Here is a 288358-nt window from a genome sequence, read left to right as displayed (position 1 = left end):
TCCTGGTCCCTCCGGACGCTGCGCAGGAACAGAGCTCAAACATAGAAACAGGCAGCACAGAGACAAAACGGACACAGGACGGCTCGAGCTTAAACAGAAATACCGAGGCAGGCCAGCTTACCTCCTGATGGTGGGTTGGTGGTCCGTGAGTAGAGGGTCTCTGCCTCCTGGCTGGCTCGCCAAATGAAAGACCCCCGGAGAGGTCTCCCCTCAGGAGAGACCCCCGGCTCAAGGAGCACGCAGCGACCACGGATCAGATGCAACAGCACGAGGTTTATTTAAACACAGGTACCTGGGGCAACCAAGTCTCTCGGAAAACTTGCGCGCCTCTGGGTTGGTAAGATGGGTTTTTATAGCAAGAAGCGCGGGAAAGCATTAGTCAAAGGGTTCTGATTGGATAATTTAAACAAGGCGCGAATGGTTACAAAGCTCTGATTGGACAATTCAAGTGAGGCGCGAATAGTCAAAGGGTTCTAATTGGACAAAGCTCTGTCAAAGTGAGGCGCGAATAGTCAAAGGGTTCTAATTGGACAAAGCTCTGATTGGACAATTCAAAGTGAGGCGCGAATAGTCAAAGGGTTCTAATTGGACAAAGCTCTGTCAAAGTGAGGCGCGAATAGTCAAAGGGTTCTAATTGGACAAAGCTCTGATTGGACAATTCAAAGTGAGGCGCGAATAGTCAAAGGGTTCTAATTGGACAAAGCTCTGTCAAAGTGAGGCGCGAATAGTCAAAGGGTTCTAATTGGACAAAGCTCTGATTGGACAATTCAAAGTGAGGCGCGAATAGTCAAAGGGTTCTAATTGGACAAAGCTCTGTCAAAGTGAGGCGCGAATATATGAGCATAAATCAAATGGGGCGTGAACTCAGGCTCAGGGCGGTTTGTGGGTTTTTCCCTTGGTAACCAGATATGTGTGTTGGCTCAACCCCTATCTAGAATTCCAGCTGCTCTGGCCCTCCCGCACTGACGCCAGGCAGTCTGCCCCTGACATCCTGCTTATCTATCGGCTATCTGGGCTGCGGTGGGGCCATTCTATTTCCTGGAACTGTCTTTTGTTCCCTTATAAGCCTTGCAAACATAGCATTACTATAGGGGTGCCGGGGGGTCTTTCACACCTATTTGAATCTAGTGGATATCATAGTTCTGTAGTGAGTTGCAAAGCTATATGATGGAGAAAAGACTACCTTTACTTTTGCTCTCTAAACATTATTTGAAAACTGTGCATTGAATTTTCTTTTTTCAAAATTTGAAAATAATTTTGAGATCATAATATAATTACAATATTTCTCACCTTCCTTCTTCCAAACCCTCCTACATATCCCCCCACTCCCTTCAAATTCATACCCTCTTTTTTCCACTAATTGTTATTGTTGTATATAAACATGCAATATATTCCTAGATATGTATTCCTAAATATAGTCTGTTAAGTCCTTATAATGCTACTTGTTTGTATGTTTTCAGGGCTGACCATTTGACACTGGACAACCAATTGTGCTCTTCACTGGGGAAGATCACCTTTCTTGCTCCAAGTTTTCCTCTGTTGCCTATAGTTCTTGGCATGGTTTTGAGGCCTGGTGGGCTTTCCTCTGTCCACTTCAGCATGTCCATTAGTGTTATTCTTATTCAGCTGATGTTTGGGAAGATATCTTGGTGAGACTTTATGGGTGTGGCTGCTGACTCTACTAACAGATACAATCTCATAACAATCTTCTTCAACCTCTGGGTCTTATAATCTTTCCACCCCATCATCTGCAATGTTCCCTGAGCCTTAGGCATCGGAATGTTTTCTAGACTGAATTTTCTTTGACAAGATGCAGTGCATATCAATTAGTCCTACATGCTCCTAAGGCTGTGGATTTCTCTAGAGGGAGGAGTGAGATTTCTTGTTAGTATATAACATTTTGCATCATGTTGCATGGAGTTCTTAACACAAGGAGTGCTATGTTTGTTTCCTCTCCCTTGACAAGCTAATTTTTGACACATAAGTCACGACTTCCTTCTTGTAAAAACACAGAAGTTTGTTGAACATATCCACACATGTAAATAGATAAATTGACTTGTAGTCTGATTTAAGAACTTCATGTTAGATGTTACAAGAGTACTATAATGCAGCAGAGTATTTCACTTCCTCTTCCCTTCAGGAAATGGATAGTCTAATGAATATAAAAGGATTTTCACCTTGCCCATCTGGCAAGAAGGGTGGGGCAAAATAAAACAAAAATGAATGTGAAAGAAATCAGAATTTTCAAAGTTAGATGCAGGTTTGTAGGATCTTTGTAATGATGATTCATCAATACTGTGACTTTTGCCTGAATACTGAACATGCATTTGCTATCATGAAATATTTGCAAAATTGTTCAAGATGCAATATTCTGTTTTGAATATATCACTTGAAGATCCAAATATTATAATTGTACTCTCCAATATTACGTTATTCATATTTAGATGATTGACTTTTACAAGCAGTTTGGCCACAAACATGGAATCTTTCTGAGTGTGTGTGTGTGTGTGTGTGTGTGTGTGTGTGTGTGTGTGTTGTGTATACACACATATACATATAGCTTCTGTAAGCTGAATGGTAGAGCATGACTGTAATTCCAGCACTTGAGAGGTTAAAGCAAGAAAATCATGAATTCAAGTCCAGGCTAAGCTACTAGACTACAAAGTTAAGCCCTTTCCCCAGAGAACTGTATACAAAATAGTGTGTTTTTTTAATATGGATCTTCCTAGCCTCCAAACTTTGAAAAACAAATTTCAAATTTTAAAGTCGATGTTAGCTTGCTATAGCAGCCCAAAGCAACTGTTACAGAACTTAAGTATTGGGAGTAGGTAAACCATTTTGGATCTCCATAATGGTAGAGACCTGAAGAGTTTTGATGTGCATGCTGGGTGAAGCCCATTTTTATTTCTGTGAGGAGAGTATTTAGTGTGATTTCAAAAGAATGGAGAAAGACTGCAGAGAAAGATTTAATCTTATGGAACATCTATCCCACAGAATAGAATGATGGTATGGATATGAATGATAGAGGACGTTTTAAAATCTCAGTGGAAACAAGGAACTTGTTGTTGGGTGCAGAGGAGAGGCTGCTACTGGTATAGAGTGATAAAGAGCTAGACTGAATTGCATTTATGTCCTAGCATTTTGTTGTTGTTGTTGTTTTTTGTTTGTTTGTTTTTTTGAGACAGGGTTTCTTTGTGTAGCCCTGACTGTCCTGGAACTTGTTCTGTAGACCAGGCTGGCTTCAAACTCACCGAGATCTTCCTGCCTCCAAAATGCTGGGATTATAGATGTGAGCCACCAACACTTGGCTTGTACTAGTATTTTTTTGGAAGTGGAATTTGAGAGTGATGCAGCTGGATATTAGCAGAGGCTGTTTAGCTAAGTTTTGAAGCAGTGACTTTGTTCCTTTTGAGTGATTACAGTAAAAACGTGAGGACAGACACAATTCAAAGATAGAATTGCTAATTAACAGTGAGCAAAAGCCAAAGATTAGGATAATTTCTCACTCTCTCTATATTTAAGAGTGGGAGAAACTGTGTGGGAGAAAGAGCATTGTGGCCAAGCGACAGGTGTGATATGGAGATGTGTGTGGATCATCTACCTTGGCAGAAGCTAGGAGAAGCTTAAGATTCTCTAAGGTAGAATTGGGACCCTGAAAGTAATTCTGAAACCACCAAGGTTGCCCTCATGATGCCAGGCTGTAGAGTCTGGATGATTTTTTTCCCCCCATCACTGCTTGATAAAATTCTTTAATGGAGCAATGAGAAACCTTGAAGGAAGTTCCTATAAGATGAAAATTTCAGCTTTTAAGTCTTCATTTACCTGGAAATCTGAAACTTTTGAGGTGACAACCACAAATTAGAGTGCAAATTGTAATCTTGTTCCAGAGAAGCTTCAAGTTTCCAAATCCTCATTGTCATATTCAATATGGCTCTTACCATTTTCTACTCCATTTTTCATTTTATTTTTTTATCTATTAAATTTATTCATTTATTTCACGTCCCAGTTGCAGGGTCCCCCTCCCTCTTCTCCTCCCATTTCTTCCCCCTGTCCTTGCCCCCCCCCCAATTGTCTCCTCCTCTGTTTTTATTTAAAAAGGGGCAGGCCTCCTGTGGGTGTCAGCAAAGCATGCCATATTAAGTTGAGGTAGGACTAAGCTCCCCACTTTGCACTAAGGCTGGGCAGGACAACCCAGTATGAGAAATAGGTTACCAAAAGCCAGTCAAAGCCTTAGGAATGGGCTCCCACTGCTACGAGTCTCACAAGTAGACCAAGGCACACTAATGTCACACACATGTAGAGGGCTTAAGTCAGTCCCATGCAGGCTCCCTACTTGTCAGCCCAGAATCTGTGAGCTCCTATGAGCCCAGTTTGTTGTTTCTGTGGATTCCCTTGTAATGACCTTAATCCCCCTGGCTCATACAACCTTTCCTTTGTCTTTTCAATAGATTTCCCAGAGCTCAGCTCAGTCCTTGGCTGTGGATCTCTACATCTGTTTCCATTAGTTACTGGATGAAGGCTTTCTGATGACAATTAGGGTAGTCACCAATCTAATTATAGGAGAAGGACAGTTCAAGGGACCTATCTACCATGGCCAGGAGTCTTCTTTATAGATACCTGGGAGTTTCCCTTGAACCAGGTTTCTACCTGACCTCTAAATACCATCTCTACTGAGACATTTCTTTCATTACTCTTCCACTCTGTCATGTCCCTAACCTGATCCCTCATGTTCCCAACTGGCCATCTGCCTTCAGTTTACCCAGGAGATCTCTTTTATTTTGCCTTCCCAGGGAAATCCATGCATCCCTCTTCCTTGTTACCTAGCCTCTCTGAGTCAGTGGATTGTAGTATGGTTATCCTTTACTTCATAGCTACTATCCATTTAGGAGTGAATATATACCATGTTTGTCTTTCTGGGTTTGGGTTACCTCACTCAGATGATTTTTTTTCCTAGTTCCATTTGCCTTCAAATTTCCTGATGTAATTAATTGTCCTTAACAGCTGAGTAATATTCCATTGTGTAAATATACCACATTTACTTTATCTATTCTTCACTTGAGGGGTATCTAGATTGTTTCCAGTTTCTAGCTATTACAAATGAAGCTGCTATGAACATAGTTGTGCAAGTATCCTTGGGTATTGTTGAGAATCCTTAGGGAATATGCCCAAGAGTGGTATAGTAGCTGAGTCTTGAGGTAGATTGATTTCTAATTTTCTGAGAAACTGCCATATCAATGTCCAAAGTGGCTGTACAAATTTACACTCCCACTAGCAGCAGCAGAGGAATGTTCCCCTTACTACATATTCTCTCCAGCATAAGCTGTTGTTAGTGTTTTGATCTTAGCCATTCTGATGTAAGGTGTAAGATTATCAGAGTCATTTTGATTTGCATATTCCCAATGGTTAAGGAAGTTGAACAATTTTTTAAATGTATCTCAGTCATTTGAGAGTCTTATGTTGAGAATTCTCTGTTTAGATCAGTATCCCATTTTTAAATTGGGTTATTTGGTATTTTGATTTCTAGTTGCCTGAGTTCTTTATAGATTTTGGAGATCAGCCCTCTGTCAGATATGGGGTTGGTGGAGATATTTTCCCATTTTTTGGCTGTTGTTTCATCTTATTGTTTTGCCTTATTGAAGCTTTTTAGTTTCATGGGGTTACATTTATTATTTGTCAATTTCAGTGTCTATGCTACTGGTGTTATATTCAGAAAGTTGTCTCCTGTACCAATGCATTCAAGGCTACTTTCCATTTTCTTTTCTATCAGGTTCAGTATAACTGGATTTATGTTGAAGTCTTTGATCCACTTGGACTTGAGTTTTGTACATGTCAGTAGATACGAATCTATTTGCATTCTTCTACATAACAATATCCAGCTATGCCAGTACCATTTGTTGAAGATGCTTTCTTTTTTTTAATTGTATAATTTTGGTTTCTTTGTCAAAAATTGGGTGTTTATAGTTGTGTGGATTTATGTCATGATCATTGATTTGATTTCATTGATCTACCTGTCTGTTTTTATGCCAATACCAAGCTGTTTTTATTACTATAGATCTGTAGTAGAGCTTGAAATCAGGCATGATGACACCTCTGGAAGTCTCTTTCTTTCTTTCTTTCTTTCTTTCTTTCTTTCTTTCTTTCTTTCTTTCTTTCTTTCTTTCTTTTCCTTCCTTCCTTCCTTCCTTCCTTCCTTCCTTCCTTCCTTCCTTCCTTCCTTCCTTCCTTTTCTTCTTCTTCTTCTTCTTCTTCTTCTTCTTCTTCTTCTTCTTATTATTATTATTATTATTAGTCGTCGTCTTCTTTTTTGGATTTTTTGATTCAGGGTTTCTCTCTGTAGCTTTGAGCCTTTCCTGGAACTCACTTGGTAGCCCAGACTGGCCTTGAACTCACAGCGATCCACCTGGCTCTACATCCCGAGTGTGGGGATTAAAGGCGTGCACCACCACTACCCGGCTGGAAGTTTCTTTAGTATACAGGATTATTTTAGCTATACTGAGATTTTTGTTTTTCCATATGAAGTTGAGTATTGTGCTTTCAAGGTCTGTAAAGAATTGTGTTGGAATTTTGATGGAAATTGCATTGAACCTGTAGATAGCTTTGAGTAAAATGGCTATTTTTACTATGTTAATCCTATGAATCCATGATAATGGGAAATCTTTCCATCTTCTGATATCTTCTCCAATTTCTTTCTTCAAAGACTTAAAGTTCTTATCATACAAGTCTTTCACTTGTTTGTTTAGAGTTAGCCTAAAATATTTTATATTATTGTGGCTATTGTGAAGGGTGTTGTTTCCCTGATTTTTTTTTCTCAGCCTGTTTATCATTTGTATATAGGAGGGCTACTGATTATTTGAGTTAATGTTTGTATCCAGCCATATTGCTGAGGGTGTTTTTCAGTTGTTAGAACTCTCTGGTAGAATATTTGAGGTCACTTATGTGTACTATCATATCATCTACAAATAGTGAAAGTTTGAATTCTTCCTTTCTAATTTTCATTCCCTTGATCTCCTTTTGCTGTCTTATTGCTTTAGCTAGAACTTGGAGTACTATATTGAATAGGTATGGGAAGAGTGGACAGCTTTTTCCTGTTCCTTATTTTAGTGGAATTGCTTTGAGTTTCTCTCCATTTAATTTGATGTTGGCGGTTGGCTTGCTATATATTGCCTTTCTTATGTTTAGATATGTTCCTTGTATCCCTGATCTCTCCAAGAGCTTTATCATGAAAACATGTTGGATTTTGTCAAAGGCTTTGTCAGCATGAAGTAAGATAATCATGTGTTTTTTTTTTCTTTCAGTTTGTTTGTATGGCGGATTACATTTACAGATTGTCTTATGCTGAACCACTCCTGCATCTCTAGAATAAAACCAACTTGATCATGGTGGGTGATCTTTCTGATGTGTTCTTGGATTCAATTTGCCAGTATTTTATTGAGTATTTTTGCATCAATGTTCATGAAGGAGATTGGTCTGTAATGTAATTCTCTTTCTCTGTTGAGTCTTTGTATGGTTTGAATATGAGGGAAAATGTGGCCTCATAAAAAGAATTTTGCAATGTTCCTTTTTTTCTGTTTTGTGGAATAATTTGAGGAGTACTTTGAAAGTCTGACAGAATTGTGTGCTGGAACCATCTGGTCCTGGGCTTTTTTTTTTTTTGGTTGTGAGACTTTTACTGATTGCTTCTATTTCCTTAGGGGTTATATGTCTATTTAAATTGTTTATCTAATCTTGATTTAATTTTGATATGTGGTACTTATCAAGAAATTTGTCCATTTCTTTTAAATTTTCCAATTTTGTGTAGTACTGATTTTTGAATTATGACCTAATGATTCTCTGTATTTCCTCAGTTTCTGTTGCTATGCCCCCCTTTCGGTTTCTGATTTTGTTTATTTGGATATTCTTTCTCTGCCTTTTGGTTAGTTTGGATATGGGTTTTTCTATCTTCCTGATTTTCTCAAAGAACCAACTCTTTGTTTCATTGATTCTTCATATTGTTCTCTTTGTTTTCTGTTTTATTGATCTCAGACCTCAGTTTGATTATTTCCTGCTGTCTATTTTTCTTGGGTATGTCTGATTCTTTTTGTTCTAGAGCTTTCAGGTATGCTGTTAAGTTGCTAGTGTGATTTTTCTCCAAATTCTCTGTGTGGGCATTTAGTGCTTTGAACTTTCCTTTTGTCACTGCTTTCATTGTGTCCTGTAACTTATCTTGTGCTTTCATTTTCATTGAATTCTTGGAAGTCTTTTATATCTTTCTTCATTTCTTCCTTGACCCAGTGGTGATTCAGTTAAGAGTTGTTCAGTTTCTATGAGTTTGTAGGCTTTCTCTAAATTTGTGTTGTTGAAATCAACTTTAACCTATGGTGATCTGGTGAGATACAGGGAGTTGTTCCAATTTTTGTATCTATTGAGATTTGCTTTGTAAATAAGTATGTGATCAATTTAGAGAAGATACTAAGAGGTGTTGGGAAAAAGATATATTCTTTTGTCTTTGGGTGCCATAATCTAGACGTCTGTTAGGTCCATTTGAGTCATAGCATCTGTTAGTTCCCTTATTTCTCTATTCAGTTTCTGTCTGGCAGGCCTGTCCATTAATAAGAGTGGGGTATTGAAATCTCCCACTATTAATGTATGGGGTTTAATGTATCATTTAGTAATGTTTCTTTTACAAATGTGGGTGACCTAGTATTTGGGGCATAGATGGTCAGAATTGAGACTTCATCTTAATAGACTTTTTCTTTGATTAATATCAAATGTCCTTCTCCATCTATTTTGATTAATTTTGTTACAGTCCTTTCTGTTGGGTATTAGGATAGCAATACCAGCTGGCTTCTTTGGCCCGTTTGATTGGAAAATCTTTTTGTAACCCTTTACTCTGAGATAATATCTGTCTTTGGTGTTGAAGCATGTTTTTTTGCATGCAGCAGAAGGATGGATCCTGCTTCCTTTTCTGTTCTGTTAGCCCATGCCTTTTTATTGGTGAATTGAGTCTGTTGATATTAAGAGATATTAATGACTGGTGACTGTTAGTTCCTGTTATTTTGTTGTTGTTCTTGGTGGTGGTTGTGTGTGTGTGTGTGTGCGTGTGTGTGTGTGTGTGTGTGTGTGTGTGTGTTTATGTTGCCCTTCTTTGGGTTTTACTGGTGTGAGATTATCTATTGCCTGTGTTTTCATGCGTATAGTTAATTTCTTTGGGTTGGAGTTTTTCTTCTAGTACCTTCTGTAAGGCTGGGTTTGTGGATAGGTATTATTTAATATTTTTTGATTTTGTCATGAAATATCTTGTTTTGTCCATCTATGTTGATTGACAGTTTTACTAGGTATACTAGTCTGGGGTGCCATCTCTGGTCTCTAAGTGTCTGAAAAAATCTGTCGAGGCCATTCTGGCTTTTTAAAGTCTCCATTGAGAAGTCAGGTTAATTCTGATAGGTCTGCTTTTATATGTTACTTGGCCTTTTCCCTTTGGACCTCTTAATATCTTTCTTTATTCTATATGTTTAGTGTTTTGATTATTTTGTTGTGAGGGGAATTTTTTGGTACAGTCTATTTGGTATTCTGTAAACTTCTTGTACCTTTATAGGCATGTTCTTCTTTAGGTTGGAAAAATTTTCTTCTATTATTTTGTTGAACATATTCTGAACCTTTGAGCTGGGATTCTTATCCTTCTTCTGGTACTGTTATTCTTAGCTTTGGCCTTTTCATGATATCCCAGATTTCCTGGATATTTTGTGTTAGAAATCTTATGGATCTAACATTTTCTTTTACTGATGAATCTATTTCTTCTATCTATTTCTTCAGTGTGTGAGATCTTCTTTTCTATCTCTTGTATTCTGTTGGTGATGCTTGCATCTATAGGTCCTTTTCACTTACACAAATTTTACATTTCTAGAATTCCCTCCGTTAGTGTTTTCTTTATTGATTCTATTTCAATTTTCAGATCTTTGACAGTTTCCTTTACCTGTTTGATTGTTTTTCTTTGCTTTGTTGGCATTAGTTAAGGGATTTTTTTTTTATTTCATCCAAGTTTTTGTTTGTCTTTTCCTAAATTCTTTAAGTAAATTTTTCATTTCCTCTCTAAGGGCTATCATCTACATAGAATTATTTTTAAGATTGTTTTCTTGTATTTCACCTGCATTGGAATGTTCAGGTCTTGTTGTTGTAGGATCTCTGGGTTCTGGTGGTCCCATATTGCCTTTCCTATTGTTGAATGTGTTCTTACACTGGCATTTAAGCATCTGGATTTTGGATGTTTATAGGTCTGGGTGTTGATTCTTGTTTTTGTCTTTGTTGGATGGGTGTTTTGTTCCTTTATGTTTCCTCTATTTTCTTCTGGCTTAAGGCCAAGAGTTCTGGTGACTGGTAGGTCTTCATGTCTATTAGGCTGTCTCAGCTGAGGTTTTTTGAGGTTTGGGTCCTAGATCAAGCTTAGCCTCTTGTTATTCCAGCTGGTGTAGCTCTACTTGTACCTATGAAATCTGCTGGAGTTGCAGAAAGGGCTGGCCATAGGTAGAAAGATGAGGTCGGTTGAATTGGGCAGTGGAGTGGGTCTTGGGGAATATAATCCAATGGGTTGTTGTGGTGGTGGTCCAGCTGGCAGACAGATCTCTTACCTGCTTGCTGGCTAATGGGGACTTCACCAGAGCAGTGGAATTTCCTTGGATGGTTTAAAGAGAGGGGACTTTGGTCCTTGTGGGACCATTCACCATCTCTCATTGCAGATTTCCCTCTTGTGCTCTGGATCTGAACTCTTCAGCCATTCCAGATGCGCTTATAATAGACATTGACACAGTATGAAGATTTCATGTTATTCTGAGCAAAAGACCATTGTCTTTAGAGGCTAAAGACTCAGGACTTGAGACAAATAAACCTCTGGCAAATATCAGCTATGTGCTTCAGAAAATTAGTTGTGCTGTGAAATTTATTTTCTAATATACAGAATGTCTTCTTATGACATATGGTTATTATCAAGGTTATACAATCAATGTGTAAAACACTCCCAGTTTTTAAAAATAGTTTTGATTATAGTCACTACCTCTTTGCTCTCACTTAATTCATTCTGTAGTAGCAGGAGCCATGTAAATTGAGCTTTGGATTGTTATGGTTTGTGTTTAGTCAGGGTAACATAGAAGAAGAGAATTGATAGAATGGAAAGATATCAAAAGACTTACATCATACAGTCTGTATAGCTCAACAATAGCGGTCTTATAGGTTGAGATTGTTGTGTGTTCACAATGCTGGATCAACAGCATTCTCAATCTGGCGCTGAGGGCCTCGAGGATCCCTGGAGAAAGGCTGGCCATCAGTCTACGCTAGGATTCCAAAGTTAGGTCTTAATATCAGGGAAGCAATGTAGCAGCAGCAGGCAAAATATTGATGGACACACAGTGAGAGTGAAGGCAAGCTGACAAATGCAAGAGACTTTCTTTTTCTACCTCCCTTGTAACCTGAGTGCCACCAGAGGGTGTCACCCACAGTTAAGGTAGGTCTTTCTATTCCATATAATTGATGCCAGGTCTTGCAAGCTAAAAACTAACATCATCCAGGACCAATTGCTTTGCATTTAAATTAGGTCAGAGGTAAGTCTGAGATACATGGGATTCAGGCTTCCAGAAATGGATCATTATGTTATAGAATATCAATACTGGACACATTCAAAGTTTACTTTAGTTTAAGCCATCTTAACATATAGAACCACATGAGATGGCAGTTTTGAGAGATTATTTTCTGTCTTCAGCTATAGTAGTTCTAGCAATGAGGCCCAACAGAAAGGTACCTTGTGACTGAGCATGGAGCGCCATGCCAGAATTCTGTCTTGATCTTATGCAGGTCTTGTGTAGATGGCCATAGCTGCTGTGAGTTTGTGATTGCAATAGCAGTGCCATTCCAGCAACAGGTTCACTATCAGAAGTTTGTTTGTAAGCATGCAGAGTGGAAATGCATGTGAGAGACACATCCATGGAGAGCTAGGTGGGCTGCGTCTTCAGACAGGAACAGCAAAAAGCCCAACGGGGAAGTAGAGACAGGACACTTCAAGCAGAAAGAAGGCACTGAAAATATAAATGAGTTAGTGTGTGTCAGACTACAAGCTTTTCAGTTTTTGATGAACATTAAATGCCAGACAAGAATAGAATGTTTTGGATCTGTGTATCAGGCAGGAACCAGATAGGTCATGGGAAAACTCTAGGCACCAGAAAGGAACTTAGAATTTACCCTATTGACAAAATTTAGTAGGTACATGCTTCTGGAAAGCTTTCCCTCCCACTGAGATGAAATCTACCACTATGTAATTTCTATCCATCTTTTCAGTCCTAGTCAAATACATTGCTATTTAAAGACAGATTTTATTTCTCCCCTGAGACAAGTTTTCTAGCTTGTCTACATGACTACCAGACTCCTTACCACCTTTGCATTTTCTAACACCACCAGGGACAAGAGATAAAAACTGGTAGAGGAATGGAGTGTCAGTGTTTGGAAAAAGGAATAACTTAAGTCTTGGATAAAAAAAAAAAAACAGGCATGCATCACATCCACTGTGATAGTCATTTTTGTGCCACTGGAACAAATCTGACACAGGTTCCATATGAATCAAAGAGACCACATTTGCTTCTGGTTCTGGAGATCAAAGTGTAAGACCTGGTGGCCTCATTGTTTTGGATCTCTGGTGACAGTGACACATTAAGGTGGGAACAAATATTAGAATGCCGGCTTACATTTCAAGTCAAGATGTAGAGCATGCAATGAGTAAGGAGGATCGTCTATGTATCTCTTGTCCTGGTTAGGTTTTTTTTTTTTTTTTTTTTTTTTGGTCAACTTGGTGCAATCTAGGATTGGAGCTGGGATGAGGAGCTTCAGTAGAGAAAACGTCTATATCAGATGGCCTGTTGACAAGTCTGTGGGAGCATTTTCTTGATTAATGATTGAGGCAAAAGGGCTCAGCTTACTGGGTTCAATTCCACACTATGGGCAGGCTGCTAAGAGTGGGATAAAAAAAAAAGCAGGCTGAGAAAACCATGTGGAGCAAACCATGGAGAACTAGCCAGTAGCAGCATTCTTCCATGGCCACTGCTACTGTTTCTGCCTCCCCTGCCTTGAGCTGATGCTTTAGCATCCCTCAGTGGACTATAACTTAGGTAGGATATGTAAGCCCCAAATGCCCATTGCTTCAGCAGTTGCTTTTGGTGATGGTCTTTATTACAGAAATGGAAAGCAGACCAGGACACCTCTGAAAAGGTCCTTCTATATACGAATCAATCCTTTAACACACAGGCTGTTAGGGGACAGTCGTTGTCAAAACTTCAGCATCCACCAAGCTTCTGTGGAGTTACTATTTTCTGCATTAATTCAGTTCCTTGTTCATTCATATTCAGCTCTGATTTTTTTTCCCCGCACTTCAATGATTTCAAGAAATGTTGAAAATCTCCCCAAATTACTATCTCATCTTTGGAATTTCCTTCCTGTGTTTACTGTCTTTCTCATATTTCTGCATTTATATGTATTATACTTGAATGTCTATGTCAATTTCATGTCTAGTGTAGTTCTTAGCAGCTGCTGAGTAGTCACAAAATATTTGGTGAATGAATGAGTGAACCCATAGTCTAGAAACACTCAGCATCTCTCATGGCTTCTCTCTTGTCTCCAGACATTTAAAAGAATAGTTTATTAAAGACTGATGGAATCAACAGAACAGGGCAGCAGTTTTCTGCTTCGTTCCCCTCCTCTGTCCCTGTCCTGAAGTCCTTTTCCCCCTGTTGTTCACAGGGAGCTGCAAATTCTTTTCTCTCCATAATGGATGATGGTTCTGGACTGCCTAATTCTTAGAATTGCAACTGATATTAATCAGTTTGAGAACCACGATGGATTAATTACCATCCTTGTTTCTGTGACAAAATGTCTGATGATTGGAAACTGAGGAAGTAAGGGTTGATTTTTGCTCACATAATCCATCATGGTAGCAAGAGCTTAAGGTGGTTGGTATATTACATCTACAGTCAGGAAGGAGAGGGAGAGAGATGAAATTCAGCACTCAGCTTGCTTTCCCCTTTTTATTGTGTTCAGGACCCCTGCACATGGAATACTGTCCCCTATATTCAGAGTGGATCTTTCCACCTCAATTAATTGAATCTAGAAACTACCTTAAAGACATGTTCAGAAGTTTCTCTCCTAATTACTGCTTCCAAATCTTGTTAACAGTCAACATTAACTATCATAAATGGTATATGTGTCTAAAAATTCCTAGTATTGTTGATTGCAGAAGACTCTTGTGGAATCACTGAACATCTACTCTTGGGAGATGCGTGGTTTGGATCTAGCACATTACAGAAAGTACTCATGGATGAAAAGACCCACTGTTGTTAAGATCACAGAGAAATAACCTTTTCTCCATTACTACATTCCAAAACTATTTAGTATGAAATAGACTTTCAAAATGCACTTTATAGACTTGGAAACTAGTACTTCTATAATAAATTAAGAGAAGTACTGCCCCGACTCAGAGGATATCTGGCTATTTCTCAGGCTGTTTCTGGTTGTTGTAGTAATTGATAATTAAAATGCCATAGCTATGTAGCAGGAATAAGTCAAATATTTAGTGTTCTGAAGACATCCTTGAACAGAGTTATCCTATCCAAAAAAGGTATCTGGCACAATCCTTGGAAAATTCTGTTCTTCATTGTATCTCCCACAGGTTGGATTTCTGGTAGATCCTAGTCCCATAAGTTGGACTGAACTTCCATAAGGGCCATGATCACACTCCACTGCTTATAGGAAAATAGGAATTTCATGCTTAGTGGCAGATGCTTACTTCATTCCTAAATGCTTGAAATGAAATGGATTGAATGAAACTTTTTTCTCTATTAACCTTTAGCAGCATTTATAATGACCATGTTAAATCAAGCTTCATTACAATGTAATGAGGCCTAACTGAAATACTACAGGTATGATGCTGAGTAATTTCATAAATTATTAAATGGTAATTGAAAGTAATATGGCAGAATATGTTTTATTCTTGAGGGGGAAATACATAAGTTTTTGGAGAGAAACAAAGTGGGCTAAAATAGAGTCCATAAGAAACAGTCAGAGGCAGGGCAGAGAGGAGAAAAAATCCTGAGTATATGCACTAATGTTTGGTGTTGGGTTAAAACAGCATTTTGATATTGAGAATTTTCTGGTATGTTGAGTGGCATGACCCCTTTCTTGATATGCAGGTATGCATTCCACTCATTTCCTTTATCTGGTGACAGATCACTAAGGCTTAATGATCAAATTCAAGTTATTATTTTTTATTTAGAATTTTTTCATACAATGAATTTTGATCATATTCTTTATCCTCCCCAACTCCTCCCAGATCCTACATCCCTACCCAGTCAACTTCACAAACTCTCTTTCTATTTCTAAAAAACAAAAGACAAAAAGAAAATCTGAACAAAAAAGAAAAGAAAAAAGTAAGACAAGAAGTACACACACACACACACACACACACACACACACACACTCCCCCCAAAAAAGAGAGTCCATTTTGTGTTGGTCAACTACTATTGGGCATGGGGCCTGCTCTGGAGTGTGATTAATATATCCAGTGTCACTCTATTGTAGAAAACTGGTTTTCCCTCTCCCAACAAGTATAAGTTGCAAATAGCTTCTTTTTTAGAGGTGGGATTTTGTGTGTCCACTTCCCTTTGTTAGTGCTGGGATTTTTGTCTGGTTTGAATTTGTGCAGATCTTGTGCATGGGGTCACAGTCTCTGTGATTCAGCCGTATTGTGTCTGGAAGATACTGTTTCCTTGGAGTCCTCCATTACCTTTGTCTCTTTCAATCTTTCTGCTTCTTCTTTTGTGTAGATTGCTGAGCCTCAAGGAGAAGATTTTGATAAAGACTTCCCACTTAGGGTAAAATGCTCCACAGACTTTTATTCTCTGCACATTGTCCAGTTGTGGGTCTCTGTGTTAATTAACATCTACTGGGAGAGTATAGTGTTATAAAGAGATAAAGGAGAAACGAGAATAGGAAGGTTAAATAGACAGGGGAATGAGAGTTCAGGGTAAAGAAGAAATTATGTTGAAGGACTACTAACATTAACAGACCTTTGAAAAGTCATATGGAAACTGACTACCATACCATCCTGAAATATAAATACACACACACACACGCACACACACTCACACATACACAGAGAGAAAAATATATGCATGTGTATATATATATATATATATATATATATATATATATACACACACACACACACTCACACATACACACAGAGAGAAATATATGCATGTACATATATATATGTGTATGTATACATACATACATACACACACACATATATATGTGTGTATACACATACACACACACACACACACACACACACACACACATATATATATATATATATATATATATATATATATGTCACCATATAAGGGAGGAGATACTTCCCCAACTAGATATCTTATGCCAAGTAAAGCTCCCTGTGTTAAGAATGGGTTATGTCATGTTAAATTGTTTGCCAAAGGGGTCTCATTGAACCAGCTCCCCAAACATCACAGGTTGTTGCTAAGGCTATTGGTTATCTGACGATAAGTTCCTTTTGTTCAAGACACCATCTAAGTCATCAAACTCAGAGAAATTGAGCTGGTGCCCAACTAGAGGTGTCATCTCAATTGATTAATGTCATCATTTATATATTCAGTCAACTCTCTCTTTTTGTTCTATGCTTTGAGCCAAGGTCTCACTCTGTAGCCCAGAATGGCCTTGAATTCACAGTGAGCTTCCTTTCTTAGTTTTCTAAGTGTTGGAATTACTGGTATGAGCTGCTACACTTGCCTCTTAGATTCTTTTAAAAATGCTTTTATTTTTTGATAGCTTCAGACTCATACATAATGAATTTTGCTTGCTTTTATCTATTACTCTTGCTTGTCTCTCCTACTGATGCACCTCTTCTTCCTAAGTTCCCTTCATGTGTGTCTGTGTGTGTGTGTGTGTGTGTGTGTGTGTATGTGTGTACATGTATGCCCATCCACTCAGTTTAATTAGGTTTGCTTGTATGAGCTAACTTATCATTGGTTACACAGATAAAGAAAAATGAAAAACCCTTTCCCAGCTACCAGTAACTGCCAATAATCCCTTGGGGAAGGGTGGGTCCTCATGAACTTTTCTATCTGTAATAAAATATTGACAGGCTGAGCTGGGTGGAGGTGGCATATGCCTTTAATCCCAGCACTCGGGAGGCAGAGGCAGAGGCAGGTAGATCTCTGTGAGTTCAAGACCAGCCTGGTCTACAGCGTGAGATCCAGGAAAGGTGCAAAGCTACACAGAGAAACCCTGTCTCAAAAAACCAAAAAAAAAAAAAAAAAAAAAAAAAAAAAAAAAAATCGACAGGCTACATTTCATTAAGGTCTTATGAAGGTTACCATAGCTGCAGTGAGTTCGTGTGTGTAACAATATGTTACATCCTGAAGATATATTTTACAGTTTACCTGTTCTCTAGCTTTTTAAAAATTCTTTTTGCCTTCTCCTCTGTGATGTTTCCTAGGCCTTGAGGGTGTATGTGTGTTGATAATGGAGTCTTCCTAGACTCTTAGGCATTTGTTTTGGGCTATTATGAACAGTGCCTTTACAGATACGTTTTTTGACAAACATATGTTGATACTTGTTATATGTACATATAGTTGTTTCTATACATTTCTGAAATTTATAATGCATATTAATGCTACTATTCTCAGTTTTTCCAAATCAAATGCAGGTGATTTGTATTTTTATAGATACTAAATAAGGGTTTCAATTGTTTTACATCTCTGCTTACACTTGGAGTAGAAATTATTTAAAAAAAAATCTAAAAGTTTAGTTAATTTTGTGAGATCTAGCTGTAATTCATTGTGGCACTAGTTTGCATTTTCCTTATGAATAAAGATGTGAAACACCATTGCATACATTTGAGATTATCATCTGACAATAACTAGACAAATCCAATTTGTCTAGATACATTCAGTATTCTGTTTAGGAAATATTTACCTTCCCCAAGAAGCTGTTGTGTAGATGGATTTGTTCTTTGGGCCTCCAGCTCACAAAAAATGACACAGAGACTTATTAATTATGACAGCTTGGCTGATAGCTTAAGCTTGTTTCTAACTAGCTCTTGTAACTTAAATTAACCCATATCTTTTTAATGTACATCCTTTTACATGGCTCAATTACCTTTATTCTGTACTGTCCATGCTGCCTCCCTCTCCATCTGACTTGCATCACCTTTTGTCTTTCCAGAGTTCTCTCTCTTCCCTGAGCCCTGAAGTCCCATCTATATAACCTGGTTAGTTGGTAGAACATAAGGCTCTTAATCACAGGGTCGAGGGTTTGAGACCCATGTTGAGTGCCATATGTAGTGAGTCTTTTTCTGTCCCACCTTCCAGCTCCTAAATAATCACACAGAGGCTTCTTATTAATTATGAAAGCTTGGCTGATAGCTTAGGCTTGTTTTTTATCTGGCTCTAATAATTTCTATTAGCCCATTTCTATTCATCTACATGCTGCCATGTGGCTCATGGCTTGTTACCTTAGCTCCTACATGCCATGCTTCTTCCAGGTCTCATGTCTCCATCCTTCTTCTTCCAAGCATCCTCTGTGCCTGGAAATCTTGCCTAGCTATTGACCATCAGCTCTTTATTAAACCAACCAGAGCAACATATCTTTACACAGTGTAATCAAATATCTCACAACACTATTGTCCTGTACTGCCACCTGTGAGCTTTTAATTTACACATCCTCAATAGATCTCTGATGCTTCTGGAATATTCTCCTTTGTAGAATGTGAGGAAATAGGTGTGGGTAATTAATTTGATACCCTTTCATGAAAGGACCATGCTTTTCATGGACAAGTTTTGGTATCAGTCAGAAGTCTATACATATGTGAGTGTTTTTCTGGAATCTAGTCTATTTCTTTACTGCATCTTCAGTCCGACAGTGAGTGTGATTGTCTTATCAGAGTTGTTATCTTGTAATATCAGTCACCCAGCTTTGTTTTTCTTCAGAATTATACTCATATCACTTAACCCTTTTCATATCCACATTTATTTTCTTCTTTAAAAGTATTTTATAAGGGGTTGGGGATTTAGCTCAGTGGTAGAGTGCTTGCCTAGCAAGCATAAGGCCCTGGGTTTGGTCCTCAGCTCAAAAATTTTTTTTATACATTTGTGTTTATGTTTGTGAGTTTATGTAAGTGTATGCTGCATGTGTATGAATGCCTGCAGAATCCAGAATAAGGCTTAGATCTCCTGAAGCTAGTGTTATTGACAGTTGTGAGCCATCTGATTTGTGTGTTGGGAGCCAAACTTGGGTCCTCTGGAAGAGCAGGAAGTGCTCTTAACCACTGAATTATCTCTCCAGCCCCTACAAGTTTATTTTCATAAATATATTTTTATAAATTAAGGTATACATTTATTATTATTCTGTGTATATGTGTGTATGATATGTATATGTGGGCAGATTTGTAATGCTGGTGGTAGTGATGGGGTCTCAGTTGATGGAAAATTGCTTCAAGCAGAGTGAGGAATACTCTGCTAAGCTCAAATGAGGAAATTTTATGAGGGTAAGCTACAGTGATCAGATATTACCTGAGGGTGTGTGAAAGTGTTTCATCTACTGCAGATTGTCAGAATAGGGTAAAAAAAAAAATGGAATTGTGTGAGGAGAATTCTGAATACTTCTAAGGAACTCTAAGAAAACAGGGCAAGAATCTTGTGACCTCAGTTTCTTCAAAATGTAGAATTGTTCTTGGAATGTGTTTTCATGCTCCTCCCAGGTGTAGTAGAGAGGAGTAAGTTTACTTCAGATTATTCTTTACAACTGGTTATTGATATTTGTCTAGCTACAGAAAGACATGTTTTGCCACATACATCTGTGGCTTATCCTTGTGATTGTACACTTGACTCATGTGATTCTTCTTAACCCTCAGAGTATAAATTGTCTGTTACTTTGAATAAAGTTGGTTATTGCATGAGACTATAGTTTATCTCATTTATCAGTTCCAGTCTCCTATGTCCCAACACCTCTAGATGGGTAAACAGTCAACAATGAGACACTGAAAGTGAACAAATTGAATCAAAATTCTTAATGTAACTGGAGTCCAAAAACAGAGACAGAAGTCCAAAGTTGAGCCAAGGCAAGCAATAGGCTCAGAAGAACCTAAGAAAAATCTGACCAAGGTGAGAAACCTACCAGTGTTATCATTTACCTTCTAATATCAAGGAAAGTTCCCAGTATTCCATCTTTCATACCATAATTACTATAGATTTGTTTTAAAGAAATGGATGTTTTCAGCACAAGGAAATTCATTTCTATTTTTATCTTTCTAGAGCACCTAAAAACATAAATGCATATTGTCTTTCATCAACTGTGTTCTGTGTACTCATTGAAATATCCATATAAGGTTCTTCTTTATTTTTTTTAATGTGGCAAATTAGACTGATTAATTAAAAAATGTTAACTATCCTTGAATAGCTGGAACAAACCCTCCATTCTTACGTTTTTTCTTTATGTATCATGCATTGGTTTGCTATGATACTATTTAACATGATTATATGTTTCAGTAGATGGACTGATCAATTGTTTTCATGTACACTTGAAAATAATATTTTAGTTAACAATATGCCACATGATATTTTGTTCAATATTAGGCTGTGTGTATAATTGTGTTCCTCTAAAATTATGTTGTGGAGTGATGTTGTACTCCTCTTTGGTACAACCACACACTGTGATTGATGTTCATGTGATGATGGAACTGTCAAATGGTACCTGTTTTAGAATATATCTTTGTGATAAAGGAATGCATCTATCTATCTATTATCTATCTATCTATCTATCTATCTATCTATCTATCTATCTATCTATCTGTCTGTCTGTCTCTGTGTGTGTACTTTTGCTGACAGATTTGGAGATTGCAGTTGCAACATCTTATCTGTACTACTCTGTTTCTGTTCCTGGGAGGAGTGGACATGAGGTAGGTATTCCTTTGTAGGAAGGCTTTTATTTCAGGTTAAGTTTCTGTACTAGATTCAATCATCTTCATGTCTTCTACTTGATGTAGTGCCAATATTAAATGTCTTCCTCCCCTCCACAAGCCCTCTCTTTTGCTTGACAAATTCCTTTTTTTGTGACTATAGTGTTTCTTTGTGGGTCTCATGGTGACAAGTTCATTGTACTTTAATTTTTTTCTAAAACTGTATAAATATTTGGTTTGTTCTCATTTTGGAAGATAGTTTAATTTTTATTAAACAATGTATTCTAGATTAACTTTTGTTTAATATCTAAAAATTCATTATATTGTTTTTGACTTTTATAATTGCTAAGAACTCAGAACAGATTTCTTTCTACTTTTGCTCTTTTGATTTCTACCAGATAATATTTTCTAAAAGATGTTCATTAATGATATCTTTGTAATTTTAAATTTTTCTTGTTTTTATGTTGTTCAGATTCTAGGGTACTTTTGATGTGGAAGCTTGTCTTTCTTTCCCAAGTCATGCTGTGTTAATATTCTGATACACATTCTCTTTATTTTCTGTAAAAGAAAAGTTATGCACACATAGATATGTCTTCCATATTCCAGATATATCCTCCACTTGTTTCTCTGCATTCATTTCCTTACTCTGTGACCCAACATAGATTATTTTATTAAAAGATTATTTGTATTCCCATTCACTATTTCTTTTGGCTTTCTTTAATCTTCTTTGGTTTCTAATTTCAGTTGTAGAATTTTCATCTGGCTTTTTAAAATAGATTTTTAAAAACAGTTCATTCTGTTCCCACTATTATGTATCTTGTTGAATTCACCAATCATAGTTTCTTTAAAATTTATCTGAAGGCACAATTGCCTGATCACTTTTTGCTAACTTTCTATTATCTATTCATTTCATTTTTTTGTTATTTGGTTTCTAACTTGGCATGACCTATGTCTTTTCATTAACTATACACAAATGTGTTTAGAAAATTTTAGAGGTTCTGGATGACATTCCTTACTTGTTTTCTGGAAGTTATATAAGCTATTGGAAAAATCCTCTTCTAATTAAGCCTATATTTCTGGCTGTGGTTGCATGCATCTTTTATGCATTCCCTTACTTTTGGGATGGGATAGCTTGTAGATGTTCTAAACTGAAAATCTGGGTTTTCCTCCCAGTCTTTACCAGAGAATCTTTGTGTCACAGTAGATGTCAATTAAAATAGAGACCCACAATTGATCACTCTGTGGGGATTGAGGAGTGAGGCATTTCCAGTTCTAAATGGGATGTCAGTATCTTCCTTCCTCTAAGGTTCAGGGATCATCATGAAAGAGAGGTAGCAGGCTTGGAAGAGCCAGAAATTGTGAGCATCTACACTGAAGCATTATTTATCAGACATAACAGGGCTGCTGCACAAATGATTTCAGTGGCTGTGATGGAATGCAGAAAACTCCTCAAGATCAAGCCAGCCAAAATTCCAGCATGGGGGCTGGAGAGATGGCTCAGCCATTAAAGGCTAGGCTCACAACCAAAATTCCAGCATGGATTGGGGAGGGGCTCACGAAGTTCACCTCTGGGTGAGGGGCTGACTAGTGGCAATTGATGGTTACTGGGTGAGGGAGAGTCAGTTTTCTTCAGGAATGTCATTCCTGAGAGGCTACCCATACTACAGTAGATGATCCTACATGCATGAATACACAGGCAGTACCAAATGGACTCAGCAGGTTAACAGGGGGTGGTGGAGGGCATGGAATTGGGAGGGGGAGGAATTAAAGGAGTAAAAGAGGGTGGATTTGACAAAGATGCATTGTATGAATTATAAATCTCCATAACAATAAAAAAAGAACATCCTGAGCCCTCTATCAGTACTTTTCTTCTCTTTTGTGGTGGCCTCTGGACTCAAGCTTTAATTCCCAATCAGCTAAAGACTGCCTAAATCTCTGCTTAGCTTTTCAGCCTTGCAGCAGCTGCTTTTGCTTGATGTTTCTCTCTGGACCTGCATGACTGCATAGTCTTGACGTCAGGAAGCAATTTTGGGGAGCAAGTCACGAGTGTATTTTTCTTCTGTGGCCAGGACCTTTCCAGTCTTAGCTGTTGTAATCATTATTAATTCTCATCTCCCCTTCCAGCCCAGTGAGGCTTTGCAAGTTCCATGCTGCCACCTTCTCTTTGTCCTCTGTGGCTTTTTCTCCCCCTTGCATATTGGCGAGATCCTAAAGGAAAATAGGTGCCTTGGAAATGGATCCATTGCACTAATTTTCCCGCTTCTGGGATTCGTGATCCCTTTGTTTTCTTACCTGCATTCTTATTCCTTGGTGTCTTCAACAAGCCACTCCCAAGCCACACTTCTTATATTGTAAAATACCACACCCCCACCCCCTCACCTCCACCCCTCCACAAAGGGCACTTTAAGGTTCACAGAAAAATACAGAGAGGTTTCTCATATATTGCTGACCCCACATGTGCACAGCCCTTCCCACTACAAACAAGCGTGCCGTAGAGGAACGGTTGTAAGCACTGATGATTTACTGATGCATGGCTGCACCTAGAGCCTGTACTTCCAGCACGGTTTGCTCTCAGTGTGCACATCCCACAGGGCTTGACACACAGGGCTTGTCTAAGGACACATATCCACTGTCTAGGATCTCTCATTTATCCTTCTCTGTTTAACCCTGGCAGCCACATGTTATTTCTTGTTGTCTCTCCAGTGTTGATTTTTATAGAACATTATGTGGTTGTCATCATGGAGGAGCTAGCCCTTTTAGATGGACTTCTATTACTTAATGACATGAATTTAATTTTTTTCTGTTGTTTTCATAGCCTGATCTTGCATTTTGTTCCTTAGCACTAAATAGAATGCCCCACTGTATAGATATACCGTATTTTGTTTATCCATTCAGTTACTGAGGGAAATCTTGGTTATTTCTAAGTTTTCACATGTTATTCTACAAAGCTGCTATAAACACTGATGTGGAAGGTCTTGTGTAGACACGTTTCCTACTTCCTTATCTATCTTCTTAGATGAATGCAAGAATTATAAAAAAATCTTATCTTTAGAAAATATTTTGTCTGACTCTAAGTTGTACTTAACAGAAAGATTAATGTGACATAAACTACTCGAATTAACTGGTTTTTTTTTTTTTATCAACTTTGAAGACTATATAGAATATCCCTCCTTGATTATAGCCCAATCATTTGGTCCTTGTTGGATATCTAGTGTTTTGCTATCATGAATAATGTTGTACAGAGAGTCCTCTAACAGAATTCTGTGCAAGTACATCACAGATTACTGGCAGAAGGATGAACATATTTTATATCACCTTTTGTATATATTGTATTGGTGAGAACTCAGTTCTGTGCCTTTAACCTAATTTCACTGCAGCCTGAAAAATAGACTTTTGGGTGCACAAACAAAGAAAATGCTGTAGTGAACCTTACTGTGTTTTCTAAGTGATTTTTAACTCATTTTTCTGTGTTACACTCTTACACAACTTAATCCTAACTACCACTTAAGGGGACCCAGCAGATCAACTCTGAATGCAATATTGATCTGTGCAAATGTATTAAGTTATAGTAGCTCAAAGTAAGGCAGTTTTGTGTTTCAGTTACTTACTTTTTTCTTTGCAACATGGAAAGGGAAGGATTGAGGGAGAGAGGGAGGGAGGGAAGGAGGGAGGAAGAGAGAGAAAGAGGAGAGAGAGAGAGAGAGAGAGAGAGAGAGAGAATTGATCCTCATATTCAATGCCTCAGGTTGGAAGGCTGAGGACCGCTCCTTCATCTCCAGCTTTATTTTGTTTGTTTAGAACCATTTAGATCTGTGTTTGCAGAGGGAGCAGGTGCTTGAATGACATGACTTTAAGTGTTAAGTGCCTCCTTAGCTCCCAGCCCGAAGTTCCAGGTTAGGGCCTCTCAAGTGGATCTCTTGAGGGTTGTTGGTTTTAATCCACTGTGAGAGGATGGCCTGAGTGGGAGCCCCACAGCCTGGTGTGTTAGCTCTGCTTGGCAGACAAGCATCCTTGAGTCTTCACCTGGTTTTGTGTCATTCACTTGTCTTTTCACAGACTTGGAATTAACAATTCCAGCAACAGCACCCCAGTGAGGACATCACTCCTGTGTGCCTTCTGGGATAAAATCAGAAAATTATTTACAAGTTTATACCAAGAAGTGAGTTGCTCAGTTAGGATCCCATTTATGCTATTTCTAGCTCTTGGAACTGAAGAAAGTTGGCTATCTACATATTAGTCTTCATGTCTTTAAACTATAGAAGAATAACAGTATTGTCCCTGGAGGTCTCTTGAGGAGTAAATGAGATAATCTATGAGAAATGGTTTGAGATAATCTATGAGAAATGCCTGGCATATCATAAGCCCTGTATAAATGTTGGTTGGCTTTGTTAAAATGATCATTAATTATTTTCTCATTTAATCTCTATACTTTTCAAGGTAGATATTTTAGTCTTTCAGATATTTTAGTTTTACTCTTTTACAGATGAGAAAATGAAGGAAGAAGGGAGTGGTGACACTTAATTTGTAACCACATGTAATTGGAATTCAAAATCAGGACTTTTGCATTAGCAACAATGAATGTTTTGGAGAGTGTAACCCTTTGAACTAAAGAGTGTTAGATGACATTAATTGGATGTCATATGCTTGTTTAACTTTCTAGACTTAGGAAAGTGTGGGTGACTGACAAAGTCTAGTTAACTTTGGGTCGAATAGTGCAGGGTTTGTATTCAGCCAGTTTTGGATACAGACTCAGATTCTAACAACTCACTATTAATTGTTTGACTTTTGACCTATTGAGCCTCTAACTTCCTGATCTTCAACACCCTATAACCCACTTTATACAATGTGGGAACTATTAGCAAAGGCCACAGAACATTATATGCTCTCAAAATCTTTTGGGTGCTACAGCAGATCTTAAAGTACCCCTATTTCTTTTCCTTGTGTGCATTAACACCTTTAACCATATAACGTTTCAGTGCTCTAAACACTAGACTCAGCAATGTGACTGGCTAACAGGTGTGCGTCGAAATATCAGGATCCCAGTTGTAATATGGGACTTTGCACCATGTGGTAACTACTTGATCATTCCACTTTTTGGGAAGGAAGAGGGCTGGGGATTGAGTCTGACTATATGCCATTCAATCATACATATGAAACTCATCCCCATTAAACTTGGAACATTGAGAATTGGTGGACATATTGATGTGACTTGGTGGTGGGTGGAACACATATCTATTATGCCAGGAGGATGTTCTGATTCCATAGGCAGAAGGCAGGGAAATTGTGTTCAGGACTCTCATAGATGTTGCCCCACAGTACAGGGTAACACCTTTCTAAGTTATAGCAAACTTCAGGGTGGGTCCCGTGATAATTTCCTAGATTTGTAGCCAGCTGAGAATTGCAGTTGGCCCAGGGGTGCCTGGATTTGGCTGCTGTCTGCTTGGAATGCAGTGCGTTGGCCACTGTGGCTTTAACTCATGAGGTTTGAGGAATAGTATTTTAATTGCACAATACTATTTATATATCTTTATGAAAAATGAAATTTTCAAAGGGCAAAATATCTTGTTCACCCCACTCTCAGTTTTAGTTCCCTTCCTTTAAAAATAAACCACTCTGCGTAGGTACATACTGCTCCCCAATCTTTTAAAATGTGTTTATGCACTTAAGAATTTATGGCCAACACAGTGTTATCTTGTGTTTGCTTTTCTTTTGACATGAAAAGCAATATATTTTTACATTTACCAGAATTTTGAGTTTTTCTTTTACTCAGAAATGCTTTTTGAACATCAAATATTTATAGTTACCTCATAAAAAATAGAACAACATCAACAACAAAAAAACCCTCTTTGCCTATCTAGTCCCCTATTGATAGACATGCAGATTTCTTTCTAATTTTAATCTCCACTTCAAATTGTGATGAAACAAGCATTTATACTTGCTTCTTAGACTATGCTGGAGAGTTTTTCCTAGGGAAGGCATCTCTGAACAAATCTGCTTTGTGCCTTTGAAAATTTGACTGACCTTTCAATTGTGTTTTTGGCCCCATTGAAAATAATTTATTTAGTGATAGTTGGCTGATTAGAATCAAAGCCTCAGAATTCTTGTAGTATTTTAACTGCACAATTCTATTTATGTATCTTTATGACAAATGAAGTTTTAAGAGGACTAAAGATCTTGTTCACCCCACTTCCAATGTTAATTCCCTTCTTTCAAAACTGAACCACTCTGCATAGGCAATCATTTGGAAGAATAGGGACACAGGTCACTGTCAGTTTTCCAGCAGGGACAGAAGTTTATTTCTTTGACTAGAAGAGAGCATTTTATTTTATTTTGGCTTATTGTAAGTTGAAATCATTTGGAAAGTATTGACTTTTAGGGAAAAAATGAATAAACCTTTTCTTAGTATTTGTTATTTTATAACTTGCACTAAAATTTGCTTGTATATTTGTGTGTGTATGTGTGCATGTGTGTGTGTATGTGTGTGTGTGTGTGTGTGTGTGTGTGTGTGTGTGTGTGTGTGAGAGAGAGAGAGAGAGAGAGAGAGAGAGAGAGAGAGAGAGAGAAGTATGTACATGTAGCTAGACACATACTTGAGAGAAGGATGGTAATTTAAAGGTGAGGTTCTATGATCTTGAATTTCTTACCCAACTTTTGAAAGTGATAGTCATGAGTGTGTATTCCGACTGCTATGACAAAAAGAACAGATATTTACTTCTTTTTTATTTTGAAATTAAAATATAATTATGTAACTTCTCCCCTTCTTTCATCCTTCCAACCCCTTCCAGATTTTTCTCCTTTTCCCTCTCAAAGTCATTACCTCTTTTTCATTAATTGTTATTGTTACACAATACACAAACACACATGACACATTTACATACACATGCATAAATATATAATACACCTTATTCAATTCATTTAGTATTACTTGTATGCATCTGATTTTAGGCCTGACCACTTATATTGGATAACCAGGTAGAGATCTTATTCTTGCAAAAGGCCATTTCTCCCATTCTCAGCATTCCTTAGTTTCCTGCAGTCCTTGGTTTAGGTGTGGGGCCTCATCATATTTTCCCCTTCCCTACTGACATGTGTATTGTGTTGTGCTTGTTCAAGTCTTAATTAGGCAGCCATATTGTTGAAGTATCATGAGTGAAACTCCCCTGTCACTTCTGGGACACACAATCTCACAGAAGATTTCATGGTCCTCTGACTCTTAGAATACCCCTCTTCCTTTCTCAAATCTTAGGTGTAGGGCTTGTGTTGTAGATTTATAAGCTGTGAACCAATCAGATGTTTGGAATTTTGACCAATTATGGTTTTCTTCAATAGTCTCTATATGTTGTAAAGAGACTTTTTTTAAAATGAAGGATGAGTGCTACACTTATCTGTGGATATAAGGATAACTATTTAGAATTCAGTTAGGAATTGTGCTGGTTTAATAAAGTAGAAGTAGTAGGTGCTCCTCCAAAATTCATGACCTGGTATTGGGGGTTTTGTTAAATAGTCAGTAGCTCTTGTGGGATCATTGCAAACTCCAGTGGCAAAATGTCATTTAAATATATATACTCTTACATATGTATCATATGTAATTGTAGGTAATAACATCTAATATGATTCTTTATGGCTTTTTCAAACATCCTTAGTGTTATTTTCCCCTCCTTTTTCCATTTCATTCTGCATTGACCTCCCACCCACCCCCAATGAAAGGTCCCCATTACTCTTCATATCACTTGTATCCTGTTTTTCCTTTTCTAGTGACCGCTTCAGATATTTACTTCCTGCAGTGTGAAGCCTGGAAAGTCCAGAACACTAGCTGTTTGGTTCCTGGTGAGGGGATCCTCTCTTTCTTACATGCTTTCTCTCATAGATATCTGTCTTTCCATTGTGTTTTCACATGGTAGAAGATGTTCACTGGTGGAGTGTTCTTTAAAGAGCACTTATAACTTTCTCTTACTATAAAGGAATTAATTCCACCATGACACTATCCTCATGACTTCATCTAAACCAAATGCCCTTCTAAAAGCTCAATTTCAAAATACCAATTAAGGGCTAGGACATGAACATATGACTGGGGACTACAAACACTAAATTCATAATTATGTTCTGAACTTTACTCCCAACCCTTAGGATGATAGCTTTACTATTTCCTTTTGCAATATGTGCACAAATATTTTCCTCTGGGTTCTACACTGACAGGTTGTGGTGCTATCTTGTCATCACTTACCTTTTATTCACTCTTCTGTCCCAGCCATGATAAATATGGAATGATGTTTCACAACATCTTTAGCATTTATTTTTCTTTTGTTGTGTTGTATGTATGCATGTAGGTATGAATGTGTACCCGTTTTGTGTATGTGGATGTGTGTGTGTGTGTGTGTGTGTGTGTGTGTGTGTGTGTGTGTGTGCATGTGTGCCTGTGTGAATGTGTAGGTCTATGCTTAATGTTGGGGATATTGCTCTACCACCTTACACATTTGGTCCCCAAGTTAGTTGATGTTGTTAGTCTCTCTATCTAGTTTGCTGTCTCCACCTCCCCAGGTTAAATTACAAGTGACTCATCACACCCACTAGGCATTTCTTTTTTTTTTTTTTAATTTAATTTAATTTTACATATCAGCCATGGGATCCCCTGTCCTCCCCACTCCCGCCCCTGCCTTCCCCCAGCCCCTTCCCCCAATTCCCATCTCCTCCAGGGCCAAGACTTCCCTGTGGATTCAGCTCAACCTGGTAGATTCAGTACAGGCAGGTCCAGTCCCCTCCTCTCTTCACCTAGGCTGAGCAAAGTGTCTCTGCATAGGCCCCAGGTTCCAAACAGCCAGCCCATGCACTAAGGACAGGTTCGGGTCCCACTGCCTGGGTGCCTCCCAAACAGCTCAAGCTATTCAATTGTCTCACTTATCCAGAGGGCCTGATCCAGTTGGGAGCTCCACAGCTTTTGGTTCATAGTTCATGTGTTTCCATTTGTTTGGCTATTTGTCCCTGTGCTTTTTCCAATCTTGGTTTCAACAATTCACGCTCTTACAATCCCTCCTCTTTCTCTATAATTGGACTCTTGGAGCTCCACCTGGGGCCTGGTGGAGGATCTCTGCATCCACTTCCATCAGTTATTGGATGAGAGTTCTAGCACAACAGTTAGGGTGTTTGGCCATCTGATCACCAGACTAGGTCAGTTTGGGCTTTCTCTCCTACAGTGGAGGTATCATTGTGGATTTCTAGGGACCTCTCTAGCACTTTGCTTCTTCCTATTCTCATGTGGTCTTCATTTATCATGGTCTGTTATTCCTTGTTCTCCCTTTCTGTTCTTGATCCAGGTGGGATCTCCTGCTCCCCTAAGCTCTCATTCCCTTGAACCTTGCTCTTCATTACCACCACTCACATCCAGGTTGTTCATGTAGATCTCATCCATTTCTCTGTCATTGGGTGATCCCTGTGTCTTTCTTAGGGTCCTGTTTTCTAGGTAGCCTTCCTGGAGTTGTGAGTAGTAGTCTAGTCATCTTTGTTTTACATCTAGTATCCTCCTATGAGTGAGTACATACCATGTTTGTCTTTGTGAGTCAATTGCTCAACATCCCTAATTATCTGGGAAATGCAAATCAAAACGACTCTGAGATATCTGTCAGAATGGCTAAGATAAAAAAACACTGAAGACAACTTATGCTGGAGAGGATGTGGAGCAAGGGGAACTCTCCTCCACTGCTGGTGGGAACACAAGCTTGTACAGCCACTTTGGAAATCAATATGGTGCTTCCTTAGAAAATTAGGAATCCATTTCACCTAATACCTAGCTATACTACTCTTGGGCATATACCCAAGGAATGCTCCACAAGGGCATTTGCTCATCTATGTTCATATCAAGATTGTTTGTAATAGCCAGAACCTGGAAACAACTAGATGCCCTTCAACTGAAGAATGGATAAAGAAAATGTTATACATATACACAATGGAGTACTACTCAGCAGAGAAAAACAATGACATCATGAGGTTTGCAGACAAATGGATAGATCTAGAAAAAATCATCCTGAGTGAGGTAACCCAGACCCACTAGGCATTTCTATTGTTATCAGGGATCCAAACTCCATTCTTGTATGGCCAGCGAATACTTTAATCACCAAGCCATATATACCCTGTCTCTTCTACCTGATTTGCTTCTTAAGTCTCCAAAATGATGTCATTGTACAAATAGTTAAACATTATGGTTCAATCCCAGGAGAATTAGTACTTTTATTTCTAAAGTTACAGATAAGAACCTTGAATACCAAGATTTTTTTTTAACCTTAGCTTTAAGGTAGCCACAGGCAGTAATGATATTTCTACACTATGCTTGCTCTCAGGTGAGACCTCTTGTTTTTGTAAATTTCTTACCTTCTGTTAGCTCTCTGAACATGCAATTATCTAATCTTATATGCAAGAACACAAAAGTCTTGGTTGTCTGTAGCCAGTCGAGGAGATGCTGTGTGAAGTCCACAATGTCTTCCTTTGAGAAAGGAGAGAGGAGCTGAGCCTTGGTTGCCAAAGACTGTTCTCTCCATAGTTGTTTTCTTCCTCAAGTTTCTTGAGTCTCTGGGCACAGATTTTCTTTCTTACTGACATGTTCCTCATTTTTACACTTCTCCTTTCTTTCTTCTTAAAACCATTTTATGACTTTCATCTCTACAAAACCAAGATAGCATCAGTGACAGTGATTTATACTAATAATAACAATTGCAAGTGTCCCATAAGTTATAGAAACTATGTGTTTTCATTTAATTCTCACACTTAACCTAATTCTTCAAAGTTAAAATAATCAAGCCCATTTTTCAGAAAAAAATTGTTCTTCCCAAGGTCACTCACAATTGGAAGAGCTGTAGCATCCTTTCCTCCTTACTACTCCAGCTTAGCTCAAGTCTGCTTGTTGCAGTTGGTTGAAGTCTGGAAGTCTTCTGTTTCAAACAAGAAAATGAGCTCAGGAATGTGGAATGTGCTTGTTTCATTGGCTTAATCTTCCTGTTTTCTTAGTTATAGGATCTTGCAGATCCTGCTACCATTTTCCTTCAATAGAATGTACTTCACCCTCATCCAGAAGTCTTCCTGTCCTCTGCCTTCACCCTCAAAGCCCAGAGACCAATCTGCATTAAAAAATTGTCTCTAAGTTATGTTAAAATCTCCAGAGTCCTTGCAGCCTTAAGCATGCTGGATCTAATTCTGAAATGATTTATCATTGCAATTTGTGCTAATATCATTATAAATCATCAATTTACATAGACTGAAGATCTGATTAATTCAAATGTATTCATTTATTTTAGATTAGTATGCACTCACCGACTAACCTCAGTATTCATTTACACACAAGATTAAGAACAGATTATTATATCCAAACAACTACCTACAGCAGACAATCTGAACAGAGTTGTCCTTTTCCAGTGTCTGCAGAATACTTTGATGAATTTTCCTAGTCGTAGAGAGTCAAGGAGAGAAGTGTCGAGGCTGGTACATCCCTTTAGCAACAGGCTTTTATCATCTGATTTGGCATCATCATGGCTGCTTGCATGGTCTCCAGGATTTTCCCACAGTTATTTTTCAATCTACAGAGAAATGAACAATCTCAAACTGCTTCCTACTTGTCTGGAATAAGGGATTCTGCACACTATGTATAAGGCTTTATACACACTAAATCATTTAATCTTTGCAGTATCCCTATGAAGCAGGTACTAATGTTCTTCAGTTTGTGATTGCTGTTTCACTTTTACTTTTATTTTAATTAAAGTATTTTTTGAGAATTTCATACACACACACACACACACACACACACACACACACAGAGAGACAGAGAGAGAGAGAGAGAGAGAGAGAGAGAGAGAGAGAATACTATTATACCTACTCTCCTATTTTTTTCTCCCACTCTTCCTTTCCTTCCCAATATATCTTTCTTTCAGTGTCATGCCCTCCTCCTTTTAAAAAAAAAATCCATGGTGTCCATTGGTGCTACCTACATATTCATGAGTTAGGGGTCATCCACTGGAGTATTGGCAACTTACCAGTGGCCACATCCTCAAGTAAAAATGACTGTGCATTTCCCAGAAGCCATCGGTTTCCAATAGCTCCTTAGCCAGGGGTAAAGCTATGTGTACTCATCCCTCAGTCACATTGGAATTTTGACTGGCCTGATCTCATGCAGGTCGTTCACAGGTTGCCATGGTTATTGTAATACCCATGTCATGTTCTGAAGACAGTAATTCACAGTATTCTTTTCCATCCTCCATCTCTTAAATTCTTTCTACCCCTTCTTCTGTGACATTTCAGGAAACGTGGTGGGTAGGGTGTTGATAGAGATTTCCATTTAGAGATGAGCATTCACAATCATTTATTCTCAGCACTCTGACTGATTACAAGTCTCTGTATTAACCACTGCCCATTGACAAAAGAAGCTTCTCTGACAAAGGGTGAGAACAACACAACCCTACCTTATCCTCTCTGCATCCTCTCATTCCCATCCTTACTTCAACCTTTAACCCCAAATATTACTCTTCTTCTTTCATATCACATTTGCTCTATAGCCTCTAATTCTATTTTTAAGTTGGATTGCAAGATGTTAGGTTTCCATATGTCCTTTCCACACACCCTTCATTTTGTTTAACTCTCTTCCCCGTGTGTGTGTGTGTGTGTGTGTGTGTGTATGGAAGCTGGAAAAAGATGTTGCTTTATTACTCTCCACTGTATTCTTTTGAGTCAGCTCCATTGATCCTGGAGCTAGACTGGTTACCAGCAAGTCCCAGCAATGCCCGTGTCTCTTCCCTCTTCTTCCATGGTGCGAGGTTATTGGCATGCATGACTATGCTTGGCTTTTTGTAGGGGTCTGGGGTTTGACTTTTGCCTGCTGAGTCATTTCCACAGCCTAATTACTTAATTTCACGGGGAATGAAGACCTAGAGAGACTAACTACCTTGTTCATTTTCAAGATCGTTAGTCTTCCGTAAATCTCTGAGAATCTGAACCATTAAAGTCTATCCAGGGAACATTCTCTTTACTACACTGCTAGACAGATCTATGAATGATTCTATATCTGATCTTCATTCATCAGAATGAAGCCAGAATGAAAAGAAACTTGACACATTTGTTACATTCCTTAAGCTGATAAGTGACTGAAATGATAAATCCTTCTGAAATCTTAAGACACTTAGTCTAACTAGGTGAGAGTCAGCTGCTCCACCCAAGCAGGTGGGAAATCTAATGCCTATTCTTCCTCCAGTAATGGAGTTATCAGAACAGGGATGAAATCCTTGCTTCCTGCTCTGAAATTCTGGAATTGTGAAAAGTGGATTTAATCTCCATTTCCTTCAGTTCTCCATCTAGTCACTGTGTGCACAGTCCCCAAAGAACCCCACTCCTCATTTCCTGCTGAAATGCTAGTTTTGTTTCCTTAGATGACTTCCTTAGGCTGAGCTGTGTGCACTTTTAAAACAGCTACTTGATTCCATGGCGAAGTTCACAGGCAATTGAGGTCTTCATTAGCCTGGGTCAGAGGAACAAATTTGCTGTTGCTTTTTCCCAAGTGCCTTGCTACTGAAGTAGAGTCCAGGAAGCAGGTCACCTGTTTCCAATCTATTAAAAGTTTACAGACAAAGGCATTGGGTTGACTTTGAGCACAAAATATGATTAATGATTTGAAGTACTAATGGAATGTTGGCCCTGCAAAAATACCTTTCACATATATTTCCAAAAATGCCTCTCTTACCCAAAGACCTTGAGTGTTAAATTATATTTCTAGGTCCACTTTTTATATCCTGAACATGTCTGTCAGCCACCTATTGTGTGAAAAACATTTTGCCTGCTGGGATAGGAATGATATTAACAATAATAAATACATCATGTGCTTGTAGAGCTGAGGTTTTCATGTGCTTCATCACAACTTTGAAGGATCAGCAAAATGAGACCAAGGATTGAATCAAACTATGTCATGACTGAATCACCTTAGAGAGGTCACTGTTGCTTTTTTTTTTTTTACTACTGATTTTCCTATATAATTAGGGCACACAACTGGTTAACATGAGGTATAATTTTCTATGATGCATTGCTACTTTACTTTAGAGTACTTGTTAAAGACTCTCACTAATAAAATGTCACATCAAGGGACTCAATCAAGACTTATTGAAATACACTATTTAAATTATAGAATTTGGCATCAGGCTGCTGGCATTTCCATCTTTGCTTGACTGTTTATTACTGGGAATGTTCTTTCATCTCTGTTTTGACATCTTCAAAGTAGAGTTCTAATAGCACCCATTTCATGGGTCAAGCAAAGAGTAAATCAGCTAATTAATGGAAACTGTTTAAATAATACCTGTGCTTTCATAGGTGCTCAGCAAACACTATCCACTTTTGGTTGTCTAAGAAATTTGGAACTCATCTGTGTGTCCTTGAGACATTTACTTTCAATGTGGGAGGCTGAAGTAGAAGTCAGCAGAAGACAGACCCTTTTACCACAAAACTATGTTTATGGACCAGAAAAGAACAACTAGTTTACCTTGCAATTTTACTGTGAATATGAGCATTTTTATAGGACAGATTTTGAAGCTTGGAAGTCAGGTCACTGGGATGAATCTTTTCACATGGTCTACTTATGATGCCAAAAGTTAAATTTATTCATATGAAATGATGTATTTCCTCCTTTTAAAGATGCATATTTACATTTTAAGACTTTTTTGTATGATGACTTGATTTTGCAACATTTTATGCACTTTTTCAGGTTTTATTTTAATCTCTAGTAGCCATTGACATTGTTATCCTTTCCAATATTACATCAATGAGTAGGAAGTTTCATCACCACACATGCAAACAAGCACTGAATCTATGGCTCCTATCTCCACCCAAGCACTTCCTTCTATCTCCATATTCTTCTCTTTCTCTACTCCAGGTCAGAGTCATATTGCCCTGACTGGAACTACTTCTCTTACCATCCTCTTTGCCTTTGGATGAGGGCCCTTTATGGCTTCAGATTGAATTCAACAATTGTTACTGTGTAATGGAAAACTGTGTTAGGTTTCCCCTACAGCTGAGTCTTAGATTCTTGAGACAATTACTGAACTTGCCTGGCTCAGTTTTCTAATTTCTCAAATGTACACAGTGAGAGCAATAGCTACTTCACAGTGATGCTGTGAAGATAATTATCTGTGATAAGTTTTTTAACACAGGGTCTGACTCATGGTCATCCTTAAAACTCAACACTGGGTTAATTGTAGTAATACTATCTCTGTTGAGCATCAACATTATTATGGCAGGAGTGGGTGGATTGTAGATGTTATTTGCATTGTTCTTTACGGAGTCAGACAGTTGTGGGAGCATCAAGCCACTGCTACTGAATATAAAGGCTATGAGCATCTGAAACTCAACAGATGAAAGATATCAAAGAGGAAAATGCTGAGTTTGGGGAAGTGTCCTGGCATATGCCCACATGCTTACAACTCTGGGGAAAGGGAATTGAGACTATAATTGTGTTTAAAAACATTCATAGATGCAGAAAGTTAAGACTAGCTTTACGGCTACAACTACTGCTGTCACCACTGCAGGGCTAGGCTCTGCCTGAGTTCAAGGCTCATCAGCTTTTCCCCAGAGCTAAGAAAGCTGAGCCAGCAGAAGGGAATACAAGGGAACATACAACATTGGATTTCTGTCTAGGTTAGTGTGCCCAGTGCCTTGCAGTTGTATTATTTTACACCTCACAAAATCAAACATGGCAGAATGCTTCTCAGGCACCATGGCCCCTTCCCTAGACTTGTATGGCATTCTTTCTAACAGTATATCAGATTCTACATGAGATGAAATAAACTGCCGTAGGATTTAAGTATATTGCCTTACTGGAGTAATTCTAGCCAAAACCAAAGTGTGAGCAGAATTTAAACACTAAAGGGGGATGGAAATGGGCTGATCACTATGGTCTGAGGCTGAGAATACTAGGCTTTATAAAATAATGCCTGTGGCAGACACTGTTGAAGTAAGTACTTTGGTTTTGTTTTTATATAATTGTGTATTAAAAGAACTCTCCTTGATTCTAAGAAGTTCTGTGCCACCCCTGGTTAGTGAGAACTTGTCCAGTAATACATTTGTGTAGTTAGTAACTATTACCTATAAATCCTATCAATGAAATTGCAGGGCATGAATCATCCACAAAATTCCATGGAGGGGCATTTTCCTTAGCTAACTCAGAATTTTCTAACCTCCTGTAAATATTCACTCACATGAAGCAGTTAATAGGTTTATTCATGCAGAACATTTTTGGCCACCAATGGAAAAAAAATCTCTAGAAGACAGATTGCTTTCCCATGGCCTCATGACAAGTGCTGATGAGGACCCTTATTCTGCCTGACACCTCCAGTTAATATCAAGCCCCAGAACACTGAATCTAGAGCTCACTGAAGAGCGATCTGTGAGTAGCCCCATTTTGTTGTCCTATGGACCCCAGTTCTGCTAGCTGAGAATTAGAGGTCCAGACATGTGCTGCAAGGCTTTCTATGCAGTAGAACCCATGATATTCCCAATAGCTTAATTCAGACTGTATTTCACTGATGCATGTTACTGCACTTGAAGTGGCTGTAGCTCACATATGTTAGATCCCAGCTATCAATAACCTAGTAACCAGAAATTCAAATTTATCTGAGGCAATCAAAATTATATAAAATTGGAAATTTTGAGTGCTCAGTGAATACACATGTCCAGTGGATCTTCTGAACAGTGAGTCTTAGAACTCTTCAACTATCTTAAGAAGTTCTTTGGACAGTGTAATTGTTGAAGGTCCTCTAAGTGTAGAGCTAATGGGAGCCATAAGCCTAAGTGACCCTTAACACACATGCCACCATATTTGGGCTTCTCTCTTCTTTTCCAAGATCTAGGCCTTGCTTAAGTCTCCATAGCACCAGAACCTCTCCTCATAAATACCAGAACCTCTTCTCAGAAACCAGGTGACCATGCTGCAGTTAGGCAGTTAGGCAAGCATAGTTAATCCTCATAGCAACATTCCCTGTTGGCTGAACAACCCATGATTAAAGTCCCCTCCCTGCTTGCACCCCCCCTTTTGCCCTTGCCTATATATGCCTTAAGAGGAAAATAAAATTTTGGAGTTTGATCAGACATCCTGTCTTGCTCTCATTCTTTGTGTCTGTTGTCCCTTTCATTCCCTGGGCCCCCCTTCAGGTCCCTGTTGAAGACCCCACTGGCAGGGGCATAGAGCTGGCATTTAAACACCAAACCTTCAACATTCTTGAGCAGTATGGTGCTTTGTGAAGAAAGTAAGCAGTGTGCTATTCACCCTGCTTGCTACTTCCAAGCCCTTATATAACAGATGAAGGATATTAGCAGGACATCCAGGATGGCTACAAATGCTGGTGGATTATGGAGACCAGAGCTGAAATAGGCCTTCTGCCTATCACTAGATATTCACTCCATTTATACAATTAATGTGTGTTAGGGTTCAGACCTGGGTCTAAGTGCACAGCACTTCCTTTAGGACACAGGTCTGCTTATCCATGTGTCTTAAGTAGGGTCTTTCAAAATCATCTCAACAAGATTATTCCAGAGAAGCTGCCTACCACTGGTGGATATTTTACAAGGTAGCCTCCTTTATTTTGTAAACCATGCAGTCATTCTGTGGGTCCTTAGCAACACACATACTCAGGATGGTTCTCAGGACCTCTGTCCCCACTGGCTTCTCCTTCTGAGGCAGGAATACATGAGTTGGCTGCAATTTTCTAACACCCCCAAGTTCAGAGCAGTCTCCAAACTACATAAGAAAAGCAGACAGAATATTTAGTGCAGTTACTAGAGCCATAAAAGAGAAAAAAATTAACCAAGCTTATTAGGTTTCCTGTTTCTTTTCTCCCATAAAGTGAGCAATTGGTAATAAATGCCATTCTACTTTTTAACAGATGAATAGCCCAGTTGTGATAAATCTACCAGTGTTTTCTGGGGGAAATATATTTTACTCTAGACAGTTTTAGTATGAGACTGTATTTTTCAAATGAGTGTGAAGACACTTTATTGAGGGTTAAACTCCCTAACTGGTGTGACAGCCTGGCTGGGCGAGATCACATACCCTTGGATTCCAAGGAGAAGAGCCACTTAACTCTTTGGCACAATCTCTACTTATACTGCCATTGTGTTTTCCATGTTTTTAATTGGTTCCACATAGCCTACTGCTACAGTATATACGTGTGTGTGTGTGTGTGTGTGTGTGTGTGTGTGTGTGTGTGTGTGTGTAATTCCCCAAGGCTCAGAAAAGAAAGGGAGAGAGAGAGAGAGAGAGAGAGAGAGAGAGAGAGAGAGAGAGAGAGAGAGAAGGAGAGAGCAAGTGAGCACATAACTGGTTTGCTCAAGGTCATACACCTTGTGGGAGAGGATTCTAGGAGCTAGCATATTACTTTTCTGTTCACTTTATTGCATTGAACTTTTGCCTCACAAAGGGTGAAGAAAGTGAAATCACCTAGAAGTTATGAGAAGTCTGGGTTTTGCTAACTGACCTGGGCAAAACCATTATCCCCCATGCTTTGTTTTACTCTCTATGTGCCAGGTTCTGGTAGGCCTAACACTGAGTGGTAGCCTATGACATAGGATTTCCAGTCCTAAAAATACAAATGTCCAATGAAAGCTGAGAAACATCAGTTACCTCAGCCCCAGATTGGAGCCGTTTTCTCTTCTCAGCAGTCTTCCTTTCAACATTCTTACCTTGTGTTTCATCCACTTCAAGCATCATCAAGTTCTTAGATATCTGTTCTGTTTCATTCCTAACACTTCTTAGCTTTAGCCTATCTGCCAGGGCACACTTCACAGAGCTCTATTCTTTGCTGTGTCTAGACTGCCTTTATTTCCCTTGCTTCCATCCATTCTTGTCCTACCTTCTCAAAACCTGTCCTCTGCTGCAGTCTGTGACACCACAAACAACCCATTACCCAACTAGCCACTAGAGAGGAGTCTCACTGTTTCTGCATTCTACTCTACCTAATTAGCTTGCAAGTAATATCAATCTTCTCCATCTGTTTCTTGAATCTTTTCTATATATCTCCATCCAACAGTACCTTATTTAGTTCAGGCCCTCATAACCTCTTGCAGGGATTGCCACATTTTGTCCCCAACTTTGTCCTTACCCTAAGCTCTACCCTGTGGTGATTGTATATCCTAATACCTGTAGGTATTTTATATCCTAATAAAGCTTGCCTGAGGATCAGAGGACAGAGCCAGCCACTAGATTAGACACATAGAGGCCAGACACTGGTGGCACACACCCTTAATCCTATCACTTGGGAGGCAGAGATCCATCTGGATCTCTGTGAGTTCAAGGCCACAATGGAAACAGAGCCAGGCAGTGGTGGCACACACCATTAATTCCCGTACTGGGAAGCACACACTGCTTTAATCCGAGGAAGTGATGGCAGGGCAGAGGAAGGTATGAGGAAAAGGTATAAGGCATGAGGAAAGAGGAACTAAGGCAGTTTAGCTGAGACCCTCTTGGGTGAAGACTCAGAGGATTTCAGTCAGAGGATTCGTGGAGTTGATGAGGTAATAAGTGGTGGCTGTGGCTTGCTTTGCATTCTCCAATCTTTCAGTTTTTACCCCAATATCTGGCTCTGTGTTTTTTATTAAAAGACCATTTAAGATTCAAACAACATTACTCCATTTAATGAAATAATTCTCCTTTTTTATGTCTTCTTTGAGGTATAACTATTGTCTGGATGGCTTCAAGCCTGTCTACAGAACCTGACCCCCAAAGTTATATTTTGATTATCTTTAAAACCTTCTTCCTTTTTTTATCTTAAGAAGCTAATATTTGTTTTTGTCACTGGTGTCTAGAACCCTGAGGAGGGCTGTGGAGATGGCTTGGTGGGTAAAAGGCTTTTGGTGTAAATGCAAAGGACCTGAATTTAGATCTCAGCATCCACATAAGAAGCTAATGTCAGTTTTCTTTGGAAATTTAGTGCTTAGGTAGGGGGAAGAGATGAGCAGATCCTGTAGCTCACTGGCCAGCTAGTCTAGGTAATTGGTGAGCTCCTAAAACAAGATGGAGAATGACTAAGAAGACACTCATTCAACCTCTAGCTCCTGCATGCTCATACACACACACACACACACACACACACACACACACACACACACACACACTCCTCCCTCCAAAAAGAACTCATTTGTAAGACTGGTTCAAAGAAGTTTCACAGTAGGACAGAATCTGAGGTAGATGCTGAGGTGGGATCTTGCCATGTGAATGAATGAGACACCGATGCAGCATATCAGTTTCTTCAGTTTGATGGAGCACTTTATTGAATCTGGAAGTGATCAGTAAACACTTCTAGTCACATAAAGTATGCTACAGCGTCATGAGACCTGGGTTTTGAATAGCTCTTTGGCAAGTCAACTAACCCTTCTAGCTCTAGTTATCCAACCTGCTCATGAGAGGCTGATAGATATCAAGGACCTGTTTTTTATAGTGTGATAAAGACTCTTCACAGACTCATACTGCAGGTATTTATGCATTCTGGAGAGGCAGTTTGGATGCAGAAACCATACTTTATTAGTATTTAGTGAGCTTATGACTATGAAGCATAAAGCCCTGGGGCCTGCTTTAGCATGGAGTTGTCTTAGTTAGGGTTTCTATTGCAGTGAAAAGACACCATGACTATAGCAACTTTCATAAAGGAAAACATCTAATTGGGGATAGCTTATAGTTTCAGAGGTTTAGTCCATCATCGTTATGGTAGGGACCATGACACTATGCAGGCAGACATGATACTGAAGTACGAACTGAGAGTTCTACATCTGGATCAGCAGGCAGTAGGAACAGAGAGTGACACTGGGTCTGGCTTGAGCATTTGAAACCTCAAAGCCCACCTCCAGTGACACACTTTCTCCAACAGGGACATACCTACTCCAACAAGGCCACAGCCCCCAATAGCACCACTCACTATGAGACTATGGGGGTCATTTTCATTCAAAGTGCCATAGGAGTGTTTGATTAAAAGGATAATAAAATAATAGAACTTTTCAGATAAGTTTCTGGTGTTTGAGAAACTCAAAGGTTAGGGGCCAATGAGTAAGGTGAGAATAATGATTGGAGCCTGTTTACTGAAGCTGAGGGCAGAAAACAGAGAGAAGATTGGCTTAGAGACTTCAGGTATCAGCAACCTGACAGCAGGCATGCACTTAAGGATAATAATGGCCTGGGAGACTTGACTGGCAATCTTTAGAAGCAGCAAAGCATGTGAGAGGTTGTATTGCTTTTCTGGTGCATGCTGCAATGCTTTTATTGTTCTTGGGGCTTTCAGTAGAATCTGACTTTCCTTTCAGCATTGTGTTTAGTGCTCTGAGGAATAAAAAAGATAGTTTCATTCATGCATGGGGTGAAGACACATAGATGGAGTAGAAACCAAGTAGCAGGGGCATTTGAAGTAAGATGTGAGAGGTTCCAACCAGGAGACTATACACTCCAGATATTCCTCCCCACCAGTAGAAAAAGCAGAAGCGTGGGGAGCCACTGTCCTGGGACTGCCTCCTCACAGGCTCATGGGTAGCTTACATTGGTGGTGGATAATAAGAAGGTGCACAGTTGCTATAAGGCCCTTAAAAATGCCAGGGTTTGTGGCCATTATTTTATTTTTGAGGTGACAAACCAAGGTAAAGGGAAAAATTATAAGGGGACTGTGCCCACTGCCTGGACAAGCTGATTGCAGTGGCAATAATATGGAGCTTTCACTACAGCTGGTTCTAATTAAACCAAGTGCTTCATAGCTACTTTTGTTGAGTCGGGTTTGGTTGGCATGGCCCTCATTTGCAGGTGAACGGTTTTAGGACTAGAAATAAGTATTCTCTGAACCCATCCCTTCTACCTACTGCAGACTAATTCTCTCCTCCAAGAAGATGTGTTGGCATTCTAGTCCCTAGCATCTGTGACTGCAACTTTGTTTGTTAATAATCTTTGCAGATATAGTTAGGGACATTGAGGTAAGTTCATAGGCTGTCCCTAGTATAATATGACTGGTGTTCTCACAAGAAGCAGCAGAGATGTTCAGAAATAAGGGCTCATGACAACAGAGACAGAGACTGAAGGGGGTTGCTGCAAGTCTATGGCCACTATAGATGTCCAGCTGTAACTGAGAACTGCAAGAGACCATGAAGGGTTCTGTCTTGAGTCTTCAGAGAAGCATGGCCTTACTAACACCTTGCTTTTGGACTTCTGTCCTCCAGAAGTATGAGATATCAACTCCATTTGTTTCCCCAGTAGCACCTGGAGGCTAGCACGCCATTGCAAATCACCATATGGCATGGTGGAATTCCTGTATTCTCATCCACTGTCTTCAAGGATCACTCATTCTCATCATTCATATGTGCATGCTGCTGTGCCAGCTGCTTTATGAGGACTACAAATCTGAGTTGTGTTCTAAAGTGAATTCCAATATTGGCTAACAAGTAGTGCACAAAGGAGTGCCTGAGATGGTGGCTAGAATACATGTCTGGGTAAGTCTTCAGCATCAGACTTTTTTGTTTTTTGGTTTTTGAGACAGGGTTTCTCTGTGTAGTTTTGGTACCTGTCCTGGATCTCTCTCTGTAGACCAGGCTGGCCTTGAACTCACAGAAATCTGCACCAGCATAAACAGCATCAGATAATATTGTGTGTGACATCACATGAGGCCGTGGGTATGTCACACTCTAGAGCAGCCTAGCTGGGTAGAACCTCAGCTTTCCTGTACCCTTTTCTGTCTTTCTTGAAGGGTTTTCCTCTTTTGCTCCAGCTCTCTGCTACATTCTACTATTTAGTTTCATTATGGCTCTCAGTCCCTGAAATGCTTGTATTTATTTTTTGTTTATTTGTGGTAGACTTTCTCATTGTTGACAGGGGTTGTAGCATTCTCTAGTTCCAGAGAACTTTGTGTGAGGCTGTTTTGGGAATTGTAGAAAGTGTAATAGGATCCCTGGCCTCTACCTACTAGATGCCAGTAGCACTCTGCCCATCATGACAACAAGTTTCTAGACTTTGCTGAGTGTCCCTTGAGGGGAAAGTCCTACTCTGCTGTGGAGTGTTGATAACAGGCTTGTTTCTGAAAGCAGGTATTATGTGTGCTTTTGTTTACTGTCTTTCTAGCTTCTTGTGTGCTGTTAAGTCAAAGGAAGTGCTGCCTCTGAGTTAAAATTGCTCTTCTAACAGAATTTGGAGAAGTGCTCCACCTCTGATTTGAAGATTCCCAAGGAGAGGCAGCTGATCTGCAACTGTAGTCCACACCAACATGCTTTATCCTAGCAGAGGTAGGCGTTGGGGACACTAGAAAGTAAAAGGGAGGCAGTGGGCTGTTTCTTAGGATGTTGGTGAAATAAATAATCCTGTGTGGGATGAATGGTAGAAAGGGGAACAACTCAGGGTGGCCACAGGTCATGTGGTAGAATCTCAAAGTCCTAGGCTGAGGCTGGGACAAAGGATAAAGTTTCACTTTAAGATGTCTGATTAGTGAACTTCCCTCTGAAGTCATTACTCTGCCTGATTATCCCCTTGATTTGTGCTTCTTGCAGACAGATTAGAGCTTCATAAAATGGCATTGCCCCTATAGCTCATATTTCATTATCTTTACTTTTGCTCAGCAACTATCACATCTGATCATTTTTACATTAATTGTACATAACACCACTTTGCTTTAAACATATTATTTTAAAACATTTTGTTTTACAGTTCACTTCCCAGCTAGAAATTCTGTAGACAGTGGCCATAAATCTCTCTTGAAAGAAAACGAAAGTTGTCTGTTTTAATTTCATATCAATTCCCTACAGCTTGGGCAAAGAGATGGAAGACAGAAAAAAAAAAATCTCTCAAGCACTTGCAATTATCTACATTTTTTCTCCCTACTGGTGGGGGGTTGCTGTTTTTAAGCTGAATAGATTACTTTCAAAATGCATTTGTTTAAGGTTGGAGTTTGAAAATGCATTTTGTGACAAGGTGAAAGATTTTGAATAGGAATAGCAATTGAATTTGGGATGTGTGTGTGTGACCAAAAAGATAGTAGTGATGAGATTTATAAAACAGTGCGGGTTCCTGCCAGATAGATTTTGCTAAAATTCTGCTTTCAGTGCCTTGTAGTTCTGTAATCCTAGTGACAGGGGAGTGTAGCCAATCATTCTGAAAGCTTAGTGCCAAAAAAAGAGAAACAAGAATCAGTTATTTTGCTTACAACATTTTTTTTTCTCCCCTTCTTGGGCAGGTATCAATATAGATGACTTGCTCTGGTTCTCATGGCAACAGATTCAGTGTTGAGCATATTGGATGAGAACAGATTCATCCTGGAGTTGGAGGATGCTTTTCCAGTGTGGTAATATCACTTGGTTGATGAGTTGGCATTGATTTGTCAATGATCTCAGTTGAGTGCCAGCAAGCAGGGTCACTGCACGTGGACCTCCCAATGTGACAGTCTGCAGTCACTGCATCATTTACATGATGTGGCTTTCCTGGGGATGATTTAAAAAATGTAAGCCCGATTCAGGATAGTAGCAGGAATACTGTATCATAATAGCATCAGAACAAGGTAACACATAGAGGAGCGTATGAAACATGAGAGAAGGTATAGTATGCCACAAAGACTGCAGAGCACAGGCCACTTTGTAGATTGCATGCTGGAACAAATGTTTGGTAAGCAGTAATAATCCCCAATTTTATGAGTCAGGTGGCGATGGACAGTCATTCACAACCCAGACTTTGCATCCTCACAGAAATGGTTTAGTATAATAGAGAGACAAAGAGAAGACAGGAAAGAGGGAGAGAGACAAAGAGAGAGGAGGTGAGAGAGAGAGGGGTCAAGAACACACACCTCTTGGGAAGAAAAACAGAAGAAAGAGAGGAAAGGGAGGGGCCTTTCCCCCAAATAAGGTTTTTATGTCAGGAGACAGGGCTGCGCCAAGGGGCAGGTCAGAATATCAATACCCTCTCTTTCCCAGCCTCCAATAACCGCTATGTTACTTTCTGTATTTCTGATCTTCTCTACTCTAAATACCTCATATGAGTGGAATCATGCACTGCTTGTCTTCCTGTAACTGGCTTATGTCACTTAACATATTGTCAAAGATAACCTGTTCACCCATGAAGAGATTCCTTCCTTTTTTGGTCTGTACACATTTGCCTGCTATGCCCAGATTTCAGGGACCCCAAAAGACCACTGTGGAGACCAAATCCTATATGTAAAAGTAAAGAGCCTTTATTTCAGAGTCCGAGCTTGGTCTCTCTGTGTGTCTGACAATGCTGCGTGTGAGCAGAGAGCCCAGACCTAGGCAGGGTGGGTTTTTTATTATAGCAGAGGTGGGTGTAGGGAATGTTCTGAATGCCAGGTATTTCCCCTTAGATACAGGCCCTCCCTGGATGGGGTCAGCTCATTGCTTCTCCTGGATCTGGGTGTTGCCTGCCCATAAGCCTGTCACAGAAGCTGTGTCTGGGCCTCTAATCCTGTCATGGCAGTTGTGTGGACAAGCTGTTTTGCCCCTCCCCCCACATTGTCCACTCAGTGTGTGTAGCACATTTTCTCTATCTGTTCATCTGTTGATGCACACTTGGGTTGCTTCCACCATCTGGCCAATGCAATCAATGCTGCTGTGAGTTTCCATTGTAATTAGTTATTCTTGGGTGTCTTTGGGATGCACTCTGTTTCTCTCACCACCCCTGCTGTGAGCTGCATCAGGTACAAGCTGCATCTACTGCTTCTCCTCAGCACTGTCTTTCTATGACCCTAGATGATACTGGCAGTGTGCAGGTGTTCAGTCTTTTGTAAACTAAGAGAACCTGGAATGTCTTGAAAATTATCTCAATTTTCCATAGTTGCTTTCCTATGATACTTTATAATTATATGAAAATACATAGGAGTGTGTAACTGGCTCTAAAGAGAGAGAAAAGAGAAAGTTGTGTTACATGATAATACCATAACAAAGGGAGATTTACTTGCCTTTGATCATTTTTAGCAACCATGGCAATATAGGATCACATAGGTTAGGTGTTTGCAATAATATTTGAAGTAGTTTTTAGACATCAGATTTTGGGGATGTGATAAAAGAGCTTTTGTTTTATTCTATCCTTCAGTAGAGGCATATTCTAGTTCCAAATCCAACTCAACCTCCTCACTAAAATGCTGGGAAGAAAGTAATCAGCTCATTTAACACTTTGTCTAATCCTATTCACTAACTAATCCTAAGGTTAGTTAGTATTTCTAAAATTTATGGAACTTCTCAAAACAGTATTATAATAAACTCCCAAAGGAGTCATGATCCAATTATAACAATTATCAACCTAGGGCTCATATTTTGTCATCTGTTGCTCTGTCTACTGCTCCCTTTGCCTAGATTATTTTGGAGTGAATCCCAGACACCATATAATTTAATCCATATGGATTATTCTATGTGTTTAATAAGTACCCTTAAAGAAATATAACAACAATGCTATATTTTATATCTGAGTAATTTAAAATAATTTCTTGTGATAATCAGACATGGATCCTGTGTTGGAATTTTTCTAATTATGTTTTCAAATGGATTGTTTTACTTGTCAGTGAACTGTGCTTCTTACCTTGCCTCTAGGCCTTGAGAACCCCTCCCCCACCCAAACTTCCCATAGCCACACTCCCACCAACTTCCAACTTACTTGTGGAGTAAAATGGCTGATCTGGCCTGTGACAGGTCCCACATTTGGAGTTTGCAGACTGAAGCCCAGTGGCGTCATGTAACACATTCTGCCACCCTGTTTCCTGTAACTTGGTGGTTAGAGTTTGCAACTTGATAGATCCAGGTTGGAATTTGGGGAAAGAATTTCACAATTTTCAAGGTTTCTCCATCCTGTCTATAGAGCTCTTTCGATCCTATTAGAAACCTTTGTGGCCATGTCTAGACCCATTATTACATCAAGACTCACAAATGCAAATTTCTAAATTTATCACTTTTTATTTTTATCTTTTAGAGTGAATTATTTTTGTAAATACTCACTGTCTCATTAGCCTTTTTGAGCAACCTCAAAAGCATTCTGTACAGCACAGGCAGAATAAGTGCTCGGCCAGTTTTACTTCCATTTACTAGTTTTCAGAACTTTGAAAGTGGTGATGGGAATTTCCTCCCTCCCTCTTCCCCCTCCCCCTGTTGCTCCTTGTCTTCCTTCCTGTTTCTACCTTCCTTTTCATTTACTCATGGAAAACATTCCTGTGTCCATGACAAAATCATCTTTAATAACCAGGTCCTATTTGTTGGGTTTCAGAGGGCTTGTTACTTCTTAATGTTAAATGATATGTTGATATTAGGGGAAAACATGCTTAATAGATATGATTAACACTTTTGTTGAATTTTTTTTTGTCATCTGGTTGTTTTAAAATTCAGAATGACCCTGTCATATATTAGTGGATAATATAATATACTTAGGTAAAAATTGATTGAATGAGACTTCCAAGGAAGCATGTTTCCTCCTAAAAGGAGAACAGACTTCCTGCCATTTTCTTTTTCTTCCTACCTGTGCTGAAGATGCAATGGCAGGAGGGATAACATGACAGTGTCACAGAGAGGATGAACACTATGTACACGCTCAGATGGTGGAATGGAAAACTGTGGGAAACAGTTCCTTGATGGTACCCTTAACTAATGACTCTGTCTTGAAATCACTGTGCCCAACTTCTTATTATACAATGTCAAAACCTCTTTGATTTTAATGCATTATTTATTGAGGTGTCTTTATTGATGCATTTGTCCAAAGTCATATGCCTAATAAGTAGGTGAGCTGGGTTCTAAATCCAGGTTTGATAATAAGTAATGTTTGTTGGTTAAGCCACAGCGATCATGGCTGGCTGCTGCCTGTGGCAGTCATGTCGACAGAGAAGAGTGCTGGTTGGTGGCAGAATCACAAGCCATGGTTACCTTTCTAGAGCTTTATTGAGAGAGACAGACAGAGAGAGAGAGAGAGAGATAGACACAGAGAGAGAGAGAGAGAGACAGAGAGAGACAGAGAAAGACCAAGAAACCAAGCTGACAGGGGAGAATGCGGAAAGAGAGAGTGTGGAAAAAGAGAATGCACAGAGGGCACACCCGCTTTTTAGGCTGGGATGCTGCCACAGGCTGGTAATGTAATTAAGGACATAATCCTTACAATGTTTATGTCCTCTTGCTATATAATGTAGAGAACCCGTAAGCAAGAAGTGTAACTTAATTTTCAATACAGCACCCCATCATTAACTCTTTAATTGCTCTCACCAGTTCCTTGTGCCTAAAGTCAAGTGTTCCTGAATTAATACACCTTCTCAGCCTGTCCTCATCAGGGGAAGGGATGCCTCTGGCCCTACATGATGGCCTGATAAAGGATATAAGTCTTTCCTTGATTCTTGACAATGATAACTAAAACTAACATTTCAATACCAAAAATACCTTTTTAAATTTAATTCCTTGAAAAGTACGGTATACTTGTAAACATTTCGCTAAATAAACTACACTTGATAATAGTATTTAATCCATTTTACCATTTTAATCCAATTAATGTAAGCTTGATTTCTGATCCACATGAATAGTGTTCATACCCTGATACCCTGATTTGGTTCTAATTTCAGTTAGAAATAGGGAAACTCTGGTTTACTGGCATATCCTTACATTCTGTTAGGATTTTAAGACCGATAAAAATCCATGATCAGGCTTGTAGATTTTGATAGGTCTGGAGAATTTCCTAGGAACCAGGTTCACACTCCTTCCTAAAGAGTGCTGTGGCAAATAAACCAACCAGCTCTCAGCAAACCCACAAAGGATGTAGAAAAGTTTTCCAGGCAGAAAATGGATGTAATTCTGCTAAATTTTCCTCTTGATACCACAAACTGCTGAGCTGAGAAGATGGTGGCTATCCTTGGCCATCCAAGGTTTACTCACTCCTGTGTTTCTCATCTCTTACCTGGAGTCTCAAGCCAGGCCTGGCCACTGAATACTGAATGTGAGGGAACTGTGGAGGCCAACCACAGAGGTGAGTGGGCTGTAGAAGTGATAGTGTGTAGGTACCCAGCCAGCCTGCATTGTACTCTAGGAGTGTTTAACCTCTCTTCTTCTTCTTCTTCTTTTTTTTTTTTTTTTTAATCATGGTGTCATGTTCCTGATGGTTGAGTTCTGTTTGTAAAGCATTTACCCAGCATGTGCATGAGCCAGCAATGTTAGACACCAGACTTAAGAAAATGAATAAGGCCAGGCGGCGGTGGCCTTTAATCCCAGCACTCGGGAGGCAGAGCCAGATGGATCTCTGTGAGTTCGAGGCCAGCCTAGTCTACAGAGCAAGATCCAGGAAAGGCGCTAAGCTACACAGAGAAACCCTGTCTTGAAAAACTAAAACCAAACCAAACCAAACCAAAACAAACAAACAAAAAACAAAACAAAACAAAAAAAAAAAGAAAATGAATAAGATATATAATTTATGGATGGTGCTTCTGCATTGATAATCAGGTTCTTCCTCACTTGAAAAGTTCATCTACCCATAAGCAGGACTTGGGAGTAACTGAATGGCTAATGGTATTCTCCTCTATCTATGGTTTTTACACCCCACCCCCATCACTGATGGGTCAGTCCCACTGGAGCCCAGAGAGCGTCTATCTCCTTAATACTGTGGCTCCTGCCTTTCTGCTAGCAGAGACACCATTGATGTATCTTTCTGACCTGATTGATCTCATGTGCTGCTCACCTGTGTGGTTCTAGCCCACCAGGTGGGGAGAAGAAATAGGCAACTGCAGAAGAAGGCGTGTCACTGGCTAATGCTGTTGCAAAATTGACAGCTTAATATCCAGGCTAGATGAAACTCCAGGACACTCCTACCCCATTTCATGAACTTCCCCCCCCCATCTACCCCTACACCTCAGCATCTAACAGAGGAGCCCTGAATGCATTTCTTTTTGTCATGTCCCCAATATCCTGCCGTTCAGTCACTGGCCTGGGTCTTATGCTCTGTCCTTACCTTTTGTTTCCATTTCCCCTGTGTTCTCCATGCCCTTGGAACTAGCCTTGAAAGGCTGCTTCTGCCAGTCTTGGTGTGGACTTAACGACCCAGCCAGAATTTCCACTCAATTTACTATTGACATTTTCAAACTGATAAGTGAGTACTGTCAATTGGGTCCCAAGTACAACATGACTCACACACTTTGGAAGAGTATGTGGAGGATGAAGGAAAAGGAAAAAGAATGAGGAAAAAAAAACTGAGAATGATTTTAGTCATGTAAGTCGTGAAAGTGCCCACCAGGCTGTTCTGGTTTTGTTTGTTTTAAAAAATGACTGGAGGCCATAATGTTTGAACTTTCCATTGTCAAATTTGCTGAGAATTCAAGTAGGGCTGACCCCTGGAGACTTCTTTTTCTTTGGTTCCTGAGATGGAAAAATGAAAGCCTGAATCTTATTAAGCAGATCCACAGCACTTGAGTAGAAAGAAATATGAAAATACGATTCTGTGATCAAGCCTGGAAAGGAAAAAAACTTCAGAGGGAGCCAGACATGCTTTGGAATTGTATAGCAACACAGTGAGGTGACGGCAGTGTGTGTGTGTGTGTGTGTGTGTGTGTGTGTGTGTGTGTGTGTGTGTGAGAGAGAGAGAGAGAGAGAGAGAGAGATATTGTTCATCACCACAATAAAATACTTGTTTGAAAATTTACAGAAGACATTCATTTCTAGAAAAATAACTACAAAATATATCAGACTAATTCTAAAGATGGAACTTACATTTTATATAAAAGACACATTCGTGGATCCCCAAAACCTGGGAAGAAAATCTCTGCCCACCCCTGCATCGTAGTCCTGCAGATTAGTAGGGCTCCCCTCCCTGAGCCTTGTACTGGTCTCATTCTTTCCACATACTCAGTAGCCCTTATTGTCTGTGCTAGATGATCAAACTCATGCTCTTTTAGTCTGTCTGGACATCTTAACAAAATCCTACATGCTGGGCAGCTTATAGCCATGGAAAAGTCTTTCTTTTTTTAAATTTTATTTTATAATTTAATTTAATTTTATATATGAGCCATGGGTTCCCCTGTCCTCTCCCCTCATGCCCCTGCCTTCCCCCCCGCCCCCCCCCTATTCCCATCTCCTCCAGGGCAAAGGCTGAGCTTTTTTTTTTTTTTTTTTTTAAATGATTTTCCAAGTTCCAAATATGCCACAAGCTCTCACCACTATAGAACTGCAGACAGGATCACTCTCCACCATGATGGATGAGAATCATTATTGGCTTCTGCAATGAGAAGGACTGTGGTGTAGATGAACATGGATGGATAGGATATGGTCAGTTCTGGATACCTCAGCCCAAGTCACTTTGTAGTGGAGCCTTCACTTGTCTCCCAGGTATGATACCCAAATATTTTACTGCTCTTAGAGAGAGTAGCCTGAATATGTGGGTGCCTCTTAACTGGTGCCCAGGTCTTTGACCTCTGATGGTCTTGAAAGTGAATTACTGTGGTTCCATTGAAACCCTGGGCTGTGTGTAGACATTTGCAACATATCTTGCATGCAAGCAACTGATTTCTCCTTTTTTTCCTGTCTCTGTGCTTTGGAAGAGGATCTTTACTCTTTGTAATTAAAATTCCCTGTAAGTATTTTCCTCTAAACCATGTCTTCCATCATAAAGGAATTTCAGCCTCTCCCTCAGAAGAAAGAGAATTGCTGGCAGCTTTCAAATGTCAGGGGCATGCTTCTGCCTATCATGATTTCTAAACACAAATGCACAACACAAATGCATGAGGTGCTTCGGGATCAGCACAGAGCATGTCAACCATCTTCTGCCTCTTCTATCCCTGCACAGACACGAAGACATACATTAGAATTTTCTGCTGCACAAAACTGATGAACCTATTCTGATAGAACTGTTAACAGAAATCTGTTATTTACATCAGCTGACTCTGTTGTACAGCTCATGGGGTTTGGACAAGTAAAATGCATCTTAGACATCTTCCATTGTAGTACCAGAATAGTTTCCTTGCCCTAAAAGCTCTCTCTTTCTCACACTATACATCTGACATGTTTTACTGCTCATATGGTTTATCTTTCCCAGGATATCACAGGATTGGAATCTATTGCCCAAACTACAGTCTTTGCGGTTATTCTAAAATAAACATAGGAGTTCTGGAGCTTTAACAATATATTTCTTCTCACCCTGTTCTTCACCTTCAGTGCATTATGGTCTATTCTGAATCTTTCACTTTTCTGTATAAAGTTTAGAACAAGTTCATCAGTGCCCAAAGAGTAACTTGTGTTGGTGGTATATTGGTGAGGACAGCTGCCTGCCAAGGAATAATTTGCTGCTATTTTGAATAGGGTAATGTTGAATCTGTTGACATAATTGGGAAGAACTGATCTCTTCACATTGTTGACTCATCTGATCCTAGGAATGTGGACTGTTTCTCCATTTACTTTAATATTCCTTGATTTCTTTTGTTTGAATTATATATTTCCTCATGTGTAGATCTTATACATACTTTGTTAGGTTTATACCTAAGAAATTTTGGAGGATGATAGTGTGGATGGCATTCTGTCTTAAATTTCCAATTGTTCATTGCTAGCATATAGATTTATTTATTTTTATCTCAAAAGAAAAATCTCCCATGCAAGCTCAAATTGCCTTAGTGCAAATAAAAATCTCTCTAGAGATTAAAGGATAATACTTATCCAAAGTTTGATTCCTCCAGTCTCATCAGGAGCTCATTTCTTAGATGCTTGAATATGGCCACGGTGAGTAGATCACTGCCTCCCATAGCTACTTAATGTATTTTGAACTTTACTTTTAGATTGTATTTCTCTATATTTGATTCCTCGTGGGTGAGCTCTCACTTGATTATAAAATGATAAAGGTATTTGTCATTTAAGTTAATAGCTTCACCTGCACTCTCACCCTGATAACTATTGTAAAAGTTTGATGAATCCAAGGACTCCCGGATGCTGTGCAGTCAGACTCTAGAGTACCGACTGAACACCCGACACCAGGTTTGGATTTCCCACTTAGCTTAGTAATTTTGGGCGAGTTCCTTCTCTTAATTGCTTTATGCTTAATAGTAGGAAAACTCATATCCCCAAAGTGTAGTCATATAAAAGAATCAAGACAGTGAACATGAAAGTGGTTGTTAATGACACTCCTCAGTGGATATGTGATTTCAAACTCATCATCTCCTACTTTTTCTATCACTATCCAAAATCTCCAAATCATTAATTGTATGTAGAAAGAGAAGCAGAGAGAAACAGATTTGGCATCCTCACACTGAACCTCACGCTTCATTTTCATGCTTTGAATGTCTTGGATAAAAAGAATAAAGCATAATTTAGTTTAACTCCTTAATTTCGTGATCAGAAAATTGAGGCAGAAACCCCAGCTAATGAACCAGGTTATTTAGTCGCTAAAGTCAGAAACAAGAGAGACACTTGGAGCTTCCCTACTGGCTCTGCTACTTCCCATGGTTTCTTGCTTTTCCTCTTATGCTGAGGTACTGGTTTACAAGTTGTAGCTTTCCTTGTAAAGAATTGGGGATGGCTACATGGTGGACATTTGCCTTACTCCATTTTGTACTGGTAACAGAGTACCATAGGCTGAATCCTTTATAGGGAAAGAACATTGTTTTACTCATAGTTCTGGAGACCAGGAAGTCAAACAATACTGCATTTGGTCAGAGCCTTTTTTGCTGTGTTGTCCTGTACAAGTGGCCTGAGGGCCAGACTTCAAGAGAAAGCAGGGGAGCAAAAGAGAGGCTGGTAACTGGCTTTTATAACAAGCCCACTTCCTCAGTAACTAGCCTACTTCCATACATTAATCTTGCTAATCACTGCTGGGAAACACATTCAAATTACAGCAGCATTCCCTCCTGAGGGTATTGGCGTGAAAAAGGTACATAGACCCTGAGAACTGAACAAAACCTTAGAAATAAATCCACACATCTATACTGTTTATTGACATAGGTGCTAAAAACATACAAATAGCCTCTTCAACAGATGGTACTAAGAACATTGGGAATGTGTCTGCAAAACAGCTAATTTAGACCCCTGTCTCTCTTAAGTCACAAAGATAAAATTGAAATGTATTAAGGACTTAAAATGCAAGATGGCAAGCTAGGAAACTCACTGGAGAAAATAGAAATGACTCACTCAGTATATAGGGGTAGGTAATGATTTTTTTTTTTGACAACTTCTAAAAAACAAAGTAAAAAAAAGAACAAAATCAGATGAGTTGTGATGATGTCAAACTAAAAAGGTTTCTTTCAGCAGGACATAGTCATCAGAGTGAAGAAACTCTGCAGATTGGGAAAAGACTATACATCTACAGGGGACTGAATATACAAGGAGTATAAAAACTCAGTGTCAAGCAAATGAGCAACCTGATTTAAAATGGACAAGATAACTAAGTGGATATAACTCCAGAGACAAAAAAAAAATATGCTCAGTATGACTAATCACCAGAGAAATACAAATTAGAACCATAACAACATTGCTTTATTTTGATAAGAATAATTATTACCCAAATGGCTAAAAATGACAAGTGCTGGTGAGGATTAGGACACAAGGGAGAAATGGGAGTTAGCATATGATTCCTAAAACATTTAAATAGAAGTTCCATATCATCCAACCATCCCACTACTGGGCATGTCTACAAACTGGATGAGAGGGGATATGACAAGGCAAGAGTGGGAAAAATCAGAATATATTATATCGATGCATGAAATTGTCAAAAACAAATTTCCATTAGAAGACTTCCCTTTTATTTACCTTTATTTACTTTTTATTTTATTTTGAAAATATATTTTCATTTGTTTTTTTCATATAATATATACTTATCATATTCTTTCAGACACTTGCCATCTTGCTAGTCACCCAATTCCATGTTTCTTCTTTCTCTCAACGAAGCAACACAAAGCAAAGCAGCAAACTAAAACTGAAAGTCAAAACAAACAAAAACCTCCCAAATACTAAAACAAAACAAAAAGGACACATAAAAAAATCATGGAGTCCATTTTGTGTTGACCAACTACTCCTGGTCATAGAGCCTTCCCTGAAGTAAGGCTGAGATACTCAGTTTTTTCCAGGAGGTGTCAGTTGCAAATAGCTTTTAAAGCACCAATTTAATTAATCAAAAAGGCAAATCAATAATTTACTGAGACATTTGTATGCTCATGGTTATTGTAAGACTATTTACAATAGTGAAGAAATGAAAGTTACCTAAATGTTGATGGCTGAATAACGGAAATATGACATACATATGTAATAGAAGAGAATTAACTCCACCCAAAAGAATGAAATCTTGTCACTTGCAATGATATGCATGAACTAGAGATGATTATGTTAAGTTAAATAAGCCAGGCACAGAAATGCAAATGATCTCACTCATATGTGAAATCTAAAAAGTTAAGAATGGAATGGTGGTTTCCAGAGGTTAAGGACAGAGGAGCAGGAGAAGGAGGAAGAGGAGGGGGAGGAAAAGGGGGAGGAGGGGAAAGTGGGGAATGGGGGGAGGATGGAAGTTCAATTATTGGTTACAAGACTTATTAGTGATATGTAACAAGGTGTGGTGTGCTCTTGCAGAATGTGACTATGGATAAATATATTATGTATTTCAAAACCTAGAAAAAGTATTTTGAATGTCTTCATGAGAAAGAAATGATAAATGAAGATATAGATAGATATATCTAACCCAATTTAAAGATTATATAACCTACTTGCATTGAAACATCATATGATGCTCCATAAATATGTCCATTTTTTAAAAGACAGGTTCTCTCTACATCACCCTGGCTGTCTTGGAGCTTTCTATATAGAACAGGCTTGCCTTGAACTCTCAGAGACCTGCTTGCCTCTGCCTAGGATTAAAGGTGTGCACCACCACACCTGGATAATATTGTAATGCTTATATTCTAATGTATTAGTAAAGAGTTAATTCAAATTTAAAGAAACAAGAACTGAGTGTTCACCTCTGAAAAGACAGATGAATGTTCTTTGAAGCTACATGAAGGTAAGAAAATCAGAGAAACTTATTTTGTACATTAGCTTCTATTGATCAAGAAAACTGAATCCCAATTTGAGCCAATGTTTCATATTAACTAGTATTCAGAGATCCCACTGAAAACCAACACTATGATTTTCTTGGAAGGAAAGATGAGGGTGTTTTAAAACATTTTTTATGCTACTGAGTTCACAAGTGTACTGTAATCTTTGTCCTTGAGTAGCTCATATTCTTGTATACTGTCTTGTTGCATTCCATATATACCAATCTCCAAGAACGTCACAACCTTTGATTGATGGCTCAGCTCCTATCACTTCTAAAACAGCTACAAAGAATGGTCACACCTCCTCAGACTGTACTGTGAGAAGGTATGTAGAAAGCTCCTAACTCAGTACCAGGAAGGCAATAAGTGGCTACTCAGAGCCAGGGAGCTCCCAGAACTCAGGCTCTGGAGTCAAATTCCACATTTAGGTTCAGTTCTCACCCCAGGACCTATGATGCTGACTTTATTTGAAACAAAGTTTGCAGATGTAATTTCACTAAGATGAAATGATTACAGAGTAAGATGGTTCCTAAACCCAGTATGACTGAGAGGAAAAGAGACAGACTCTGTGGTAGAATGATTACCTTCAAATTGAAATTTCTTTTCTCCTGAAAGGAGAACAGAGATTCGTAAGTCTCAGGAGTAAACAAAACTTCCAAATCTCAGAAAGATGAGGGTTGAAAGATTTATAAGAGTTCTTCAAGGTCACACAAACAGTAATGATTGCTGGGTAGAGGAGACCCTCCCAAGTCGAGCTGCATGCAAGTCCTGCAGGGAACTCCTGGGAATCCTGCTTTGAGAGCCTTCCTGCTAGGATAGGCCTTTTGGTGATGTAATCTTTGAGTCAACCATGTCCTTATAAGTAATGCCTCACCCATACTCCTATAAGTAACCCCTATAAACTCACTGGTTGACTAAATGTCCTAGCTAGTCTTAAGTCAGCTTGACACACAGACTAAAGTTATCTGAAAGGAGGGAACTCAATTGAGAAGATGCCTTGATAAGAGCCAGTTGTAAGGCATTTTTTCAATTAGTGATTAGCACTCTATGGTGGGTGGTGCCATCCTGGGCTGCTGGTCCTGGGTACTGTAAGAAAGCAGGCTGAGCAAGCCATGGGAGCAAGCCAATGAGCAGCAACTTTCCATGGCCCCTGCCTATAGGATCTTGACCTATTTGAGTTCCTATCCTGACTTCCTTTGATGATCAATAGTGATATGGAAGTGTAAGTCAAATAAATCCTTTCCTCCTCAACTTGCTTTCTGGTGATGATGTTTCACCACAGCAATAGAAACCCTGACTAAGATACAAAACCACAGACACAGACACACACACAGAGTCATAGACACAGACACAGACACACAGTACACACACACACAGAAAGAAATTGAAGTGATGAGTAAGGATAGCTGGCAATCACCAGACACTTAGGAGAGCCAAAGAAGGGTTGTTTTCTAGACCCATGGTCCTGATCACAGGTTTCTAGCTTCCCAAACTGTGAATTATGTCACTTGAATTATGGCACTTTGCCAGTTGTCTCCTGACGTGTATAATACCAACACAAAGAAAAGATGTGGTCTTGGCTTCTTCCTCTGGACTGTTACGACTGTATGTCTGTATGAGTCTTGTGAAATCTTTCTGTTCTTGTTGCAACCACAAGGATCCAGTGTGAAGACTATGGGGACAGGCTGGTGGCTGTACAGCCACTAAGCTTAGGAGTCCTGTTCTCACCAGTTAGGTAATCTATTTGACCTTCTGTTCAAGCAACACTGGTTTGGTGTTCCTTCCATTTGCACATAAACTTATCCTAACTCATTCAGAAAGGCATTTGCTCTTTCCCTGGTTTCTTCCTCTGTGATTGCACACTATAGGATTTTTGTGAGGGCTCAATTAGATACAGGATGATGCAGATTGTTTTCACTTTGTCCTGATTTTCATTAATTCACTGTTTATTTCAGCTATCATTATGATTATTCAGTGAATATTGAGTAAATACTCACTTCTGAATGGATGAATGAACAGAGTTACCCTAATGCAGGAAGGAATGTGGAAATGGTAATTAGGAAAAAACAAACACCATGAGAGGTGGGGAAATTCATCAGGCTAGACTCCAAAACAACCTCACAATGCTTAGGTCGGTGAGGACCAGGGCTCAAAATAGGCAAGTCTGGTGCTTTATGCAAAGATATTTGAATTAAAGGATGCATTCAGGAGGTTTGCAGATATACAATGGCAGGCCTGGCTGGAGAAAGTGAACCCCAGAGGCTGCCCTACCAATTCCCTTGCCCACAGCGCCCAAGGATTAGAACAGAAGTGTGAGCTTTGTTAGGTGTCAGAGTTAAGGAAAGGGGCTTGCATTTTGCCTGAGGGAGAGCAATTGACTGTTTCTCCCAAAGACCTTGTTTGAAATTAAAGTCTTGGAACACTGGATTCAATTAACTACCAGTTTAGGGACCTTGGGGATTCTAACTTGCTGTGTGCTTCATTTTCCCTTACAAATCATTCTCTGGCTTTTCGCCTCCATGCTTCTCCTACCTACAGAAAATTCAGTCTGCAGGGCTGGGTTAAAACCGCTTCCTTTTCTCAGGTTAAAGTGAGGAAAAAAGGCCACACTCACTCTGCTCTCAAAATCAGTGTTGCTGTCCATGTGACTTAGAATGGAGATCCTGAGAAAGTGTAAGAAAATACATATAAGTATATAGTATGTATATGAGTGCTTGCACATGTATTTCGTGCGTGTATGTATGTATGTGTCTGCATGAATGCTTCTAAACAGTAGTTGGAAAAGACTTACATGATCAATCTTTTACAGCAACCACAGTCTCCATCCCATGACTACTCAGCAAGAGATGCACACAGCATTTATGTCCTTTGAAACTCCCAGTTTATGGGAAAACATGAATTGATACTTGCCTCGATACGGACAGGTGCTGCAAATACCCACATTGCTGTAGTCTGCAGGACAGTTAGGAGCTTTGAAGGGAGAGAGGCTGGTCAGAAATAGGGTGGAGTTGGAACAGGCTTCCCAGAGGGTGCGGCCTTGTCAGTTGCTTTTGTGATGTGAGCAGTAGTTTGCCCTGCGTAGGACTAGACAAGATGCGGGACAGCTGCTCTGCTCTACAAAGCACATAAAGTATCTCTAGGGAAATTGGTATGAGGTGACAGTTGGCCCACATCCCTACTTCGGTTTCCACTTGTGCTTGAAGGCATGCAAATTGGTCTTTCTCTTAAATTTATGCAATAAATCCCTTGCTTTGTATTTGGAAAAAGTCTTCTTTGCTAGTAATCAATACATTTTCATCCTCAACACAGAAGTTTTTGACGCTTGCAAACAGCATTAACAAGTGTGGGGAAGCACATTTGGGGTAGAAAGAGGGCTGAGTTTATTGCTGTGTATCAGGAATGGGGAGAAAAGAAGGGGCTGTGGCCTTGGGACTGAGAACAGAAGAGCTGGAGAAGGGCCAGAATTGCTTTGGCTGTGAGAAAATATCCAAAAAAGCCTCAGAGCATGGAGTTATTTCCTAGACATGCTCTTTTATGTAATAGAAATTCCCCTCCTCACCTTCTCAATGAAATGCTGAACTGTGGACTAGATTCTATATTTTCCCTGATAGACATCCTCTCCTCTTCTCCTCCTTTCCTTTTTGAGACAAGGTCTCACTACATTGTCTATGCTAATCTGGAATTATAAATCATCATGCCTCAGCTTGCTCAGTGCTACAATTACAGGTACACACCATTCTGCCTGGCCTATGCCTTCTAATTTAAAAATTATGTGTTTGTATACTCACATACACATGTATGCTTGCATGTGTTATGGTGGTAGATGATGAACTTGGATGTCATACTCAGGAACACGGCCCATTTCTTTTGAGGTCAGGTCTTTCATTGGCCTGGAGTTCATCAATTAGGCTAGATTGGTTGGCCAGTGAGCTCCAGGTAATGCCCTGTTTCCATTCCCAAGCACAGGATTACATGTATGTGCCACCATGCCCAGCATTTTAATGTGGATTCTGTTGATTGAACTCAGGGTTTTGTCTATTCAGGCAAGTTTTTTCTCTTTCTTTTTTTCCTTCTTTCCTTCCTTCCTCTCTTTCTTTCTTTTCCTCTTTTCCTTCCTTCCTTCCTTCCTTCCTTCCTTCCTTCCTTCCTTCTTTCCTTCCTTCCTTCCTTCCTTCCTTCCTTCCTTCCTTCCTTCCTTCCTTCCTTCCTTCCTTCCTTCCTTTGTAGTGGATAGCCATCTCTGTAATTATGTTAGTTAGGTTATCCAGATTAATAAATACATAGGTCAGATGCACAGGTAATCTTCAAACACTTCATGGACCTAGAGAACATGGCATTTAAATAACTTAGAATTCTGTTGAAGTGAGACATAATTGCTCCTGGCAGCACCAATTTGTTCCCGAGAGAATGTTGGGCTTCTAAGACATTTCCATTTGGAAGTTTGTCTTCTTGGCACAAAATGGCCTACTGGGCAAAGAACTGCCCTTGCCTCAACTGCTGACAGTACAAATGCTGTCCTTTCTGGACAAGCGGGACACAAGGAAAGCGACCACTATACTTTTGCCAAGACAGGGTAAGATGGTCTTTCAGAATTCCTGCTTCTGAAAATGGTCTGTCAGATACTCTAGGCCTGTAGCCAATTTGAATGCACCAACAATGCTGAGAAACATTAGGTGACTGTCCAGGCTGCTAGCTGTCTCTGTCTACTCTTGCAAGACTCCCAAAAGTTGCTTGCGTCCTTCTCCCATTTCTCAGGTATTATTATATTCCTTCTCAGGTCTTTGATGAGGTTGGAGATTAGCAGTTATAGTTACAACTTAGTATAATACATATATAATATCTTAGATAGGATATATTAAGTATTAGACTCAGGTTCTTTAGGATAGGACACCTTTTGGAATGATCTTTGTAACACGCCACCTACCCATGCCCTAGACTTCCCTGGATTTTACTATGTGTTTTTTGCTTGATATTGTTTGTACTTATTGTAATTCTAACTTATCTAGGTCATTATCCCTCATTACTCCTGGACAATATTTGATAACCATCTCTTTGTATATAGTCTTGTATTAGGTTAGAACTTTCTTATTTAGACAAAAGGGGGAGATGTAGTGGATAGCCATCCCAGCATTGGCCTGGAAGTTCCAACCCCCACTGAGGCTTCGGTAATGGTCACGCCCACAAGGCGGGGCGGAGGAGGAAGCAGAAGACCAAGGATCGGGAAGAGCTCTCTCTCTTGGTTCCCGGACTCTGAATGCTGGAGGTAGACCGAGCAGAGTTCTCCAGAGAACACCGCCGGACTGCGCTATACCTTTGCCAGACCCTGTAACCTACCCCTTCATTTGTAAGTTACCCCACAAAATAAACCTCCCTTTTAACTACGTGGAGTGGCCTTAATAATTTCACCAATATTCCTTCCTTTCTTCCTTCCTTCCTTTCTTTCTTTCTTTCTTTCTTTCTTTCTTTCTTTCTTTCTTTCTTTCTTTCTTTTCCTTCTTCCTTTTTCCAGTGGAGCCCTCCCTCCAGTCCAGGACTTTTGGTTTTAAAAAACATGAACAGCATGTAAGGTCATAAACCATTATCTACCAACGTACAGAAGACTATATGCTTTAGACAATCTAGTGACTGGCAAAGTATCTTCTCTCTACCAATGATAAACACTGAAAGAAATTTAAGAATATTAGTTTATAGGAAGTCCAACCATCTAATGTATCCAAGTGGAGAAAATGGTGTGTGTAGAGCCCTAAGATGTGGTCCTCCATTTGGTGTATATAGTAAATGGTTTTGTGGAGATGTAAGAGAGGATGTGAAATAAGCTGGGTGGAAGATAAGGAAGCAAGATGGGCAGGAGCTGGGGTCATTGTTTCCATGAATGCTTGTGGAAAGGTTTCTACTTCTCTCCAAAAGTCATGTTGACTTTAGAGAGCCACTGCAGGGGAATTGCTTGATCATTCCAGATTTTGTAAGGGGCATTTGGCATTTTTGGTCTCAAGAGTGAGAGTGTCTCCCCAAAGATAGTCAAGTCTGGCAGAGTCCCTAAGGTTGATTCATTTCCCTGTAGTTACTTCCTGCTGTTCCCCATCGTAATTAACAGAAAGGCATCTTGAGGGTTTTTCTAGTGGAAGTGTCTCCTGGGTAGCTTACAGGCAGAGTGGTGATGATGTATCTGTTTGGGTTCCAGCTTCATCAGTTGGTAGCTGAGTGTAGGGCAGCTAGTGAGTTTCCCAGTTTTCCCGAGACTCTTGAATAATACAGGTTCCTGAGACCTTCATAAGACATTGAATATGCATCAGCTGTCCTACAGGTAAAACTCCCCCAGGCCAGCCAGTATTTGCCTCCTTCTATTACAGTGTCTTTCATCCCTGAAGGGCAATACAGCATGAGGTTGAAAGCATGATTCAGGCTCTGGCATACAATCCCTGCTGTTGTACCAGGCAGCTGTGTGATCTTAGACAATCCATGGTATACTGGAATCATTCACTTGCTATTTCTACTCCTCATATTACGTGCCTCAGTCTGTGCAATCAATCTATCCTGTGCTCAGCAAATGTTTATTGAATGAATAAATGAAAAGGCAAATGAGAAGTAGTTCATTGTTGAGTGTTTGTTGAATGCACAAATGAATAATTTAAGGAATTCAGAGAAAATTGGTCAAGTACACTTATTTCTGCTTACAGTTGATCTACATGTGTAAATCTCAGGCTGTTCTCAACTCTCAGTTCCTGCCCTCTGTCACACTCCTCTCTTAAAGCCACCCACCCCAAATAACCCAGATGATAAAAGTCTTTATTTCTATTCAAGAGGGACTCTTGTGCTGTGGGACTTCTTCAGGCATTTATGGGCCAAATAAAGACTGTTATGCTATTCCATGGAGATGATTGGCTGACAGTAAGAGCCTCCTCCAGCACTGTGGCAGCTGAGTGGACAAGGCAGAATTAAGTCAGGCTGCCAAGCATCACAACTCCATTGTTACCCCTCTACTGTACAGACTAGGGACCCTGCCCACTCACCCCTGTTCTCAGCCAACAAGAGAAGTTCCACAAGCTGGAGGGGCAGTTGGATCATAGCTTATTCTGCCCCCAGGATACATCTCTCATCTTAATTGTGCTTATTCAGCTGTGGGGATGCATTGATATCTATGTCGTTGTTTTGAAAAAGTGCAGAGATCCATTTAAAAACAGAAGCAAATCCTTCTTGGGAGATAGGGGCCTGGCGTGGGAGTGGGGAGGGAGGGATAAGAGAAGTTTCCATCTTCTTTCTGATATCTGTTGCTTTGTGTGTGAACATTCACAGAGATGCCTGCAGGCAGTTCTCCAAAGCTTCTTTTTGATCAGAATCAATAAAGCTCTCTGTGTAGGAAGTTCTCTCACAACCAGCTTTATACTTTGTGCCTTCTTGTGGAGATAAGTCATCTAAAAAGCACACAGCCAGGGCTCCTTATCTGCCAGGGTCTGCTACCAGCACTGGTGGCAATTATCAGTCCATTAACCATGAATGAAGTGATTTCTATCTGCCAGACTCTGAGCTGACTGCATTTTGGGGAGAAATGGATTCAGAAAAAAAAAAAAATAGAAGTAGTATCTATTATTAATTCTTTGTGTATGCCTACTCTGTGCCTGGCACTTACACACACACACACACACACACACACACACACACACACACATACACACACACTTCTTTTGTGCACTATTTGTGAGGAAAAGCGTAGTATAATTTTTGGAAATATGGAAACTCAAACTGTGCAAAGGAAATAATTTGCCTAAAATCATGATGCACCCAAATGCATGGGATTAACAAGCAAAGACATCTGAGGAAGAACAATTGGTTTAAGAGAGGTAGGGGACAGAGAACCCATCAGGTTCTGTGAAGAGTTCTGTGTCATTATCTTCTGGGCTCTTCTGAGAGGGGTTGGATGGGAAGCTTGAGAAGATAAAGATAACTTGGAAGAAAGTTATGTCATTGGGCTTTCTTTCTAAACACCTGGTTTATTGCTGTCACCAACTGTAATATGGATTAATTACAGGTAGGACTGAGGTAATAAGGATAATCAATCAAACAATCCATCAGTGAGTTTATTGTGTTTCTACATTATAAAGGCAATATATACTCATTAGAAACATTTTGGAAAGGGCCAAAAAGTAGAAGGTAAAAACATTGATCTTTGAGTCACTTCCCAATGCAACTACTCTGCACTGGTGAATCTCTTTCTTTCCAGTGGTTGTTTATGGGATGATGATTATATTGTGTATACAATTTGACTTCATATTTACTCAGGGCAGTGTGATGTAATCTTTGTAGATATTATAAAACCGTTAAAGACATACACTGAGTTGGTGTGTAACACAGGGTTGTAGTACTTGTCTAGCATATATAAGGCCCTGAATTAAAACCCTAGCCAAAAATGTTTGTGGAAATTATTTTAGCCTCTTAAATAAATATATCAAATTTTATATAAACAGGATCATAGAGTCAGCTATTTACATGTTTGATATTTTTCATTTTGATAAGATTTTCATGAGAATCTTTTTAAAAGATTTTTCTTGAAAGTTCTAAGTGACATTTTTTTCCTAAATTTAATTTTTTTTTTGTGTGTGTGTGTACATGGCACAGCACATATTTGGCAGTCAGAAGACAGCTTTGTGGAATCAGTTCTCTTCTTTCACCTTTAAGTGGGCTCCAGGGGTCAAACTCAGGTCATCTGGCTTGTATGGCGAGCATTTAACCCATTGAGCCATCTAGCTAGCTCTCTTACGTGACATTTGTGTGGAATGAACTTCTGGCTGGACTGCTTTGCCAGAGGTGTTTTCTGAGTTACTGAGTTGAAAGGACATAGATTCTTTCCAGTGATTCTAATATAAAAGAAATGCCAATTGAATAAAGTATAGTTTATGAAGACATCCTGGGCTGACTCAAGAACCCATATTCTTCTTGGATTGTTAAAAACAAAAATTATGGAATATCATGAAATATTAGTGGGTGGAAACATTATGAACTTATATTATGTGTGTGTGTGTGTGTGTGTGTGTGTGTGTGTGTGTGTGCGCGCGCGCGCATGCGCACGCACGCATGCCTGTCTGTCTATGATTTAAGACTAATGAGTAAGGAAACACAACTGTATGTATTGGGAGGCCCCTTAGGAAAACACCTGGCAAAGCAGTGTCCAGAACTCTAAAGTCCTCACCTGTTGGCCACTTTTAGCATAGGTATTGTATATTATCAAGACAGGTTCTCTACTTCTATCTGCCTTAAGCTGGTCTTCTTAACATCATGATGCAGCTCCGACTGTAGAAAAATGGCGTGTTCCTAAAAGTCAAAGGCACTCAACCTACAGAAGGCTGTAGGAATGTCTCCAACAAGAATATGGTTTGCATAAGGTTTAATCCATTTCCTTCTCATCTCTCCCACTCTCAATTGGAAGACAAATGAGTTACATATGCAATTCACGTGCTTCACCATTCCAGGCCTTCTACTGGGAGGGGGCTTGTCTCTTCTCTTCGGGTCTTACCAATTTAATTAGATTGCTCCAGTTTTGCCCAATGAGATTTAAAGGGAAACCAGCTGGAGGAGGGTGGTGGATGCTTTCTCTGATCACAAAAATGAATGGCACAGGAAGAAATGCCTTCTCATCTGGATATTGTTGTGTCTGCAGACATTGCTTGAAACTACAGCAGCCATCATGACTAAGAAAGAAGGTATGAAAACCTGACAGGGATTTTGGTGTAGAGTGATATAGGTCTTCGATTGTGTCTCTGAATTGCTAACCTAATTCTGAGGCCTTTCTGCACTTCTTGCTATGGGAGATAAACTTTGTTCATTGTTTAAATGAGTTGATACTGGTTTTTCCAGTGTTGAAAGCTCCAATCACGCAGTAGATTCTTACTGCAAGGTCTGTTGCCATCACCAGAGGCAATTTTCCCCATGTGTGAGGCTTTGCATTGCCTGTCCTGTTAGAATAAATCAATCCAGAAGAAAAGTTAGCAAAAATAATAGCAATCACTATTTTTTTCTGAATGTCTATAGACAGATGACTTTCTGATTTCTTATATATGAATGAAAGCCTCTAATGTGGAATGACCAATCTGGACACATTTATGAAATCACAAAACTTAGCTTTGCTACCATCTCCCCAAGGAGGTCTTCCTGATTTCTGCCCACACTTCTGCTTTATTTGGATTAGCAGTCTCTCTTGAGTTCTCATAATAGCCACTTTGATTTTATTGCATGAATAATGTTTCTGTCTCCCCATCAAGCTGTACATGCCATTGGCATCTATTTTTTATCTTTGTAGCTGCACGCTTAGAACTCAAAATGCAAAACAGAATGAACACATGGCTCAGTGGCTCATTGGAACTTCCATTTTCCATAAAGGTACTTAAGTGATGCACATTTATGTTATTTTTAACAAAATTTGTATCTGCAGGTATTTGTATGCCTTTTGTATGTTCTTCTTTGTCTTTCTCATGGAGAACATCTCTCAGAACCCAATATAGTTGAGATGAAGCTCCTTTGCCTCCAGGGAGACTTAGCCAACTTGGAGCATCCTGCTTTGTTTGAGAGGCAAGTTGAAGAGCATGCAGGGAAAGAATTCATGTTTATTTTACTGAACAACTCCTTCAAATGCTACTGGCTGCAAGGTGTCTGTCGCTTAGAAAACAGAATGTGCAGCTTCTGGAATGTGTCTGCTGCCACGTCTAGCTCTATGACATCTGAAAAGTCACTTAAGGATTCTGTAGGTGGCTTGAAGTTCTACCCAGAGGCTTAGAAAGTCGTGATCTATAATACTTATGGGATGACTAAGCTGGAGCATCAGGAAGCTCGCTGATGACTAATAATTATTCTCATTCCACAGTGTATAGTTTGCAAAACAAAGCAAGCAAGGCCTCTGCCCTTTTGTTCTGTGACTCACTCCTAAACTCTTGGTGAGAAGGCCATGAGAGTACCAGCGATGCCCATGGGCACTCTTGCTGTTTTCCACTTCCCTTTCCTCAAGGCGGCAAGTCCATTTTCCCATGCTTGAGGAGAGGTTGTGCTGTGTGGTGGTTAAGAATCAGACTTTGCATTTTAATTTGGACATCCTCATCCGGGTGCCACCATTTCCCAGATGTTGTAGCCTTGGGCCAAGGGCTTTAACATCTATGAGCCCCACTGGTTTTCATCTCTTAGGTAGAAACAATGACAAAAGTTAGAGGTTGTTATGGAAACGAGTGGCTGTAAAGTACTTTGTACACAGTTGGTACAGAAAGAGAGATGAAGGCATGGTAATTATTATTAAGATTAGCTGCAGGTTTTCTCCAGGCTATTTCTAAAGAGTGAAATACATACACAGTTTGGAGACTTAAAAATAAGAAAAAAAACTTTTTCTATTCTGTTGTTTATTCATTTCAAAACCAATCTCAAAAATTTAAACTTTACAGCTTTTTAAAGGGAGCAGTGCAGGATGTGGCAACATACTAGCACAGCATGCTGGCTTTAACACGTGCTCTTTTCTTTCTCTGGAGTGCACTGAGACACCATGGTGTGTTCAACCTCCTAAGTGTGCTTCCAGGTCTTCATGGTAGAAGGCACAACTTTTCATTTTTCTTTAATCTTTATGTTAGTGCACATTTGTGTGTGTGTGTGTGTGTGTGTGTGTGTGTGTGTGTGTGTGTGTGGTGTGTATGTGGAAGTGAGAGGACAAGGTTGGCCTCAGTCCTGGCCTTCCACCTTGTGGTGGAATAGGGAGTTTTAATTGATGGCCATTGCATTCACCAGGCTGCCTGTCTGAACTTGCTGTCTCACCATATGGACACTGAGATTACATGTGTGTGGCATTGTATATAGCTTTATGTGTGTTTTAAGGGTCTAAACTCCGGTCCTTGTACTTTTGTGATTCAACACTCTTCTCAGCTTGAAATGTCACTTTTTAAACTATTCACCCCGAAGGATAAATTCTCTCAACATTAGTTTATAGATGGGCACTAGCCATCTTCCCATCTTGAGGGAGAAGAGACAGAGATCACCCACAACCAGTGAAGATCAGTGGGATTTCCTGCCACTCTGTCCATTGGAGGATTGTAAACTTCACTTGATTTAAACAAACAAAATGATGTGGCATTTCTTGGGTGCTAATGTTAAATAGGTTCATAATGACTATGTTTATAAGAAACACACAAGGGACGGCTTAATTGAGAGGGTTTAGTGCATAGTGGCAAAGTGAGCCAGGGAGACTTTAGGCCACAAAACTGTGCAGTTACAGATATTGAATCCTGGAGTGAGAGAATGAACAGGATTAGTTGTGCCTTCCCTTACCATCTTGGGACGTTAAGGCAGGTCAACTAACCTTTCAGGATCAGTTTCTTCATCCATGAGGCATGGTGATTTACAGTATCTCTCCAGAAAGTTTTTGATTTTAAGAATCATGTGATAGGACCATATCTAGCTTACATAATTGATCAACAGGCATGCTATTATTATTAGTGTCACCATGATTGTGTAGAAGCATTTGAAGAGGGCTTTGTGCAACCCTCATCACAGTTTTTAAAGAAGGTAAGCATGAAAGCTTGTCAATTCTACCCATACTGTGCTTGTTAGCATTCAATACAAATATTTCTGGGCTGTGGTATGGCCAATTATATGCAAGATTAGAAAGAATCCTTTGAGAATCGGCATGCATTTTCATGTAGATGCCCTGAATATAATGAGGTCTGTGATGTTGAGAAAACTCCAAGGACAAAGTTTGGGAGACAGGCCATTTTGTGGGGGAAGATTTAAGGTGTTTTCCTTAGGAGGTAGTGATGGAATTGGAAAGGGAGTCAGCATTTTGGAAAAATAGAAACATTGCAGATACATTCATAATACTCTTTGGAAATCTAAATACACTTTATTCTTTTACCAAAATAAATCATGTCATACAAATTGTTTTGTTCCCATTTTTTCCTTTGAAGATCTGAAAGCTTGGCTTAGGATAGGAGGAAAAATAAAAACAAACCTCTGAAGATTTGGAGGAGGATTTTTTTTTTTTTTTTTTTTTACTGCTTATTGTGCTTTATTTTGAGAAAAAAAAAAAGAGTCTGGTATAAAAACATCTCTAGCCAAATGTAGATTCGGGAAGGGGTGGGGTGGGCCTTCATGCTAGAGTCCCCATAAGCTCATAAAAATACCTTCCTTTTCTTCTCTACAGTTCAATGAAATATATTTTATTTCACTGAAATTTGATGTAGCTCAATTTAATTCCTTCTCTATGCATGGAGTATGCATATCAGCCCAAATATTCTACTCTTAGTCATATTGGGGACATGAAAGGAATAACTCCAGTCTTTGCTGATTTTATGGCCCCATTGGGTAGTGGTAAGGCTCTACATGTTACTGGGAGCATTCAGAGGAGCTAGCAAACCAAACAGATGCAGGTGTGAAGGGCCCCAAGTGTATATTCTGCCTCTTCTCCTACTCCATTCTATAATTTTCTCCCTGATGTTGTTTTCAAAGTGATTGCATGGAAAGTGATGAAAACTGAGTGATGTGGAAAATGTTAAAATCTTCCTGTGACAGAAAGAGCCCAACAGTCTACATATTCAGGTCTCCTACATTTTGTGTACCTGTATATAAGGTAAGGCAGGAATCATGATTATCATCTCAGATTTGACTCCAGTACTTACACTGAATAATAAGTATTCAGATGTTTTCATTTTCTAAAATTATGTAGTAAACTATCAGCTAAATGCACAGGAAACAATTACCAGCTTATTCTTCCATTTTTTAACTTATTGCCCACCTCTACACAAAAAAATGCTAAGAATTATTCAGAGTTTGGGTACTTAGAAAAGTATTTTGAAGAAAATTATTGGAACCAAATACTCCTTCCTTGTGAAAGAAATTTGTATCAGTGAGCTTTTACAATTACTGCTGTGTAACAAATAATTCCATGATCTCACTAGGTGATGACAATTGACTTTTTTTTCATAGATATTCAGGTTGATGACAGTTAAAAAAGCTCTAAATTGGGATTGTTTAGGTGCCCTTTAGGCTTTGTTTTGATTAGAATTGTTTCTAATTACAGATTGAGTCCAAGCTTATTTCTTGAACCTTGTCATTCTGGAACCAGTGACAACCAAAAATATGATTTTATAGTGATGATACTGGCACAAAAATTAGGCTGAATATTGTATGTCTCTCAAGATCTTGATTAATGGGTACATTGTTGCTTCTCAGAATTAATTGGCTGAAACAAGTTATATGTCCAAGCCCACTAGAACCTGAAGTGAGGAAATAAGTAAGCTCTGCCTTTCCAAAGAACTTATTTTTCAAAGAAAATTACCACAAAACCTTCACATTTGTCTTGGTATTTGGATGACATAAAGATGAATACCTGACACAGAATTCAAAAAATTTATAGAGAAATATTTTAGGAAGAAACCATAGTTACAAAATTTGGCTCTGCAATCTATCTGTGTCCCTGGTTGGCTAAATTGGGTCTGGTGGAGGGGAACAAGCCATGGAAGACCTTGTCAACATTTTCAGAGAAGAAAACTGACTACGAAGATGAGGATGAATTTAAAGAAAGTTACAAGCAGAAGAAAATATTAAAACATTGTATTGGCCAGCTGCTGGGAACACTAAAGCCCCAGAAATTGAATCATTTTCCCCAATGTATCCATTCAGGTAGAATTAAGAAACAGAAGCACCATGGTGTAGAGTAATGGAGAAATAGGGTTAGCTTTTTGGATCACTTCTAGTGAAGAAACAATCATGCAAAGCTGGTGTGAGCCCAAGGTCACTATGGTTAATGTGGGAGGTGAGAAGAACAAGAAAAGTGAAGAACAAGGACAAATTGGAACCCACAACTTTTGGAGGGAAGACATGTTAGATCCCCAGAACTTTGTCAGTCTGCTAGCATCTCTGACCCCTCCTACCTTAATGATGTGATGGCTTGCAGGAGAAACTGGTGCCTTTCATCACAGAGCTGCATCTTACTTGACCTAGGATGAAGACAGGAATAAAGAAAAAAAATGTAAAGAGAGGGTCCGAGCAGCTGAATGCCCAGTTGCTGCTCCACACCATCAAGGAAGCAAGCTGGAAGATCAGCAGCCACATGCAGGGACTGCGACACAGTTTGACGCCTACACCAAACCTGTGGGCTCAGGTAGTGGCCTGTTTCATTTGGTCTTTTCTACTCAAACTCGTTCTTTTATAGTCTCTCTAGCCTGCAGTCTCACAGAGAGGAGACTCTGGAAGGTGTAAGTTCCTGACTATCTAAACTGATGCACTCAGAAGCCATTGTATATTCTAATTTGTTTAGAGTTTCACTGAAAAGCAGGGGACAGGAAGCAAGTCACAGTGAAAAACCTCGGTTATCAAGGCAGAAGGGGCTTCAGATGGCTGAGAGACTGGATGAGGCTACTCTGGACTTTGCTATCACAATGAAAGTTTGTAGAGGAATGACTTCCTGAAGATGCCAATGAGAGAGGCCCAAGAGGGTAGGGAGGAACAGAAACAAAAAGGTGCAAAAAAGATGTTTTGGGTCCTATTTTTATTTTGTTCACATTACATACTTGCATGTATATAATTATATACCCCTCTCTGTGTTTAGGTTTATTGAAGCATATCAGGTTGCCGAGGGTTACAAACACCTCACCCACTTTTCTCAACAACGCTGCATTAAATTTCTTTTGCCTGTGGTGCAGCATGCTCCATATTTTCATGTTGCTTTTTGCTTAAAACAACTTCTTCCAGTTCAAGAGATGGAATGCACCTTTCTCTCTCTCCAGTGCTATCAGGGCCTGGGGGCTGTGAGGAGAAGGAACTCCCAAGCTTCTGCCCTTTCTCCTTGTTCCTATGAATGCCAGATGCTGCAGTATGTCGGGAGGGGAGGGAAGGAGAGTGGGCAGGCCCAAGAATCATTTATTGAAGTAGCCATCACTGCCGTGTGCTCTGTTGGCTGCCACTGCTCCTGTGGGCTCCACTGATGGGACCTCAAGTATCTCTCCTTGGCCGATTGTCATCTCTGGGGCTTCCTTACTGCAGTGCCGTCTTAGTTTCCTTTCCTGTTGTTATGACAACACACTCCCTGAAGAGCAATGGAATGGAGAAAGGACTTACTCTGGCTCAAAGTTCAATGGCACATTCCATCATGGTGGGAATTCAGAGCAGCAGCAGCTTGAAGAAGCTGGTCTCATTGCATCCACAATTAAGAGGCAGAACATGATGCTTGCTGATGCTCAGCTCCCTCTGTCCACTACGGAGTTCAAGAGCCCATCCGTGCAATAGTGCCTCCCAAGGACAGCAGACCTTCCTGTCTCAATTAATGCAATCAAGATGATCTCTAACAGGTGTATCCAGAGGCCCATCTCCCAGGTGACTATAGAGTCTGTCAAGGTGTCAGTGATGACTACCCATCACAGGAGCACTGACTTTTCTAAGGCTTTTCTTAAGATGTCTTCTAATCATAGGATCTCTCCCTCCCGTTGGTAATTCCCAAGCTTCTCTTAGATGCTCCTTAGTGGTTCATTAGCAGCCTCCTATTACTCGGGTCACCACCTTCTTTGGCCACCTAATGTCTTGAATGGTGTCAAGACTATCTTTTCCAGTGTTCCCTGGATCTCCAGAAGGTTGCTGCATTTCTTCCGAGACAATTAGGAGAAGAAGCTGCCCCAGGAGTACCCTCTTTCTGCCGTACTACAACATTAACTACTACTTAGGCAGGAATAGAGCAAATCAACAAGGCCACTGTCTAATCAGTTGCACAGCCAGGTAACAAGGAGCAAGCATCCACTTCTTGAGAATTTTCCCTATATGTGTGTGTGTGTGTGTGTGTGTGTGTGTGTGTGTGTGTGTTAGATTTTTTGGACACATTTCACAGGTATATGAGATATTCATATCTCATGTGTCACAGACACCCATTTGGCTCTTGGCTATGTCTTATATCAGTATGGCTAGCCAGCATCCATAGGCAGCTGTTTTCTCCTCTCTTTGATCTCTTTTGACAAAGGAAAATAATATGACTGTAGCTGGATAATGGCTAAGGGTAGCACTAAAACCCAGTTACCCTTTTTACTTATTTATTTATTCATCAAATTCTGTGTTTGATTGAGGTATGATTGACATGTACAAACAGATACGTATTTAATGAAAATAACTTGAGTTTTAAAATAATTATATATCCATGAGACCACTATCAGTTGTTCTATCTGTCCTAACTTGATTTCTGTTACTGTGATAAAATATTATGAACAAAAGCAGCTTAGGGGAGGAAAGGGTTTATTTAAATTTACAGGTTAACAATCTTTCATTGAGTGAAGGCAGGCCAGGAACTCAATCGAGATCTTGATGCATAAACCAGGGAGGAATAATGCTGTCTGGCTTACCAACAAGCTCATGCGCAGATAGCTTTCCTGCGTGTCCAGGCCCTTCACAGGAAATGCTGCCACCTACAGTGAGCTAGGCCCTTCCATGTCAATCAACAATTATGACAGTCCCTCCACAAACATGTTTACAGGCCAATATGTTCCAAGCAATCACTCAATTGAGACTAACTTCTCACATGACTTTAAACTGCTAAATTGACAGTGAAATCTAACCAGGACGAGAGCACAGACATGCCCATCACTTCCAATCATTTCATTTACTATCAAAATTGTTATAGATCATTATTTATTGTATTAAAACTCTTTACACAATTTTAAGTAATTAATACTCCAGTGCTAGCGGTAGGCACTAAGACGTACATCAGACTTTCAAATCTGATTTTGCTTTCATAACTAATCCTCATGCCATTTGACCAGCATCTCTCCATCTCCTCTTTCCTAGCGCCCTGGCAATGGCCAACCAACCCTTTCTTGCATGTGTGTCACTAGTTCAGATTCCACATACAAGTGAGGTTTTACAGAACTTGTCTTTCTGTGCTTGGTTTAATGATATATTTTGCATGGTGTCCTATAGTTTCATTCACATCATCATAGGCTGAAGAATGCTGAGTTCTAAATTATTATTATTATTATTTACCCATTTATCCATTGGTGAATGCTGAGACTCTTTCTGTATCCTGTCCAATGAATAATACTGTAATGTACATGGGAGTAAAGAAACCTCTTAAGATACTGATTTCATCTCCTTTAATAAATATTCAGAAGGGAGGTTGCTGGATCATACACTCATTAGCAAGATTTGAGGAAGGTATTGGTTGTATCATACTTAATAGTTCCTTATTCAAAGTTTTGTTAATTCTGGAATATTAAGCCCCAGTTTCTATATGATTATAATAAATCATACATATCCACTTACACAGACCTCACCCGAACACTCTTCCAAACATTCATATCTCATGAGAGGGGGAAATGTAAGAGGAAGAAAGAAATGTCCTTACTGAAATGTTTATAGTGGCTGCCATTAGGTAATAAAATTAGAAAAATTTGTTCTGCTACATTGCTTTCCTTTTCTCAAAAAGCAAGCACACTGCTCTTAAAAATAAAAAGATGAAGTACAATAAACATGATTTTCAAAATACTTCTGAGCTGTGGCACATTCCACTGATGGGCCAGATGTGAGGGGCAGGGTCTTGGGTTTTCTGACCTCCTGGGGCTCTCTGCAGGCTCATGGCTTTATGAAGTCTCAGCTGTTCTGCATTCCCGCAGCACCTGCCACAACAAAGAGAGGCCTTCTGCTGAGCATACTAATGCGGTTGTACATGCCTTCAGAGAACAAAGAAACCCAGATGAGCAGGTCGTTAGCCTCCCTTGGACACTGTCCATCTTATCCTTTCCTGAGCCCTCTGGAGGAGGCATGAATCCACCTGCAAGGGAGGATGTCTCTCATCGAGTCCCCAGATCTTCCCTTTGTCCTCTCTGGTGGTCTCATCCTTCCTTGTTCTGGTCCCTGCTTCTCATTTGGCTTGCATCATGGCTTTTTTGTTCTGAGACCTAGTCAGCATCCGTTTCACTGGCCTTGCCTCTGTATTCTCTCTTGAGCCCACATGTAGCCCCACACATCAAGGCTATGTTTAAATGGCAGACTGGCTCCTCAGGGGGGCAAGGACAAAAATGAATGGGCTACTCTTCAATCTGTAGAGCTTCTTCCTGCTTGCTTTCTCACATTCCCTACTGGTACTTTGTCTCATCGTCAAAGTTATCAGCTCCCTTCTTGGCTCCCTACAGAGAAGACACATAGATGTCTTCATATTAAAGTTTCTTTTCAGAGTCTACCCAACTTCTGCCATCTTTCCCACATGTTGAACATTAAGGAAAGAGAGTATGTTCCTCATCCCCTCCCCACCCCTCTGGGTCAAGAAGAGGGATGACTGGTCTGATGGCCTCAGTTGAATACCCATCTGAGATATGTTTATTAGTGGGTGAGGGCACTGTGTCTGAAAGGTAAGTTCTAATCTGTACCTTTCTTGTGCTTCAACATAGTGCTTTCTCTTTTGTTTCTTTCTCCAGTGTTATTACCATTCTTCCTTGAGGACCCAATCCTTCCCCTCGGGAACCCAGTGCACAGTGAGCTACAGCTTACTTCTCCTATTGACAATAAAGTGAGGCAGGCTGGTTTTCTCAATTGAATAATTGCCTGGTTAAATGCACAAAGAGTCTTGTTGTTGCTCAAGTAATGTGTGTGTGTGTGTGTGTGTGTGTGTGTGTGTGTGTGTGTATACATATGCATATGTGTTTGCTTTTATTTGCTTGGTTGACTTTGTGAAACAGGATATTATGTAGCCCAGGCTTGCTTTGAGCACTTTATGTAATCAAGGCTGACCTTGAATCTCTGGTGCTCTTGCCTATCTACTTCCTTAGTGCTAGAATTACAGTGTGGGCATTCATACCGCAATGTTGTAAATCTTTATTTCTTCTCTAGTACATTTGATTTTGTTATCCTCAGAATTTCAAACCTAAACAATTTACTTTAATCCAGCCTTGACTTGGGCTGGCATCAGAGTTCTAGTATGAAAACCTATGAACATTCCTTCAATGCAAGCTTAATGTAAAGGTGAGAGAGCCTGTGCAGTAACTAGTAGAGATTTGGAATTAGACAGAACATTTTCTACAGAAACTCTCTGTCTTTCCCCTTGACTTTGAGCTGTCCTCATTCTGCTCACATTCTCCCATTGATCCATGCCAAAGTGCCATTGTAGGGACTTGGTTCTTTTGCAGTAGTGTCTATGAGACTCCACACTTTCTCTGTGCTCTGGGGTGAGATTATTTCCTGAGCAACTACAGGAATTATATGAAGACTTATTGGTACCAGGTGCTGTGTTGAATCCAATGTGCCTAATGAAGAATGGAATCTGTGTTCTCCTTCGAATACTCTCTAATGAGTAAAGCTTGAAATGGTTTGGCGGGAGCTGATAAAGGTTATATAAAAACCTGGCCATCTCATTCTTACTACAAGTCACCAAAGGAAAGCAAATCCAGGTCTTAGGGAAATTTGGATCCTTCTAGAATCCTTTTGGAAGTATAAAAAAAAAAGATTGTGATTGTGATGTTTTTTCTTTAAGAAAGTGATGTTTCCTTACCAATGTGGGGCATCATTGTTAGAGATGCAGAAATCCAAGAAGTGGAAAAGTAGGGCAGAGGTTAGGAATTTGAGATCTGCATCCCCATGAATTAGATCTGAAAACTGACTTGTTTACTATCACTGAAAACTTGGACAAGTAACTCAATCTTTCTTATTATTGCTGCTATTACCATTATCATAATTTCAGTGACAAAATGAGAGGCACTTATGAATAACCTATGGAGTTGTTGGGAACTATTGACTTTTTAACCCGATAACGTACTCAAAGTTGTTCAGCACATATTGTAAGGATTAAACACATGGTAGCTAAAATTCTGCCTCATTATTTTATTATAAGAACATTCCATTTTCACTGTGATGCTTTAAAAATGGTGCACAAAGAATGCAAAGCAAGGGATCAGAGATGGATACCAACTGTAGGTAGATACAATCTGGGTAGAGGCTCAAGGTCCAAGGTGAGAGAATATTCAGGACACTGAACTCTTTCAGTCCATCCTCTTTGAGATTACTAGGAAGCCCTGTATGGGCTCTGCATAGAAGCTGGAAGAGTCAATAGACACCCCTTGAGAGGTTGCATTAACTCAAGCTCTTCACTCATATGCTCAGTTCTTAGGGTATATTGGAATAGTGGCTTCAGTTCCTATTCCATTTAGCTTTTCCCTTTGCTATGTGACTTTGTAAATTCTCTGACAAAAGATGGAATCTTTTATCCACATCTTGAATCTGGGCTGGCTTTGTGACTGGTTTCCCAGTTCAAGTCTAGACATTAAGAGGGCTGTGTGCTTCTATTTCTCCACTCTGCTGCCATACTTAGAAGGACACACACAGTTGTTACTATGCTGAGTATGAGAGACACATAGGCTAGGACTGAGTCACTCCACTTGAAGTCTGGGACGCTGAGCTATCTTCAGGCTGTATGAGTCAGGCAAGTGAAGGGGGAACAGAGTCATCCACAGTGACAGCCTAAATACAAGAATAACAAATGCTTATGGCACATAAGGTTTGCTGTGGTTTTTCTTATGTCCCATTGCTGTGTAGAAAGATAAATGAAAAGTGACCTTGGTAATGAATTTTATGTTATTCCCCACTTTACATTCACTCACTCACTCAACATGTACTGGCTGTATACCATGTACTATTGTGTACTAAGCATTGTTGTACCGTCAAAGAAGAGATGACATTTTTTTTTTTCAGCAAAGAAAGTGCACAGAGACGAAAGTGCATAGAGGGGAGATATTTTCTATGTTATTTATCAAAGCATTTTCATGACCTAGAACAGAAAGCTGTATCTTAGTGGGTATTTGTTGTCTTAGGTTGACATATGGCACAAGACATATGCATTGTCACATATGAGTATGTGTGCACTTTTCTGTGTGTATGTATGTTATTTGTGTCTTTGTTCCAGAATACCCACTTGCTCTTTGACAGGAGTAGGTAGCCCCATTTCTTCTGCTCTGTTCTGGGCTGGTAGGAATAATTTTTCCTATTCTCTCATGCAGTCCTTTTTTTCCCTTCTTCCTACAATGTCACAGGAGAAACCACAGTGTGCTATAAATGTGCCTCCATAATAGAATATAGATGCATAAATCAAAATAGCTTCTAATGGTTGTCTGCAGTAATAAATGCTACAGAGGCCGCCCAACTGGCAATGTAAGAGAGATCATATAAACCACTGCCTTCAGAAAACACAGCATCATGAATAACCTCAACCTTGAATTATTTATATATTTTAAGCCCTGTTTTCTCTCCTCTATTCCGAAAGCATGAGAATAATTTTTTCACTGAGAGCTGGGCATGCCTGGGTTTGGCTCTAAAATAAAAACAACTGCAGATAATTGTGGACTCACTGTCAGGGTAGGGATGGCTGTTTTCCATGGGGATTCAACAGGGCAGGAGGTGTGATGCAGTAAGTGGGCACTGCAGAGTGCTCAGGAGAGGACCACTACTTTTATCCCAGCATGGGTCTCTGCAGGGCTGTTGGGAATTACCTCAGGGACAAGCTGGCATAGGGAGAGCCCAAGGGCCTGCCTCCTCTCTCCTTTTTAACCATAGATCTGTGGTCTGGTTCACTTTCATGTAGTAGGTTTGAACCTAAAGTTTTGTTATATATTAAAAACAAAACAAAAACCAACAAATAAAAACAAATAGAACCTCCCACTCTGGTGATTTCAGTGCAAAAACAAATTTGTAGCAAGGCTGATCTTTGAAGCTTTTAAAGTGGGCCTCTTATCCTGCTGCCCACTCAAGTCTTTCAGAGCTTTAACAAAGTGTAAATGCCAGAACTTGGATCCAGATCCACTCCATGGTTTCTGTAGATGGTTCTGAACACCAAGATTTTCATTGCCTAGGTTCCTTGGTTCATTGTCCACTCTTAATAACAAAGTTACAAAGAAAAGAGTTCTGTTTGGGATCATGGTTTGTATTCAAGGCTTAGGGTACTTGAGGATCATTTCTCAATAGTAGCATCCTTAGGTGGCCCAGGATGTCACATGTTATGACATGGAGTATGCCCTGGTCTCTCCTCCTTCTCTTATAGAGTTTACATAAGTCAATTACTCAATCATGAGATGCTACTCTGATGGTCTATGGTATGATCTAATTATAATTATTTTCCAAAGAACCCACCTCTCAATATCATCTTCTTACTGCCTCCCCTGGGTTTTAATTTGAATATGAGTTCTCAGCAGGGCACTGGCGACAAAGCAAAGAATGAGACAGGCTCTATCTTCATGTAATTTGCTGTTTAGTACAAAAGTCCAGAAAATAAATATGTAACTGAAATCTGGAGAATTTGTGTTGATATGAGGGAGTGAGGTGCTGTGAGATATACACCAGTAATGATAATATCAAAATGAATACTATTTGTTGCTGAAATGACATCATCTCAGTCCCCTTTTAGGCTGAGGCACTATATTAAAGAACTCATACAAAATCTTTTATCAAATTCTCACTGCAGTTTGGTATATATGTTCTCTCGAGTGGGGAAGTGACTTTCCCAAGGTTGCCCAGCACACAGAAGTAGAGTGTAAGAGGGATGTTTCTTACTCACTGAGTCGCAATCATATCTTCATGCTTCATATCCTTCTGGGTCTTCTGCAGAGTGGCAGGGAGTGGGGAATGTCAGAGCACATGCCGAGGAAAGAAAGTTTCCCAATGAAGGTATGCACCAGCCTAAGGTGGGTCCCCATATGCAAACACACACACACACACACACACACACACACACACACACACACACACACATTCACAATCTGTTATAGGTAGAAATGACTGAACAGTCAGGTACAAAGGCAGCTGATGATACAGACTATGCCATCCTGACATGAGAATTCAGTTTCTGATTCTCCCTTGGGGACTCTTTCTTGTGTGTGTGTGTGTGTGTGTGTGTGTGTGTGTGTGTGTGTGTGTGTGTATGTGTGTGTGTATTCTTCAGAACAGGATGGTTTGATTTGCAAAAAGTGCTTCCCTGAACCTTTATTACCACATATTTTTTTGTTACTCCATCTCCTCAGTTCATGACCCTTTCTTCTTTTAACCATCACTGACACTTCACCCTAGGCATCATAAGACACTAATTTTAAGGGACCAGTCAGGTAAATTCTCAGCTCACATTGTATATACTGCCTTAACAATGTTGTGGTGACAAGAACTTTTGAAATGAAACATTCCCTGAACTTCACTACTTGACTGGTTGGTGAAAGACTTAGTCTGAAGTAGATCTTTGGGGAATGCAAGCTACTGTCTTAGGACTTGTTCCTTCACTGGAGTGGAGACTCCAGGCCCCATATGGGACAAGACAACACATAGATGAATAGAAATGGGTTAATTTAAGTTATAAGACCTAGTGAGACTAGCCTAAGCTACAGGTTGAAATTTTATAATTAATAAATCTCCATGTTATTTGTTTGTTTGTTTGTTTGTTTGTTTGTGTGTGTGTGTGTGTGTGTGTGTGTGTGTGTGTGTGTGTGAGAGAGAGAGAGAGAGAGAGAGAGAGAGAGAGAGAGAGAGAGCGAGAGCTGGTGGCCTGAAGAAAAATCAATCTGCATTGACTCCTGTCATTCTCTGCAATTGGTAGAGCTTTCTTGGTGCTTCTCACTCTGTTTGTCATGTTTGTCTTATGAGGCCTGGTAGGACTTCAAAGTAGCTAGGGATCATGTCATCAAGCTCTCATTGGAGGGAGCTGGTTGTCTTCTCATTTGAAGATAGTTGTCGGGGTTTTCATGTTGGTTGTGTTCATTTCTAGAAAAGTGTAGTAGGGTATCTTGAATGCATTCCTTTAGGGGTCTTGACTTTTTATGACTAATGAGAAATTACCCCTGATGCCTTTACCTTCAACTGTTTAGCAATTAGGCAATGATGCTATGTGTTGAAAACATTATTACAGCCTCTGGAGGGAGCTCAAGGCCTTTTACCACCTTCTGCATCCACTCTGCAAAGAGGGAGGCAATCTGTGAGATTTAGGTTGAATGACAGATACAGAAAAAACTGCATTTAAGATACATGGGAACATTTAATGGGAAAGAAAAGGGGAAGCTTGGATTGTTGTCTTGTTAACTGGGTAGTTAACAGTTCACCTTTAAAGGGCCTATTTGTTAGGCAGAAATCTGCCTGTTGGCTACAGGAATGAATGAGGCAGCTGAAGTCAGTTCTAGTTTGGCTCAATGACAGCGGAGGGTTTTTGATATGTTCTCTGTTTCTTGGAGTGGGAAGATCTGAGGTCAGTTTCAGTGCTCAGACAAAGTCACAGTATCAATGAGACTCCCCATGGCCAGCCTATCTCTGTGTCACAGATTATTCCAGGAGTTGTGGGAGTTTGATGGGATCTCAGTCCCAATCATCTCTTTAGTAAACAAATCGATTAGTAAACAAAGACATAGGAACATGCAAAAGGAATCAGTCCGTTCTGCCACTGACTGTAAATTCCCAGAACTCTAGCTTCTCCAGCTAAAATTAAGCATCATGCTCACCTAACAAGCTTTCAGGAGATTCATATGAACATTGGTATGAAAACGCCTAGCCCGATATATTGACTGCAGTCACAGGCATGGGTCTAGGTACCTAATGATATTGGCTGCTGTTAATGAGCCTTCTGTGACAGATGACTATTACTGTGTTATTTCATCTCATCACTTCAGCAGTTCCACTAGGTGCATCCCCACCATCCCATTCTCCACATGCTGCCACAGAAGCTAGAGAGGCTAAGGGGAAATTCTGGGGTCACATAGCTAGTAGATGTTTGAGCTTGAATTTGAATCCATGTTTGTCTGTTATGTTATGGCAATGCTTTCCATGTCCAAATATGGCCTAGAGTCCATCATATGTGAACTCCAGTTCCTTTATGGAGGCTACCATTGGACCTTGTGTGCTACAGATCCTGCATGGAGAGGTATGGACTGAGGGTGTGGTGATGGCCAGTCTTAGAGCATCACAGAGATGGCATGCGTCTGTTGCGAGCAGCAGCTGTAGGGTAGTTCTCTCCTCTGTGGATTCATAAGACGCTGATGTATGAGTGCCACTTTTTAATCAAGGGGACTATCCATCTCCTGTTGTCGTTTGATCTTGAAACAACAGCCACAAATCTCTAGGCAACACAGACGTGATGCGGCAAAATGAAAAGGGAGGTAGCAGCATCTTGCTCTCATTAATGGGTGAGGAGAAAACACACAGCTCTGCCTCAAGTGTTTGGGGAATGTGGTATTTTTAGAAAAGAACATTTTGTGATTTAGTTGTTTGATTTCTGAGAAGGCTTTCTTTTTAACTTTTTTTTTTCAGTAAGTTTCAGGAGCAAAATGGAATGATAGATTGACCAAAAACAATCAATCAACAAACACATAGTGAGGGCCTTCTGTGAGCACAGAGGTAGAAACAGAGTTAGAAAATGGTTAGGTTTTGTCCTTGCTCTCTCATGTGCTTCAGACCTATTAAGAAAGATTGCAACATTGTGTAGGTCTAGAGCCCAGATAAAGCAGTTGGATTTACTCTGGTTCACTGCAAGAATAATACCCAGAGAGATGAAAAGCATAAAGCCTTGAAAAACATGGATGGAGTTGTTTATTTATTTGTCCTTTCAATGAATATGCACTGAACACCTTCTCTGTGTAGAGCAGATCCTGGAAAAAGAAAGCTGAATAAGACCTTGCCCTACCCTTGAAAAGTTTGTTCAGCAGTGGAAGACAGAGTCACACACCACAAATGCTGTTAGGCAAAGGACTGAAATTCATGTAGATAATATGGATCCTCAGTAGAAGGCATAATATGTGACACCTAGAAGACAGAGTGCCTAGAAAGACTTTATGGAAGACAGAATACACAGATAAATACTGAAAATGAAAACCAATTGACCAGACAAAAGAAGAAATATTGATTAGACAAAAGAAGCAACATATGCAAATATCTGTGAACCATGTGGGTGAAGACCTATTTATAGCTGGAATGTCCAGATCTTGGAATGGAGGATGGGTATAAAAAGGTGCCTGGACATTCCCATGTCTGGAGGAAATGGGGGATATTTAAAGGACAGATGAAATGAGTGATTTGGTCAAATACATGTTTTGGGAAATAGGGGTCACAGTTAGGGAGAGGTGATTAATTGAGCCTATTTTAGTTTGAAAGTGAAAAGTGAATGTCCCTCACAGGGTCAGGTTTTGGAGGATAGTACTATTTTGGGAACATATTGAGCCTTGGACACAGGATTTAGCGGGTAGAATTAGGGCCATAGGGTGGCAGGCTGCTTCATTTCCTATTTCCTGGCTAGCTCCTGAGGTTGGAGCAGGCTGTTGCACATATTCCAGACACCATGGATGACATCATGCCTTTCCTACCTTCATGGGATTTATGCTTTCAAACCTTGAGCCTTCTTTTCTCTGTTCTCTCAGGTAATCTGTCTCAGCAGTGACAAAGGTGATTGGCACAAGCATGATTTGGTTTGCTGTAGGAATTCAGAGAAAAAAAAAACCTTACCCTTTCTAGCCTGATCCTGCCTACTGAGGACTTCTCAGAAAAAGTGACTCCTACAGAATTTAGCATAGAGGAGATGGAATGAGTCAGAAGATAGCTCTTCAAGCAAAGAGAAATGTTTGGAGCCAAGTTAACTGTTCTACTTGACTGAAGATGGTGTGTGTGTGTGTGTGTGTGTGTGTGTGTGTGTGTGTGTGTGTGTGTATGTGTGCATGCATTTAGGGGGATACCAGGCAGGGGTGCTAGGACAATGGAAAGCCATCTTCAACAGCCTCCTGGAACATGTTGGGTTTTAGGCAGGTACAATTTTTTTCAGATTTGCTGTTCAAAAAAGTCATCTGGTTGGTGTGCAGGAATGCAAGGGAGTCAGCCTGATGTGGCAGAATGGTGGTGAGGGGGTTATTTTTCTTTTTTGAGTGGCCAACACTTATACCAGAGCAGAAATAGGAGCTATAGAGAACCGGGACAGTCAATTAAGTTTAAGAGCAAGTACTTTAGGCACAAGAAGGAAGAAAATGGTGATTGTGTTGGCATGGATTGGCATTCTGGATAAAGGTAGAAAGCTAGGGGTGATGGAGTTTCATGAAAACTGGGAATAGGATAGTGTTTGGATGACATTAAAGCTTAGAGATACAATTCACAGGACAAGGAAGTATTTGGGGGCAAAGTAGAAGACTTTATGGGCAAAGACAAAGATGTGACTGGTGTGGTTGAGGATGGGAGGGAAGTTCACAGTTTACAAATAAGCAAGTAAGGAAGAAATTACATCTTAATCCAATAAACACTAGTTGAGTCACTGTGACACCCAGGTTTTAGGTTACATGTGGGCATAAAACTCCAAGAAAGAATATTTTCAAGAAATCCTATGACAGACAAAGACATACACATACACACACACACACACACACACACACACACACACACACACAGACACACAAAGACAGCATCCCTGTGATACATCCATGTGGCAATAGGCCTATGTAAAGTCCAGGAGAGTGTCTCTCAGTGAGGTAAATGCTGGGGTTCATTGGCCTTGTGCCACGATGGTGCTAGGTATTCTGATTGTGGCAGTGAGTATGTCTAAAAAGAGTCTTTCCTAAAAGAAGACACTATTTTATTGTGGAAACTTATCAAGTAGCTAAGAATGGGAAAAGATGTAAATAATTACTGTTATGTTAGTTGATTCTGTAGAGGGTAGAGTAGGACAGGCCTTTAAGGGAGCTTGAGGAGAGAGCTGCAGGGGATTGTCTAGCTATCAAATACTGGCCCAACTCCACAGAGAAGAGAAGGGACAGGAGGAGGCAGAAATGTCTTTAATGGCTATAAATTGTTAGTAAGGTCCATTGGGTTTCCTAAGCCAATGTGTCAGTCAAAAGAGCCCCTAGTGTCTTGCCTCACCCAATCATTGGGCACACATCACCCTTGGGATGTTTGGCTTCTAGAGCATGTGTGTGGTTGAATTACAGAGAACAACAGAGCATTACACTTATACTCCAGCAGTGGGATATCTGCAAGCCCATTCTTATAGTCAGCCACAACTTCCAGTGGCTAGGAGAAAATAACACAGGATAATGGACATTTAGATGATAAGGGTAAATGGTTTACTGGGAATGTGCCATTAAACCTAAGACCACAGCATAAGGAAAACCCAACTGTGTGAAAAGCATGAAGGAGAACAACGGGTAGATTCTATGGTGATATCTGAGGATTACTCAGAGGGCAAAGGCAGCTTGAATATAATCATGAAAGAATGGCAGCAGCTATAAACAGGAAGCAGTAGTTGGGTTTTGCAAGTAATTTAAAGCAGTTCAGAACATACCATGTTTGCAAAGGAAACCAGTCAAGAAGTAGAGGAGAGAGCAATGAGGCCTGACCTGTCATGAATATCACTTCTGTCTGCTCTGTGGAACAGGCATGTAGGTTCCCAGGAGCAGACACGAGTAAAGTGACAACAAATGATAGTTTACATTGTCAGAGCACATTGGTCTCTCTTGGAGGTCCCTGAAGGCGGGTAGAGGGGATTGGTATGGTGAGCAGAGGCTTCATGGAAGAGAGACCATTAGAACTCAACCTTAAAGAAGTGAGATTTTAGGAAAGACTAAAGAATGGAAATGTCCTTAGGGGTGAATCTCACTGGGTCTATGAAGGGAGGAACAATCTTGTAGTATTTTCCAAAATCAGTTCTGTAAAACATGGAGCCAAAGTGGTTTTAATTTACAGCCTTGTATGGGACAGGACATGGTTCAGAAGAAACCAAGGACATTCACAGGTGAAAAGTGCTTATATCAGAAAGACAACACAGTTAGGGAGAAGAGGTAGGTCTCCATCTCCCTCTTTATGGCAGGGGACATTAACTGACTACTTCACAGACTGAAGAAGAGAGGTGAAGAGAACCCTAGACTTCCTTCTGAACTCAGCTTTGGATTCAAATTGGAGCAACACAGTACACCATTTTGGACTTGGAGACTCAGGGGAAGGAGTGTTTGGATGGCATTAAAAGCCTGCTTTTCAGAACCTGCTTTTTGAGACCTCTTTCTATGGTGAAATACATCCAGCCCTCTGCCTCCACAGTCACAGCAGTGACACAGGACAGAGTACTATGGGATGTCTTTCTGTATGCTGTGAATATGTGTTGCTCTGATTGGTTGATAAATAAAGCTGCATTGGCCTATGGCAAAGCAGCTTAGAGGCAGGTGAAAATCCAACTAGACACACAGGAAAAGGGAGAGGCAGAGAGACACCAGCCTGCCACCCAAGGAATAGCATGCCAGCAGACTGATAAGCCATGGAACACATGGCAAAACATAGATTAATAGAAATAGGTCAATTTAGGCTTATAAAAGCTAGCTAGCAAGAAGCCTGCCATATGCCATGCACTTGGTAATTAATATAAGCCTCTGTATGTTTACTTGGGTCTGAGAGGTTTCAGGACCATGGGTGAGAGACATTTGTCTGGACCGTGGGAGGCTGTGCAGGACTGGAGAAACCGTCCAACTACAATGGAGCCCCAAATACCTGCAAGGCCCTTCCCAGCAGATCTCTGTCCTTAACAGTTGTTGCATTTCTTTATTTGCCACTGGCTCTGCCTTAGGTTTATACCTTTGAAATACATTTCCACCTCTAGAAGCTTGTGTTTATACACAGGTCAAGTGTAAAATCAATGTACTGTTGGGTAAACACAGCCTACAGAGAGGTTTTTGGGACTTTCTGAATTAAAAATATCAGACAATTTTATATGAAAATGTATATTTCCTGTTTCTCTTGAAAATTTAAGTGATCTGACCATGCTGGCTCTCACAGAGCAATGAAAAGGTAAAGCTGAGAGCGGCAGGTGTTTGTTTATTCCATCATAATCTCCCTACTAGCATTTTATTTCCTTTTTTCTATGTGCCTGAGCCAAGAAGGAACTGAATTTTTCTAAGATACTAAGATGATAACTTTATACTTTTAAAGTTTTTTTTATTAGCCTCCTAGCCTGGAGGATGAAATTTAATTTTATCACCTTGGACTAAAAGGGTCTCTATAATGTTATCTCATTGTCTCTATGGTTTCCTTCCTTCCTTCCTTCCTTCCTTCCTTCCTTCCTTCCTTCCTTCCTTCCTTCCTTCCTTCCTTCCTTCTTTCCTTCCTTCCTCCCTTGCTCCCTCGCTCGCTCCCTCATTCCCTCCATCCCTTTCTTCCTTCCTTCCTTCTTTCTTTATTTCACAACTGAGGTAAATTCATTGTCCCCTTCATGGATCTTTCTAACCACACTCTTCCCAGAAGCCATGTTGAGATTTTGTACCATATTGTATACTCTCCTCTGCCCTGTGTACACTATAACTCTTTTCGTAAAGCTTAAACACCATTTTCTTTTCCATGCAGTCGAATATTTGCTGTTCAGTTTCAGCTCGGTCTCAAATCCTGTGACTTGTACTTCCAGTACTTCTCTGCATCCTTGACACCGTGGTGTCAGCTCTGTTACAACCCTTACCACACTGTCCTGCCAGTTGCAGATGCTTTTCTAGATGGCATGGCCCGTTGGTTTGTAGCTATTGTTGCCTTTGAAGTTCCAAGGCAAGACAACTGAGTAGTATTAACAATGGAATGGACTACTAACATTTCCTGTTTTCTTTTCAGAGGGTGACAAAGATAGTGGCAATCAAGTGATGTCTTTCATAAAACTGTTGACAAAGCAAAGTATAAAGTAATATATGAATGAGCTCAATAATACAGAAATGATTCATTCTTAAATTGCTTAAATGGTTTACTGCATTATTGCCATGGAAAAGAACAACTTGAAAGTCAGAGTGCCTAAGTTACATGTCCAATTTTATTGCCAATTACCTGGGTGGCTCAGGGCAAATTGTTCTGGCTCTCTAAACCTGTTTGCAAAGCTGAACGTTGGAAGTTTTACATTATTTGTTTCTGCTTCTGTACATTTCTTCTTCCAGTTTCTTAGGTGTGAGGGGATTCTTATTTTTCTTAAAGACATATTCTGGATGAGATGTTAATCACAATTTAATAATGAATATCAGTAATCAGCTTTTTTACTAAAGATACAAATAAATGACAATAGTACTTGTGTATGCTAATTAGCAACATTTTCATAACCTGGCATTGTTTTCATTATCTAATCGACACTAACACAGTGAAGCACCTGAGTACAGAATTGGAAGATGTCAGCACCACATTACAAAGTCTGCTCACTGTCTTCCAGCCTTTTGTTCTGTGGTCACACGGCATCTCTATCTTACCTTCCCCATCTTTATAAAGTCACCCATGTGATTGATGGAGTTAAGAGAGCTGGTGAAATCAGGGAGACTGAAAAGAAACAAGGCCTTTATTTATTAAAATCTCCACTTTCTTTACTTGTTTTTTAAGTCACACCTGATAAAAGTTAACTCACTCACTTCTGGTAAAAGTTGGCTATAACCCCTGGCATAGATTCCCTGTAATGCACAGTAAAATACATATGAAGGCTCTGAAGATGTAAACTCAGAAAACAGCCACAGAATCAGCCTGGTAATCACCCATGACTATACTTGGTAAATATTTTCAAGCATTAATGCTTGAGTAGGTTAGGTGAGGTGGGTATATTCTATGTGTGATGAGAAGGCTCTCTCTGAGGTAGTGAGTAGGAAAGTTCATTAACCTTCTATCTTTGGGCTCCCACTATGCCATGCTGCCCCTGGAATTTATATCCCTGACTAGATGTCTTGGTTAAAATTCATAGATGGTCTCACTTGGAAACAGATTCTCTGAAGCTATAATCAAGAAAGGCCATATTGGATTGGGATGGATCCTATATCCAATGAGAATGTCCCTAGAGCAGACAAGAAAGAATATTAGAGATGTGCAGAAAATGATGGCCATGTGAATACAAGCACAGAGATCTCAGTGGTGCAGAAACAAGTCAAGGAATGCCAAGAACTACCTAAGCTTACAGATGGAGTTGTAGCCTCTTCCCCCTTATGTTATTTACTCTGTCAGATATTGTCATTCTCCAAAGGTCCTTGGTCAGAGTCTGGAGGGCAGAAACAGGTATGCAAGGGCCTAATGGGAATGCCAGAGTTCTGAGGTAGAAAAATGAAGTTCTTATACACTTGGTGCGGGGGAGAAATACAGAAACTCTTGTATTGGTATTTGGGGAGGACAGTTCCTTTCAATAGAGTTCTAACAGGCAATTCTCCAAGCCTAGACAAGCTGGTTATACATTGGAGAAGAAACGGGGCTAACCAATAATTCCTCCCTAGGATCTCCCAGGAAACTCTTGGCTTTAATACATTCTTTTTTATTTGGGTATGGGAAAGCTGTAAAACATGAAGGAGATGAACTTCAACCTCCCATAATCATCTACTAAAAGAAATTTATTTGGCTTAGAAAAGTATTTAGTGTCTTAAAATGAAATACAGGGAATGATAAGCCTCTCAGAAATAAGATGTCATGAAGTGAGAAGAAAGAACAATAAGATGGCATGTAAAGGGAATGGGCAAGATGAAGGAGAAAACTAAGAGCATAATAGCAAAATTACATTAGCATTGAGATGCATTCAGGGAGATAATTGGGCTGAGGGGAATCACATCATGGGATCCGTGTTAGGCACCAGCTAGAAAGTGGGGCAAATAAATGAAAAAAGGCAAGAGACTGGATGTTTTCTGAAAAAGGTTTAAATAGGTGCTCTAATAATTAAGTATAGGTTGTTTCTACTCAGAGGAGAAAAGAAAAAAGATACATTTAAAGAAAATTTGCTGCTTAAAAAAATCTACATAGAAGCTGTTTGCAATTGATTCAAGCTGCAAGAAGAAAAATCCATTTTCTCCAATGGAGTGACCCTGGGTGTATCAACTTTGTACTGGGGCATGCCTCAGGCTCATGATGCAAATATGACCCATTTTTTTATATATAAATTTCCTGAGAGAAAAAATACATGGAAATGGGTAGGCAGGGAAGGGTGACTATCTAGGAGAAGATTGAGGAAGGGAAAGAATTTGATCAAAACGTATTGTATGAAAAATTTAAAAACTTTTTAAAAATGTAAAAAAGATCAATTTGTGTGTAGCAAAAATCTTACCTACCATGTCAGGCTACCAAGGCCAGAGCCAGAGAAGAAAATCTTGGTAACTTGGTCTCCATTGGGGACTACTCCAACATTTAACAATAAACTGATGAGATCATTTAGTATATTTGTGTGGTGATATTGTGTTCCTCAATGTATTGTGTACCCTAATAAATTTATCTGGGGTCAGAGAACAGAATAGCCACTACACAGACATAGAGGCCAGAAAATGGTGGCACTCACACCTTTAATCCTAGCCTTCTAGAGGCAGAGATCCATTCGGATCTCTGTGAGTTCAAAGCCACACTGGAAATAGCCAGGCATGGTGACTCATGCCTTAATCCCAGGAAGTGATGACAGTAAGCAGAAGGGTATATAAGGCATGAAAACCAGGAGCTAGGCTGGTTAAGCTTTCAGGCTTTTGAGCAACAGTTCTGCTGAGATTCATTCTGGATGAGGATTCAGAGGCTTCAAGTCTGAGGAAATGGGATCAGCTGAGGAACTGGCAAGGTGAGGTGGCTGTGGCTTGTTCTGCTTCTCTGATCTTCCAGCATTCACCCCAATACCTGGCTCCAGGTTTGATTTTTATTAATAAGACCCTCTAACAATTAGTGTTACATGTTTGTGTACATATGTATGTGTGTATACATTTGTATGTTTATGTGTGGTATGGGTATAGATCCCAGGGCCTTTTGCTTGCTGGGTTAGTGTTCAAGCACTGAGCTACTCTTGTGTTCCAGTTCAAGGAGTTTCAAAATGACTTTGGGTGAATGTTCAAAACATCTGAGCTTAAAGTAAAAACCATCAAAATAGCAAAGAAAGAAAGAAAGAAGGAAGGAAGGAAGGAAGGAAGGAAGGAAGGAAGGAAGGAAGAAAGGAAGGAAGGAAAGAAGGAAGGAAGGAAGGAAGGAAAGAAGGAGGAAGGAAGGAAGGAAGGAAGGAAAGAAGGAAGGAAGGAAGGAAGGAAGGAAAGAAAGAAAGAAAGAAAGAAAGAAAGAAAGAAAGAGAAATTCCTTAGACTTGATTCTTTATACTACAAGTAATGACAGTGAAACTAGCAACAACAACAACAAAGAAATGAAAAATTACTCAGACACACAATTGCATCAATTTTCTCCAATTCTTAATCACAAATTGTAAAATACTGAAAAACCCTAGAAGAACATAGCATAATGCCTTTGAGGAGGATGTGGTCACTAAGATCTGATCAGTAGACTTAAGCACCTTTGCCCTTAATCTGCAACATCTCCAAACATTTGTTGGTTGAAAAGGAAAAGATCATTGCACTGAACATACCTTTGTGCTGTGCCTTTTGCTCCTTTCATGGAGCAATGCATTGTGGATGACTCTTGTCACAGTACTCCTATGTTTAATATCCAAAGCCAACGAGGAGGCTCTTTCCACCCATTGTACCCATTCCACTATTAATAAGCACTTTTCTTTCTTTTTCAACTGCAAACAGTATGTATGGATATCCTTTCCTTTGCACATTATTTACAAATAGGCCTTGCTCAAGTATCCAGAAAAGTTTCTCTAATATAGATTTACCCTGATCCTGATATTTAAGTTTTACTTAAAGATATGAACAAAGGAATTCCACAATGATACAGATAGATATGAAATGAAGCAGATAAAATGAAGTCACCAAGTAGGTTACTTACAAAGGAGCAGAAACCAAGGCTTCCCTTTGGAAGCAGTGAAGGTCGGAATGTGAATAGACTCACATCTGTAGCATTTCCAGTGGGAAACCAGTATTGTGTACAGAGGATATTATTTCCCTCCAAGTAGTCTTTTGTATGAAAAAAAATCACTCTCTGGTAAACTTCTCTGATTCTTGATGAGGTGACTAAAGGGCCTGGATTAAGGACTTGTCTTTTCCCATTATCAATAGGTAATCACAAACGAAGAGGCCAAGGATAAGGAAGGCAGGATGAGAGTGTGGCAGTGTCCCTTTCCTCAGATTGGATCTGTACTCAGGAGGCAGCTATGGCACAGAGAGAGCTGTGCACCCAGGGGCACCTGGTTAGTTGCTCTGATGAGCTGCCCTTCTTGGCTCTTCTTTTCTTCTCATTTTCCAAGATGTGTGCGTCAAGAATCCCACATTTCAGCAAGTCAGGTAGAATCTTTGTGATTGATGTCCAGTTGGAGCAGTAATTCTTATTATTTTACTGATGCACTTGGAAATGATTGCTGAAATACAAAAACACTTAAAACACCACTGAGAAAATTAATAAACAACAAAACAATCCATTTCTTCTCTATAAAATTCGAGCTGTAGAGAGTGACATATGACCATTCTCACTGCCATGGAACAGGAATAATGACTTCCTGCTTCTTTAGCATGTATATCGGGCCTAGTAAGAGCCTGCATTTTTTTTTTTTAAAGAAATAAACCACCCACTAGCAGATATTATCTGTCATTAAGCCACTCTTTATTTTATTTTCCATCCAGGAACTATGAACATGTCTGAGTTCTTTATGCTTAAAAGCAGTATTATGCCATTATTTCAAGCACATTAAAATACACAGAAAAAGTGTCGGGCAAGCACTACTGGCTATTTTTGGTTACCATTAGTTACACACGTGATCATCACTGGTTTTAAAACATCAGGTTGCTCATCTTATCCTTTGCATTTTAATTTTTTTTTCATTTCTACATAAAGAAAATTGCTCTATTCTAATGAAAGGTAAGTGGACAGTATTAAAAATAACTGTTTAATTTTAACATACAGTGATATGGTGACTAAAAACATATCCATCATTCAGACATGAATATTAATATGTGAACATTAACAGTAATTGTCTGAATAATAAAAGGAGTAAGTTTTCTTTCTTTACAGATTATCAACAGCCTTGCTATTTTAGATTATGGAAAATAGTTTAGAATTCTCTCTATATTAAGGGTTTCACTCAGCAATAATTTTGTAGACACCTGTTGTGAGAATGGCTTTGTGGCTAAACAGGTAAATGAAGCATGGCACATTGTTCTATGACTTCCTATTTTCATGAGCTATTCTTTCCTTAATTGTCCATGTTAACCAGTGAGAAGAGAAGGAATCACTTTCATTGATAGGGAGAGGCCGTACAATAGGCTTTGAGGTCTGGCTGAGCTGGCCTGAAATAATCCATTAAGCATATCCTGGGGAGAAACATCATGGAGTTTAGAAAGCATGGTCCATAGTGTCAGGCCTATTTGGATTAGAATTCTCCTTCATTGCAGGCTCAGCATGTGACCTCATACTTGGTTTCCTCATCTTTAAAATGCAGAGACTAAAACGAGTCAGTGAGGTCATGGAGAATGAAATAATTATAAGAAATTGTGCATCACAATGACTATGGAGGGGGTCTTTGATATCTGAGAAAATTGCATCTATTTACTTTATCTGTACCATCTAAAATCTATGATAGAAAGCATGGAAAACAGTACTTGACCATTTGCAGCTGAATTCCACACTCAATCGTCATTTCAGTAATCCACAAGTATCCGGAACCACATTAGAGGGACTGGTGGGCTCAGACAATAGCTCTGCAAGGTGAAGGATGGGCATCCAAGTGAGACTAGACTAGCAGGCTCAGCCCTGAGAGTTCAGAGGGTCATGCCAAAGGCCAACATGGGGGCAAGGTTGAGTAACTTGCATTTTCCTAAGCCATGAGGCTAAGTGCCTTCTTTTAATTAAAAAACAAAACAAAACAAAATAAAACAAAAAACTATTTATTATTTTGTTTGTATGTGTGGAATGTGCCTGTTTGAGTTTTTATGTGTCTTGAGATATGAGTGTGGTAAGCTTTCTGAGACAGTCAGAGGTTACTGTGGCTGGAATAGAGGAGAGGATGTTGGAGAAGTGGAAGGGTATCTGTCCCTGGATTCCCTTGTGGTCCATTTCAGTGACTCTGTCTCCCCCCCCCCCCCCCCCGTGAGATAGAAATCCACAGGCAAATGCTGAGCAAAATGTGATAAATTGGAACATATAGGCTAACAGGATCACCATGGCAGGTGTGCATTTCAGGGAGGCAGAACCACTGTTACAAGGGAGTAGATATAAAAAGTGTCCCCATCCTTGGTCCTGACCAAGTTGTAGGACATAGACTTTGGATTCTGTGTAGGCCATAGTCTTTATGTGACAGAGGTAACCATGAGAGAACAAGCCTCAGAAGGGGATCCTCATGGAGAGAGTAGAACTGTATTTCCAGCTGAAATTTTCATACCATCTTGGCCACTTTCCCTGGAGACACCTAGGTGCTTCAGGTGCAAGCACATCCTTCAAAGCTGCTCCTGATAACCTTGAATAAATCTTTTTTCTTTTTCTTTTTTTTTTTTAAAGAATCTCTAAGAGAAGTGCCAGCCTTGCCAGGCAACTTGGTATGAATAGTGAAAAACATCTGCCTTTCCATGAGATAAGACTGAGACACCTTTAGCCCTGCATTGAGTTTGAAGGACAGGTTTTAGGCAAGGTTTCTCAGTCATCTTTGGTTCGTTTTACAATCGCAGAATATTTTTGGTTTTATTTAATTTTTTTCTGGATTTTGACGTTACTTTAGCTTTTTAATTTTTACTAAACAGTTATTATATGCTTGTAATGCTCTAGGTACTCAGGGAGAAAGTATGTGATAAGCAAAATATGGTCTTTGCTATTGAATAGTCTAGTGGCTGACCAAAGTGATGAGATAGCAGGCATTAGCTTTTACCATGTTTGATGGAGATTTGTTCTTTCACTTTACTTCTTCCACTCTTTCTTCTCTTCCATTAATGAAAAGGAACCACTTTTCATTAAGTGTTGATATTCACAATATGCAAAACAGGTGGTAGGATTGAATCTTATTCTTATATCTATGTAGTATGAGAGAGGAGCATGTCCAATAAACTCCAGAAGTACTTTGATTTTCCAAGGTCGTGATATCTGTATAAGCAGGATTTCCAAATTCAATGCAGAACACTTAGATCAGTTTGAACTTCACATAAAAGAATATTTTTTAATGCAGTGTACCTACATGTCATATGGGATGTGTACACACAGAACATTATTTTCTGGGTATCCTTTAATCTTGTTTTTTTGCTAACTCCCTAGACAATACCTATTAGATAATCCTGAGTAATTTTGACTCACAGAAGGACATTTTGTAAACTGTCCTAAGGAATTTGCCTATTTCACTCCTGATTTTAAGGAGCAACTGAAATGTGTTTTGCAAGGAAAGAAAAATCTCAGATTTGGAACTTATAAAACTAAAAGATTTGGAACTTATACAACCAACTGTAGCTATAGAGTGACTATCTATGAGAACTAGAGATAGCAGGAACACATGAGGCTGTCTTGTTGACTACTCATCCCTCATCTCTTTCTGTTTCATCTGTTTATCATTATTTCCAATAATTTAATAGTCTTTTCACACCTTTATTAACATTTTTACATAGAACATATTTTGGTCAAGGCAGCCATTTTGGAGAGAAACTGTTCTTGCCTGGACTGCTTGACAACATGTTGTATAACGAAACATGCAGGACCCATAGGAAGGTGACTACTGAACTTTGCAAGGTGAGATGGTCCTTCAGGTTCCCGCTTAAAAGAGGAAATATTCTACAGGACATCAAGAGAAGCTAAAAAGAGGAAATATTCTACAGGACATCAAGAGAAGCTAATGAGAGACTTTAGGCCTGAGGGCTGAAGATGGATGCCCCAATGTTGCAGAGGAACTTTGGATGACTGTCCAGGCAGACAGCTGTCTCTGTCATTCTAGATTTTTGGAAGTTGCTTACAATGTTCTTCCTGTTTACTTAGGTAATATTATATCTTTCTAGGGTATTTGATGTAGTTGAATACTAGATAGCTATAATTTTCCTTGGATATGATATAAGTTAGATATGAAACCTTAGACTCACAAATATGGGATAGATAGAATATTTTCTTTAAATTTGTCAAATATAAACAGACTAGATATTGTAACTGTAATTCTTGCTTGATAACTGTTTTGTTATATACAATTCTACTATGTTAATGTTAGAACTTTCCTTTTTAATTAAACAGAAAAGGGGAAAATATATTTTGGTCATATTTTCCCCCTCTCTCAACTCCTCCCAGGTTATCCACATTTCCCTATCCACCTAACTTCATGTTCTTTCTCCCACTTAAAGAAACAAACATAAAGCAAAAGCTAGAACAAACAAAAATCAATAAGACAAAAAACAACAACAAAAAAAACCCCAAACCCAAAAATCCAAAGCAAAACAAAGCAAAATATGGAGTCTGTTTCATGTTGATCAACTATTCCAGGGCATGGGGCTTGCCTTGAAGTGTAGTTGATATAACATTAACAGTAACATTCTATTGGAAAAAAATCCTGATTTTCCCATTTCTAGCAGTTATGTCTCTTGATATATAACCTAGATATTTCTGGGCAATTATGTGAATCCTTCAACTTTCAAAGTTCAGTACTTGACCAAGTAATCAGAATATTTACTGTTTTGTTCTTTTGTATCAGAGTTTTGGACTAGTAGATTCAAATTTATGCTTTGTTTTAGCTAGTTTTCTACTGCTAGACTACTGCATACTGAGAATTATAGAGAAAATAAATGATTTTTTTCTCATAGTTCTGGAGATCTGGAAATTCAAGGTTATAGTATTGCATCTGTTGAAGGCTTTCCTGATGCCTCTTCTCATGGCAGATGACATTATAAGACAGGAGAGAACATGTTAGAGAGACATTGAGTGCTGCAGGCCTTGCTTTCCTGCAAACCAATTTCCTCCAAACTAACTAACCTACTTCTGCAATAACAATCTCAATTCATCCATGGAGGCTGAGCCCACATTGCCTTCATTTCCCAGTACTATCTCAATGGCAATTAAATATTTCCTTGAGTTTTGGAGAGAATAAGCATTCAAAGGGTAATGGGCTTGTATAAAATGTCAACCTTAAAGGTAAGGACTCATGTGTTAAGCTTTTACTGCACACTGCAAATGAAATAGGAAAGTTTCCTTGCTAAGAGACCAAGTCCTATTTGGTCAACTTTAATGATTGGACAAAAAGTGATTGGCAGGTAAAATATTAAGATGGTGCCGAATCGTGTCACCAAAGCATGGCTTTTATCATGCCTGAAAATGTTACAATTTCTTAAATATATTAATGTATTTATCTCAATTTATATTTGCTAGTAATACATTTATTTACAAAGAATACTTATTTATCGAAGTAAAGTGTCAGAAGCTTAGAAAAACACATATATTGTTACATGTGCACAAGTATGTACACCCACATATAACACTATGTTTTTAAATTGGATGAATGGATACAACTGGATAAAGAAAAAGAATAGCTGTAAACAGATGCTAGATGATTGACAACCACTGTACTATGATGAGTGAAGGTGATTGATTTGTACCTGTGGGAGACTACAAGAGAAGGAGGAAAGTTAAAACTTGGTAAAAGATCAAGTCCTATATGGACTTGTTATTAGAATGTTAAATATTCTAAAAGAACTAACTCATGACTTTGCATCAAGGTGAGAGAGGAGTAGGAGAGAAGCATGTACAGAACACCGTGTAACAATCTCATGTAAAATGGTGCATTAGAGAAAGGATGGAGATATAGTCAGCATGATACCAATGGTATAATTTCACATCTGAGCAGGAGCAATAAAACCCCCATTTATTAGCAGCAGAAATGGATGGCCTCTTGGAAGACAGCAAAACGGTTTTGTTTTATGTGCTGTTGGGGAAAAGAGACTGGAAAGCAGAGCCATGAACATTTATAGAGTGCACACGGAGCTTGGATGAGGTTATGATCATTCATCAGCTCCCAGGTCCAGCTCATTGAAGCCTGCCATCCAATCATTCTTTAAGGACAGATTTTTGTCATCTCTGCTTCATGCCTGAAGAAGCTGATACTCATAGGGGTTGAAGAACTTTGTCCTTCATCACAAATTAAGGAGCAAAACCAAGATATGTGTTTGACTTTTTGTCTTAAAATCTATGCATTTTCTGCTCTAACAAACAGCAACCTGGGGTGCATGCTGAACACTAATTTTTCCACCAGACATTTCTGCTCTTGTTACATGAGGGCCTGGGAGAACTCTACCACTGTTAGTAGACTTCACAGATGTCCCTGAGAGCCAAGCCTTGGCTTCACAGAACTGTCTCTCCTTACCACTGGACACTGGAGGACAATCCATACCTTGAAGACCATGTTCTTCCAAAACTTGTGCACACACAATAGTTCCTAGGAAGACCCTTTGTTTTGGTGTGAGGTGCTGAGGCTTGAACCCAGGGCCTGATGCATGCTGAGCAAATGCTATGACAATGCTACATCCCCCAGCTTTTCACATCTAAGCAGGTATAGCTCTGCAATGCTTCAAAATATTTAGTGATCAAATTCTTTAAGGAGAAAAGGCTGAATATATACAGATATATGATATATTACATATTATGTATCATATATTTGCACATTTTACTTACATGTTCATATATACATATATTCCTCTATCTATCTATCTATCTATCTATCTATCTATCTATCTGTCTGTCTGTCTGTCTGTCTGTCTGTCTCTATATGTGTGTTCAGGTACAGGCCCTATACATGAAAAGTGCCATTTTCTTTACATTGTTATCCAGCATCATCAACTATGCCTTGCAGATTGTATTTTATGTTTTACATTTTCAAGCTTGAAATAATTTCATCTGCTCTCTTACTTTGAAAACTGAAAAGTTGCAATATATCCAATAGAATTTCAATTTTATAACATCTGATTTGGTTTCTATGGGGGTGGTAGTTTGCCCTAGCAGGCCCCTGGATCAAGTCCAGTCTATTCACTGTCTATTTAACTTAAGTTTTATTGGAATACTGATATTTACTGTTCACACAACATCATCTGCTTCTGGGCTGGAGAGATGGCTTAGGAGTTAAGAGCATGTGCTGCTCCTGCAGAGTTCCTGAGATTAATTTTCATTAGTTATGGTGGATGGCTTACCATCACCTGCAACTGCAGCTCCAGGAGATCTGCCACCCTCTTCTGGAGTCCACAGACATAGCACTCACTTGTGCAAACCCAGGTTCATGCACACGTGTGTGTGTGTGTGTGTGTGTGTGTGTGTGTGTGTGTGTGTGTGTGTCTACATACATACATATATATGTATAAGTTAAAAATTATAAAACATTATTTATGTCTATTTTTGATTAAGGGCAGTGTCGAATTAACAAAGATAAAATTGTCAGCCAAACTACCTATATTTACTTCTGACCCTGTTCAGCATGTGCTGACACCAGGCTGATGACGACAGGAGGTACTTCAATGTCACATTTTCACTCATGTTCTATACCTGGCTTTTAAGTCTGTCTCTTGCCAGAGAAACCATAATGTCACATGTAAAGCATATATGTGACAGCAACATGGATTTGATCTGTCATTTCTTCATCACAAAGCATGTATTTATTTCTCTAGAGTCTTTTTTTTTTTTCCCTTTTCTTAAGGCCAGGGAAACATCAAAAATATGTTCACAAAATACTGTGGTGTGGTTATTATGTCCATTTGGAGTGGAAAAAACACTTTCATTTTTTAAAACTAACACTGGGTACAGCTTCTGAGTACCTTCCTAATGGGATGGAAAGGAAGGAGGCATGGCAAAGTCCTTTCTTTGAAGAGATGACTTTGGGTCATTTCATTTGCTGGCCCCAAGCCATTCACAGTAAGCAAGTGTCATGTTCTGAACTCAGAATTACATGGTTCCAAAGTCTCTTCAAACTTGGAATTCTTGAATAAAGTGTCTAAGTGTCTTCCCTCAAACCTTCCATTCATCATGGGCTAAGGAGAGACAGATATGACAACATGGCCTCAGTTTTACTAGATGGTGTACAACTTCAGTGTTTTATGTTAAGATCAGTTTTTCTAAACGAGAATGCAAATTTCAAAGGAATTTTAAAGATAAAGATAAAACAAAAGGCTTCAAATAAATCAAGACTTGCAGAGCCTCTAAGGGTGAAGTATTATCTCTGGGATACTCTTACAGAAAGAAGAAAAGAGAAAAAGAAGCATGTCCTTGGGGAGAAAATGCACAAAGGAAGCCCATAATAACAAGGATCTAAGTAGTAAGAAGAAGAAAGAGGAAAAGTTTGGAGAGAGGCCTCGGATACAAACTTGAAAATGACTTTCACACAAGTGTCTTCGGTCATTCTGCCACCGAGGAGCCTAATTAAGACATCTGCTAAGAGTTACCAATCGATGGTGGTCTTCCTGTCACACCATTTTAATTGACATGCTGTGATTTCGTTCCAGATTAACTTCATAAGTGGCCTCCTAATAGAAAGATCACTTAAATTAAAAGTGGGCTGTAAATGGGGATTTGTGATGGTAATAGGCCAGTGTAACCTCTGTGTCATTTACATACATTTCCATTTTTTTCCCAGTGCATATTTGCATACATTGGAGGAAGTCACTGAAGCTTTTATACGGGCAATATTAGTATGGTAATGAGCATCCAACTGGCACAGGGTCCAAAGAGTCAGTTTTTTGACCTTCCTTCAGCACTAATTTTGGAGATGTCTTTGAGCTTCCAACATTAATAATATTAAATCTATGTTCCAAAGAAAAAGAGTTTAGGCTATTTGACCAGGTATAATAAATGTTCAGAAGACTAAAGCAAATTGATGCATGGAGCATTTACAACACAACTTGAAGGGTGGCTCAATACACTAAGGTTGCCAAAACTTCTCCAAACATCTTTGCTCTGTCAGCTTGTTAGTATTGCTCAATTGTGATAGTGCAACACAGCATTCCTTTGAAACTGGAAGGCTAGGGTCCAAGGTTCACAACACAAGTTTCATGGAAAGGGCATTGGAGTGGGAGACCCTCAGACCAGGTTCCTACCATGAGTCAGTCCTTGTTTGATTTTCACCAATTTGAATCACAGTTCTGCATTTATGAATTCAAGGTCATAGCAACTACCTGCTATTTGTGATTAAATTGAGATAATGAGTGTAAAAGTACTTTATGTAAGGGTGACTATATGAATGCAGAATCTAGCTCCTGGTAAATGAGGCCAAGATGAGCACAGAAGACTGCTTGGTTTACCTTGATGAATTTGGGACTAGAGATGGGGAGGGAAGGAGAGAGGGAGGAAAAGAAGGGAGCAAGGAGGCAGTGTCTTTTTAGTATAATGTGTAGTCTGAAAAACTAAGTTAAGAATCATTGTAACTATGCAGTTAAGTTCTTGCTTCTCCTTGTCCTTTTTGTCACTTAGATACCCTGTTTCATTATGGTAGATCTGGAGGATGAGGAAAGCTTGAGTTGGAAGTTGCTGTCAAAATACACAGCAGTAGGCTAGATTGTTCTTTCTTATGCAATTTTATTAACTATTATTTCTTTGGAGCACAGTAAGCTTCATGTTTTCTAATATTCACAGATGACAGTGAAGACTAGAAGGGACAGGGGTCAGAAAGCTACTGAATGCCACCTGGGTATGTTCGTCTTACATAGAAAACACTGATGTGGCAACACCCCTTAGAGTTTTAGGGGCATAATTTGGCTATGAAGATCTTGACACTATTTTACTTTATTATTTAGCAGACTGTGATAATTTCATTTTATTTGTGTGTATCCAGGATGTTTTTGAATGCTCCTTTTTCTGATTCCTTTGGACAATATCTCCACAATCCATATCACCTCCATAGAATATGGACATTGTTCTTTCCTTGCCAAGGTAGAGAGGAAATTTGGACTGGACAGAGCTTAGCCCTGCTCCCTGGATTGCCTGGGTGCATAAGAGCCCAGCACACTCAGCCCAGGGACTTTCCTGTAGTTAATGTGTGGAAGAAGGGAGCAGAGTTCCTTTCCCATTAGAATTATGAAACTAGGAAATGTGGATTTAGAAACGAGGGTAGATTTGGGATGAGAGGATGAAGATAAGTGGGGCTGAGACCTGGAGAGGAAGAGGCTGCCTGAACAGCTCTGTTCTCGGACTTTCAAGTCATGTGAACCATAGAATTCCTTTTTCACATTAACTGTTCAGAGCTGGGTATCTAACATGTGATTTAAAGTCAATTAAGACTCACAAAAGGAGGAAAGGATAGATGTACAATAAAACCAATGAAGTAGGAAATCAAGTGTTGGCAGAAGATATGGAACCTGGGGGCCTGGAAGAGGTCAGGCTGTATTTTGGCACAGGATAGAGCTTGCTCGACTTTCCATTAACCTTTTTTTTTTTTTTCAGTGAAAAAAATTGTACCCATAATATCTCTAGGAATCTCTAATTATTTTTAGGTAAGTGTCAGAATTTTTAACACTGAATTCTCTACTTAGCATGTAAAAAGAATGCCCCTATTGTCACTAAAGGCTCTTTTTCCATATTTAAGCCCTGTTCAAGCAGTATGAGACTAGAGAGAAACAAGATTGAGAAGGATTGTGATACCACAGCAAGAAGACTGGATTTGAAATTATAGAATGAACTTTTGGATACCCACTTAGGGAGTGCTTCTTGTGGCTCAGACCCTTGAGTTTTCAACATGGAATTTGGGGTAAGAATAATAGGCATTCTAACCACACATGGTTTTCATGTGGATGGTGTGACTTTGACAGAATGTCTGGCACTAAGAGTCATAGGCTCTAGAGGTGTTTGTGTGCTGTTTCAAGACAAATATGTGCCAGTGGTATTCAGAGGAGGTAGCGCCAGAACTTCTGCCCCCACCACAAGGCAGGAACAGAATTTTCTAGAGCCTGAAGTAAGTAGGGCACTTGTTTTATTATTTGTGCAAGCATGCGTTTGTGTGTGTGTGTGTGTGTGTGTGTGTGTGTGTGTGAGAGTGAGAGAGAGAGAGAGAGAGAGAGAGAGAGAGAGAGAGAGAGAGAGAGAGAGAGAGATTGAGATTGGAAGACTTCATAGTATTTGTAGCTGGTATTTTGGTTGAATCCATTTATTGTTTGTGAATTTGATAAAGGCATATAATGTGTTTTGACCAAATCCACCTCCTCTCCCCTCCCCTCCCTCCTCCCCTTCCCTTCCCCTTCTCTCCCTCCCCTAACTCCTCTCCACCAATTCCAAGTGTGCTTTTTTAAGATCTACTGGGTCCATTTAGTGCTACCAGTATGTGCATGGTGTAGCGCCATCTATTGGAACATGGGTAGCTCTTAGGGACTTCATCCCTGATGAAAACTCTCTCAACATTTGCTAGTATCTTCTCAGGAGATGTGAGACTTCATGAGCCCCTCCTCTATCTATGCTGTGATTTTGAAGTACTTTCTTCTTGGAAACTTATTAAAACTACTTTAAAATTCATTTTATGTGTATGAGTATCTTGCTTGAATGTATATCTGCTTATACTGTGCAATCCTAATGTTTCAAGAAGGGTGTCAGATCCCCAGGGACTGGTATTAGAGGCAATTGTGAGCTGTCATGTGAGTACTGGGAATCAAACCCAAGTCCTATAGAAGAGCAGCCAATGCTCTTAACCACCGAGTCATCTCTCCAGTTCTGTCTTGGAAACTTTTTAAAAGTCCTTCCAGGCAAAAAGGAACAGGCACCAGGTGCTTAAGGCTAACTCAAGATTCAAAAAGGAAGTTCATGGGTATATCTCATCTTATGTGTCTTAGTTTTTTAGAGTCATAAAATGACTTGTGTTCGTATTCTGTCTTTCCTAAGGAGAGATAAATTCACAGACATCATAAGTTTAGTGTTTTATTCATGTTAGCATCATTACCTCCACTCATAGGAACCAGTTAACTCAGCCTAAGTTGATTAATTTGATCTCTCCACCAGCACAAAGCACAGAAGACAATATTAATACTTATCTATATAGAGGGAAGTTAAAGTTTTGAGACATGGAATTTTCTGAAGGCTTTGGCAAAGCAAAACCAAGGTACCAATCACTGTGATATGCATTGAATTTCAGCAAATGAAAAATGTTGGCATGTATAATAAAACCCAGGGCAAGAGTCTGATTTACAATCTATAGAATGAGAATAGAGTTGAGATCTGACTATCCTTATTCTATTTGAGAGACTGGTATAGAAGAAATGTGGTGGGTCCAGAGAGCAGATTGGTTGCCAAGGGGAGAAGTTTGCAGCCCTGGAAACAGTCCTGGGACATTCATTTTCAGGCTCTGCTGGAGCTTGGCTGCCAGCTCTGCCTTCCTGGGAGATGTGTCAATAAGCCATTTGCATGACCCTTTACAAAGTTAAGCCTATTATTTGGACTTCCATGCTGCTTTTATACAAAAATCTGTGACAGACACAGTAGGAATAAAATAATAAATGTCCACATGCTGGGTGCCTTCTTAGAAATTAAAAGTTAAAGTCAGAGTAACTTCACAGCCAAAAGTGGTGTTTAGCCAAGACGTACTAAGTATTAATATAGCCAGTGCTTTATCTCATACTCTCATTACCACCTCTCAGCCAGTGGGCTTAGCTAGAGTTCCTACCCATAAGAACTAAATGGGATGGACCAATTAAATGTCATATATATATGTGTGTGTGTGTGTGTGTGTGTGTGCGCGCGCGCGCGCGCGTAGTATTGAGCAATGATCACCACAAGCTCTCTGAAATGCATTTGAAGTTATCATATGTCTGCCAAGATTCCCAGAACCGAGTGGAAAAAGCTGGATATATAAAAAACAACAGAGATTTGGATAAGATAGCAGACTAGAAGCTGAGCCATGGGCATAGGACATTTATGCAGGAGTGTCCTTGGAGTCTGAAACTATCGAAGAGAAGAAGAAAGGCACTGGGTAGAGGGAGAAGTTGAGTCATAGCACATGCCCAGCAACAACTTTGACCAGAAAAAAAGAGACACTGCCATGAGAGTGGCATTTAAAAGCTGTGTCCCTTGTTGGGATGAAATGGCCAGGGATTTATTCTCCCTTACTGGTCACAAGAAATAGGCAACAAAAGCAGAGCATAGCCTTGGGTGAGATGATGCTATGCCTTGGAAGCCATGCTGCAATGGGATGATAGTTGAAGACCATGTATTCTAACAACTGAAAGAGGACCTAGAGACACATCACATGTCACTGACCTCTGGTTTCCCCTCAGCTTGATATTGTTCATATTTAAAAGGCCTCCGTGAGGTTGGTGAGAAGGTAAGAGTTGGTGCAAAGAGGTTAATTACTTGGATACTGAATAAAAACTGTCACTTTCCTGTCTTACGTAGTCTGATCCTTAAACAGGTGTGTTAAAGGCTAAGGCAGGCATGGTAGACAATGCAGGACCCAAACCAGAGTTAGAGTTTTGTATGACTCCTTCAACCCTTTAAAGAAAGATGTACATTTGCAATAGGCAGTGCTGTCTGAACTTACACTGTCTGCTGGGTCTCAGGAGAATTGCAGTTGCAAGCCCAGTTCTAGTATTTTAGAACTGAGCTCAGAGGTTTTGCACATTGTTTTTACATCAGAAGAGTGCCTACAAATCTCTCCAGGGATTCTAATTTAATTTTGGGGGCATTCATATGTTCTCAGAGCTCCCTCGGGAAGTCTATGGTATAGCCAGAATGGAGAATGTGGATCTAATTCAGCCTTTTATTTGCAGCTCAGGGAACTGGAATTTGGAGTAGAAAAGTGAGTTGTCCAAAGACATATACCTATTACTAGGGGAGCAAGAATTAAGGTCTAGTCTTCTCAATAAAACCTGAGATATTTACTTCTATTTCATACTGTGCTTAAGTTTGTGTGGGGAAAATATGAAGCAGTAGGTAAGCTGGTTGAAACTGATGCCACAAATTTTACTCTGTGCTTGTTCCCTGACAAGCATTTATTGCCTCTAACTCATTTACTACCTGATGTTGCCTTCTCTTTCCTTGTTTCTGTGATTGAGATTACAGGGAGTTCAGGATATAAATGGTAGAAGGGGAAAGAGACCTCACATGTAGTTAGGAGCTTCTAGATGACAGCAATGCTCTTAGTACTTTAGTGTTTCTCAGTTTATGTAGTAATTCTAGGACTTTGGCTGAATTTCAAAATTGAAAGTCTCAGGTGGGTTTGGACAGGTACTTAGGATCTTCCAGTTGATATGTATTGTGGTTTAGGTAAGAAGTGTCTCCACAAAAGGCTAATGTGCTGAAGGATTGGAGGTTACTGTGTCATGAGGGTGAACCCATTGAGGCTCTCATAGTTACTGTGCTATTTAGAGGTAGGTCCAGTTTGCCAAAAATAGGATGCTGGGGAAATGGCTTTAAAGAACATTTCTTGTCCCCAAACCTTCCTGCCTTTTTTAAAAAAAAACTCTGGCCTGGCTGCCATAAGAAATATTCTTCATGTCCACATCTTCCTTGCTAGGGTATTCTGCTCAAACAAAGCCCATAGCAATATGGATATGACAGAAGGCACTGAAACTGTGAGACAAAATACATCCTTCTTCCCTCAGGTTACTGTACAATCAGTGACTTGGGGTTGGTTCATAACTTTCTAAAGCTCATATTTTATCAGAGCCTATGGGCAACATGTTCCACAGAGGTAGTGCTTTTAAAATACTGGATTTTCTCATTGATGATTTTTCCTACTTACTGTAACACTGACAGTTAAAAGCAGGTTCTCAGTAAAAATCAGTTGGATTAATGATGAGTATCACTGAACTGCACAGGCTTTACTAATCAGTGTTAACACATTCTAGAATCCAGTAGTGTTCAAAGCACCTGTAAGGAGAACATTATATTTAAAGTTCCTTTTCCTATTGGTTTATTTTACTGCTACTTGTTGGGTTTCATCTCTTTTAGGACTATGAGATATTTTCTGGGCTACTGTGGAATTAGCTTCTGGGGCTTCAGCATATCACTGATAAAAGTTACAACTACTTAACCCAATCATCAACTCCAAATCTTTTCTGACATTCTATGAAGAACATTTCCTTAATGGTTCAGTGAGTTCACAACCAGGGATGTTAATGTTCTTTGTAACCAAACCTCCTTCACTCCCATGAGAAGGTCCATCCCAGGCATGGGACTGAAGCAAGCAAAAGATCTTGTGGGAGAACAGTGGTGGCTTTCCTACAGGTAGGGAGGACTCTGGACACTGCTGTTAGCACAGAGGGAACAGCAGGCAAAACAAAGACATCTCCTAAGCAGTAAATATTCCAGGCTTGAAAGAGAATAGTCAAGAGATGCCAAAGAGAAGGATGAGAGGAGAAATGTGCTAATCAAATACACTTGAAGGGTTGACTCTACCCCAGAGGGGATCCTACTGAGAATGCTAAGTATCACATAGATTCAGGCATAAATCTTACACTGTTCCTTTCTATCATAATGTCATACATCACACAAGGTAACATGCTAGGATAGGTTTTTACAGAAGTCACTGTGAATAACCTATACGTAGTGGTAATGAGTTCTGTGACATATTTCTATTTGTCAGTCTTCTTTTCGTTTTGGTGCCTTTCCTACCTCGTCATCAGTGATTTTTAAGAGGTCTACACAAGGGACAGATGGCTGCCAATTCCTGTGGGCTGGATGGGAGACAAATGAACTGCTAGAAGCTATACATTTTCGGTGCTAAAATGACTATGGTATGGAGAAAATTGTGACTGTAGTTATTAACAATAGGTTGTATTCTTTAAATGTACAGATAGTAATCTTTATATTCTCATCACACATCCACAATACCCCATACACTGTTCAGTTTGTGACCTTTTTGTTTATTAACCTACCCAGGGGGATTTTCCAAAGTCCTATGTTCGGCTCCTCTTCCAGAAAACTTGATTTATTGTCTTTAGTAAATACTAAAACCGTAATTTTCATAAACCTGTTAGGGAAACCCATATACATCCAGGTTTGAGATGCATCCTTTGAATATTCTTGTCCCATGGCTGTTCCCAGCCCCAACTCTTACCATTCCATGTCTATACAGTGCTTTTTGCTGGTGTCCCATCTCCCTTACATGTTGGTATAGTGAGCTCTGATTCACCCTTAGCCATCCAACTCTTGCCTTAACCTTTTGAGTCCATTTAGGTAGCCTATGCCAGACTCAGAAGAATGCTCCTTCATCTTCATTCCTTTTAACACTTTCTGAACAGTTCAGTTATGGTAACTGAACAGAAAGACAAGCTTTTCTGTTTTCAAATTTGTTCACTGGAGAATTGGGATCTTGTATTAGTCATTTTTGTCTTTACACCTGGTAGAATCAACCTGTGGTGCGGATGAAGCAATCGGTGCATAATTAGTGGGATTAAATTGAGGAGCTGAAAATTGCTATTGTGTGGAAAGGAAGAAATCTCCATTTCTCGTGATGCTGATTTCTTTGTTTCACTGCTACGGTTACTGCCTGGCATACCAATGTGCCTCATTTGTGCAAACATTGTATTCCCACTTGAGTGTTGAAGTATTTTCCTAATTGTAGGATTGCTTGTGGCTACCATGTGCTGTTTTGCATAAAACAAGTCCAACTCAGAATTTAAAACCAAGGATGCAAGGGCTGCATGCAGTCAGTGGTCTGTAATAGGTCTTGGTATCTGAGCATGCTAAAAACATGTCTGTAGATTCAATACACATAAATGGAAGCCCATGAGCTCTATTTGTCTAGTAGTCCTTCCTATGGTCTTGTAAGATTTGACTTTTAATTAAGGACACTATCCATCTTTTTACCACGCCTTTTTCATTTTGTTGATAGTGAGTTTTACCACGCAGTTTTTACACAAAGAGGGTGAATCTTAGAGTGATGAGCAGGCCAAGGGGCGCAGGACACTCAATAATCAACAGGTTCACAATGGGTGGCTGTGCTGCTACTAAACGGGATGGCTAAAGTTGTTGCATGTGATGGTGTCCACTCTGATTGCTCATTTCCTAAAAGTTGGAATTGTAAACATACTCTTTTTTGATTTATTAAGAAACTTTTTATTCATTTTACATACCAACCACAGATCCCCCTCTTCTCCTTCTTCTCCCCACCCCTGTCTTTCCCCACAACCCACATCTCATTCCCTCCTCTTATGGGGAGTTAGCAAAGCCTGGTGTATTCAGTTGAGGCAGGTCCAAGCGCCTCCCCCCTGAGTCAAGGCCCTGCAAGGTGTCCCACCATAGGCAACTGGCTCCAAAAAGCCAGTTCATGCATCAGGGATGGATCCTGATCCCACTGCCAGGGGGACCCTTAAGCAGACCAAGTTACACAACTGTCTCACTTATGCAGAGGGTCTAGTCTAGTCCTATGGAGGCTCCACAGCTGCTGGTCCAAAGTTCATGAGTTCTCTGTAGGTTTCCCCTCCATGATCTTGATGCCCCTTGCTCATAGAATCTGTCTTCCCTCTCTTCAACTGTACTCCTGGAGCTCAGCATAGTGCTTGGCTTTGGATCTCTGCATCTACTTCCATCAGTTACTGGATGAAGGCTCTATAATGTCAATTAGGGTATTCACCAATCTGATTACTGGGGAAAGGCAGTTCAAGGTACCCTCTCCACTATTGCTAGTAGTCTAAGCTAGGGTCATCCTTGTGGATTCCTGGGAACTTCCCTAGCACCAAGTTTCTCCCTATCCCCTCATGTCAAGGTTTCTCTTTTATTGCTCTCCCACTCTGTCCCTGATCCAACTTGACCATTCCATTCCCTTATGTTCTCATCCCTCATCCCATACCCTCTATTGCTCCCTCACCCCCAGTTCACTCTTGGAGTTCTCATCTATTTCCCATTCCTAGGGTTATCCATGCATCCCTCTTAGGGTCCTCCTTGTTAGATAGCTTCTCTGAAGCTGTGGTTTGTAGTCTGGTTATCTTTACATCTAGTATCCACTTATATGAGTGAGTACATACCATGTTTGTCTTTCTGAGTCTGGGTTACATCACTCAGGATGATATTTTCTAATTCCATCTATTTGCCTGCAAATGTCATGATGTCATTTTTTAACTGCCAAATAGTACTACATTGTGTATATATATCACAGTTTTTTTACCCATTCTTTGGTTGAGGGGCATCTAGGTTGTTTCCAGGTTCTGGCTATTATGAATAATGCTGCTATGAACATAGTTGAGCAAGTGTCCTTGTGGTGTGATTGAACATTGCTTGGGTATATGCCCAAGAGTGGTATAGCTGGGTTTTGAGATAGATTGATTCCCAATTTTCTGAGAAACCACCATACTGATTTTCAAAGTCGCGTACAGGTTTGCACTCCCACCAAGAGTGGAAGAGTGTTCCCTTTGTGTAAGATGTTATCTCAGAGTCATTTTTATTTGCATTTCCCTGATGACTAAGGATGTTGAGCAATTCCTTGAGTGCCTTTTGGCCATTTGAAATTATTCTGGTGAGAATTCTGTTTAGCTCTGTAGCCCACTTTTTAATGGGCTTGTTTAATTAGATTGTTTGATGTCTAGTTTCTTGCATTCTTTTTATATTTTAGAGATCAGCTCTCTGTTAAGTGTAGGGTTGATGAAGATCTTTTCCCATTTCTGTAGACTATTGTTTTGTCTTATTTACTATGTCCTTTGCTTTACAGAAGTTTCTCAGTTCCAGGAGGTTCCACTTATTAATTGTTGTTCTCAGGGTCTGTGTTACTGGTGTTATGTTTAGGAAGTGGTCTCCTATGCCAATGTGTTCAATGCTATTTCCTACTTTCTCTTCTATCAGGTTCAGTGTAACTGGGTTTATATTGAAGTCTTTGATCCTCTTGGATTTGAGTTTTGTGCATGGCAATAGATATGAATCTAATTGCAATCTTCTTCATATTGACTTCCAGTTATGCCAGAACCATTTGTTGAAGATGCTTTCTTTTTCCACTGTACAGTTTTTGGCTTCTTTGTCAAAAATCAGGTGTTCATAGGTGTGAGGATTAATGTCAGGGTCTTCAGTTTGATTCCATTGGTCCACATGTTGGTTTTATGCCAATACCAAGTTGTTTTTATTACTATAGTTCTTTATTAGAGCTTGAGGTAAGGGGTGGTGATGCCTCTGGAAGTTGCTTATTGTATTATAGATATGATAGGGTAAAAGGGTAGATTATTGAACCTACATTTTTGTTTGTTTTTTGAGACAGGGTTTCTCTGTGTAGCTTTGTGCCTTTCCTAGAACTCACTTTGGAGGCCAGGCTGGCCTTAAACTCACAGAGATCCACCTGCCTCTGCCTCCTGAGTGCTGGGATTAAAGGTGTGTGCCACCACCACCTGGGTAAACCTACTTTTAAAGAGCAACAACTTGTTTAAAAATATTTTACATTGCTATAGATTTTAATTCATTGATACAAATATGAAGTTAATTTTGTTATACTATATATATATATATATATATATTTCTACTCTTATTTAAAGTATTTTGTTCATGCAACTCATTTGAAATTGTAGTATATAGTCGAGAAATACAGATTAATAATAATTAGTCATCTATGATAATCAAACTTATAGTCATGTTAGTTAAGTTTTCTAGGTATACATAGATATATTTTAGATAGATAATCTTCAAGCACTTCAAAGACATACAGAATTTTAAATAATGTTTTAAAAACTTAGACTTTCCTGGACAATGAGACATGTCTGCTTCTGGCAACACCAATTTACTTCAAAGCAGAAGATGGGCATTGAAGACACTCCATATGGAGTTTAGTTTCCTTTTGGCAAAAATAGCCATTTGGGCAAGAAACTGTTCTTTCTTGGACTGCTTGACAAAATGTTGTATGAACTGGACATGCAGGACCCATAGGAAGGTGTCTACTGAACTTTGCAAGGCAAGATGGTCCTTCATGTTCCTACTTCACAGAGAAAACTGCTAGACATTCTACAGGACAGAGAGAGAGATGACTGAGACTCTGGCCTATAGGCCGAAGAAGGCTGCCCCAACATTGCAGAGGAACTTTGGATGACTGTCCAGGCAGGCAGCTATCTCTGTCATTGTAGATTTTTGGAAGTTGATTACAATGCATTTCCTCTTTACTTAGATAATATTATATCCATCTGAGGTCTTTGATGTAGTTGAAGACTAGATAGTTATAATTTTCCTTGGTTATGATAAAAGATAAATTAGTTATAAAACTTTAGACTCACAAATATAGAATAGATAGAATATTTTCTTTAATTTTGCCAAATACAAATTCACTAGATATTGTAACTCTAATTCTTTCTTGATAACTGTTCTATTGTATGTAATTTTACTAGGTTAAAGTTAAAAAGCTTCCTTTTTGATTAGACAGAAAAGGGGAAGTGTATCACAAATCTTATACAGTCTTATTAATAAAAACAAACCCGGAGCCAGGTATTGGGGTGAGTGCTAAATGATCAGAGAAAAAGAACAAGCCACATCCAACCTCACCTTGCCAATTCCTCAGATGATCTTGTTTCCTCAGAATGAAAGCCTCTGAATCCTCATCTGAATGGGTCTCAGCTGAACTGCTGCTAAAAGGTAAAAGCTTAAAAAGGCTCTAGTTCTTGGTCCTCATGCCTTATATACCTTTCTTCTTCCTGCCACCACTTCCTGGGATTAAAGGCATGTATCACCATGCCTAGCTGTTTCCAGTGTGGCTTTGAGCTCTCCCAGAGATCTAGAAAGATCTCTGCCTCTGGAATGCTAGGATTAAAGGCATGTGCTACCACTGCCTAAACCTATGTTTAATAACATGGCTGTTCTGTTCTCTGACCCTCAGATAAGTTTATTAGGGAGCACGATATATCAACCCAAGGAAGTGCTGTGGAATGTCCTTCTATATGCTGTGAATGTGTTTTGCTCTGATTGGTGATAAATAAAATGCTGATTGTCCAGTAGCCAGATTGGAAGTATAGGCAGGAAGGGCAGACAAAGAGAAGAGGAAGTCTGAGTCAGGAGTCACCAGCCAGACACAGAGGAAGCAAGATGACAAGGCAGAACTGAGAAAAGGTATCAAGCCATGTGGCTAAACATAGATAAGAATTATGGATTAATTTAAGTGTAAGAGCTAGTCAGTAATAAGCCTGAGCTAATGGCCTTGCAGTTCATAATTAATATAAGCCTCTATGTGTTTATTTGGATCTGAGCAGCTGCAGACTGGGTGGGACACAAGAAAACTGCAAGCTACATTATACAGATTCTTTTAGTTATCCTGAGTCTTTGTTTTTCCATATGAAGTTGAGTATTGTTCTTTTTAGGTCTGTGAAGAATTTTGTTGGGATTTTGATGGGGATTGCATTGAATCTCTAGATTGCTTTTTGTAAGACTGCCATTTTTACTACCTATATATGGGCATGGAAGATCTTTTCATTTTTTTGATAACTTTTTCAATTTCTTTCTTCAGAGACTTAAAGTTCTTGTCATATAGGTCTTTCACTTGCTTAGTTAGAGTTACCCCAAGGTATTTTATATTATTTGCAGCAATTGTAAAGGGTGATGTTTCTCTAATTTCTTTTTCTGCTTGTCTATCATTTGTATATAGGAGAGCTACTCAATTTTTTTGGGTTAATCTTGTATCCCACCATATTACCGAAAGTGTTTATCAGCTATAGGAGTTCCCTGGTCGAATTTTGGGGTCACTTATGTATACTATCGTATCTTTTGCAAATAGCATAAGTTTGACTTCTTATTTTCCAATTTTTGTCCCTCCTTTCTCCTTTTGTTGTCTTATTGTTCTATCTGGAATTTGAGTGCTATATTGAATAGATATTGGGAGAGTGGGCAACTTTGTATTGTTCCTGATTTTAGTGTAATTGCTTTGTGTTTCTCTCCATTTAATGATGTTGGCTGTTGGCTTGTTGTAAATTGCCTTTATTATGTTTAGGTATGATCCTTGTATTCCTGATCTCTCCAAGACCAGTATTATGGAGGGGTGTTGGATTTTGTCAAAGGCCTTTTCAGTATCTAATGAGATGATCAATTTTTTTTTTTTTGCTTTAACTTTGTTTATATGGTGTATTACATTGACAGATTTTCATATGCTGGACCATCCTTGCATCTCTAGGATGAAGCCTACTTGTTTAGGGTAGTTTTTTTTAATGTGTTCTTAAATTCATTTGCTAGTGTTTTACTGAGCATTTTTGCATCAATGTTCATGAAGGAGATTGGTCTGTGATTCTCTGTCTTTGTTGCATCTTTGTGTGGTTTGGGTATCAAGGTTACTGTAGCTTCATAAAAAGATTTTTTGCAATGATCCTTTTGTTTCTATTGTATAGAAAAATTTGAAGGGTATTGGTATTAGCTCTTTTTTGAAATCCTGGTAGAATTGTGTGCTGAAACCATCTGGTCCTGGGATTTTTTTGGTTGGGCGACTTTTAATTACTATTTCTATTTCCTTAGGGGTTGTAGGTCTATTTAAATTGTTTATCTGGTCTTGATTTAATTTTGGCATGTGGTACCTATCCAGAAAATTCTCCGTTTCTTTTAGATTTTCCAATTTTTGGGAGTACAGATTTTTGAAGTATGACCTGATTATTCTCTGGATTTCCTCATTATCTGTTGTTATGTCTCCCTTTTCATTTCTGTTTTTGTTAATTTGGATGCTCTCTCCCTCTCTGCTTTTTGGTTAGTTTAGAGAAGAGTTTATCTGCTTTGTTGATTTTCTCAAAAAACCAACTTTTTGTTTCATTGATTCTTTGTATTGTTCTCTTTATTTTTATTTTGTTGATTTCAGCCCCCAATTTGATTATTTCCTGGCATCTATTCCTCCTGGGTGAGTTTGCTTCTTTTTATTGTAGAGATTTCAGATGTGCTGTTAAGTTGCTAGTGTGCTATTTCTCCAACTTCTTTATGTGGGTGTTTAATGCTATGTATTTTCTTTTAGCACTGCTTTCATAGTGTCCCATAAGTTTAGATATGTTGAATTTTCATTTTTATTGAAATCTAGGAAGTCTTTATTTCTTCCTTGGCCAATTGGTGATTCGGTTGAACACTATTTATTTTCCATAAGATTGTAAGCTTTCTGTAATTTTTGTTCTTGAAATCTAACTTTAAGCCATGGTGGTCTGATGAAATATAGGAGGTTATTCCAATTTTTTTGTATCTTTTGAGATTTGTTTTGTGACTATGTAAATAATTTTAAAGAAGGTTTCATGGGATGCTGAGAAGAAGGTATATTCTTTTGTATTATTGTGGAATGGTCTGTAGATATCAATTAAGTTCATTTGAGTCATAACATCTGTTAGGTCCCCTATTTCTCCGTTAAGTTTCTGTCTAGCAGACCTGTTCATTAGTGAGAATGGGGTGTTGAAGTCTCCCACTATTAGTGTGTGGTGTTTTATATGCAATTTAAGCTTTAGTATTGTTTCTTTTACATATGTTGGTGCCCTTTTATTTGGGGCATAAATGTTCAAAATTGAAGCTTCATCTTGGTGGATCTTTCCAGTGATGAGTATGTAATGTCCTTCTTGATCTCTTTTGATTAATTTTAGTTTGAAGTCTATTTTGTTAGATATTAGGATAGCTCCACCAGCTTGCTTCTTAAGTCCATTGGATTGGAAAGAACCTTTTACTCTGAGCTGGTGTAGTTGAGGTGTGTTTCTTGTATGCATCAGAAAGTTGGGTCCTGATTTTGTATCTATTCTGTTAGCCTGTTACTTTTTATACTCAAATTGAGTCCATTGATATTAAGGGATTTTAATGACCATTGATTGTTAATTCCTGTTATTTTATGGTGGTACTGTGAATGTATTTCCCTTCTTTGAGATTTGCTGCCATGGGGATATCTATTGCATGTGGGTGCATCTAACTTCCTTAGGTTGGAGTTTTCCTTCTAGTGCTTTCTATAGGGCTGGATTTGTGGATAGACATGATTAAATCTGATTTTGTCTTGGAATATCTTGTGCACTCTATCTATTGTGATTGAGAGTTTTGCTGGGTATAGTAGTCTGGGCTGACTTCCATGGTCTCTTAGTTTCTGCATTATGTCTGTCCAGGACCTTCTGACTTTCAGAGTCTCCATTGAGAAATTGGGTGTTATTATGATGGGTTTGCCTTTATCATTCACTTGGCCTTTTCCCTTTGCTGCTCTTAATATTCTTTCTTTATTCTGTATGTTTAGTGGTTTGATTATTGTGAGTTGAGGAGATTTGTTTGGGGTGGGGGGTATAGTCTATTTGGTGTTCTGTAAGCTTTTTGTATCTTCATAGATAGTTCCTTCTTTAAGCTGGGAAAGTTTTCTTCTATAATTTTGTTTAATAATATATTTTCTGTTCCTTTGAGTTGGTATTCTCCTTCTTCTATCCCTATTATTCTTAGATTTGGCCTTTTCATGATGTTCCGTATTTCCTGGACTTTTTGTGTTGTGACTTTATTGGCTTTAGTGTTTTTTTGACTGACAAATTTATTTCCTCTATTGTATGTTCCATGGCAGAGATTCTCTCTTCCATCTCTTGTATTCTGTTGGTTATGCTTGTATCTGTAGTTCCTGTTATTTTACTCAGATTTTCTATTTCCAGCATTCCCTCTGCTTGTGTTTTCTTCTTGATTCTATTTTAATTTTCAGATCTTGATCTGTTTCCTTCACCCGTTTAATTGTTTTTTCTTGGTTTTCTTTAAGGGATTTATTGATTTCTTCCCTTTTTTGTTTGTCTTTTCTTCAATTTATTTAAGGGAATTTTCTATTTCCTGTTTAAAGGCTTCTATCATATTCATAAAGTAATTTTTAAGGTCACTTTCTTCTGCTTCTTCTATGTTGTGATGTTCAAGTCTTGTCATAGAACTGCTAGTTTCTGCTGGTGCCATATTGCTCTTTATATTGTGTGTATTTTGCAGTGGTGTCTACCCATCTCTTCCTCCAATAGGTACAAGAGGTGTCTGTGTCTGAGGGAGTTTCTTTTTGTCCAGTCTGTGCTTGCTGTGTTTGTGTCTCAGGTTACCATTCTTAGTCCAATCGGAGCTCTTAGTCTAATTGTAGCTGTCAGTTTCTGTGTCTCAGGAATCTTCTGAGGTTGCAGGGGTTGAGTGGGTTTGGCGTAGGGAATGGGTCTTGTAGATTGCAGGGTCTGATGGGGTTGTTCATAGGGAGGCCTGCCTGCAGAAGTCTTCCCTGCTGGCCTGCAACTGGGCCTCCAACTGGGAGGGGGGGATGGGTTGTGTCATAAGGCCTAGGTCCTTGAAAATATTTTCACTATTATTACTGTCAATATGTCATTCAAGGCCCTACTATAGATACAGGAATCTTAAGAGCAAATTACTAACCAGTAGAAGTTTCTAAATTTTCTTATGTGTATGAATGCTTTGTCTACCTGTTTATCTGTTCATTATGTACATGCTGCACTTGCAGAGGCCAGAATAAGGTGTTGGGGCCCTGGAACTGGAGTTATAGATGGTTGTGAGCCACTGGGTAGGGGGAATTGAACTGGTATGCTTGAGCTACTAGGAAGACTTTCAAAGAAAACTTACTATCCCTTAGAAGCCATCAACTGATTACAGCTCCTCAATTAACAATAGGGTTTCTTGAATGCCTTTCCATCTCATGCCAGAATATTAACCATCTTGTTCTTGTATTGTCTTACATAGGCAACCACAGCTGCTGAGGGTTCAGTAGTGCAGCCATCCTGTTACATCAAGAAGACATTGTTTCACTCAGGTCATCTTTCACATCTAGCTCTTACCATCTTTCTCTTCCCTTCTCCTCATTGGTCCCTGAGCTTTGCAGAGTGTTATAGGGATGTCCCAAAATAAAGTCAAAGTCAATATTGACTAGGAGGCTTCCTCTCTGCTGGATAGCTTGCATAGTACTAGAAGGTGCTATATAGGCTACTGGGGGCAAAGAGTCTTACCCGGTGTGAACACTGTGAACTGCAATAATGACCAGCATGACATTCCTGTATAAGTAATATTGTTATGAATGTTTGGGGGAGTAGCCAATCACTTTCTGATTGGATTTAAGGCCTTCTCCGAATGAGGAAACACATCCTACCTAATGTTGAAAATTTGGCCAAAAACCATGATTGAGGAGATCACAGGCCCCTGTGGTGAATCTACTTCTATTATTTTACAAAATGGGCACAGAATCAAACAAACCTCTAACTTCCTTTCTCTCTGTCTATAGATTACTATAGTTCCCCAATCTCATAAGAGAAGTTTCTTTGTGTAGTCGACAGTGGTTAACACAGAAAATTATAGTTGGTCAAAGTACAGAGAATAAGTAACGGAAGAAAGATTTTTAAAGTAACTTCCTCAGAGAGGTACAAGGACTCAGAGAGGTACAAGGTATGAATCGGTGAAGTGTATCCCATGCAAGCAACAGTTACTGGCTGGACTGTGCTTCCTGGAGTGCCAGAGGACAGTATGTGTGGCAGAGTTCAAGGTCTGGAGGAAAGTCTAGTACTAGAGCTAATGGTGGCCTGGGTCTTAAAGGATGTCCTGTAGTATTCCCTTAAGTTGTGTTAACTCAGCCAGGCTATACATAAGACTTTCTCTCTTAGTCAGCAATATTGTGGGCAAGCAGACAAAATACCAGGTTAACTTGGTAAGCATTTTTTATCATTATAGATTATGATTCTGATATGGTTTTATCGTGTCCCCTAAATATGTGTTCATTGCAAGCTTTTTTTTTTTTTAAAGGGGGTATGATACAAAGAGTTGGTAGAAAGCCAACAAGATGGAGACTGTTGGGAGGTGTATAGAAGACATTAAAGTAGTTCTTGAAAGAGTTTTGGTAGTTTTCATGAGCAAAATGTTGTAGTTAAAGATGGAAGACTGTCATGTCATTGTTTTCTGGCTTCTTGTCTTGACATAGAATTCTCCCTCCTACATACATTCCCATTATGATGCTATATGCCGTAAAGTAATGCATCTGAGAGGTTTTTAATAGACTCAAGTAAGGTCACTATGCTCTTGAACCTCAAACACAATGTATTACATAAACCCAGTTTCTTTATTCATTACCTATCATCATGTATTATCTTATAGTAGCAGAAAGCAGATACATTTTCTATCATTCTCAACATGCTGTTTTCATCTGATAGTATAATATGATTGCTGTAGTTTCTATTACCACATCTCCATAAAAGCTAACAGGAAGTAGAGTAGACAAAAGGACCACGGGCTCATTATAACTTCTGACAAGTTACAAGCTAACATTTCCACTAATTTCCTTAGCATATAGTCACTTCCGTCAAGAGAGTTTGGAAACAGACTTTTGCCTTATGTCCTGTGTTAAAATTGTTATGCTTTGGTTGAAAAGAAGAATAGATACTGAGGAAGTAATCAGCCATCTTTCTCTCATAGAAGATTCTTTCCTGGTTACTATGTAAACTCAGCAAAATATAGCACAAATCTGGAAGCACTTGGAGAACACATTGAGAAAGACATTCATCTCAAGGTCTTAGATCTTTTCTTAGAATAAGGAATCTATGGTTGAGGTTGCTGACATGCTGTGAGGAAGGCAAGAATACATGATGAAGCTTCACCTATGTTTTGGTTATACTACTAGGTGAGGTCTTATCTGACACACAAGAGACCCATCATCCTAATAAATCCAGAACAAGACAGTATCTGACTGCAACTGTGTGAGAATCCCTGAATGAAGGCACATGACTAAAAACAGTCTCCTTGTGAGCTGGAAAAACACAGAAAATGATTACTGCTGTATAGCACTGAGACTTGAGTGATTTGTTTCACAGCAATAAAAAGTAAATTGATTTGGAGGTTCAGAAATAGCAGAAGATGTGGATTCCCAGTGCAGATGTTTACAGGCTGTGATGATGGGCAAGTTACCAGGTTGCTCCATAGAACGGGACTAATGGTGGACATGGAAGTAGGAAGAATGAGTGGATTGCCTTACAATCCCTTTGTAAGCTATACAAGTATTAGTAATAACATTGTGATTTGTGATTTGTTCAAAGTTGCACAGTTGTTCACAAAGTGCCTGAACTAGGGTTTGAGACTTTGCATTATGAGATGTTGTTCATATTCCTCTCTCATACTTCCCGAGCAGCTATTGAAAAATCTAAGCTCACTCTAGCTTCATTTACAGTGCTATTGGGGCAATTCAAAATGATAGTGGTTATTATAGTTACAATAAATACTGGAGATTTTGTGTTGATAATGGATATATTTTCACTATCCATGCCCTGTGCTTGCATGCACATCCATCTGTGTCATTCAGAGTTAGAGGACAGCTCACTACTAAGGTTCAGGAAAGTACCAGATATGCCAGGCAGGGGTGCTCATCTCCCCATTCCAAACAGAGGCTCACTGGGTTCTTTCATGAGAAGCTCAGAATCATTGTTACTTGAACTAATGCTAAGAGCTAGTAGCTTGAGTCACTTTCCTACCTTGGTCTCAATGGCTTCATTTTAGGAGTTATTGACACATCAGCTTAACACTTCTCTCATTTTCAGAAGGAGGGTTTTGCTGTCTGGATGTTCATAATCAGATGTGCATGGTCCCCTAACTCAGGGCTTTGTGCTCCATCCTTTCAACTGTCTTACAAATGTCATGTATTTCAGGACTATGCACCCTATTCTTTCTACTTCTGGGTTTTGTTTGTTGAATTCTCTTAAAATCTGTGCAGAAGTCTAACCATCACCAAGAAAAATGTTATCCACCACTTCCTCACTTTAGGTACTTACACTAATGCTACTGGATTTCATAAACAATGTAAATATAACTCCTTTCTACTGCCCTATTGGTTGCACATCTGAATGAAAGAACAGTGTGCAACTATACACACTCTGATGTCCACTCACATGGTGAATGGATTTCCAAGTGATAGTTTCCTATTTTTTATATATAATGCATTTACCCTGTACCAGAAACTGTGCTGATACCCCCATGTATGTGATCATGTTTGTCCTCTAGGACAGAAGTGAACCCAAGGGTTCTTTCTTACTTTCTCAGGATCCTATTTCTCTTTGTATAAAATTGCCTCTGTTTTTTTAATGATTAACTACTTTTTCTTCACTGGATGTGCTCATGATGGGATTTGTCATTAAGATTCTCCACAGTATACCCCATTGCCCAACATTAGCCAAGGAGTTGGGTACACCAGGCTCAGAGGTTCAGATTCTTCTTAATGGAACTGACTTAAGTATAGCTTCATGCAGAAGGCAGTCACTTTGATTTTTGCACTCAGTGGTTATATCTTAGAACTTCTATCTTCCTGGTCTTGATTGATGTGAGAGAGCCCAGCTCACTATGGGTGCCACCATCCTTAGACATGTGGGAGTGGGCTGTATAACAAAGCTAGGAGAGAGCAAGCCAGTAAATTTCTTCTTATAGTCTTTGCTTCAGTTCCTACTGGATTTGCTACCCAGAAGTCCTTCAGTGATGGACTATTAGCTGAAAGTACAAGGTTAACTAAACCTTTTCCTTCTCAAGATGCTTTTGTCTGCTCATTTTAGTTGCCACATTTTAAAATCTGTCTCCCATATATTTTCTGATATTACAGCAATTTCAGGTCAAATAGGTGGTCAGAATTATTGTTGGAATGAGTAAATGGACAAAATTTACACGATCCATGGTTGAGGTGTTGTTCAAATCCTGATCATTAATAACTTCCTTTCATTCTCTGAGATTCCAGAATATTTGCATTACATGAGACAGAAGAACTCACATGGGCACACATGACTTCTGGTTAGAGTCATGTCTTTTGGTTAAAAAAAGTTGTAGGTGTGCATACATTTATTATTTGTTAGATACTTTCTACCACTTGTCTCTATCACACTTTCTCTTATTTGCTCATCTTTGTGGAATTTTCTGTCCTTGTATCATATCTATCATTAATGAATATAATGTAATAAATGATTCCAAGAGAATAAAAGTCCATATAATTGACAGTGGAAATCTCCTGGGTTTTGACACATATTGTCTAAGAAACATGTTGCTGCACTTGATTTATTTGATTCAGGGATCTTGGCACCACAACGTTTTAATTCGATCTTGTTATTTGTACCCTCTTCCATTTGTAGTAACTGACAGGAAGGATGCAGAGGCAGGATGGATGCTGCATATCCCTGGGGAGGGGATCTTTCAAACTCATCACTCCACTTGGTCTTTAGGAAGGTTGGACTCAGATTGTAGGGATGAAAGCTAGGGAGATGTCTCAGCAGGTAAAGTCCTTGATGAGCAAACATGGAGACCTGAGTTCAGATACCTAGCACTTCTGTAAAATCCAGGTATGGTGGCACCCATCTTTAATCCCAGTGGTTGGGAACAAAGATAGGAGGGTCCTTGGACTTCCTTGTCAGCCAGTTTACCCAAAGGATGAGCTTGAAATTCAAGGAGAAAATCTATTTCATAAAATAAAGAAGAGAGCCATAGAGAATATCACCAAACATTGACCTCTACATGAACATGCACAGGCACAAATACTGATGTACCTACAGAGAGAGACACGTGCATAAAAAGACTTTGTGATAAAGTTCAGCCCACTATCAAATACCCTTCTAGACAAACTAGTATTCCTCAGTATTTCTAAAGGTATTTATACATAATTGATACCACCACCTTCTCCAGAAACACTTTTCTTTATGTTCTTTCCTCTTCTAGGGCTTTTGGGTGCAGGCACAGGCAGATCTGGTGGCACAGGCTTATAATCTCAGAAAATCAAGAATCTCTGGCTACATGTTGCAAGCTCAAGGCCTACCAGGGCTACATGAGCAACTTAACAAGACTAGGATAAAAATAAAGTAAAAAGATAGTGGAGGGGTCTAGTTCAGATGTATAATGTTTGCCTAACATGCCCAAGGTCCTAAATTCTACTCCCTTTCTACACCAAAGGAAAAACAACAATTTAAACCAAAACTAAAAGACAAAACCTTAAGCTTTCCTTTTCTTTGCTTTCTGAGAAGGTAGGTCACATACTACAAAGCAGTGGACAAAGGCCACAGGCTTTGGTATAAGACAGACATTGTAAAGAGAGCTTTACTACTCTATCAGTCAGGGACACCCTCCTTAGCTTTTCTGTGATCGATCTTCATTTCTCTAAAATGGATATGATGGTGAAAACATCCTTAATACCTTGATGGGAGAAAAGCAGAGTGTGAGAGAAGGCATGCCTAGTAGCTGTTGTTTGGTAGGAAACTGGAACCCATGGCACTTGATACCTATAAGCATGTGCACTATAGCCCCTTCCACAGAATTACGTATTGATGTTATATCTGTTTTGTGTCCTTTGATACCTCAACTGCATAGCTCAGTTTCTACTCACATAGTAAAGTCATAACTGTAGCCAGATCTTTAAACAGCTTAGTCTTCCAAATTCCTGGAAGTCCAGGATTTGAGCTTTTTAAAAGTATTATGCAAAGGTACTCATTGAATTCATGAAAATGAAGACATTAAAAATAAAGACTATTTTAAAATGTTGTTAGCAATATTTGTTTTTTTTTTGTTTTTAAAGGTTTAGCAGGCAAATTCACACCTATTTCCAACATTTTATCATGAACATGGGAGGGAATTTGGAAGCCCTACCCTTTCCTGATACCCATTGACAGCTACTGAGTTCAGGGAAAGAGGAGAGAGGAGTCATTTTCTTCAGTGGTTTTAGCTATTGGTTGGTAGGCCATGCTCATTCAAGCCACCACAACTAAGCTCAGTGGGTCACAAGAAGCAAAACCATGGAAGTAGGGGGTGAATGTATTAAGAAGAGGCTCAAAGTGGGTGGGAGGGGGATATGAGAGGAAAGGGGGGTATTGGTGATGAAAATGCATTATATACATGTGTGAAATTGTCAAACAATAAATAAAAATTTGATTGTATACAACCCTCCTGACAGCTTATATAAAACACTTTTGAAGATACATAAACATCAGCTCATTTGATCTCCTGATTGTTGTACAAGACAGATAGCCACCATTTCCAAATTATAGCCAGTAAACTGAGGTTACTCCCAGAGGCAACAACAGCTCACCCTTAAGAAAGCTGTTCAGGCTAAGTAGATGTGAGAGCTCAAGCCTGAAGGGCTACTGCGCTTTGCCCTCTCTTCTGTATAGCATGTGCCCCTCCGGGAACGTCCTGAGAGATAATGGATGTGAATATTCTCTGCAGACTCCAGAGTGGAATATGAATGTCGAGGATTATTGCTATTATTTCTAGAGCAGATGAGCTATAACCTCTTGTGGAATCATCTATCAACCAGGAAATCCTGTTGCTGTTCTCTGAACTGTACCCCTGTGACCCAAAAGATAATGTATTTCCCAATGTACTTAACTTAATACTATGGGCTGACCTAGACCTTGAACTGAGCCGGGTGAGGAATATTTAAATGCAGAGGCTGACAACGTATAACCTACAGCACTGAACTTCTCTCTGCAGCAGCTGCCAGAGAGGAGGGAAAGGACTTAGATGTAAAACCAGTGTCTGACTACATTCCTCTGCAAAGAACCCATGACATAGACTTGTTTTTGATAGATTAATGAATGGAACATCTCAATTCATTTTGATTATTTAGTTCCTGGGGCCACTTCACACAGATTCTTGTGGGTTGTCTAGTTTACTTTCACACTGGGTCAGAATCACTACAGGGTGATTAAAAATATCATCAGGAGATCATCTAACTGAAGTTGGATATCATGGTTCACTGGACTACTGGATCCCACACCATGCTCCAAAACAAAAGAGCTGGTGGGATTCTTCTGCTGGACAGTCAATGGGACAGAGGGAGTGCTTTTGACTTGGATGTCTCAAATACCAGACTGAAATACATTTGGACTGTATAATTAAGAGTGTGTATGAAATAGAAGGGAACGAAGGACATTGACACAAAGACACTGATTTTATACACCACAAAATGGAAGCTCATAAAAGCAATTGATTTCCCATGTATTTAGGTGTCCAAAAATATCCCATTTAGAGTAGTACCTCACCTAAATTGCTTAGGTGAGACATTTCTTATTCAGTTTGTTGTTCTTTGTGCCTTACCAAGCTGCTGACCACTGAAGGGGATATATACTGAATGTAAAGATGACCGAAATATGGCTGGGGATGTAGCTCAGTTGGTAAAGTGTGTAGCATGTGCAAAGCCCTGGGGTTGATTCTCTGAACTAATAAAATAAATGTGATGATATACATCTGTAGTCCCATTATTGAATATTGAAGTAGGAGAATAAAATAGCCATGCTCATCCTCAGTTATGTAGCAAGTTCAAGGCCAGCCTGGAATATATGATATTCTGTCCCTACCCCCCCAACCTCTCAAACAAACAATGTCTAGAAAGACTGGTTATTTCTCTTGTGTTCTAATGGTTATCAGTCATTCAACTAAGGGGCATTGGGTCCACTCTTCATCTGATATTGGGCTTGGAGATGTTAGGAAGTCCTAAAATGCTTTTAATTATGTTAAGATTACAGCATTACTATTGCATGGTGGATGGAACAAATACTGGATTGCTAAGAGGTCAGCTTGTGCCACTGCCTTCTACATTATTCAAGGTTGACATGAAAAGAAAATTATGTGTCTCTGGAAATTTGGGTGGAGTTTAAGAATGCCAACTCATATGTATTTTCTTCTGTGGGCTCTGAACCATTTGAAAAATAGCACCAGAGTCAAAGGTCCTAAGGATGTCAGTTTTATTATTAAAACTTAGTTGGGCATAATAACATAACACCAGGATTGAATGAACCAATCTTCTTATCACAGGACCCAGGACCTCAAAAGTTACATGCTATGAAGAAGGTTGTTGTGATAGCTCAGAAATTATACAGATGGAGATGGACTTAGAAAAGAGAGAGTTAGGGATGCAGAAAGGGAGAGAGGAAAGGGAAGGATGGGGAGAGAGTCATTGTTTTTTCCCTCTAGTAAGTCCCACCTCCTGATTAAAATTGGAGAGAAGGAGATGTAGACTTTGAAACTTTGTATTTTAAAGGCCAAGGAAAGATTGTGCAGAGAGGAAGTGATGATCCATGGCCATTATTGAGCAGCAGAAGCAGATGATTCCATGATAAATATATGTTTTAAAGCATACTATGCTCCACAAATACATGCAATGACATGCCAATTAAAAACAAATAAAATGGGAGAGTCTTAAAATTTGTGTTGAAAAATGAATGAATACCCTGAAATTTGCTGATGTAATAATTCTATGAATATATTTCCCATGAAGCTGAAAATATTAAATGGAAGTGGTAGACAGAAATCTATAGGTCTGTAGAGTCAATATGTATCCTTGCCTATTTTTCTCTATGCCCACATCACTTCAGCTTACCCAGTGTGTGGGATTTTTCTCCTATACCAAAAAATCTCTACCTCGTGGTGGCTAGTGAGTGGGTGCCTTACAATTTAATTAGTCTGATACTATGTAACTAGTGATAATATAAAATTCCCCAGATGAAGGATTCTATCCTTTGAGTTCTCCATTCATATCTGATGACAATTGTTAGTAGCCAGTGTTCAGGTTATTCATAGTTCCTGTATGACTCAGTGACCACTTGAAGGTCCCCATAAGACTCCTCAAGAAGGACTTATAGACCTTATGAAAAACCATGTACTTTTTGTGTTATCCATTTAATGTTAAATATTATAACTCTGGAACAGTCAAGTGTAAGAGATGCATAAGGCAAGATCTAGAGAAGGAATGGAGTTCCTATGCTTCTGGGGTCATACCTCTTTCCCTCCACCTCCACATGTTTATAACTGCAGAGGCCGCTTGGACCTTGTCTTTCTTGGGTCATATGGAAGCTAATGACATAGGTATGAATGAGCACTAGTGTTTAACTCATTCGCCAGCCCCTTGTCTCTCCCCTGAAATCTGTGGTAGGGTATGAAGTTTCCAATTCTCTAATAACGTTTGTTTCCCTAGCAACCAGCATCCATCCTCTGGTTGATTGGGTGCATTCCAAAAGTTAGAGCATTAATATAAACTCAGATGTGTTCAAAGGTATTTCTCATAGATAAAATTTTTTTGCCCATATTAATTGTTCTTATCATTTAGGGAATTCTAAGGCTTCCATAATCTCTGACCAAGGAATATGTATATAAAAAATGCATATTTGTTATTATAAATCAAATACCACAGGGGATGTAGGGGTTAAACAGAACTGCTTTAAGGGATACCTGGATTTCAATCTCCCATCTACCACCTACTATGTAGATTTGAACAGTTGACTTAACTTTACCGGGTTAGTGCTTCACAACTTTAATAGATGTGTCTAGAAAAGAACCCTGTCACAGAGCTTCCTAAATAAGAAGCAGCAGAAAGATGTGTGCTCCCAGGTAACTTGCATGAACACTGTAGGCTTTGGGACTGTGATGGGGGCTAGGTTTTAATCCAAGAGTGACATCACTGACAACTGCCTATTCTCTCCAAAGGTATTCCTAGGACTTTCAAGGGCAGCAGAGCCTGAGTAAGGGGACACTGAGGGAATCTATGATATACACTCTTGTCTACACATTGGGAGAGTAGGGAAGAGACTTATTGGCAGCAAGGTGATGAAGTCATTTTTGTCTTTAAGGTGGAGAAGCTACAGGGAACACGGACAGCATCAATTATAGCTGAAGCCAACTCTAGAAATATGGACATTGCTGATCTCATAAAGGGATGCAAAGCTATTTCATAAGCCTTCAGATAACAATGATAGGAGACCCAAAGGCAAATGGACAATGGCTTCAAATCTTACCTAATCAGCTGCTAAGTGGCCTATTGAGATATAGTCCATGACTTATCTGGGCCTCAATTTGTGCATCTGCAAATCTAATAAAATGTTATTTCCCATAATGCTCACGGCTTTTAGTATAATAAAGTCTATGAAAGTTCTTTGTAAACTGTAGGTCTATGAACAGATTTGAAGTTGTGATGTCATTCCTGACTTCTCTGTGGTACTGTGGATTTTAGTTCAATGGTAAGAAGTTCTTGTAGCTCATATTTTATGTTGTAACATTTTTGAATTTTATGTTCTCACTCATCAAACACCTTAAAATGTGGATACACCTGGAATAGCAGAAACAGAAGAGCCTACCAGCTAATTCAAACATCATTTCTCCAAGGCTCACTGCATGTGGAGTGGAAAACATTTCCTTTGCTGGGCTTGCTTAATTCAAGAGGGAAAGAAGCTGTGAATTAGAAATGCAAGTATAAAAAGATAAGCACAATGTGCTTTCCTTCAATAATTGTTCAAATAAGAACTTCTACTCTCTATCCATACATATCCACACATTAGCTCAAATATTTAGAGACCAAAGATCCATCTCAAATCCTGTCATATTTCTATGTTTATTTATTAATCACATTTTATCACTGTTTGTTTTAATTTATTTGAGCTGCTATAACTAACCGCTATAACCCTGGTAGCTTATAAATAACATAAATTGATTGCACATAGTTCCAGGGGCTGGAAAGCCCAAAATTAAGATACTATCAAATTTGGTATGTAAAGAGGGTCTGTTTTTAGGTTCATACATGACTCTCTTCTTGTTGGCTTGATGTCTCATTATGGTGGAATAGAAAATGAACTAACTTGTGTCTTTTAAGGGAATTAAATTCTCACCACAAAGACAGAATAATTTTCCATCCTGTACTGTGTAGTTTTATGTCAACTTGACACAAACTAGGGTCATTGGAGAAGAAGCAACTCAACTGAAAAAATGTTTCTATAAGATCAATCTATAGGAAAGCCTGTAGGACATTTTCTTAATTAGTGATTAATGTGGGAGAACCTAGCCCATTGTGACTGAGGCTACCACAGGGCTAGTGGTCCTGGGTTCTGCAACAAATCAGACTGAGCAAGCCATGAGGAGCAAGCCAGTAAGTAGCACCCCTTCATGGCCTGTGCATTAGCTCCTGCCTCCAGGTTTTTGTCCTGTTTGAGTTCCTGCCCTGACTTCCTTCAATGATGGACCATGATGCAGATGTGTAAACCTAATAAACACTTTCCTTCCCAACTTGCTTTTGGTCATGGTGTTTCATCACAGCAATAGTAACCTTAAATAGGACACACCCCAACCTCATTTCCAAAAACTACCATATTTAAGATTGTATAAATGATGAGAGGTCATACATATTAAGTATATAACACTGTTTGAAATTATCTTCTTTTATTATTTACCTATAATTGTCACCAATGACACCTAATTCAGTGTCTAGCTCAAAATGGAAACAGAATATTTAATATTTTTGTAATGAATGAATGAACAAATATATTTTCAAACACTGGAGGTGATAGGAGGTAGAGGTAACAGGACAATTCACTGAATACAAAGTGATAGAGTAGTCTGGACAGGAGGGAGCTGATGGTCTGGTTACTCAGGAGTCGGGGGGAGGTTGGGACAGCACATTCTTGCATATGGACATTAGACATTCCTGCCTGGAGTCACCAGTACCTTCATGAATTTTCAAGACCAGTATGTTCAGAGTCCCTGAACACCACAAGCTCTGGCAATGGGGATATGGCTTGATGCTTGCAGTGGGGAGGAACTGCTAAGAGAAGGCAGAGTGGATAAAGGATGCAGGAGGGTTCTCACTGACTCATCTTAGGCAAGATAAGCAAAGATCTTTCAGTGTCCTTTTTCTCCATGGGTGGCCTGTGGATTAGTTCTTACTCTGGGGATGGAAGGAATTTTAAAACACAAACTGTTGCTCCCACCCTTGACCAAATTCCTTAAAACTTCTGATACTTCTTAAATGTTTAAGGGTGTGTATCTTAGGCACTGGGCTAAGCGTTTTACCATGACGTCTCTTTTGGTCTTCACAACAGGTTCTTCCCATTGTATTCTTATTGTACACGTGGGGAAACTGAGGCTCATAGAATTGCCCTGACCTCCTAGGTAGAAAGCAATAGAGACAGGACTGGATCCATTTGACTCAAGATTCAGCTCTTTGACATCCCACATTGACATTGCATATGAGTGGTATGCCTTTGACCTTGGCTACTTAGCATTATGTAATAAAATATTGGAGGGCTTCAGGGTTCTGTCTTGAGCCCATTTAACTATTCTTTGTTCTTCTTACCTTACCAGTTACCAGGCTATTTGCCTCATTCTTTTCCTTTGTGCTAACCTGCACATTAGCTGTTGCTAAGCCTCATGCTACATATCCAGCCACTGACTGACTCTTTTACCTGGCTGTCCTAGAGAGACTGCAACTCATGCCCATGACTGATTTCACCACTTCCTTCCTAAACCCTCACTCTCTTCACTGATTCCTGATCTACTCAAAACAGTGTCCTCGTTTAGCTAGTTATCCCAGTGGCAAACCTGAGAACTATTTCTAAAATTCCTGTTTTCTTTCACACCTTGAATTGTCTTCTTCTACTAGAGTCTTGCTCCAGTATATTTTGTCCATCACAAAACACATTCCAGAGTTACTGTTCTTTGTTATACCATCTTCTTTCTAAACTGGTCTTCCAATGTCTGAAGTGAGCATTCACGAACCTACCTTCATTAGTCACGCTGAAAATCAAAACTGAAGTGAAATCTGACTATGTAATATCCTCTTCCCCTATCTTGACTATTTATAGTCTATCAGCCCATGGTAGATATCATACTGTTTTCTTCTTTTTCAAGAGACTATGTGTGTATTTCTTCTCTATTTTATTTTATCTTTTGGCCTGGGTTCCTTGAATTTTTTGGAGTTTTCTTTTGTTTGTTTGTTTTTTTTTTTCTTGAGGTTCACAATCTAAAACATAAAACATGTCACATATATTGTCTCACTTTTCACAACTCCTTGACAAGCAGAGAGAATTATCCCCATCTTAGCAAAGTAAAGACCCTGGCTGACATATGTCAAGTACATTGTGACAATTCATAACACCAGGGAGTGCTGTGACATGCTGGGTCCCAGGCTCTCAAGTTCTATCATTACTTTGATCTGTAACATTGTTCTTTGTAGGCAGGTGTTTTCACCATTCTGATGCATCATAACAACTTATCATTTAGTACCCTCTGGCTCAATCCAGTTAGGACAAGTATTCAATCAGAGGCTGGCAGGGGCAGAAACACAGAATATAATAAAAAGGAGTCTACTGGCTGCAAAGATTCTGTTTCTGGGACAGCCAGTGGATTTCACTTAGTAAATGAGCCCTTCCATTTTCCTTGGTTATTGGCCAAGTGGAAATTTATGACCCCAGCTTCTCTCATAGCTGTCTGTGGGTTTGTCTCACTGCTGAACATGAGTACAGAAGCTTTTCTTTCTTCATGCCTCCAACACCCAACACAGAGATGGCCTTCCAGGTTTATCTATTAATATTATAGATATCAATGCTGAGGAGTTTAGAGGTAGAAGGGAACTTAGCAATTTCATGTATCATAGGCTCCCAAACTCCATTCTCCTGTGTAATAGAGGCAAAGGATAGAGCTGTGTAGAACACACCATTCCTCCCTGTTCTTGTTTATCATGTATTCATTATTTATTATTCACTGACTTATTATCATCCCACTCTTATAAGTAAATAAATTGAAGCATGAGGAGATTAGAGGTCTTGCCATGTCTTTCAGAACTGGAATTACTTCAGGATCAGTGTTAGAAACAAATTGGAGCATAAGCAGTCGGGTTCCAGAATCTGAAGTATGCTTAGCCAGCCCTACTCGCCTCCATAGTTAAGGTTTTCTCTGCTTCTTGTTCGAAGGAGATAGGCTGTAAGGAGACTGTGAATGGGGAGATAACAGCAGCCTTCAATCATCATGAAGTGAATGCAAGAAGCGTTATGGGGGAAGATTTTTCAGTGCTTCCTGGGCAGATGGAGAGAGCTTCTGGGAGAGAGCAAGAGGGACAAGGAAAGGGGCCAGTGAGAGGGGGATACAGGGAGATGGGGGAGGGAGGAGAGGTGTCTCCTGGGGAGGGAGAGAGAGAGAGAGAGAGAGAGAGAGAGAGAGAGAGAGAGAGAGAAAGAGAGAGAGAGGTCTCTTGGGAGGTGATCTGGAATGACAGGGGTGAGGAGAAACCAGTTCTCTCTCTGTACTGATTTGAGAGCACTGGTCACACATTTCAAGTCCACATTTTAACAGGAAAAGATGGAATGACCTCCTAAAACTGTTCTCTCTTCCATTCCAAAATGAAGGTCAGCAGGAGAGAAGGCACATCGGAGATGCTAATGAGAGAAAACCCTGATGACTGCAGAAGCAATTTAAAGATTTGCCAGGATTTGTCAAGGCCCCTGTGGCTGTGCCTTCTACTTGCAATTCCTCCTCAGCAGTCTGGATGGGGAGATAAATACATTTTTTAAAAGTCCAACATCCAGGCACTTTTGAAAGTCGGGAAAGCAGAACCTGGGAGGCTTAAAATATTAATCATGTATCCAGGCCTGCCAGAGAAAAGAGGATGTAGTTTTGCAGGTATAACATGAGAGAAAAATCCCCTCCAGGAATGAATGATACAGGGGAATGAATTTTATGCATGTGTGCAGACAGAAAGGTTGATTCATTCTCACTGTGGACCTGAATTCCAAGGCTGCTTCCTTAGAGGGGAAGTAATAGCCACATGCTTGCTTCCTCCAGGATACAGTAGATCTGATTAGACTCACCACATAACCCAGAGGGTTCTGATTTGGTAATAATATTGGTCCAGAGTCACTGATGAAAGGCATCAGGAAGGTTGGATTAGAAAATAAAGCAGGCAGATTCGAAGGTATGGATTTAGTGGCCTATTTCTATGTCTTCAGCCTGGGGTATAGAAGAGACCATCACTAGAGCACTGGCATAGTGATTCTATATACATAGCGCCTCTTCTGAACTCTGTGGTTGACCCAGGAATCAGTCTGGGAAAGAATTGTTTTGATTACCCAAGATCCCATAGGTCTATCCATTGAAGATTCCCCAGGTCCCCTTCTTATTCCTGCCAGCCCTGTTGTAATCAGCAGCCCTCCTTCCTCATCCTCTCTAAGATGGCCACCATGAGCAAGTTTGCTTTGCAAATTTGTTGAGTTTGTTCCTTTTGTTTGTTTTGCTAATGATTTGTTAATTCAGAAAAGCCCTTGGAATCTTTATTAAATTAAAGGTTTGTATAATGGGGGGGACAATGAGAATTTCAACAGCGGGGAAGTAATCAAGGGTCAGAGTTCAGAACTCCTTTCATTCTTTGTCTTTGTAATCTCTCTAGGAGTTCCCAGGAGCCTCAAGGGCTAGACATGCTGGTCTTTATTCCTGAAGCTGTGAGCTAGGGCTGTGTCTCAGTGATAGAGCACTTGTCTAGCATATGCTAGGTCCTGGGTCCAATCTACAGGACTGCCAAAACAAAACAACAAAACACAACACAACAACAATTTTGAAAACCCACACCATATTCTTGAAGTTGTACACATTCTTCTACCCATTCCCCAAAGCATCTACTTTAGTCTTTAAATAGTATGAGAAAAAGTTGACAAAACTGATGCCTTTTATGATACAGACTCTGTCTTATGCAGGATGAGCACTCTATGAACTTGTCAGGGTGTCAACAAAAAATGACTTTCAGGAAAGGAGCATTTTGGGACTGTCACAACCAAACTCTTTCCTAGAACCATGGGATGTGAAGCAAGACTGAGAGACCAACAAACTATAGAAGCATACTAACCTTTGAATAAAGTTATTTTTATCATCATTGGGATTCCCTTAAGCACTTTCCTTTTATTATTAATTTTGTGTACTAACCTTTGAATAAAGTTATTTTTATCATCATTGGGATTCCCTTAAGCACTTTCCTTTTATTATTAATTTTGTGGTTTGACAATTTCATAGGTATATAATCTATTCTGATTACTCTTTCCCCCTGACTACCTCTCATCTCCAGCTCATTCCTATCAAGACTTCTTTATCCTTTTTTCATGACAGATTCATCACTTTCGGGTTGTTTTGTATGCTATTTAGTTTTTACCAGGGGCATCTGTGTGATCAGTGGATTGGAAATATTCTTTGGAGCCTGGTAGGGCCATCCAGGGAATACCCAACTGAAAACAACGACTTCCTCACTCTTTGAGTCTACCAGTAGCAAAAATAGTTCAGCAGTGAGGGTTTCTGTTGACCAATCACTTCCTCCATCCTTGGATGACTGTCAATGGGCCCATTATTTTATGGACTCAGTGCTGTGAGTTCATGAGAGCAGTGCCTATCTATACCTTGGCCAGATGACATTTGGTAGCCCTCTTTATCTTCTGACTCTAATATTCTGCCATCTTCTGCAGTGTTCTTTGAGCTACTTCCTCCTCCCTTCCTCCTTCTCCTCCTCCTCTTTTTAGAATTGTTATACCCAAATTGGACAAATTCTGCTCTTACTGGAATCTGTGTTCCTTGACCTCTGATTGTAAGATCTAAAAAGACTATCTGTGTATACAGATCCTGTAAGATTTCAGATAGAGAAATAAACAGCTTGCCATTTCATACAACTTGTTTATAATTTCTCCATCCTGCTTTTTTCTGGGTCTTCTGTTTGAATTTTTTTGTCTGCAATGCATCTCCTCTTCTTTTGAATTGTTTTTACCATCTTCCTTCATTTCTTTTCTTGCTTTAAGGATCAGAAGCACCTGCTATGAGAAAACCCTGGTTTCTGCTGAGCCGCACCTCAGAAAAATTGCACTCTTACCGACTGGATTTTATCTCCAGGCTTTGTATGAGTATCCACTTTTGAAATAATAAATGTGTTATGCTTCTGTTTAATTTTCAAGTGTCATCCTGGCTTCCAGATGGTTTGATCTAGTGATAACATCTTTATACTTGTGGATTTGGGTTTGACTTTCTTATCTGTGATCTACTAGCTGAGTAGTGATAGATACTTTTCTTAAAGATTCTCGGTCTCCTGTTCTGACCTATGTGGCCTGAGCTTGCTGGGCAGAAGTCTTCTGGGGTTGGGGGAGGGGCCAGCAGAGGGGCTAGGGTCAATTACCTTGGCCAGTCTTAACACAAGGGGAGGTTTTTAGTCTTACTGCAACTTGATATAAGATGCATTCTTGATATCCATGGGAGGCCTGCCCCTTTCCAAACAGAAACAGAGTAGGAGTGGATTGAGAGGGAGGGGAAACTACGGTGGTGGTACTATAGTCAGGATGTAAAATAGATAGGCAGATAGAAAGATAGATAAGGCCTCATCTTTCTCACTTAAAAAGGCCACAAAAATCTGTTATTTGTTTTTCATTTTGGTGTTGAGTGTTGGGGTATTTGTATGATGTGCTTTAGATGTACCTTTTTCCAAAACAGAAGCTTTACCAGAGAGAGTAGAGAATAATTTGGGGAAGCTATTTCTAGAAAACTTACTTATTTGTGTGAGGTATACCCATTTCCTGTAACTGTAGTTTGATAGTAAAAGAAGAAATCATGGACTATTTGGGAATATTTGCAGAGGCTAGGCAGAAGTTGATAAAATGGTTTCCTAATGTTGGCCTTGAATGATGCAGGGGAAGACCATATCATCTGCCAGCTGAGTGATGGAAAAGAAGGGTGTGTGACGTCTCAGACTTACCTGCACCAAGTATAAAGGTCTTGAAGCCTGCGGGATGCTCCATCACTTCTGTGTGGATCTTTAGACTGTTAGCACTGACCTTGTTAGTCTTGTGTCAATTGAAAGGACTATGTCTTCATCTCTTGCACCAAATTTGCCAACAGGTGTCTTAGACTTTGTCCACCACCTCTACCTCTTAAAATCATTCTTCTTCAACCTAAACTCCTTCAGAGGTATTATGCTGTACGTGTACTACCATTTTCTTTCTGAGGTTTCAGAGGAATCACTAGAATGCTACCATATCACATTACTGATCTAAAGACTCTGGGTAACCAAAGAACACTCTAGAATATCAGAATACATACCGCCCTCCACCCATATTTTACATTGTTCATATTTCTCCCATTAGATCCAGATTGTCATTAGGGAGGTCCTTTTGGTTACCTAAGAACCCCTAGGATAACTAACAGAAGTCGATGGCCATAGAGACTTTATCCTACTTTCTCTGATTTAAAGAGTCACAGACATGTTGCTCCTAGCTCTGTCAGGAAAATAAGGGAAGGATTTGGTACTGAAATGAACACACACACACACACACACACACACACACACACACACACAGAGAGAGAGAGAGAGAGAGAGAGAGAGAGAGATATGCAAATGAGTTATCTGTGTTGTATGGGGTCAATAGTGAGAAATACAATCAACACAGTAAGTCAGAAAGTTCAGGTCTATGCTCTGGTTCCTTTGTTCCCTAGCAGAGCTACATGGAGAGTCAAGTTATAACCAGAACATTGTCTAGTAAGAATGAAATCAGAGCCAAGGGCATTTATTGGATTTTAGAGTGAATGTATTGGTGCCATGGGATAGACGCATATCTCCATCTTCCATTTGGGACCCTTTTGCCAAATGGGAATGAAACAGGGTTATTGCTTCCCTTCTTCAGAGATCTATGATTTCATAAACCTCAGTTGCTAAAACTCAAGGTCTCCTAAAATGAAAGTCTAGAAAAAAATAATTTAAAAGTTTCACTAAACGCATTTAAGAGATAGAGTGAATAAATATTCTAAAATGTATTCTCTTGCTTTAGCAAGGCAGATTCATGGCTGTGAAACCCTGTTTGCATACTAAGTCTCTTCTGGATAGCTTTCTTGGTCATGAAAAATTGCTGCAGCACTGGAATCTGCTGGGAATGAGAATTTCACCAGCTTTGTGTTGTGCAAAATCATCTTCTTGCGCACACACACACACACACATGAGAGAAAGCTCACAGAGAATGGAACCCAGGGCCTTGTGTGTTATTAATATACACTTTATTCCTGAGCTACACCCACAACCTTCTTTCCAGTTTTGAGCAAGCTCTTAATCCCTGTTAGTATATTTGTTGGCTTTTGCATGCACACATAGACACACACACAAATACACACACACATACACACATATTCAAACAAACATGGACACATACACACATACAAACACATACACACATACAGGCTTTTCTTCTGTAGTTCTTAGAAGAATGTCTACATCTGTTTCTCTGTTGAACAGTTTCACAGTGTGATAGTCTGAGAAAATTGAGTTAGAATCACACAATGAAATGAGAGGAGTCATGCAAAATTTGCTAAATGAGAATCTCAGTAGAGAAAAAAAAGCCATTGTAAAAGCAGTAAGAAGACTAGGGCTAAAGAGGTTTGTGTAGGGACAGGGGTAGGGTATCAATGAAAGACCCTGTAAAAACTGTGGAACTTACCCTAAAGTTGGTGAGGGCCATCATAGATTCCAATTTGATGGAAAATGATTTCACCTTGGCCAGGGCTTGCTTTCCTCATTCCTTCTATCCATTTTGTGTATTTTGATGCTAATCATCCTCCTTCTGACCAAAATAACATTTTCTTTAGCTACCTCAATGTCTTTATTGAGATTCACCCCCATCCTACAAAACTGGAGCTTATTCTATCCCTGGGGAGTGACTTTGCATACCTTATTCCTGGCTTATCACTTGGTAAGACAATCTTTGTGCATTTCCTTGTTCCTAGGGAACATACCGCTACTGACTTCCTACAAGCCTTTTAAGAATATAATCATGTACACAGTTGCTTTAGGGAACCAGGCCAACAGCAATAACAAAGATTTAAAAAGAATGCAGTTTGGAATCCAGGTGTGTTGGGAGCTCTAAAATCAGAAGCCAGACTGAAAACACTCAGCATTCTTAAAGAAGGAGAGTTAGAAATAAACACTGACGTCATCCTTTCTTTCCTTGGCATTGATGCAGTCCAGACGGATGATGGCCCAGCATTTTGGATTCATCTGGTATCCTCATTAATTCTCCTCTCAATTCTGCTTTTATTATCTACAATGACAACAGCGCTCTATCCCTAGGCAGCTTCGAAAGTCATCTAACTGTCATTAAAGCAATAAAGACTCATATCTTTCTGTACAGTAAACAAATTAAACTGCTCTCTGATATCTGAACTTCTCTGTTAGAACATTGTCATATTGTTATGATTTCTACTGTGCTTTGCAAACCTACTATGTGTCAGCTAGTTACTTTATATTTAATATTTCATTGTATCTTTTAAAGAACACTCTCAAGTTAAGAATCACTTGCCAATAAGCAGAAAGAAGTATCAGAGTGGCCAAGTACTGGCTTCTAATTAAAGCCTGTGCATGATTAACTACTGAGTCTAATGTAGACCATCCCAAGGACATAGCCCAAATCCCATCCATTGCTCTTCATGCTGCCTTGTGGCTTTAGGGAGTCATTGTGCATCTTCCCCTCATCACTGAGGTATGCATTCAACTTGACTGTTATTAGAGCACATTTTCAAAACCACACAAGTATCCGATTTCTCTGTTTTTTGTCACTCTACTCCTTAAAGTCACAGACTGCCATTGCTGGAAGGGACTTAGAGATCAATCTTGCAACCCCAGATGATAGGTCATAAGCTTTTTTCCATATTTACAAATATCTAGTTAAGGTATTTTACTGTTGTTTGGTTTGTATGGTGCAAACATAAACAATGTATTATTTGGTAATTTTTACAAAATTATTTCAAAACATTTGGGTCATAGTGAAATGAATGGGAAAAAAGAATGTCTAAAACAGAGTTGGTTAAAAATTCTCAAAAGTAACTCTTCTGGTCTCATGTGTATTTTTTTTTTTTCAAATAGATGATTTGGCACATATCCAGAGAGGAAAAGTCCACACAAACTAAACCTGGCTTATTTGGAAATGGCCTTAACTCTTTTGTGGTCCCACTCCTCTACTTCAAGTAATGGCCCAGTCATTAGTAGAACACTCATGACTGCCTCAGGAATTTGGTATAGCATGTGATCCTCCTAATGAGACAGCTGCCATTGCCCTCTGTGTCAGATCAGTTGTGTTTGCTTTCAAGATGCTCTCATGACAGGCCTGTGGACTGATGACATTCCCTCAGAGGAGAGAGTGAGGAGGTCACTGGGCTCACCTGAGATTCCAGGCATTCTTCATTCCTGTGCAGTTCTTTACTAATTGCATGTGGTCTTGGGGTCCCATGAGGTGCTAGGGTTTATAGGCTAGGGTAAGTTAACTGAGGGGGTCTGCATTTGTGAGGCCATAGGGAAGTCATCATGCATGCTGGGAGAAGATTTTCCGGTACAACTGCTTTGAGGGCCACCAATTCTTTATCCATGTTCTGTAAATGAGCCAAATAGGCTGTACTTTGGTGGAAATGTACTTTGGTTTGTCACTGGGACCTTATGAGTAGACATTGTTAATACTTCTCCAGCAAAGACAATTTTGTAACAGATTCCTTACCAAAAGTTTTTGTTTCTCTCTAGTTTCTACCTTTTGGTTTTAGATTTCTGGAGCTTTTCACAATTTTTCTCATCAGACACTCCATTATGCCCTTGATGCAGGACTTACTACTAGCATGTCAACAAAGACACTGATGCCCCTCTCACTGCCCATGAAGACAGTTATTACTCAGTTACTTGTTTTCCCTGACAAGGCCCGGAAAGGCTTCCTGCCATTTGACTGTTGGGTTGGTCATAAATCTTAGAACTTTGAACCAAGGACGACTAAGTAACTGAGCTTCTATCTAAGTGTTGGGCTTCTATTTTCTAGACTGTTCTCTTCTCTAGATTTGTCTTCTCTGGGATGATCTCTATGATCTAAGGACTGAAGAAGGACTCTGGTTCCTGTATCCATTGTATCTTGATTTCTGCAATTCTGCAATGCTCAGTTATGGTTAGCCATTTGTTTTTCCCCTGCCTCACTAGGATTGTAGGTTCCTGGTAACCAGTGATGATATTTTACATTTTTATGGATGATATTTACTCTTTTACCACAAACGTTTACCATTTCATTCAGACACATAGGTGGTATAGAGTGATGAGTAAATGAATAGGTAGATTTGGCAAGAACCAAGTCTCAGCTCACCCTGACTTCCCAAATTATTCACTTTTGTATGGCATTGCAGGTCTCTTCCTGTGTCTTGTCCAAGCCAACTCACTAACTACCCAGTGTATTTTCCCTTTTATTGTGATGGTGCAATGTACAAAGCTGGGAGGGGAGATAAATATGATGATGGAGAGAGTGACATGAAAGAGTAACCAGGGACTAGATAGTCATAGCAGAATGAGTGTCTTTGTCTCATAGATGGAGCAAGGGAGACTGGAGAGAGGGCTCCCTGACTGCTGCCCCGGTGTCCTTCTGCTAGATGATGAATCTTGCAGCAGCTGTGTTGGTGCACACAGGCACCAACATCCTGACTCATTTCCAAAGGCAACATTTCATCATCAGAGTGAAGGGGTCATTGGTAGAAATTTTAAAAATAATTCTTGATTTCAACTCAGCCTCTCACTTTGGGGAATGACTCAGGCTAATTTTACATACAGCATGTTTTCCTTTGAGACTTCTCTTCCGATCTGTTCCCTGTTCTCCTAGATTACATAAGGGAATGATGAATTCTATGACTAGATCCTAACTTCCCTAGGCCTAAAATAATCACTGTTCTGTTTTCTACAGGAGATGAAGATATATATTAGGAATTTAACATGCTTTGAACATCCACTTTAAAAACAGGAGACATCCGCGCAGCAGGTGGGGTTTGCAAATGAAATTTCTAATCAGATGTTCACACAGAAAGTAATTAACTTCAGGAAAGTGTCTTCCCTGTTAGGCCCCAGAGGCTTCAAAAGAGACTTGCTCACACTGAACTCTCCAGGAGCATGCTTTGTCTCTGCCTCCTGGTGGGCTTCAGAGCCTAAAGAGAAGATGAAAAACAAGTCCTGCTGATGATGTGGATCACACTGTGGTGACTGAGAGCTGTGGGGCAAGAGGCCCTCTACATGTCTTCTCCATGGCTCTGTCCCAAATACTTCAAGGTTTTATTCCTTGGGTTTTCACTTTGCCAGCTTGCTCAGGTAGGTCTCTGTCCCTCTTGACTTACTAGCCACTTTTTAAAGAAAATCTGAAGGGGAGAGAAACTAAGAATCTGTTTTGAAGTAAAAAAGACTTGCCCTGAATCCCTGGTTTTAAGACTGCCTACCTGTGCAGCTGTGGGCAATCTGAATCTCAGCCTCTCAGGTATACCTTCCATGCTTCTAGCTGTGTTACATTATTGAAAATACAGACTCTACTTACTCTCTGCTTTCTATATCTCAGCAGACCTTTATTTTATTTTATTGACGGTGCAGTGTTGAGACGGGGTCTTTTTTAATAGACCCTGGCTATCCCTTGTTCATTATCTCACTATGTTGACCAGCTGGCCACAAACTCATAGGATCTGCCTGCCTCTGTGTGCTGGGATTAGAGGCATTTGCCACCTTGTTCAGCTCAGCAGACCATTTACATCATGTCCTATGTTCATCCAGTCCCTTTGTGGCAAAACAAAGCCCTGATATGGTTTGGCTAGTTTATCAGCTTCTTGGGGCTGCAGTAACAAAACACTGTGAATAGATAGATCCAGCTGATAGAATTATATTGATTCATTCTTCTTGAGGCTAGAAGCCTTACATCAGACTCTGTCATTGCCTCTGAAACCTGCAAAGGAATCAGTCCTTTCCTCAGTTTCCAGGGGCTTTACAGTAATCCTCTGCTTGCAGTTGTATAGTTCCAATCCCAGATTTATTGGTCATGTGGAGTTCCCCATGCCTGTCTTGCTACATGTGCCTATATTCTTATAAAGATACTAGTCATAAAATGGGAACCATACACTAACATGCCCTCATCTTAACTAGTTGCATATGTGATGACTCTACTTCTAAAACAGGCCATATATATTAAGGTTATGAGTATGAGTTCAATATTTATTTTTTACTTCAGGCAGGGATACAATGTAACCTGTAATAGATATCTATCAAATCCTTGCTAGTTTTTAATCTGCTTATGTAGGTTAAGTGGTGGTGCTTGTAGCTGGCCACTGCCCGAGGCAGCCATGCCAATGGATGTTGCAGCGGTGGAAGAATCATGAGCCATGGTTACCTTTCTAGAGCTTTTTAAGGCTGGGAAACCATTGCAGGCTGGTGACATAATTAAGGACATAATCCTTACATCCCAGACTTTTGCTTATTATAAAAAAAGCAGGTAGATGGGAATAGGGGAATCATGTCTCTCAAAAGCTGCTTCCAGCTGACTATTGGATGTCGGTTAGCTCTTGGGGAGATAGGGAAGGGGAGTCTTCCGAGGTAGACAGGTGTTGAGGGATAGTCACAGCACCAGATGTTGGTTAAGTGGCAGTGCTCATGGCTGGCCACTTCCCAAGGCGGTGGCAGAAGAATCACGAGCCATGATTACCTTTCTAGAGCTTTATTGGGAGAGAGAGAGGGAGAGAGAGAGAGAGAGAGAGAGAGAGAGAGAGAGAGAGAGAGAGACCATGCAGAGGGGAGAGAATATGGAAGGAGAGAGTGCTGAAAGAAATGGCACAGAGAGGGCATGCTCGCTTTTTAGTCTGGGATGCTGTCACAGGCTGGTGACGTAATTAAGGACATAATCCTTACAGTTTAGTCAATTTATAACATATAATATAGACTTTTGCACTGGATAGATTCCAGTCTTAGAATCACTACCTTAGAGGTAAAGAAAATATAATTTATTCCATTTTCTTCCTCTCTATGTTCCTCTTCAGTCTTCATCCTGAGCCATGGAAATGCTATTCTCAGGCTCTTCAATCCATCCCTCAGACAGATAACAGCTTCAGTTCTCTTCTCAATATGTCTGTGTCTGGAGCACTTTTCTGTCTGGTCTAAACTCCTGACTTCTACACAGACCTCTTTTAGTTGCTGACTCCTATTTATCCATGGGGTTAAGACCTGTTCCAGTTTGCCCCTGACAGCTCTGACTTTAGCAATAACATTTTGGCATCTCAAGAAAGCCCTCAGTCCTGAGCAAAGCAGGTTGCCGGTCTCTGAGCTACAGATACTCCTGTTTATCACAAATCCAGTCTTTTCTTGTTAACAGTCTGCTCTGGCATTAGCTGTTGGTTCACAGGGCTCTGCAGGCAAATAATGTCTGTCTAAAGGGTTTTAAATCCAGACAAATCTGGATTTGAATTTAAACTCTCGTGACCTTACTTCGTGCATATTTTAGTAGTATCAATTATCTCAGAAGAAAAGATGGAATAGACACATATCCATTGGCTACTGTAGGAGAAATGAGATATGACAAATATGCCTATCAAAGTTCCCCAGAGCCCAGACATGGCATATGGAAGATGGTTTCTTCTCTGGTGAAAATGCATATATACTACAATGTGCCCTGCATCCAGAAAGTGCTTTTCAAAGACAGCTCAAAGCTACAAGGTTCAAACCTCTTGAACTGGGATCTTTCTGTTCTGCCATTTTTCCCCCTCTCTGCTTGAAAAATAAATCCATTCTTTCAAAAGTTAGTCTTACTAAGAACTTGCTTCAAAACCTTGCCAAGTAACTAGGACTATGACAGATGTATTTCCTGTGGACCTTTTACCACTGGAATTTTCCATGTGTCAATAACTTTCTACCCTTCAGCAAATTTTGATCTATTCTGATTCAATGCTGGAGTCCATGAAGAGAAAACAGAAAATGGAAAGACCTTGAACTCTTTCTTGTGCTCCAGTTCCCTGGAACTTATAACACAAACTCACTAAAAGTTGGTGTGGGGTTGTTGGCTAAGGGTTGGCAGTCATTTAAGGCCTTTTCTTTCATATGAGTTTCTGAAAGAAAGCAAAAGTGCGTTAACCTGATGCCTCCTGCAAATTCCATGTATAAGCGCACTGTGTTCCTTACTTCAAAGCAGAGCAGAAAAATACTGATTATGGCCAAGAGGATATTGCTGTCCCTTGGTCTTTCCTTAGAGTTTACTTGTGGGGACCACTTGTCCTTTTTATCTAGTGGGTATTTGATGTCAGGATGAGATCAATAATTCAGAGAGTCTGCCCAGGACTCTTCCATGGAGGGCTATGGTGTCCAGAGAAGAAAAGGAGCTGCAAAAGCCCCAAGGTCAAATGCCTGTGTAAGTACTCAGATTCCCCAGTAATCCCTTCAGACAAAGATGGGAGTTTCTTTAAAAAAAAAAATCTAACTTTCTTGGATAGGGTTACAAGTTCAGTAGGCTCCAGTGTGAGCATGTTAACAACAACAGCTACAAAATGTAAATGAAATTTCAACCGTGAGCTTTAGGCAATATTTAAAAGGTATTATGAAATCATACATAAGAATTGCTTAGTACAAGATGAGAAACAGCATGGTCTGGTAAGGAGGGGCAAAGGGCACGTAAAATCTGTGAATCTTATTGGATTAACCTAGCTGTTTTGTTGCTCAGGCTTCGGGCACTCTACATTGCATTGATATCCACTCTGCTCATTATGTTACTTCTGTGAGCCAGATAATCTTACCACCTCATGGTGTGGAAAACAGAAGTTCAGCAAGTTGTTGGACTTTCTGCAGGATACCAAGGAGATAGCTGATGTTGGGCCCTGAAGTGGTGTCTCTGGAGATTGCTGTGTCTATGCTATCTTCCTTTCCAGTAATAATTAAACATTAATGACCATGAACAGGGTTCTTAGGATTTTATAGGTGTCTAAGGAGACTATTGAATCATTCTTTTTCTCTTTATTTTCACAGTCTCTTGGTACAGAAAAAAGCTGAAGCAGAAGAATGACCTTTGGTAAACACAGAGCTTGTATGTAGAAGGGTGAATGATGACCAAGACAAATGGATAGTTACATAGATGATTCCCAGACTCAGGACTTCAGACTCTGTATCTAGAGCAACCAGACTTACATGCGTGACAGCTGCCATTTACGATTTCCACTTGAGAAAAAGAAAATGAGGCAGGGGACTAGCTGAACTGGCTGTTCTACCTCCCCTAGTCTCTGAATCATCCTGACTTAGCTCAAGTGACCTTCCAGGAAGTAGGGCTTTTACGAGCTAGACTTTTTGTTGTTGCTACTGCTGTTGCAGCAGGAGCTACCCTTGATGTAATTTTCAACAATTCTTCTACTTTGATGTCCTGAGTGACTTAGATCATAGGCCCTCACCAGATGTCTATAGGTAGTTTTGAGATCTATCTGTTACTGTCCATTTTCAAACTCCGTTTGTCCTGGCTCCTGGAAATTCTATGATTGTCTCAATAATCAATTGCTTGATAAGCAAGTGTTCTACTTTAATCCAACAGAGTCAGGTTATGTTCTATGTCCACGAGAACTCTTGTCTATTGTAGCATTTCCCTAATACCAAATAAAAGGTCTCCACACATTGCATACTTCCTAGTCTGTTTTAAAGTAATCCTTCTTCTTGTCCTGTTCCCCATTTACAAACTGTATATGCTAAAATGATGGCCTGCATACTCCTTATTTTTGCTAAACCATCATGTTAGGAATTCTTCATTTAATAATTTTGTGCAATTACCAATGAGCATTCTCAGGAATCCCCAGGTGGTGGTTGCTTTATAGATCCATTCCAGCAAGATGAGAGCACAGTGAAGGAACAGAAGTAGAAGTATCAGGAGAGGATATATGAGACTTTAACTGGTCAAGATTTTGAACTTAGTCAATGTACTTACTTTTCTGTCTTTTCTCATGTTTCCCCCCCTGTCATCTCTACCCTTTTCCTCTTTATTTTACCATCTCCTCTTTACTGCATTCTTTTAAAAAATAAACATATTTATTTTACATCTTGGCCTAATTTTCCCTTCCCTCCTCTTCTCCCAGTCCCTCTCCACATCCCTCTGCTGTTCCAACTCCCCTCCAATTCACTCTTCCACCATTTCTGTTCAGGAAAGAACAGGTTTCCCATCAGTATCAACAAACCATGGCATACCAACTTGCTGTAAGACTAAGCACCTCCCCATGTATTAAGGCTGGACAAGGCGACCCAGTGTGAGGAATAGCTTCTTCAAAGTCATGAAAATTTTAGGGTTCCTCCATTCTTAAAGGAGATTATAAACAAGGGACAGATTTAGAAACATCAGAATCAGAATATTAATAAGAGCCCCCTTCAACATGATTTGTTGTATGGTCTTTATCAAGTTAGCAAATGCCTTACCTCATATAAACCTCAGACACTCTGGAAGGAAAGATTATATTGCCACTGGAGGGGAAGGGATAGATGGTAACCCTAACTTGGGATCTGTAGACAGAAGTTACCCTATGTCCTGCCTGATCCTGCAGCCACTGGGTCCCAAGTAAACACACAGAGGATTATATAAATGACAAACTGTATTGCCTATGGCTCAGGCTTCTTTCTACCTAGCTCTTTCATGTTAAATTAACCCATTTCTATTCATCTATATGTTGCCATGGGGCTATAGCATTACCGATTTGCTGGCATTTGTTGCTCCTTGGGCGGCAGACTAGCATCTCTCCCAAGTCTGCCCTTTTCTCTGTATCTCTGCTTGGATTTCCTGCCTGCCTCTAAGCTGCCTTATCATAGGCCAGAGTAGTTTATTTATTAGCCAATGAGAGTAGCATGTATTCACAGCATACAGAAAGGCTTCCCATATCAGGGATCTTAATGTGGCAGAGCAGATCCTAAACAATGGTCTCATCTTCCCCAAAGGCTGCAGGCATCAGCTGGAGGTCAGCACAGCTCACACATATTCAGAACAGAGAAGGGGATCAAAGGGCTTTTGGAACATGTGCTAAGACATGCTTTTTACCCAGAACAAGTTACACTCTTAAAGTCATAGATCACATCTGGAAAAGGCACAAGTGTGAGGTCGGACCCTCAGAAGACATAGTAGGATTAAATCTTCTCACCTGAGTTGTTTATCAACCACACTGTATGTCTCCCCACTGTATGGCATGAGATCCAGGTGTCTTTCCCAACATGCAGCTTTCCAGGAGGGTTCCTGCCATCAGACAGATGCTCCTGTTTTCTTCATCTTGTTATCTGGGGAAGATGTATTGCTGGAGCTCCAAGATCAGCTCTCTGTCTCTTTTTCTGTTTCTCCCTTATCCCACCATGACTTCCTAACTGACAGCATATAGTCTATAACAAAATTAACAGAGAACAGAGCACAGCACATTTGTAATAGTGACCCACAATTTTGACTGCAGTTGGTGCTTGGGAAGTTAGGTGTAACAGCCGTGCTCCAGAATCATCAATAGCTTTCATGTTACCTATACTGTTGATCTTTCAGCTAGACATACACAGGGGATGTAGCTTCTCCTTACTCTTCTCCTTGCTCTTCTCCTTGCTTACAGACATTCTTAGCAAAGTTATGTAACCACTCTATGTTTCAGCTTCTTCTTCTAAAAGAAGAGAAATAATTAAAGTACCTCTTCATAGTGCAAAGAGCCAATGAGAATATCACTGTAATGAAGTCATCTCTGTGGGAATGGAGGGGAGGGGCTGGGGGAAAGATGGGGTTGGGGGCAGGAGGGGGGAGGACAGGGGGAACCCATGGCTGATGTGTAAAATTAAAACACAAATACAATAAATAACAAAAAAATGTGAAGTCATCTCTGGGCCCAATTCAGACAGAGCATTTGATGAACATTCATCTTCATGACCTAAGGCATAGTAAGTAGTCGTAATAATGCCACTCTCCTCAGCTCAGTGGTAGTTCTTCATTGATTCAAGCTCAACACATGGTAGAAGTTCTCCAGTAGTTTTCATTCAGAGTAAAATAGTCAAATCCACTAACTAGAATAAGGCTTCTTTATCAGCAGGCTCCATGTTTAGGAATATGAGTTTTATATGCTACCTTCACTAAAAATGTATGGTTAGCCATTGAGCTTTTAAGGTAACCACATTGAAAATTTGAAAGCTTTTTACCCAATTCATTTTATTTATTTTTAGAACTTCAGTCATGAGCACTACACCTACATCACTCCTGACCCACCTTTCCCCTCCAACTCTTCCCATGTACCTCCTCCTCCCAAATGTATGTTTTCTTCTTATTTAAATATTACTATGTCACACACCCACACAACATGTAGTCATGTTCAATCTACTACAGTCTAATAAGTCTATTTAGCTTAGCTCATGGGTGCATGGGTTCAGGGCTGATCACTTGAGACTGGATGACCTGTGTGGGAGCTGGTCTCTGGAAAGAACTAATTTTCTCTCTCTCAGCATTGCCCACCTGGCATACTTCTAGGGTTAGTATTTGTGGAGTTTTTTTTTTTTTTTTTCTGTCCAGGCTGGCAGGTCAACTGGTGTCAATATGTAGGTCTTATTCAGGAAACCATGAACTTTTCTGTCATGTCTAGAGGAGACTCACTGCCTTGTAGCAGATGTTGGGCCCCTGCCTCTTAATAATATTTCTGCCACCTTTTATGCTATTTTTTTAAGTGTACTAATTGGGTTTGGGCAGTTTTTTCTTTCTTTTTTAATAAAGGAGTTGTCTAATGATGTAGAACTAGAAATGGGTAGGGGAAGGCAGTTGAAGAGGAAAAACAATGTTTGAAAGGAATTTTTCAGAGTATGAAGAGTTCCATTCACTTTGTAACTCATCATTCACATGTGGAAGTCTGTCTGCCTAGATTGTGGGGTCTATAAAGTACAAATTGTACTTGGCTGTCTGCACTTCTCTCATGTACACTGTTAGATGTAATGAGTCCCTTCACTCCCTGAAAATTGTTTTCTGTGCAGTTTTTCTATGTTTATGCCTCTGTCCCTTATCAATGTCATTTTCTTTGCCAGCACAATAATGTCTGGCTGTTTAACTATCTCTCAAACCAGTATTTAAATGTTACCTGTCCTGAAATGGGATGACTGTGCCTATGGAAGGTTGGGAGACATTTGCTTTCTCAATTCCTTGGAGTTTCTTACCCAGGAAGCAAACTGGCTCACTTATACACCTAGGAAGTGTTCAGATAACCCTGATATACTCAAGACAAAGAACACCATGAGCACATTAGACTGAAGGGCTCTGGATGCATTCAAGACATTCACTTGATGAAATTTTCTTGATCCTGTCTCTAAAGACATTAGGTACTTGATGACTTTGGTCTCAAGTTACAAAGACACTGTTGTGGTTTTGAAGACAGATATATCAGGATTGGGCTTTTGATACCCACTTTCTGCTGTTTATATGTTTATGCAGAATCTAATTTTATTCCCATTAAAAATAGTTATAGTGCTAGGTATATTGAATATAAAAATGTGATGTTAGATAGGATATGGAAGTCAAGTAACAATTTTTCTCTTGGAATTCAGAAGATATTCAATGAACTTAGCTGCCATTAAATGGCTGTTTTCCCTTGGGGGCAATCCTGGGGCGTCTTTCTAAGAAATAGCAAGTTTCTTCTCATTATACACTTATAAAACTTCCTTATGTAAAATGGTCCTAAATGCAGCTCATCACAGAAATAATCTGTTTCTACATGCTATTCCATCCTTCTGGGATGATAACTCCTGCCAGCTGCAAGGATTATATTCCTGGAAAATATCATTTTTTGGGAAATATTGTTGCTAGTAAAGTCAAAGTATAGTAAGAATATAACTTCAGGGGTTGAACAATTAAAGTGTAATTATATTTAATTTAAAAAAGCACATAAATGTTATGAAGTACATATACTTTGAAAATACAATTGCTTTGCAACAATTCTTTTATTTCACAGCCTCTTTTTCTTTATGTACATATATATAAACAAATAAATATTTAAGTACAATCTGATGAGTCTATTTAGTGTTGTTTAAATGTATATGTTTTTAGAGCAGAGCTCTTGGTATTGGATAACCAATTAGGGGCTCATCTCTGGGGAAGACTGATTCTTCCTCTTTCAGCAGTCATTAGTTGACTGTAGCTCTTCATGTAGGGATAGGGACCCATGAGACGTTTCCCTTCCACACTGACATGCCAAATAGTGTTGTCATTACGCAGGTCTTGTTTAGGCAGCCATGCTGTTGAATTATCATAGGAATAGCTTCCCTGTCATATACAGAAGATATGGTATCTCAGCAGGTATCCTGGCCCTCTGGCTCTTACAGTCTCTGCTTCCTTCTCCAGGATTTTCCTGGAACCTTAGGAGTAATGGATAGGGACCCATTGGTGTGTTGTTCTCTGAATTTAATCAGTTATATAGTTTTCTCTAATTGTCTCAGTCAACTATATAAAGCAGCTTCTTTGATAGAGAGTGAGAGCTACACTTATCAGGCTAGACCAGAGCACAGGATGTGTGGTTTGGGCTAAGTTTGGAGTCATAATATCTTGTTCTTCCTCATATAAACTTTGCTGTTATCACAACTGAGTTGATAAAGAAACTGAGGTTCAGACAGTAAAGGGACAGTTTGATGATGGTTTTATGTTCCTTCCTGGCACTTTCCTGAAGAGCTGTTTGGGTGAAGAACTTGAACAATGCTTCTTGATACCCATTACTCTTATTTTGTTACAAATTCTCTAAGAAATCAATTTTTTTTTAATAGTATGGCTTGGGTATCCTTCTGAGGCATACATGTTCTAGGTAAAATAGCAGAATAGAAATCAAAGCAGCATTTCTCAAATTAGTATTTTATTTTAAAGAACTTTTAGATCTAGATAGAAGTAACAAAAATAATACAAACAATTCCTTTAAATTATCTTATCCTTGCCACTCCCTTTATGTTAACAACATTAGCCTTAATACAATTATCAGAAATAAAAACACTGATATTATATCTCAATAGAATTTTATCAAAAGTCATTGATTTTTCTTTTTATAGTATATAATATTTTTATTTATTCTTTGAAAATTTTATACATGTACACAATGTATTTTGATCATATTCACATCCTATTTCCTCCCTCTAACACCTCTTCATGTAATCTTGGTTTTTACCACTGAGTCTAATTGAGTTTCTTCTTTTGGTTTCAAGATCATCCACTAGATGGCCAATATCTTAGAGGTCACACCTCCTAAGAAAACCAGTGCTCACTGATTCTAATTAAAACTGTCTCTGTGCACATGGGTATAGGACTATCCACTGGATCATGGCCAACCTTGCAGAGGACACACCCCTAAAGAAAGTAAACTGTCTAGCCCCTAACAACTATGTCAATAGTTCTTTAGAAGAAGTAGGGCATTGTTAGCCTCTCTCCATCCATGACTGGCTTGCTCTTCTGTGCACCATGTTCAGATAACCACTGCTTCTGTGAGTTCATGAGTACAATGGTCCAGTCATGTCCAGAAGACACTGCTTCATTCCAGTTCTCCCTGACTTCTGGTGTTTACAGTCTTTTTGTCCCTCTTCCAAGAAGTTCCCTGAACCTTGGGGAGAAAGAGGTTGAAAATTCACTAATTTTCTAATAATGTCTATTTCTTTCACAATCCAATTTCCAATCTGACATTGCATTCTTCCATAATTTTTCCTTAGTTACCACCAATCAATGATAGTTTCTCTTGGCTTTCAGGAACTTAACACTTCTAATGATTGATGATCAATTATTTTGTATAATGCCTCTAAATTTAATTTTATTTAATATTTTATTAGTGTGGTGGTGGTGGTGGTGGTGGTGGTGGTGGTGGTGGTGGTGGTGGTGGTGTGTGTGTGTGTGTGTGTGTGTGTGTTTGTATTTGCCACAATTGCTGCAAAATGATCTTACTATTGGTGAGGCCTGCTTTGGTCACTGGATAAACTAGTGTGTGCTGTGTTTTTTGTTTGTAAAGTCTCCATTTTTGCTTTTGTAAGAATGATTGATAAAAATCTTTGAGATTATGCAAATTGTGTTTTCATTAAAGCAATAATCTAATTTGTGGAATGTGTATGCATCATTTGTTCTTCTGATGTTTTCCTGCTGATGGTTTTATAGTTCCTTCTCTTTGTTTATTTATTTGTTTGTTTGTTTATTTATTTATCTATCTATCTAATTTGGGAATATCAGTTGAGTTTATGGGTATCTTGGAATTTTGTGGGTTAAAATATGATACTAAATTTTCAGGAAGTTGATTGAAGATGTATCTTAAGATCAAGGCATAAGCAAATAATGTGTTATTAATTTGCATATTTAGTCTGTCATGTTGAGTTTAGCTTGTAGATATGGAAATAGAGAATATGAGAAGAGAGAAGGAAGGGGGAGAAGAAGAGGAGAGAGAGGTAGAATGGAAGAACCAACCTTAAGAGGTCAAATGGAACCATCTAGAGCAGTGATTCTCAACCTTCCTAATGCTGTGACCGCTTGATACCATTCCCCATGTTGTGATAACTCCCAGCCATAAAATTATTTTCATTGCTGCTTCATAACTGTAATCTTGTTACTGTTAAGAATTTAATGTAGATATCTATGATTTCTGATGGTCTTAGGTGATACCTGTGAAGGAGTCATTTCACTCACAAAGACTGAGAACTTCTGATATATGGAATTAAACACATCCTTTTAAAACTGCTTACAAAGTGAAAGTGGTTATCAGTGACTTGCTATATACTATCCTGAGTTCAGTTAGAACAAGAAGTTACCAGTTCATCTTATTTAGGCCTTTAGCAAAATTAGTAACAAATATCAATAATAGTTAAGAATTGTTTTATGATTCAATTTATCTTTGATCAAATATGCATCATATAGAAGTTGACTTATTTCACATTGAATGGCACGTAATGCTTGTCTTGACTAAATTTCTTGTGAGTCCATCTAGGGATGGATGGACCAAAGGAATCTGTAGATGCTCAGTATTCTTGACAGACTGACATGTAACACAGAATGAGGAGAGGGCAAGTTAATACTCCCCAACCAAGTGCTGGGCCAGAAATCAAATTCCATTCCTTAGTTTGTTTTTCAGTGACTGAAAATTGAACGCATTTGATAATTATGAGGGATTCCTCCCTCTGAGTTCCTATATACTTCTCAATATCTCTGGTTTGTACAATATATTTTATAAGGGATTCTTGAAGACTTTAAAGCTATTTAACCTCATGGTCTACAAACTAAGAAGTGTACCAAAGAGGGCCAGGGCATGCTAGTACAATTTATGAAGCTTAGCAAAACTCCAGAAATTCCTGAAGACAAAAAACACCAATCTCTACTCCACTTGATGCTTCCACATGACTGCTGGAATTCAGTTGCAGTGGGGCACATATGCTAGAGAGTTTGGTTTCAAGTCTAGCATATGGTAGTTTTGGAATGAAGTCTGGATTCTTTTTAAGATCCTTGGCTCATGCACTTTCCTAGCTCTGGCAAATGACAGAGGAGTGAGTAGAATGAGGGTACCATTATAGTTAGGGGCATTACATAAGTGAAATCTATGTTTCTGCGCTCCCTGGGGGTACTGGCATTCAGCATTCAATACATCTCATCATATTCCCATGTGTTTCTGTGTGTTTATCTTTATGTGTCTCTGTCTTTTTGTCCTCTGTCTTTCTTCTCTTCATTCCCCCCTTTTCTCCTTCTCTCTCACCTTTCCTTTCTCCTTTCCTTTGCGCCTTCAGTCTCTTTTGAAGTCCTTCTTCCTTCCATCCCTGGTTTAAATCCTGCACTCCTCACCACCCCACCTCTGCCTCTTTTTCACCAATGAGTTCTTTGAAGGGTAATTTGTTCTCCAGAAGAGGAAGACTTTTTTTTCCTTTCAAAAAGTTTCAATTTATTGTGAAGCCATAAAGAAGAGAGACCATGAGCAATGGGGTTCTATGTGACCAGGCCACATAAATGGGGACTATTCCTCTTGTGTACAATTCAAAGATTAAGCATACACATGTGTTTTGCCCAACAGAACCTGGGTCCTCTGAGATCTCTGTGCATGGGTTTCTCCATGTAGAAATTTATTAGCCCAGGGAGCATAAAATCAATTCAGTTCAATGATTTACAAAATTGCGCTCCAAGGTGAGTTACTATCTTTAGAGAAACCTAAAAGTCATTGTAGAGAAGATTCTATTTCCTCATTCTTGTCAATGCTAACCAAGAGATTCTCTGACAACACCTATTCCACTTTAGCTAATGTAGTTTGGGAATTTAGAATGTGGATAACAGACTCATGGTTGTAGGTATGACTCTGGTTATGAGCTGTTAGCTATGGTAAGATAATTAATCTCTCTGTTCAAGTTTCTCATATGTAGAGATAACAGTACTTATAGTATTATGTAAAAATTTAATAGCTTAGTTCACTTGAACTTCAATACCCATGTGGAGTTGGTTCCAGGCTCCCTGTACAGGTAACAAAGCTTGCAAAAATGGAAGTCTATTCTTTCTAAGGTAGGACAGTATTTATTTATAATCTATAAATACTCTCTCTTAACATTTAAACAACCACTATAGTACTTTTAATACCTACTACAATGTAAATGTTATCTAAAGAGCTGTTACATTCTGTTTTCTAAGGAAACAATGACAGGAATAATGTCTGTACATAATTAGAATTTTAGTTTTCATTTTTTTTTTGATCTGTGATTTCTTGAATCTGTGGATGTCACAGTGCCATGTATGTTCTGTCACTGTTGTTAGAAACCACAACATCATTATTGAAATTACAAGCATCAGCTAATCTTATTGGAGAATTTAGCTTTAAAGATAATATTGAAACATGCATATGTAGACACAAAGGATTTTTCTAATTTTTATCCATAGCAAAGCAGCCTTGTGATGTAGTCAGTTAAACTCTGCTTGAACATGCTTGGTGATAAAAGAACGATTTCATCCAGTTGTGCCACCAACTCTGTTGGTAATTAGCTCTTTATAATGAGTAAAACTAAATTTCTTGGTGGCTTCAATCACATGGTCTTTCTTCTTTCTAGAATCATACTGACTTAACCTCTCTTTTTCCACATGCAAGTTTATGTTCAGGTCCAGCCCAGTGCTCCACATCATCAGTGAGACCCAGCTTCTTACATTCTTCCACAGAGAATGGCTTGATGCCATCCAGGGCAGCTACTCAACTTATGGGTCAACTCTAACGACTGGAAATTCTTCCTGTTGTCCTCTCTTTGACTCGAATTATCTCATGACTTGTACCCACATTCCAGCTCCTATAAATGGGCTTTAAGATGATAAAAAGGTCTGTTGTAGTGGCACACATCTATAACACCAACACATGAGACAAAGAGGTAAGAGGACCAGGAGTTCCAGATCATCTCTGGGTACATAGAAAGTTCAAAATCAGCCTAGATTTTGTGAGGCCTATCTCAAGAACACAAAAAGAAACAAAACCCCACAAAAGGATAAAGGAGGAAGATTAAAAGGTAAAACAGTGGTTCTTATGCATAGTCCTTAGGTGAATAATTTCTCCAGTGTCATCATGTGGTTTGCATAAATAGAGCTCAGGTTACAGTAACAACCTTGGTTCTGGCTTACCTGCACCTTTCTCTGTATTCTTGGAACCTCAGAATTTTATGTAACATTCACAGTTTATCCCTTTCTGATATGGTTCCTTCTTTCATGTGCTCAATGATAAGAAAGGACCAGAGGCTTCACTCCATCCTGCCAGTGCTGTGTGCAGAATACTGATATCTCGACAAGCTGTTATCTCCTGCAAAGTTAAGAACATTTCCTGGGGCCAGAATTCAGCATTTGATTTGATGATGGGATGTCAGAGTACTTTGGGATGCACACAGAAGCCTCAGTCTCCTGTGGTTTTTCTACTAAGCACCCACATATGATGCTGTGTCCCTGTCCTTTAGGGCAGCTACAAGTAGTGCTTTTCTTTTCAGGCTGACATAGTCCTCAGTGTCAGGGGATTAATAGCTGTAAAGAATAGCTCTTCCATCCCTGCCTTACAATAGATGTGCAAGTGTATGTTTATTGATCTGGCCACAGGGGCTGCTACCCATCCTAGTGTGAACTAGGAACCCCCAGCACAAACACAAACTTATGAATCCTGTCACCTTATTTTTGACTTGACCTGTGACCTAGTCCTCCTGAAATAAGTAATGGTGCAAATACAGATGTGGATGCCAGATGTGGTAGTGACAGGAAGTTTTGTATAAGGAACTTAGGTGGGAGTAGGTCGGGGAATACTTCCATCAGGCGAGATGTAGCCCACATACAAGCAGAAAGCAATGAGTAGTATTCCCCATATCTGTCTGGGCATATAGTGCAATATGTATGGACATAAGCTTGGTATGTTTCCCTGGGATATATGAGCAGAGTAGAATGTGATAGCTTTAGGGAATAATTAAAATAATTAGCTTTTAAATTAGAACCATTGACTTGAAAGGCTATTTTCTAACAGTGATTTACTCAAATGCAAACAACAACAAAATCAATGCAATTTACATAGTGCAGCCCCATTCAAATTGTTGTATTTCCTTAGTGTTTTCATTTCACCAAGGGAGGCAGTGATAGTTTATTTGTTCATCATGATCAAGTTACAACCACACAAAATAACAACAAAATTAAAGTCCTTTTTGTTCTTTATGGTTTGTTATTTCATTCACTTTCTTTAGTTGGATTAGGTGCACACTCTAGACCCTAGCTTTTCTTTGAATTAATTTTGAAATTTGTTAACTTATTATTTTAGAATGTTTGTCCTTCATCAACACTGTTTCTTTTATCTGAAATTCTTTTTCAAGCCTGACTACCATCAAATGAAAGAATAAATGCTTATTAAATTAATAATAATACAAGACAATATGCTGATTGCAGTAAGGTGTTTGTTGTGGCAATTATCTCCAGTCCCACCCAGGCCCACAGCCACTCAGACCCAAATAACACACAGATGCTTATATTACTTATATTATTTAAACTGTTTGGCCTAATGGCTTAGGCTTCTTGCTATCCAGTTCTTACATCTTAAATTAACCCATTTCTATCAATCTATAAGTTGCCACATGGCTTGTGGCTTACTGGTACTTTCATATCATGCTTCCCCTGTCTCTGGCTGGCGACTCCTGACTCAGCCTTCTTATTCCCAGAATTCTCTTCTCTGCTTATCCTGCCTATACTATACTTCCTGCCTGGCTACTGGCCAATCAGCATTTTATTTATCAACCAATCAGAGCAACACATTCACAGCATCCCCAGCAGGTGTGTCAAAATCAAATATAATATCACCCTTTCTCTAAAAAAAAATAGAGTAATTACATTTTAATTCTAAATAGTATAATTGCTATTAGGATGGCAGTTACTGGGAGTAAACAGGAGGTAGATGGAAAGAAGCAATGTATGAATAGAGATTGGCAGTTTGGGGCTGATCATATATTCAGGGGAAAGCAGGCTGCTGGGCTGATAAGGGATGTGCTACCTGGGATGAACTTGGCTTAAAAATGTTGTTTCTATGCATTGCAGAAGGCAGTAAAGTATAATTTTTACATCAGTGTGTAGATCCTAGAAAGTTCTGACCAAAGAGTGACATGATCAAAACCTGGCTTCAGCATTTCCCCTTTCCAACTTCTGCGATGTTTCTCTAATCACATCATGTACACTGTTTACTGTACAGCAGCAGATTTTTTGGTGGGTAGGCACTGTCTGGTGGGAGGATAAACATAGAAATATTCAGAAGGTAATTTTTAATGCATATATATATATATATATATATATATATATATATATGTATATATATATATATATATATATATATATATGTTTTCTGAAATTATATAAATACTTGTGTGTATTTGTGTGTATGTGCATGGACATGTGTATAATGGGGAATGAAACTCATAGCCTTGTGAATAACATATAAGTGCTCTACCACTGAGCTATATCTCTAGCCTTGAAATTATAATTTTGATGTTGGAAATCCCATATGCAAAATCCTAATCAGTGAATTCATAAAGTAAACTTAAAAACAAATGTGAAAAGTGCAAACATAAACTTAGGTCTAGTTAGAATTGCTTGTTTTTATTTATTTCCTCATTATGTGTATGAATCTTGTGATAATATACCCTTTCATTTTGCTAAGGAGTCATTGCTTTTGGAAAATATGTGGTGTGTGGTTTAGGAATTACCTAATTGTCTAGACTTCAAAAACCATATTGTTTGTGTATTGTAAGAAATTCCAGTACCATTTTGATTAGTCTGAATATTTTTAGGTCTTGAAATTTTAACTATATTATTGTCAAAGAATAGTCATAGGTCCTGTTATTATTAAAGAACAGTTGTAGCTCTCAGTAAACAAGTACAGAAACAAAGGACCAGGTAAATAACTAAGATTTTACTCTAATGATGTGCTTAGGGAAGAGATTGTATTAATCAGTTTTCTATAGAGGAAGATAGCTGATAGACTGAATATATTTTATGAAATGTAGTTTATTACATTGGCTTATATGACATAGTATTGGCTGGGCTGTCCAACAAAGGCACTGTGCACACTGGAGAAGCTGAGAAACTGGCAGCTGCCGTGTCCATGAGGCTGAATGTCTCAGAAGTCCCATCTGGGTGCTGATGGCTTGGAAGGTTTGAGAGTCACTGGTCTTTAGTTCCTGTTAGAAGGCTGAAGATGCTAAATTCTACTGTCAGGGAAGGACAGTGGCAATAACATAACCACCAGAAAGAACATATCCAGACAACAGAGAACTAATTTTTCCTTGGACTCCTCCATATGTGAGCCAGTGCCAGAAAATAATGCCCACTCTGGAGGATGATCTTCTCTGCTCAGTTAATCCTTCCTGGAAATGCCCTCACAAACCCACCTAGAGGCCCATATCTTAGTTGATTCCAGAACCAATCAAGTTAACAATTATGATCAACCACCACTGAGACCTAATATATCTTAGTCTTTGTTCAGTTCAGGTCTCAAGTCTCCTAATACAACTAAAGGAAAAGAAGAGAGCTAGCTATTTTTCAGGCCTTTTCTGTATAAAAGACACTTCACATGTATGTACATACTCATCTGATCCTCACATCACCCTAAATGGTCCCTCGTGGCACCACCAAGCAGATTCTGGGATTGTGTGGATGGTGAGAAATAATGGGGAAGAAAGGAAAGGAGAGGAAAAATGATTAAAGTCATTTGTGAGTGGACCTTATGCTAGCATATTTTCCACATATTTGTTCTGCAATTTTCACAGCCCTAGGGGATTGGTATAACAATTGTTATTTTATAAATGAAGAAATTGAGACTGAGGATTGTTATATAATTTAAAATACAGTTACTGAACACTTACCACATGCCAGGCACTATTCTAAGTGCTTTCTGGGTATAAACAATGCAATCTTCACAATAATTTTGCAGATGGGTAAATTATCACCCTAATTTTATAGATGAAGAAATAGGTAACAAAGAGAAACTCCTCCAGTGTGAAATAATTAGTAAGTGGGTAAGTTGGAAGGTAAACCTAAATAATGTGAGTCTGTACTACATTTATCACTATACATGATATTATCTTAACTGATATGTAGTGAAAAACCCTAAATTTGAGACTTATGAAATTTCTACTGTTTCTTGGTGTTAAACTGGGTTTAAGCAATAAATTCTATTCTGTTCCATTCCATTCAAAATATTTATTGATCACTTGATTTATTGCAGTTTGTGATGCATTTTGGAGAGACAATACACATACTGCTAGTAATCCAATCTGAGCCAACACTGAACAGATGTAAACAAAAATCTTTAGAGTTTTATAGGACTCTTCATTAAATGTCCCTAACTCAGAATCGCAACATGAATAATATGCTTTTGAACACTGATCACATATTTTTTAAAATTTCTACTTAGTAGTGTCTATTGGCATTAGTAACAAGCACATTACTTATTACTACATAAGAAACCACAACAAAACTGAATGGCTTTAACATCAAAGCAAAGACAATTTTCTTCACTCAGGAGGGACTTCTGCTTGTCTGGCCTGGGTCATGAATGAAAAGGTGAGAGTTGATTAGACGCTTGGTTTGTGTGAAGATATTGAGGATGGCCTTAAGTATCTGGAATTTCATACTGGCAGCCATATGGACTGTCTCCAACATGTTACTGACAACATCAGTTTAAACAATCATATCCTGTGATGCCCACATTATCTCTTTTTTCCCAACATAATATTTTTATTAATCATTTGTGAATTTTGTACAATACACCCAGATTTTATTCACTATCTGTTCCCCCCAAGTCCATCCTCCAATCCTTGTATCACCTTCAAGCAAATGAACAAAAACAAAAACACCAAGTCCAGTTTGTTTTGCGTACATACTCATTGGAGCATGATCCAACTCCCAGTGTCCAGAACTGTAAAGAAAACCGAGTCCTTTCTTATCCCCATCTTTGCAAGGATCCATCAACTGTGAAGAGCTACACCTCAGCATTCCCATTATAGTTTTTTAAAGGACTCTCTTCAAGTGCTTCCTGTCTGGATATTTATCACACTGTGAACCCCCAAATTGTGCTATTTACTGGAAAAACCTGTTTCTAGTGGTGTGGCTCAGGCCTAGCACACAACTTTAATCCAAGTTTTCTACTTGAATGTTGTAAACAGGATTAAATAAAGTCAATCAATCATAGGTCAAAAGGCAGAGCAACCAACCAGTTGACAGGAAGCGAGCACAGGATTATTAAGAAAAAAACCATAGAGAGCAAGAGAGTCAGGATGACCGATAGAGAGATGTATAGGAAGTAGAAGGAAGGGAGATGTACAGGAAGTAGAAGGAAGGGACATTTTAGGGTCTCCTTTGAAATGGTGTAGGAGAAGAGAAGCTTCTGAGATATCAGCTGAGGAGGAAGGTCAGCTGGGTGCTTTCTCTGCATGAGCTAACCCATGAGCTAACAGGCTTTCACCCCGGTATGTGGCTCCCAAGTCTTTATTGGTAAAATCAAACTGTAATTGTTTTTCCTTTTTCATCCTTTGCTCTTTGGGAGCCTGCCACCCAACTCCAAAATAAATACAGGGAGACTTATTCTTAATTATTCTTACTTACTAATGCCTGGCCTTATCTTGGCTTGTTTCTAGCCAGCATTTCTTAACTTAAATTATCTGGTCTACCTTTTGCCTCTGGGCTTTTATCTTTCTCTATTCTATATACCTCTTTTTGTCTTCCTTCATGGCTGGCTATGTGGCTAGGTGGCTAACCCCTGGAGTCCTCTTCGCCCCCCCCTTTTATTCCACTCCTCCCTGTTCTCTGTTTCTCCTTCTATTGATTCTTTCTGCCTGGCAGCCCTGCTTATCCCTATCCTGCCTAGCTATTGGCCATTCAGCTCTTTATTAGACCAATCAGGTTGCTTTAGGCAGGCAAAATAACACAGCTTCATAGAGTTAAACAAATGCAACATAAAAGAATGCAACACACTCTTTGCACCGCTATATAAATGTTCCATAGCACAAACATATATAACACATCTTATGCTAATATTCCACAATATAAACAATGGAAATTTTTGTTAGAAACAACATTGGACTGTTTCTTTGCTTCTTTTTTGTTTCTCTTTGGGAGGGGTGTCATAAAAGCCTTCAATGTCTCCCATTATCAGTTATGAGTCTGCACTCATGAATACCACTGCAAAAAAAATCCTCCTTGCCCACAGCAGCCAGCAGCAACACAGATCATGGACTTCCACATAGTTTTGGGCTACAACATGTAATTATGGACTTCAACTTCAAATTATAGGTTGAACCATGGACATCAACCTGGCCCCATGCAGCAGCATAGATCATGGACATCAATAGAGCCTACATAGACAGCATGGTTCACAGAAGTCTTTTGAGGAGACTTAATCTAGAAAATTAGTCATTCTTCCTCTCACATATCTCATGGTTGTTCAGAGTAAGTGTGGTTGGGCAGCATGTCTGCACATAGGATCTACACTAGCTCCAGTTTACTGTACACTGCCCAGCCCTCATCACTGGCCTCCTTACAGGCATCCTGGGCATGACCATTGTACTTGCAGCCTTTGGACAGTGTTGCAGACCTGAACTCTCCTCCACCCAAGAGTAAGCAGCAGGAGCAGCTGCTCTACTGAGGGTTGAGTGTCAACATTGGCCTAGCAGGCAGCAATGGGGCAAGGTGAGCCAGTGGTAGCCCGAGTCTCTCAGAGGCCTGAGAACTGGCCCTATGCAATAATAACATGTTCTTTTGTTTGCCCCAGCCACACTCCCAGGTCTGTTGCCATCCTCTTTTTTTTTTTTTTTTTTTTCAAATTCCATGAATCTACTTTTTAAAAGCATTGTTCTACAAGACCTGCCTTTTCTAGTTGTTCCAGAGATATTGTATGCTCCACAGGCTCATCCTCTGCTGCTGTGTCTCCCCGAGAAGCCTCTGTGGGTCTCTCAGACTCCTTGGAGCACCCTCTGCCTCTGTGGGTGCTGGTGGCAGCCACCATTTTCCCTCCACTGGATGATCTCTTCTTTTAGCTGATTCTTGCTTACTATTACACAAGGAAAGTGCTTTGAGGAAAAGTGGTTGATAGAGCTCAGTTTGCCCCTTTTCAACTTGGCATGCATAAATCCTTATTTTTAGTAAATATTTTATTAATTCTTTTTTTTGCTTTATTATTATATGTTTTAAATTTCGTACATCAGCCGTGGGTTCCTCTGTCCTCCCCCCTCCCGCCCCCAGCCCCACCGTCCCCCAGCCCCTCCCCTCCATTCCCATGTCCTCCAGGATCAAGGTACCCATAGGGATTCATTTAAACCTGGTGGATTCAGTACAGGCAGGTCCAGTCACCTCCTTCCAGACTGAGCAAAGTGTCCCTGTGTAAGCCCAAGGTTCCAAACAGCCAGCTCATGCACTAAGGACAGGTCCTGGTCCCACAGACTGGGTGCCTCCCAAGCAGATCAAGCTATTCAATGGTCTCACTTATCCAGAGGGCCTGATCCAGCTGGGGGCTTCACAGCCTTTGGTTCATAATTCATGTGCTTCCATTCATTTGGTTATTTGTCCCTGTGCTTTTTGCAATCTTGGATTCAACAATTCACGCTCTTGCAGACCTTCCTATTTCTTGACAGTTGGACTCCTGGAGCTCCACCTGGGGCCTGGCTGAGGATCTCTGCATCCACTTCCATCAGTTATTGGATGAGAGTTCCAGCACGACAGTTAGGGTGTTTAGCCGTCTGATCACCAGACTAGGTCAGATCAGGCTTTCTCTCGACCATTGCCAGCAGTCTACAGAGGATGTATCATTGTGGATTTTTGAGAATGGTTTATGATATAGTTTTATTATATTCATTCCCAGCACTTCCCCTTAACTCCTCCCAGGACCTCCCTATCCTTTCAACACTGAACTTTGGAAGTAAGTAATTGAAAAATTATGTGCAACTTTATGTAGTGCTGGTCTCTTGCAAAGTTAAAAATGTGTCAGGCCCAGCTCCAAAACATGATGTATAGATTGGCCACTATATCATATTTCTCCCTCTCATTTCTCTAACTGGTCTTGGGATGGTATTTGAAAATTAAACATACAGATGTAAATCTGGCTATTAACTGTATATAAAAAAGGACGGTGGTAGAATTACTTGTTTTATATGTGAATCTGTAATTATATCAAAGAAACTATTTAACTGCTCAGCTCTGAGATTTACAAATGGTCACATGACTATGTCTTTTATCTGTGACTTCTTTTATTGGTCCAGTTTTATTTTGTTGCTGTCAATAAGCACCTCAACTCACAATGCATTCTTGCTGTATTTCTTCAGATAGTTATTCCTGAATGTGTGTACTATTTGCTGGAGTGTCTGTATTGCATCTTTGTAGTTTACCGTTTTAATATGATATAGGAACAACTAAGCACCCCAGAGAAGTCTGTGTTACAGACATCCTCCTCCTGGACCTTTAAGATGTAGTTATCCAGGAACACTTAGATGTTTAGTCTGTTATCACTCATCCCAGACTGTTTAGCAGTCCTCTCACTTTTGTAAACTTAGTAGTAAGAAGAACCTAAATTAGCCACAAGCCAGCCCCAGTTTCTTAATATGTGGTTTTGTGGTTGTAGTATCTGGTGGAAGCATTATCCCTTGAGATGAGTAGTCTAAGCCAACCAAACTCTTTGAGGGTGGTATAGGAACACAGGATTTTGAGTGGTTAGTAGAAATCATAGTGAGGGAAGCCACTTAAGTTTTCACCCAATGAAAGGGTAGAAGAGTTGAAAAGAATAGAGAAGGGGGGATTTAATCCTCCCAATTAAGAAAAATTGCTTAACACTAGATCAAGAGACCTGCCATGTTGAATTTCTCAGTTGTTCTGAACAAATGATGGCCATTTATTTTCTGTCCTTTTAGAATATGTATACTACAATGGTTTTTAAATCCAGCTTTTCAGTTATTTTGTTGTTTCACCCTTGTTATGTTGAATGTTTAGGGAGAACTGAACTTATCTCTTCAGTTTATAGTTCTCTGATTCAAGACCTCTGGCAAATAACTCCCCTCTCCCCAAGAACCTTTGCCCACATCTGAGCTTGCCTCTGCTCGTATACCACAGATTCCAAATCATTACTTGTAGGGTTTTGTGAGTCTTCAGAGGAAGTAAGTGTAGTTTGTACAAAACAAGTGTGGATCATGACAACAGAAACTCTACCCCTCTCATACTATAGATTGTGGCATTGGGTACCCCTTGTCCTGCTGCATTGGGTACCACTCTTTGTCCTGCAGCATTGGGTACCCCTTGTCTTGAGTTTTCTGTGAGTTTGTCATGGGGAAGTGCCAGCAAGAGATTAGAAGGCAATGTGAGAATAAGTCTTATGTTTTATGTCTTCTGCTATTTCCTTGATTCAGAGTAATTTTGGCAAGGACTGTATTATTTCAAAACTGTAGCTCTTTTTGGATGGCTTAACTGCTCTATACCCATCTTCAAGTTATAACTAGGGATTATATATTGCTTTTGTCCATTGTTAGTCTCAGGCTACCTGAAGAGTCTTAGGGACTCCTTTAACTTGATCAATATTTATATAAATGGTTTTACCCTTTTCTTATTCCCCTCATCATAAATGAAGTTTGTTTCCCCTCCCTTGGATATTAATTGATGGATATAACTTTAAGTGATGTATTTAAATCACTTATTAAGTACGGAACAAAGGAGAAGTGCTGTAACTATTTTGATAGTATTTTCATCTATAAAGTTCCATTTTGTAGGGTATTTTCATTTTTTGGAGCATCTACATAGGATTGTTTATTTGCTCATTATATTAACATTTATGAATGTAATTTTTTCACCATTTGTGTTCCCCAAAACTATACACAAGTACTTGAAGCATGATCGACAGTCAGCAACTTTTTATTAAGAGAATGATGCAGACACATAATCGGTGTTTTAGTTATATATAAATTGTCATGGGGACATGTCAAGACACAAGATAAAGATTATATTGATAATGCATGGCATAGATGAAACTGAGAACAAAGATGTCTTCATTTTTAAACCTTTATCTTTTCTTGGAAGTGGTTTTTACTCACCTACACAGTCAACACTTAGAAAGCATTTTTGAGAGTCAGACAAAAAGAACATGAAAGTTTAATAGGAATTCTGAAATATACTTAAACACACTGCATCATTATTATTATGTTAATGAATATATTTTAAAATTTTCCTTTCTACTCTCTGGCCCCAGTGTTGCCTGCAGTCATTGAATACAACTCATTTTCAAGAACATGTTAGCTAAACATAAATATGGAAGGTACTTGTTAAGGGAATAAAGAGAAAATTATTTTTAAGTTGTTTAGCCTTTTATAGCATTTCCTCAGCTGTCTCCTTCTAGTGACATGGTTAATTAAGAAATAACTTCTCAAGTTTTAAGATTTAACATGAAAGAAATATTTTTAATTAAGGAAGCATTTAAGTTGTAGCTCTGACTGTATAAGGAATATATTTGGAGAGAGAAAATGTAGTAATTTTTACTTAAACTTTGTTCCTTGATTCCCAAATCACAAGTAAATGGAAGTGATAGGAGTCACAAGAAAAATGTTCAGAAATGTGGGCATAGAGGGAGGCTATGAACCTTGGGATACACTACTGACACTTTTGAAGATGGAACTTAGGTCTCCTGGGAAGTCTTCAAGGCTGCATGAACCCAAAATACAGTGACCCTTTTGGTGAGAGGACAGTTGAAAGACTCTTGATGAATTCATATATAATATGGTATGTGTGTTACTTTTTCTCTTCTATGTTAATTATGACATAATTTAGAATTTTCAAAACACTTAATGGCACAGAATAGCCACAAGATAGATTTATCTTTTTTTTTTTTTTTTTTAATTTGTGTTTTAATTTTACACATCAGCCGTGGGTTCCCCTGTCCTCTCCCCTCCCGCCCCGGACCCCATCTTCCCCCCATCCCCTCCCCTCCATTCCCATCTCCTCCAGGGCCAAGACTCCCCTGGGGATTCATTTAAACCTGGTGATTCAGTACAGGCAGGTCCAGTCCTCTCCTTCTAGGCTGAGCAAAGTGTCCCTGTGTGAGCCCAAGGTTCCAAACAGCCAGCTCATGCTCTAAGGACAGGTCCTGGTCCCACTGCCTGATGGAAGTGGATGCAGAGACCCTTGGCCAGGCCCCAGGTGGAGCTTCAGGAGTCCAATTGTCAAGAAAGAGGAGGGACTGTAAAGGTGTGAATTGTTGAGACCAAGATTGGAAAAAAGCACAGGGACAAATAGCCAAACTAATGGAAACACATGAATTATGAACCAAACTGTGGAGCCCCCAACTGGATCAGGCCCTCTGGATAAGTGAGACAACTGAATAGCTTGACCTGTTTAGATTTATCCTTTTAGGCAATATCTTCAGCTGTGAAATTCTTTTTCTTGCTTACTGCAGCTCAACATTGCTGACCCGTAGTTCTATAATTTTGGAAATCGAGGACTCTTGTATAGTAAATGAAGCAAAATAATTTCATAGTGGAGAAAGAGGGACTATAGAACAAAACTAGCTCTGGATAACATTTGCATTGAGATCTGTATAGTTCTTCCAAGGGGTTGTTCTAAGAAACTGTAGCTTTCATCTGTGACGGTGACCTTCCTGAAGTGCATTCTAATCACAAGCATATGAAACAAACATCGAAATAAACCTAAAGGTTCTTAGGATCTCCCATAGCCACACAGTGGGCTTCACATTCTCCTGTAGCTATATAATTGGTTTTAGAGTCTCAACTTCACTGACTTCATTTTTCCCTTTATGTGTCAATATACATTTGTTCAGCATTTACTAATGAGTCAGGAAATACTCCTGACACTGATATTGCAGCTTAAAGTAGTATTATATTCTGAACATTTGAGGAGTACATAGCTTCATGGGATAGGTGATTCAACATTAATAACCAAAGATAGGAAATATGTATAGAGAGAAAAAGTTTAGGGCCCTTTAAAAAATACCTCAACTCCCCATGGGATCAGAGAAGCATAATTAGAAAACTCCAGGGTTGAATTATGGAGAATAATTTCACATAACCTAGTCAAGAGGACAGAATTCAAGAGCTACATAAGTGAGGAACTGAGGTTCAAGAGGCCGAACCCTTTTAGAGGAGTGGATGACGGGTGGTAGGTCGGGGGAGTGAAGTGGGAGGGGGAGCAGGAGGAGGGGTGGGAGGCGCAACTGTGGATGGTATGTAAAATGAATAAAACAATTTAAAAAAGAAAAAGACAGACCAGACCATGAATAAATACTTATTAATGAATAATAATAAAAAAAGATGACTTATTCCTCAAGTAATAGCTCCTTTTGGCTAAAGTTAAGTACTTTAATACAAGTGAAACTGGGAATAAATGTACATCAAGGGTGTACATTGAAGGGATAGCTGAGGCCATACTTTTCTTAGACTAGATAGCCTCAAATAAGAATCAATATCTACAAACAAATCTGTGTTACTTTCCGTCTATATACTACAAGGATTTTAATTGTATAAGGTCCATGATAAAGACATTTTTCTTTGCTTTTCTAGGATCTACACTTCTTGAAATCTATGTGTGCTTTCCAGCTAACTCACCTTGGCAATATTGAGTCTAATGAGTGAGTTCTGGTTGATAATCAATGACTAATGACTTAGCCCCTGCCACATGTTGTCTCGCCTTTCATTCTCATTTCATGTTAAGGTCCACATTTCCAAAGTCATCATCCATTACCCTCAATATCCCCTTCATAAAATTCTCCTAAGTGGTCAACCTCAACACAAATGGAACTCGACCCTGCTATCTATCTAGGTCTCAGTAGTTTCAGTGGCTGACTTTCCCCTGATTTAGATTCTCTTCACATGTATTTCAATTCTTTCATTTCACTATCCAGACTTCAAAGCATGCAGAGGCTCCTCAGCCAAGATTATAATCAGCAGAATTCAGTTTTTTGTAGTTGTATGATTCATGTGCTATTATTATCTTACTGACTGTATTCAGTCTTCTAAGACCATTTCTTGATACTTCCTCTTCTTTTAATGGGCACAACTAATTTTGCTTGCCTATTCAGGATAATGTCCTTTTGATTACCTCTAGTAATCTAAGTTACTCCTAATTTTGTCTCCTTTCTGGATCTGAGTACTTAATGACAGAAACACTGAATGTACATTCCCAAAGGCCCCTCTCTTCTTCCTCTTTCCATCCTGAGACTCAGAAAAATAAACAGTTCATTCAACTATATTTTCAAGGCCATTTCTTATTGATCCTTAGTTTGATAAAAAGCATTGTTAGTGAAATTAAGAAAAACAAATCCCACAAGCTGGAAATTAAAAAAACATAAAAAATTCAATGATATTATGTTTTAGTCAAAATATAATATGATCCTTTTTAATATTTTCAATCTTTAGAGGTACCCAGGGGATTTCTTTTTCAACCTTGTGTTGAGAGCAGTTATTCTTTCTACAAGTCCCCTTCCACAAAGTTGTTACAATAAGGTTAGAAATTAGATACTGTGTGAATGAAATGTTCAGAACAATTATTTTCATTATCCTTGTAGGAAGATGCCCTTAGAGATGCAAATTCAGAACATTCTTACACTAGTATTTTAAAATCTAGTCACACTGATACTGGTAAATGTGGGGGAAGCAATGCAAGGGCAGTGCAGAAACAATGGACATACTGAGGCTGTACCAGCCTTTGCCAAAGTAATGATTTAAAACAGAACATGTGCACCTGAAATTCTCAAGAATCCACACAAGTGACTTCACTTTAATTCTTGTTTGATAGGAAATTTATGATGTAATTATCAAGTCAATGATAGATAAAACTTCATAGAGATGGGCAACATATAGATAGATGGGAAAAAGTTATTTCCATTGAATACTAATAGCAAACAGGCCAAAGATGTCAAGAGAAAAGTCTAACTGCTGTCCAAGAAAGGGGGTGCTAGGCATGAGAATGGGCACAAGGGTTTATGAGTTGGTGAGAAAACCTGACTGTTTGGTGTCACTCCCGCCAGTATGAAGATGAGAGAACTCACTGTCATACTCATCATTCCAGGTGATGCCAGAGCAAGGGAACCTGGAACACTTGGATTCTAAAACTGAGATCTCATAGTCAGGCAAAGGAGACTAGAAAGAGATTAGGCAAGCTAGTTAGAAGTGGGTCCTCTGGGTGAATAATACAAATCCAATGATCCATACATAAAAGGCCTGTGATAGGTCCTCACCTTATACTCTAATTAGAATATTTTATCTGGTAGATGTAGGCAGAGGAAGGCAGACCATAAACCAAGAATAAGCTAGTGCAGGACCAGGGCTTAGCAACAAAGAAAACAACAAGAAAGGCAGTCACTGACGCAGTAGAAAAAAGAAGGAAACAGAAGTAACCAGAAGGCCAGGGGTGAAATCAAAGCTAAATGGTAATAGGAGGGCTGTAGAAACTGGGATGCAGATGAAAGGACACCTCAATCAATTTCTCGCAATAACATATCTCCTTTAATATGCTCCATTTAAAATTTAGGGATTCTTTGCCACAAAACTGAAGAGTAGCATCTGAAACTATTTAGCAAGCAGTGCAGAAGCATTTTAGCTGGAATGGCTGAATTTATAGATATTATCTTAGTCTTTCCTCTGTCTGGAGGTGAAGCCAAAGCAAGAACAAGGACATGTCATAAGAGAGAGATGCAAGCAAGAACAAGGAAATAGTCATAAGGGTGTGAGAAACCCATTTATTACACTGTCCCTGCATTAATCAGAATTACCTCTGGATTCTCTTTCCACCAGTAGTGGGGTTATTACAGATCAAGAATCACCCTGACCTCTGCACAATCACACTTTCTGAGCCAACAAACCCAAGCCAGCCTGTGGGCATGAAGAAACTAGGGGTGGAAATTATGTTCATCAAGAATGATTTAGTATGAAAGTAGTAAAATAGATTTCAGCATACAGGTTTTCTGAAGTTATTGTTGGCTTTCTTCTTGCTAGAATTACATTTTCACCTGTAACTGTGTTTTCTTTGAAGCTCTTGCCTGACAGTCTCATGATTTCAGAAGGCTATTACTTGAAGTGTCCCTTAGGTCCATAACATCAAAGCCATTCTGTCCCTTTCATGATCTCATTTATGGAGCTCAACCCAATGCTGATTCATTTTCTGTGGTGTGACTTATCATTAATAGATTCATGTTGTTCATTGCTTCCGGGTCCACCATCTGAGATCTATTAAAGTGCCCTCAAGCTCCTTTGGTTACTGAATTCAACTTTCTCATCAGCCACTGTTGATACCACTTATCTGGCTTATTCAATTGCCAGACATATCTAAAGTCTTCACCTCTTCTTCTTCTAGATGGAATGGGGATACTTGGAAACCATAGAAACCTTGTAACTACTATGGAGCCATGAAGAGGGTAAAAGAGGTGCTAACAATGGAGAAAGTGGGCAGAATAGCATCCGAAATTCTAGATTCTATGACAAAAATATCCACAGAAGACAAAAGTGAGAGAATGCAAGGCCATAGCAGAATTAAGAAGATAAATTAAGAAGAGAAAAATAAAGAAGATGAAGATCAACAGGGGAACAGAAAGACAAAAAGACACCAGGGAGATTAAACTCCAGCTTAGGTGTGCAATAGTATTGAAAAAAAGTAGAACATTTTAGAAAATATTCTAATGCTGAAGACAAGACAGATCAAGAAAAATTTGTGGTTTTATTGAATCAGGATTTCAAAGCTGAAAAAAAAAAAACTAGAGAAAAAAGTATCTGAGGACCAATCAAGATAGACATTGGTGAAATTTGTGCAGTGAGTCAGCATGCTAGGTTCAATGCAATTGCAGGAGACATAACCCACATTCACTTAGACACTCTGTCACTATTGTCCTCTGTTTATCTCTTGTATACATAGGATGTGGCCACACACAACATGGCTGAAACAACAGTGGCTTGGGGCAGATCACGCCTTTTTTGATAGATGCTTTTACTTCTATGTTTTCGGAATTGTTGATGTTTCTAGATTACCATTTCAGACAGAGCTGCAATGATAAGTGTGTGATTTCAAATTTAATAGACATGTTGGAAGGGAGCTGGTATTTTGTTAAAAATATATAGAAGGCTGAAGTTAGGCCATTTGCAGGAAAGTAGTTGCAGCTGGATAATCATATTAAGCAAACCAAGAGTCTAAAAATGACAAATCAAAACAAATCTGAGATTTAATCTCACACCTGTCAGAATGGCTGAGATAAAGAACACAAGTGACAGCTCATGTTAGAGAGGATTTGGAGCAAGGGGAACACTCCATTGCTGGTGGGAGTGCAAACTTGTGCAAACTTTGGAAATCAATATGTTGTTTTCTCAGAAAATTGGGAATCAATCAACCACAAGACCCAGCTATACCACCCTTGGGCATATACCCAAATGATGTTCAATCATACCACAAAGACATATGCTCAACTATGTTCATAGAAGCTTTATTTGTAATATCCAGAACCTGCAAATAACCTATATGTCCCTCAACTGAGGAATGGGTAAAGTAAATAAGGTATATTTATACAATGAAGTATTACTCAGCTATTAAAAATAACAGCATCATGAAATTTGAAGGAAAATGGATGGAACTAGAAAAAAATCATCCTGAGTGAGGTAACCCAGACCCAGAAAGACAACATGGTATGTACTCACTCATAAGTACATACCATATCATATTAGTTGTAAATTAAATCATAACTATACTACAATTCACAGACCAAGAGAGACTAGGTAAGAAGGAGGGCTCAAGGGGGGATGCCTAGCTCTTCTTGGGAAGGGGAAATAGAAGAGATTTCATGAATGCACTGTGGTCAGATGAAAGTAGGAATATGAGAGATCAGGTTGGGGGCTGCAGAGGGAGAGAACTAAAAGAGACTATTAGAAAGGGGTGTAGTTGGAGATTTCCTGGTCCTGACTGGCCCATGGTCAGGACAAATCTCTATAGTGATATTTTATTTGTATTGAAATGTGATTTTTTTGTATGTTAATAAAGTTGCCTTGAGGTCAGAGCAAGCCAGAGCAGAAGCTGGGTGGTAGTGGTGCACGCCTTTAATCCCAGCACTTGTGAGGCAGAGCTAGGTAGATCTCTGTGTGTTCAAGGACACAGCCAGCATGGCAGACACATGCCTTAATCTCAATAGCAACCATAGAAGACCTGGAGGTCTGTACAAACAGGCAATGATGAGGAGATCATGTGGCTGGGTTTACAACCAATGAGAAAACAGAACAGAAAGTCTATAAAAAAGATAGGACACAGAGAGGTAGCTCTCTTGCGGAGAGGAAGAACAGTGAAGGGTAAGGTTTTCCGCTCTTGCTCTGACCTTGTGGTTTTTAACTCTGCAATTGGTTCTGTGTTTCTTATTTAACAAGCCGGTTACATCTACAAATCTCTCTCACCCGCCAGTCCCACAGCTGCTCAGACCCAACCAAGTAAATACACGGAGACTTATATTACTTATAAACTGTATGGCCATGGCAGGCTTCTTGCTAACTGTTCTTATATCTTGAATCAACCCATTTCTATTAATCTATAAGTTGCCACGTGGCTAGTGGCTTATATCTTAACATTTTCTCATGGCAGTGATGGCAGTGCCTCTGCCTCAGCCTTCCACTTCCCAGAATTCTCCTCTCTCCTTGTCCTGCCTGTACTTCCTACCTGGCTAGTGACCAATCAGTGTTTTATTTATTAACCAGTCAGAGCAACACATTCAACATACAGAACATCCCACAGCAAAGGCAGACAGCATTTCAGGGTCAGGTAAAATCCTTGTGCAAGAGAATATCCCAGGAATCTTCAAGAATGACTCCAGCTAAGACTCCTAGCAGTAGTTGATATGTAGCCTGAACTGGACATCTTTTGTGACCAGGCAAGACTTCAAGTAGAAGGAGTACAAAACCAAACCAGCCATATAGCCTTAGACCTAAAGTCTATCCCACCAGGGGTACTGGGGTAAGGGTGGCCTAGAGATTAAGACAGTAGCCAGCCAGTTATTGGTCTAGCATAAAACCCATTCCAGGTGAATAAGCCCACCCCTGATACTGCCTGGAGCACCAGACCCCACAAGTTGGATGACTCAAATACCTAGAATAGAACCAAACATGACTGAAGGAAAAACAATGTCAATGTAATGGTGCCTAGTGATATTTTGCTACATTTATCAATTGGGGCCCAGCTCATTTGTCATCAGAGAGGCTTCTCCCAGCAATTGATGGAAACAGATGCAGACCCACAGCCAAATATTAGGCAGAGCTTGCAGAATCCTGCCGAAGAGAAGGAGGAAAGATATCAGGAGCCAGAGGGGTAAAGGACACCGGAAGAAACCCACAGAATCAACTAATCTGGGCTCATAGGGGCTCACAGAGACTGAACTGATAACCTGGGAGTGTAGACAAAATTTCCTCTGGTCATGCCTTGCCCAGCAGTCTGGACAGATCTCTTCCACCCACAGTCCTGCAGCCACTTATAAAATAATTACACAGAGGCTTATGTTAATTATAAACTGTATGGCCTATGGTGTCAGCTTCTTGCTAGGTAGCTCTTTCATCTTAAATTAACCCATCCCTATTTATCTATAAGTTGCCATGTGGCCTTGGCATTACCAGTCTGCTGACGTCTTGTTGCTCCTTGTGTGGCTGACTGATGTCTCTCCTGACTCCACCCTTCTCCTCTTTGTATCTCTGCTTGGATTTCCTGCCTGGCTGTAAGCTTTCTTGCCATAGGTAAAAATAGCTTTATTATCCAATGGGAGCCACATATATTCACAGCATACAGAAAGATATCCCATAACACTTTCCCTTTTCTGTCTCATCAAAAAGTAAGGTTTTAGTTTTAACATAGTAAAATTATATACACCAAAACAGTTATCAAGCAAGAATTACAGTTACAATATGAAGTCTATTTGTATTTTGCTAAGTTATTTGTGAGTCTAAAGTTTTACATGTAATTTATCTTTTATCATAACCAAGGGAAATTATAACTATCTAGTCTTCAACTACATCGAAGATCCCAGATGGATATAATATTACCTGTGTTAACAGGAAGTTCATTGCAAGCAACTTCCATAATTGTAGAAATGACAAAGATATCTAGCTGCCTGGAAAGTCATCCAAAGTTCCTTTGTAATGGTGGGGCATCTATCTTCAGCCTACAGGACTATATTCTCTGGCATAACTTTCAGTGAAGCAGGAAATTTTAAGGACTGTTCTGCCCATTCTGGCAAGTTCATCAGTCACTTTTCCTCATGTCCTATAGAATGTCTGGCAGTTTCTTCTGTGAAGCAGAAACCTGGAAGACCATCTCACCTTGCAAAGTTCAGTGCTCACCTTCCCATGAGTCCTGCATGTCTAGTTTATACAGTATCCTGTCAAGCAGTCAATGCAAGGGCTCCCCCCACCCCCCAGTGGCTAACTTTTGCCACAAAGAAAACAAACTATATGATGAGTTTCTTCAATGTTGCCAGGAGCAGACATGTCTCACTCTCCAGAAAAGTCTAAGTTCTTAAAACATTCTGTAGGTCTTTGAAGTATTTGAAGATTACCTACCTAATTGAAATATATCTGTGTATAACTACAAAATTTAACTAATGTGACGATAGTTTGATTACTATAGATGACTAATTATTAATCTGTATTTCTTAACTATACATTACAATTGTAAAAGAATTGAATAAAATAGTACTTTAAACAAGAGTAAAAGTATACATATAGTTTAACAAATTAACTTTAAATTTATATCAATAAACTAAAATCTGTAACAATGTAAAATATTTCAAATGAGTTGTTGCTTTTAAAAAGTAGATTCACAATATACCCTTTATCCTATCATATCTGTATCTTACATTTCTGTATCATATCCCCCTTTCTTATTTTAGAAAGAGATTAACTATGAGCAATAACAATTTGTAACCAAACCCCTAAACAAAGACATCTATAATCCTTTTTGGGGGGAGATGTAGTTGCAGTCCTCTAGGCTACTTCCTGCTGTTTGGGGGTGCTATCTATATCCATTCTCTTCTCTCTCTCAAGCCTATGTATCTTTTACATATATTATAAACCATTTACAGTTTTGTCCCATCTGAATCTGTCTTATTGTGAATCTATAATCCTTTTCTGGCCAGGAGCGATTTTAAACTGTTAAGCTGTGAGGCTAGGATGGAAGCAGCATCCCTGGCTGCTGACTCTGCTCCCCTCAACTTCCCAACATGGCAGAGGTATGTTTACCACCAGCTCTAGGAGCCATGCTCACCACCGACTCTGGGAAGCAGTGGGTCTATGCCTCCATCAGGAGCATGTAGGCCAGAAACATTTTTTGTCTGTACTAGCAAAAGCTAAATCCACTATGTAGTGTGCTGCAAGGCTTGGAGACACCTCTGTGTACCACAGTGAGACTCTGACATGCTGTAGGTCAAGCTCGGATGCTGCAGCATCTCTGAATCATAGCTTGCCTGAGAGACACAACTATGAAGCCGTTTTTAGCTCTGTTTTAGGACCCAACAACCCCCCTTTTAAAAAAGTTTTCTCATGTTTTGGGTGGAAATTCTTTCTATCATGTCTGGGCACCAAATGTAGATGGAATTTTCTCTGGTCCTGCCTTGCCCAGCAGTGTGGATAGATCTCTCCTACTCATAGTCCTGCAGCCACTTATAAAATAATTACATAGAAGCTTATATTAATTACAAACTGTATGGTCTATGGTGTCAGCTTCTTGCTAGCTAGCTCTTTCATCTTAAATTAACTCATTCCTATTAATCTATATGTTATCATGTGGCTATGGCATTACTAGTCTGCTAGCATCTTGTTGCTCCTTGGGTGGCTGACTGATGTCTCTCCTGACTCCACCTTTCTTTCTGTATCTCTGCTTGGATTTCCTGCCTGGCTGTAAGCTTTTTTACCATAGGCCAATACAACTTTATATTATCCAATGGGAGCCACACATATTCACAGCATACAGAAAGATATCCCACAGCAAGGGAGCGTGGGTGGGATTGACTTAGGCACTCTGAATATATATGTTATAGTTGTGTATTTTGGTCCTCTTGTGGGACTAGTAACAGTGGGAAGCTGTCTCTGACTCCTTTACTAACTTTAGGGACCTTACTGCTCATACTGAGTCACCTTGCACAGGGTTAATACATAGGGAAGTGCTTAGTCTTATGGAAACTTGATATGCCATGTTTTGTTGATAGCTGTGGGAGAACTGCCCTTTCCTAAACAGAAATGGAGGAGGAGTGGATTGGGTGGTGGATGGAAAAAGAGGTGGATGTGGGAGGGAGAGATTGGGAAGAGAGGATGGAGGGGAAACTGTGGCTGGGATATAAAATTAATAAGTAAATAAACAAACAAACAAATAAATAAAGGGAGAAAAAAGTGGACAAGAAGATAAAAATATGTTTTTGTGACAGGGTCTGAACTATCCTTTCTTCCTTATAATGCTACCCAAACAATGGGCTTAAGTGCCATTGTCTGCATTAATGACAGTGTCTACACTTCCTTGATTACATTTCTATGAAGTTTTCATTTTCATAAAAAATAAACTTTTAGCTCAGCAGATAGGAACATACACCACTGTTGTAGAGAACCTGAGTTTGATTTCCAGCACCACACCATGTGGTTCAAAACCACCTGTAGCTTAAGGAATGAGGATCCAATGCCTTTGTGAGGATCTATACTTATGTGCCTATTTTCATACCCAGGTGCACATAGAGGCAAATAATTAAAAATAAAACCAAGCTTTAAAGAATGCCTGGAATCTGCTTGTAGTTAGAACCAGTAACATCAAACACTGGTTATGGCAGGAGAAACTTGGTTTCATCTCTTGAGTATTATGAAACTTTGTAAGCTATAGCCAGGGGGATGGGGTGCCCAGGACCAGTCCCATGGAGGCCTAACATGGGACATGGAATGTTCTCATGTGAGCTTTATTGAAGCTCCCCAGTGCAGAATGGTGCACACACTCTAGGAGGTTGCTGTCATGCCATGGTGGATGCTCTGCAGATGAAAGTTGGCCTCATTCCATAAAGAGGCAGCAAACTGAGCCTGACCCTTGCTCTGCCTGCTTATCCACAGCAGCATTAGTGCATAGCTGCAGGCTTGCACATACATGGAGGATTTCTCTGGGCTTCTCCTTATGACTAAACATTGCTGCATACAGGTTCTGTGCACTACAGATATTATAGTTGCAGTCTCTAAGTTGTTGAAAGGGAAGTCCAGGCCCTCTTTGGAAGTTTCCTTTCAACTGAATCACTGAGAAGACCTAATGAAGCTACAAAACTTGTGACTTCTTTTAAATATTTATATTGAAACATTTAAGCCTCATATTTTGTTATGGTCTCATGTATTGTAGCCTGGCTTCAAACTCACTATGCACATGACCATGGACTCCTGATCTTCATGGTCCTGTAGTCTTAATGCTGTAATTTTAAGGACATTTCACCATTTCTGGTTTTATGTAGTGCTGTGGATCACATCTAGGGCTTTCTGTGTACTAGGCACTTCACCAACTGAGCTATGTCTCCAGGCCCTTAAGCCCCAAAAGTTTTAATTAAAAAAATCCAATTAAAAACTCTAAAAAGAATAGTACCTTATTAAATGAGTAAAATTTTATTTCACAGAATGCACAGGAAGTACATATGAGGTACAAAATGAAGTGATGGTATGCCTTCCTGAGTCTTGCTGGGTCTCAATTAGACTGTGGGAATAACTTATGACTATTGGAATGGGTGAGGCCTTTGTAGAGCTGGAACCAAAGCCTGTACTGAGACCCCCTTGCCCCACCCTTCATCTCATGCTCTTGCCAATCTCATTATGAGTGAAGGGCCTTAATTCTCATGTGTGGAGGAGACTGTATGAACGCTGACTTGTTACTGAGCAGAGAATCAGCCCATGATCTAAGTCCATACTTTAAAGCAACCTGCCTGTTGAATACCAACTTAATGATGAGAATACACTGGCACTTGCTACTTAGTTGGCTGCAGACTGACATTTTCTGCATCCCTTACCCCAACAAGGAAGATCAAATGATCTCTTAAAATCCCTTCTATCTTTGAGATCACATAGATGGAGTAGAAGCATGTTACTCAGCAGAGTTTTCTTTGCCAGTGGACCTACTGACCAGCAGTGTTAGAACTACATAGGAACTTACTAAATACACACTTTCAGGCTGAACCCTTCAATTAATTGAATCATAAAGTCCAAGCCAGGACCCAGCAATCTGTATGTTAACAAGTCCTCCAGGGAATTACAATGCATGCCCCAGTTGGCGAAGCCCTGGTGTGGATCACTGGGCAATACCCCTTTCTAAGTAACAGCTGAGTCATTTAACCCCTGGGAACCTCAGTTCCTTTATGCACACAAATTGAATAGTTATACCTCTTTAAAGTAATTATCATGTTTTAAAATGGCGTATGAATACCTAGGACACAGTAGGTGCTCGGTAAATGCTAGCCAAAATTAAAAGACCAGGAAGCTTTAAGAGTATAATACAAAAAAAGAAAAAAGGATGAGCTTCAGACTTCTTTTTTTCCTTATATAACATCTTTAGCATTATATAATGTGCAATTTGCATGCAAAACATCCCACCCCAGGGCATCATAGAAGCCTTGAAAAATCCAATATTATGCAGACAGGCAGAGCTGGCTGCTAAACCAGGCTTAGAAACTAATTTTCCCTCTTTAAGGAGGTGACATTTGCACATGCAACACAGCAGCAATAAATTTGGGCTTTCTAACCACCCCCTGCTGTACACGGGTTATTATTTTTATCAGTAGTGAAGTAGTTATTTCTCTTGCAGTATTTGGAGCTGTTTTTGAGCCCCTCACTTCTTTCATCCATCCTGTAGTTATCAGCAAACAGCTCATTAGAAAAACAACAACAACAAAAACCTAAAACCATTTTAATGGTAGAAATGTGATTTGAGCATTTAATTAAGCTCCAAAATTACACTTTCCATTAATAATTGGGAATGCACTCCATGTCAATTAAAAACGGATTAGTAGCAAAGGCTTGAAAATTTGGACTTAAACGTAGCCTGAATTTTGAAGCTGCTTTTTATTCTCAGAGTATCCCAGGGAAAGTTCTTGGAGGAAACAAAGAAAGTTTTTCTCCTTTGGGATTTTCTAGAGACTAAGAAAGCCTTTCTCCCTCACAGGTTGGTTAGCGCTGGTTTTGACAGCATATCTATCATGTGCATGGATGGACAGGTATGTAAGCCACTTGAAACAAAAAAAGCAGATACCCAGGTTCCGAAAGGATCATGACACTAAAATTCAAATAATGGCTGAAGAGATGCCTCACTGATTAAAGCACTTGCGAGACCTTACATCAAAAGGCTACAATGGAAGAGCAATGGAGGAAGATTCCTGACATGAACCTCAGGCCTCTACCCTCATGTGCACACATGTAAATGTCCATCTACCACACATATGTGCTCATACACATGCCAACTTGTATGTATCCCACACTCACAAAAACACTTGAAAAGAAAAAGAAAAATCAAAAATGTTAAACTAAAGTGTGCTGTTGCTGGTCTGATGCTGATGCTAAATTATAACCTGGGCCAATTGAACAATGGGATCATTTGAACTGAGTACTTCTAAGTCCACAAGAGAGAAGATGAACAATAAAATCCCTCTATTGGGAATCCATCAGTCAGCAAACACTTGCAGAACATGGGACCAGGCTTTGGTCTCCTATTTCAAACAAGCGCTTTCTTAGGAGCTCTTCCTGGGGATGGGGATGCATCTGTCTCAGGGGCGGGTTTGTTTGTTCTTGGCACTGTTGGGCCTATTAAACTGAAGTTGCAAACTCATGAATTTGAAGTGTGAATGTGCTCCCACTCTTGGCTCTGCTGTGGCTCCAGGAGTGTGGCTGGCAGCCCCTGCTATTCTTGGCTGTGCTGACTCTCTCCCTACATGAAATCTCTAGAGGAACCTCATGTTCTAACATGTTGTAAATGAAGGCAAGAGAGCATTTAACAGCACCCAGGACTCAAATAACTTTGTCTTTTGAGTATAGCAGAGCTTTGGAAGGAAGGAAGACAGGAGAGAGCTAAGGTCTGCACCTCATCCAGAATATGGAGGGTGGTTCTCAACCTTTCTAATCTGTGACCCTTTAATATAGTTTCTAGTGTCATGCTGACTCCAAACATAAAATTATTTTGTTACTATTCCATAACTGTAATTTTCTACTGTTATGAACCATATTGTAAATATCTGATCTGCAGGATATCTGAATGTGACCCCCAAAGAATTTATGACCTACTGGTTGAGAACTGCTGTACCTCGAGTGAAACTATCTTGAGAATAGTAATCATTTCAAAGAGTAATAAATAAATAAATAAATAAATAAATAAATAAATGAATAAATAAATAAATAAATAAAAGCTATCTTTCTCCTCCATGGGAATCTCAAGGGGAAACTGTAAACTCTTCTCTAGTTTCCTTGTCTCTACCTCTGACCTTTGCACTTCCTTCTTGGATTCTTCCTGACTCCTGCTTTCGTCTCTCTTGCCCTAGCTTTGTAATTCTCTCTTTTCCTCACCTCTCTCTGGTTTGTCTCTGTTTCTCTGTTCATATTTTCTCTCTCAGATTCTATGTGCTTCTTTCCCCCTCCTTCTCAGTCTTAGACATTCTGCATCTCAGTTTGTCTTTCAGTGTGTCCGTGACTCTTCTCTCTTTCTCAATGACTTTCTCCCTGATCTCTGACTCATTTCTTTTTTTCTTGTCCTCTCTCATTCATTTATTTATTTACTTCTTACTTTAATTGCCATAAGTGGTCACCTAGGTTCCAGGAGACTGAGAAAAAGCAATATTAAAAAAGCAATTATGATTCAGGATGTTGACATTCTGTAGGATTTCTTACTATGTCTGCCACACAATCCCTTTTAATGTACTGATCACAGTTCATCTATGCATTTGAATTCCAGAATATGAAAATAACAAAGCTAAAAGAAACTTCAGAGCATATCAGATATTCTCCACTTTTCTTTCCTGGAAAGAATTTGAGGACCAGATGAGAAGAGGGAAAAAATGCATAATTAACTTGCTTCAGAGTAATCAATAATTTTTAATTAAAGGTTAAATTTTAAAGACATTTGATTCATCAAGTATGAAACTGTGAATCATTCCTCAAATTTTTAATAAAACTTACAATCTAAACTACTGTGTTCCAGGTCAGTATATAATGTCCATAATACATACTCTGAAATCTACAACCTACAAGGAAGCTATGTGTTCAAAAGTTAGGAAACCCTTATTGTTTGGATTGAAAATGTCCCCCAAAGTGTCATGTGAAAAACTGTAATGTTTTTAGCTTGTCATTATTAAAAGATAGTGCAATCTTTAGTAGACAGAATCTGATGAGAGAAAGGTAGGTCTTTGTGGACATGCTCCTGAAGAAGAATGGGTTCCTGGCCCCTCCTCTTCCTTTGTCTTTTACTCCTGGCCACCAAAATATGAAGTGTTCAGTAGTGGGCTCGTTCCACACAATGATGTACTTCCTTGACACAAGCTCAAAATCTATAGGGCCAAGAAGTCATTGTCTAAACCCTTTAAAACTAGGAACCAAATCAATCTTTCTTTTTTTAAAAAAGATGATTATATCAGATATTTTATAACAGTAATAAAAAAGCTAATGAACATATGGACATAGAAATGTTATGGGTGGGGTGGATATAAAATTGTCAGTTCACATGATCACATTTCTGTGACTATATGATGAAATTCTCAGCAATAAAGACAACTTGAAAAACAGTTGGTTAGAGTAGCTTTAGGGATTCCATTAGAAAAAGTAAGGAATATTCTTGGCCTTAAATCTAGACTTTAGGGTGTTCCATTTGAATATCATTTAGGACCATTTGGCAAGCACAAGTTTGTGGAATCATAGTCTCATCCCAGGGAGAAAAATGGAAAAATGAATCCCCAGATCCTCCATATTCTTAACAATTGTATATTCCATGAGGATATATGGACCTCTGCCTATTAAACCTTTCCTTTGGTTTATAGGGAACTAGCCAGGGAAGTTCCTATATAGAACTATATGTCTGGGGGAAAGTGGCAAAGAGGAAAGAACCCAACCCTCCCTAACATCTTAGTGATGCTTTCTTTTACATGCTTAACCACTATGACAATAGTTTATAACAGTCAATCTGTTTTCTGTTTGGGAGGAAATCCATAGCACATAAGGGAAGTTTGATTACTAACTGCTTAGACCTGCTTTGTAATGCATTCATTTTCCATAGTGGATATAAGGCAATGCCTTTGTTCAGGGCAACTTTTTGCAGTGGTAAGGGTAGAAAAAGTCTCAAGTATTACAGTAGTTTGTAGAACACCAAGGCTTGGTTGTATTTGAAAACTGAAGTAGGTGTTTTGTCCATGTTGTGAAAAATCCCATCAGTCAAAAAGTCCTGGGGGTTGGGGTAACTATTACTATTTCAAATGCAAATATGGAGAGCTGGCCCAGAACAAGAGAATGACCATGAAAACAAAGGTGAGAAAACATCTCTAATACTGATATTGATGAATTCATGTCATCTTGTATCCACAAGTGGGCAGTTCATTTTCTGGAGTAGAAAGCTCTGAAGCCAGTAACCAAAGGGTGGAGTGGGAGTAGAGACACAGATAGTACAGACACAGTAGATGTCCAGCAACATCTCTAGCCTCAAGGCTTTTGCATGAGACATAGGTTCAGCTTCCAGTGTCTTTGTTGGACCTTTTGGGGAGCAGTCAGTGCATGGTAGGGAAATATGGTATCCTAGAAGTAAGCAGCTGTTAGTGTGTTTCCTCAAAGCAACAAGGATTACAAGCAATAACTCCATGCTCCCTCCAGGAGCCTACTAAAAATTCCAGTACCAGGAATGAGAAGATCTCTTTTGAGTTGTTGATCAGGGCTGCTCAAAAGATTTTTAATTTACAGCCTATGGCTATTGCTTTCAGTTGTCCCCCAGAGGTAGGAGTTAAGTCCCTATTGATGAAGACACCATGAACTTCGGGTATAGGTTCCAGAGTCCTCTAAGCTAGAACTGAGCTGAATGTCTCCTCCCTACTGACTAGACTTCATGGTGCCAGAAGGCACCATGTAAGCAAGTTACATTACTTTCTAGCTATAAAGCCTTTGAATGACAATAATGACCAGCATGGCACTATAATTCTAAGGGTTCAGAAGTAGCACACAAATATGGTGGTAACCAATAGGTGTAATTAGACTTCAGTCCTATTTAACAGGAGAGAAACCACGCTCAGTATTGGAAATCTAGCCAACTACCCAGGGATAGTAAGGTCATGGATCTTGGGGAAGAACCACCACTTCACTGAACCAGCATAATCCCTAACTACATTCTGTATTTGTCCTTAAACCCACAGATAAATGTTGTCCTCACTCTCATCAAGGGGACTTCTCTTTGAAACAGAGGCCATTATAGGAAACTACAACCAATCAAAATGCAGAATGGTGGGGCCCAGTTCCAATGGATACATCTACAAAAATAACCACCACACTTCAGATTCACCCAGGGACCAATGTGGAAGAAGGGGCAGGAAAATTGTAAGAACCAGAGGAACAGCTAGTTTGATGTGAAACTGTCTCTTAGTAATGGACAGACACTACAGCCATTAGCTGAATAAGGACAATGGCAATAGACATGCTGAAGGAAACAAGGGAAAGCCCACAAGGCCTCAACCCCACACAAAGAACTTCAGAGAGCTAAGGAATACTGAGAATGGAAGAAATCTTCTTCCTCAGGGAAGAGCCCACAAAGGAATACTGAAAATGCAAGAAGGTGTCTTCCTCTTGGAAGAGCACACAAACAGGCTATCCAATACCAAATGGTCAGTTCTGAGAACCATTACACAAGTAACATTATACAGACTATGAAAGCTATACTTAGGAATGTATCTGTATATAGATGTTTGCATACAGATATCTATATATCTTTTTTTCTGTATATACAGATATCTGCATGTCTGTAGCCCTCTTCTATATTATCATTTAAATTTCATGGTGTGGGATTGAGAGCCCAGGATAGCTCAGCTTCTCTAGATGTTCTCATCTGAATTCCTGATTGGGTATCTGAAGAAGAATCTAGCTAATTTTGAAACATGGTGATGAGTGTGGAATAAAGGTGGTGGCACTTTTCCCTATGGAATTTCATATTTTTATGCAATTGCCTCTTTCCTTCAAGAGGCTCTGAATACAGATCTAGAAGGACTGGCTGATGTGTGTGTGTGTGTGTGTGTGTGTGTGTGTGTGTGTATGTGTGTGTACTCCCATGCATGTGTTTGGCATATATGTGAGTGGGTGAAGGTGATTTGACTTAATTATATGCTTCATTCATGCAGATTGAGGCAAACAGAAATTAACTCCCATTATTTCACTGATCTATGCTATCATCTAAATTTTTACCACTACATCTTTGAACATGCATCCTTTATCTATAGCAGCCATAATTGCAGGGCTGTTGTCCTAATAGTCTTGTTTAGAACTGTATTCAAAACATACTTCTTTGCCAATTAGCATGTTTTAGGAAACAACAATTCTCGGGTCATTAAATTTACTTCCACACATGTGGGTTCAGTCCCCTTAGATGTTATATGATATGAGTAGAAAATTATTTTTTGCACGTGGAAATGTGGTCCTTTACCAACCAATGCATTTAACTAGAAAGCTTGGATCTCATAGCAGATGATCTATGATCTACCTGTCTGCCAAGAACCAACTGTGTACTCTGCACCTCACAGCCTTTCCTACCCTGGTCATACCAAAAAGTTAGCAAATTAGGTCTCAAGATTAGCTATCTCTTACATAGTTAGAGTCTTCCCTGTCAATATTATGTCATTGCTCTTTTGTAACTGTCTTAACTGCTTTGGGTCTCTGTACTCTGATTTGTGAAACTGGGATATTAATGGTACCTTGGGTTTTGTTAGGATTAAAATATTCAATGTACAGTTAGAGTCTTTGGTTATGAAGCTTTATCTAAAAGGTTTATGAGCTAGACTAAAGTCATGGAAGCTGTTCCTGTTTTGTTTTTTCCTAGTATATTTAGCAGTTTTAGGTTTTAAGTTTAACATCCTCTGAGTTGATTTTTTTCTATAGTCTGAAAATTTACACAAATTTTATTCTTCTGTATTTGGGTAACCTTTGTCACATCAGCACTTACTGGAGATACTGTCATTTCTGTGTGGTGTTTTTTGGCAACTTTGTCAAAAACTGATTGACCTTTAATATTTGGATGTATTTCTAGTGTCTATGTTCTGTTCCAAATTCAGGAAGTCATCAATCAATTGAATGAAAAAGACAACCTAAAAGATAAAAGAAAATATTTGAAAATAATACATTTCATAATGGGCTAGAGTCCAAAAATATAAGAAATTCAAGTAATTCAATTGTAATAAAACACATAATGTGTTTAAAAATCAGTAAGAGACATATAAGCATTTCTCCAAAGAGGATATGCAAATGGTCAATAGGTAGGTGAAGAATTCTGACTACCACTAATTATCAGGGGAACACACATTGAAACCATGATGAAATGTTACCTAGTATACAGAATAATTGTTCAAAGAGAGATAACAAGGACTAGTATCTTAGTTCCTTTTCTATTTCTGTGACAAAACAGCATGACTAAGGCAACTTAGAAAAGAAAGCATTTAATTTGTGAACTCATGGTTCCAGATGGTTAGAGTCTATGACCATCCATACTGGAAGCATGACATTCAGCAGGTAGGCAGGGCTCTCAGACAATGTTCCATCACTAATAGACATTTAGAAAGACTATTATGAAAGTGGATCCACAACAGGAGGCAGAATGAGAGAAAGCTGACTGGGAATGGCATGAACTTTTGAAACCTCAAAGCCCACCCTCAGTGACATACTTCTTCCAATAGGGCTACACCTCCTAATCCTTCCAAAACAGTTTCAATATTTTGGGATGTTATGGAACCTCTAAGAGGTTTGCTGGAGAAAGTTCATGACGGGGGGGGGGGGGAAGGGTGGTCTTTGGCACTTTCTATTCTTACTCATTCTTCTTGTGCTGTGGATGAAGTATGATCTGCTAGTTTCCACATGGTTCTACCTTGCCATGCTGTCCTTACCATGATGGACTTAAGCCCTCTGGAACCATAATCAAATAATCTTCATCTTTATTAAGTTGTTTTTGGCTATGTATTTTTATCACAGCTGTAAATAGTAATTCATGCAAGCCTCAAGATAGGAGTAAGAAGCATGTTTGAGCAATAAAAAGGAGACTATCACAGGGGAAGATAGCAAGAGAGGTATCCAGAGATAGACATGAGGATTAGGTAGGTAGATTTCATGGACCAAAGTGAGGAGCCTGCATTCTATTACAATTGCTAAGGAATATATTTGAAATTTTTGTCAGGGAAGTGAGTGCTAAGTGGTATCAACTAGAGGGGGGCAGAAGAGGAAACTTGGAGCTCCTTGTAATACTCATTTTCATTTCTGTACACCTTGGACTTGGTATGCCTCTAACCTAACTAATTACTTAGTGCTCGTGAAGTGATGAATCTTAGAGGAGAATCTCTACAACCAAACCAGCATAATCCACTCTCACAATATAAACATTTATCCTATACCCACATCGAGAAAACTTCTCTTTGCAACAAATGGAGCCGACTACAGAAAACCACAACCAATCAAAATGTGGAATTGTAGAGACCAGTCCCAAAGGATACATCTACAAAACACTCTCTTACCTAAGGTTCAGAGAACATTGTGGAAGAGGGCACAGAAAGATTGTAAAAGCCAAAGGATCATGGAGTTTGCGCGAAGTTGTATCTCTAATAATGTCAGAAGCTACTCCATAAAATCTCACCAACATGGTTGCCCAAACATGATCCAGATGAGGGCAACACCAAAAGACATGATACCCAAACCCCACAAAAAAATAACTACAGGTGACTAAGGGATGATGAGAATGGAGACCTTGTCTCTAGGGAAGAGCACACCAATTAACTGGTTATCCATTACCCAATAGTCAGCCCTGAAAACACAAGTACCATTATGCAGACTGAGCAAATTTTATTTAGGAATATAACTGTATATACATATGTGTATGTGACATTAATGAAAAAAATGGACAATGAATTTGAAAGAGAGAAGGGAGGGGTATATAGAAAGTTTTTGGAGGGAGAAAATGAAAGGGAAAATGATGAAATTATAATCTCAAAAATAAAAATAACAGAGAAAATAATGTCTAATATAAAATGGATTAGTTTGAACAGTGTATTTATGGGACATTTCATAAACTGCAATGAGGGTAGGGTATAATTTTATTTTATTACAAAACCCATATGAAAGGTGATAAAAGAAGTATGAAAACAATTTACTCAGAAAAATCATGCTTTTATTCACTGACTGACCATGAATGTAAAGGGTTGGATTTAAGCTATAATTAGGTTTAAACTAAGTTGAATTTTGTGTTCTTCACATAATAACTACTGTCTTAGTTTCTGTTCCTTTGCTGTGAAGAGACACAATGACCAAGGAAGCTTTCATAGAAGAAAGAATTTAATTGAGGGCTTGCTTATAGTTCAGAGGCTTATTCTATTGTCTTCATGGTGGGGGCATGGCAATAGGTAAGTATATTGTTGGAGAAGGAGCTGAGAGCTACATCCTCTTTCACTAGCAGAGAGATAGAAACTGGATCTATCATAGGATTTTGAAAGCTCAAAGTCCACTCCCAGTGATACACTTCATCCAAAACGCCACACCTAGTCCAACAAGGCCACACCTCCTAATCCTTTTAAACCTCCAAACAGTTTCACTCCCTGGTGATCGCGCATACTAACATGTGAGCCTATGGGCGCCATTCTCATCAAACCACCACGCTTACCACGAGGGTTTCCTATTTTTCTTACAGTCAGAAGTAAATATTTAAATTTTGGCTTTCTTTCTATTCATTCTCTTCCATTTTTCCTATTATGAGAGGGGAAAATTCTTTGTAATGATTTTATTTTGAATTACTCTGGATTTGTCAAGTAAACAATATAGTTTAAAAACTTTTTATATTCTTTAACTATTTAAGAGTACTCACATTTTTTCAATTATATGTAAATTATTGCTTAATTAAACTTTCTTGTCTATAACTATTTCCTTTTCATTTTATGTCTTGCCTTTGAACATCAGCTTCTAAAAAGTAATTGTGGGTTTGGAAGGAAAGGACTCTTTTCTCTATGAAATATCCCACAATTTATTATACATAGTGTTGACATGAGATTAATTTGCCTTTCACATCTCAGAGACAGTCCTGGAGTTCCTTTGGCAATCTGACAATTTCTACCTAAAATAAATAACCATGGGTAGATCTCTGGGTAAAAAGTACAGAAACATGTGTTGGAATCCTTGATTTGACTCCCAAGTGGCAGAAGTTTTTAAGATATTGGTCCCATTTACCCCATTTACCCCATTCTCAGCAAAATATAAGCAGAGCAATTCCACAGATATATTGTTAGCAATGGATTCTGTCACATTAATAAGTCTTATTAATGCATTAGGTAGAGGTGACATATCACTTTCTATTTATGTATCCACATTAGTCACAATTCTGAAGAGAACAAAATAAGAGATAGATTGATGGTATCAGGCAACTGGTAGGTAAATAACAGAAAATAGATATATTTATGATAGATTACATAATGGATAGATAGATAGACAGAAGATTGATTATGGAAATTGGGGAATGAAGTTGTGAAGACTGGTAGGTCATCTTCTGTTAGCAGGCTGGAAAATAGGAAGCTGGCAGAGCAACTCAGTCTAAGGCTGAAGATTCTAAAACTAGGATCTTCAATGTCCTGGGGTAAGAGAAGACAGAGGATGGATGTCTAGGTTTAAGAAGAATGGCAAAAATGATTTCATCCCTCCTCTACCTCTAGTTTCATCTAAGGTCTCTGGAAAGGGGATGCTGCTTGTTCAATCTGGCAAGAGAAAATGTATTTTATTTTAATTGCTGACTTAAATTATAATCTAGTCTAGAGAAACTCTTAATAGACACACCCAGAGGTACAATTTTAAGGGTGGCTGAGCATCATTAATAATTCATTAAGTAAACCCAAACATATAGCCAAGGTGTTATCTTTGAATTCAGTTATATATATATAATTTCCACAAAAAATGAAAGACTTCAATTTATTGAGCATTTGCTATGATCAACCATCTAGGTTTTATTAAATGCCCTGTAAGTTGAACTATTTAGAGAGAGTTGATCATGGGTATAGCATAAACTCTCTTTTAATCATCACCCAGCCCACAGATGAAGGTATTAGTTTGAAATCTATGTTCTGGTTGGGGAAACAGAGGCTGAGAGAGAGTTCACAAATTCTACAAGGTCTGATGGTGAGGAAGAACCATGCACATCTTGATTGAGGATCTACCAGATCTCAGTTCATGCTGCCTGTTCCCTTGCAGGAACTGAATATGCAGTGCCTGGTTATTTATTATGAAGCTGATGTTTTTCTCACTAATTTGAATTTACTCTTGTTATGCTGTAGGTATATGTTTATTATCTTGGCATATTTAATGCATATATTTTTCCCAAGGACTTTAAAAAGATCTATTTTAGCAGGAAATATTAAAGCTAAGGGAGTCATAAGCTGTGCAAAGTGCAGGTCTAATTTTATTAGCATGTTTGCAAGAAGCAGGAGATATTTTTACAATGTTTACTTACAAAAAATTCCTTGGGTTTTCAAAAAAAATGAGTGAAATGAGAAGAAACCCCATAACAACTGCACAAGTTGTGTTGAGTGATTCCCTATTGATTGTCTTAGGCCCTTAAGCATCTCAAACATTCCCCATGTCCTTTCTGTCTTACTTTCAAGATGGGCATAATAAATATTGTTTTTCACAGATGAGAGAAATGCAGCAGAGGTATATAATAACTTTGCTCACACCAAAGACAGTGAGTAGCAGAGAGGGATTGAACAGATGTCTGGAGGAGTCCAAACACATGCTCTAGCTGCACTATGCTGTGTGTAGGGAGGTACTTGTTTAGAGCACACTGGAGGCTTGGAAGAGTCCCAGTGGAGGGGTACCATGAGCAGAGTACGGATAATTGCAGGCTAGTGTGTGAGTTACATCGTCCACCATTTTCCATTATGGTTATAGCTGGTGAGAGAAAGGAGAGAGACTTATTACTCTTCACTCCTCTCTATTTTTTCTCTCTCCTGCTTCCCTTTCAAAATGTCCCTTCTTTCACCCTCTTTCTTTCTACTCCTCCCCCTTTTCTTCTTCTTTCCCCCTTCTTCCTTTCCCTATCTTCCTTTCCTTCTTACTTATATCTATTCAGCAAGATTATATTGGGCATATTATGTTAGGCATTATGGGAATTTAGATGAATGGTACATGACCCCATGCATATTGGAGTGAGGAAGACAGGTGAACAGATAGTTACATAATAGCTCAGTGTTATCCATTAGTTAATATCTGTAAGATTACAGGGCTTTCTAGATGGATGAGTAATTCCCAGATTTCTGATGAGTGAATCTGAAGTTGAGAGATAGATAGGCCACCAGAGTCTGGGAAGGGAATGGCTTGGGAAAACCTCCTGGAGAGCACAGTAAGTTTGAGCCAGCTTTGGGAAGAATACATAGACATTAACTCACTGAAGGGAAGAGGAAGGAGACCTGAAGCAATAGGACCTGGAAAGAAAACATCTGAAGTGAGAAAAAGCTGTAAATGTTTGAGGACTTGAGAGTGGTTTGAACAACAGTATGAAAGGGAGAGACAGGAGGTGGGGCTTGAAGAGTACAGGGGGCCAGGTAAGACTAAGCTGCGGCTGCTGGCATATCTAAACTGAGGAGAAATTTAGGACTCTATAGGATTATTATTATTATTATTATTATTATTATTATTAGTAGTAGTAGTAGTAGTATCAATAGAAGATCTGCAGGAATTTAATAGTTAGGGATACACTGAGGTTCAGAGGAAAGCACACAAAGTATTTAAGTGTGAAGGCAGAATTTCTTTTTCCTCTTGTTGCTTTGGACCTTTAACAACATAATGAAAAAAAACATTTGTCCCCCAAAGATTACCACCCATATGTCTTCCATCTTTGTCAGTGTTGAAGCTTAGGATGAAAATCAAGTCTATGGTCACTTTCCCCACATCCATATCATATGCATCTACCAAGAAGAGAAATAATTTGTGCAGAAATGAAGTTACACATCTAAAATCTCTCTCTGTGAAATTTAACACCAGCATCAGGATACAGTGCCTGTACTCCTATAATCGTGATAGGCTTGGGGAGGCAAAGAGCAGGGACTGGTTGTTGAGGATGGTATAACTTAACTGTAGGATGAGCTGGTAGTTTGGCTCTTTTGTGAAGGCACTGCTGTCAAATCTTGTTGTGTTGGTGGTCAAGACAGCCAGAAATGGAGCAGGCAGATTGCCATCTTCACAGATACTCATGAGGTAATTTTCCAAGAAGGTGTTCCTTGAATGGAGCTTGTGAGGTCTGAGAATTTGCAACAAGATGTTCCCTGTATGGTGTTGGTGTGGTCATGCACACATTGTCCTTGATGGTACTAGTGTCCTTCCTAAACATTTGTTTTATACAAAATCTTTTAACTTTCTGCATCACATCTGAGGCTTTCTGCCATAGATTTAATTCCCCTTGGGACTTCACACTCTGTGCTATGGAAGGTCATGTGGACTGTTTCCATATCAACTGAACTCAGTAACTTATTGCAAGTTTTCAGAAAGAAATGCATCTCCAGGCTTCCACACAAAACAAGACTGGTGTTGAGGGAGTTGATTGATTTCTCGTGCTCTTGGGAATTCTGCTGCAAGAGTGAAAGTCCCCCAGGTAATCCTTGATAACCTGCAGTCTTCATGAGCTTTTTCATCTGTGAAACCAGAGAAGAGCTTGTTTGGCAGAGTACTGACATCATCCATGTCAGTTGTGACCCTGATATTTGTAGACATGTTGTGAGGCTCAGCCTAGATGTTTATCTGATGTACATTCTGTAAGGGACATAGAATCAAAACAGTAATTGTAATTTGGGAAGCATTTCCCACATAAGTATTTAATTTATACAATAATCCTATACACTCTGTACTATTGTTGTGCTCATTTTACTGGTGGAGTGAGTGCATTTTAGAAATTAAGCATCTCACGAAGTATCCACTGACATGCCAGGCAGGGTTTGCCCAGGGTTTCGGTTACACTTTCATCTCTGTGTGGTACACAGCTAACAGCACCTTTTGATATTTCAGCCCTCATCACTGGCTGTTCTCACTGCCTGAAACGTGTCACTTTGGTAAAATTCTATGTTCAGTTTAGATTCTCCACAAATGCCACACTCTTTGACAAGCTCTTTTTTGAAGCCCTCATATCAAATCAAAATTACTCCTTCTTCTCTGTCCCGCCACTGCTTACATTCTCCCATGCTTGCTGTATTTACCCACAAGGCTGTGAGCTCTTCCCTGGTCTCTCTTCCTTCTATCTACTCTGCAATCCAGGTCCTTAACAAATATTTTATGAACAATGGTCTATCTACTGTGCCATCCAGATCCTCAACAAATATTTTATGAACAATGGAATAAAAAAATGTTTGTGCTGAATCAATCAGAAAAACATCTTAGTGTATTTCTGACAGCTCTAGGGTCTGAAAACATAGCCCTTTCATGTTTTCTTTCTTTTTTGTGTGAATCTGTGTCATTTAGTGAATGTTCCTCTTGATGAAGGAGAGAAAAACAATGATCTAAGAGTCCATGCCAGGCCCAAAGAAGGGCTTTAGTCATCATCCTCTTTTTCTTTTTTCTTCTCCCAACTCTAGCAGTTGTCTCTTCCAAAGAGGAGGAGATGAGAGGTACAGAGGTTGAAAGGAAAGATGAAGACACATTGAAATCCAACATCTGTATGGTTATTCTTTAGTGGTTTTGTTCTGAAATGTCTCACTGAGAAGCCATCTAGCAAGGAGTCCTGGATTCCATCTTAGAATTATTATTTACTGTGTTGTTTGATATATAATTCATGTTTCCTTTAAATAGTTTTCAATTAAAAGGAATTTAATTGAATTTAAATCCTCGGCTAGGCATTATACTCATATACAGAGAATTTTAGAAATTTAGAATTTTAGAAATATGCATGGCCATCTCCTGCCCTGACAGCACAATAAATTTACCTTGAAGTTATAGTCACCTAAATTATTAAGAAATTAGTATTGGTTAGTTTGGAAGGTGTAGAGAACACATTACAATAATTAAGATGGAAAGTTGATTTTTTATGAACAAAATGTTACTTCTTAATCACAAATATACATTGGTGTCATTCTTGGCTACTGGTTCATCTTGACTTTGGCTGAGATTCTTAGCATAATGAAAGATATCTATGAGAAAGAAGAAAAATTCTTAGAAAATCTTGCTGGAGTCTGGTCTTGGGGTGAGGATGTGGTACTAAGTTATGCTTTTTGGGTAGATAGACAGTAATTGCATTAATCATTGTCATAATAACTGATTTCTTTACCATACTTTGGCTGAGTTATATTTTACATATAGGATTTCAGTTTATCTTCACAGAAACTTATCTTCTTAGACAGTGTACTTGATATATGTATTACTATCACCAAGTTTGTACGGAAATTAGAATGACTTTCCCACTATGACACTGGTGTGAGTAAGAAAGAACTGAAATTCCAATGGAGACTTCTTAGGGTCTAGAGCATGATAGGTCACCTGAGTCTAGCACATTACCATTTTAAAATCTTATAAATTATTTCTTTTTTTCCCCTAAATCTTTGCATACCAAGCAATCTATTGAGTGTGATTGCACATGCCACATTGCAATTCTCCAGGGAGAGAAAATGCTGATTAACATATTTGAATTTAATTTATTTAATGTTTGTTATTTCTCATTGCAAGTTAACAGATGAGGCACTGGGCATATGTACCAATTCATAAGGCTTTGTTAATGGGACCCCAGTCCAGGAAGCCAACAAACAAAGAATTTAAGTTTGTAGGTATATAGCCAAGGCTGAATACTGTGATAAATTCATTATCACATTGCTCTGGGATCATTTGCTTAGGAAAACTATCATGTTTGCATATGAGGCTTCTCTAGCTGTTTGCATACTTTCTTGCACCCAATCTATTTTAGATTACAACCATCTCAACTGATTGCAAGTTGAGATTATCCTCAGTCAAATGTCAAATCTCATGAGTTTGAAATATATTTAATAGCCGGGCGGTGGTGGCACAAACCTGTAATCCCAGCACTCAGGAGGCAGAGGCAGGTGGATCTCTGTGCATTTGAAGCCAGCTTGGTCTACAAACGAGTTCCAGGAAAGGCACAAAGCTACACAGAGAAACCCTGTCTTGGAAAAAAAAAAACAAAACAAAAACAAAACAAAACAACAAAAAAAAGAAATATATTTAATACATGTAGCCCACCAAGCATCATAGATTGCCAACGAAGTGTGATGTAGATTACGCCTTCTTAAACTTTTCTACTTATGAGGTTTTTTTAATCTGAAAACTTTTCATGTGAATATGCATATATATGTATGTATATATAATATATGCAAATTTGTGGTATTATATATAAAATATATAATATAGGTACATACAATATATGTAAAAATGTAAAGGTATAAATATGCAAATATACAAATCAAACATTTACTGATAATAAACTTGCGTTCTAAAAATATTAGACAGACTTAAAATTTTGTCATTTAATTAAGACAAAAGCAAAATTGTGTACTAATGGAATGAGTGTGTTGGTTTATTTGGATATAAAGATTTCAATGCTGGATCAATATTTTATGGTATAGGATGAAGAGCACCTTCAATATTTGCCAGAACTGACTAATAATATCATTTTATAATTGTTAATTCTGAGACTGTTGCTTCAGATAAATGCATAGTATGAAATGGCAGAATTAAATTTAACGCTTTCCCAAAATTGTTAGAAATTCTATTATAATCAGAAACCAAAGGTCATTAACATTTTCTTTTGGTTGAGACACCAGCCAGCAACTCATGCATCAAATTTGAAAATAAACATTCTGATTAATACAATCTAAATATATATTAATTCGATACTTACATACAGAAGAATGATGGAAGAAAATATTAAAATTTGCCTCCCATAGTCAAATCATCATGCTTCTATAAAAGAAAACTTTGAATGTGATACAAAAACTCTGTCATTCACAACTTAACACAGTCTCCAATCTGAGCTGAGGTATTTCAGCTAGCATCTGCTGGTGGTACACACAGTGAGGACATGTCAAATATTCTGTGTTGAGAGCCACAACCATAGAGAAGGCATCCAATGCCACATGGGCATGCATGGCAAAAACACCACAGATTCACTTTGTGTTTGTTTATGAATCAAATTTTGATTGTTGCATGTTCAGAAACCTTTTACTGTTGCCAGGGTTTTCATGACATCCACATTCAGCTTCATGACTCATAGTAGGATATGACCCTCAGTTTTAGAAACTGGGCTATAGAGTATTGGTGGTTTACCTTGAAGATGACAAGGCTAACTGTGAATTGCAGCTTGTTGTCAGAGTGCCGTGTCACACACAAGTAAGCATCAGAATATGTAATGTTAGCCTTAAAAATAAAAGATTAAAAACTGAAATTCTGAATACATACCACTTTGACATCATTGTGAAGTACAAAATTTAAAGTACTGAATACATTTTGCTTTTGTACCATTGTAAAGTTGAAAGAACCTAAGTAGAACCATTGTAAGGCAGAGACCATCTGTGCAGAGCAAAACTGCTCACTGCCCATTATTCATCTCATGGGGAGACCAGACGTATTTATCAACTTTCTATTATATTCTAAGAGTATGTTTCTTGTATGCATAAATGTCCCTGTCAACATGTGCCTTTTTATAGGTTGTTTAGCACTAGCTGAAGTGACCAACTTCAAATACCATAGGAGAGATTTATTTGTCACTCCTACAGTTCTGAAATCAGACATCCATAATGGAGGAGGTGGGTTGCCCAAGGTGGTGTTCAGATCTGTCATGGCCAGCCTTGTTCTTTGAACGAGGTCCTTAATTTTTTTAGTCCTTTGTTTCTTTGCCTATAAAATGGAGGAATCTGTAAGAACAGGACCTTTGTATAGTGATTGCAAGTTAAAAGGATTAGTGTACAAGGCACAGCTGTAGCCCCTGAAGCCCAGAATGCCCTTCTTTCTGAACACAACTAAAGTCACACAGCCTTCTGATTCGTTTCTACCTGTCATCCCATTTGACTCTTTCTCTGTCTGCTTATTAGTCACAAAAGGCTTTAACCTTTCTGTGATAATTTATTGCCAACCAAACAAATTTCAACTTATTTTTATAAGGCAGTTGGTAAGTGCTTATCTTTATGGCAAGTTCTAAGGTTTTGGGTTGATGTCTACACTGATTTTTAAAATTTTATATTTTATCAAACAATGTTCTTAGGTCATTTTTTTGAACCACTATTTTTTGAGATATTTTCCATCTTCGATTCATCTTTTTTTTTAGAAAGTCACAAAGCATGGAAAATTATTCTTGTTAAAGCCCAAAGTATTACAATTTTTTCAGTCACCACCATCTACATCTTACATCTGTCATCTGTGTTGCGCTCTCTCTCTCTCTCTCTCTCTCTCTCTCTCTCTCTCTCTCTCTCTCCTTGACACCTGTGTGTCCCTCTTTTGGAATGTTTCCCCTCCTTCTTTTAGCATCTGGCATTTCTGAATTGTAACCATTGTGAAGAAATAAGTTAAAAAAAAACCTGAGGTCCCTTAGCCAAGCCATCACACATCAGTCTATAATCCATCTCTCTAGGACATAAGACACTGAGATAAATGCATTTCTAGTTGGGGATACCAATATTTAGACCTGTCACATCTTGAGATCTTTCCTTGAACCACACAAAGGGAAAAGAAATTATAAAAGCAAGCGTGTGAGGAGAAAGAACATGTTGTTACTGGAAATCTCAGTAAATTGTACCATTAAGTATTCCTGTGCTATGAGGAGGTCCTGAGGGAGTGTTTTGCTGTGCTGCTTCTAAATGGACTTTGAGACAGACTTCCTTGGTGGTGTGGGATGAGCCCTGTCTCGGGATACTCCTGTCCTTGAGCAGTTACTTCCCATTGAATGTGGACCTAATGATTTCCTTCTAGCAAAAGATACATGGCAACATCTATGATCTCTCTCTTGATGGAATTCTCTTGACTTTTTGCTCTGAGAAAGCCAGGTATCAGGTTGTGAAACACATACCAAGGAACTGAGAATGGTTTTTAGATGGTGTATACATGAGGGCCATACATGATACCCATAGGGAACTAATTATTTTGAGCAACCATATGAGTGAACATGGAAGCTCTGTGATACATAGGTACATAAAAATACTCTGGAAAACATGTACTTAAAAGCCATATGTTTTGCTGGAAAAGGACTTTCTTCTTCCTCTCTACTTCTTGAAGGATTTTCCATATTTGGAAATATATAGAGGGCTCCCCCTATCCCAGGATAAAGGGATATCTCTTAAAACCAATGCCAATGAAATCAGCAAGGTCAGGTCAAAGCATTTGTTTAATTAATATTACTTCTTGCTTTCACTCTGAGTGGCCCAATTTTATGAGACTGGATAAGAGGGAACAAAGGCCAAATCCCATCTTCTGACATAACTTACTCTCAGTGCCGTAAGTATAGTCAGTTTCCTGGACAGGAATCTTTGAAAAGTTTATCAAGGAAGGAGAATATTTTTTTTTTTAGTAGATCACTATTTTTTCTTTTTATTAAGAGATTTTTTTTTATTTGTTTTACATATCAACCATGGATTGCCCTGTCCTCCCACCCCCCAGCCTTCCCTCCCAACCTACCCCCCATTCCCACCCTCCTTCAAGGCAAGGTCTCCCCTGGGGAGTCAGGAGAGCAGGAAGGAGAAGTCTTAGTCAGCAAAAATCAGCTTTAGAGACCCAAGGGACTAAAACCCAGATTAGTAATGGGGAGGCAATAGAAAGCCAGATGCTGTAGTGCTCTCCTTGGGCTAGCTTTCCTTGGCTACAGATAAGGCTGCTCCTGGTGTTGGATATAAAAAGAAAGCTCCTGTTTTCCATCAATACATTTGATCCTTGACATGTCTTCCTTCAAATTCATACAGCCACTTCAGCATGAAGAGTTAGTTAAATTAAGTGAAGCAATAACATCTGTCTAAGTTCCTGGTAAGGAAGTACTTTTTAAAAAAATCTAGAAAGACATGTATGAAGTGCTCAGAGACTGAGTGACAGTGGTCAATGCAGTTAAGAGATATAGTAAGTTTAAGGCTTTCTGTCAGTAATGTTGCAGGTGGACCATCCCATCAAGAGTATTACACAAGAGGAAGGCAAGTAGCCATTCCTAAATGTCCATGTCCCAGGACTTCCAGCCAGTGTCCAAATCACTGGAAGCTCATGTCTTATGCAAAAAGATAGAGAATTTGCATATAATCCATGAATATTTTGTCATGTACTTTAATCTCTGGATTATGTATAACACCTAGCACAAGGTAAATGCAATCTAAGTAATTGTTACATTGCATTGTTTAGGAAATAAAGGATAAAGTAATTTGTACATAGTACAAATATAAGTATTAATATAATTATTTGAATTCTCTCTTGGTTGACTATGGGGGTATAGATCCTTTAATGTAGAAAGTTGACTGTATTTCACTTTTAAATTGTTCATGATTAAAAACCAACTTTCCCCCAGCCTCCTCAATAGGTAAAGTATCTAGATCCCAGTGGAATAAGTAGTATATTTATAATAAACTTATAATTTTTCATACTGCCATCTTTATTTTTGAAAATAATACTGTTATGTACTTAGTAGTTCAATATAAAGACCCAGGAAACATACTTTTCTCTCTTTTCCTTTACTATTCACAACAAATACACTTCCAAGCCAACACTGGTCAGGCTCTGAGTTTGTTTAGCCCTAATGAGACACATTCAGTCTGTCTAGGTGACCACCAGTTGTAGAAGGACCAATTTTGGAGAGTATTTGGTTAGTAAAATGGGGTTTAGGGAACAGCCAGGGTGAAACAAAATGATTATTTTCTATGGCATGTATTTTTTTTTATCAACCTGTCACATTTTTTAATAAAACCCAGGATAGTACTGATAATAATATTTTGTGGAACACTGCATTCCAGGCTGAAATGATTGTTGAAAATATCTTTAATCTTTTTTACTTCAAGGCTGTATTGGCATTTAAATTTGAAAACTAGCTGATGACGAGAATAAGCCACTTTATCTCTGGAGTGGAGCACAGTCATCTTAATTTTTTTGCATAGACTCACTGGTGAATCATATGTTTGGTCCTGACACAAACTTCCCAGGGTTCATACAAAGACATCATTAAGTTCCACATGGAGAAATCTGTTGTTTTATTTCTTCCAATTATGTCACTGACATACACTTTGTATTTGCTGAGACCCATGTGTTCCCTCTTCGTAAAAATAACATAAAAATTCATTTCAGGCAATGAAATTCAATTTGTCTTCAAAGCAATTCTGTAAAAACAGTAATCTATATGGAATTCTGATGCTCTACAGTGTTCTGTTGTGCACAGGCAGCTTTGTCTGCCATTAGCCTCATGTTATAAAAGGACGATTGGGAAACCGTTCGTTTTGCTAAGGCAGTTCATAATGATAATAGAATGTAAATGAAAGCTCAGAGTAGAACCTGGAGGAAACTTGCTCCAATCCAGAACAACAACAAAAACAAAGTTAGTTTTAGTTTTACTTGCTAGGAGGATGGTGCTATTATTTCACTGTTATTCATTTTCCCTACCTTTACTCTTGGGAGTCTTGGGATCTGATCACTTCATTGGCCATTTTCTTTTTTCTTTTCTTTTTTTTTTCCTTTAAGACATTTTTTTTTTATTCACTTTACATACCATCCATAGATCTCCCTATCATCCCTCCTCCTGCTCCCCTCTCTACCTCACACCCCTTTCCCCTCCTCCCAAAGGGTAAGGCTTCCCATGGGGAGTCAGCAAAGCCTGGTACATTAAGTTGAGGCAGGACCAAGTCCTTCCTGCCCTGTATCAAGGCTGAACAAGACATCCACCATAGGTAATGGGCTCTAAAAAGCCAGCTCATGCACCAGGGATAGATCCTGATACCACTGCCATAAGCCCCTTAAACAGACCAACCTATACAACTGTCTAATGTATGTAGAGGGCCTAGTCCAGTCCCTGCAAGTTCCACAGTTGTTGGTCTAAAGTCTGTGAGTTCCTATGAGCTTGGTTCAATTGTCTCTGTAGATTCCCATCAATATATATGTATGTATTGGTTTTTCGAGACAGGGTTTCTCTGTGTAGTGTAACTTTGCACCTTTCCTGGAACTCACTCTGTAGCCCAGGCCGACCTCGAACTCACAGAGATCTGTGTTCCTTTGCCTCCAGAGTGCTGGGATCAAAGGTGCCACCACTGCCCGGCAAAACAAGACTTCTTATTTATATTAACTGAGGTTATCTATAAATTTATTTTGATCATCTTCAAGGAAATAGAGCACAACTTTATTTTGAGGAAAAATTGACAATGAATACAAAGGACACTGTGCTACCCTTCATGAACTGAATTTTTAAAATTTCTGAACTTTCAAAGCTCTTCTTCAAATCCATTTCAGTGTTATAGATAAGTCTACTTATTTTTTGGTCACCTCTGATTTCTTCTTTGCTTATAAGAAAATTCATTATTATAAACGGAATTCTAACACTTATTATCATTACTTGAAAAACTGGTGTCTCAGGAATATGGCAAGCACTTTATCCCATGCTTATGCAAGGGTGCTTGGATTCTACCTAGTTTTGACCATATCTAGTTAATTTGGTAAACAACCCCTGCAAAACTACAGGCACTGGGCTGGGGGTCCAGCTCAGCTGGTGGAGTGCTTGCTTGCCTTGGCTTATAAAGTCCTGGGTTTCATCTCTAGTGTTAGATATACTGGATATAGTGGTGCATGTTTTTATAATTTGGTAGTTGGGAGGTGGAGGCAGGAAGATAAAAAATTTAAGGTAAATTTCTGCTAAAGAGTGAGTTCAAGACCATCTTAGGATACATAAAATCCTATCTCAAAAGAATTTTAAAAATGCAAATATCATATAATAAATCAACAAGGTCCAATAGAGTGCTATATAATGGACAGGTGAATGGAAGGCTTGTAGAATATAAGTCTTATGTGAATAATCAGGATACTTGGGTATTCTCTGAGAACTTCTCTGGATTTCTGAATAATAATGCTGAGAAAACTGATGAGTTTATAAAGATACACATAAAGATAAGCAATAAAGAAGTCAAGTGTTTCTGTCAAGATTGATGACTAAATCATTATCTGAGAAGGCAGATGCACTGGAAGTACATGAGATAGGGTCATGGACTGAGGCAGCGATCAGTAAGGGTGTTAACTAGAAAATCATGACTCCAAAGAGTTTGAACTGGTGACTTCTTGAGATAAAGAATAAATGGTCACAGGATTGGTCCTTCATGTGACTTCATTTTATAGTAATTAATAGAACAACAAAAATAATCCTTTAAGAAACTGTATCAAAGCAGTTTCTATTCTAGGGGAGACATGCATTCTAGTAGGTACATTTTATTTTGTATTGATTTGTATATGTAAAGTAAATTGCTAGAAGTGGAATTATTTTGTAAACAGAGAATTCTTTTTTTCCCCCTTTGTTTGGGTGAGGGGAGGCTATGGAACCATTACCTCTCAAATGTTAGCCAATATGTGGAGGAGCAAGACATGTTTATACTGTGATTTTGGTATTTTGATTTGGTATGGAATTCCAGAAGAGCAAGTTTAAATTGCTTATAAATCACAATTCACTTCATTAAACTGTCTCATGGTTTTATAGGCATGTATATCTCTTAGTTTATCACAATTTAACCATTAGAATATATGGATTGGGATACTTAGGTGGATAATTTACTAAAGTATTTCAATAAAAGTGTTTGCTGTTGTCCTAGTTAGGTATAGAGTTCACACTCCTTTTCCCCCCTACTTTATTAGCAATGCAAAATAGATTTGGAGCTTTAATTAGCTAGTTGTGTGTTCTTATGAGCAGGTTGGAAATAGTGTGAGTAACTCATGCCCAAGACATGTTCTTCCTCAGCTAACCTTGGGCTTGTTTGACAGGATAGGGTAGAATTCAAAAGTGAGCTCTGATCTTGTCCCTCACTTCCCACAAAAGCTTATTTTCTCTGCCCTTAGCTCATCAGTGTCCCAGCTGTGCCATTTTACACACAATTGAAATCAAAGATGTGCAAACTCCTGGCACATCATACAGAAAAGTAGTCAAGTTCATTCATTCCCCTATATGGCTAGGGCTCTGCTGAGAGCATTGGTATGCAGGTATATTGCTAAAGTTGTCTTAGTCTATTTTTCAGACAAGCCTCAAACACGTATTTGGGTTACAGCTTAGTCTAACACTGTTCTTGAGAAAAGACTTTGAAACTGAATTTGATGATTATTTGACGTTAAGAGAGGGGCCCTTTTGACAACCTTTGTGGGGTTTATAGTGAAGATGTCGGACATATCACTGCAGTCAGATGCCACCAATTTCTTTTTCTTCCTTTGTTTCTTTCCTAACCCTCCCTGGAAAAAAAATCCTTATAGGTTCTTGTTATATAGGAATGTTGTAATTCTCTTGAGCAATCATTGTCTTATTTATATTTCAAGGATATTGCACATCTTGTTTTCAATTTTCCCATGGCTTCCTAGAAAACACAGTGGTACATTTGAGATTAATAAGCAGCAGGTTTTTAGTTAAATGTCAATGCATCCAATCCAGGAAAAAGAAGTTACATCCTTTCTGTGCAACAGTGTTTCATGCATCTGTCTATCTTCACAGAGGTTTGAAACACTTTCATTGGATTCTATAAAGATAGAATCAGTCATTTAAAATTCCATGTCTATAAAATGAGAAGGGATCTGGGGTTCTTAGCTGTCCCTTGCCACCAGTTTTAATAAACTTGAGTTTCTTCTATGCTATGTTTCTATGGTAAGAGTTACAAAAACAATCAGAAATTAATTAATATTGCCTTATGTCATATAGATACTGCTTTTATTTTTATTGCCTACAGTAAGCATGCCACTCCCTATTGCTAGACTACTGGGTTTACTCCACTTATGATAGTGATATGGGTTCATAGTGGAGAATATCATCGATAGAAAAAAAGTAGTTACTCTGGATGTTGTGTTGTATGCCTATAACCTCAACACTCAAAAACAGAGACAGGAGAGTATATCAGGAGTTTAAAGTCAGCCTAGTTACACAGTAGTATCCAGATCATCTGAGCTATTAGTGAGACCCATCCACAAAACAAAACAAACAACTAGCCAACCAACCAACTAAAATGCATTTAATAGACTTAACAAGTATCAGAGTTTAACAACACAGCACAGTAGAGGGTAGGGATTGTTTCTCCTGTTGATTGGGTGGCTGATTAGGATGCTGTGAGGACATTATACTTCATAGTGTCATTCTAGGGAGAAGACCAAAATGTCAAGTTCTGTTTCTGTAGACTTCATCATTCTTACTTCCCCATTATCCCAAACATATCCAATCATAAGTCCAATCACTCTAAGTCAGTTACCATTTGTTTTCTAATTTGACCCAAATAACATATATTGTTATTTTTGTCCCGGTAGTAGCTTGTAATAACTCACTTTCATGTGCTTTCATTGGTTTCACTTTGTCCTCCAACTTGTATGCCAACTGGATTCCTCCTTCCAATGTCTGTAATCCTCTCAGTTTTGACAGTGTTTCATAAGTTGGGTAAAACACCTTTCTGGTAATTCATGATAAATATCTGGTAATTTGAAGATAAACATGTAACTAATGCCTACTTTAGCTTACAAGAAGCTACCCCATATAGAAACAATACTTTCCAGATGTATAAGATTTAATTGTAATAGGTATTAATTTTAAAGTTCTCATACACATTTTTTTTCTAGAAATTCTGAAAGAATTTAATTTCCTGTATTTTGAAAGATGTTTGCAATAAACACAACCAAGTGTATGTCCTTGGAGGATGGGAAAACTTTCAAACAAAATGTTCTACAATTTAAAGAGGGGTCACTCTGAGAAGATCTACTTAATCTTGTCCAGTTCCATTTGAAACATAATCAATTAATTAGTGAAGAAAATAATATAACTGTTATGTTCACATAAACTCTGTAGAAGGACAGACATGTCATCTTAGCTGTGTGCACACATGGATGGCAGGACTCTAGAGGGGACTGAAAACAGTCTCATAACTGTTGCTATACGAGTCATTTTAGTGGTGGCCTGCAAATTGATCTTGACACTGATAAATATATGAAACATGAGTCAAACTCTGAGTTCTATGAGAATTTAGAAATCTTCATTTGTAAGGTAATATTCAAAGCAGTCCATTTAAAGCACAATTAATGGTCAATTACATAAGAGTGTTTTAGAGGTTAGGGACAAGTAGGCTCTATCAAGCAAAAAACAAAAACAAAAACAAAAAAATATAGCACCTATTGGGCATAGTGGACACAGCTTACTCTGATTCTAATTCCTGTGTATTATTGATTTTAAAATAGAACTAGTCAATAAAGTAACAAAATTCCCTGGTTTTCCAGAGTTGAAATGTGGAAAGATGAAACAATGAGTCCGACAGCAAATCATCAGCTCCATTTTGCTTTGCTCATGTAGCCAGGAGAGCCAGTGGCTCCAGCATTCATTTAAATGATGAGGTAAGACCATCACTATTCAGTGTCTATATTTTATGGATGTGCCCCTCAGATTACATGTCTGCTGCAAACACCCCAGACCCAGCTTCTCAGGGACTCTGGTGGAACTTCATGTTCTTCTGCCCCAAAGTGCTCACATCCTGCCTACCCTTTCTGTGTATCTACACCCAGATTCTTCATGCTTTGTTTCTCATGACCTATACCAGAGGCTCTGGGTTACTTGAATTGATTTCTATGTAGCATGGACACTATAGTGCCTTTACTGTACAGTCCATCAGAAAGTGCTTCTTCTGTGTCTGATCTGAGTAGGAATTAAAAGCTAAGCTCCATGTCCCTGAGGTAGGGTCATCTGTGAATTTGTTTTTACTCCAGAGCTTTTAGGGAACACAGCTTTCTACAGTTTGAATATGAAGTATTTCCCACAGGATAATTTTTTCTTAAATGTTTTATTTTTATTTTTGTATTATTCTCTCATATATTACATTTCAACCACAGTTTGCCCTCCCTCCCCTCTCCCAGTCTCTCTCCTTCACCTTCCTTTTCCCTAGATCCACCACCCTTCTGCTTCCCCTCAGAAAAGAGCAGGACTCCCAGGGACATCATCCAAACAGAACACAACATGCCACAATAAGACCAGACACATACCATCACATCAAGTTGGATGAGGCAACCCAGTGGAAGGCAAAAGGTCCCATTTAGAATACATGATTCCTAACTGGACTATGTTGGGTTCTATGACAACTTCAGGGCCTATTTGTTGGAAACAGAGCATTGGGGCAGAGCTTACAGCTGTGGCCTTCCCCCTGGGTTAGTGTTTTACACTGTTCCCAATCTACTGCTGCTCTGACCCAATCAGCTCCAGGTTGCTTTTCCTATCGGGCTAGATTGAAACTCTCTGAAACCCTGGGTCAAATTAAATCTTGACTTAACTCCATTTAACCACACATTTTGGTCATAACAAAAATCAAGTAATACAAGGTGGTAACTACTTTTTATGGGCTTTCTCCAAAATCACTCTTGCACAGTTTCATCATCTTCACCTACTTCCTCCATGCCCTTGCTTCTCTGAAAAGCATTGTACTTCTTTAAGTACCATAGACTTCTCCAGACTCCTGTATCTGTCTTTACCTGGACAAAGTAAAAAATATTTAGTATTCTTTTATTCAACTTGATTTTCACTGGCACACCAGGGCACAACTGAACTCTTGTAGAATGAATAACTGAGTAACTCAAACCATATGAAAACACATAAACATGTCAAATATCAAAGTTCTGGACCTGCCACAATTCCACTAAATTCTGAGCTGGGTTCATCATGGTTTATCTGAAGGAAAGGAGCTTTGATCTTTCTCTGTTGAAGTGGTTTGCCCTTGCTGATGTGATCCAGGTGTCAGAAGCATGCCATACCTTGTCTTTGTGGTCAGGTGGCACTGGCTACCTATTTACTATGAGGAAAATTCTTCTGCAATTTGCCCAATGAAGGTGAGAACATGATGGAATGTAAATAATGTTGAAGAAATGATTCATGAAAACTACTTTTTCTAAAGAATCTTCTGCATAGGTGTGGTTAGGGAAATGGAGTAACAGGATTGAGTTATTTATACCTCACCACACTTTTGCTAATTTTCACCAAGACTCATTATGATGTGGGCACCTGGCACTGCCAGCCTCATTTTCCTCTACTCCTTTCCTCATGTATGTTTTCTACAGGATGGAATGCTGGGAGGAGACCCTACCCATCTTACTTTGTATGTCTTAGCTGTGCTTTCCACCATGGAACTCTGTGTTTTTCAAATTAATTAATTGATTAATTTATTTATTTTATTAAGAGATTTTCTATTCATTTTTACATACCAACCACAGATTCCCCTGTCCTCCCTTCTCTTGCCCCCAGCATTTCCCCACCACCAACCCCTCATTTCCACACTTTTGGTTTAATTAGAATATAATTATATCATTCCTCTGTGTAATTATATCATTCCTCTGTGTGCAAAGGACATGTATTATCTCAGGAAAAATAGTATCAATTCTAATCTTAAGAAATCAGAGGGAGCAATTGAACATTAGGCTCTGATCATTTTAAAATAATCTATTATATGAAAAATAATGTGTAAATTTAAACTATTCAATAAAAATGTATCAATTGAAAAGGCAAAGAGGAAGGAAACAAAAAGAAAATGCAGAAATTAACAAAATACAATTTATACACACATTCATAATTTACAAAAATATAAATGGCTCCAACTGGACAATAAGATGGATATCATTAGATGGATAAACGATCAAGAATCAGGAATACATTTCCTAAGAGGACTCAAATTTTTAAAAATCAAGTAATTATAAATGACTATGTGATCATCATAACATCAAAATATAAAATTTAAGATAAAAATTCTATGGATCATAGGCTGTTTCATAGAAGAAATGAAAACTAACATTAGAACTTGTAAACGGCTGGACACAGTGGCACATGTTTTTATTCCTAGTTCATCTTGTCTCAATAAAAATTAAAACCATCATGGACATTTATGCGATGTTAATAATAATCTCAGTTATCTAAGTAATCCGATACTAACAAAGGAAATCATCTTTTGGTTCTCCTGTCTTCAAAGCAGCATGAATGCAGTACTACAAGGGGTATCCTTTTGATTTGAGGTCTTGTTGTCCTCTTGACTTGCCTCACTTATTCATTCAGTAAACATTAATGAGGATTTTTCCCCTCAACTTGGTATTAGTGAGTCATTTCTTCCCTGGAAGATTGTGTGATATGTGTGTATGTGTGAGTCAAGTAAACAAATAAATAACATATGATATAGAATTTACCCCAATGCAAACAATTAGTGCCAGGTGAAGATTGATGAGAAGGGATAGTTTACATGAAATGTTTGAGATATGTCAATTTGAGAATGATACATTTGGAAAAAATGTGCAAACCCTACAAAGATCATGCTGGGATTAGAAGAAGCTTTTAGAATGATAGAATAGATAGAATTAAGGGGAACACAGGAAACAAACCAGTATAGCTGGAGCCATGTGTGAGGAAGAACAGACACTACTTAGGGAAGGTGTGGGTTTCAAATTCTATCACCTTTGTAGGCCATGGGGAGAAACAGAGGCTACATTATAGAAAGAAAAAGGAAAATGAGACTTTTAGATCTATGCTCATCTATGAGGCCATGCAAATGACAGAATAAATAGAATTTATAGATTATTGTTCTATGATATTGAGTATTCACAAATGTGTACTGGAGAATTAATGTATTAATTAATTCTCCTAAAATATTGTTTTACACAGGTCTCTTTGTATGTTATCTGTGTGTGTGTGTGTTGCTGATGTTATTCTCCAACAAATCACTTAGACTATTTGTACTTTTATTTCTTCATCTGTATCTAAATTTATCTACCTTGACCCTCTATTGCCCTTGACATTTTCTGTTGCATTGCCTTCTGTTTCTGTGCCAAGTTGCCCTGGTATTGCTTCTAAAATCTGGAGTTAGAGGCAGCAAAGGGATGTGAGAGTTAGGCTTGCTTAGAGATGCCATTGCCCTGCTATTATTCAACTTGATTATTCCTACTGACTTAGAAGGAGATTTGTGTGCATATCTCTTATTCTGAAAAGTTTAATGTATCTGACTTTTGTCACATAGCCATAAAAGAATTATAGAGCAGGATCCCTTGAATTTTCATATTTGATTAGGATCTAAGAGAAGTTTCTGTGCTTTAGGGTTTTTTTTTTTTAATCAAATGAACAGTTTCTTCTCTATTGCTCTGGCATATGTTGTTGTCAGATCCTTCTTTTTATATGTATAAACTGCTTATTTGATTTGATCTGGTTATGAATCCAGAAACTGATTCAGAAGAACCTTTGCCTGTGGATATAGCGTTATGCTAACATATGCTGAAACTTAAGAGTGCAAATGCTGGAGTGGGGAATGGTCTCCCAGCTATTCCTCTCATTTAGAAGGCTGGAGACATTAGACTTTATTCTAATATGTGGGATGTTTGCAGCTTGGGCTGGGGCAAAAATCAAGGTACATTAGGAGAAATTGACATTAGAAGTGCAATGAAACAGATGGATGTAAAAATTAATTTTATCAAGATGACTCATTAGCGTTCTGAAGCCAGTCAGAAGATAACAATGACCTGGAACAAATCATGAAGAATGATACTTGTCTTATATTTGTGTGTTCTGAAAGGTGACCCATATCCATAATCCTTTATTAGAAATACATTTTCTTCTGGCTGATTAGATTCATTTTTCAACTATTGTTCTTTTCTTCTCTGTGGATTTGGAGAGGTGGGTGATGGAGGTGTTTTGGTGAACAGGGTTTGGTTCATCAAATTAGATGAAATGGAAAAATGGAAAACAAAATCAGTGGAGTCTTGATGAAATTCTGGTTATCTTTACAAATTAGGAGAATTAGCCTTCAGATTAGGGAGAGATCAATACCATCATCAACAAGGTTAACCTCAAATAACCTTGGGTAACTTAGGCATCCATATTTAAAATCAAGGCTAATGCAGAAACTGTTTTTTACTTCAAGTCTTCTCTATTTCTTACCAGGCTTCCTGTCTACTCTTTAATTGATCTCTGGAAAGCAAAGTCCTTATTTTTTAATGGGAAGAAAGAAAGGAACTTTAGACAAAATGTCCTCAAATTTTCTTTATAAACTAGGCAGAATAGGCAAGCCAGTAAAGATAGGATGCCAACTCATTTAGGTAAATGTGGAGTTTTCTTGCTGATGGATTGCTAGGTTGATTGCCTGGCTGCCATGAATAAGTTGTTTAAGGTAATTCATCCATCATGTCTCTAACTTGTACCATCATTTCCTTGCCTCTGGCTGATATTAATAACATTAGCCTTGGGGTTGGAAGTAGAAGGGATAAGAAAGCTCTCTCTGATATCACTTAGGCTTATGTAGAAGCAGTCCAATTACAGCCCACGGATGCATGCTTGCATAAAAAATCATAACCTATTGATCTTAATCAGATCCCCTGCAGAACTTGTCTATGAGCAAAATGTCTCAGTCACTTAGCTGTGGAGTGTGATGAGATATTGCTGAGGATGTTTTGATAAAGTTTTAAAACTAGAAGCTTTAAAAATGACCTAATTTAACTTACAATAGCAAGGAATGAGGAAAGATTTAAAGGATTAAACAAAACTTTCTTTAAAATTTAAAGATTTATTTCCTAGATGAAATATTCTGCTCAGCTCAACCATTAACCAATGCTAGGAAATATGCCCATTTCTTATTATAATTTATCCTACATGGCATCATTGCCAGGGAGGCTTATTACTTCTCCACCTTCTCTTTTAGATAAGGAAATTGAATCTGAGATGTTACAAAGGATCCAAATCCAAATCCATTCATGTGAGATTCTAATACCTTATATGGAGGCTCACACTGATGTGGTTGTGATAGTAAAGTGAGATACTGGTTCTAAAATATGCCTTTTCCACAAAATTTGAGACAGCAGGATATATCCCTTAATAAATTATTAATATTGAGGAGAGAGCATGATGTTTAGAGTTGCATCTAAGATCATACATAAATTAAGTATAAATCTGAGCCTCAGCTTTCTGGTGTGTAGGATGGAAACAAGTATCAGCTATATTACAGTTACTAAAACACAACACTGCCACCTTCATGGTGATTTCCTCTAAGATTAAATTGTTCATCTTGAAGGGAAGCTCCTTAAGACAAAGGATGTTCTAAGGGAAGAGAAAACATTCCAGCAACAAGTAAACCTTTACAGCTCAGGAACTAAACAATTCAAAGACTTCAGGAACTCACTGAAACTGACAAGATTCACTAGACCCTTTCATCCCTAAGCATATATAAACTTTAAAGACTGCTGAGAGAAACTCTCAGACAAGCGGAGATACCAGAAAGAAGCAGAAAGCAGCCAAGCTGCTTGGGAAAGACTGAGAAAAACTCATCTACTTGGACATGGCACTCTCCACTCCCTTGAACTACCTGCAGGTTGTGCTGTACCCTACATACATATTTCCAGCATTCATGAGCTATAATCCATGCTGGGGTAAGTTTGGGGAATGCACCAGTCTTTGAGTCATTTTTGTGCTATATCCTAATTTCTGTGAGTACCTCAATAAAATCTATTGGTTTACTAATTTGCTGGCTTGCTGGCATGTTTACTGTGGTGTGTATTGTGTACCCTAATAAACTTGCCTGAAAGATCAGAGAAGCAGAGCAGCCAGCCACTAGTTCTTACTTCTATGAAATCCTCAGCCTAAAGAGAGTGAGTTCCTGTTTCCACATGCCTGATATACCTTTCTTTGCCCTGCCATATTACTTCCTGGCATTAAAGGTTTGTGTGCTGCCCAAGCAAAGGAATGCACTTCTCAAGTGCAGGGATTAAAGGTATGTGCCACACCGCCTGACCTCTGTGTCTAATCTAGTGGCTGGCTCTGTCCTCTGATCCACATGCAAGTTTATTAGGGTATACAAAATATCACCACAGTTTATATTGGTCAATTATCAGTCCCCTATCTGAGGTAAGTGATGTTTATTCATATCTGTCCAGGAAGGATGTTGTCTGACAGTATAGATGGTGAATAAAAAAGGATGGGATTACTAAGTGGACAGCAAGTGAGAAGGACTTCTGTTGCTGTAAGGTGAAAGAAACCTTGCTTTCTGCATCCTGGATGCTAGTTTGGATCCAGCAGTCCATAGTGCAATCATAGCCAAATCAACACACTTCAGATAAAAGTGACTTTCACTTCCCACCAAATTGAGACTTGTCATTTTAGATTGGATTTAGCTTGTCCTAATTCAAGATGGAGCCAGTGGAAGAATAGGAGATGCAGGGAATTTTCAGCCAAAATGTCTTCTCTAACAAAAGAAGCTCCCCTTAATTCTTGAGGAGCAGAGAGCAGAGAGGAAGAATGACAAGCACAGAAACTTGGAGAGAGAGCTGGAGTGGAGAAGGCCTGCTTGCACTTGACTCTGATTTTGGCAGTCTGTTACTTTACATGCAGACTCTTAGGATTGAAAATATAAAATTTCTGCAGGGTAGATATTCATTTGATCAAGGAGCCTAGCCCTGTTTGTCATAATGAAAGCATATGCAGTAAAAGAGCAATGTTTATTATTATGCAGAGAAGTCAGTAATTGAACTCAGAGACCTCTAAAGAATGCTTATAATCCTCTTATTCAAGAAAGTAGGATTCTTAATATTTGTAACTAATCCTGATTCAGAACACAGAGAATATTAGATATGACTTAAGCAAACCCCTTGAGAGGACTTTGCCCATGAGGCCAGCTAGATGCGGGTAGAAAAAACTTTCTCTTGGCATCTCCAGTCTCTACCACGTCTATGGTACTGCTTTCCATGTAAGTCCTTCTTAGCAGCCTGAAGCAAGAGCCATCTCTCATTCTTCTTCAATGTAGCCCACAGAATGGCGGCTCAGTAAATGTTTGCTATAGAAAAATGTTGTCAAAGGCTTGGCAATATTTACCTATTATATTAGAAGAAACCCAGTCTCCAAAGTGCTTGGGGTTGCAAGAAATCAATTATTAAAGGTTTTGAAGTTGCCATGTCCTTTAAACCTTCTCTCTGTATAAATTCATTTCTCTCCATATTTCTGTTATTAAAGAGTTTTGAAAGAAATTTTCTCATTGCATGGCAATTCTGACCTTTTGTTCTTCTTTGCATCTCTAGCTCTGTTTGATACAAATTCTTTGCTTCATATGAAAGGGAGGATTCAGTGCCTCAGAGCTGATGGAACATACTCTACAATTAAAATCAAACATATTTCCACTCCAGTCTCAGTCTATGATGTTCCAAGAAGGGTGGAATCTATGAAAATACAAAAGCCAAACTCCTTGGGTTTTGATCTGTATATTTCTTGTAGAGCATGTTCATTGTAGAGTTTGGATTGTATCCAAGGAGTTGAGAAGACAGTGTGCCCAGAAATGTGAAAACAGACAGAGAATATTGAGTTGGGCAGCATGCAGGAGCAGCTAGGCTCTTACAAATACAGGAGCTGCAAATCAAAAACGCATTCTTGGAGACAGGCTGATACCCAGGAACCAAAGAGCTAAAGTTGTCATCTTTGAGGGAATGACCATTACTCTGCTCTACTGCCCCCATTCATTTAGCCGCTGGCCACAAAAGAGATGGCTTCTACTGTAGTTTCTTCCATTCTCCCAGTCTATCTTTAGAATCCAACTCTTTAATCACAGGACAGGGTTACTTGGGAGACTAATCAGATATGGAGGTTTGTTAGACTTCTCTTTTAGACAGGGCAGGACACCACTTTACATTTTGACCTCCTGAGTGGTCAAGACTCTAGCTGCTTTGACTCTGTGAGGCAAGACTTTTCATGGCAGTCTGAAAAATCCACCGTTCTTTGTTCTATGCTATAGTCCATATGGCTAAGGAGAAAAAAGAGGATGCAGATTTAGCCAAGATCTCACCATTAATGTGCATAATCAGTGTTCCCAGAAGCTTCATTTTGGTTCCTGTGTATCAGCCTGTCTATAAATTTACTTATGTTATGTTGCTCCCCAAGTTTATTTCTTGAGTCCTTTGATTACTTATTCTCCCAAACATGATAATTATTTATTCATAGGTTTAAGCAAGAGAAAATTACCAGGTCATTTGTACAGATGTAATCCCTCAAACTGGTGTATTTATAAGTAGTGAAGACAGACAGATACAGAGGGCAGGTTACATGAAGACATGAGAATGCAGTCACTTACAAGATGAAGAACCAATCATGCCAGTGACTTTATCTTGGACTTAAGCCTCCAGGATTGTGGGGAAAAAATCTGCTGCTTAAGCTATCAGGTCTGTAGTACTTTGTCATCATCATTGTGGTTAACTTTGATATTTATCTTAGTTAAGATGCCCTTAGGTAGGTTGTAGGTGCGAATACTTCCTTAGTTCTGAAGAAAAGCAATGTTTTTATTTCTTGGTACAAACAAAATATATGTATTCCCTTGCCTTCTGCGTCAAGCACATTGGAAAGCAGAGGGGAAAGATAGGACCAGGGCTCTAAAGACATTCTTCAAACATTGCTTATCATCAGAAACTGTAAAAAAAAAAAAAAAAAAAACTGGGTCACAAAGAAATATCAATTCAGACCTCAAACCAGATATAAATGGATCTAAAAACAATTAAGAATTGTTTTGGACTTGGAAGAGGATGGCAAATATCTCTGCAGGCAGATAGCCCTGAACAAAGACACAGGACGTTATTTTCTTCCACTTGGAAGTTTCATCCCTGAAGTTTGAGTCTCCTAAGCCCTGTCCTCATAATGGACTGTGCGATGTACCTCATGAGGTTTCTTCGTGGTCTAGCATGTCTTTCACACCATACTTACCTATTTATTATAGTGTATTGAACTATCTCTCTGACTCACCAGAATATGGACTAATGACACAATACAATTGTGAATCCATTAATTTTGTTATTATTGAGCACTTATACACTCAATGTCTTCTGAACTGAAATGATGAATTGAGGAGAGGTGGGAATGGGCAGAAAAGTATTCATTGATAGAAAGGAACAGTTTCCCCGTCCTTAAATCTGTTTTATATCTAAAAGCTTCTCTTGAAGCAGTTAGGGTTTGCTACAGAGACATCCCACTGCTGCCTTTGATGGATTCCTTTCAGAGCACTTTTTTTTTCAGTACTCTTCCTGGTGAGAAGACTGTATTTTTGAGAATCAAGATTTATGACAAGGAGCCTCTCCAAGACTTTCTTTCCATTCTGAGAAGTATGGTAAGGTAATAAACTTGGGTTAAATGTATAACCCAGAAGAAGCTTGTCAGTTCTCATTATTACATGATCTTAGCAGTTTCTGAGGTTTACTTCAAGAAATGAACTCTAATCCCTACAACAGATTTGAGACAAGAGCATCAGTAGAAAGCATATGTTCACTGAATACATAACTGCATGATAAATGGTGAGGGCATACAAAAAAGAACTGTGGCCCACAGCTTGCAGAAATATTCCCATAAAGTTAACCTTATTCTCCATACTAATTAGCCTTGGATACCAACCTGTTCTAGGTGGAAATCCTAACTTATAGGAGATCAGATTCCTATCTCTAATAACAATCCAAGAAGTTAAGCAATAACCTCACCAATTTAACCTCAATGACCAGGAATTGAATAACTGGAGACTTCTGTAATTGTGATCTCTGGTTCCAACTTTGTCTAAATTACAGAAGGCCTAACATTCACCCCTAATCACAACATAGGATGACCTGCTTCAGCTTCTTCTCTAACAAATAGCCTCCCATCAGAGCATCCAAAGCCATCCATTTGGCCCAGTATGCCATTTCTCTACTACCTGCCTTTGAATTCATCTCTTGCTGGTGTGAAATCTAAAGAAAGCACCTGTGTGTTTCATTTAGGTGGTCATTGAAAGGGTCAAGATTTTTTTCAATATTATCTTTGGTTTCTACTGAAGGTTGTAGAAGCAGGGAGAAAGAATACAGTAGATTTGGTGCTGTCTCTTTTGGGAGGGGCACTCTCTTTAGAGAGACCAAATTTGCCAGAGCATATTGGCAAATTGCTTCAGATGACTGTATCTGCCAATGGACCATGTGTCTATCAGCAAATAATTTAATTTTTCCTCTTGTTAGAGAGATAAAACTTACATTCATAAATCTGAAGAGAGAGCCAGCCTGAAACTAAGATGCTCTGCTTATAATCTACCGCTCATTTGGCTTATAAGAGAACGTAATAAATTACAATCTGATAACACCTGGTTTGTGACCTTTGTTCTCCAAGACAGTTTCTTCAGTTCTTTTAGTCCTCTTATCTGGAGATAACAAATGCTTTAATGTTAAGATGCTCAAGCAACCTTATAAAAGACAGTAGTGACATTGCTTTTTTAATGTTTTTCCCTCTGCGTGATGTAGTATTTCCATGGAAGCTTAAGGAGTATTTATGACCAATTGGTGTGCTCTTTCTTGGGGAAGACTGTGTATCCCACTCTCAGCATTCCTTAGTTGCCTGTAGTTCTTTATGTAGAGTAATGGAGATGGGACTTTCTCCCATCCACTTTGACATGAATATTGTTGCTGTCCTCATTTTGCCTGTGTTTCGGTGTCATGTTGCTGAGACTTTTTGGGTCTAGCTTCTGACATTAATAGAAGACACAACTGTGCAGAATACTCCCCAAATCTCTGGCTCTTACAGTCTTTTGCCCCCACGTTCACAATGTTCCTTGAATCTTAGGTATAGAAGTTGTTTTGCACTTGTATCCACTCAGACTTGATTCCATAACTCTGCATTTTTGTTGGTTGTATTTTTCTGTAATGGTCTCAATCTTTTGCATAGAGGAAGTTCCTTAATGAGGTGTGCAGACTACACTTACCTGTGGGTGTAAGGACAAATATTTAGAATGTATTTAGAGATTATGTTGATTTAGTAGAGTGGTGGTTGTAGGTTCTCCAAGATGCATGAGTTCATTAGCCTAGGGTAGTCAACTAGGTTTTCATTACCAGTCCTTTTTTTTCCTTATTGTTGACAGGATCTGAAGTGCAATTAGAAAGATCTTAGTTACCACCAAGGTATGTGTGCCACTACTGACCTCTCAGGCTTATCATGACATGATGGTCATTGTTGTGGTTCATAGGCATCATAGTTGGTTAGGATTGTTGGTATTTTTCCTCCTTTGGAAGCATGTGTCACGCCTTCTGGTTCCATTAAAACTAGTCCTCTGAGAGGAGGCATTCAGGTCAGTTCCAGAATCGGATGTGCTGAACCTTGTGTCTGAAGTTCATGGTATCTTCAACAACAGGAACCCACATCTGAAGAGCAACCATGGGAAATGGCAATAGCCTGTAATATTTTGAGTCTCTTGGATAATACTGACTAACAACCCCAAAGAGGTCTTCTCATGCCCAGTGTTGCGTTAAGCCCTGAAGACATACATACAAGTAACATTATGCAGAATGACCAGGCTATATTTAGAAATATATATCTATTTTATACATATATGTATGTAAGAACAATGGACTAAAAATAAGTACATTAGACAGAGGAGCAAAGAGGGTTGGGTATATGGGAAGGTTTAAAGGGAGAAACAGGAAGGGAAAATGATGCAATTATATTACAATCTCAAAAATAAACAATAAAATGTACTTACATATTTGTAAAACTATTGGAAATCCTGCCAGGACAGGAAATTAATAGATTGTTACTTACTTATTCTCTAAGAGTTAAAAATTACTCATGACATTATTTTGAATACTGTTTTGCAAAGAAGTGTCTTTGGAAATGTAGTCTGTTCCCAGTGGGAATAATAAAACTCACAGCTAATGAGTGGAAAATTCCCTCCAGGTTTATATGTAGTCATCCTAGCTTGTTCCTCTCAGTCACTGTTTTCAAAGCCATAGCCAATTCCTTTGGATTATGACATAGAAATTCCAGTGCAAGGTGCTCATGTCCTTGGGGCATAGCAGGAGTAATGTTATTATATAACCCCTTCTCTCTTCTCCAGCTCTGCCCCCCCTTTTTTTGCCTCCCTTCCAACTTTCTTCTCCTTTTGAAAAGTTCAGCGAGTGGAGAATGTAAAAGTAATGTTATACACCTGCCCGAGGCAACTGTGCTTCATTTACAAAGTTAGAGGAGGAAAAGATAAGGGAAAATATTTATTTGACTTTATCCCAGAAGAATGGCTGTTGCTGAAGGGGCTTTTCTTATACTTCTTAAAGTGTGTTTAATGACAACCTCCCAACCACTCCATGAAATCACAGGCATATGGCCTTGGAGACACCAGAACTTGTTCATCTCCTAGGCAAGTGAAAAAAATCAAAGGATGCCCAGATTCAGGCAGAGCTAACCTTCACGTGGAAATCAGCTGACCCTGACATGAGGGCACTCCTCCAGCTTAAGCAGTAGAATGACTTCAGTTCAGGAAATCCTAGTGACTAGGAAACAGAATGCCCTCCTTTAGAGTCCTAGATCCTCAGAAAGCTCAATAATAGTTTTCTCATCTTTCTAATTCCTGGTCTATTATTCCAGACCAATAAACAGCAAAGAAGTAATAAAGCCATCACAACAAGGACTTAAACCAGGGTCATCTCTGCTCTACCTTATTTTGATGAGCTGTTGGGGTTAATTATCTTAGATATCAGTAAATCTTCTGAATAGAAAGAAGAAATCTGGAGTGGAGGGCTCTGTTTTGGAAAGCTTTTTTTTTTTTTTTTTTTTTTGCTTAAACTGGGCTTGAGTGCTAACTAAAATATTTGATGGGGCAAATGACCAATACAGTAACTGATTTAGCCTGACACCAATGTTTATCACAGGTTTGCACTTGGATTTCATTAAATCTTTCATTTTCACAAACATGACTAGCAAGCAAGGAGTCTCCTTCAGATAAGTGGATGGAAAGAAGCCCTGGTTGATTATTTAGTTAATGAGAATTACCTGATTTTTTTTATTAAATAATTTACTCTTTTTTGATATATTTAAAGCTTTCATTTTTTATTATTCTTTTAGTGTTTCATGATCATATTCATCCCCCACCTGAGCTCATCCCAGATCCTTCCCTACCTCCCTATACACTCTCTATTTTTTTTTTTTTTTTTTACTTTTAATTATGTGTCTGCCTGTTTGTGTGAGAGATTATATGCACATGATTACAGTTGCCTTTGGAGGGCCAGAAGAGAGAGTTGGCTCTGTTTGTGCTGGAGTTATAGGCAGTTGTGAAATGCTTGATATGGGTGCTGGGTGCTGAACTCAGGTCCTCTGCAAGATAAATAAGCATTCTTTATCTCTGAGCTTGAACATTACCTGTTGGTTTTTTTTTTTCTTCTGCTGTCTTTTGAACTATTTTAACTTCATTATTATTTTCTCAGCAACCATCCCAGGGATTGATGCAAATTGGGTTTCTCTAAAATATTTGCCTATTTGGAATAGATCTATTAACAATTTACTTAATGTTCTAGTTGATTTTTTTCACTTGACATAAAGTAGAGTTATCTAGGAAGAAGAATCTCAGTTGAGAAAGTAACTCCATCAGATTTTCAGTAGACAAGTCTGCAGAGGCATTTTATGGATTAATGATTAATGTGTGAGGGACCAGCCTGTCAATGGCATTGCCTCCCTAGGTTCATGGTCCTAGATTGTGTAAGAAAGCAGCTGACCAAGCCATGGGAAGCAAGCCAGTAAGCAGCACTACTCCATGGCTTCAGCTTCAGTTCCTGCCTTGACTTCCTTCAGTGATGGACTATGACTTGAGAATTGAAAGATGAAATAAACCCTTTCCTCTCCAAGTTGCTTTTGGTCATGGTGCTTATCCCAGCAATAGAAGCTCTAACCAGCTACATCAGGACATTTGTATTACTTTATGATAAAAATTATTAATTGTCCTATTTCATTGCATCGTTTTATATATAATATAAATAAAATCTTTCCTGTGTCTCACATGTACATTTATTTATAAGTATGACTGCTGTAAATGTTTGCATTGTCTCTTTCCGAGTGATATGGACTATTTCTTACTCTCAGAAGAGCATAATGAATATAATAGACTCAAGACCAGACTCAGGGTCAATTTTCATTTAGAGAAGAATTAAATGGGTTCATACAGGGCAGAGGCACAATTGACACGTGGCAGAACATTTATAAATACTATTGAAAAGGAAAGCTCTTGCCTTTTGTAAATTCTAGGAGCCAGAAGATGGGTTCTCTATTAAGAACTGTGATGGAATTAGGAATACAGAAAGCTGTAGTGAATGCAGTGCCTTCCAGCACCTCTTATGAAATACAATCTTCTGGTCAACATTCTGTTGGCCAGAATGTATCTACTCCAACATCAAAATTTTATATTTTGGTTAACAGAATTACCCTCTTGATTAATTATTTGATAATCTCTCTTTTTACTGTTTGAAAATTTCATATATGCATACATTATCTAATAATGATAAAATTATAGGTATACAAAAGAATTGTTTCAAAATAAACTTATATATGATATGTTGTAAGTTTGACTGATATAAGTACATATAGACTTACATACACAAGATAACTTAAAATTTCTCAAGTGGAAAGGGGTGGAGAGAGTGAGATGCCTGAAAAGTATTGTTCTGAAGGAAGCTTTCTAGCTGATGCCCAGGAGCTTGTTTTTGATCTAAACCACAAAAGGCTCCTGCCTTCCAGGAAGTAGATGTGGAAGACTCCAGTTTATAAAAGAAAAGGTCAAGTTCTGTAGTTACACGTGGGGTCAGAGTAGTCAGTCAGGAGAAGGCTTTACCCTATGTCAGTGAGATGTTAGTTCCAACTAATGCTGTGACTTATCCATCTTAGTTGGCTGCTCTATTCCCTGCAGATGTTTCTTGTTGCAGTTTTCAAAAGTGTTGCTGGTGATTTATTTGCTGAAATGCATGACCACTAGCTTGTTTTGTTCCTGATGAATTATTTATTCATGATATATTGCCATCTGTTATGCACAGGAGACAGGGTTGTTTTATATTATTTTTGGTTTTATTTGCTGTTAGCAGGTACACAGTAGGGAATGAGAAAACATCTCAGTGATGATGGATGTGTGATTGTACAACATAGAACCATACAGTCTACTAATTCCTTTTTTTTTTCTACCCAGAAAGATAAAAGCTTATTTGTCTCTTTGTGGGGCTTCTGAGAGACACTTTCCAAGGCTAGGTGGGCTGGAATTTATCCCCCAAGGATTCACTTTTTGGACATGTGGTGTCATGATGTGAGAAGTGATGGGACTTATAATAGGTGGTTTAGTATAGGAATATTAGTTGTTTAAAATGATGCTTTCAGAAGGGATTCATGGTGGCTTCATGAGCTCAAGTTGTTATTTAAAAACAAAACAAACAAACAAACAAACAGAAACAATACCAAGCTCTCTCTTCTCCTTCGCCTCCTATTTTACTGTTGTGCTGGTTTTTGCCATGATATCTTCACCTGAGGCTTAATAAATAGGCCTGACCAATCTTAGATTTCTACCTTCAAAACCATGTACAATATACACTGCCTTTTAAAGACTTTACTACGGAATCAGGTTTTTGTTTTGAAATAAAAGATTGACTGTTAGAATGGTTTAAAATGGTATTCCAGGATAGCAAACCAATACTTTCAGACTTTAGTTGTAAATTCACCAACTGTGTGTTCATTTTAAAGTCTATTTTGGCTTGGCCTAATTCCAAACACTGTACTTATATTATACCATTTTCATTTGTGTGCATTATCATTTCTGTGAGACAAATATTGCCATAGTTCTCATTTTATGGATGGAGAACTGAAGCATGAATTTAAGTATTCGATCCATGGGCATACAACAGAAAAAAAGCTCAATGGGAGTTTAACTAAATCCACGCTGTTAGGTGTATCCTTGAGCTTCATGTAGTTTCAAGATGGAAAGTGACTTAGAGCTGTGAATGCAAAGTAGTCCTCTAAATTTGCCTGCTTTACTCTTCTTTCTAGACAGGGAACCCCATAGTCTTCCAGATACTCTCTATATTGCCCCTTATTGTCTGTGGTAGAGTTCAGTGTTATCAACATATGCATGTATGGAGGCAAGCAAACACTACACTTGCTAGACACTGTCATGAGTACACAGGAATCATATCTCTTCTGCCATCTGCTTTCATGTGTAGATTTAAAATATGATATTTGCTGTACAGTGCTGCATCATGTATTATCAAAACCTATGCAGATGAAAACAATACATGTATTACTTGGAATTTCAGTGGGTCAAGAGTCTGAGCACAGATGAGCTTGGTCCTCTGCCATCAAATCCCTTCCACTGCAATCAATCAGTATAATGATATGTGCATCTGTATGCTTGGCTGGAGAAATATTTGTTTCAAAGCCCACTCATGTTGTTGGCTGAATGTGTTTTCTTGAGGATATCTAAATGAATATCTAGCTTCTTACTGACCACAATTGTGGACAGCCCTTAGCTCTTAAGGGCATTCCCCTTCCATATGTCCCTAATTATAGGTAGCTCACAATGTGACTGTTTCTTCAAACACATCAACGCAATTTTTCCTAACTCCATTTTATTAAGAAAGAATGATCACTAGAATGATATACAACATATTGCCATTGTCAAAAACTTGGTTATAAGTACATTATAGGTTGTACTTGCACCTAAAGGGAGAAGACATGAAAATGGCTCATTGGGGTCATTTAAAAGTAGCTGATGAGTGTAGTTTCACTGAGCTTCCTGGTCTTTCCCTATTGTCAAGTCTACCTGGGAGCTCATATGATGCTAAGGTTGTTATTTGGTGAATAAGGATGGAAGAAAGAAATGGGCTTGAGATAGTGATGATGATGATGATGATGATGATGATGATGATACCTTCAAGGGATGAAGTTCAAATTATTATTATTTATTTTAAGCATATTTCAGTCATGGACACCTGATTGTTAAGCACTCTATTTTCTAGCCCTGCAGAAGGCATTACTGCCCAGCTATTGTTTTGTGTCATTTGGGCTAAAATCCCAACTTTGCTGATTATTGCATTATTGCTGTTTGGACTTGAGATAGTGTCTCAAGGTCACTAAGCTTCTTCGTCTTATAAAATGGGAGCCTTGCCATCCACTACAGTGGATTGTTAGGTGAGTATGTTAAAGACCCAGCACATAGTAGCCATTTTATCAATTTCAGGTCTCCCTCATACCTCTCCCTTTCTCATCTTTATGCAGAAGACTCCTTGTGCCTCATTTGTTATTTTAAGAAAGTGTCTCTCACTTGCTGGTAGCCTTTAATCTTCATAGGGATAATTGCATCACAATCATGTTTTTCTAACTTTTTACTTGAGTCTTCTTAAATCCTCCCTAGGAATTTGGCTGTGAATAACCCACACTATATTTGGAAGTGAACTCATATATCTCAGTTTGCCTAAATTAGTCCTTATAGGATGACCTACACATTTGGGTAGGTGATGTAATTGACACCCCTTTGTGCCTGCTCAGTTTGATTTTATTTTTCCAGTTTTAAGATTCAGTTCATTTTATAATTGTATTCTGTTGTGTTCACTCTTCATACATTGAAAAAAAGACAGAGATAAACAAAGATACTTGTCCTCTGCTTCTCCTGGAGAGACACAAAGATTCTATAAATTCATTGGTTTGCAACAAGCAATGTGCCTTATTTAATATTTAGTCTGATGAATTATTCTGAATCCATTCTATGGGTTTGGAGTGTACAAAGACCAAGATAAAGTTCTTGTGTTTTATTCTTTTCAGGTAAAGGTAGCGCCAGAGTAGATGAGTATGATTCTAGAGGCTGTGAGGTTAGCATATCATTATGAGTGGAGAATCCTCACCACATTCTTGAGGATTTTATTATAGCTGAGCAATAAGACTTTTCAGACCCCCAAGGTAGACCAAAGGCTGTTGAGAATGAATTCCAGGGTCCTAGAAGTGAGAACAAATTCTAGAATAAATTGTACTGGTAGGATACTGAAGAGAGCCACAGAAGTTTCCTTGTGAGAATTTACTCAGGGTCCGATAATCTGAGCTTGCTTTACCTAGCAAGAATGCATAAGGGGAGGATTTGATCACAGGCATGGTTACCAGGTGTTGGAAGGGTCTACACTTGGCTGTGTGGTGTACTTTGGTCTAGCAAAGGGGAGGTATTTTGCTCACCCCCCTTGGCATTATTATAAAAAGTACTTTTGAATAAATGGGAAAGACTGTTGGGTATTGACCCAGGCCCTCCTGAAGCTATACTGTGTTTCTCTCTTTTTCCTCTTTGCTATCTTTCTATATTTCTTATCCCTCTCTCTTGCTCATAGGGACCCTGGAAAAGATAGGAGCCTGCCTCCCACAGGATACCTATGTAGTTACATGGGCTTTTTATTTACCTTCCTGATACTTTTTTTCTCCCTGAGAAGTGAAGAGCTGGTTCAAGACAGTGACCCTACGAACATTTCCAATATCATTCTGATAAGAGAGTGATCTCAGTTACCTACTTGACCCAAGGCATCTAAGTGTAGAGAAAGGGACTCCCATGTCTTCCTTTGTTTGAAGATCTGCTCTCCTAGAGCTTGTTGGGCAAGTGTTTGTGAGATACCCTAGTCCTTTCTTTGGACAAATCCTATGCTTGGAGCCTCTTTGTGTGCATCTTCTTATCTATGTGGAGAATTATTTTTCTGTATCTTTGTTGAGAAAAAATATTCTTGTAAAATAAAGTAATTAACAAAAAAGGAAAAATGTTCTGGAAGTTGATATGATTTATATAGGTCTTTAAATAGTATCTGGTGCTGTTCATTTTCATTAAGGGAGTTATGCTTCTGAAGCTTTGTGCTCTTCCCTCCCCCATCTCTGTCTCTGTCTGTCTCAGTATGTGTATGGTTTGTGTAAAAGAGAGGGCATCCTCTGGTGTTGACCTTTGAGGGCTGTTCATTTTCCTTTTTTTTTTTTTTTTTTTGAGTTAAGGCCTCTTAGTGGCCTGAAACTCTACAGATTCTGCTTTTGTCTCTGACCAGTAAGTCCCAGGAATCCCACTGTCTCTGCATTCTCAGTGCTGATATTTACAAGTGTGTTTCATGTGAGTTCTGGAATCAAAATTACCCCATGGACTAAGTTATCTTCCCAGCCTACAATCCTTTCTTTTGAATGCCTTTTGGATTTTGCTTTCTTTGTTAAAAACAAAATAAGAAAGTTTTATTTTTCTTGATCCTATGTATTCTCCACCTATTATCCCAATACTTTCCTGGAGTGTAAAACCATTTTCTCTCCTAGAATCTGATTTTTGTTGTTGTTCGTTGAGCAATACTTAAAATAATCATGTTTTAAATTTTTATTTTACAATACATTCATCAAGCTATGTCCTCCCAAAAGGCCACAGTTGCCTGCACAATTCATTTCTGAGAAATTCATTTTCAGTCCTTTAAATCAAACAGGTCTTTGATACTGGACTTGCAGTAGGAACATACAGACTTCACACTCACATTAAATCCCAATCCAGCCAATTATTTCTTCTCTATGGTCCCATGCTTCCTCCAAGCTTTGACTCTTACACTTGCTGCTATCTCTCTCTCTCTCTCACACACACACAGATTCTTTTTCTCTCAGTTCACTCTGCCTTGCTGGTGTCTGCCTGAATTCTACTTCATCTCTCCTTTTCCTTTTTTAGCCCAATGGTCACCCCTTGAGCCCAGTGCTATCACGAACCTTCCTATGTATCTCAGGATTTACTGTACTTGGCTAAAAGTAGGAGAGACAGCCTTGTTTTGAGACTCACAGGCCTCTTGCCTTGTTTCCTCAAAATGACTCTGAGTTCCCTGAAGGCAGAGAGAGAGACTTATTCACTATAGTTGCTTCCAGACTCTCAGTGCAGTTTATTAAATGATTAAATGCATCTCTATCATGTAAATGAAGGTACTTAAAATCAACGTGTAAGTGTGCTTGTCATTAGCACATCATTGTCAGAAGTCAAAGCTGGATATAAATCCACATTTTTAACTGCTCTAGGGCAGGAGTTTATGCAGCCTGCTTTCTCTGTTCTCTTATTGTTTCACAATAAATCATCACACAATTTAGTATCTTAAAGCAACCATTTATTTTGCTTATAATTTGAGCATTAAGTAATGTGGAGAGATGAAGTTGGGTGAGTTGTCCCTGCCTCATATGGCACCAGTTATAACAGTTGAGTCTGGAGGATGCACTCCAAAATGGTGGCTCACCTGGTGCTTGGTACCTTGGCATATCTATCCTTATGTACCACACTGTCCTCTAAAACTAGATCTTACATGGCTTGAGTTATCAAAGCATGGTATTATCTCTTTCACCTTTGATAATTTTCTAATAGTAACTCCAGGCCAGGTAAAAGCTATGTTCAAACAGCATTGGGATACTTATGATGTATCACACAAATCAAAGAAATTACAAAGCTCATTATGATGTAAGGTTTTGGAAAAAGAAATTCTGTTTTTAATGGGTGTGTGACACAACTTCACTGCATAAGAATATGTGAAGTGGGAAATACTGTTCTATCGAATAACTGTCACAAGACATATTGGGATAGTTTAACTCTGAAGAGAACAACTCACTGTGCATTGAATATCTTCTTTATACCTGCAATAGTGTGTACATGAACAAGTAATAAGCCATACCCTTGCTTACAGGGTGCTGACTTTCTAACAGGCCATGTGAAAAAATTGACTTCTTAGTCAATTTGTGCTAAACCACCTAGACACTTGGTGGCTTAAGAAAAGAACTCTATTTCTTGGACTAAGTTCTTTGTACATGTGATTCAGCCTTGTCTCTGTCCATTGTTCTAGCTCGAGTTGTACTTGCTTTTGAGTCACTTGTCAGCTTGTTTAGTAGTTTTGCTGATCTGGGCTGTACTCTTGTTTTTGTCAGGGTTAGAGAATGGTTGTCAAGATGTTCCCTGGTCTAAGCCAACCTAGGTGTCTCCTCTAGGAGATCACTTATTCAACAGGTGGATAACTCCAGCTTGCTGTCATAGCAGAAAGTGAAGTCTAAGAGAACACGAGAAGGTTTGTAAAGCCTATTGAGGAATTAGAACCAGCAAGATGTCACTTCTGTTGAATTCTATCAAATAATCAAGTCACAAGGATAACCTAGAGGCAAGAAGTTGCCAGGTCCCAGGTTTTGATGGGTTAAGGTACTAAGCATATTGCAAAGTAAAGTGATATGGAAAAAGAAAATTTTTTGGCCACTAATGAAATCCATCTATCAAAAGTAGCAAGTTTATCATAGAATGTTGTGAGACACACAAAGAATAAAGAAAGCCCACTCTATAATGCAGGGAAGCAGAGGAGACAGGGAGGAGGAAGAAGCCCAAGTGGAGATTAGGAAAGGTTGTTCAATCAACACAATCAATTGTGTTGATTTGAAGGTGGGTAGGCTTCTAATCTTATCCAGTGAAGGGGATGGCTACTTTTTTACTAAAATGGCTTTGGTGTGTAGTTGGAGAGATAGCTAAATAGTTAAGTCTTATTTATAGAGGGGCTGAGTCTGGTTCCCAGTACCCAACTCCAGGAGATCTGACACCCTATGTGGTAGTTTGAATAAGAATATCCCCCATAGGCTCATGTATTTGAACAATTTGGTCTTAGGCAGTGGACCTATTTTGGAAGGTTTAGGAGGTATGGCCTTGCTAGAGGAATATGCCACTCCCAAAGTCCAGCTAAGGAAACTAGAGCAGAAGGGACTGAGATCAATCTTCTTTGGTTTCATATATCACAGACATGAAGACTGGGAAATAGAAAGAGTTGTTCCTATATGTTAATGACTTCTGTTAGAACTGCCACAACAGAAATACCATAACAGTATGACTTAAATACTAGGTTTACTTTTCAGTTCTTGAATCTAAGATGGAGATATCAGGAAGATGTGTTCACACATGATCTTCCCCAACTTGTATGTCTGTGTTAATGTCCTTTCCTATAAACTTTAGTCATTAGATTAGGGCCCACTACAATGCATTTTTATAAACACTTTATATCTAACTCAGTCACATTAGGAAGAACTGTGGGTTTGGGCTTCAGCATACGAATTGGCATGGGAGCAGACTGTAGTCCATAAAACCTTGTTCACATAAGGCCAAAGGCATATCTGCAAGGTCAGAATCTTTCGGCTCTTATCTAAAGAGTACTTCCCTTTGTTCAGCCTCTTGTCACTCCAACAAGGATGATTGCTTCTAGTGGAGTCTGCATGCCTCATTCTCTAATACCTTGATGATACCCCTAGGGTCAACAAAAAGATGGAGGGAACTGAGAGCCCTTGGGCAAGGGACAACCTGGCACACAAGTGGACCTGTGAGCTATTGTAACATATGAGGATATTATCTTTAAATGAGTTAGAGAAATTAATATTGCTCACTTGTTATGCTTGCCCATATTATCTGCTCTGAGAATCATCAGGACCAGAGCCATTATTGATAATATTTTTTAATTAAAAGGAAAATAACTTTTTGTAATTCACCTGCTTCTTTGGGGACTTGATCCCACATCTCATAAATCTAAATAGCAGGCACCTGTAAGCTCACCTGCAAGCTCTTTCTCAGACAGATTTGGAATCTGAGAGAAGAAGCTGCTGAACCAAGGCAAATCCTATCTAAGGTAGACCTAAGGTAGGAGACAGGAGATGAGACTCCAAGGGGTTAGTGAGATCTCAGCCAGGGCAGGATTATTTTCTCCTGTCTGTTCAAGACAGCAGATAGTGATTGGGGAAGCACTGGTTGAAAATGCTGTCTCTGCTACTTGTCTCGGACTTGAAGAAGATATCTAAAATCTTGTTTTTCCATCGCAAATTGAACTAGACAAACATGTTTCAGAAGGAGGATTTGAACAAAAGGTTATCTGAATTCTGGACTTAAATTCTGTCGCTTGAACTCTGAAGACCTCATTTTCTTTTCTTTCTTTCTTTTTTAAAAAAAAAGTTTTTTATTTATTCTTTAAGAATTTCAGACAGTTTATATTGATCATATTCTTTCCCCTTCCCCAACTCCTCCCACATTCCTCCCCACCTCCTTCCCCACCCAATTTCATGTTCTTGCTCTATCTTAAAAAGACAAAAACAAAAGACACATGGAAACAGAAAATGGTATCTGGTTTGTGTTAGCCAACTACTCTTCAGCATGGGGCCTGCCTGGAGTGTGAATGATACACCCTCTGTCAGACCATTGACAAAAACTGATTTCCCTCTCTCAGCAGGTATCAGTTACAGATAGCTTCTTGGGTTCTTGGTGGGAATTTGTGCCTCTATCTCTTCCTCCCTGCTGGGATTTTGACTGGCTTGGGCTCGTGCATGTCTTGTACATATCACCACAGTCTTCGTGGAATCATATGTTCATCAATCCTGTTCTGCCTCGATTGCACTCCTTCCTTGGAGTCATCTACCACCTCTGGCCTTTACAATCTTTCCTTCTCTTCCACATGGGCTTGAAGGGAGGTAGATGATATTGAAATCCCATTTAGGGCTGAGTGCTTCAACTTCTCTCACTCTCTACACATTGGCCAGTTTGAATAGCCCCCTCCACCCCTTTTTTAACCTCCCCTCTTTAACATTTCTCTGTTTGTCTCATCCCTCGAGAAAATAGTGGTGACCAAAGGGCCCTTCTCATAAGGCAGTAAGGGGGACTAAATATGTGAACATGTCAGGTGCCATAATGCTATAGCAAACACTGGACATTTTCACTCACAAGCTCAGGTTTTGCACACACAGTGCTTTCTTTAATGGGTAGAAGTAAAAGAGAAATGGATGTAAGTTACCCAGTCTTCATTATCAGACAATGAAAAATGGAAGGTCAGTGAAAAGATGGGCGTTGCCCACAGTACAAAGCAAGTCATTGGCAAAGGTAAAACTGGGTTATAGGGGTCAACATAAGTCTAGAATTCTTCTTATTTATTTAGATGCCCATTTATTTTCTAATGGAGGGATTTGGGTAGATGGGGAGTTGGGGACAATATGGGAGGTGTGGGGAGAGGACTGTAATTAGAATATACTGCATGGAAAAATCTATTTTTAATAAAAAATGGATTTATTCACAGAAGTGAGTGATGTTGAAAATGCCCATCTCATTCCAGGCTTTCATACACCTAGAAACAAAGCTATTTACAACAGTGCAGTTAGGCCAGACAGCATTACACAAAGCATCAAATGGTGGCATGTTAGCATCTCCTTGGTCAGACACAGAGTGGCCCCACCTATCCACTTTTCTATGAACCCCTAGGCAGCCTTGTTTTACAGATGAAGACAATGAGGCTCACACAGATAAAGTAACAGACAGGTTGGCTACAATATGATGGCATGTCAGATGAGATTCAATCTAGCTCAGAAATGCTCTGACTCTGGCTGCTTCATAAAGGATAAAGGCCCTATTCTTGTCTTCCCTCCTTTGCCAGGGGTCCTCAACCACCACATAGATGCTCCAAAGACTGATACAGCCTTCTCTTCATTCATCTTATCTCCGAACTTATACAGGGGTAGGAAGGATCAAAGACTTATTCCTCTTGAGGCTATGATGACTGATGGTTATGTCAAATGTTGATTCTTCCTGTGTCTGTCACCTTTCCTATACATTCACATAAACAGTCTTAGTCAGTGTTCTATTGCTGTGAAAAGGCACCAGGATCATGGCATCTTTTGTAAAGGAAAGCATTTACTCAGAGCTTCCTTACAGTTTCAGAGGTTTAGTCCATTGTCATCATGGCAGTGGGCATGGTGGCATGCAGTCAGACATGGTGCTGGAGAAATAGCTGAAAAGTTCTATTTCTGTATCTGCAGACAGCAGGAAGAGAGAGACACTGGGGTTGACTTGGGCTTTTGAAACCCCAAAGCCCATCTTCAGTGAAAATGCTTCCTCTAACAAGGCCACACCTGCTTCAACAAGGTCACACCTCTTATCCCCACCAAGCAGTGCCACTTCCTAATGACCAAGCATTCAAACTCATGAACCTATGGGAGCCATTCTTATTCAAATTACCACATACATTCAGGCCATTTTTCATTGTGCCTTCACCTCTGGTTGATGATTGTTTCTTTCATATCACAGACTGCAATGTACATTGGTGACTAAGTCAATTATTGTAACCATTTGAGAGCCGTGTGAAGCATAATCTGAAGGAAAGTGGTCCTATTATTTTAGATGGGAAAACTGAGGTCCCGGGAATAAAATCCAGTATCTATTTTGTGGCGGGCATTATTTACATAATTTAGCAAGACCCTGGCTGCCACTCAACAATTGCTCTATCCATGTGCTAATGAAATGAACAAAAACTCCTTTGTTTGTGTGGGGTCATTGCAGGAAGAAAGGGTGGATTAGAATGCACCATGTTAAAAATGTTATGAGTTTTTTGTTTGTTTGTTTTGTTTTGTTTTTTAGCTCATGTTTGGCATGCTTAAAAAACAAATGTCAACACTTGCATAGTAGCACAGATACTTGTAATTCTAGCACTTAGTAAGTGGGGACATAGGAGGATCTGGAGGTCAAAGTCATCCATGGCTAAATGGATAATTTGAAGCCAACCTGGGTTACATGAGGCCCTGACCTCAAAATGTTAGCAAAACATGCATTCTACCAATTATATTGAAGTTGTGAGTTTCTCTCCAAGCAATTTAATACTTGACTTACCTTCCACTGAGAAGTCATGAGCCCTCAGCCAGAGAGGTCTCCTATGGAGAATTATCCAAATTCCAGACATGAGCTTGAGGACAACTATGCAATGCCAAGAAAATTTCCCATCTTTTATTTTTCCTCTTACAGTGCATTATAGACTTTTTGATTTGATAGGACCCTTGGAGACTGTCCCAGCAAATGTTCTTTGTTTACAGGATGGAAGTGAAACACAGAAACACTGAGTGAATTAGAACACCATACAGACATTTATGCCTAAATTCCAGAATCCGCACCCAGAGTGTGCAGATAACAAAGGGGTCACATGAGTTCCAGAGAAGAAAAACTTTCCTAACAGTGTGGCTATAATCTTTAAGAGGGTTGTAATTCAGAGAAACTGGGGACTCTACCAGGTAGCTCATATATTGAATAGGAAGAGTCATATGTGAGGTCTTTCATGTTTTAGGAACAGAGGCAGAGTTGAAATAAATTGTCTGTAAGATCTTTTCTGTCACTGTCTTTGCAGTTGATGGGTGCCTTATTAGCAAAACAGATTAATGTAACTTCACTCTAATGTTTCTCTAGATACCACAATTTCCATAGAAGAGTTAAAGAAAGAAGAGTTTAAGGAACTTGACATTCCATCACCATGCCCTACCCATTGGAGGCATATGGATTGGTTGCCTCATTCCCACTGCTACTCTCTTCCCTCAGTGGACCTGCCTTTTAACTCATATTCTGGGTTTTATTTCAACTCTGTGTAAGCATTTTTTATTCACTATCACATGCTTTGTGAAAGTAAATGTATGCATAAATGCATGTTTGTGCTAGATAGATAGATAGATAGATGATAGATAGATAGATCATGAAAACAGGGTCACAGAGTTAATTGGTAATTAATATTTGGAGTGATATTCATTGGTTCACTTTCCACGCTCTGCTATTTATGTTACATCTTCGAGAATGTTTCTTGACATTTTTATATCTGAGACATTGCCTTTATGTTATTGTACACATGGAAGGCTAAAGAAAGTACAACACCTATCACCAACAGTTCCAGTCTCATAAGTAAGTTTTATGAAGTGTTGGACAGTATTTTTAGTTGCTTGCTCATGTGGTAGGTCATTGTGACTTCCCTCCAAACTGCTTAGGGAGCCCTATATGATGCCAATGTGACTTGAGGGCTACAGTATAGGATGGGAGCTGAAACGGCTAGAGAATTTAGTGAAAAAAGAGTTGGGACTACTTTTTGGTAAGTAATTGATGAAAAGAGAAGAGTGGACTAGGGTATTTATTCTTAAATTCCTTCCTTCCTTCTTCCCTCCCTCCCTCCCTCCCTTCCTTCATTTGAAAACCTGGTATGGACTTGTGTTAGAAATTAAAGCAGGTGCATGAAAAGATAAGTCACATCTTAGTCCCTTAGGAAATGCCTGCTTGGTGGTCATCGGCCTTGGTTAAGTCATTTTATCTAATAATGACTCTTCTCCTGTGAATGAAGAACACCATCCATCCCAGCTAACTGGAGGTTTGCTTCCTTGCTTTTTCTGAATAGGAACTGAATCTGATGCCAGATATTCAGTCTAAACACCATTCTAGAGCAGTGGTTCTCAACCTGTGGGTCACAACCCCTTTGGGGGTTGCATATCAGATGCCTTGCAAAGCAGACATTTACATTGTGATTCATAACAGTATAGAAATTATCATTTTGTAGTAGCAACAAAAAGGTCATCACTGCATAAAGGACTCCGTTAAAGGGTTACAGCATTAAGAAAGTTGAGACCCACTGTTCTACAGCCAAAGGAGACATTACTTAAAATGGGGATGACATTATCACTCATAAGGAAACAGACTTTCTCAGGCAGATGACTGGAGAGCTAGATTTAATTTGGCTGCAGGTGCAAGGATCATTTTCATAAGCTGAATCTTCATAATTGAGATGCCTAAAATGCTACTCATGGTTCAAATGTAAGCTGCCCAGGTGTTTAAAAAAGCAGATAAAAATATACTTAAATCATGAAAAAATGGGATATTTTATGCCCCAGCTCAAAGTCCTCTCTAAAAACAGTAAACAAACAAATATCATCAATAACAAAAAACACATTAGGAAGAAAATCCAAAATATTACTTTAGTTTATGGTTGTTACTTAGAAGATTATAATGAAGACTTGGGTTCAAATTGATGATTGGGATGAAAATGACACAAGGAAAGGGGGAAAGCCAAGAAACAGTATCTGAGACTTAAACCCTCCTGGGCATTTGGTGGGATATTGTGGAATATGCCTTAGAAATGTTGTATGTGAAAATGCTGGACTCGGGAATTTAGCCACCCATGCCTATTCTTAAATGGTTGAGCACTGCCTCAGGTGCAGTGAACCTCTTGTCTGTTCAATGGCCCGGACTGTACCTAAAGCACATATCTATGGGAACATAGGCATGTATCAAGCAGCCTTATGGAGAGGAGCATGACTATAGGACAAGATGCTACTATCAAGGATGGAAGTCTACCTACAGCCACAAGTGAACAGAATTAGATGATGGGGATTAGAAGAGTGATACCCACAGTATCTCATGGCCTCCATGGATTGCTAGTCATACCCTAACTACTTCTGCCCTCCTTCCTTCATTATGCTTTAGCACTTTTTTCTTCTCCATAAATGCTGAACAGATCTTTACATCAGGGCTTACCTTCATTTGATAGGGTTGTCACAGCCAAGTATCATGAGTTTGTCTTTTTTTTTTTTTTTTTTTTTTTTTGTATTTCAAGCTTTTTAGAAATATTCAGTATTTTTTTTTAATTTTATTTTATAATTAACTTAATTTTATATATCAGCCATGGATTCCCCTGTCCTCCCTCCTCCCACCACCCACCCTCCCCACCCTGCACCTCTACCCTTCCTCCCAATCCAGCCCCCATTCCCACCTCCTCCAAGGCAAGGTCTCCCCTGGGGAGTCAGCCCAGCCTGGTAGATTCAGTTGAGGCAGGTCCAGTCCCCTCCTCCCTACACCAAGGCTGAGCAAAGTGTCTCAGCATAGGCCCTAGGTTCCAAAACGCCAGCTCATGCACCAAGGACAGGTCCCAGTCCCACTGCTTGGGGGCCTCCTGAATAGTTCAAACTAATCAACTGTCTCACTTATCTAGAGGGCCTGATCCAGTTCTATGGGGGCTTCTCAGCTATTGGTTCACAGTTCATGTGTTTCCGCTAGTTTGGCTGTTTGTCCCTGTGCTTTTTTAAATCATGGTCTCACCGTCTCTTGCTCATATAATCCCTCCTCTCTCACGCCAACTGGACTCTGGAGCTCCACATGGGGCTTGGCCATGACTCTCTGAATCCTAAACAATAGAGTTTTGGGTTTTATTTTTATTTTTTTAATTATTCTTTCATGATTTAGAGGCTTGAAGTCTGAGATCAGGGTATCAATAGGATTGGTTTCCTTCAGGCCATGTCTTTATGGACACATTACTTTCTTCCACAGTCTTCACATGCTCTTTTGTGTGTCTGTCTCAGTCTCTCCTCATAAGGAAGCCAGTCCTATCAGCCTCGACTCAACCTTCAGGACTGTGGCAAAACCTAATTTATCAATTTAACTTAATAGTCATATACTCAGGCACAGTAACATCCTTCTGTACTGGGGGTTAAGGTGTGAGCATAGAAAATTTTGGAGACACAATTCAGCCTGTAACAGAAACTTTATAATTTGTAATTATTTTTCCTAGAAAATTTATTTATCATGCATTTCTATGCCTTGTCTCTGCTTCCATTATGTTCTCTAGGTCGATTTTCCTCCATGAAAGGTGGTGAGTGATAGTGTTAAGATAAAAATTTTGGTTTCTATTATTATTCCCCATTTTCGCTTTCTTAAATAGTTGTTTCCTGATCATTTCTATCACTAAAATTTAAAACATACAGATACATGTATGCCCATCTTTATTATCTACCTTTCTTAATATAGATTAATATTAACAAATTAATATTTGTTCGTTGACATACCCTAAGAACCTCCAGCAACTGAACTAGGAGGTAGACATGTGTTTTGTGAATGGAAATGAGCGGCTAAATAAAACACAACACTCTGTGGAGTTTTCCTTATCACTTCCTCTGCCTTTTCAACTGCATTTAGCTTAGTGTTGGGATTTTTCAGCTTATAGCACCATCCAGCACGAATCCCACAGGGCTCTGCCACTAACTCCATTTGTATTTTGGAATCCAAGGAATCCATATCTTCCTAGATCCTCAGCACATGTACAGGAAATGAGTATGCATGTAATTATTAATCTTCCAATAATACTGCTCAATATGCCATACTGATATTTTCATAGTGGCTCATATAAGAATTCATTTTCCCAATTTGATAGCAGGATAAAAATTTCATTTTGCCCCTTGAGGACTTTGACCACATGCACTTGGCCTATGAGGGGAATTACGTGAATGTTCCTTTGGGGGTTTAGCTGCAAGGACTTGCACAGCCAAATCTAACACATAATTAAGGCACTGTTATTAACACTGCTGGTTCAAATGTCTACTATTTCCATCTTTCCATAGTTTTGAACTGTTTTTATGGCTAGAATACATTAGAATTTCCATTGCTTTATAAATTACTCTCAACATATTTGGGAAAGTGGTAAAAGTGTAAGTAAAGTGAATAAAGTCAAGTGTGACAGCATCTGCACAACAGACCTCAAGCACTAGTGGTCAAGTGGAAGTGAGTGAACCCAAGACCTGGAGAGTTTCATGAAGAGGCAGGGAGTCTGCCTGGTCCGCGGCATGTTCTTAAATCTGAGGAAATGAGGGAATCTGGAGAAGGAGCTGATATTTGTGTGTGACTTATGAGGATGGATAGGCAGCCACAAGATTGAACCTATAGATTGAATTTCTAAGAATATACTTTGAAATGTATTTCGAAGTTCTATGCAAATTCGTGCTAAGTACCCTGCTCAGACACCAGAACCTTTTGAACAACAGGCTCTTGCAAGGTCCCCAGGGCTTAGCTGCTGATTTTATTGCTTCATTTTGCATTCCTCCTTCTTCCTTAGAGTCATAGAATTTTACAGCCAGATGGGAGTCTATCCTAGAGATTATGTACCTGGATTCTTAGACCAGTATTGATGGATATGCTTAATAATGTGTTTTCTTGTGATATTATACATAAATTTACATTCCTTGAGTCTAAAGTTTTCTTTAAGTCTCAAAAAGGTATGTAATATAGCAACTACCAACTTACTTCTGCCTCCCTAAGTGAAAGGTTAATTAGAGTATAACTTTATATTTGGGGTATGAAACATGAAGCCTTATGTGGAGAAAGTAATTTTCCCAAGGGTATAGTTGATGTCATATTTGGAAAGTAGATTATACCGGTTTCCTACTTCTTTTTAAAAATATTAATATATTTATTTATTTATGTGTATAGATGTGTGAGAATACATGCACCTATGAGTGAGTGCCTGAGGAGTCCAGCTAAGGGAGCCAGTCAGATTCTCTGGAGCTTGAATTACAGGTGGTGTGACATGCCAGATTTCTCTCTCCCCACACTCCCGTGTTTGGTGGGTGGAGGAGAGAGATGAAATGCAAGGCAAGTGGCATGATATGTTGATTTAATGATGAAGTAATAAGATAACTCACCCCCTCCAGTAACATGGTGAAGTGAGCACTGTTATGGTTTAGGATGCCACAGAAGAGACCAGTTTTTAGGAGGTTATTCCCACCATCTGAATGAAGAATGGAACACCGAGGAAAAGACTTTAGGCCAGGAGATAGCCAAGAAGCCCTGGGAAGTAAAGGTCCAAGGAGAGTGAGGAACATGTGATGGAGAAAGATGGGGACATTTATAGGTGTTATCATAGTGATATCAGCTTATTTTGAGATGGTAGATAAAGGAAACATAGAGGACCTGCCACTTGCCAGATCCAGCATGAGATCCTGAGGGGAAGCTGCTTGTCTCAGACAGAAAGTATAAAAGCTTGTGACTGACAGTATGTGTCCTGGCATTTCATCACTTGGACCAAATTGCTGGACTCAGCAAACATAAAGAAGATTTCTTTTGCCTCATGGATTCAGAGTGCCAGTGCATCCTGGTTGGGGGAGGCAGCCAAGAAAGAGAAAAGGGGGACTATTGCAAGAGGTAAGACAGGAAAGAGCTTCCCAAAGACACATCCCCAGTGATCTATTTCCTCCAACAAGGTGCCATCTCTCAGTAACACCTTCATATTTACAACCTATCAAGCGATTCATAGTTTATGGGGTCAGAATCTTCATGGTCTAGCACTCTCGGGAAATGCATCCCCAAACACCTCCAGAAGTGTGCTTCACTAATGTAGATACCTCAGAAGCCAATGAAGTTGATATTAACCATAACAAAGGAGAAAGGGATCGGGAACATTTTAAGGTTTCCTTTACCTTATTTGAAGGAATAATCATTGCCTTAAGTTGAAACAAATGTGAAATAAAATTCCTGCAATAGATAGGAATGGTTTGCTGGAAACAGTCAACCATCTTGTTATAATGAGCATGGAAAGGTAGATTTACTTAGGAAAGCTTTGCTAATAGAGATTTGAGTCTCAGTGTGCTGTGATCCATGCACATACCTAATAAATGGTCAGGGCTGTGGTGCTCTCTGAAGGCTTGTTGTTTACTCTTCAGTTTCTTCAATAAACATTTATGGAGTGCCTTGTCAGGGTCAGAACAGAGATACCAAGCTGGTTGAGACCAGTGGGAGGCCTGTGAAATTCTGCTGTGTAGAATATGGTTAGCAGACCATATTGCCGGTGGCTACTTCCACAGCACCACAGAAGGGTTGAACATTTTCAGCATTTGATCACAAAGTCTGAAATATTTATGGTCTGACCCTTATAGAAAAGGTTTTCCCACCACAGGCCCACTGGAAAACAGATTGTTTTTAATCTGTTTGGAATTTTCATCCCAGAGTCTCTTTTCTATTTTGTAAACTGCTAGTCATATAGGATTTCCCACTTCCAATGTGGCCACCTTTTGATGGCTTTCTTAGACTCTTTTTTTGTTGTTGCTGTTAAATGATCTGTTTCCCTGTTAGATGCTTCTGCAGACCAATGGTCCTTAATTTCATAATGTAGATCATGGTTGTTTTAACCATTCATTTTTATTCTCTTGGTCCTTATTTAATCAGCATCTGCCTTTGTTTGTTTGCCTATCCGTCTATCTATCTATCTGTCTATCTATCTATCTATCTATCTATCTGTTTTTGTCTCTGAACTGCAGTTTCCCTCTCCTCTCCTTCCAGTTCCTCCCCTCCCCTCCACCATCCACTCCTCTTCCTCTGTTTCTCTTCAGAAAAGGACAGGCCTCCCATGGATAGCAGCTAACCATGGCATATCAAGTTGTAGTGAGTCTGGGCACCTCCTTTCCTATTAAGGCTGGATGAGGCAATCAGGAGTATAGTCTGGAGTTGCCATTGAGAAATAGAGATGAAGTCAGGGTTTGAACTGGGATAATTTTGACTTCACTGTGCAACTGACGAACTGAGGGTGAGTGATATTCCAGAGGGATGGCCAGAGTACTGTGTCCATGGAAATGACCAGACATGTGTCATTTTATGTGGAAACAGAGGAAATGTTTTGAACTCAAACCACAGAATAAGTAACAGAAGCTCACATATCTTTTCCTTCTCATTTCCACCTGCTAAGATTTGGGCTCCTGTAGGTGCTGGATACCATCTCAGAGCTGAAATTCTGACCTGTGTATTTGGAGTTGTATCTGCTCAAAGCAATTCTCTCCTTTCATCCCCTTCCCTGTTCACAAGAGTCTATTAAGTTCCTGGAAATGTCACAGCAGTGAAACAGCAACCTGAGCAGAAATGGAGCCCTAAAACCCAGGAGATGCACCCATCATGGAACTAAATGACTCCCTGACTTCCAGCTGGTTTTCAGCTACAGCAATTTCGCCAAGTCAGCATAATGTGGCCATGACTGTACACTCTATTTAATTTTTCAAACATAGTACCATCAAGGATTACTTAAAAGACTCAATATCAACACTTTCTTCTTAGGTAACTTAAGCATCAAGTTTGCCTGTCCTGTGACCCTCCAAGACTCTCTCCTTTTGATTTTCTTGTTTTGAATGACTTCAGTAGACGTCATTACTACCAGCCCTTAGGCTGTGTTCTGCTGGCAGAAAGCCAGCCTCCATTTTTAGCTATAAAAAAGTCCCTCCCATCTGTGTTTTAGCTATCTATGGTTTCAGTTAATGTCTATCAAACATGCTCAAAAACATTAAATGGGAAACCAACAATTTGTAAGTTTTAAGGTATATATCACTCTGTGTCTGAGTAGCATGATAGACTCTTATGCCCAACTGCTCTGTCCTACTCCATATGTGAGTAATTGTCTAGTGTATCCGTGCTGAATGTGCTACCCACACATGCTTCTGTAGTCTTCTTTGTTATCATGTGTTGTGTTGTAGTGTCACATAGCTTGTGTTCAAGCAACCCCTATTTTACTTAATAATGTCCCAAAGCACAAGAGCAGAGAAGCTATCAATTCAGATATGGTAAAAGAGAAATCACAAAGGATCCCTCTATGGAACGATGAAAGAGAGATCAAAACCTGAAAGAAAATAGAGTCAGTGAATGAGCAGGGCATCAGGGAGAAAGAGCACCATTCATGATTCCCATGACATCTGCATGACTTTCATGATAGCATATTGTTATAGTTATTCTGTTTTATTATTCATTACTGTTAATCTCTTGTGCCTCACACATTAAACTATACATTTCAGGTAGCATGTGTGTTAGTCAGCCAGCTTTGTGCCATTCTAATAAAATTCCTTAGATAATAAACTTATAAAGGGAAGTTTATTTTGCTTTGGTCTTACTGGTTTCAGTCCACAGTAACTTGGCTGTGTTGCTTTTGAGCCTGGGGTGATGAAGAACTTCATGGTGAAAGTGAACAGTAGAAGAAATATTTTCTGATGACTGTGAAGCAACAAAAGAAAGAAGGAATGGTACTCCACTATCCCCTCCAGTGTATATCTCCAGTGACTCAAAATCCACTCACTGAGCCCCATCCTACAGTTTCTACTTCCTCATCGTGACATAGTCTGGTGACCAATCATTAGATTAGGTCTTGAAACATGCACTCTTGTGACTCAAGATGGAATTAGTCAATATCTAGCTCAGGGATTGTAGGTCAGTGAGTGGGTGTCCTGGATGTTTGTTTTATAATAGTTATGCTCTCTCACTTGCATATTAACATTCTAATTCTGTGCTTATATCAGACTGATGAGAGTCTATGAGACCAAGAAAGTAGGTTTTGACTGCTTTAGGTCATGTAACACTGCCTTTCTGGTTGCTATTCTAATTGTTCAAAATAGTGTAGCTTTTAGCAGATAGTCCTTTATTTTTACCCACAAGGAAACCTGATTTTGTCAGTAAGAATCTCTCTGAATTGACAACTTTGAGACAGCAGCCACAGGGACATGAATTTTGACAATTAACCTGCCTTCTGGAACAAAGCTGCCTAAAAACAATGCCACTAAAGTGAGATTGCTTTCTATCTTTAACCGTCATACCTGGAGAAACCCTAATCTCACAGTGTTTCCTAGAGATTATATGGACTTAAATTTTGGCAGGAATATGTGATATGCAACTTCCTTAAGACTAGGTAGGAGAAAAAGAACTTTGTAGCCAGAGAGTTAATCTGTATGTTTGTTTGGAAGCATCTAAATCTGGTCCCAGTAATTTATTGCAAATTAATTTAAAAATAGTAACAGCACAATTTAAACTAAATCCCAATTGCTCCATATTTGAAATTTGATCTCTCAAAACTTTGAGTATAGCCAAACCTAGTTATTCTGCTTAGGTTTGAAAGTCAAGATTTTAAGGGAATCTTAAATAAAAGCATTTTATAAATTAGTATTCCACATTTATATTTATTAATGTATTTTAGGCATTATTATATACTAGATTATGCACAAATTACTGTAGAAGTAATTCTAAAGTCTCATTACATAAGAAACACAGAGTCAAATAAAGAGTTAAAAGCCCAAAGATCAGAGCAATAGCCAAGAGCTAAGACCACCTTATCTTACCACTTGCTGCTATCCTTCCCCTGTGAGAGAAACCTTCTTCCTGTGTCCTGTCTTTTTATTTCCTTTCTGTTCTGCCTTCTCATTGGTTCTAAACCCAACCACATGACTTCCTCGTCACTGCTTGTCTATATAGAACTCTAGGTCTCTATGGTTCATACTGAGATTAAAGGTTCTGGTCACCACTTGGCTGTGTTCTTGAACACACAGAGACTTTGTCTGCCATGTGATCAGATTAAGAGCGTGTGCTAGCACTACCAGACTTCTAAATGGCTTGCTTTTAGCTCTGATTCCCCAGGCAACTTTATTTATTAACATACAAATAAAATCACATTTCAGCACAAATAAAATATCACCATACATTACTGACACTGTTATTTAGATGATTACATTAGTCAAATAACATAGTAATGCTTACTGTTTGTCTGCTTGACCAGGCGAAGAAACCCCAGATAAATGGTAAAATACTATTTTGGCTTGTGTCTGTGACAGTGCTTGAGGATGAGATTAGCATTTCAATCATCACTTGATGATGATCAACTCTCATCAGTGAGGGTGACATCATTAGATTTTGACAGCTGAAAAGATCAAGATGTGGAGGAAGGACAGATTCTTCTGGATCTGGACAATCTATCTAAGTTTTCCCTTGGACAATGGAGGTCTCAAATCTCCAATATCCAAATTCTGAGACTTTGTGGGATTCTCCTCATCATCTCTATTCCCAGCTGAGTGATACCATTAAATTTCCTGGGCCATGACTCACAGTGGAATTTCTCAGATTCTAAATTGTATAAGCTAGTTCTTCTTTCTTTGTTGTATGTACTTCTGCCTTCATGTCTGCCATCTTCTCTTGGGTTCATTCTTGGTCTTATCAGTGTACTTGGTCCAGAGAGAGCTGATAGATTTAGGGAGCCTCTCTCTGGTCCCGATGGAAGCTCTGGCCTGGTTGGGAGCTATGGTCTAGATGAGAGTGCTAGGCCCAGAGAGACAAATGCCCTGTTCTCTTTCTTATGCAGATCCTAGCATGAAGTCCATAGGTCTGTGTGTTTGACATGGAATTGTACTTATAGAAATCAGAAAGTAGCCACTGGGGTTGGGGAGGGATGATAGAACTTAAATATGCTGAATATTTTCCATCTGCAGAATTAGGTTACATGAAGGTAGGAGGGGTATCTGATTTGTTCACAGCTCTGGGAATGAGTTTGTATTTAATAGAAATCCCTAGCCTGAGTGATATGAAAACTGATCATGTGCATCCATTAGAGAATCTGTTTCTCTCCAGGTAAATTGGAAAGAGTATATTTCTTCACCTCTCTGATTGAAAGTGCAAGAGCCTCAAAATCCTTCCAAGTCTTAACAATTGGCAGTGAATCCTTTCTAATGTTTGATTTACAAATCCCACTGTGCATAGCACAAACCAAAGTATTTTTACTTAGCCCATCTGGACCAGAGGTGAGTGCCTGGGGTTATAGTCAGAGAGGCAACTGCCCCTGGGTCCCACCAATGGACACAGGTCATCCCAGGAGGACCTGACCAACTTGGCTCCAGTTTCCAGCCAATCATGGGCCGTGAGGGAAGGCTCCCCTTTTCCAAGACTGCAGGCAGACACTGCAGTCTCCACACCCTGCCCACACACCCATTTGACCGAGACCTCAGCCACTTCCTGAGACTCAGAGACCAGCCCCCAGCACCCATCCACCCTGAAACTCCCATCTGGACCAGAGACCAGAGGAACTCCCATCTGGACAAGAGGAGCTCCCATCTGGACAAAATAAGGAGACCCCAGCAACTTCCCGAGACTCAGAGTCCAGTCCCCCAGCTCCTATCTGGCCAGCATTCTCATCTGGACCAGCACTCACATCTGGCCCAGAGCTTCCATCTGGACCAGAGAGAGGCTCCCTAAATCTGTCAGCTCTCTCTGGACCAAGTACACTGATAAGACCAAGAATGAACCCAAGAGAAGATGGCAGACATGAAGGCAGAAGTACATACAACAAAATAAAGAGCAATACAGCATCACCAGAACATAGCCCTTCTCCAACAGCTAGACCTGAACATCATGGAATGGAAGAAGAAGAAGAAAACAACCTTATAAGTAACATCATAAAGAGGCTAGAGCCTTATATAGAATAAATAAAAAATAAAGTAGTGGAACAGACAAACAAAAAATGGGAAGAACACTATAAAAAACTAGAGGAAAGGACGATTAAAGCAGAAGAAAACAATAAGGCCTTGAAAGAAAATCATGAAAAAGCAAGGGAGACAGTCCAAGACCTAAAGAGGGAAATGGAAAAAATGAAGAAGGCACTAGCAGAAGGAATGCTGGAAATAGAAAATCTGAGTAAACAAACAGGAACTTCAGAGGCAAGTATAACCAACAGAATGCAAGAGATGGAAGAGAGGATCTCTGTCTGCTGAAGACATGGTAGAAGAAATAGATTCATCAGTCAAAGAAAACATTAAAACCAACAAAGTCATGACCCAAAATGTCCAAGAAATTTGGGACACTGTGAAAAGACCAAACCTATGAATAATAGGGATAGAGGAAGGAGAAGAATACCAACTCAAAGGCACAGAAAATATATTTAACAAGATTATAGAAGAAAACTTTCCCAACTTAAAGAAGGAAATGCCTATGAAGATTCAAGAAGCCTATAGAACACCAAACAGACTAGAGCCCCCCAAAAAAGTCCCCTTGCCACAAAATAATTAAACAACTAAACATACAGAATAAAGAAAGAATATTAAGGGCAGCAAAGGAAAAAGGCCAAGTGACTTATAAAGGCAAACCCATCAGAATATGGGTTTCTCCCGATTTCTCAATGGAGACTTTGAAAGCTAGAAGGACCTGGACAGATATAATGCAGACACTAAGAGACCATGGATGCCAGCCTAGACTAATATACCCAGCAAAACTTTCAGTCATCATAGATGGAGTGAACAAGACCTACCAAGACAAAACCAGATTTAAACAATACTTATCCACAAACCCAGCCCTACAGAAAGCACTAGAAGGAAAATTCCAACCTAAGGAAGGCAGATACACCCATAAAAACACAGGCAATAGATAACACCACAGCAGTAAACCCCAAAGAAGAGAAGTTCACACACACTACCACCAAAAAAAATAAAAATAACAACAGGAACGAACAATCAATGGTAATTAATATCCCTTAATATCAATGGACTTAATTCACCTATAAAAAGACACAGACTAACAGAATGGATAAGAAAACAGGACACATCTTTCTGCTGCATACAAGAAACACACCTGAAATTCAAAGACAGACACCTCCTAAGAATAAAAGACTGGGAAAAGACTTTCCAATCAAATGGTCTTAAGAAGCAAGCTGGTGTAGCCATCCTAATATCCAGCAAAATAGACTTCAAACTAAAATCAATCAAAAGAGATGATGAAGGACATTACATACTCATCGCAGGAAAGATCCACCAAGATGAAGTTTCAATTCTGAACATTTATGCCCCAAACACAAGGGTACCCACATATGTAAAAGAAACATTACTAAAGATTACATCACATATAAAACCCCACACATTAATAGTGGGAGACTTCAACACCCCACTTTCAACTCTGGACATATTGGCCAAATTAAAACTTAACAGAGACATAATGGATTTAACTGATGTTATGGCTCAAATGGAATTAATCGATATCTACAGAACATTCCACCCAAACAAAAAAGAATATACCTTCTTCTCAGCACCCCATGGAACCTTCTCTAAAATCGACCACATACTTGGCCACAAAGCAAATCTCAACAGATACAAAACAATTGGAATAACCTCCTGTGTTCTATCAGACCACCATAGTTTAAAGTTAGATTTCAACAACAGAAAAACCTACAGAAATCCTACAATCTCATGGAAACTGAATAATGCTCAACTGAATCACCAATGGGTTAAGGAAGAAATAAAGAAAGAATTTAAAGACTTCCTAGAGATCAATGAAAATGAATACACCACATACCCAAACTTATGGGACACTATGAAAGCAGTGCTAAGAGGGAAATTCATAGCACTGAATGCCCACATAAAGAAGCTGGAGAAATCTCATGCTAGTGACTTGACAGCACACCTGAAAGCCCTTGAACAGGAGGAAGAAGTAAAGTCTCCCAGGAGGAACAGACGCCAGGAAATTATCAAATTGAGAGCTGAAATCAATAAAATAGAAATAAAGAGAACAATACAAAGGATTAATGAAACAAAGAGTTGGTTCTTTGAGAAGATCAACAAGATAACAAGCCCTTATCCAAACTAACCAAAGGACACAGAGAGAGAGCATCCAAATTAACAAAATCAGAAATGAAAAGGGGGACATAACAACAGACAATGAGGAAATCCAGAGAATCATCAGGTCATACTTCAAAAACCTCTACTCCACAAAACTGGAAAATCTAAAAGAAATGGATAATTTTCTGGATAGGTACCACATACCTAAATCAAGACCAGATAAACCATTTAAATAGTCCAATAACCCCTAAGGAAATAGAATCAGTCATTGAAAGTCTCCCAACCAAAAAAAGCCCTGGACCTGATGGTTTCACTGCAGAATTCTACCAGATCTTCAAAGAAGACTTAATACCAATACTCTTTAAACTGTTCCACACAATAAAAGCAGAAGGTATATTACCAAACTTCTTCTATGAGGCTACAATTACCCTGATTCCTAAACCAAACAAAGATGCAACAAAGAAAGAGAACTACAGACCGATCTCCCTCATGAACATTGACGCAAAAATAGTCAATAAAATTATGGCGAACAGACTCCAAGAACACATCAAAACAATTATCCACCATCATTAAGTAGGCTTCATCCCAGGGATGCAAGGGTGGTTCAACATATGAAAGTCCATCAATGTAAAATACACCATATAAACAAACTCAAAGAAAAAAAAACATATGATCATCTCACTAGATGCAGAAAAGGCACTTGACAAAATCCAACACCCCTTCATGATAAAGGTCTTGGAGCAATCAGGAATACAGGGAACATACCTAAACATAATAAAGGCAATCTACAGCAAGCCAACAGCCAACATCAAATTAAATGGAGAGACACTCAAAGCACTACCACTAAAATCAGGAACAAGGTAAGGCTGTCCCCTCTTCCCCTACTTATTCAATATAGTACTTGAAGTTCTAGCCAGAGCTGTAAGACAACATAAGGAGATTAAGGGGATACAAATTAGAAAGGAAGAAGTCAAGCTCTCCCTATTTGCAGATGACATGATAGTATACATGAGTGACTCCAAAAATTCAACCAAGGAACTGATACAGCTAGTAAAAACCTTCAGCAACATAGCAGGATACAAGATCAACTTAAAAAAAATCAGTAGCCCTCCTATATACAGTAGACAAACAGGCTGAGAAGGAAATCAGAGATACATCACCCTTTACAATAGCCACAAATGATATAAAATACCTTGAGGTTACTCTAACTAAGCATGTGAAGGACCTATATGACAAGAACTTTAAGTCCCTGAAAAAAGAAATTGATTAAGATGTCAGAAAATGGAAAGATCTCCCATGCTCATGGATAGGCGGGATTAACATAGTAAAAATGGCGATCTTACCAAAAGCAATCTACAGATTCAACGCAATTCCCATCAAATTACCAGCACAATTCTTCACAGATCTGGAAAGAATAATACTCAACTTCATATGGAAATACAAAAAAACCAGGATAGCCAAAAGAATCCTGTACAATAAAACAACCTCTGGAGGCATCACAATCCCAGACCTCAAGCTCTACTATAGAGCTACAATAATAAAAACAGCTTGGTACTGGCATAAAAACCAACATGTGGACCAATGGAATCGAACTGAAGACCCTGACATTAACCTGCACACCTATGAACATATAATTTTTGACAAAGAAGCCAAAAATGTACAATGGAAAAAAGAAAGCATCTTCAACAAATGGTGCTGGCATAACTGGATGTCAATATGTAGAAGGCTGCAAATAGATCCATATCTGTCACCATGCACAAAACTTAAGTCCATGTGGCTCAAAGACCACAACATAAATCCAGTTAGTCTGAACCTGATAGAAGAGAAAGTAAGAAGTGGTCTTGAATGTATTGGCACTGGAGATCACTTTCTAAATATAACACCAGTAGCACAGACACTGAGAGAAATAATCAATCAATGGGACCTGTTGAAACTGAGAAGCTTTTGTAGAGCAAAGGACAAGGTCAATAAGACAAAGCAACAGCCTACAGAATGGGAAAAGGTCTTCACCAACCCCACATCTGATAGAGAGCTGATATCCAGAATATATAAAGAACTCAAGAAATTAGACATCAAAATGCCCAACAGTCCAATTAAGAAATGGGCTATAGAACTAAACAGAGAATTCTCCACAGAGGAAGTTCAAATGTCTGAAAAACATTTAAGGAATTGCTCAACATCCCTAATTATCTGGGAAATGCAAATCAAAACGACTCTGAGATACCACCTTATACCTGTCAGTCTGGCTAAGATCAAAAGCACAGAAGACAGCTTATGCTGGAGAGGATGTGGAGCAAGGGGAACTCTCCTCCACTGCTGGTGGGAATGCAAGCTTGTACAGCCTCTTTGGAAATCAATATGGCCCTTCCTTAGAAAATTGGGAATCCATCTCCCCCAAGACCCAGCTATTGCACTCTTGGGCATATACCCAATGAATGCTCAATCATACCACAAGGGTATTTGCTCAGCTATGTTTATATCATCATTGTTTGTAATAGCCAGAACCTGGAAACAACCTAGATGCCCTTCAACTGAAGAATGGATAAAGAAAATATGGTACATATACACAATGGAGTACTACTCAGCAGAGAAAAACAATGACACCATCAGGTTTGCAGGCAAATGGATGGATCTAGAAAAAAATCATCCTGAGTGAGGTAACCCAGACTCAGAAGGACAAACATGGTATGTACTCACTCATAGGAGGATAATAGTTGTAAAACAAAGATGATTAGACTGCTACACAACTTCAGCGAGGCTACCTAGAAAACAGGACCCTAGGACAGACCCAGGAATCACCCAATGACAGAGAAATGGGTGAGAACTACATGAACAACCTAGACGACAGTGGGAGTAATGAAGGGCAAGATTTGAGGGAAAGAAAGCTTAGGAGATCAGATGATCCCAGCTGGATCAAGAACAGAAAGGGAGAATGAGGAATAACAGACCATGATAAATGAAGACCACATGAGAACAGGAATAGGCAGAGTGCTTGAGAGGTCCCCAGAAATCCACAATGATATATCCTCTGTAGCCTGCTGACAGTGGTCGAGGGAGGGCCTGATCTGACCTAGTCTGGGGATCAGATGACTAAACACCCTAGCAGTGGTCTTGGAACTCTCATCCAATAACTGATGGAAGTGGATGCAGAGATCCTCAGCCAGGCCCCAGGTGGAGCTCCAGGTGTCCAATTGTCGAGAAGGAGGAGGGACTGCAAGAGCATGAATTGTTGAATCCAAGACTGCAAAAAGCACAGGGACAAATAGCCAATTGAATGGAAGCACATGAATTATGAACCAAAGGCTGTGGAGCCCCCAATTGGATCAGGCCCTCTGGATAAGAGAGACAATTGAATAGCTTGATCTGTTTGGGACGCTCCTAGGCTGTGGGACCGGGTCCTGTCCTTGGTGCATGAGCTGGCTGTTTGGAACCTTGGGCTTACACAGGGACACATGCTGAGTCTGGAAGGAGGGGACTGGACCTGCCTGTACTGAATCCACCAGGTTTAAATGAGTCCCCAGGGGTGTCTTGGACCTTTAGGACATGAGAATGGAGGGGAGGGGCTGGGGAGAAGGTGGGGTGGGGGCGATTGGGGGGAGGACAGGGGAACCCATGGCTGATGTATAAAATTAAAACACATGATTAAAAAAAAGTATTTTTACTTAATTCAACTTAGGGAAGTTTATATTTTAAAATATAGGCTTTTAAAAATGTTCAGTTGAGGATGTGGAGAGATAGCTCAGAGGTTGAGTGTGTGCTTATTGCTCTTGTAGACAACATTAGTTCAGTTCTTACCATCTGCATCTGGCAGTTTACAATCATTTGTAACTCAAGTTCCAGGTAATCTAAAGCTGTCTTCCTGCCTTTGTATATGCCTGCATGTACATGGCACATATAAACATATGAAAGCATGCAAAAATAAATGATTAAAAATTCAGTTAAGGAAAATTCTATGGATCAGGGGATGACTATCTGTGGAAAGTTATTATTCACTGTTTCCAAGAAAAGGAAACTGTATTTTTTTTCTATTCCACAAGGAACTACTGTGGTGATATTGTGTCCCCCAATATATTGTGCATTCTAATAAACTTATCAGGGGTCAGAGAACAGAACAGCCACTAGATAGACATAGAGGCCAGAAAATGGTGGCACACATACCTTTAATCCTAGCCTTCTGGAGGCAGAGATCCATCCGGATCTCTGTGATTTCAAGGCCACACTGGAAACTGAGCCAGGCATGGTGACACACACCTTTAATCTCAGGAAGTTATGGCAGGAAGCAGAAAGGTATATAAGGCATGAAAACCAGGAACTGTAGCCTGTTAAGCTTTTATACTTTTAGCAGCAATTCAGCTGAGATACAATCAGATGAGGACACCGAGGCTTCCAGTTTGAGGAAACAAGATCAGCTGAGGAATTGGTGAGAAATTTGTCTACGAACTACACTTAAGGTTTTGCTGAGATCATCCAAGAGACAAAGGGAGAAAGGCAGATGTGAACAAGAGTCTTTATTGTGGCTAACTTTGAGAGAGATAGGCAAAGAAGACAAGTGAGGCTGGACTGGTTGGCTTGTATAATTTCAGCAGACTCTGGGTGATGTGCACTGTCTCTTATTGTTTGATATCTAACAGTGATTAGAATAAGAGGACAGTGGTCCATAGAGGAGGTGATTGGGAAATGTGGAATTGCTTCATTCAGATATGAGAAGCAAGTTCAGGAGCAAAGTACTCACTAGCTCTTGATTTATAAAGCCAGACTATCAAGGATCAGCATAGCTCGGCTATCAAAGCATAAAACATGGAAACTATGAATACATGGTTCTTACAGATAGGTGAATGACTTGAAGGCTTAGATGATATACACAAGAAAATCATGGAACCTACACTAGTACACATTTTCTAATCTCCTCAACACTGATTCTCTAAGCAACTTTTCACCTTGATGCATATTTAAAAATATACTTACTTAAGAAATGTCCCCAAGCTACAGTTGTGTAGCTTGGTCTATTTGTGGGACTCCTGGTAATGAGAGCAGCATTGTCCCTGGTGCTTTGCCTGGCTGGCTCTTGGAAACCTATTCCTCATACTGGATTGCCTTGCCCAGCTTTTATACAGGGGAGGTGCATGGCCTTATGGTAGCTTGATATGCCTGCTTTCCTGATGCCCATGGGAGGCTTGCCCCTTTCTGAGTCAATGCATGGAAGGGTGGATTGGGGTGTTTGTGGGAAAGGGGAGGTAGAAGGGAGGCAGTGGGGGGAGAGAAAGGTGGGGAGACTGTGGATATTTTATTGGTTTCTATAATGGGAGCAGCAGACTCCTAACTGCAGAAGGCTCTATTTGGGATTTTTCATTCCTCACTACTTTTTCTTCATTCGGCTTCAGTCTTTCTTAATGCAATGGATTTCTTCCCAAGAATGACATCATAAATTCTAGAAATAGCTGAGCTTACATGCTTACACCTTCACAATCTGAAGAAGAAGACTGCTTTCTCTATACTGGATAGTATTTGGTCTATCCTAGGACAGCATTTCACTTTGTACACCAAGTCTAGTCATCTGAAAATTGAGATGCTATCATTGCTCCATCTTAGATCATATGGTGAAGAACATGGAAGTAGATTGGTCACTATAAGTAATAGAGTGGTCACTATGAGTAAAGGTGGTTAGACTCAAGCGGTAGTCTTGCCTAATACAGGAAGATTTGCTCAAGCACGAAGACTGATTTTTAGTGTCTTACTCTCATTCACATCATCTTAGACATTTATCTTTATTTTTAATTAGCATATGATGTAATAGTTTTTTTTTTTTTTTTTTTTTTTTTTTTTTTTTTTACTATTTTCTCACATACTTTATTTTGGTTGATTCTCCCCTCTCCCTCCCAACTCCTTTTCTTCCCTCCACACTTCTGTCCCCCTCTGAAGTTTTTGGGTATTTTTAATTCTAGGCACTCTTAAGAAAATTCCTAAAGTCATTTAACAATTCCCAAAGTAAAATTTTAAGACTAATCATCTCAATGGTGAATTGATGATTTACTTCCATTCAAATAAATATAAAAAATGGGGGCAGGTAAGAAGTCTACAGTTATAACAAGTGAAAGCTCTCCATGAAATGCAAACCCTCACTTGGTTTAAAGAAGCATTCTGGTGTTCTCAGACTTGTAAAGTGCCTGGAATAAAGAGAATTGGGCTCTTGCAAATGTTTCATGAAGTTGTTAGGTGTAGGGATTGAGAAAAAGTTTCCTTTTCTAACTGTGGTTTCCTTTATATTTCTAGCCTTGAAATCAACATTCAGTATTTATGGGCAATCAGGACTAATCTAAACTTTAGTTTAAACGATTATTATTTAATAGGTCAAACATTTCCAACTGCTGTGTCCTTTTCTGTCTCTGTTAAAGGTAAGTAATGGTCTCTCTGTCCCATACTCCAGCAGGTGGATGATTTGCTCAGGTAGTTTAAGCTTAAATCCCCTTCTTTTTTTCCTTTTTATTGAGTAATTAATTAATTAATTAATTAATTAAATTTACTTCCAGACCACAGTCTCCCCTCCTTTCTCTCCCCCCACAGCCTCCCTCTACCTCCCCTTTTCCACAAACTCCCAAATCCACCTTTCCATGCATTGACTCAGAAAGGGGCAGGCCCATGGGCATCAGCAAAGTAGGCATATCAAGCTACCATAAGGCCATGCACCTCCCCTGTATAAAAGCTGGGCAAGGCAATCCAGTATGAAGAATGGGTTTCCAAGAGCCAGCCAAAGCACCAGGGACAACCCTGTTCTCATTACCAGGAGTCCCACAAATAGACTAAGCTACACAACTGTCACATATATGCAGAGGGCCTAGGTCAGTATCATGCAGTCTCCCTGGTTGTTGGTTCAGACTCTGTGAATTCTAGGCCAGCTATTTCTGTTCCCTGCTCCTCATGTCCTCATTCCCACTGGCTTCTACAAGCCCTCCTCCCTCTCCATAGCAGGACTCTCAATGTTTGGCCATGGATCTCTGAACCTACTTCTATCAGTCACAGGACGAAGGCTCTGCTGACAACCAGGGTATTCACCAATCCAATTGCAATGGAAGGCCTGTTCAGGCTATGCATTCGCTGCTGTGAGAAGTCATAGCTGGGGAAAAATTGAGAAAAAAAGTAAAAGAATTGCTGTTTGCTAATGGCATAACAGTATACATAAGCAACCCCAAAAATTCTACCAGGGAACTCCTACAACTGATAAACACCCCTAGAGAAGAGGCTGGACACAAGATTCACTAAAAAAATATGAGTAGCCTTTTTATATACAGATGATATTTTTGGTTGTGAGCCTAGCCTTTAATGGCTGAGCCATCTCTCCAGCCCATGTATAGATGATAAAAGGGCTGAGAAAGAATTCAGGGAAACAACACCCTTCATAATAGCCACAAACAATCTAAAATATCTTGGGGTAACTCTAACCAAGTAAGAGAAAGACCTGTATGATAAGAACTTCAAGTCTTTGAAGAAAGAAATTGGAGAAGATATCAGAAGATGGAAAGATCTCCTATGCTCATGGATTGGTAGGATTAACATAGTAAAAATGGCCGTCTTACCAGGAACAACCTACAGATTCAATGCATCCCCATCAAAATTCAAACTAAATTCTTTACAGACCTTGAACGACTAATACTCAGCTTCATATGGAACAATGAAAAAACCCAGGATAGTTAAAACAATAAAAGAACTGCTGGAGGTATCATCATCCCTGATCTCAAAATCTAATACAGAGCTGTAGTAATAAAAATAGCATGGTATTGTCATAAAAACAGACAAATTGATCAATGGAATAAAATCAAAGACCCAGATATAAATCCACACATCTATGGATAGTTAATTTTTGGAAGAAGCCAAAACTATGAGCAAAGAAAGCATCTTTAACAAATGTTGCTGACATAACTGGATGTCAGCATGTAGAAGAATGCCAATAGATCCATATCTATCACCCTGAAAAAACTCAAGTCCAAGTAGATCAAAGACCTCAACATAAATCCAGTTGCTGAACCTGATAGAAGAGAAAGTGGGGAATAGCTTTGAACATCTTGGTACAGGAGACACCTTCCTGAATAGAATACCTGTAGCACAGAAACTAAGATAGATAATTAATGAATGGGACCTCATGAAAAGGAAAAGCTTCTGTAAAGCAAAGGATACTGTCAATAGGACAAAATGGCAGCCCAGAAAATGGGATAAGATCTTCACCAACTCCACATCCAATGGATTGATGGTCTTTAAAATATAAAGAACTAAAGAAAATAGACATTAAAATACCAAATACTCCAATTAAAAAACTGGAGTACTGACCTAAACAGAGAATTCTCAACAGAAGAATCTCAAATGGCTAAGAAATACTTAAAGAAATGTTCATCATCCTTAGCCATCAGGGAAAAGCAAATCAAAATGACTCTGACATTCCTTATTATACCTGTCAGAATGCCTAAGATCAAAGCATAAATAACAGCTTATGCTGGAGAGGATGTGGACCATAAGCAACAGTGTATGCTGGTGGTAGTGCAAACTTGTACAGCTACTTTGGAAATCAATAGGCAGTTTCTCAGAAAATTGGGAACCAATCTACCCTAATACCCACCAATAACACTCTTGGATTATGCCAAAAGATGCTCAATCATACCACAAGGACACTTGTTTAACTATGTTCATAGCAGCTTTACTTGAAATAGCTAGATCCTGGAAACAACCTGGAAATAACCTAAATGCCCCTCAACCAAAGAATGGATGAAGGAAAGATGGTACATATACACAACGGAATACTACTCAGCTGTTAAAAACAATGACATCAGAAAAAAATCATAGTGAGTGAGGTAACCCAGGCTCAGAAAGACAAACGTGGTATGTACTCACTCATAAGTGGATATTAACTGTAAAGTAAATGATAACTATACTATAAGGAGGGCCCAAGGGGGAGGGATGCATGGGTCTCCCAGGAAAGGGGAAATAGAAGATATTTCCTGGTTGGATTTGGTGTGGGTGGGCATGGGAACTTGAGGGATTGGATTGGGGGTAAATGGATGGGGAGAGTGCTGAGAAGGATGACTGGAAACAGGGGCTTTATGGAGTTGGGTAGAAGCCTGAAGTAAGGGAAACTTCTAGGGGCTTAAATCTTCTTAACAAAAAGTAGTTGTGAATTTAGAGTTCAAAGTGGAGGCGTAGTAAGATTTGGACAGAACCTTACTAACCTAGTCTTCACTCCCCTGAGCATAATGAAGGAGATCATCATCCAAAGCTAGCAAACACTGAATTTATCAAAAAGTCAAGTATACATCAGATGTTTGCCAGAACTGGGAGTGGTGAGTCTCTGACTCTTTTGCCTGATCTTGAGATTCTTTTCCTTCTATTAGTTTGCCTTTGCCTTGTCTAGCCTTAATAGGAAGGCTTTTGCCCTCTCCTGCCCTCCTTGGTTTTGGTTTTTCAAGACAGTTTCTTTGTATAACAGCTCTGGCTGTCCTAAAACTGCTCTGTAGGCCAGGCTGGCCTTGAACTTCCAGAAATCTGCCTGCCTCTGCTTCCAAAGTGCTGGGATTGACAGTATGCACCACCATTGCCCAGCTTGCCTTGTCTTTTTGTGTCTTATTTTGTTGTGTTTGGCTGTTGTCTCTTAGAGGGCTGCTATTTTCTGAAGAGGAAACTGAGGAAAAGTGGATCTGGAGGAGGGGGAGGTGGGGCAGAACTGGGAGGAGATAAAGGAGGGGAAACTGTAGTTGGGAAATACTCTATGAGAGAAATCTATTTTCAATAATAAAAAAATGAAGCAAACAAAAAGCTCTTTTAAAAAAAAGCCAAATGAGTCAATGCTTATAACAGATGTCACAGTGTGTGGTTGAAGTGGTTACAACCTTCTGATGCAGATAACCTGAAAATTAGGATTTCCAAAGCATAGTGACACAGGCAATTATTTTATCCAAACAGTAAGCACTAAGTATTATTGCTTAGAATGAATTTTATGGGGACTAACCTTCAAATTTCTGAAGTATGTGTGAACAGCTTTTAATCTTTTTGTTACTTTGGGTATTTTGGACCTTTCAATGGCATTGTCTGGTAAATCAATCCACAAACACAGAATGTCTTACTCTTTGTGTCCTTTTAAATTGATTCCTTTGGTTTTGTAGTTTTTATTACGTCTTCCACCTTCTTGATAAGTTTACCTTTTTAGACACAATAGTGGGATTGTTTAATTTTTATTTTCACATATTTCATTATATAAAGAAATATCATATTGTATGTTGATATTGCACCTTCTAAATTTACTGAAAAAATTTGTATCGTCTTCAGAATTTTCAATATATATAGTACTATTATCAGCCAAATAGATAATTTTACTTCTTTTTGCCAATTTGGATTCTTTATTTCTTTGCTTGACTTAGTTAGTTAGGATGTAACTTCCAGTACTTTGTCAAAAAGAAATGATGAACTTGGGCTTCTTCATCTTATTTCCAATTTTAGAGAAAAATCTTTTATCTTTTCAGCCTTATGTACTATTTTACCTGTGGGTATTTCATATAGGTGTATTAACTGTTCCTCAATACTACTGTCAAAAGAAGACAAAAAGTAATAGAAACTTGGGAAACATAGACTTTCAAGACTGAGTGGAGGTCTGGGAAAATGGCAAGCCATGGTAGAGGTGAGACACCTGCTGCTTTATATTCTTCCAGGAAGCCTTCATGATGTGCTGTCATAGGCTGGAAGTTTACAGAAAGTCATGTAAGTTATCAGTTGTCGCTATTCTCCTACTGAGCCAGTGCAGAATTCAAGAGTCATGTGCTCTTGAAGACTTCATATAGTGCAACTTCACCCATGATTATTCCTTAAAAAACCTTGTAATCCTCTTTTTAAAATTTAAGAGAAACATTATTTTTTTAAAAAATTTTTCCTGTAAAGTAGTTTCTATGTAGGACACTACTTTTTAGGATTTTCTTTTGATCAATGAACAATAAGTATACATACTTTGAGAATTTGGTATGATGTTCTCATATATGTATATTGTATAATGATCAAAGAAAGCTAAGCATGTGCACATACTTTTTGAACATGTCAAAAATGGTCAACCCTTTTTTTTTAGTGTGGGTCTATAGAGAATCCTTTAACTATTTTGAAATATTAGTACATTAGCACTAACTATAGTTATTAATGTCCTGTTGAACACTAAAAGCCATTCCTATGTAGCTGCTGTTACTTTAATCCATTATGTTAAAAATTATCTTGTAGACATAGAAAGTAGAACAATGTTTACCAGAGGCCTGGAAGGTAAAGAGGAAGAAGGATTTAAATAATAATTATTCTAAACCAAGGATGTCAGAGCTGAAGAACTTATAAATATGCACAGTTTTGCTTTCCTTAGATTGCCTATTTGGAGTGTGTAGCATGATAGAATACAACAGTTATAGATATATTATGATGTAATAGCAAAAATTCATTACAATTACATATTGCTGAATGCTCAATGGCTTGAAGAAATGGGCTTAGGCTTCTCGAGTCTGTATTTCCTTTGTCATATGTATAATGGGGTAATTAGATCTATCTCAGGTGTATACTGTAAAGATGTAGCAAGATGACACCCAATATATCCATTTCAGAGCTTGACATTCATCTGTGCCAGCCCCCATTGTCCTATTGCTTAAAAAATCTCCATTTTTCAGATGGGTGAGACTGCTCAGAATTAAAAACAATTACTACACATGCCTGGGCCCCTGAGTTCAGTCCTCCAAACAAATTTTAGAAGGAAATAATTGACTACTGGAAATCATCCTCTCACTGCCAAATGGGTGCAGTGGTATTCCTGTGAGCACAGGACTGAACACACACACACACACACACACACACACACACACACACACACACACACACACACACACTGAATAATCATCAATATAACTAATTAAAATTTAAGATAAAGCATTTTTCTTTTTGTTAAATTGTATCAGCTTACTTAATTTCCATTTTCATCATTGGATCGTGGATACACCACTTTCACTTTTATCACTATGCAATAGAGCTGATATTTGTGACTTAAATGCCCATAAAGATCCTTTATGTCAATGGAATATAACAACTAATATTTGATCATGCCTGAGAATTAATAGTGAAGCCCTCTTTACTTTGTATTTCTAGTGATGACAGGCACTTAATAAATACGAAGGAGTATTACATTCTATTACAGTGATGAATACCAGTTGGTGGTATAAATGAATATCTTCTATATTGCATTTCTCCAATTTGAGAAGAGCAACATAATGCATTGTAGAAAAATCAATCATTTTATTATTATGGTCTTCTTTGGCTCCAAGCCAGTTTATTGGATTTCTTTAGTTTCAAGTAACAATAAAATAAATTGCCTCTTATATTGAAAGGGAAAATATCATGTTTGAGACAAAATTGGGATTTTATGGGTGAAGTAAAAATGAAACCATTAAAATACTGGTTTCTAACCATTGTCCAATGACTTACATATGGATAATATGTGTTCCTTTACTTTATAATAGTGCTGTAATAGTGTCAGTTAGAGTGTGAACTTTGATGGTGAAATGTTTGTATTTTGACTCAGATATTTTAGAGAAAGACAGAATAATAATTATCTATTGTAATGTCTTCAAATAATACACAGAGATACCATGGTTCAAGTTCAACTTTTAAAATACCTTTGGCATACAAGTCTTTGGTAATAGTGTTTCTTTTTTCTACCTAATTGTTAATATGAATCATAATTATGGGGTCATGAAGTATGCATGTGTGTGTACCTATGTGTGGGAGTCACAGGTCAACTTCAGATGTAGTTTCTGTTTTGGAGACAATGTCTGGAATTTACCAAGTAGGCAAAGGTGTGTGGGCATTAGTCCCCAGTGGTTACCGGTCTACATATCCTCAGTGCTGAGGTTACCAGTATGCACCCACTAACAGGTGTTGATAAAACTATCTGAGCTAAGCACACAATTGTAGATGAGTAAGCAGAGAAAGAAAAGATTGTTGTGAAAAATGTACAGGATTAGAGACAAAATATCTTAGGGGACAACTGAACAAGAGCTGAGAGGTCACAAACATTCAATCTACTTATTTCTTTCCTTTTTCTAACAGTTTCAAAATACTAGCCTTTAATAAAGGGTCTTTAATCCATTTCAGATAGATATATTTTTCTAGTTTTCCCTGAACCATTTGTTAAAGAAGGTGTCCTTGTTTTCAGTATTTGATTTTGACATACTTCTTTAAATTAAGTTGGTGTGGCTGTCTATATGTTTTTATTTCTATGGCTTCTTGTCTATTCCATTGATATGCAAGCTCAATTTTGTGCCACTATCCTTTGTTTTTGTTACTATGGCACTGTAGTATAATTCAAAACAGTATACAGTGATATCTTTGGCATTGTTCTTTGTTCTTAGGACTAATTTGCATATTAATGGTATTTTGTGCTTCCATGTGAATTTTAGGATGTTTTACAGTTCTGCAAGGAACTATTGGAGTTTTGTTTATCATTGTACTGATCTTATAGATTTCTTTCAATAATATAGCCATTTAAAAAATATTAATTCTACCAATCTAAGTGAATTGGATGATGCTGTAATTCAGAAATTAAATGCCCCCCACAGGCTCATGTATTTGAACACTTTTTTCCCAGCTCCTGGTACTAGTTAGGAAGGCTGTAGAAGCTTTGAGAGGTGAGGCTTTGCCGAAGAAAGTGGGTCACTAGGAGCATGTTTTGAACACGGGACCCACCTCTTGTCAGCCAGTATCTCACTCCTGCTGCCATGCATTCCCTGTCTTGATGGATGGAATGTATCTGTAAAACTGCAAGCTAAAGCAAACCCCGCTTTCCTAAAATTGCTTCCTTTCAGACATTTTTGTCACAGCAGCAGGAAAACTAACTAATAAAGCACATTGGTATCAAGAAATGGGGCTGTGAGCCGGGTGGTGGTGGCACATGCCTTTAATTCCAGCACTCAGGAGGCAGAGCCAGGCGGATCTCTGAATTCGAGGCCAGCCTGGGCTATAGAGTGAGTTCCAGGAAAGGCACAAAGCTACACAGAGAAACCCTGTCTTTGGGGGGGGAAATATATATATATATATATATATATATATATATATATATACCCTGTCTCAAAAAACAAAAACAAAACAAACAAACAAACAAACAGTGGGGCTGCTGCTGTGATAAAACAACCAGGGTCTCCTAGATCCTCTTCAGAACTAGCTTGTTGGAGGGATTTGCAACAACATGGAACTTTGGGCTAGAAAAGCCCTTGCTTATTGTAATCAGAGGCTAATGGACCGTTTTGGTGGGAGCTTGGAAGACAAGAACATGTAGAGGAAGACAGACAGAAGAAGACCAGTTCCCAGAGTTTTGGGGGGCAATGATAACTGATTTAGGACAGGGATGCCTGTTTTGTAATACTTGAGTGAAGCTAAATGCAGGAATAATGGACTAACTTGGTGGAGGAAGTTTTCAAGACAGGATAGGATTTAGGTTGAAGCACAGATATTGCACTCTACTCTCACTCAGGTCTATTACGAGAGAGATAGAAAAATGTGGACCACAAGCAAGTTTAGAGCTTCAGGAAAGGGGAGTGCAGATGCCATCTATTAATGAGCTTAGCATCCCTAAGGAGAAACCTGGTGATCTGCACTGGTGAAACAAACTAAGTGCCCTGTGCCCGAGACTTCACCTACTGAAGTTTCCATCCTCTTAAAAAGGAAGTTCATTTGAAAGGAGCAAGCTTAAGTAAATGCCACTGAATGGGTTCTCAAAAGCCACTGTCTAGAGAAGGGCTTTTCTAGAACCCCACAGAAGCTGAGGTAGCTATGATTCATGGGGGGGGGGGTGCTGGCCTGGCTCCATCCTAAGGGGGCAGCAGAACTCAGCACTAGTGTCTATGTAGTCTTGGGTTTTGTCAATGTGAAAGATATAAGATTAATCGAGTCATAGATTCTTGCATGGTTTCTTGTGGTTTCAAGGAGCTATGGTTTCATTGATCCCATGTCCATGTGTTCTTAAATTCTATTTTCAAACATTTTACTGATTAATTTTTGTATCTATATTTATTGGGGAAATTGATTTGTAGTTTTCTTGTTTCGTGTCGTTACAGGAGTAATAATATCTACGTAGAGTGAGTTTGGTAGTGTGTTTTCTCTTTATATTTTGTGAGACTCTGAGGAGTGTTGGTTTTTGCTGTTGTTCTTTACAGGTGTGATAGAACTGCACAGCGAAGTCTTTGTGGGCAAGTGCTGATTACCAACTCAATTTCCTTGTGAGTCAGTTCAGTTTATGTTATTTTTAGCTACATTTAATTTTCATACATCGTACCTGTTCAGGAATTTGTTCATTTCCTTCAGTTTCTTCAACTATTACTTTTCAAAAACTTCTCTAATGGCTCTCTGAACTTCATTATAATATACATAAAGCATCAATTTCTCATATCTAGTCTTATTAATTTGGATCTTCTTTCTTTTCCTTTTGGCTAGTTCAACTAGGAGTTTGTTAATCTTGTTTGTTCTAAGAACCAACTGTTTGATGGAGTCCTTGTGTCTTATGTCCACGAGTCTTGGTGTCCCGTTCCATTCATCAGTGCCCTGAGTTTTATGAGTTCTTGCTACTTAGTGATTTTGAATTTAGCTCATTCTTTTTTTCTAAGTCTTTGAAGTACATCATTTGCTAATTTATTTGAGATCTCTTTGATTTATTTTTTTAAAGTGCATGCATTTGTAGCTATGACCTTCCTCATAGAGAACTGTTTTCACTATATTCCAAAGGTTTTAGTAAGTTGCACTTCCATTTTTATATGATTCCAGGAAGTTTTAAATTCCTTCTCTGATGTCTTCAGTGACTCACTGGTCACTTCATTGCCTGAGCAGGGCCTGCATATCTCTACTTGTCACAGCCTTTCCCTCCAGAGCTACACAATTGCTTTCCAGGGCTGTCTCTCACACAGGTTAAATTTAGATTCCCTATCTTGGGTTTGTTTCTTGTTCTCTCACTCCCATGGTAACTTCCCTCTCAAGACAGCACCTAGACAGTACCCTCTGTGTCACATGGAGCAACAGAATGGGATTCCTCTTCACTGCTGTCTCCTGTACCAGATAAATCGCTGTCTTGTCAAAACTGGCAAATAGATTTGAAACTTGGGAGAATGTGGGTTTGTTATTAGGGTAGGATCGATAGCTTCTTTTTACCAGGGCCACCTGGCTGACCTTTTGGATGAGGCTTCTTCCTCTCTTCTCCTCTTGGTAGGGAACCATGCAGCTGAAGATGAGTTTGGCTTAGATTGTCTCATTTTGGTACGTTGACCATATGTGTTTGCCACTTTTTTTTCCAGTTACTTTAGTATTGCAGTTGTGACTTTCTACAGCTTGTCTTCCTCCTTCTCTGGAATGAAGTCTATTCTGTCTTATATTGATTCTTATAAGGCAGAATTGCTCACTGAGCCAGAAGCTTACTGATTGAGCTCCACTGCCTGGCCAGTGATTCCCCGAGGATTCATCTGTCTCTGCACCTGGATGCTGGGGTGAGAGTGTAGTAGAGTCAAACACTAAGCAAACACTCAAAACCCACTGAGCCTCACCCCAGTCACAGGAAGACAGATTCTAGTGTGCCATTTTACCCCCAGAGTCTCAATATTGATAAGGAAAAAGTAACGGTAAAACCCACTAATATTATCAGTAGCCAAGACAGCAAGAACAGAAAGAGCAGGAATAAACTGCAAAATTGGGGTGATGGGGGCACCAAACTTGGTAGTTAGGACTGCAGCAGGAAACCAACGACTCACCCAAAACAGTTTTTCGGTCAGGCTCCTCACTCTAGCAGAGAAAGACAAAGTACATGTAAGGAAGGATGGTGCCAAGTACAGGAATTGTGCTGCAGGGGGTGGGTCTCCCCGCCGCAGGATGACTTGGCATTCCTGTGGTAGTCACCTCTAAGACACCAGACCTGCTGTTTTGTTCATTTGTGCCTGCCACGTCCAGCTTGTTCTCACTGACTATAGAAGTTGCTGTGTAAATGGGGACACTCTTGAGAGTGAAATGGGTGCTATTAATAAATATGCGTGGACAATAGACTAAACTTGAATGGTCCTGGACAAAATGAAGAAGCATTGTTCCAGACATGTGTTTTCAAAGATTGGATCACTTTTAGCCAATTCTTTGTGCTCAAGGCAAAGCCTGAAACAGTCACTGATATAGCCAGGGTTGACAGCTGAGGACATTTTGTCTTTTCATTTTATGAGTCAGGACACCTTGTTATTGGACATAACTGGGTTGTGACTGTGTGGAAACTCAAAGAGACACAGGTATGTGTAAGTCTAGACTTCCTCCTGACTCCCAGGGAAAGGCAGAGCCATCTCAGGAGGAGCACAATTAAAAAGGTCTGGCAGCACAGATACGTCTTAGCTTTCTTAGGGTTTCCAGGGTATGCAGAGTGAGTTCATCTCAGAATATCTTCAGGGAAAAAATGCGAAAAAGAAGCCAGACAAGGAACGTGAGAGGAAGTGGCTAGCCCCACTGCCATCACCGGCTGCTTTCATCAAGGCAAGAGGAGAACTTCTCCTTCTTTGTGTCAGTTCCTTTTGCACAACTTCCGAACATTCAGAGACAGCTCAGCATGGAACTCTGTGCTGTCAGAGAAGTCCTGACGAGCAAGGTCAGGCAAGAAGAAATTGAGCCAGAATACTGCCTCAGAGAGCCTGGAAATATTTCTCAGAATTTTGTACCCTCAGGGTGAAACAGGAGATAAGAAAAATTCCACCAAGGGTAATTGTTTTCCCTGTTCTACCCCTTTTCTCTGGTGGCAAGAAAGAAAGGGATGGATATTTATATTTTAGAGGAGTCTTACCATGCAAAAGAATTTAGTCAGGAAAACAAGGAATACTTTCTGAGACTCTAGTTGCTGATGGGATTGCCTCAGCGTGAGACACAGTCAGCTGTGCCCAGAGAAGTGAGGTTATCCTTTCTATATTTTCTGATCTAATACCATTTCTCTAAGCCATTTGATCAACAGGAATGAGTCTGTAGTTACTATCTGTAACACTGCAATGGTCTTTCTGAACTCTCCGTGATTCCAGCAGCGGCTGTGATAGATGTGCAAGCGCTTTGAGAGGTCATGCCTTTATCGCTAGCCTAGGAAAAAAGTAAAAGCCTTTTCAGTCCTTTCAAGGAGCTTCAGCTTGTCTGCCTCGGGCTGAGAATCCAGCTCTGTTCAGTGGACTGCGGTTTCTGCTCTCAGAAGGGGACTGAGGCTTGATCTTCAGGGAGCGGAGGCTTCTGCCTCTTGTTCTCATGACCTTCCCCTGGTTGCACTTTCTTCTCATCTGCTTGGTTAAATACTTCACAATGTTCAAACGACTAGAATGAATCACCCTCTTCCCTTTTGTCAATCCCACTCCCTAGAACAATGCTGTGACCAGTTTTTGGTTGCTAGGCAACTCCACTGTATGTCTATTTGTGTGTGGTGTGTAAGTTTCATGCACTTGGGTACACATATATGTGTACCTATGTGATCCATATACACATATGTTATGTATGCAGTCAGCATGTTGTCTATAGTATGTGCATGAGTGTGGTATGCACATTATTTTGTATGTGTTATGTTTTATATTTGTTTCATACTTGTTCATGTTGTTGTATGATATATAATGTAAGTGTTATATGAGTTGTTTATGTATATGTGTGTGTGTGTGTGTGTGTGTGTGTGTGTGTGTTTTATGTAACATATTCCATAGACAATATGGTCATTTTCCTTGATAGGTCTGCTCTATGTTACCCTTGTTTATCTTCAGTTTGGGAGGTCTGATGAGATCCCACTTCTACAGGTATCTCAGAGTGGTGAAGTGCATAGTATGACCCTGGGCCTAATGAATAGCTCATTATTCCTCCACAAATGATTGCCTGCTTCCTGTTAGCTTATCAGCCATTTCTCTTGGCTAGGCTTCTCTGGAGGTCTCCAACCTTCCTCCTGACTCCACTTTCATTATGACTTGTAAACTCACTTTCTTCCTTGCATGATCCTTCTTTCATAGCTATTGCTTCAATTGCAGAGGCACATCAGCTGAACAAGTGTGTAAATGTTCCCCATCATTAACAGATATCTGAACACCAAATTCACCAGATACATTATAACCCATATAATTGTGTAATTATAAGCAGTTTTGAACACCACTTCCTATTTGAAATTCACTTTCTGTAATTCAACCCCCCAGATCTTCATGGTTTTTCTCCATTTTCTTTTTCAGCTTATTATAAAGAATAAGTTCTCATTATTCCTCTCTGTTCTGTACTTATTGTCTCTGGCTGACCCACACCTACACATTCAGCCTCAAGTTATTCCTTGTGAATGAGCTACAAGTATACTGGAACAACTCAGGCCCTCCTGGGTGCAGGTCGAGTCAGCCTGCCTCAGCTTCACATGTGCATATCAGCTGCCATCACCTGTGCTAAGCTGATTTCCCCTTTCTCTCTGTCCCTGATACTACATGTGCCACTACTCAGCCAGAAACCCAAGAAGAGTGTTTGTTTGCCCTGTGATAGGAAACAATACCATTTTCTTCAGAGGTGAACTGAGAACAAAACAGAATAACAAAGCAAGGAAGTTTATAATGTAGATTTTAGTAGGCATTCAGATGACATTTCTTTATTCTGAGTTTTAAAAACAAACAAACAAACAAACAAACAAACAATCCCATGCAAATGCCATGAAAGTTGAAGTCACAGGTTACTTTCAGATGGGAGATTTTGGACAGAATTTCTGTAAAAGCCACAAAATTGGGTTGGGGATTTAGCTCAGTGGTAGAGTGCTTGCCTTGCAAATGCAAGGCCCTGGGTTCGATCCTCAGCTCCAAAAACAAAAAAAAATGTAATATTTAGACAACAAATCAAGAACAAAACCTGTACCTCTATCAACTCTTGGATAATTATTTTATAACTTCTCTTGTACTGATGTTAAGAAATCCATGGGGTTGGACAACAAAAAAAACATCTTCTCAACATTTCAGATAAGGAAACTATTTCTGGGGAATTCTGGAACTTTGCCAAAGTAATCCAGGCAGCTGATCTGTGGTGGAGCTGGGGTTTTGGTATAGCCTCCCAAGGCTGTGCTCTCTGTCACTTGTGATTGGCTAAAACGAGTAAGTAATGGTATATAAGCCATTTGGACCTATGCATAGGTGACCAGCCAGCTGACTTCAGAGCAGGAGTCACTGAATCAGAGGGTATCTCACCAGTAGGGTCCTTGATGATTTTGGGATTTATGATGGCTTGTAAGATAGAGAGAGATGGAAATTACGGAGGCATACTAAGCTAAGTGGGAAATATGGCATGCAGAATTGGAAAAGGGGAGGGGATTCACAGAAAGACTAAGGAGAGTCTTTGCCCATATTCGCTTGAAGATGTTTAGAAGAGTAGGTAGAATGCAGAGCCAAGCAACAGAGCTATTTAACTGCACTAACCTTGGTATTTTGTAGCATGTCTGATCTGATCATAAAATACTCTCTGACACTGGAATCATCAACATTGCTATCACCATCATCATCTTCATTAACTGTCTTTTGCAAAAAAAGGTTAGAAAAATCATAACACTCAGAGTAGAGAATCTGATGATGGTCATGTTCCAAGGTCAATTAGCATAGAAACAGTAAGCATAAGCTGAGGACCATAGAGCTGATGGGTGTTCAGTTTATTTACCACAGCACATTTAGCTTTAGTCTTTGTTCTTTGCTCTGAGAAATGGTGCTGATGGTGAGGGACTTGCTAATGCTGCAGGTGGAGATACTCTGCAAGGTGTCATTTACAGACCTGGAGAGTGAAAATGCTCGTGAGTGTTCAATGCTGCTTCCTTTCTGACCCATGTTTTTCAGCTTTATCTCACAGAGGTACCATTTTTTTTCACTGCTGCTGCAAAGCTGGTCAGATCACCAGAGCTGAGCCTGTATCCGCTAATGTGTCCTCTCTTCCTGCATAGGAGGCTCTGGTTGTTTGTAGAGCTGTCCTCCTCTCATGGGTGTCAGAATGTCAGAGTGGGAAGTCAGATTGCATGAATCAAACTCTTCTTTTTCCAAAGGAGGGCATGAGGTGTTTGCAGTGGTGAAGTGCAGTTTGCCCAAAGATGCACAAACAGTTAATGGAAAAGCCATTTCTAATAAGCCATCTGTGATTTTCTTTGGAGACCTTTAGCCTCCCTCTAGGATCTTCCTGTTCAATCAAGTACATCCAAACAAAGGGGAAGAGAAGCCCTTCTAGGCCTCCGTGCTTGAAATTCTGTGTTTTATATTGTGGTCTTGGTCTGGATCTAGAGAGGGGTGGAGTTGAACCAGCACCTGTCAGATTCAAATTGTGACTGAAGACAAAATGAGGACCCTTCCCCTTATAGAGAGAGCATGTCAGTAAAGATGCTCTTGTTTTATTGGTATCAATAATTTGGCAAATGTAATTGGCATTAGCATGAGACAGTGATTACATTTAAAAAACAGAAAAGAAAAACAGTCAAAAGTCATCATAGTAATTAAAGGTCCTTGGAAATTTCTAATGTGCCAAGATGTGGGCTTTGCAACACTCTAGTTAATTCTTTTGAAAACAGCATATGGCAGTCAATAGTGTGATTGTTACACAAAAAATGCTGAGTCTAAGCTGGCTTGACTTAGACACCATCATGAAACAAAAGACTTTAAACTAAGATTGTTTAGTAGCTGCTTTCCTGTTAACACACTATAACGTATTTAGGGCAAGAAAGGGGAAGCATTCCTTTGGGTACTAGGATTTTCAGCTGATCAAGACATTTATGATACTAATACCTGTTAGGGATAGAGGTAGCACTAAAGGGCTGATCCAGAAGCCTCAGTGTTTCACCATTCATTTTTTCCTTCCATTTGAAAGGGAATGTAACAGACTAGATTTTTAAGAAAGTGAAATATAATTCTCAGTTACAGCTGGAATTTGTTGTCCTTTGGCTCTTCGTTAGGTGACCCCAATAGCCCATTACTGTTATCTAATTTCCTCCTCTCTGAATATGGGTATGAAAGTTGAAAAATATGATAAATGGGAGGATGGGGAATAAAGAGACCCCACAATGACTGTTCTTAAGATTCTTGGCTACACAAGGTTGGATAAACAGAAGCGATGGCTTAGGGTGGACTGTCAAACACAGGGTATTTATGGAGACCCAGAAAGGAAAAGGAACTTGAAGTAGGTGGGAGATAAGACTGATGGCATATCTGGGAAGGAAGAAGATGTTCCACATGCTTTATCTACATTCTCTTCACTGATGAAGACTGAAAGAAACAGATAATTTCATTTGCCCATAGGATGAGATATGGCAAGCTACTCAGCCTAATTATAAAATCTGAAGGGTGAATGTTAATGTAAAATTCACATGCTTTCTGATCATTCACTCCTAAACACATGCTTTCTGATCATTCACTCCTAAAATAATTTTAACCTCAGTTTATGTGCTAGTAAACATTTAAATCCCTCAAAATACAGTTTTGTCTCTTTTGGAAATGTGAGAGAATTGCTATTCTTCCTTCTCTTGCAATTAATAATGGGCACATGCCCACAGAGATGGCAGCCTGCCATCTCTGTGGAAACACCTTTGAATCAGTTCACAATTGCTATGTTGCCTTTCCCTCTGTCACCATTATCTGCAATAATTTAGAATGAGAAGCTCTGCTTCTGTGGGACCCAGAGTGAGACCAGCACAGAGAGGGTTATCCAGGGATGCATAATGAGCACTTAATGGGAACTAGAAATACATCTTTCTTGTTTTAAGGTTTTAGGATTTGAGACTATTTGTCCTACAGTGTGATCTGCATCATCCTGAGGAGTGTGCAGGTAGGATTACATATTTGTATCCTCATTATTGAGACACTCCCAGGCAGGGTGGCTGACAACACATCATGCACAGAGCACCATCAAAGGGACAGCCACAAAAATGAAAATAGCAACAGAATCAGCAGCAACAAGCACAATGGTAGCTCCACACCAGCCCAGCCCTCTGGTGTCTGTGGCAATTATAGTAACCAAAGGGGCCATGTTGTTTTCTCCATGAATTCACTGCTGTTTAAAAGCAAGAACTGTCTATCTCCTATCATTTCTCGACAGCTTGTCCTTAGGGTGAAGGAACAAGGGCTTCTACAACACACTCCATTGGCTGGGTTTATAATGTTCTGCCTCACTCTCTCTGCCCTGAAGTGAAGCTGAATTATAAAATAGGGCCAGTCTTATCTTGGGCAGCCATGCAACAATAGTGTCTGGAGGTGAGTGCTGAAATATGTCTTGGGGCTTTGGGAAATGTTTTCAATTCAACATTTCATGACCATTGTCCAAAGGTTTTAGATAGTGTCCTTTAGGAGTCACTGAACATGAGAAAAAACAGAACAAAACTACTTGAATACAGGTATTTTAAACTAACAAGTAGACAAGCAAACTTCTAGACAATAGTCTACAAAATCTTTAGAGAGGTGTCTGTAATCTCTGTCTCTCTATGTCAGTCTGCCTGCCTCTCTCTCTCTCTCTCTCTCTCTCTCTCTCTCTCTCTCTCTCTCTCACTCACACACACACACACACACACACACACACACACACACACCAATAATTTTTATAGCCATACTTACTCATATTCATATTCACATGTATAGTGTTCAGTCTTTGAGAATATTCTTAAAACAGAGTTGGGCTTGCTTCAGCTCATCATTAACAGCCAGGTCATCTGAAGCAAATGACTTGGCTTCTTTCCCTATTTACACAGTCAAAACTTTCAACCTGTGAACTGCCTATTCACTTAGGAGTTTTGTAGACCTGATACTTTAGGGTATGTTTATAGTCATCCCTGAGCCTCACGTATCCTGTTATCAACAGCAGCATTTCAACTTTTAACATCCATGGTGGATTTTTTTTTCTGATTAAAGCCTATTCTCAACTTTATCAAGTGGTAGAGTCTAGGCCAGGCTTGTTATGTACCTTAAACAATAAAATGTGGTGGCAGTAATGTGCCAATTAGAAGCCTGTGTCTCTTATTCTCTTGGAATTCTGATGCCATCAACGTACTAAAAGACCAGAGTGCTGTGGAAGACACTATTCTGGAGCAGACAGCAACCAATTAGAAGAAATAAAGAGTCATTGTGCCTTATAACTAAGACATAAAAAATTGATTTCACTACTTTCCTTAACACTTGTGTGTATGTAAAGGGAGATAATTATACCAGCATATAAATACAGGAGGTATGGATCATTCAGGGATCATTGTGCTTTTCAAGCCAGAGGTGTTCATTGCATTGTAGTTTACTTTTAAAATTCATGCAACCTAAACTATACTTACTATACTATATTTATGCTAAAGAATAGCATTTTGAATTATCTGTTACAAGAAAAAGCATTTTGTTTCCAGATAGAAACATTTCATTTATTCTATAACTTTTAGTGGGCAGGAATAAACTATGGATAGTAGAGCAAAACATGAATAATTTCCTTTTAAAAAGTATTATTTTATGTATATGGGTATTTTACCTGCATGCATGTCTATGCACCACACATGTGTAATTCTCAAGGACGTCAAAAAGGGGTGTCACATTCTCTGGAACTGGAATTACAGACAGTTGTGAGCCACTGCTGGATACTGGATATTAAACCCAGACCTTCTTGAAGAGCAGCCAGTAATCTTATTAGAGGCTGAGTCCTCTCTATAGCTTCCATGGGTCTTTTCCTTATAGCTTCAATTATTATAATTTACAGAGGGAGAAACAAGCTAAGAAGTGGTATCATTTGCCTAGTCATTTTGCTCTGAGACAATGATACAATTGGATTTAGATCCAAGATTCTGAGTTTTCAATCTGCATCATACTAAACTAATTAATACAATACAATACAATACGATACGATATGATACAATACAATACAATACAACACAATACAATACAATACTGTACTATACTGTACTGTACTATACTATACTATATTGTACTATACTATATTTTTACATACTTTCCTTAACTGGAGTTTCCACCATCCTTTCCAATGCTTAGGACCCTTCAACATGCTCCAATACTGTAGAGTACATGTAGCTTGTTCTTCCTTTAATAGATTAAGGCCAGAAATACAAAAATCACCTCCATTGTTCCCAACGCTATAGTCACATCTAGTGTACTTAGATAGGTCATTCTCTGTGTTCTTTTTTAAAATCTTTTTTTCCTCCTTTTTTATTTATTATATTTGTGTTATAATTTTACATATCAGCCATGGGTTCCCCTATCCTCCCCCCTCCCGCCCCTGCCCCCACTTTCCCCCCAGCCCGTCCCCTCCATCCCCATCTCCTCCATGGCCAAGACTCCCCTGGGAATTCAGTTCAACCTGGTGGATTCAGTACAGGCAGGTCCAGTCCCCTCCTTCCAGGCTGAGCAAAGTGTCCCTGTATAAGCCCAAGGTTCCAAACAGCCAGCTCATGCACTAAAGATAGGTCCAGGTCCCACTGCCTGGGTGCCTCCCAAACAGTTCAAGCTATTCAATTGTCTCACTTATCCAGAGGGCCTGATCCACTTGGGGGCTCCACAGCTTTTGGTTCATAATTCATGTATTTCCATTAGTTTGGCTGTTTGTCTCTGTGCTTTTCCAATCTCCTGGGTGAGGTAACTCAGACTCAGAAAGACAAATATGGTATGTACTCACTCATAGGAGGATACTAGATGTAAAACAAAGATGACTAGACTGCTACACAACTCCAGGGAGGCTACCTAGAAAACGGGACCCTAGGAAAGACACAGGGATCACCCAATGACAGAGAAATGGATGAGATCTACATGAACAACCTGGATGACAGTGGGAGTAATGAAGGGCAAGGTTCGAGGGAAAGAGAGCTTAGGGGAGCAGGAGATCCCAGCTGGATCAAGAACAGAAAGGAGGAACAATAAATAACAGACCATGATAAATGAAGACCACATGAGAACAGGAAGAAGCAAAGTGCTGGAGAGGTCTCCAGAAATCCACAATGATACATCCACTGTAGACTACTGGCAATGGTCGAGAGAAAGCCTGATCTGACCTAGTCTGGTGATCAGATGGCCAAACACCCCAACTGTCATATGCTGGAACTCTCATTCAATAACCAGGCCCCAGGTGGAGCTCCAGGAGTCCAATTGTCAAGAAAGAGGAGGGACTGTAAGAATGTGAACTTTTTTAAAATCTTAATGTAGGAAGTGTTGACTGTGAAGTTCCTGTGACCTATCAGAAAACATTATTTTCCCTTAAAATTTCAAAAATTAGGCTTTACTGTTATGCATGGCTTCATGCAGCTGCTCATCTTTGGTTTCCAGATTCACATAACAAATCTTTACCTATGGCTTCTTCCCCATCTTTCAAATGATTCTTACCTTGTCTTTGTTGTCATTTTACAGTAGATCTCATTTTCTTGTGGAAAAGCAACTAATGACTTCCCACTTTCTTTAAACCTGTGCTTAATGCCCTAGTTAAAGGCAAAGTCTTCCTTGCAGATTCCTGAGAACTTCTCTAGAACCTGGTTTTTCCCAATCCTCATGATGTCTCCCTCTACCATGGTATCTCCTTCATTGCTCTCCCACTTCACCCCTGTTCCAGCTTGACCATCCTGTTCCCTTATGTTATCATCCCACATCCCCTACCCTTTATTGCCCTCCCCCAGCTCCAGTTTACTTATGGAAATCTCATCTATTTCCTCTTCAAGGGGGGAATCTGTGATTGGTATGTAAAATGAATAAAAAATACTTAATTAAAAAAAAAAAAGTCATGGCAGGGCCCTGGTTCAAGTAGTGGTTTTGTCCCATCTCTCTCTCATGATTCCCACAGTCAGTCATCCCATGTTTCTTGCATATTTCCTAAAAAGTAGAGCCGATTTCAATTTTGATGGCTTATTCTGATGGGTCCTCTGCTCTTCGTTATCCTTCACCTTTCTCCACGCCTCTTCTCTCTTTTATAGATTCTCTAAGATTCCTATCCAATACCATCTGTAGGAGTGTTTTCTGTGACTCTCTTCATTGTCCTCCTAAAGCCCAACTTTATCAAATATTATGGCTCCTCATTATAATTTCAATATTACATCCAAAGTAAATGCACATAACCCTAAACTTTATAGCTAAAAACACATGAGTGAACATTTTGATATCATGTATTTAGCTCTTATGATACCTTAAGCCAAGAACATGGTGTAGCCTCCTTTATTCTTGATAATATTAAGGTACCATTATGTCTAAGTAAAGTGATATCCAGAGTTGATGAAGCCACACATGGATGGCCACATAGGGAGTTAAATGCAGAACTATAATTTCAGTCTCTGTCTATCACACATTTTCTTGTCACAAAGGAGGTTTAAGCTTTATATTAATGAGACAAATAATTAGGTAAAATGTACCAGCCTGACCCCAGGGCACTGTTTCTGTGATACTTTAAGACTATCCTTAAGAGTGATCAAGTGTGTGCTGATGAAAACAGCACGAACACACTTCACTTTCCATGATTATAGTTGACAATTTGACATGCATCTAAGAGAGTGACTACTAGCAACATAATATGGGTACCATAGATAACAATTCTCCTTGACCCTCTGAAGCCCTCATAATATCTTTTGAAATCTTGAAAGATCTGGCTGCTGCATCTGGGTTTGTTTTATTGACTGTTTACATTAGGGATTTTTCAGTTTACCTGGCACATGTAATACTTGTTAGAATGCCAATCATTCACTCGTACTCCCGGGTTTATTCATTCACTAGTCTGCAGTATTATCTGAAAATGAGGAGGTCCAAGGGGTTTTTATGTGACTCTGATGCTTTTGGTATACCACACATCTCGAGTTTATTGATGCTTCTGGTCCATGGACTGTGGCTAATCTATTAAAACTGGTAGACATAATTTACCTGGAGGTAAATTTATTTAGGGGAAGAAAGCCACATGATGTTAAATGTGGATATTTATTTTATTTAAATTAAAACTACATCCCATTCTGGCATCTCAATAGCCATGCCTTTCTAGCAACTCAACATGAGATTTTAGAGTCATTTTTAGCCAATAATCTTCAGTGTTTCACACCATTTATTAACTGAATTTACATATACTTTACTTTACAAATGAAATTTGTCTTTGATGTTAGTCTAAGGATTATATGAAAAAGTGTTATTTTCCTTGTTCAGAATCCTAAGTGATTAAGCCTATTGTATAATCTATTGAAATTCCCAACTCACCCTTGGATCCCACTTCTCAATGTTATGACTACATTTTGTAGCATGAATCTTAAAAAGTCTTATTAGTAAAAACAAACCCAGAGCCAGGTATTGGGGTGAATGGTGGAAGATCAGAGAAGCAGAACAAACCACAGCTACCCCACCTTGCCAGTTCCTTGGCTGATCCTGTTTCCTCAGACTGGAAGCCTCTGTGTCCTCATCCGAATGGGTCTCAGCTGAACTGCTTCTCAAAAGCCTGAAAGCTTAACCAGCCAAAATGCTTCTAGTTTCTGGTCTTCACACCTTATATATCCTTCTGCTTTCTGCCATCACTCCCTGGGATTAAAGGAGTGTGTCTCCATGCCTGGCTGTTTCCAGTGTGGCTGTGAACTCACAGAGATCCAGATGGATTTCTGCCTCTGGAATGCTAGGATTAAAGGTGTGAGTGCCACCATTTTCTAGCCTCTGTATCTAGTGACTGCTGTGTTCTCTGACCCCAGGTAAGTTTATTAGGGTGCACAATATTTTGGGGAATACAATACCACTACAAGATTTTTCATATTTTTGCCTTTTAAATGGGAGATCTCCTTTTGTCTAAGGTTGGTGTTTTGGATTCCTTTCTTCCAGCCTTGACATTCTTATTCTATTAATTAACCACCTTAATACCTCTTCCATGACTTCTCCATCTTTTATGTTGCCTTCTTGAGTGAGTAACCACACTTGAGTTTCTTCAATTCTTAATGTAAAATCTTAAAGGTGCTCTTCTTCAGTAATTCAACTACAAGTCTGAAGATGCATTTTGGAGCCAATGTTCCACTGCTCAGAAAGGGTTGATATTTCTGAAGAGATAGGTAGTTATTGTGAACAGCCCTAGTGAAGTTTGTGGGATTTGAGCTACACAATAATAGCCTCTTCTTCCTGTTAGGAAACAGAGCAACAGATTGACAAATGGTGGGCATGTAGAGTGCTTTTTGTCCTCACAGTCTTCAGTTATTTACAGAACACACTGAAAAACATTGTAAAGGCCTTCAAGACGAGAGTGAATATAAGCATATATTCATTCTCTCTATATGTGTATTCTTGTTTAAATCCGAAACATTCCTGTTTTTTTTAACAAAAAACAAATAAGAGTCTCAAAGGCAGGCATTACTTTACCAGTAGGGAGAAATAAGTCACTTGCTTTAAGCCAATGGGCCATTAATTTGTCATTAATTCTTCTCTCTCTCTCTCTCTCTCTCTCTCTCTCTCTCTCTCTCTCTCATTTCAGCCTTCAAAAAACAGTTGACAAAATATTCATGCCTAGTTCTTGATGTCCATTTCAAAAAAGTTTCAGTATATGCACATTCCACAAGGCTGGTGCCAACAGCCATAAGACAATTCAGAAATAACTCCCTAATAGTCAAACTCAGTAAACACACACAGTCTCTTGTTTTAACAAACTTACCCATCTCACACAACATTATCAACTTACCTTCAACATTTTTTTCCTCTTTTCTTCTAGCCTTCTCCTTGTTCATGACTCAGCTTACCTTCTGGCCATTCCTTTTCTTCTGTAGATGCTTCTCGGTCCTTTGTCTTAAATATTTGTATTTCACTGACCTTTCCCCTTCTCTCTTATTATTCTGGATAAACTACATGGCAAGCCTGCTCTCTCTGTGGCTCCCACTTTCCAAAAAAGCTTTCCCTTGGTCCTAGACATTCTCTAAGGCACCAGTTATGAGGCATTTTTGGAATTTGCAGGAGGCGTTTTGAATTGTGATGGATGATAAAAGGAGTCTGTTAATACTTAGAAGAAATTGCCTAGATACACTAGGAATCTTTCAATGCCATGAATAGGCCCTTGCATACAATACAGAATTGTTCAATGCCAACATAGTTTTGTATGACTGGCTCAACATTTATGTAAGTAAAAAATAAAGGAGCAAAAGCTAAGGTTGGTAGAATGTGTAGTCTGTAAAAGGCTCTGGGTTCCACTCCCAACTCTGTATAAATCAATTTACACAAACTTCTAATCTCAGTAATTAGAATGTGGGGGCAGGATAATCATAAGTTTCAAGAAGCAGTCTCTGTTACATCAAGAGTTTGCAATGGGCATGCATGCAAACCTATCAACCTGAGTTCAATACTAGATCCTGGGGTGTAAGGAGAACTACTCCCCATTGATTGTCCTCTGAACTTCATTGGCATTTCTTGGTATGTACATGCTACCAGGACACACACACACACACACACACACACACACACACACTTAACAGAAAGAAATAGTAAAAAGTGATTGTAGTTGCATGAGTCTAAGATATATATTGTATTTTCAGAGAATATGCTACTCACTATTATCACAGAATACATTTTAGGAATTTCAATGACCATGCGGACTGAGAAGCAATTGTTCTTTGTAGTGCTTTTCATAACTGTGCTAAGTGGTTGATCTTAATGTTAGAAAATTATCTTAATAATGGCAACACAACTATATCATTTGTGTCAAAAGTTTTACATACCTAGAACACTGTTTTTTAGAAATATTCTACTTATTTACAGCAAAGGGTCTCACTATCTTTACTTAAACGACATTCAACTGAGAAGTGAATAATATTTTCATAAAAACTCTATCCTGTCATTTTGTTTCTCTACATGATTATTCTGCATGACAGATGAGGGGAGATTGATAATAATAAGAAATAGTAAATATTATAAATATAAAATGATATTAATTAATTACCAGGCACAATATTAAGTGCCTGGCATATTTCAACTCCATCTTCACACACTATGAAGGTAGTTACTATTATTCCTGTCTTATAGTTACAACTAACAGAGTTTAAGTCAGTTTCCCAAGAACAGACAGGCATTAGATGGACCTAGTGACTGTGATCTTAAATTACAGTGTCATATAAACTGAGAAGGTAGCATTGTCAAGTAGGAACTTTAGATATGCAAGATAAGTAAAAATATGCGTGAAGGCATATATCATCATTACAGATTATTCTGGATAGACATTGCCTCTCATCCAAGTAGGCCACTCTGAACCAGTTGATTTCAATTATAGGTGAACATAGACATTATAAGTCAGAGGATTAGAAATGATTGGGAAAATTTAAGTCCTAACTGACAGAACCTATTGCTACACAGTCACAGTCATGGTCTGATATGAAACACACTTCATATTGCATTGAATTAGCTTCAAAAAGCTCTTCTGGGACTTCCAATCTGATGCAGTGTCCCCACAGTTGCCCATAATTTAGATTCTTCCTCTTTGTTCCTAAAGATTGGTAGCTTTCACTACTGTTTATTTAACATTGGCTTTTGTTTTCCCCTTGGACAGTGCCACTGGAAGGTATCCCTGTGTTGTAGAATATTAGTTTAAGATGTGTTACATTTGTGTATGCTGTGGAATATTTTTTTAATGATGCAAAGATTTGTTGAACTCGTTTATGTTGCATTGGTTTAACTGTGTGATGCTGTGTTACTTTGCCTGCCTAAAATACCTGATTGGTTTAATAAAGAGCTGAATGGTCAATAACTAGGCAGGAGAGAGAAATAGGTACGGCTAGTAGAGAATAAATAAGAGGAAGAATCTAGGGAAGAGCAAGGAGTGAGAAAAGAAGAAGAGGGGGTTGCCAGAAGCCAGCCACTCAATCATACAACCAGTCACAGAGTAGGAAGGAAAGAAAGATTATAGAATAAAGAAAGGTAAAACTCTCAGAGGCAAAACATAGTTAACAAGAAACAGGATAATTTAAGTTAGAAAAGCTGGTGAGGAACAAGCCAAGCTAAGGCCAGGCCTTCACAAGTAAGAATAAGTCTCTGTGTATTTATTTGGAAGCTGGGTGTTGGGCCTCCAAAGTGTAAAATTGAAAAGAAACAGAAAAACCCTAACTATATTCATGCTCTACCTTCTATATTCCATGACTCTTACCCTTCCATACAAAATATACAGGACCTTGAAGAAGGTGCCAGTGCTTCCTTTAACTAGTGGGGAAACAAAGATTGCCACTAGGTTTTCTTCTACATCTTATGGAATGAAAGCTGCTGAAGTGGGTGGGCATCCCTTCAAAGTTAGTTTCCTGCTCTAATGATGAACAATTTTTTCAGTATGCAAATGGTTCATGATTTAATTTAATAGTGTTTATGACAATATGCAATAAATAGCATAAAAAGTATACTCATTCTGGATATGTTAGCTCATTAAGGCAGCTGCTTGCTCCATTCTGTAGTGAGCTTGGGGTGCTAACTCATGCAAATTGCTATGAGTAATATGTTTTAGGACCAATAAAGTGTGTCCCGAATCATTAATAGTCAATCCAACATCTTCCTCCTGCTTCCTAACAAAAGTTGAGAGAAGACTGGTAGAAGAAAGTGCTGCTAGAGTTCTGCCAACTTTCAGGCTTTCTGATTAGCATGTGTGATTTGGTGGCTATTTTCTGTGACACTGTGCACCTGTGATATTAGCCTTATGGTTTTGATCCTGCAAGTCTGGAAAAGCCTCTGGGTTCAGTGCATTCTTCCTGCCAATAGCTCATGTGGTAGATTTGGATTTATGTACAATCCTCAGGCTCCTTCTGGCTCAAAGAAACATTTTGCAGGGCTCAGAAGGGTAAGACTAAGCCTAGCACAGGTGAGTGCCAACAGAGCCAATCCAATGGTAAACAAGCATATCTTCTGCTTCAGAAGCACCCATGAGCCACAGGCATAAATATGCAATACAGCTGCATTGGAGGAAGCAGGCTCAAGTTTTATAATGTATTTGTCTCTTACATAGTATCCCAGACTCCAGGCACACTCTAGATAGTGCCTGTTGGGATTTTACTAGGAAGAAATCACCTCCATGATTACTTGGTGAAAATGCAACTTGAAGTTGTACTAATGACTGTGGAAGTGCTTAGGTGTGTTGAAATTTACCTCTCTTCTTCTTCTTAAGCTTGGCTGTTTCATTATATCTTCATCAAAACAGAGGATTGAGGGATTTGTTCAATAAAGACATATGGTTGCAAGATGATGTCATACGTCTCTAGACCTCAGTTGTCTATGGAATGTCTCTCACCTTTTATCCTTCCATAATTTGCAAAATTAGCTTTCTTTGCTGCATCTAATATGTATGCTGTTGCATATCTGTGAAATTCTTATGTTGTAATGAGCAAGTTTATGGAGTATAATTTCAATGGCTTCTCATGACAAACTTTGAAAGCATAACATAAAGTTTTCAAATAAGAAAAATGAGATTCAAGATAGTAAATGAAGCTGCTTAGCATCTTAAAGCACATAGGTGGCCAAGATGGACTCTAGGCACATGTTGTTTGGTTTTTATGCTTCTTTCATTTTGCTAAAGTGCCATTAGTATGGACCAGAGTCCTCCCCTGCCACCCCCATTACATACCTCCTGTATTTCTTCTCTTGTCAGAAGTACTTTGATAAGCAGAATCTGTCCACACTTGTATTAGCTCCTAGCCTTCTATCTTTGCAGATGATAACCAGACAAATGCCAGATGAGAGTCAACAATTAGCCAACTTTGGGTCCCCTTTGGTAATGTTTATCATGCAGCTTAGAAAATAAAGAGAGCTGTAACACTGAGTTAAACAATCAGATTATTTTGGTGTGTATTTATTGTGTGCCAGGCATCTAGTATAAGTCTTTAGTAGAATTTGGGGGATTTAAGCATTTTGTATTCATCTACATGTTTCTCATCTTCACCATGATAAAATGCCAGAGGCAGGCTATTTATGAAATAAAGAGAAGTTTATTTTGATTTATGGTTATGGAGGTTCAAGTTTGAACATCATGTAGCCTCTTTGGTTGAGAGATTTATTTGGGAGGCACAACATGGTGAGAGTATATTTTGAACAAGGGCTTTTACCTTGAGAAATGAAGCAAAGAGAGGGACTGAGAGACTGAAATCTCCCATCCTGTTTCTGGGAATACCCCCAATGACCTAAATACAATCACCTCCATCTCTTAGACATCCAAGGATCAACAAATATTACTACTCAGAGGACTAAACATTAATATACAGACATTTAGGAAACTACACATATTCAAACCATATTATATCCCCTTCATCAATCCATTTAAACCTTCTAAGTGCTAAATATATGGAATAGTAGCCCCTTCAAATAAAGAAGATAAAGTAAAACAGAAAAAGCTCTCTGGGCTTAACATATTCAAATTAGGAGAGATTTCTTCTTGCAAGTTTACCAGCTCCATTTATATTTTCTCCATCCTAATAGGAATCAACTACTCACTTAACAGGTTTTTTTTGTTTAGTGAATATGTGTATTATGTGAAAAATTTTAAATAATTATTTGAAGCTGTCTCCAGCCTCTGGCTCTTATAATCTTTTTACCCCTTTCTTTCACATAGACACCTGAGCCTTTAGGAGAAGGGTGTGATAACGATATCACATTTAGGGCTGAGAGTTCCAAAGTCTCTCAGTCTCTGCACATTGTCCAGTTGTGAATCTCTGTGTGAATTACCATTTATTGCAAAAAGAATCTTTTCTGATGAGTGCTGACCTGTGGATATAGCAATATGTCCTTAGAGTTGTTTTCTTGCTGTGTTCATTTAGCAGATAATAGTAGTAGGTTTCCCCCTAAGGCCCATGACATATCTTGTCTCAGGTTATTGGCCTCCTTAATAGTTTCAGATATTGGTTCTATTTCATTGACCAGGCTTTGAATCCAATCAAAAAGTGGTTGATTACCCCCATAACATTTGTACTGCTGTTACATTAGTTGGCATACCTTATAGGAAGGCTGCTAGTATAACTCACAGGATTGGTAGCTGTGAAAAAATGATGATTTCTCTCTCCTATGGTAGTGTGTATAGCACCTTCAAGTACTGTAAATGCTGGCCAGGAGGGTTGAAGCTTCTGGTTGAGCTTCAGCTCAGTTTCTCCATGATTGATGACATAAGTATGTGATGTTTTCAGCAGCAGGGTCTTACTGTCAGGTTGTAGAGGACAACTAATAGTGTGAGCAATACCCTGGGATATTTGAGGGGAGTCTATAGGACCTGTTTGGCCAACCTTTCAAACATACGTTACTCATTCCTTGTACTGGAGCTTTATTTGGTACCATAAAATGCTTAGAGTATTTTCTCCCTCACTATAAAGCCACTCCATTTAAAATCCTTTTAGATAAGCATATTTTAGGAAACTTCTTGAATAGTAGATTATTGTATACAATTTTTAAAGGACTTTAGTGTTATCTATCCCTCTCCAGATCTACTCCTCTATTCCCCCCTCCAATCCCTCCATTTAATACTCCTATTATCTTGTCCTGTTTATCCCTTAACACTATACTCTATTTTCCCCTCCTGCCACATAGTCCCCTTCTGGCTACCTAAGAACTGTGGATATTCTAAGTTAAATGCACACATCTAAAGCTTAAATGCTCCCCCAACTAAGAATTTATTTGCGATGGCTTATGAGAGAGGACAATTTCCTCCAATGGAGTGACACTGGGATGTGAACCACGTTCTAGGGCAGGTGACACAATCAGGAGTATCAGTCAACATGCATCTGACTTCAAGCTTTTTAAAAAAAATGCATTTTTCTTTGTCTTTATCGTTTTAGGAAGGAGAAAGTACAGGAAATAGGTTGTGTGTACGTGAGATCTGGGGGGAGTCGGGGGAGGGGAAGGAATATGATCAAAATATATGGTATAAAATTCCCAACAAAATAAATACAAACCTAAAAAAGAAGTTCTCAACTAATAAAAACACTTTAGGGGCTCACAGAAATCAAACCACCAAGCAGAGAACTAGCATGGGACTGACCTAGGTCCTGTGCACATATGTTAGAGTTGTGTAGCTTGGTCTTCTTGTGGGACTCATAACAGTGGGAGCAGGGGTTGTCTCTGATTCTGTTACCCTTTCTGCTTTATCAGAAGAGGAGGTGCCTAGTCTTACTGCAGCTTGATATGCCATAGCTGGTTGATATCCATGGGAGACCTGCCCTTTGCTGAAGAGAAAGGAGGAAGTGTGGATGGGGGAGAGGTCACAGGGAGGGACTGGGAGGAGAGTAGGAAGGGAAGGGAAGGGAAATGTGATTGGGCTAGGAAAAAAATCAATTAATTAAAAAAAAAACACAACAAATTTTGTGTACACAGCATGGTTGTAATTCCATAATGACCAGAGTAGGCATTGCTTGGCATATAGGACAGTTTCCTAAGACTGTTAGTGCCTGGCATATAGGACTGCACTCCTAGGACTGTTATTACCTGTGTTTTGTGCTAATGTGTAGCCTGTGCTAGGCTTCTGAAAGTTACTTTGCCTTTTATCCCTGGCATGCATTACCTTAGACAAAAGAAAAGCTTTGGCAGTGACCCTGGAAGCCTTTTAAAGTGCAAAGTTACCATTGTTTCCAGAAATAGGTGAGTATCAACTTGTGCTGGCACTTCTATTTTGTGTTATTGAATACCTACAAAATGAAGGATGTCTCATAAAACACTGGTGTAAAATCAGTTGCCACAAACCAGGTTAAAAAACCATGCCTCATCTGGATTTATTGGCATTGATTTTATCTTATTTATTTTCCTTTTCATTAGATTTATACTTTAATTTATCCATTTAAATTTCTTATTAAGAGATTGCATAAAATGTCTTTATGCAAATATTTTAGCTTAACAAGGAAATAAACACACCATAAATGCATTACTGTGAAAATGAAATATTTACCAAATATCTAAGAGACAAATAGAAAGAGCTAATGTTTACTGGGATCTTACTAAATGCCAAGCGTGCAATGCATGTTCATTATTAATTCATTCACCTTCAGATCTATTGTTTAAGGGGAGCAGCAATGACATTTTGTAGTGTGGTAATTGGAGCTTGTGGAAATTATGTAATCTGTTCAAGGGTTATGAGCTCATTGCTTGCTGGGCAAGAATCTGGGTATTAAAATCTAGGTTATCTGAACTCTACTATTACTGTTTTTAAGGGATTGTGCTTCTGCTAATGTTCCCTGTTTAACCAGCGTGCATAAAGATACATCTGTTCTTTCCCTTTGTTTCTTTTCAATAAGTAAAGAGGCATGCAGGAGCTTTTTAAAACACATTAGATCCCAAACAAAGCTGCCAACTTCCTTCTATCAAGAAAACTCTTACAACACTGAGGGACTCACCAGGTTGTATTTATGTATCAATGCATATATGCAGTAATAATGGAATAAAAAGAGGCCATGAATTTGAGAGGGAGTGAGGTAGGCTGGGCTGGATGGTTTAGAGTGAAAGGACACAGGAGGGGATGGAGAGAGGAAAGGGAAGTGATGCAACTCTATCTTAATTGAATATTCAAAACTTATTAAGAAAAACTCAGGATCTTCCAGGAATGTCTGATGTGACACTTGTTAGGATCCTGGGGACCACCTGTTTGATGGTCCAATAGAAAGCAATAAATTCTTTGGCACAGGTGCAGCAAACCTGTGTTCAAGTTAAAATGTTAATGAGGGAGAGAAAGTTGGTGGAGTTTGGAATGAGAGTAAAGGTGGGCTGAAGAAGAATTAGAATAGTCAAGAAACCATAAAAAGAAAAGGTAAGTTAGTTAATACGTTTGTGTGCATCAAAGAGGCTAGAAACTGCTTAGATCCTCATGATTCCACATAGTTTCACGGTTTGCTCAACATCCTGTGTCTCTTCCTTTGCTTGCTTTGTGATCCCAGGAAACTGACATTAACCTCTCAGTTTCTCCACCTCTAAGATAAAGATAACCCCTGAGGGTTAATTGGGAATCTATGAAGACTGTTACAGATTATTACATGGCACACAGTAGCAGTCTTTCATTATAACTGTCACTTTGGATGCTGTTTTGCATTCAGTCATCACAACATTTTAGAAGGTTTTATCTCCATTTATCAAATGTGAAAAATGACACTGAAGGGTGCTAGGATCTAGGACAAGTGCACATGGGTGTGAAGGAAAAGAAGGGAGAAAAGGAAGGGAGTGAGAGGGAAGAGAAGGGAAGGGAAGGGAAAGGAAGGGGAGGGAAGGGAAGGGGAGGGAAGGGAAGGGAAGGGGAGGGAAGGGAAGGGAAGGGGAGGGAAGGGGAGGGAAAGGAAGGGAAGGGGAGGGAAGGGGAGGGAAGGGAAGGGAAGGGAAGGGAAGGGGAGGGAAGGGAAGGGGAGGGAAGGAAAAGGAAGGGGGGAGGGAAGGGAAGGGAAGGGAAGGGAAGGGAGGGAAGGGAAGGGAGGGGGGGAGGGAAGGGAAGGAATGGAAGGGAGGGAAGGGAAGGGAAGGGGAGGGAAGGAAAAGGAAGGGGGAAGGGAAGGGAAGGGGAGGGAAGGGAAGGGGAGGGAAGGAAAAGGAAGGGGGGGAGGGAAGGGAAAGGAATGGAAGGGGAGGGAAGGGAAGGGAAGGGGAGGGAAGGAAAAGGAAGGGGGAAGGGAAGGGGAGGGAAGGGAAGGGAAGGGAAGGGAAGGGAAGGGAAGGGGAGGGAAGGGAAGGGAAGGGAGGAAGGGGAGGGAAAGGAAGGGAAGGGGAGGGAAGGGGAGGGAAGGGAAGAGAAGGGAAGGGGAGGGAAGGGAAGGGAAGGGAAGGGGAGGGAAGGGAAGGGGAGGGAAGGGAAGGGGAGGGAAGGAAAAGGAAGGGGGGAAGGGAAGGGAAAGGAATGGAAGGGGAGGGAAGGGAAGGGAAGGGGAGGGAAGGGGAGGGGAGGGGAGGGAGGGAGGGAAGGGGAGGGAAAGGGGAGGGAAGGGAAGGGGAGGGAAGGGAAGGGGAGGGGAGGGAAGGGAAGGGAAGGGGAGGGAAAGGAAAGGCTTGGCTTATGGCTGTTGGTTTCCCTCATCATTCAGTTTAGTCTATTATACTATGCTAAAGCAACAGAAGGTAATATGTTTATCTTAAACAACCAGATAAAATAAACCCGACTCTAACTTGAATGTTTATTAGATATGACCCCTAGACACTTAATGGAATAAAAACAAATGATTAAACAACAATTCTGACTTATATTAACATGAAGTGAGTAGAACTAGGAATCTGACACTGCTCCATCATACCAACACGACTCTGTGGTGCTTCTTCTGTGGGTAAAGAAATGGGGAAGGTCAAAGTGGGAATAGAGGGCAGTTTATATCACAAGAAGATTTTAGGAAGTCGTAACAGGGAACATGATACACAAGGCAAGCAAAAGCAAGTAGAAAAATAGAGTAAGAAATCAAATGACAATTGTATCACCAAATATGGACACATATATTATCAAATGGAGAAAATTTAAAAAAAAAATCCAACTGGGAAACTTTTGACAAAAAGGAGAAGCTAGTGAAACCAAGAGAATCCCCTAGAGAAAGAAAGAAATTTGCTGTGTTGTTCCATCTGGGGAACTTGAGGTTCTCTCCACAAATTACGAAGTAGCAAGAATTTGAGTTTCCTATTCCATACCAGTAGTCTAGCACATTCCTGGAAATATTCATTACCAATGGCCAGCACCTAAAATCTGATCATGTTTATCCAAATTCATGTGTTGGAAATAGTACCTTATATGGTATGGAGGTCAGTGTGGTGGATTGCAGTACAGTGGGGTGGGGTGGGACTTGATGGGCCAAGTAGAAGTCCCAAAAGTGGAACTCTCATAAGGTGATGCCATTGTCACACACAGGGCTCACAGGTATGGGTTCTGGTTTTGATTTCTCCCTTTTGAGAAGCCTTTGTTCATCTCTTTGCATCTTTGCCCTTTTATGTTTTGCTATGCAAGAGTACAGCAGGGCTCTTACAAACCAGGTACCGACCTTTGACTTTAGATTTCTCAACCTCCAGAACTATGAAAATAAACAAATTTCTGTTCTTTGTAAACTGTCATGCCTTGGGCATTTTGTTCTTGCATCAAAAATGGAGCAAGATGCTACTTGTTCCTTACTGGTTTATCGGGCCACCCTGGTGGGAAATGTGTTTGCCTTGAAGATGCTACAGGAATGCCTACTTCCCACTGAATTAAACTACGTGAACTTATTTCCCCATGAGGAATCAGAAGAGTGACCCTGAACACCAAGCTGGGCTCACTTGTAATTGGAGAAAATACAATGAAGCAAAAGATGATGTATGAGTCACAGGCATACACTGTAAACACTGTTTTTCTTTTTCCAAACATCACAGAAGTTACAGCTCTGACTTTTCTAAGCATTCATTCATTGCAGGTGTTGATGGAGGAAGTGATTAACACTGAATTTCCTGAATGCTCTGGTCCATTTGAAAAAATAGTTGTAGTACAATTTGGCTTATTTAATATAGGTGGATAGATGACTAAGTCTGGAGAAACATTCAAAGAAGTCCTTGGATCCACTTTTTCAGATTAAAGAATTTGAGGAGCCAGATGACTAAGCAGTGAAAATTTTTAAACTTTCAATTTATACTTTTACACAGCTGTTACAGAGACGTAGATGAAGGAAGAACTCATATTTCAACTTTGTTGATTTATTGGAGGAAGTCCAAGCATTCAAGAGGAAGCTGGACTTATGTATTGAACAGGAAGTAAGTTGACACAGCAACTAATTCCAATTCCTAAATGACCCCCCAAATCAATGAAATCACACTATCAATGAATTGTCTAGCAATTCAGTAGAAATTAAAACCTACTATTAGAAACAACTCATGGACCTGATAGACATGAATCATACCCTATGTTTTTGTGTCTGCCTAAGATTCCACTTTAACATCTGCCTATCCTGAATTGTAGAACCCCTAAGACATGATTAAAACAAATACAAAATGTGGTAGCCACGAAGAAAAGTTACTAAGATGTCCAACAATCTATGAACATATTTTAGAATATTGGGTCCACTGGATTCTTGGAGATGCATTCCTTCCCTGAATGAAATTAATTACTTTCTATGATACACATTTGGGGCTAACATGGAGTTGGTTCTGAGAATCTATGGCATTTTGGCCTAGTCAAAATTAGTCAGTTTTAGCATCATGCTTGCCTAAGAATAAAGTTGATAAGATTTATCTACAATGATTTTATTATTGCTGCCAAAAATATTTATTCAACCAAGGACTGTTTAATACAGGAACCTCACATTTTAATGTTCATGGACATTTTGGAACAAAAAAAATCTGACTTTGAAGAAACGATGGGTTTGTATGGCAAAGTCCTCCCTGTGTTTAGTTGACCTGTTAAGACTTCTAACTATTGTTCCAGGGATGGACATTAGGGCAACTAACCTCTTCAGAGCTTTCTCACTGACAACTGTTGGGAACATCTGAGACCCACATGATGTATCAAGTTGTGTTTGTCCTTTATATCACACTCCTTTCTGAGCTCTGCACTGAGACAAGGCAGATGAACAAAAATTAGAAAAGCAAGCTATATTGACTAACATGCACAAGGAATAGGATCAGAAGAGAGGCAAAACTCTAATTATTGACCAGAATAAGCCACTTTTCTTTGTAACTAAGACATAAAGGAGGTAGGAATTCTTCCCTTACAACAGCACAGAAAAAAATAAGGGGAAAAACCAGGAACTAAGCAAGAATGGAGAACAAACCTGTGAACTGCTTACTGATTTCACATAGCTCTCATGAGTGCTAGGCCTCTTGGTTTTATCTGCTTGGTTTTACTTTCCTGTCCTTTTTCTCTTCCTCAAACCAGTGATATTTAAAACTTTCAATAAAACCCAACCAAGATAATAAAGTCTATCTAGCACTTGCAGTTCGAGGATACATTATCCCAATGTAGCTATAATTATTTGATAGTGTCAAGGTCATCAGACAGAAAAGAAGTCTGTGACCATCATTGGAAATCCATCTCATGTGTATGACAGTTGCTAAAATCTTTTTTTAATCTTCACAGACAATTAATATGAAGAAAGTCACTGAAACCTTAGAATTACTTTAAAGAAATCACTAGCTATTCATTGTCTATCTACTACATATAAAACATGTTTGACCTCAAAAAGAATAAAATGAAGTTCAATTATAGCATGTATTTTTGAATAGATAACCAAGAATACAAGATAATAGTGCCGGAATGGGCTAGGACAGTCAGATAAATTATATAAGCTACACACAATGGCATGGGAAGGAATTGAAAAGTAATTATATATATATATATATATATGCTGGAATACTGTAGTTTATGGGCTATTAAGAAGGCTTTATGATTTTCTAAACTGTGAATAATTAATTAAAATTTCCCTGAAATATGAAAAAAACTTCATATAAGAGTCAACTGAAAATCTGACACATATCATTCTTCCACAAAGCTTAATGCCTATGAATATATATTTTCCACAGACTATCAGAGGGGAAAATAAAGTTTTAATTTAACAGGAAATAAAATTAGCTTTAAGTTAGTAATAAAAGAAACAGAGGCTAGGAGAGCAATATTTTAAATTTTGCATCAAAATTTTTGTTGAAAATATAAAAGGTGTTCATAAAAATTAATTAAAATTTTCATAATGCTAACAAAAGTGGATTTTCTTTTTTAAAGCTGAGATTCAGTGGTCTACTGCTGGAAATTAGTTACTGCTTAGGTCCTATGGGTTTCCTAGAAAAATGCAAATAATAACTTTAAGAGACCTCTAGAGGGCACTCTACAAAACAGATCTAGGTCAAGTAGAGAAGAAGGAACTAGGAGGAAGCAGT

This window comes from Onychomys torridus, chromosome 10 (genome assembly GCF_903995425.1).
Source record: "Onychomys torridus chromosome 10, mOncTor1.1, whole genome shotgun sequence".
Classification (NCBI taxonomy): domain Eukaryota; kingdom Metazoa; phylum Chordata; class Mammalia; order Rodentia; family Cricetidae; genus Onychomys; species Onychomys torridus.
This window is presented reverse-complemented; position numbering follows the sequence as displayed.